We start from the raw sequence: 267,500 nt of genomic DNA, 5'->3' as shown, positions 1-267,500 counted from the left end.
CCAGTTTGCCACATCAAATGATGCCCGTTTGCCCCATCAAACGCCGCCAGTTTGCCCTATCAAACGCCGCCAGTTTGCCCTATCAAATGCAGCCAGTTTGCAAATTCCCCCGCCAGGCACATACCTTTTTCTGGTCAGCGCCGTCCTCCACGCTCCCTCTGAGCCCTCGATGTCTTCTCCCGTCCTCTTTATATCATCTCTGCTATGATTGGATGCCTGATAGGCGTCCAATCACAGCGCCTGTCGCTTCAGCCAATCAGGTGACCGGTAACCAGACACGGTGCACCTGATTGGCTGAGAGGCGGGTCTAATCAGGCACTTCCAAAACACCCCCACCATTGAAATTCAGATGCCCAGCGCCCGAAAAAGGGGCCGGACACCTGAATAGTGGGTGGCAGCGGCGACAATAGATAGATTCATGCAATGCAGGAATCTATCTATTGGAGACTGACGGGTGCAGGAGAGAGGGGGCGGCGTTCCTGCGCCCACTATGGACGCACCGCCACTGGTTGCCGGTATTGTGTGTGGTCTCTCTGCAGCTAATCTTTTCCCCATTACTGGCTTTCCATGACCTGTTCTGCACTCCGTCTCCATGTGGAGGTGGCCATCTTGGTAGAGGCAGGGCTTTGCTTCCTCATGTTAGAGCCACCAGCAAGGAGAACAGTGAGAAGCACAGTAGTGACGTCACCAAATCTCACAAGGCTACCAGTCAGAGACAGCAGAGCAGCTATGAGCAGTGCCGGGTCAAGATCATCTAGAGCCCGGGGGCAAACATGCCAAACTGCGCTCCACCCCCCCCCCCCCCCCTCCAAGATGTAAGATTTTGGAGAAAAATCCCCCCAACAAAACACTGAGCACTAATCTGCATGCTTAACCCCTAAGAATAAATCACCCCTCCTCCCAGTCCAAATCCGCCCCCCCCCCCAGCACAAATATTTGCCCAGCTCAAATAAATCCCCAAAACTCACCCCTTCTAATCCTCTACCTCTAAAATTTTAAACCCCCCTCCCAGCACACAAATTCCTCCCTTTCAGCAACCCCCCAGCTCAAATGCCCCCCCCCACCCAAAAAACACCCCACCTAATCTTCTACCTCAAAAAATGTACCCTCATAGTACACACCCACCCACCCCCACCTTCAAACTCCCCCTCCCAGCACAAATTCACCCCAAATCCTCCCTCCTAGCAAAAATATTCTTCCCCTCATCACACCCTCCCAGCTCAAATGCCCCCCCCCCCAAAAAAAATCACCCCTCCTAATCCTCTACCTCTAAAATTCCCCATCCTAGTACACAGAGAAATCCTCACTTCCTGTTCTTCTGTCTGTAACTCCACACAGTAATGCGAGGCTTTCTCCCTGGTGTGGAGTGTCGTGCTTGCCCCCTCCCATGGACTACAGGAGAGTCAGGACGCCCACTAACACACAGCTCCTTTATCTGCAACGTGGAGAGCGCTAAACAACGGCTGTGAATTCTGGGAGCGGTGATGTTACCCATATGCTTCCATTCCCTGGCTATTGCCGGCAGTCCCTCCTCTCCCCTGCAGCAGCAGCTCACTGTCACAGGGGAGCCAGAGCTGGAGGATCATGTGACTGGACTGGAGTTGATTAAAAATTGGTAAGTACGGTGGTGAGCTGTGGGATGGCTCCTGTGTCCTCCATGCTTTCCACCTCCTCTGTTCTTCCGTTCTGCTAGACATCCAATAGAGGCGCCTGTACCTTCAGCCAATCAGGTGACGGGTATTCGACCTGCGCTTCCTGATTGGCGGAGAGGCGGTTCAGTGTTAGAAAAGCAAATATTAATTTGCTTTTCTAACGCATCTGGGTGAACTCTGTCGCAATGCTCTGCGCTCCGAGTCCACCTTTTTTTAAGCCTATTGGAGCCTATGGCTCTAATCAGGGGCTTCAAAGAAACACCCCCGGCCCCGTCGCTGTAATTCAGGCACCCAGCGTACGAAAAGGGGCGCCTGAATAGGGGGTGGCAGCGGCCTCCATGGATAGATTCATGCATTGCATGAATCTATCCCTTAGTCATATAGGGGGGGGTGGCGTGACAGAGGGGGCGGGGCCCGTGCGCCCTTAACCACTTAAGAACGGCTTCACGGCGATATACGTCGGCAGAATGGCACAGCTGGGCACAATCACGTACCTGTACGTGACACGGTCCGAAGTTCCGTGACCGCGCCCGCGGGACCCGCGGACCATATCGCCACCGGGGTCCCGCGATCGGTCCCCGGAGCTGAAGAACGGGGAGAGGTGAGTGTAAACACACCTTCCCTGTTCTTCTCTGTGGCAGTGTCAGTGATCGTCTTTTCAGGCCCCATACACACGATAGGATTTATCCGCAGATACGGTTCAGCGGACCGTATCCGCGGATAAATCCTCTCTAAGATTTCAGAGGATTTCAATGCGATGGCGTGTACACACCATCGCATTGAAATCCGCGCTGAAATCCTCTGCCGATGACGTGTCGCGCCGTCGCCGCTATTATGACGCGGCGACGGGCGCGACACTGTCATATAAGGAATTCCACGCATGCGTCTATTCATTACGGCGCGTGCGGGGAATCCCTTTGGACGGATGGATCCGGTAAGTCTGTACAGACGAGCGGATCCATCCGTTGGAATGGATTCCAGCAGATAGATATTCTGTGCATGTCGACAAATATTTATCTGCTGGAAATCCATTCCAGGGGAGATTTATCTGCGGATAGATATCCGACGGAGTGTACACACCATAGGATCTATCCGCAGAAACCCATTTGATGGGATTTATCTGCGGATAGATTCTATGGTGTGTATGGGGCCTCACAGTAATCAGTGCATTTTTATAGCATTTTTTGCTGTGAAAATGACAGTGGTCCCAAAAATGTGTCAAAATTGTCCGAAGTGTCCGCTATAATGTCGCAGTCACGAAAAAAATCGCTGATCGCCGCCATTAGTAGTAAAAAAAAAATATTAATAAAAATGCCATAAAACTATCCCCTATTTTGTAAACGCTATAAATTTTGCGCAAACCTAATCGATAAACGCTTATGGCGATTTTTTTTACCAAGAATATGTGAAGAATACGTATCGGCCTAAACTGAGGAAAAACGTTTTTTTATATCTTTTTTGGGGGATATTTATTATAGCAAAAAATAAAAAATAGATTTTTTTTCAAAATTGTCACTCTATTTTTGTTTATAGCGCAAAAAATAAAAATCGCAGAGGTGATCAAATACCACCAAAAGAAAGCTCTATTTGTGGGGAAAAAAGGACGCCAATTTTGTTTGGGAGCCACGTCGCATGACCGCGCAACTGTCAGTTAAAACAACGCAGTGTTGAATCGCAAAAAGGGGCCAGGTCCTTAACCTGCATAATGGTCCGGGTCTTAAGTGGTTAATGGACGGGCCGCCCCCTGATGCAGATAGCAGAGGAATGAGAAGAGAAGGATTGAACATTAGGTGCTTTGGATTGAGGCAAAGTACACACTATAGAAGGAGATTCTTTGTTCATTCCTCATTTCAGAGGTTTACAACCACTTTAAGGTCTTGAGAATTCAAGTATTTTAATGTATTTTTGTTCTTTGAATTCAATGGTCTCAAAGGACTTTTTATTTATTTTTTCAACCTGACTATGCAATTCAAACATAAAATCCAAGGCTCTGAAAATGAGGAATAAGAGAAGTCGGCTCTTTCTGGAAGACTATGGGGAACGTCTCAGGGCCGCCATCAGGAATTATGGGGCCCCTTGCACAGCTTACACAAGGGCCCTCCTGGAGCAGAGAACCGGGGGGGGGGGGGGGGGTGCTGCCGCCAGAAATTGAGAAGCGGGGGGGGGCTGCTGCGAATAAAAATAAATAAAAACATTTTTTAAACGGGGTTGCCATCTGAGGGCCTGGGGACCTCTGGGCCCTTTGATAAAAAATAAAAAAAATATATAAAAATAAATAAACATTTATAAAAAAAAATATATATATATATATATATATATATATATATATATATATATATATATATATATAAAAAAGAAATAAAATATATATATATATATATATATACAGGGTTGCCATTTGGGGCCCTGGAGACCTCTGGGCCCTTTAATAAAAAAAAAGAAACCTCTGGGCCCTTTGATAAAAAATAAATTAAAAAAATATATAAAAATAAATAAATAAACATTTATAAAAATATATATATGTATAAAAATAGAAAATAAAACAAATAAAAAAAATATATAAAAAAAGATTTTTTTTTATAAAAAAAAAAGGGGAGTTGTCATCATCCAGGGCCCTTTAATAAAAATAAATAAAAAATATATATATATATTTTTTTTTAAAACAGGGTTGCCATCTGGGGCCCTGGGGACCTCTGGGCCCTTTAATAAAAAAAAAAAGAAACCTCTGGGCCCTTTGATAAAAAATAAAAATAAAAAAAAATATAAAAATAAATAAACATTTATAAAAATATATATATATATATATATAAATAAAAGAAATAAAAAAATATATAAAAAAAGATTTTTTTTTATAAAAAAAAAGGGGGGGGGGGTTGTCATCCGGGGCCCTGGGGATCTGCGGGCTCCTGAGACTTCCAGTCCATTTTTCTCTGTTTATATGTTTATTTTTTTCCTGAGGTTTTATAATGGATTGTGTGCGGTGAGGAATATTAAATGCGGTGCCAGTAATTTGTAAGAGGTCTGAAGGGAGCACAGATGTGGCTGCAATTGCAGTGACCTCTATCAGTCTATTGTAGCATATCTGCAGTCTCTGACATCTACCATAGCATATTTTCCAATGACTGGCCACTTCTGTGTCATGTGCTAAGTTTACAACCACTCAGGTAGTATGTCTGCATTCTCTGACCATCTCTTGTATTTTTTTTTTAGTCTCTGACCATCTCCTATAGTATGTCTGCAGTCTCTGACCATCTCCTATAGAATGCCTGCAGTCTCTGACCATCTACTGTAGTATGTCTGCAGTCTCTGACCATCTCCTGTAGTATGTCTGCAGTCTCTGACCATCTCCTGTAGTATGTCTGCAGTCTCTGACCATCTTCTGTAGTATGTTTACATTCTCTGATCGTCTTTTAGCATATCCACAATCTCTGACCATCTCCTGTACCATGTCTGCCGTCTCTGACCATTTCTTGTATCATGTCTGCAGTCTCTGACCATCTCCTGTAGTATGTCTGCAATCTCTGACCATCTCCTATAGTATTTCGACAGTCTCTGACCATCTACTGTACCGTGTCTGCAGTCTCTGACCATCTCCTGTAGTATGTCTGCAGTCTTTGACCATCTCCTGTAGTATATTTACATTCTCTGATCGTCTTTTAGCATATCCGCAATCTCTGACCATCTCCTTTACCGTGTCTGCAGTCTCTGACCATCTCCTTTAGTATGTTTGCAGTCTCTGACCATCTCTTGTATCATGTCTGTAGTCTCTGACCATCTCTTGTAGTATGTCTGCAGTCTCTGACCATCTCCTGTAGTATGTCTGCAGTCTCTGACCATCTTGTGTACTATGTTTGCAGTCTCTGACCATCTCTTGTAGTATGTTTGCAGTCTTTGACCATCTCCTTTATCATGTCTGCATTCTCTGACCATCTCCTGTATGATGTCTGCAGTCTCTGACCATCTCTTGTATCATGTCTGCAGTCTCTGACCATCTCTTGTATCATGTCTGCAGTCTCTGACCATCTCCTGTAGTATATTTACATTCTCTGACCATTTGGGTTATTTGTACTGTTCTGCCATTTTTGGGCCTCAAGAAATGAGATTGGTCGTCACTACATCAGGATTGATCAATTTTCAGACTTACAGTATCTCACAAAAGTAAGTACACCCCTCACATATTTGTAAATCTTTTCTTCTATCTTTTCATGTGACAACACTGAAGAAATGACACTTTGTATCTACAATGTTGTGTAGTGAGTGTACAGCTTGTATAACAGTGTACATTTGCCGTCCCCTCAAAATAACTCAACACACAGCCATTAATGTCTAAACCGCTGGCAAAAAAAAGTGAGTACACCCCTAAGTGAAAATGTCCAAATTGGGCCTAATTAGGCATTTTCCCTCCCCGGTGTCATGTGACTCGTTAGTGTTACAAGGTCTCAGGTGTGAATAGGGAGCAGGTGTGTTAAATTTGGTGTTATCGCTCTCTTGCGTGTAAAGTTGCGGCGGCGTAGCGTAAATCACCCGGTGTAAGCCCGCCTAATTCAAATTAGCCGGGTAGGGGGCGTGTAGCATTTAAATCAAGTGCGTCCCCGCGCCGAACGTACTGCGCATGCGCCGTCCGTAAAATATCCCAGGGTGCATTGCTCCAAATGACGTCGCAAGGACGTCATTGGTTTCGACGTGAACGTAAATGACGTCCAGCCCCATTCAGGGACGACTTACGCAAACGACGTAAATTTATGAAATTCGACGCGGGAACGACGGCCATACTTAACATTGATTGCACCTCATATAGCAGGGGCAACTTTACGCCGGGAAAAGCCTAACGTAAACGTCGTAACTTCACTGCGTCGACCACGCGTACGTTCGGGAATTCGCGTATCTAGCTAATTTGCATACTCGACGGGTAAAACAAAGGAGGCGCCACCTAGCAGGCTAAAAAAAAATTGCAGTTAAGATCCGACGGCGTAAGAGACTTACGCCTGTCGGATCTAATGGATATCTATGCGTAACTGATTCTAAGAATCAGTCGCATAGATACGACGGCCCAGATTAGGACTTACGACGGCGTACATGGCGTTGCGCCGTCGTAAGCCCTTTGAGAATCTGGGCCCATGTCTTTACATAAAGATGGCCTAGGCTATAAGAAGATTGCCAAGACCCTGAAACTGAGCTGCAGCACGGTGGCCAAGATTTTGCTTTCAGTGTAGCATGACCGTGCAATTGTCATTCAAAGTGTGACAGCGCTGAAAGCCGAAAATTGGCCTGGGCAGGAAGGGGGTAAAAGTGCCGGGTATTAAAGTGGTTAATTGGCCAGAATATGATACCGTAATATAATATATTATTAATAATATTATTAACCACTTCCGTACCGCAGGATGTCATATGACGTCTTGGACTTCAGTGGGGTGATATCTGGATGACGGGGGCAGCTACAGGCATCATTCAGATATCCTTTTTTTTAGGCGGCGATTCTAAACGATCGTTGTGGCGATTCCGCCGCCATCCAGTGCTTCTCCGGGCTCTCCCGTGCCATTGGGGGCCCGCCGGATGAAGAGCATAGAGATGGTCACCGATCATCTCTTTGACCGTCGGAGGCCCGGGCGCGATGTGATGACGTCACGCCCGGGTACCCGGAAGTAAACAAAGCCGCAATCGCGGCTGAAAGCATGAGATCGGTGAATTTTTTTCCCGGTCTCATGCTTTCCAGCCTGGAGGAGAGATGTGGAGGTCTTATTGACCATCTCTCCATGAAGAGGACCTGTCACACACTATTCCTATTACAAGGGATGTTTACATTCCTTGTAATAGGAATAAAAGTGATAAAAAAAAGTGTAAAATTAAAAAAAAATTTAAGTAAAATAAAAAAAAATCTTAAAAAAAAATGTAACACGCCCCTGTCCCCAGTAGCTCGCGCTCAGAAACGAACGCGCACGTAAGTCCCGCCCACAAATGTAAACGCCGTTCAAACCCCACATGTGAGGTATCGTCGCGTGCGTTAGAGCGAGACCAACAATTCTAGCACTAATGTAAAAAGCAGTGCAGCGCTGTTAATATTGATAGAATGCTTAAATACAATTAAGTAAAAACAGTGAAACAAAAAATGCTCTTTGAAAAGAGAAAGAGACCAAATAAATTAAATGAATAAGTGATAGAAAAAACAGCAAAGTCCGTTTAGAAACCCAAAAATAAAATAAAAAAAGTGTCTCAATCTGGTGTGAAAAAAATTCCTTAATTAGCAAGATGTGATGAGATCTTGATTGCTGTGAAAAGGTGTTCACCCATGCAATTCGTGAAGAGAGGATTAACCGCTTACCAGAGGTAAAGACTGTTTTCCACCAGTCTTATAGAGCCTATGGGAAGTCTGGTCTCCCAATACCTTTTCTGCAAAATTAAACCTCAGCATTCGATCCGGGTGTCATAAATTGGAATAAAAGAAACTTTTCATAGTGCATACCGTTTGAACCAAAGGTGAGATTTAATATAAGTAATGCACTTACAGTTATGTTGCCAAAAAACTGCATAAAAGTGGACAAGGGAAAGAGAGAGCGCTTCAGCTGTAGTGTTCCGATGCTCCTCGCTACTCAGTCTGCAACCACGGCCAGCGTTCAGGACGGACCGCAATGACGTCACGGCACCCAACAATTGTTTCGTCACGAAGGGACTTCTACGGGGGAATAGCCGGATATGTTTATTTATGTTTGTTAATTTGTTGTACACATTTTAGTGCTAGCTGCTACATATTTTCCTTTGTTTGTTCATAACATCACTCATCACTTTTTCATCACAAATTTTTTAGCGCAGCGCCAACCCTTGTTTTTTTTTTAATAATTCTAGCACTAGACCTCCTCTGTAGCTCTAAACTGGTAACCTGTAAAACAAAAAAAATTAAAGCGTCGCCTATGGAGATTTTTAAGTACGGAAGTTTGGCGCCAATTCTATGAGTGTGCGCAATTTTAAAGCGTGACATGTTAGGTATCTATTTACTCGGTGTAACATCATCTTTCACATTATACAAAAAAAATTGGGCTAACTTTACTGTTTTGTTATTTTTTTATTCATTAACCACTTAAGGACCGGACCAATATGCTGCCTAAAAACCCAAGGTGTTTTTACAGTTCGGGACTGCGTCGCTTTAACAGACAATTGCGCGGTCGTGCGACGTGGCTCCCAAACAAAATTGGCGTCCGTTTTCCCCCACAAATAGAGCTTTCTTTTGGTGGTATTTGATCACCTCTGCGTTTTTTAGTTTTTGCGCTATAAACAAAAATAGAGCGACAATTTTGAAAAAAATGCAATATTTTTTACTTTTTGCTATAATAAATATCCCCCAAAAACATATATATAAAAAAAATTTCCTCGGTTTAGGCCGATATGTATTCTTCTACCTATTTTTGGTAAAAAAAATCGCAATAAGCGTTTATCGGTTGGTTTGCGCAAAATTTATAGCGTTTACAAAATAGGGGATAGTTTTATTGCATTTTTTTTTTTTTTTTTTTTACTACTAATGGCGGCGATCAGCGATTTTTTTCGTGACTGCGACATTATGGCGGACACTTCGGACAATTTTGACACATTTTTGGGACCATTGTCATTTTCACAGCAAAAAATGCATTTAAATTGCATTGTTTATTGTGAAAATGACAGTTTGGGAGTTAACCACAGGGGGCGCTGTAGGAGTTAGGGTTCACTTAGTGTGTGTTTACAACTGTAGGGGGGTGTGGCTGTAGGAGTGACGTCATTGATCGAGTCTCCCTATAAAAGGGATCACTCGATCGATCCAGCCGCCACAGTGAAGCACGGGAAAGCCGTGTTTACATACGGCTCTCCCCGTTCTTCAGCTCCGGGGAGCGATCGCGACGGAGCGGCTATAAACGAATAGCCGCGCCGTCGTCCCGGATCGCTCCCCGCGGGAACCCGACCGCCGCATGTCGCGGGAGGGGGGTCCTGATCGGACCCCCCAACCCGCGGAAAGGCAGGGACGTACAGGTACGCCAATGTGCCTGTACGTGCCATTCTGCCGACGTATATGTACATGCGGCGGTCGGGAAGTGGTTAAACCGTTTTTGTTTTTTTCAAAAAAAGTCGTTTGAAAAATGATTGCGCAAATACCGTGTGAGATAAAAAGTTGCAATGACCGCCATTTTATTCCCTAGGGTGTTTGCTAAAAAAAAATATATATATACATAATGTTTGGGGGTTCTGAGTAATTTTCTAGCAAAAAAATTATGATTTTTACATGAAGGAGAGAAGTGCCAGAATAGGCGCGGTATAGAAGTGGTTAATAATATTATTAATTTGCACTCGGTTGCGCCTGTAGTCTAAAACAGAAAAGTATTTTTCATTCTTTCCTCAAAATGATAGAGATTACGTTAGATAAAAAGACGACGGGCCTATAGAGTACAATGCAGAAGAAGACACCGAGATGTTTCCATAGAAGCCTTTTGGAGATGGAAATCTTTTATCGATGTCGTTGCAAAGCCATTCTAAAGGAATAAATTGTTTTTTTTTAGGTTGCTTTACATCTACATCTTAAACAAAAATCTACAGATAGTACTAAAAATTCATGGCTGTACTGATTTTCAAAAAAAGAAATGACAAGCAGATTAATTGTCCAAACGGGGGGTCTCCGAACTTCCGAAACAAGGGCCAGCATACTGTCCTTCAGGGTTTAGGGGGGGGGCTGAGCTGTGGCCAGTAGGGTAGAAAATGTGCTGACATCAGTGAAAGTGGTCGTGTCCCGGAACATATTCTGTGCCCTCCTGATCCCAGTATTGTGCCCTCCTAACCCCCCCTGTACTGTGCCCTCCTGATCCCAGTATTGTGACCTCCTAACCCCCCCTGTACTGTGCCCTCCTGATCCCAGTATTGTGCCCTGCTAACCCCCCCTGTACTGTGCCCTCCTGATCCCAGTATTGTGCCCTCCTAACCCCCCTGTACTGTGCCCTCCTGATCCCAGTATTGTGCCCTCCTAACCCCCCCTGTACTGTGCCCTCCTGATCCCAGTATTGTGCCCTCCTACCCCCCCCCCTCTACTGTGCCCTCCTGATCCCAGTATTGTGCCCTCCTAACCCCCCCTGTACTGTGCCCTCCTGATCCCAGTATTGTGCCCTCCTAACCCCCCCTGTACTGTGCCCTCCTGATCCCAGTATTGTGCCCTGCTAACCCCCCCTGTACTGTGCCCTCCTGATCCCAGTATTGTGCCCTGCTAACCCCCCTGTACTGTGCCCTCCTGATCCCAGTATTGTGCCCTCCTAACCCCCCCTGTACTGTGCCCTCCTGATCCCAGTATTGTGCCCTGCTACCCCCCCCCCCTCTACTGTGCCCTCCTGATCCCAGTATTGTGCCCTCCTAACCCCCCCTGTACTGTGCCCTCCTGATCCCAGTATTGTGACCTCCTAACCCCCCCTGTACTGTGCCCTCCTGATCCCAGTATTGTGCCCTGCTAACCCCCCCTGTACTGTGCCCTCCTGATCCCAGTATTGTGCCCTGCTAACCCCCCTGTACTGTGCCCTCCTGATCCCAGTATTGTGCCCTCCTAACCCCCCCCTGTACTGTGCCCTCCTGATCCCAGTATTGTGCCCTGCTAACCCCCCCTGTACTGTGCCCTCCTGATCCCAGTATTGTGCCCTCCTAACCCCCCCTGTACTGTGCCCTCCTGATCCCAGTATTGTGCCCTCCTAACCCCCCCCCCTGTACTGTGCCCTCCTGATCTCAGTATTGTGCCCTCCTAACCCCCCCCCTGTACTGTGCCCTCCTGATCCCCGTATTGTGCCCTCCTAACCCCCCCCCTGTACTGTGCCCTCCTGGTCCCAGTATTGTGCCCTCCTAACCCCCCCTGTACTGTGCCCTCCTGATCCCAGTATTGTGCCCTCCTAACCCGCCCTGTACTGTGCCCTCCTGATCCCAGTATTGTGCCCTCCTAACCCCCCCTGTACTGTGCCCTCCTGATCCCAGTATTGTGCCCTGCTAACCCCCCCTGTACTGTGCCTTCCTGATCCAAGTATTGTGCCCTCCCCCCCCCCCCCTGTACTGTGCCCTTCTGATCCCAGTATTGCGCCCTCCTAACCCCCCCCCCTGTACTGTGCCCTCCTGATCCCAGTATTGTGCCCTCCTAACCCCCCCTGTACTGTGCCCTCCTGATCCCAGTATTGTGCCCTCCTAACCCCCCCCCCTGTACTGTGCCCTCCTAATCCCAGTATTGTGCCCTCCTAACCTCCCCTGTACTGTGCCCTCCTGATCTCAGTATTTTGCCCTCCTAACCCCCCTGTACTGTGCCCTCCTGATCCCAGTATTGTGCCCTCCTAACCCCCCCCCCCTGTAATGTGCCCTCCTGATCCCAGTTTTGTGCCCTCCTAACCTCCCCTGTACTGTGCCCTCCTGGTCTCAGTATTGTGCCCTCCTAACCCCCCCTGTACTGTGCCCTCCTGATCCCAGTATTGTGCCCTCCTAACCCCCCCTGTACTGTGCCCTCCTGATCCCAGTACTGTGCCCTCCTAACCCCCCTGTACTGTGCCCTCCTGATCTCAGTATTTTGCCCTCCTAACCCCCCCCTGTACTGTGCCCTCCTAACCCCCCTGTACTGTGCCCTCCTGATCCCAGTATTGTGCCCTCCTAACCCCCCCTGTACTGTGCCCTCCTGATCCCAGTATTATGCCCTCCTAACCCCCCCTGTACTGTGCCCTCCTGATCCCAGTATTGTGCCATCCTAACCCCCCCCCCCCTGTACTGTGCCCTCCTGATCCCAGTATTGTGCCCTCCTAACCCCCCCTGTACTGTGCTCTCCTGATCCCAGTATTGTGCCCTCCTAGCCTCCCCTGTACTGTGCCCTCCTGATCCCAGTACTGTGCCCTCCTAACCCCCCCTGTACTGTGCCCTCCTGATCTCAGTATTTTGCCCTCCTAACCCCCCCTGTACTGTGCCCTCCTAACCCCCCCTGTACTGTGCCCTCCTGATCCCAGTTTTGTGCCCTCCTAACCCCCCCTGTACTGTGCCCTCCTGATCCCAGTATTGTGCCCTCCTAGCCTCCCCTGTACTGTGCCCTCCTGATCCCAGTACTGTGCCCTCCTAACCCCCCTGTACTGTGCCCTCCTGATCTCAGTATTTTGCCCTCCTAACCCCCCCTGTACTGTGCCCTCCTAACCCCCCCTGTACTGTGCCCTCCTGATCCCAGTTTTGTGCCCTCCTAACCCCCCCTGTACTGTGCCCTCCTGATCCCAGTATTGTGCCCTCCTAACCCCCCCCTGTACTGTGCCCTCCTGATCCCAGTATTGTGCCATCCTAACCCCCCCCCCTGTACTGTGTCCTCCTGATCCCAGTATTGTGCCCTCCTAACCCCCCCTTTACTGTGCTCTCCTGATCCCAGTATTGTGCCCTCCTAACCCCCCCTGTACTGTGCCCTCCTAACCCCCCCTGTACTGTGCCCTCCTGATCCCAGTATTGTGCCATCATAACCCCCCCCCCTGTACTGTGCCCTCCTGATCCCAGTATTGTGCCCTCCTAACCCCCCCTGTACTGTGCTCTCCTGATCCCAGTATTGTGCCCTCCTCCCCCCCCCCCCCTTACTGTGCCCTCCTGATCCCAGTATTGTGCCCTCCTAGACACCACCCCCCCCCCTTACCATACCCTTTGTGTCTTTGATCTATGGAATGCTTTCCTTTTGTAAGATAGATTTTATTGAAAGTACTAATGAATATATATGCCTAATTCTATCAACTATTTATATTTTTTTTCTTAAAAGTAGATGTGTAAATTGGGACAAGCTGATAGGGGCCCCAATGCATTACTTTGCCCAGGAGTCCATGGTGCTATTAAGACGGCCCTGGTGCCAAATCTTTGGTGTCAATTGAAGGAACAGTGCCCCATTGTTGGTGGTATTAGGAGAAATAGTGTCCCATCCTTGGTGTCATCGGGAGGAATAGTGCCCCATCATTGGTGTCATCGGGAGGAATAGTGCCCCATCATTGGTGTCATCGGGAGGAATAGTGCCCCATCATTGGTGTCATCGGGAGGAATAGTGCCTCATCATTGGTGTCATCGGGAGGAATAGTGCCCCATCATTGGTGTCATCGGGAGGAACAGTGCCTCATCATTGGTGTCATCGGGAGGAATAGTGCCCCATCATTGGTGTCATCGGGAGGAATAGTGCCTCATCATTGGTGTCATCGGGAGGAATAGTGCCCCATCATTGGTGTCATCGGGAGGAATAGTGCCTCATCATTGGTGTCATCGGGAGGAATAGTGCCCCATTGTGACAGGAGTCACTTTGGGCGGGGGGGCTTGTGGAACCCAGGTTACCTTGGAGAGCACTGGAAGTTCCTTGTCCAGCACCCCCAGCCCCCTGCTATGTGTAAGTCACCCTATGTCTATTAGGGTCACAGGGTGACCGAGAACCCCAGTCTGACCTCAAGAATATATGAAGATAAAGTCCAATGTTCATCAGAGACTATTGCTAGATGGTTTGAGGTGGGGTGGGGGTTGCTCATAGGTTTGTGCAGCCTATTGCGTTAAGGTGTGCACCCCAAAGCTCATTCACATATGCCTGTGCACGTGTATACAGTATATACTGCCAGTGTCAGTAGAGCAGTGGACTTGTCAGTAGGGCAGAGTTTGGTGTCAGTAGTTTTTATTTTTACTATTTTATTTTTTATTATTTTCTACAATTACATTTTTTTTAATAATTTTTTACTATCTTTTATAGGGTTGAACGAACCCGAACTGTAAAGTTTTTTTTTTGTACCCGGACCCGAACCCGGACATTTTGCTGAAAGTTCGGGCTTGGGTCCGGTGTTTGGCAATGTAATGGTGCGGTGCAGGGCAGCCAATCACCATTTGTTTTACTTCTTTTACCTAGAAGCCATCACAGCCATGCCTACTATTGGCATGGCTGTGATTGGCCAGTGCAGCATGTGACCCAGCATGTGACCCAGCCTCTATATAAGCTAGAGGATAATAGCACAGCTCGTCACTCTGCTTTAGCTAGGGTAGGGAAAGGCTGCTGCTGATCTGAGGGAGAGATTTAGATAGGACCATCGGGCCTAATCCTCAAAAAAATGGCGCAACGTAACTTTTTCCATTTAAGTTACACCGCCGCAAAATCTCTAACTAAGTGCCCGATCCACAAAGCACTTACCTAGAAATTTTGAGCGGTGTAACTTAAATCGGGCCGGCGCAAGGCGTTCCTCTTCTCCAGGGGGCGATTACCATTTAAATGAGGCGCGCTCCCGCGCCGGCCGTACTGCGCATGCTCGTGACGTCATTTTCCCGACGTGCATAGCGCGAAATTACGTTACGTTGGGCTTTGTGGATTGCGACGGGACAATAAAGTTGCGTCGGGTAAAAAAAAGGATACGGCGCCAAAAAAAAAAATTCTAATTTAAAAAAAATCGCGTCGCGAGCAAGAAAGGTCTGTTTTTACAAGGTGTAAACAGTTTACACCTTGTAAAAGCAGCCCTAATTTTGCGTTTGCAAAATTAAACTTACGGAGAAAAAACGAAGCTGAAAAGCTTCGTGGATCTCCATAAGTCCTAATTTGCATACCCGAGGCGGCATTTCGACGCGAAATGCCCCCAGCGGCGGATGCGGTACTGCATCCTAAGATCCGGCAGTGTAAGTCCCTTACACATGCCGGATCTTCTCCCTAACTATGGAAAACTGATTCTGTGGATCAGTTCCATAGTTAGGACCAGGGATACGACGGCGTAACAGCAGTTACTCCGTCGTATCTCTTTTGAGGATTTGGCCCATCCTGCTTCAGAAATCTACACCAGCAACGTTTCTTTCTGTGAGATACTCTGCATTGGATAGTTTAGGGCAAGGTTCCTGCTTGTTCTTATAGGGAGAGAATTATATAGGAGTCAGTCCTGGTTCACAAATCAAATTGCAGCTGCACTGCATCTGTTCCTGTGAGATACTCTGCATATTGCAGCAGCACTGCATCTGTTCCTGTGAGATACTCTGCATATTGCAGCAGCACTGCATTTCTTTCTGTGAGAACTCTGCATTAGATAGTTTAGGGCAAGGTTCCTTCTTGTTCTTATAGGTAGATAATTATATTGCCATGCTCTTCCCAACATTTTGCTGCCATTTGCAGCCCTCTAGCCAACCCTAACCCCCTAACCCTAACCCCCCAACCCTAACCCTCAACCTCCTACTCCATATGGACCTCATCCTCCTAGGTCAAGATTATTTTTTTTATGTAATTTCAAGTTATTTCCCGATCCACATTTATTTGCAGAGTACTTGCCATGCTCTTACCGACATTTTGGCAGCCCTCTAGCCCATTGCATTAGTTTTTTAGAGACATTTTAGTAGTCAAAAGTCCGGGTCCCCATTGACTTCAATGGGGTTCGGGGTCAAGTTCGGGTCCCGAACCCGGACTTTTTTCTGAAGTTCGGCCGAACCCGAACATCCAGGTGTCCGCTCAACTCTAATCTTTTATAATTGTATTTTTTTAATACTTTAAAAAAAATATATATTAGGAGTCATTTTTATTTTTTTAATACTTTTTAATTTTATTTTTTTTAGGAGCCCCATTATGTCAGTAGGGCAGAGTTCGGTGTCACTGGGGCAGTGGACGGTGTCAGTAGTTTTTATTTTTACTATTTTATTTTATATTATTTTTTACAATGACATTTTTATTTATTTTTTACAATTTTTATTTTATTGTTTTATATATATATATATATATATATATATATATATATATATATATATATATATATAATTTCTCTATCTCTCACGTTTTGTGACTCTTAAACTCACTTGATGTTTATTTTGTTTAGAATAATGCACTTCCGTCCAGCAGGGGGCACACGCGTAGTGCCGGTGACTTAAGGTTCCCATAACGGGAAAGTTCCTTCAAGGACTGCGCAGGCGCAAACTTGCTGACGGAAATCTCCAAACCTCGCCTGGCATCCAGGCTCATTCTTTAACATCCCCGTGGATTGGAGGATGTTAAAAAAAGAGGCCGACTGGCCACTTTCCTCGAAATCCACGTCGCCGTGGATGCCGGCCGAGGTTCGGAGATTTTCGTCGGCAAGTTTGCTCCTGCGCAGTCCTTGAAGGAACTTTCCCGTTAGCCGGAACCATCTCGGCAGATCAGATTGCGCCTGCGCAGAAACTTTCACGACAGCCGGAACCTTATCGGCAGATCACTGGTGTGCCGCTACTGCAGTGATTTATTAATTTGACACATTTTACAATATCAGTGGAGACAGTACAGTTGCAACAGAATTTAATACAAGAGGTTTAGGAGGGTCCTCCTCATGAGAGATTGTAATCTAAAAAGGGAGGTGTGACAGACCCGAACAGGACAGGGGCTTTTGGAGGGGACTACATGGTAGCCTCGTGCCTACTGACTATGGGCCTGGCATTTGAGGAGGCTCTATTCTTGGGAGAGGTGTGCCTATATATATAAAATAAAAATTGTAAAAAATAAATAAGAATGTCATTGTAAAAAATAATATAAAATAAAATAGTAAAAATAAAAACTACTGACACCGTCTATATATTTTTTTTTACATTTAGGAGCCCCATTAGGGGGCTTTGGTGAAATATCACGTGTCTAAACAGGGGGAAACTGCAGCATACAAGGTGATTGTGCGCATGCCTATGGGGTTGCTATGTATTTTTTTAGGTGTAGTTGTATCCCATTGTTCTATTGTGTCTGTCTGCCTTGGGAGCAACCTATTAGGGGATGTATATTTCTATGTGGATTAACTGTGAGAGGGGAGGGGGGGGGAATTCCTCCAGCGGTTGGAATATCAAATATCAATATTCAGACTGGGAGGAAGCAGTATATGGAAGCACTCAAGCAGAGTGTGGAAAGCGATTCCGTTACACTCATCATTGGTGTCATTGGGAGGAATAGTACCAAATTTTTGGTGTCGCTTCCGCCCTGCTATGGTATGGAGACGGGTGGGGGCCATCTTGCCCTCACTTGTATCCATACCCAGCAGAAGACAGGACCCAATTGCCTCTCCCGCCACCGATAACGGTGATCTCGCGGCAGATCCGAAAGTGGTTACATTTAGGCAGGTAAGGAAGACGTTTGCCCGCCATTTACGTTATGACGTCAGTGCTGGGTTCTTAGTGAATGACTTTGGGAATAAACAGCCTTTAGTTGCGCAGAAAACAAAAGAAAAGTCGCTTTTCATAATTATCGCATTTTGCAATGGAAATTTTCTGTTCCACAAGTGATCTCGGAATGACAAGTAATTGTGGAGTGTAATTCTTCCAGACAAATGAGCTCTGCCGAAGCACAAATAACACGATGATTACTTAATTGTCCTTAAATCCCGTTAATGGCGTCTCACGGCCTGAATCTTCACAAACACGTTTATTAATAAGAGGAGCTTTGCAGGGAGTTTAATAAAAAAATTATTTTGTCGCAGGATAGAGGGGATCATGGTTAGGAAATTAAAGTTATAATGCAGTAGAGAGACTCGCTTATATTTTCTGCATTACATTTCACATAGGCAGCCGCGGGAATCTCTCCCTAAATCCTCCCCCGTCCTGCTGCAGGAAGTGCTGGACCCTACAAGTGTGGTGTGCGCCCCCTAGCAGCCACTCCGTCCCCCTTCAGACTGCACACGTGCACTATGGTTTCTCCTTCTCTATCCGTGACCGCTATTATATTACAGTACAATTCAAAGTTTTAACAAATTTTGACAAATTAGTTAATTCCGAAAATGTACGAATTTCCGAATTTTTCAATTTCAGAGTTTTTGGATTTTCGGATTTCTGAAATTTCAAAATTCCGAATTTTTCAATTTCAGAGTTTTTGGATTTTCGGATTTCCGAAATTTCGAATTTCCGAATTTTTCAGTTTCCGAATTTTTGGATTTTCGGACTTCCGAAATTTCGAATTTCCAAATTTTTCAATTTCCGAATTTTTGGATTTTCGGATTTCCGAAATTTTGAATTTCCGAATTTTTGGATTTTCGGACTTCCGAAATTTCGAATTTCAGAATTTTTCAATTTCAGAATTTTTGGATTTTCGGACTTCCGAAATTTCGAATTTCAGAATTTTGAAATTTCCGAATTTTTGGATTTTCGGATTTCCGAAATTTCGAATTTCCGAATATTTCAATTTCCGAATTTTTGGATTTTCGGATTTACGAAATTTTGAAATTTACAAATTTTTCTGTGTTTCTGAACAGCGCAGATGGGCTCTGGGTGTCACCGGTCATCCTTCCAATGTATTTAGTTGACCATCTTGTAAATGAATATACACGTATTGTGTTTTCCAGGACCCCCGTATATGCAGGTGACTATAGAAGATGTGCACGCCAACTGTGGGGGGACGGCACAGTTTGACGCAGTTATAGACGGGAGCCCCCCGCTTGCCGTTACCTGGTACAAGGTGAGTGCGAGGACACCCCACAGTCTCTGCAATGCCGGGATCCTCGTTGTCCCACTCCATACACACTGTCATTATTTATCTAAATGAAAATATTAATACATCAGAGGGGTCAGTATGAAGATCCTGTTTCAAGCATAGAGTATGTGTTGGTTACATGATAAAATTAGATATTGAGGAATGTAGAATTCAGCTTTGCTTGCATAGGAGAACAGCATACATGTGTGAGAACAGCATTACAGGAGAGAGTGTGAGAACAGCATTACGGGAGAGAGTGTGAGAACAGCATTACAGGAGAGAGTGTGAGAACAGCATTACAGGCGAGAGCGTGAGAACAGCATTACAGGAGATTATGTAAGAACAGCATTACAGGCGAGAGCGTGAGAACAGCATTACAGGAGATTGTGGGAGAACAGCATTACAGGAGAGAGTGTGAGAACAGCATTACAGGAGAGAGCGTGAGAACAGCATTACAGGAGATTGTGTGAGAACAGCATTACAGGAGAGAGTGTGAAAACAGCATTACAGGAGATTGTGTGAGAACAGCATTACAGGAAAGAGTGTGAGAACAGCTGAATGGCGGGGGGTGTGACCAGCGTCCGGAGGCTGTGACGTCAACGCGTTTCGCAACGGAGTCACGTAGCTTCGTCTGGACGTCCAGACGAAGCTACGTGACTCCGTTGCGAAACGCGTTGACGTCACAGCCTCCGGACGCTGGTCACACCCCCGCCATTCTGGAAACAGTTTTGAAACAGCATCGAATCATCGCTACTATCCATTGATTGACTCCAACACAGCGCGTATGTATTCACGCACGCTATTTCCGTCTACATCATTGGCACTGCGTGCCCGAGGATTAGAGGGTCGCTGCTGTTTTTCCCACACCAGGAGAACATCAGGTGGGTCTTACCCCAGATTCGTCACACCCGCTTTACATTGATACGGCTGTGATCTCAACTAAGGAGCTGGTAAGACCATCACCTGCAATTGTTTTGATGATTTGATGCCTATTCCTCTACTTGACTTTGTACCTTCAAATATGTGGAGAGGACATACTAATTAATCCAAGTCTATGGGAACTGTCTAGTTACAGCTATCCATGGCTGCGGCTGTCAGTGACACTAAATAGACCAATCAAACCATTATGTGTTGGATTTGACCATCCGTATTGACATTTCCACTTTGATTAACCCATGTCCACAGTCGTGTAATTTTTCAATTCTATCAGGGTTTATTCTACTGCCTGCCACAGGTATAAGGTTCAGTTAGAAGCTCAGAGCATAATTCACCCTATGGGGTGGGCTCTTTCATCTGATCTATCTGACCTTTAATACAACAGACATCCTGTTTCCCTGATTTTTTGTGCCACATCTTTTCCAGACCCCCCGCGGGGTCACCTCTGCTGTCTTGCTCCATAAATATTCATACCCCCCCCCAATTTTTTTTTTTTTAGGTTTATTATTCATATATTCGTTTTTTTTCGATTGGAGAACACAGCAGGGGTGATTTTCTGTGCGTCCGGACTGTTTGGGCCAGATTCACGTAGCTCAGCGGATCTATAGATCCGCTCGTTCTACGTGAATTAAGATCCGCTCCCGCAAGTTTAGGAGGCAAGTGGCTAATTCACAAACCACTTACCTCCAAACTTGCGACGGCGGATCCTAAATCCCCCAGCGGAATTCAAATTCCGCGGCTAGGGGAGTGTCATATTTAAATCAGGCGCGCTCCCGCGCCGATTTAAATACGCATGCGTCGTCCGGGGAATTTCCCGGCGTGCATTGCTCCCACTGACGTCAATAGGACGTCAGTGGTTTCGATGCGTACGCAAACTACGTAGTTCCGTATTCGAGAACGACTTACGGAAACTACGTAAAAAAATACAAATCGACGCGGGAACGACGGCCATACTTAACAATACTTACCCCTGCTTTTAGCATGGGTAAGTATACGACGGGTACCGCGCTACGGAAACGACGTAAGAACACAGCGTCGGGTCCGCGTACGTTCGTGAATTTCGCGTATCTCGCTGATTTACATATTATTCAGTGTAAATCAGCGGGAACGCCCCCGGCGCCATTTTTAATTCAAAAAAAAGATCCGACAGTGTAACACAGTGTGACACTGTCGGATCTCAGCCCTATCTATGCGTATCTGATTCTATGAATCAGGTGCATAGATAGGACTAGAAAAAATCCGAGATACGATGGTGTATCTGAGATACACCGTCGTATCTGCTTCGTGAATCTGGGCCTTTGTCTATACTTGTTTTATGTTTGTTATTGTCTTTCATGTTTATTGTTTACACAGCACACAGCAATCAAGCTGGTGCATGCTGCTCATCTAATTGGATCAATTGCCTGTTTAATTAGTTGCACTTGCACTTTTACTGCTTTTTTACCCACATCTTTGTAGCGACCTTTTCTAAATTAAAATATATTTTTTGTAAATTATTGTTTTTTGAGTTTAGCCTGCCATTACCTGTAGTAGCCTTCTTGCTCTTGGGCTTGGGCTCTTTTGGGCTGAATTCGGGCCTGAAATGGACCAAAAGACCCACAGGGCTCCTGCTCAAATCGCACCGGTGCCGCTGTGGAGATGTGTGAACCGGCTCCATAGAGAGCCGGTCACAATCTCCTGCTATGTGAATTGGATGGGGGGGGACCGCATCCAATTCACAATAGTGTGAACCCAGCCTAAAGGAAAATTCTCGCTTTGTGCCCTCTTCTTCTTCTTTTGGAACTTTTTTGGGGTGGGGGGCAAACAGGTACCTGATTTGGATAGGTACACACTCCAACTTTGGCTAAGCAATTCCTTCTGGGACTAAGCAACCTTCTGGTACACATCATAGGTCCCAAGAGGCAGCGGGACTATTCAAAAAGCTCAGCTCATGCAGGCACAGTGGGAAGCCAGCTGTAAAGCCACAAGGAGTCACAGCTGGCTTAGGCCCCATACACACGAGAGGATCGATCCGCTGAAATTGATCCGCGGATCGGTTTCAGCGGATAGATCCGCTGGTGTGTACGATCCAGCGGATATTTATCCGCGGATATATTTCAGGCCGACCGATTTCCAGTGGATAAAAATTTCTTAGCATGCTAAGAAATCTATCCGCTGGAATCGGCTCCAGCGGATCGATCCGGTGGTCTGTACAGACTCACCGGATCGATCCGTCCAAACCCATCCCTCGTGGATATCCTTATATGACAGCGTCGCGCACGTCGCCTCGTCATCATCGCGGCGACGGCGCGACACGTCACCGCGGACGGAATTCTGCGGGGATTTTGATCTCCTGGTTAGTACAACCAGGAGATCAAAATCCGCCAGAGGATTTATCCGCGGATACAGTCCGGAGGACCGTTTCCGCGGATAAATCCTCTTGTGTGTACCCGGCATTACAGAGCTATTTAACCGCTCAGACTGTTTTAATGGGAAAGCCATGGAAAAAAATTACCAGGGTTATGGCTGATAGCTTTTGTCATAATACCGGTAAACAACTTGCAAACTGCAACATATACTGTATATATTGCGGTCGGTAAGTGGATTTGCTTGCATATTCTGCGCAGAAAGTTTTTTTTATTTTTTTGCTCTTGCTGCTCTCTCCTGTAATTCTGTTCTCACACTCTCTCCTGTAATGCTGTTCTGAACCCCTCTCCTGTAATTCTGTTCTCACACTCTCTCCTGTAATTCTGTTCTCACACTCTCTCCTGTAATTCTGTTCTCACACTCTCTCCTGTAATGCTGTTCTCACGCTCTCTCCTGTAATGCTGTTCTCACACTCTCTCCTGTAATGCTGTTCTCACAAATCTCCTGTAATGCTTCCCACAGTTAACATACCAACATCAGGACCTGAAGACCTGTGAAGAACCACCAATGAAATAAAGAGTTTGAATTTATTTGGATTTTAGAAACTCTCCTCCATTCTGTGTATAAATAAGACTGGATGCCACAACAGTCTTTGTCTTCTCCTCCAGGATAACACGTTGCTGAAGGACAGCGATCGGATCCAGCTGGTGAGAGATGGCAGGAAGTGCTCCATGGTCATACGGAGCACAGAGCGTGGCGATGGCGGGGTGTACACCTGTGTGGCCAGGAACGGCGGGGGAGAGGTGTCTTGCAAGGCCGAGCTGGTTATGCAGGAAGGTAATTATTTCCTATAATCTATTGACAGCATCTGGCTACGCTACAGGGCAGGACTGTCCCTTCTGTTATTTGGTGAGCCCTGCCTCTATCTATGATATTCGCATTGGATTGCTTGTGTTAGGGTTATTCACATGTGAAGTTGGGGGGTTGCACTTTGGGCTGCACTTTTAAAACCATTCAGCCACTATCCCTAGGGTTGCCACCTCATCCCTTTAAAACCGAACACATATTAATTACACAGGTTCTGTGGCTGATTAAGGTGGTAATTAAATTCACTTAGTGCCTTATCTGCTTTAAATTAGCCCCAGAACCTGTGTAATTAATATGTGTTTGGTTTTAAAGGGATGAGGTGGAAACCCTAAATACCCCCTTTACTTGTACCAGGGGGTGTACACACGCCACAGCTGCAATGCTTTGCTTAGTGGCCACAGAAGGATGTTGCTTTTGGGGGATGTAGCGCCAGCCAAACACTACCCATTCAAGTGAACAGGGCCACTCTGCAAGCGCCTTGCAAACACGTGCAATGCACGAGGTTGCAGGGTGCTATTGTGGGCTTCGAGGGTTTAAAGCAGGCAGGGCCGCCATCAGGGGGGTACAGGCAGTACACCTGTAAGGGGCCCGGATGGCACCCCCCCCCCTTTTTTATTTTTTTTATACAAAAAAAAATATTTTTTATTAAAGGGCCAAATTTATTTATTTATTTATTTTTTTAGAGGTCCAGAGGTCCCCAGGGGCCCGGAGATCCCCAGGGCCCCGGATGACAATCCCCCATTTAGCCGGGTTTGGCGTCTGAAACATGGAAATCTCCAGCGTCTGAACAAATTGTTTTGCTTTCAAAGAAACGCTGTTAAAAGCATGGATGACTCTTCAGAGAGCATCGCACATGTGAACAAGTCTTTATTGTGACACTGTTATTGCTGTTGTGGTGATCAGGGACAATGTAACGTGTTTGGCTGTAATTGGAGACAATGTAACTGGTATGGTGGTGATCCGGGACAATGTAACTGGTGTGGTGGTGATCCGGGACAATGTAACTGGTATGGTGGTGATCCGGGACAATGTAACTGGTGTGGTGGTGATCCGGGACAATGTAACTGGTGTGGTGGTGATCCGGGACAATGTAACTGGTATGGTGGTGATCCGGGACAATGTAACTGGTGTGGTGGTGATCAGGGACAATGTAACTGGTGTGGTGGTGATCCGGGACAATGTAACTGGTATGGTGGTGATCCGGGACAATGTAACTGGTGTGGTGGTGATCAGGGACAATGTAACTGGTGTGGTGGTGATCCGGGACAATGTAACTTGTGTGGTGGTGATCAGGGACAATGTAACTGATGTGGTTGTGATCAGGGACAATGTAACTGGTGTGGTGGTGATCAGGGACAATGTAACTGGTGTGGTGGTGATCAGGGACAATGTAACTGGTGTATCCCTGATCATGTAGTTGGTGTGATGGTGATCAGGGACACTGTGAGTGCTGTGTTGGTGATCAGGGACAATGTAACTGGTGTGGCTGTAATTGGGGCAAATATGACTGGTCAGCGATACTGGGATGGTAGTGATTAAGGACAATATGACTGGTATGATTGTTTATAGCGCAAAAACTAAAAACCGTAGAGGTGATCAAATACCACCAAAAGAAAGCTCTGTTTGTGGGGAAAAAAAGGACGCCAATTTTGTTTGTCACACAACTGCGCAATTGTCAGTTAAAGTGTCGCAGTGCCGAATCGCAAAAAGTGGCCTGGTCTTTGACTAGCAATATGGTCTGGGGGTTAAGTGGTTACATTTTGTACCTGGGGGTGTTTAAAGTATGCCTGTAAAGTAGCGCATTTTTCCCGTGTTTAGAACTGTCCCTGTACAAAATGTCATTTCTGAAGGATAAAAAGTAATTTAAAGTGCGGCTATTCATAAATTGTCGGGTCCCGGCAATACAGATAAATGTAATTTTAAAAAAAATGACATGCCCCCCCCCCCCAGTCCATTACCAGGCCCTTTGGGTCTAGTATGAATAATAAGGGGAACATTGAACCAAAAAAAATAAAAAAATGTGTGGGGGTCCCCCCAAATTCCATTACCAGGCCCTTCAGATCTGGTATGGATATTAAGGTGAACCCTGCGCCAAATTAAAAACAAAATGGTGTAGGGGTCCCCCTCAAAATCCATACCAGAACCTTCAGGTCTGGCATGGATTTTAAGGGGAACCCCGCGCCACAATTAAAAATGGCGCAGGGTTCCCGAATTTGCCGCGAACACCCCAATTTGTTTGCTATTCAGCGAATGGACGTACAGCCAATGTTTGAGTCGAACTTATGTTCGCCCCGAACATAAAGCTCATCCCTATGGCAGAGCAATAGAAGGATGTGTGGGATTTGATAAGAATGATATCCAATAATCCCCCGATCCCGGGGTGGATGAGCTGTGCCGGGTTATCTATTGTGTGACGAGAGTTTTCTCATTTCCAGACGAGAAAGAAGAAGACACCAAGATCGTTCATAAGAGAAGGAAGCTCAAATCTTTCTTTGAGGTTAAAGAGGAGATTGGCAGGTAGGTGGAGAATTCACTCCCAGTCCCAGATCACTTTGTCTCTCTGTCTAGATATTGATTGGTTTCCTGTACTATAGATCAGCCTTTCTCAATCTCATACACGGAGGAACCCTTGAAATTACTTTTAATTGCTGGTAACTATTTTATCTACACCTCAGTGGGTCAGTGAGAAGAATGTCCCTTACATTGGTGATCAGTGGGAAGAATGTCCCTTACATTGGTGATCAGTGAGAAGAATGTTCCTTACATTGGTGATCAGTGGGAAGAATGTTCCTTACATTGGTGATCAGTGAGAAGAATGTTCCTTACATTGGTGATCAGTGGGAAGAATGTTCCTTACATTGGTGATCAGTGAGAAGAATGTTCCTTACATTGGTGATCAGTGAGAAGAATGTTCCTTACATTGGTGATCAGTGAGAAGAATGTCTCTTACATTGGTGATCAGTGAGAAGAATGTCCCTTACATTGGTGATCAGTGGGAAGAATGTTCCTTACATTGGTGATCAGTGAGAAGAATGTTCCTTACATTGGTGATCAGTGAGAAGAATGTTCCTTACATTGGTGATCAGTGAGAAGAATGTTCCTTACATTGGTGATCAGTGAGAAGAATGTCCCTTACATTGGTGATCAGTGGGAAGAATGTCCCTTACATTGGTGATCAGTGGGAAGAATGTCCCTTACATTGGTGATCAGTGGGAAGAATGTTCCTTACATTGGTGATCAGTGAGAAGAATGTTCCTTACATTGGTGATCAGAGGGAAGAATGCACCTTACATTGGTGATCAGTGAGAAGAATGTTCCTTACATTGGTGATCAGTGGGAAGAATGTTCCTTACATTGGTGATCAGTGAGAAGAATGTCCCTTACATTGGTGATCAGTGGGAAGAATGTTCCTTACATTGGTGATCAGTGGGAAGAATGTTCCTTACATTGATGATCAGTGGGAAGAATGTTCCTTACATTGGTGATCAGTGGGAAGAATGTTCCTTACATTGGTGATCAGTGGGAAGAATGTCCCTTACATTGGTGATCAGTGAGAAGAATGTCCCTTACATTGGTGATCAGTGAGAAGAATGTCCCTTACATTGGTGATCAGTGAGAAGAATAATGTCCCTTACATTGGTGATCAGTGAGAAGAAGAATGTTCCTTACATTGGTGATCAGTGAGAAGAATGTTCCTTACATTGGTGATCAGTGAGAAGAATGTTCCTTACATTGGTGATCAGTGGGAAGAATGTCCCTTACATTGGTGATCAGTGAGAAGAATGTCCCTTACATTGGTGATCAGTGGGAAGAATGTCCCTTACATTGGTGATCAGTGGGAAGAATGTCCCTTACATTGGTGATCAGTGGGAAGAATGTCCCTTACATTGGTGATCAGTGAGAAGAATGTTCCTTACATTGGTGATCAGAGGGAAGAATGCACCTTACATTGGTGATCAGTGAGAAGAATGTTCCTTACATTGGTGATCAGTGGGAAGAATGTTCCTTACATTGGTGATCAGTGAGAAGAATGTTCCTTACATTGGTGATCAGTGAGAAGAATAATGTCCCTTACATTGGTGATCAGTGAGAAGAAGAATGTCCCTTACATTGGTGATCAGTGAGAAGAATGTTCCTTACATTGGTGATCAGTGAGAAGAATGTTCCTTACATTGGTGATCAGTGGGAAGAATGTTCCTTACATTGGTGATCAGTGAGAAGAATGTTCCTTACATTGGTGATCAGTGAGAAGAATGTCCCTTACATTGGTGATCAGTGAGAAGAATGTCCCTTACATTGGTGATCAGTGGGAAGAATGTTCCTTACATTGGTGATCAGTGAGAAGAATGTTCCTTACATTGGTGATCAGTGAGAAGAATAATGTCCCTTACATTGGTGATCAGTGAGAAGAAGAATGTCCCTTACATTGGTGATCAGTGAGAAGAATGTTCCTTACATTGGTGATCAGTGAGAAGAATGTCCCTTACATTGGTGATCAGTGGGAAGAATGTCCCTTACATTGGTGATCAGTGAGAAGAATGCTCCTTACATTGGTGATCAGTGAGAAGAATATTCCTTACATTGGTGATCAGTGGGAAGAATGTTCCTTACATTGGTGATCAGTGGGAAGAATGTCCCTTACATTGGTGATCAGTGGGAAGAATGTTCCTTACATTGGTGATCAGTGAGAAGAATGTTCATTACATTGGTGATCAGTGGGAAGAATGTCCCTTACATTGGTGATCAGTGGGAAGAATGTTCATTACATTGGTGATCAGTGGGAAGAATGTCCCTTACATTGGTGATCAGTGGGAAGAATGTTCATTACATTGGTGATCAGTGGGAAGAATGTTCCTTACATTGGTGATCAGTGAGAAGAATGTTCATTACATTGGTGATCAGTGGGAAGAATGTCCCTTACATTGGTGATCAGTGGGAAGAATGTTCATTACATTGGTGATCAGTGGGAAGAATGTTCATTACATTGGTGATCAGTGGGAAGAATGTCCCTTACATTGGTGATCAGTGGGAAGAATGTTCATTACATTGGTGATCAGTGGGAAGAATGTTCCTTACATTGGTGATCAGTGGGAAGAATGTTCCTTACATTGGTGATCAGTGGGAAGAATGTCCCTTACATTGGTGATCAGTGAGAAGAATGTCCCTTACATTGGTGATCAGTGAGAAGAATGTCCCTTACATTGGTGATCAGTGAGAAGAATAATGTCCCTTACATTGGTGATCAGTGAGAAGAAGAATGTTCCTTACATTGGTGATCAGTGAGAAGAATGTTCCTTACATTGGTGATCAGTGAGAAGAATGTTCCTTACATTGGTGATCAGTGGGAAGAATGTCCCTTACATTGGTGATCAGTGAGAAGAATGTCCCTTACATTGGTGATCAGTGGGAAGAATGTCCCTTACATTGGTGATCAGTGGGAAGAATGTCCCTTACATTGGTGATCAGTGAGAAGAATGTTCCTTACATTGGTGATCAGAGGGAAGAATGCACCTTACATTGGTGATCAGTGAGAAGAATGTTCCTTACATTGGTGATCAGTGGGAAGAATGTTCCTTACATTGGTGATCAGTGAGAAGAATGTTCCTTACATTGGTGATCAGTGAGAAGAATAATGTCCCTTACATTGGTGATCAGTGAGAAGAAGAATGTCCCTTACATTGGTGATCAGTGAGAAGAATGTTCCTTACATTGGTGATCAGTGAGAAGAATGTTCCTTACATTGGTGATCAGTGGGAAGAATGTTCCTTACATTGGTGATCAGTGAGAAGAATGTTCCTTACATTGGTGATCAGTGAGAAGAATGTCCCTTACATTGGTGATCAGTGAGAAGAATGTCCCTTACATTGGTGATCAGTGGGAAGAATGTTCCTTACATTGGTGATCAGTGAGAAGAATGTTCCTTACATTGGTGATCAGTGAGAAGAATAATGTCCCTTACATTGGTGATCAGTGAGAAGAAGAATGTCCCTTACATTGGTGATCAGTGAGAAGAATGTTCCTTACATTGGTGATCAGTGAGAAGAATGTCCCTTACATTGGTGATCAGTGGGAAGAATGTCCCTTACATTGGTGATCAGTGGGAAGAATGTCCCTTACATTGGTGATCAGTGAGAAGAATGCTCCTTACATTGGTGATCAGTGAGAAGAATATTCCTTACATTGGTGATCAGTGGGAAGAATGTTCCTTACATTGGTGATCAGTGGGAAGAATGTCCCTTACATTGGTGATCAGTGGGAAGAATGTTCCTTACATTGGTGATCAGTGAGAAGAATGTTCATTACATTGGTGATCAGTGGGAAGAATGTCCCTTACATTGGTGATCAGTGGGAAGAATGTTCATTACATTGGTGATCAGTGGGAAGAATGTCCCTTACATTGGTGATCAGTGGGAAGAATGTTCATTACATTGGTGATCAGTGGGAAGAATGTTCCTTACATTGGTGATCAGTGAGAAGAATGTTCATTACATTGGTGATCAGTGGGAAGAATGTCCCTTACATTGGTGATCAGTGGGAAGAATGTTCATTACATTGGTGATCAGTGGGAAGAATGTTCATTACATTGGTGATCAGTGGGAAGAATGTCCCTTACATTGGTGATCAGTGGGAAGAATGTTCATTACATTGGTGATCAGTGGGAAGAATGTTCCTTACATTGGTGATCAGTGGGAAGAATGTTCCTTACATTGGTGATCAGTGGGAAGAACGTTCCCAGCACCAGACAGGTAATGAGTATTGCAGTTTGTAAGAAGCCATGTGGGGGAGGGGACACAGCAAACATGTGGAAGAAGGTTCTCTGGTCAGATGAGATCAAAATTTAACTTTTTGGCCTAAAAGCCAAACACTATGTTGGGGGAAAACTAACACTGCACATCACTCTAAACACACCATCCCCACTGTGAAATATGGTGGTGGCAGAATCATGTGGTGGGGATTTTTTTCTTCAGCAGGGACAGGGAAGCTGGTCAGAGTTGATGGGAAGATGGATGGAGCCAAATACAGGACAATCTTACAAAAAAAACTGTTAGAGTCGCCAAAAGACTTAAGACTGGGGGGAGGTTCACCTTCCAGCAGGACAACGACCCTAAACATACAGCCAGAGCTACACTGGAATGGTTTAGATCAAAGCATATTCATGTGTTAGAATGGCCCAGTCACAGTCCAGACCTAAATCACATTGAGAATCTGTGGCAAGACTTGAAAATTGCTGATCACAGACGCTCTCCATCCAATCTGACAGAGTTTGAGATATTTTACAAAGAAGAAGAATGGGCAGAAATGTCTCTCTCTAGATGTGCAAAGCTGGTAGAGACGTCCCCAAAAAGACTAAAAAGATAAAAAGGGGTGTAGGGTTGGGACTTTAAATGAGATGCGTTTTAAGCAGTATGCGATTTAAATATATATATATATATATATATATATATGGAATGTAAAAAATTATTTCCATAATAGCCAGGCTCAAAGTTGCCAACCAAAGAAGCACTAAACCAAATTAATCTGTCTAGCTGATGTAATTAAAAACAGAGGTTTAGTTGCATGTATTTGCAAATACCTGTGTAAGCTGCAGGCCAGCGACAAGGCACTCCGTGTACTGCAGGTCCTAACTATGAATTTAAAGTCTCCTAAAAAGGAGCACAGGTGTGCTAATCAATAGATAGGAGGCAGGTGATAACCTGGGCGCTCCATCGGACAATTGTTGTCGGATTTTCCGCGGACAAATGTTGGATAGAATTATACATGTGCACTGCCGAATTTTTTATTTTTTTTCGGTTAGATCATTTTTTTCTGCATTTTTCGTAAATTCGAAAATTCGTAAATTTAAAAATTTGGATATTCAGAAATTTGGAAAATTCAGAAATTTGAAGATTCGGAATTCGAAAATTCGGAATTCGGGAATTCTGAAATTTGGAAATTCTGAGAATTCGGAAATTCAAAAAATCAGAAATTCGAAAATTTGGAAATTCAAAAAATCTGAAATTCGAAAATACAATGTTCGTAATTTCACATTTTAAAATTTTGCAGTTTCAAAATCTCGAATTTTCGAAATTTCTAATTTTAACATTTTCTAATTTTTGAATTTCCGAAATTCTGAATTTCTGAATTTGCAAAATTCGGAAATTCGAAAATCCAATATTTGAAATTTCCAATTTTCGAATTTTAGATTTTCGAATTTTAGATTTTTGAATTTTAGATTTTTGAATTTTGCCATTTCGAAGTTTCCAATTTTCACATTTTCCAATTTTTTCGAAATTTCCAAAATTCCGAAATTCGGGAATTCGGAAATTCGAAAATCCAGAAATTGAAAAATTCGGAAATTTCGTAAATTAACTAATTTGCCAAAATTTGTTAAAAAAAATAATTCGGAACTAAACGAATTGCACATGTCTAGTTAGTATGATTAAAAAAAATTCCAGCAACAAATGTGTGTTTTCGGATTATCTGATCGTGTGTACACAAGTCCTTCAGACAAAACTCCAAAGTACAAACACGCATGTTTAGAAGCAATGCTCACCATAACACAACATTAGTAGAAGTTGCCCAAAGGGTGGCGCTAAAGAGCTGCAAAACCACATAGTTTTGTGTTTGTTGGCCGACAATTATTTGCTGTTTGTATGCAATACAAGTTCCTACGCTTTGTCCGCAGAAAATCCGATTGTGTGTACGAGGCTTAAGAGAAAACACAGTTTATGTTCTCGACTTTCTCTCTTTTCAGAGGGTCATTTGGCTTCGTGAAACGCGTTGTGCACAAAGGAAATGGCGCGACATGCGCCGCCAAATTCATTCCACTGAGAAGCAAGACTCGGCAGCAAGCGTACCGCGAGCGCGACATCTTGTCGGAAGTGTCCCATGAGCGAATCACTCTGCTCCTTGATGCCTTTGAAACCAAGAAGACGCTTATTCTTATTTTGGAAATGTATCCTTTTAACCACTTAAGACCCGGACCATTATGCAGGTTAAGGACCTTGCCCCTTTTTAGCGATTCGGCACTGCGTCGCTTTAACTGACATTTGCGCGGTCGTGCGACGTGGCTCCCAAACAAAATTGCCGTCCTTTTTTCCCCCACAAATAGAGCTTTCTTTTGGTGGTATTTGATCACCTCTGCGGTTTTTATTTTTTGCGCTAAAAACAAAAATAGAGCGACAATTTTGAAAAAAAAATCAATATTTTTTACTTTTTGCTATAATAAATATCCCCCAAAAAAGATATGAAAAAAAAAATTACCCTCAGTTTAGGCCGATACGTATTCTTCTACCTATTTTTGGTAAAAAAAATCGCAATAAGCGTTTAACGATTGGTTTGCGCAAAATTTATAGCGTTTACAAAATAGGGGATAGTTTTATGGCATTTTTATTAATCATTTTTTTTTTACTACTAATGGCGGCGATCAGCGATTTTTTTCGTGACTGCGACATTATGGCAGACACATCGGACAATTTTGACAATTTTGACACATTTTTGGGACCATTGTCATTTTCACAGCAAAAAGTGTTATAAAAATGCACCGATTACTGTGAAAAGGACAATTGCAGTTTAGGAGTTAATCACTAGGGGGCGCTGTAGGCGTTAAGTGTGACCTCATGTGTGTTTCTAACTGTAGGGGGGGCGGGGCTGGACTTGTGACGTCACTGATCGTGTTTCCCTATACGATCAGTGACATTGCCACAGTGAAGAACGGGGAAGCTGTGTTCACACTCACCTCTCCCCGTTCTTCAGCTCCTGTGACCGATCGCGGGACTCTGCCCGGGTGACGCCCACACCCCCCCCCCCCCTCCTCCTGTAGTCACAAAAAAAACGTGCCCTTTAAGAATTTTTATTTGGCTTAAAATGTCTTTTTTATTTTTTAACTGCAGTGATGGCGGCCGTCTATAGAGGGCGCTGCAGCGCCACCCCCTCTCGCAAATAACATACATTCATGCATTGTATTGCACAAATGTATGTTATTGTTTGTTGCCAGCTGCCGCTGGTCTATTCAGATAACCGGACCTTGGGCGCCGGTTACCTGAATAACGGCAGCTGGTTGGCTGAGCGGAAGTGCCTATCAGAGCCAGCTCCGAGTACAGCCCTAGTCTCCCGGAAGGTCTATCCTCGGAACGTAAGGGGGCTGCGTTCCTTGGATAAGACTGACGGCCGTTTCAGCCAATCAGGTACCGGATTCTGGTTATCAGGAACCTGAAATTAGTTGGTACTTTTTTGATTGTACCCCTACATTGTACTACAAGCCAAGTAGACCATGGAGATCCTGCGTGCCCGGGAATCCAAATCGTCTACATCATTGGTCTCCACACTTTCTGAAGTCTTTGAGGCTTTAGAGGGGCAAGACTGTGGCCAGTGGGATTAGAAAACGTTGTGGTGTTGGCGAGAGCAAATGGTCCCTCATCATTGGTTTTAGTGGAATAGTGCCCTATTGTTGGTATCAGTGTAAGGAATAGTGTCCCATTATTGGTGCCTGTTGGAGAAATAATGCCCCATCATTGTATCAGTGGGAGGAAAAGTGCCCCATCATTGGTGTCTGTGGGAGGAATAGTGCCCCAACATTGGTGTCAGTGGGAGGAATGGTGTCCCATCATTGGTGTCTGTGGGAGGAAATGGTGCCCCATCATTGGTGTAAGTGAGAGGAATGCTGCCCCATCATTAGTGTCAAAGGATGGCATGGTGCCCCAACCGTCGGATAAAGACAAGTAAAGGGCCACATCCAGGCCAATGGGCCTCCGTTTTGGAGACCACTGATCTAAATCAACATCAATACTTTAAGATTGTAATACTAGTGAGATAACCCTATGGGTCCAGCGCTGTTTTTCCACATTCCTCAACAGGGGCGTCGGGAGGGGGCGGCTAGCCGTGGCTGAAGACCCAAATGTGACCCCGTAAAGCCCAGAGTCTCATGGTGGCAGGACTGCATTATTAGCCCCGAGCCACCGAGCGAGTGGCAAGCGCCGGGATCGATTTGATCACGAGCGTCGCTGAATGTAGCCGAGTGTGGGCGAGTCCCATAGCAGGTCCCGCCTTCTGGAGCCTGCGCAACGCCTCTGATGGACGTCCCACTGGCCCAATGCCACGACCGCGGGATGTGTGACGTCCATCATAGGCGCTGCACTGGCTCCAGGAGGTGGGAATTACAATGCGGCCGCCGCGCCAGCGCCACATCCCTGCTCGGCGCTCGGGTGGGCCGCGGGCGGCTCTCCTCTCGACCTGGGCTCTCCTCAAGGCTCCTCGGCTGTCCTCCCCTCCCCTCCAGCCAGGCTCCTCGGCTCTCTGACGGAATGACTGCCTGCTGCTGTGACACCGCTGAGATAGGTCGGAACCGTCAGACAGTGTAATAATGTAAATGTCCGTGTATGTCAGGTAGGTTAGTGTAGGTAGGTCAGTGTATGTCAGGTAGGTCAGTGTATGTAGGTAACTACCATCAGTGCAGGTAGGTCAGTGTATGTAGGTCAGAGTATGTCAGGTAGGTCACATGCTAGCCAAAAAAAAAGCCTGCGTCACAGGCTCCTTTCCTCTTCCATTCTAAGCCCTGAGGTGGATTCAGGTACGAATTGCGCCCTCTTACGGAGGCGCAGCGTACCGTTTTAACGCTGCGCCTCCGTAAATTACGTGCGCTACGCTTCATTCATGAAGCAGTAGCTACGTAATTTGCGCGGGCGCTCCTTAAAAATGCCCGGCGTAAAGGCGCGTAATTTAAATGATCCCGTAGGGCGCGTGGATCATTTAAATTAGGTGCGTTCCCGCGCCGAACGTAGTGCGCATGCTCCGTCGGGAAACTTTCCCGACGTGCATTGCGGCAAATGACGTCGCAAGGACGTCATTTGCTTCAAGCGAACGTAAATGGCGTCCAGTGCCATTCACGATTCACTTACGCAAACGACGTAATTTTTAAACATCGCGACGCGGGAACGACGGGTATACTTAGCATTGGCTGCCCCTGCTAATAGCAAGAGCAGCCTTATGCAGAACCCAACGAACGTTAACGACGTAAACTGCGTACGTAGGGCGCGCGTACGGTTGTGAATCGGCGTTAGTATGCAATTTGCATACTCTACGCTGACCACTACGGGAACGCCACCTAGCGGCCAGCGTAAGAATGCAGCCTACGATGCAACGGCATAAGAGCCTTATGCCAGTCATATCTTAGGCTGCAGTCGGCGTATCGAGCTCTCTGAATCAGGAGCAGTTGATACGCCGGCGCAACTAAGCAATTGCGCTGCGTAACTATGGTTACGCAGACGCAATTGCTTTCTGGATCTACCCCCCTGTTTTTCAGTGAATTGCAGAGCTGTGTAAATCTCAGAACTGGATGGGCAAAAATACAAACCCTTTAGCAGGAAAAATAGCTTCTATATATATTTTATCTCTAAATTTAGCTGTACATTCAGCTTTCTGTTACAAAACGAGGCAGGGGTGAGTATATTAACATAACTGCCTAATTCATGAGCATGTATATGTGAAATAATACAAATATCATTTGGCAAGACTTTAATTTTCTTAATTAGACCAGATGCTGCGGGGAGGAACTTCTGGACCGACTCTTCCGGAAACACTCTATCACAGAAAAAGAGGTTAGTGGGTGTTTGTTTTTGTTTTTTTGGGGGTTTTTTGTTTCTAAAAACTAGAAACATGAAAGGACATTAGAACAATATAATATGTATAATAATATGATACTAATAATAATAATAATAATAATAATAATAATAAGAAGAAGAAGAAGAAGAAGAAGAAGAAGAAGAAGAAGAAGAAGAAGAATATATAGTATTAACAAAAAACAAAAAATGCAGCGCTGGAAAATAAAAATAAACAATAATGTCTATATGAAACACTTATATGTGTAAACGTATAAGTCCATAAATAGTGGAGAAAGTCTTGGGTTGAAGAATGTCGATCAGTGTGTAAAAAACACCGTGGACATATGTTTCAATTTCCTTAAAAAATGTATAATAATAAAAGTCCACCAAAATAAAAGTGAAAGTAAAGGTGAGATGATCAATCAATAACAGTGACACGACACCCACGGTGATCCAGAGTAAACTGAAATATAAGTGATAACGCCCGCCACCATTGGAGGCTTACCGGATGCGATGGACCCAAATGAGCTTATGCCCAAAGGATCGATAAAGCTTAAAATCGGTTGAATATGGAGATAAACCGAACCACACCAAAACGTTCAACCAGCGAACGACAATGAAGTTTTCACTTAATGGCAGGTAGACAGGGTAACTCCAGTGGGAAGATGGCTCATGGAAGTGGAAGAGCTTGCACAGAGTATGTGGAGGAAAATAAAAGGCACATAGCGTAACTCCGCAAAAAAAGGGAAGTTTAATACTGGTTAAAAACACTTACAGTTATGTAGGCATTAAAAGACATCAATGTAGGATAGTGCATGGCAGCAGTAGAGTCCCGACGCGTTTCGCTACAACTAGCATCGTCTGGGGTAAGACTCTACTGTTGCTACCATGCTTTAAATATAAAATATGACCTGTTTGGAAACACTCCCCTGGAGGATCGCCCAAGGAGAGTGCACTTCCGGGTCAACTTGGTGTCTCATACAATGCTGAGTATATAAGACTAATAATATGCAAAATCTATGAAGATATGGGTGTAAAAATAAATTGTGGCCAGTTAGATAATTAAAATCAACTAACCGGATATAATTACAATGTATGTTTGATGGCGCCTGGTGCACGAGTTGGATGGGAACTCGTACCTTGATCACGTGTGCATCTAAGGCTGGTAACCAGGACCAATGAAAAGGGTCCACGTCACTGCACGGCACCGCAGTATGGACAAACAACGAATGAACGTTGCCGTCGTCCCGGTCACATGACCGTATCTAGAGGGCGCATAAACAAATCGTCACACTGCGCGCCGTCGGTCACATGGATCCGACGTAACATCGTATAGTGACGGTCTTAGTGGGCGTTCTCACACTGCTTCACAATGTTAATGCGTGCGCGCGTGTATACGCACACACGCATTGCGTTCCAAAATGGATAAACGTGGAACGTTGCGCTCCACTGTGCGTTCCGGAGGGTCAAGAAATGACAAATAGCCTGGACGCCAGGAACATTAGATGTTTGTAATGAAACACCTGGAAAAAACAAGGAAGTGGATTCGAATATTGCCACAGCATATTAATAGTCTGTTTAAAATATTAAAAATATGTAAGATTGTGTCTGCTATATTATAACTATAGCGCCAGGAAAGGGACAACACGTCTTTGTAAAGAAATGTTACATATTGTCAAGTATCAATGTGCCTGTGTATTTCAACATTACGATTCCAAAAATTGGATAAAAACTAAAAATAGGAAATATATTTCTATCAATTAGTAATTACTAAAGAGGCTTTATATGTAAAAATTAGTGTGTAATATTGTGTCCAGAAAGTGACTCTACAATGGACGAACCCCCAAGACAGGTGGTACAATATAAATATAATACACTTCATTATATGTATTTACATAAGAGAGCAATATTAAAAAATGGTTAAAACATATATAAATGAAAGAAAAGAAATAGATCAAATTTTCACAGACCCATATATGGACCACAATTGAACCCAGGTGTATAAAAAACGCCACCAAATAGGTTCAATTTATGGAAAAATGGAGGATGATAGACTAGGACATCATAAAGATGTTAGGATTTGTTGATGAAAGAATTGATGTCCCACTCTACATTAAGGCCTGATGGTGTGTGAGTACCTAGCTCATAAATCCAGAATGTTTCGAGTTGGGACACCCCACGAGTTTTTGGACTACCTCTCCAAGGGGACACAAATTGGTCTATAATGAGAAATTGTGTGCCGGTGGGGTTCTGGGCATGATGTTTTTTATAATGCCTGGGTACAGTATGGTGAATGTCGCCAGCTAGAATAAGAGCTATATGTTCGGCGACTCTGACAGAGAATTTCCGAATGGTGCGACCAACGTATTGTTGGCCGCACGGGCAGGTAATAAGGTATACCACATACTTGGTTGAGCAAGTACAAAAATGTTTTATGGGGTAGACTTTCCCAGTTACTGTAGAACGAAATTCAAGGTTTTTAGTTCTGCTGGAGATGTTATATTTACATACTGTACACTTTTTACAGGGATGATAACCAACTAACTGAAAAAAGAAAGATGGACGTGTTGGAGGGTTAATGATATTCGGGGCTATCTTACTCTGAAGTGTTGGTGCACCCCTAAATATCACTTTGGCACGTTCGGGTAAAACCGTTGCTAGAACTCGGTCATTTCTCAATATGTTCCAATGCTTAGACACTATGGACTTGACCAGTTTATGTTGTTTAGAAAAAGATGTAAGCAAGGCCCATTTATAACTTTCATCTTGTTCCCTTTTGGGTTTGACTTCTAGAAGTGAGCTTCTATCAACTTCAAAAGAAGTTTTGAGAGCAAGTTCAATGTTGGCAGGGTCATATCCCTTATCAATGAACCTATGCTTGAGGATGTTGGCTTGCACAGAAAAGGTGTCCAAGTCTGTGCAATTCCGTCTCAACCTAAGAAACTGACTTCGAGGTATCGAGTTTAGCCATGACGGATGATGACAGCTGTCAATAGGGATAAAACTGTTCCGGTCAGTTTTTTTGAAAAATGTTTTGAATTGAAACCGGTTGTCCACAATGCTAATCTCCAAATCCAAAAATTGAATTGTATCTGAGCTAGCTGTATGGGTAAGAGATATCCCCCTGTCATTAGTGTTCAAATGGTTTATAAAGGTCTCGAGTGTTGCGAGACTGCCATCCCATAGGAGGAGGATGTCGTCTATGTACCTTGCCCAAAAGACCAATGAGGTGGTGTCATAGGCATAGACGACATCCTCCTCCCACTTTGCCATAAACAAGTTAGCGAGGCTTGGGGCGTACTTAGCCCCCATAGCGACACCTCTTTGCTGTAAATAAAATTGATCATTAAAACAAAAATAACTGTGTTTAGTAGCAAATTTTAACAATTCCATAATGTAGTCTGTCTGGAATGAAGCTAATGTCTGATCCTTCTTTAAATAATAGTGTACGGCTTCAAAACCTATATCATGTGGGATACAGGTATAAAGGGATGCTACATCGGCCGTCACCATGATAAAATTACCCTTTACCTCAACATTATCCAATTTGTTTATGGTTGCCCTCGTATCTCTAAGATAAGATGGAGTGCGTTGTACCAAAGGTTGTAGAAAATTGTCGATGTAGCGACCAATTCTAGAGGTTACTGAGTCGATCCCACTTAAAATGGGTCGACCAGGTGGGTGTACAGGGTCTTTGTGGACCTTTGGTAAATAATATATCGTCGGTATCCTAGGGACCGTGGGAACTAAATACTTCTTTTCTTTCAAATTTAAAATCTCTCTTTCAAAGCCACTATTGACTAGTATTTGTAGCTCTGTTTTGAACCTGGATGTGGGATTAGAAGGCAACTTAAGATAAGTATTAGGCTCATCAAGTAATCGAAGCATCTCAGTTTCATAGTCAGGTTTGTCAAGGATGACTATACCGCCTCCTTTGTCCGCTGGGCGGATAATGATGTCCTTATTCTGACACAAGGATTTCAAACCTTTGCTTGATACCGGATGATGAGAATTACGTCTATCAGGTATCTCTGCTAGATCTTTCAAAACAAGATCTCTAAAAATATTAACTGCAGCTGCAGCTGGAACAGATGGATTGAACAGTGAAGGGTTCCTAAGCCCTGAATGTACTGTTCCAGAGGTGGCTGCTCTAGGTTCATTTCTAATGGGATTAGTAATTAAGTACCGTTGTATATTAATCTTACGGATGTATTTTTGGACATCAATAAACGTTCCAAATTTGTCTAAACGTTTCGGAGGAGCAAACTTAAGGCCCTTATCCAAAACAGATAGTTCATCCTGTGTAAAAAATGTTTTACTCAAATTAAAAACCCCTTGTTTTTTAGTTCCCACGGTCCCTAGGATACCGACGATATATTATTTACCAAAGGTCCACAAAGACCCTGTACACCCACCTGGTCGACCCATTTTAAGTGGGATCGACTCAGTAACCTCTAGAATTGGTCGCTACATCGACAATTTTCTACAACCTTTGGTACAACGCACTCCATCTTATCTTAGAGATACGAGGGCAACCATAAACAAATTGGATAATGTTGAGGTAAAGGGTAATTTTATCATGGTGACGGCCGATGTAGCATCCCTTTATACCTGTATCCCACATGATATAGGTTTTGAAGCCGTACACTATTATTTAAAGAAGGATCAGACATTAGCTTCATTCCAGACAGACTACATTATGGAATTGTTAAAATTTGCTACTAAACACAGTTATTTTTGGTTTAATGATCAATTTTATTTACAGCAAAGAGGTGTCGCTATGGGGGCTAAGTACGCCCAAGCCTCGCTAACTTGTTTATAGCAAAGTGGGAGGAGGATGTCGTCTATGCCTATGACACCACCTCATTGGTCTTTTGGGCAAGGTACATAGACGACATCCTCCTCCTATGGGATGGCAGTCTCGCAACACTCGAGACCTTTATAAACCATTTGAACACTAATGACAGGGGGATATCTCTTACCCATACAGCTAGCTCAGATACAATTCAATTTTTGGATTTGGAGATTAGCATTGTGGACAACCGGTTTCAATTCAAAACATTTTTCAAAAAAACTGACCGGAACAGTTTTATCCCTATTGACAGCTGTCATCATCCGTCATGGCTAAACTCGATACCTCGAAGTCAGTTTCTTAGGTTGAGACGGAATTGCACAGACTTGGACACCTTTTCTGTGCAAGCCAACATCCTCAAGCATAGGTTCTTTGATAAGGGATATGACCCTGCCAACATTGAACTTGCTCTCAAAACTTCTTTTGAAGTTGATAGAAGCTCACTTCTAGAAGTCAAACCCAAAAGGGAACAAGATGAAAGTTATAAATGGGCCTTGCTTACATCTTTTTCTAAACAACATAAACTGGTCAAGTCCATAGTGTCTAAGCATTGGAACATATTGAGAAATGACCGAGTTCTAGCAACGGTTTTACCCGAACGTGCCAAAGTGATATTTAGGGGTGCACCAACACTTCAGAGTAAGATAGCCCCGAATATCATTAACCCTCCAACACGTCCATCTTTCTTTTTTCAGTTAGTTGGTTATCATCCCTGTAAAAAGTGTACAGTATGTAAATATAACATCTCCAGCAGAACTAAAAACCTTGAATTTCGTTCTACAGTAACTGGGAAAGTCTACCCCATAAAACATTTTTGTACTTGCTCAACCAAGTACGTGGTATACCTTATTACCTGCCCGTGCGGCCAACAATACGTTGGTCGCACCATTCGGAAATTCTCTGTCAGAGTCGCCGAACATATAGCTCTTATTCTAGCTGGCGACATTCACCATACTGTACCCAGGCATTATAAAAAACATCATGCCCAGAACCCCACCGGCACACAATTTCTCATTATAGACCAATTTGTGTCCCCTTGGAGAGGTAGTCCAAAAACTCGTGGGGTGTCCCAACTCGAAACATTCTGGATTTATGAGCTAGGTACTCACACACCATCAGGCCTTAATGTAGAGTGGGACATCAATTCTTTCATCAACAAATCCTAACATCTTTATGATGTCCTAGTCTATCATCCTCCATTTTTCCATAAATTGAACCTATTTGGTGGCGTTTTTTATACACCTGGGTTCAATTGTGGTCCATATATGGGTCTGTGAAAATTTGATCTATTTCTTTTCTTTCATTTATATATGTTTTAACCATTTTTTAATATTGCTCTCTTATGTAAATACATATAATGAAGTGTATTATATTTATATTGTACCACCTGTCTTGGGGGTTCGTCCATTGTAGAGTCACTTTCTGGACACAATATTACACACTAATTTTTACATATAAAGCCTCTTTAGTAATTACTAATTGATAGAAATATATTTCCTATTTTTAGTTTTTATCCAATTTTTGGAATCGTAATGTTGAAATACACAGGCACATTGATACTTGACAATATGTAACATTTCTTTACAAAGACGTGTTGTCCCTTTCCTGGCGCTATAGTTATAATATAGCAGACACAATCTTACATATTTTTAATATTTTAAACAGACTATTAATATGCTGTGGCAATATTCGAATCCACTTCCTTGTTTTTTCCAGGTGTTTCATTACAAACATCTAATGTTCCTGGCGTCCAGGCTATTTGTCATTTCTTGACCCTCCGGAACGCACAGTGGAGCGCAACGTTCCACGTTTATCCATTTTGGAACGCAATGCGTGTGTGCGTATACACGCGCGCACGCATTAACATTGTGAAGCAGTGTGAGAACGCCCACTAAGACCGTCACTATACGATGTTACGTCGGATCCATGTGACCGACGGCGCGCCGTGTGACGATTTGTTTATGCGCCCTCTAGATACGGTCATGTGACCGGGACGACGGCAACGTTCATTCGTTGTTTGTCCATACTGCGGTGCCGTGCAGTGACGTGGACCCTTTTCATTGGTCCTGGTTACCAGCCTTAGATGCACACGTGATCAAGGTACGAGTTCCCATCCAACTCGTGCACCAGGCGCCATCAAACATACATTGTAATTATATCAGGTTAGTTGATTTTAATTATCTAACTGGCCACAATTTATTTTTACACCCATATCTTCATAGATTTTGCATATTATTAGTCTTATATACTCAGCATTGTATGAGACACCAAGTTGACCCGGAAGTGCACTCTCGTTGGGCGATCCTCCAGGGGAGTGTTTCCAAACAGGTCATATTTTATATTTAAAGCATGGTAGCAACAGTAGAGTCTTACCCCAGACGATGCTAGTTGTAGCGAAACGCGTCGGGACTCTACTGCTGCCATGCACTATCCTACATTGATGTCTTTTAATGCCTACATAACTGTAAGTGTTTTTAACCAGTATTAAACTTCCCTTTTTTTGCGGAGTTACGCTATGTGCCTTTTATTTTCCTCCACATACTCTGTGCAAGCTCTTCCACTTCCATGAGCCATCTTCCCACTGGAGTTACCCTGTCTACCTGCCATTAAGTGAAAACTTCATTGTCGTTCGCTGGTTGAACGTTTTGGTGTGGTTCGGTTTATCTCCATATTCAACCGATTTTAAGCTTTATCGATCCTTTGGGCATAAGCTCATTTGGGTCCATCGCATCCGGTAAGCCTCCAATGGTGGCGGGCGTTATCACTTATATTTCAGTTTACTCTGGATCACCGTGGGTGTCGTGTCACTGTTATTGATTGATCATCTCACCTTTACTTTCACTTTTATTTTGGTGGACTTTTATTATTATACATTTTTTAAGGAAATTGAAACATATATCCACGGTGTTTTTTACACGCGGACCAGTTTCAGCGGACATGTTCGGTCGTGTGTACGGAGCCTTATTGTCCTCTCAGCTTCTCCTCTGGCTCTCCTCTCAGCTCCTCTTCTTTCCCTCTTTTCTTAGCTCCTCTTCTCAATCTCTTCTCTCGGCTCCTCTTCAGACTTTGACTCACAGCTCCTCTTATCGATTTCTCTTCTGGGCTCCTCTTCTGGCTCTCTCCTCCCAGCTCTTATTTTGTCTCTCTCCTTTCAGCTCCTCTTTTGTCTTGCTCCTCTTCTCGATCTCTCCTCTCGGCTCCTCTTCTGGCTCTCTCCTCTCGGCTCCTCTTCTGGCTCTCTCCTCTTCTGGCTCTCTCCTCTTGGCTCCTCTTCTGGCTCTCTCCTCTCAGCTCCTCTTCTGGCTCTCTCCTCTAGGCTCTTGTTTCAGGCTCTCTTCTCTAGGCTCTTCTTCTGGCCCTCTCCTCTTAGCTCTTTTGCTGGATCTCTCCTCTCAACTCTTCTACTGGCTCTCTTCTCTCTGCTCCACTTCTCAATCTCTCCTCTCGCTTCCACTTCTGGCTCTCTCCTCTCAGCTCCTCTTCTTGATCTCTCCTCTCAGCTCCCCTTCTGGCTCGTTCCTTTGGGCTCCTCTTCTGGCTCTCTCCTCTAGGCTCTTCTTCTGGCTCTCTACTCTCAGCTCCTCTTCTCGATCTCTCCTCTCAGCTCCTCTTCTGGCTCTCTCCTTTGGACTCCTCTTCTGGCTCTCTCCTCTAAGTTCCTCTTCTGGCTCTCTCCTCTAGGTTCCTCTTCTGGCTCTCTCCTCTAGGCTCCTCTTTTGGCTCTCTCCTCTAGGCTCCTCTTCTGGCTCTCTCCTCTAGGTTCCTCTTCTGGCTCTCTCCTCTAGGTTCCTCTTCTGGCTCTCTCCTCTCGGCTCTTCTTCTGGCTCTCTCCTCTAGGCTCTTCTTCTGGCTCTCTCCTCTATGCTCTTCTTCTGGCTCTCTCCTCTAGGCTCTTCTTCTGGCTCTCTACTCTCAGCTCCTCTTCTCGATCTCTCCTCTCAGCTCCTCTTCTGGCTCTCTCCTTTGGACTCCTCTTCTGGCTCTCTCCTCTAGGTTCCTCTTCTGGCTCTCTCCTCTAGGTTCCTCTTCTGGCTCTCTCCTCTCGGCTCCTCTTCTGGCTCTCTCCTCTCGATTCTTCTTCTGGCTCTCTCCTCTAGGCTCTTCTTCTGTCTCTCTCCTCTGGGCTCCTTTTCTGGCTCTCTCCTCTAGGCTCTTCTTCTGGCCCTCTCCTCTTATCTCTTCTGCTGGATCTCTCCTCTCAACTCTTCTTCTGGCTCTCTTCTCTCTGCTCCACTTCTGTCTCTCTCCTCTCGACCCCTCCTCTGGCTCCCTCCTCTCATTTCCTCTTCTGTATCTATCCTCTCAGCTCCTCTTTTGGCTCTCTTCTCTCAACTCCTCTTCTGGCTCTCAAAGCTCAGCTCCTCTTCTGGTTTTCTCTTTTGAGTTCCTCTTCTTGATATCTCCTCTCTTCCGGGTTCTCTCCCCTCAGCTCCTCTTCTGGCTCTCTTCTCTCATCTTCTCTACTGACTCTCTCCTCTCATCTTCTCTTCTGGCTCTCTCCTCTCATCTTCTCTTCTGGCTCTCTCCTCTCATCTTCTCTTCTGGCTCTCTCCTCTCATCTTCTCCTTTGGCTCTCTTCTCTCAGCTCCTCTTCTGTCTCTCTCATCTCAGCTCATCTCCTCTTCTGGCTCTCTCCTCTCGACCCCTCTACTGGCTCCCTCTTCTCATTTCCTCTTCTGGATCTCTCCTCTCAGCTCCTCTTCTGGCTCTCTCCTCTCATCTCCTCTTCTGGGTCTCTCCTCTCGACCTCTCTTCTGACTCCCTCCTCTCATTTCCTCTTCTGGATCTATCCTCTCAGCTCCTCTTCTGGCTCTCTTCTCTCAACTCCTCTTCTGGCTTTCACCGCTCAGCTACTCTTCTGGCTCTCTCTTTTGAGTTCCTCTTCTTGATCTCTCCTCTCATCCTCTCTTCTGGCTCTCTCCTCTCAGCTCCTCTTCTGGCTCTCTCATCTCATCTCCTCTTCTGACTTTCTCCTCTGAGTTCCTCTTCTTCATCTCTCCTCTCGTCTTGTCTTCTGGCTCTCTCTTCTCATCTTTTCTTCATGCTCTTCTTCTCCTCTTCATGACCTCGCCTCCAGTGTTGTAAGTAACGGCGTTAAAATAAACACCGTTACCTAACGATGCCCCTTTTGAGGGTAACGAGTAATCTACCAGATTACTCTTCCCCTCGCGGTAACGCTGTTCCCATTACTTGGGCGGCGTTACCGCAATTACACCTACCTGTGTGTCAGCCATCGGCCATCCATTATTTAAAAAGCGCGCCTCCTCCTCTGACTGTTCCGTGATAGGTGGAACACTAATTTTTCCAGTAGAGCCTCTGTTTAGTGTTCAGCCTATCACGGATGCCTTCTCATCCTTAGCCTCGGCCTCGGACGAGAGGACATCCGTGACAGGCGGAACACTGAACAGAGGCTCTGCTGGGAAAATTACTTTTCCGCCTATCACAGAACAGCCTGAGGAGGAGGCGCGGCTTTTGAATAATAGATGGCCACCGTCTGACATCTCAGCAAACAGGAGTAGATCGTCGAGGCATGTTACAGATGGCACAGTGAGGAATGTTACAGATGGCACAGTGAGGCATGTTAGAGAATATTTTAAAAAAAAGTCAGTTACTTTGCTGAGTAACTAATTACTTTTTCAATGTAGTAACTGAGTCACTATTGCAATTACTTTTTCAGAGAAGTAATTTGTAACTGTAACTTATTACTTTTTTAAAGTAAGATGAGCAACACTGCTCGCCTCTCATCTTCTCTTCTGCCTCTCTCTTCTCATCCCCTCTTCTTGATCTCTCATCTCATCTTCTCTTCTGCCTCTCTCTTCTCATCTCCTCTTCTTGATCTCTCCTCTCATCTTCTCTTCTGCCTCTCTCTTCTCATCCCCTCTTCTTGATCTCTCATCTCATCTTCTCTTCTGCCTCTCTCTTCTCATCCCCTCTTCTTGATCTCTCATCTCATCTTCTCTTCTGCCTCTCTCTTCTCTTCCCCTCTTCTTGATCTCTCCTCTCATCTTCTCTTCTGGCTCTTTCCTCAGTTCCTCCTTTGGCTCTTTCCTCTCAGCAACTCTTCTGGCTTTTTTCTCCCAGCACCTCTTCAGTTTTGGTCTTCTCAGCTTCTCTTTCCGTTTTCTCCTCTCAGCTCTGAGTAAAGAGTGTAATGTTCTTTATTCCTATGTGTGCAGGTGAAGCTGTATATCAGACAACTCCTCGAAGCTGTTGCTTATCTTCATGAAAAAAATATTCTTCATCTGGACATCAAGGTAAATCTACCACATTAATGTATCTGTTGTAAATTTCTCATTCTAGTTTCTTCACATTTAAAAATGACCCAGAAGGAGGAGTGGGTGTACAGCGAGTCTGACTAAGGCTGGGTTCACACTACGGTTTTCCCGTCCGTCAGCCGCATACGATTTCAGTATTGAAAACGTACGGGCCCGGACGGGAAAACGTATAGATAGAGAATGCATTGCAAATCGTATGCACTCGGATGCATCCGGGTGTGTACGATTTGCTGGCAAAACGTTTTTTAAACGTACCCAAAACCGTGTTCAACCACGGTTTTGCGGTCGTTTTTAAAACAGTATGGCAACCGCATACGTTTTCCTTTAACATTAATGTCAATGGAAAACGCACATGTGTGCGGTGCCATACGTTCCCGTCCGTTTCAGCCGCATACGTTTTTTCATATAAATCGTATGCGGCTGACGGACGGGAAAACCGTAGTGTGAACCCAGCCTAATGGAGATCAGACTGGGGTTCTCGGTCTCCCTGTGCCCCTAATAGACACAGGGTAACTTAAATATAGGAGGGGCCGGGGGCGCTGGACAAGGAGATTCCAGTGCTCTCCAAGGTAAGCTGGGTTCCACAAGCCCCCCGTCCAAAGTGACTCCTGTCACAGGCAGCCAATGATTCCATAACTGAAAATTAGTCACTTTACACAGTTGTAGAAAATGTACAATTCTGCTTTTTCCATAGTGATAGTGTTGAGTTAGTACCCAACTATTGTTTTTGGATGGGGTGTGGAATGGTCAGATGTTCAGTCAACTTTTGTTAATGGTGTTGGCACTTTTTATTTATTGTCCTGTCCTAATGGCAGGACAATAAATGGCATTGTCCTGTCCTAATGGCAGTAGCTGCTGCCACAACCGAGGTATCCATCTCTTCAGCCGGCGGTCCTGTAGACGATAATGGTGGTCTCTGCGTCAGATTCACCGCGAGATCACCGTTATCGGCGGCGGAAGAGGGGCCCCACGCCGCTCTCCCGCACCCTACACCGCTTACCGGAGCCGTCGGCAGCGGGGGAGGCGATCAGGTCCTTTCTCGCGCTGGGTATGGATACGAGTGAGGGCAAGATGGCCCCCATCCGTCTCCATTCCATAGCAGGGCGGAAGCGACGTCAAAACTATTTATTTTTGTCATTTTTTTCAAATGACAATTTTTTATTGCATTTTAGTGTAAATATGGAGATGTGACATCTTTTTGACCCCCAGATCTCATATTTAAGAGGACCTGTCATGCTTTTTTCGATTACATAGGATGTTTACATTCCTTGTAATAAGAATAAGGCTGCATTCACACCTGAGCGTAGGGCGTTCGGTCGTTTTTTCGGGCGTTTTTTTTCGCGCGTATTCATGCTTATTTGCGCGTTTGCATACAGCGTCGTGCAACGTTTTTGTACTTCGGCGTTTCTTATTTTAGCCAATAGGAAAAATTATCATCTTTTCATCACTTGTTGCTATGTTGGTAGATTTTTTTTAATCTTCTGCATGGGCGACAAGTTCTATTGATTAAAGCGACGAAACGCCCATAGCAAACGCCTGTTGTCGCGCGATACGCTCAATACGCGCGTTTCCCATTACTTTCTATGGGAAAAAAAAAACGCTCAAACGCCGCTGTCGCGCGCTTCGCGCGACAAAAAAAGGTCCGGGACTTGTTTGAGCTTCGTGCGACAGGCGTTTGGGCGTTCAGGCGTTCAGGTGTGAACAGTCACCATAGGGAATAATGTTAATTCTCCCCTCTGGCGTTTGTGAGCAGTGCGCTTCAGGCGTAAAAACGCCTAGGTGTGAATGGGGCCTAAAAGTGACCCAATTTTTATTTATTTTTTTTAAAACAGTGTAAAAATAAATAAAATCTAGTAAAATAAATAAGAATTTTTTTTTTTTTTTAATGCATACGTGAACAGCGCCCGCATATGAAAACGGTGTTCAAACCACACATGTGCGGTATCGCCGCGATCGTTAGAGCGAGAGCAATAATTCTAGCCCTAGACCTCCTCTGTAACTCAAAACATGCAACCTGTAGAATTTTTTAAACGTCGCTTATGGAGATTTTTAAGGGTAAAAGTTTGACGCCATTCCACGAGTGGGCGCAATTTTGAAGCGTGACATGTTGGGTATCAATGTACTCGGCGTAACATTATCTTTCACAATAAAAAAAATTGGGCTAACTTTACTGTTGTCTTATTTTTTAATTAAAAAAAGTGTTGTTTTTTTTCAATAAGAGTGCGCTTGAAGACCGCTGCGCAAATACGGTGTGACAGAAAGTATTGCAAAAACCGCCATTTTATTCTCTAGGTTTCAGAAAAAATATATAGGCCCGGATTCACAAAGCACTTACGCCGATGTATCTTGAGATACGCCGCGTAAGTGCAAATATGCGCCGTCGTATCTATGCGCCGGAATCTGAAACCAAGATACACCTGAAAATAGGCTTCATCCGACCGACGTAACTTTCCTACGCTGGCGTAGAGTCGGCGCATATTTACACCGAACGTATTTGGCGCACCCGTTGATTTTCTATTCACATATGCAAATGAGGGAGATACGCCGATTCACGAACGTACGTCCGTCTGACGCAGTGCGCGTAAAGTCCTACTTCCGGCGTAAAGTTATGCCCCATAAAGGAGGTGTAAGTCAGCAGCATCCATGCAAAGGGCTGCACCAGGGAACACAAGCCGACGTATTTTACGTAGGACGTGAATATGACTAGGCGTAGGTTACGTTCACGCCGTAGGCAGTGATCCGGCGTATCTTAGGGAGTAGTTCCGACGTGGTTCTGAGCATGCGCACTGGGTCGTTCATTATAAGTATCTGTCTGAGACTCGGCCCATCATTTGCATGGGGTCACGCCTCATTTGCATGGCTCACGCCCACTTCCATTTACGACGACTTACGCCTAAGAAACCCAAGCGCAGATTTGGCAGCACTGGCTTTGTGAATCCAGTGCTTGCCTCTCTGCGCTACGTGGGTGTAGCGTAAAAAGGAGATACGCTACGGCGGCATAAATATGCGCCGATGTATGTGAATCCGGGCCATACTGTTTGGTATTTTAAGTAATTTTCTAGCAAAAAAAAATGTTTTAACTTGTAAACCACCGAGTCTGAAAAACAGGCTCGATCCTTAAGTGGTTAACAATGAAGTTCGCCGATTAAAACTGTCTTTGCTCATATGAAGAAAAAAAACAAAACAGTGGGGTAGATTCAGGTAGGGGCGCGCAATGATACGGCAAAGCAGCGTATCGTCTTTACGCTACGCCGCCGTACATTACAGGAGCAAGCGCTGTATTCACGAAGCACTTGCTCCGTAAGTTGCGGCGGCGTAGCGTAAAAGGGGCCGGCGTAAGCGCGCGTAATTCAAATGATCCGGTAGGGGGCGTGGATCATTTAAATTAGGCGCGTTCCCGCGCCGAACGTACTGCGCATGTGCCGTCCCTAAAATTTCCCGACGTGCATTGCGGTAAATGACGTCGCAAGGACGTCATTGGTTTCGACGTGAAGGTAAATGGCGTCCAGCGCCATTCACGGACGACTTACGCAAACGACGTAAAATTTTCAAATCGCGACGCGGGAACGACGTCCATACTTAACATTGGCTGCGCCTCCTAATAGCAGGAGCAACGTTACGACGAAAACGACTTACGCAAACGACGTAAAAAAACTACCGCCGGGCGCACGTACGTTTGTGAATCGGCGTAAGTATGTAATTTGCATACTCTACGCTGACAACTACGGAAGCGCCACCTAGCGGCCAGCGTGAGAATGCACCCTAAGATACGACGACGTAAGAGACTTATGCCAGTCGTATCTTAGGCTAATGTCGGCGTATCTAGCTTTCTGAATACAGAAAGTAGATACGCCGACGCAGCTTTGGAATTACGCGGCGTATCTATGGATACGTCGGCGTAATTCTTTCCTGAATCTAGCCCAATTATTTTCTTCTAATGTGCTTCGTTAATCTGCTGCGTTCCCTTCTTCCAGCCTTCCAACATCCTGATGGTTCACACCGATAAGGAAGACATTAAACTCTGCGACTTCGGATTCTCCCAGAAGATAATCCAGTCCGAGTTCCAGTACAGCAAGTACGGCTCGCCTGAATTTGTCCCTCCAGAAATCGCCGCTCAGGCGCCTGTATCCAAGTCTTCCGATATCTGGTAAATATTATAACTGTGTGTATGGTCGACTTCAACTTTGCTAAAGCAGCTCTTTAACCACTTAAGGACCCATTCACGCCGATATTGGGTCGGCAGAATGGCACGGCTGGGCACACAGGCACGTACCTGTACGTGTCTCTTTAAGCCCAGCCGTGACCCGGACCGAAGCTCCGTGACCGCGCACGCGGGACGCGCGGACCCGATCGCCGCCGGTGTCCTGCGATCGGTCACCGGAGCTGAAGAACGGGGAGAGGTGTGTGTAAACAAACCTTCCCCGTTCTTCCTAGTGGCAGTGTCAGTGATCGTCTGTTCCCTGATATAAGGAAAGACGATCACTGATGTCACACGTCCCCCTGCAGTTAGAAACACATATGAGGTCACACTTAACCCTGTGAAAATGACAATGGTCCCAAAAATGTGTCAAAATTGTCCGAAGTGTCCGCCATAATGTCGCAGTCACGAAAAAATCGCTGATCGTCGCCATTAGTAGTAAAAAAAAAACTGATTAACCGGTTAACGCCCGCCGCATGTACATATACGTTCACAGAATGGCACGTACAGGCATATGGGCGTACATGTACGTCCCCGCCTTTCCGCGGGTCGGGGGTCCGATCGAAACCCCCCCCCGGTACATGCGGCGGTTGGTAACCCGCAGGTAGCGATCCGGGACGAGGGCACGGCTATTCGTTTCTAGCCGCCCTCTCGCGATCGCTCCCCAGAGCTGAAGAACGGGGAGAGCCGTATGTAAACACGGCTTCCCCGTTCTTCACTGTGGCGGCTGAATCGATCGAGTGATCCCTTTTATTAGGGAGACTCGATCGATGACGTCATTCCTACAGCCACACCCCCCTACAGTTGTAAACACACACTAGGTGAACCCTAACTCCTTCAGCGCCCCCTGTGGTTAACTCCCAAACTGCAACTGTCATTTTCACAATAAAGAATGCAATTTAAATGCATTTTTTGCTGTGAAAATTACAATGGTCCCAAAAATGTGTCAAAATTGTCCGAAGTGTTCGCCATAATGTCGCAGTCACGAAAAAAAAACGCTGATCGCCGCCATTAGTAGTAAAAAAATAAAAATAATAAAACTATGCCCTATTTTGTAAACGCAATAAATTTTGCGCAAACCAATCGATAAACGCTTATTGCGATATTTTTTTACCAAAAATAGGTAGAAGAATACGTAACGGCCTAAACTGAGGGAAAAACGTTTTTTATATCTTTTTTGGGGATATTTAAAAATATTGCATTTTTTTTAAAATTTACGCTCTATTTTTGTTTATAGCGCAAAAAATAAAAACCGCAGAGGTGATCAAATACCACCAAAAGAAATCTCTATTTGTGGGGAAAAAAAGGACACCAATTTTGTTTGGGAGCCACGTCGCACAACCGCGCAATTGTCTGTTAAAACGACGCAGTGCCGAATTGTAAAAACCCCTTGGGTCATGTAGCAGCATATTGGTCTGGTCCTTAAGTGGTTAAAGCGACGCAGTGCCGAATCGCAAAAAGGGGCAAGGTCCTTAACCTGCATAATGGTCCGGGTCTTAAGTGGTTAATACAATACTTGTTTTGTCGCATTTCATTGCTGCCAATCTCTTGCAGCCTCTTTTGCGACAACCTTTTGTGGGTTTGGGTATACCCTGTATTCAATGTTTTTTTTTTGCAAAACCATGGACCACTGATGGTCCACAAGAAAATGTTGGTGGTCCCCAGGAGTTCTGCTGAAAATCAAACCCCCCCCCCCCCAATGTTTCCAGTTTTGTTCTCAATACTGTCCTCTGTAGTGGGAGGCGCTGGGAGTAGTGCAGAGAGCAGGGGGTGATGATGGAGGGAACTTCCAATGGCAGCGCTGTGGAAATTCTGTGAATTCAAAAATTCAGAATTCGCAAATTTAAAAGTTCGGAAATCCGAATTCAGAATTTTAGAATTTTGAAATGATCGAATTTCCAAATCTTCAAATTCCTGATTTTCGATTTTCCGAATTTTCGAATGCCTGATTGGAAAAAAAAGAAAGAAAATCAGTAAAATTCGAAATAATAACTATTAACCACTTGCTTACTGGGCACATATTCCCCCTTCCTGACCAGAGGACTTTTTGCGATTCGGCACTGCGTCGCTTTAACTGACAATTGCGCGGTCGTGCGACGTGGCTCCCAAACAAAATTGACGTCCTTTTTTCTCCACAAATAGAGCTTTCTTTTGGTGGTATTTGATCACCTCTGCGGTTTTTATTTTTTGCGCTATAAACAAAACAAAATAGAGCGACAATTTTGAAAAAAAAAATATTTTTTACTTGTTGCTGTAATAAATAGCTCAATTTTTTTTTATTTGTTTTTTTTTCTCAGTCTAGGCCAATACGTATTCTACATTTTTGGTAAAAAAAAATTGAAAAAAAATCGCAATAAGCGACTGGTTTGCGCAAAAGTTATAGCGCCTACAAAATAAGGGACAGAATTATTATTTTTTTTTTATTTGTTTTTTACTAATAATGGCGGTGATCTGCGATTTTTATCGGTACTGCGACATTATGGCGGACACATCGGACACTTTTGACACATTTTTGGCACCATTCACATTTATACTGCGATCAGTGCTATAAATATGCACTAATTACTGTATAAATGTGACTGGCATTGAAGGGGTTAACACTAGGGGGTGAGGAAGGGGTTAAATGTGTACCCTGCATAGTGTTACTAACTGTGGGGGGAGGTGACCGATCTGTGTCCCTATGTACAAGAGACACAGATCGGTCTCCTCTCTCCCTGACAGGACATGGATTTGTGTGTTTACACACACAGATCCATGTCCTTCTCTCTGTAACCGCCGATCGCGGGAGCCTGGCGGAAATTGCGGCCGCCAGGCACACGCATCGGCATCCCAGTGATGCGGCGCGGGCGCCGCCGGCGTGCTCGCGCGCCCCCCAGTGGCCAGGAGGAGCGGAGGCCGTAAAAACACGGCGAGTTAGAGAATTAGAACCACCCCGCGGCTGTATAAAGTCGTACGGCCGTCGGGAAGTGGTTAATAACTATTAAATTATAGGTATCGGAATTTCCTTTTTAAATTTGACTGTTAGTGAATGTAACAAATACAAATTTATCCGAAATTATGAACTATCCAAAATAACGGATGCCACATCGAATCAAATAATAATAAATAATAATAGTAAAAAGTTCTTATTATTATCACTATTTATTATTATTAGATGGTTACGTTCCATTCGTTTAGATGCGGCATTCGTTTTTTCAGATAATTTGTAACTTTGGATAAATTTGTATTTGTTACGGCAAATTTGAAAGGAAATTCCAATACCTATAATTTAATAGTTAGTAATAGTTAAGTTATTATTAATTATTATTTCAGATTTTAGGGTTTTTCAAATTTTCATTTTTTCGAATATTCAGATTTTCTTTTTTATTTACAAATTTTACAAATTCGAATTTTCGAATTTCCACATTTTTTAAACTTCTAATTTCGTAACTTTCGAATTTTCGAAATGTAGAATTTCCGGATTCCCGAAATTTTGAATTTCCAGATTTAGGATTTCTGAATTTTCACATTTCCAGGATTCCGAATTTCCGAATTTTCTAATTTCTGAAATTTCGAAATTTCGATTTTTTTTTCTAATTTCCAAATTTCCGAAATTTCTAATTTCCTAACTACGAATTTTCGAAATTTAGAATTTCCGAATTCCCGAAATTTAGAATTTCCAGAATTTAGGATTTCAGAATTTTCAAATTTCCAGGATTCCGAATTTCCAAATTTTTAAATTTCTGAAATTCCGAATTACCGAAATCTTGATTTTTTTTCCCGAAAATTTTGAAATTCGGAAATTTTAAATTTCTGGAAATTTGGGAATTAACTAATTTGTCAAAATTCGTAAAAAAATTATTCGGAACTAATTTACGAAATTTAGAATTTCCGAAATGTAAAAATTTCCAAAATTTAGGATTTCTGAATTTTCACATTTACAGGATTCCAATTTTCCAAATCTTCAAATTTGTTTAGTTCCGAAATTTTAAATTTCCAAATTTCCAAATGCGGAAAATACGAAGTTAGGAATTTCGGAAATTTGGAAATTCAAAAATTAGAAAAAAAAATCGAAATTTCGGTAATTCGGAATTTAGATTTTTTTTTTCTAATTTTTGAATTTCCAAATTTCCGAAATTTGGAAATTCCTAACTTCGAATTTACCGAAATCTCGATTTTCTTTTCCCCCCCGAAAATTTGGAAATTCGGAAATTTAAAATGTCGGAACTAAACGAATTGCACGTGTCTAGAATGGTCTAGATTTTATGATGAAAACTCTGAACGCACCTGAAAACTAATAGCAATGTTTTTTCTTCTTGCTCCCCAGGCCTGTCGGAGTTATTAGCTACTTATGGTAAGTGTTCATGGTGATTCCATGTCAAGTGTGTAGACACATTCCGCCCTCAACACCGGGGACACATTCCGCCCTCAACACCGGGGACACATTCCGCCCTCAACACCGGGGTACACATTCCGCCCTCAACACCGGGGTACACATTCCGCCCTCAACACCGGGGGACACATTCCGCCCTCAACACTGGGGACACATTCCGCCCTCAACACCGGGGGACACATTCCGCCCTCAACACTGGGGACACATTCCTCCCTCAACACCGGGGACACATTCCGCCCTCAACACCGGGGACACATTCCGCCCTCAACACCGGGGACACATTCCGCCCTCAACACCGGGGACTCATTCCGCCCTCAACACCGGGGACACATTCCGCCCTCAACACTGGGGACACATTCCGCCCTCAACACCGGGGACACATTCCGCCCTCAACACCGGGGGACACATTCCGCCCTCAACACCGGGGACACATTCGGCCCTCAACACCGGGGACACATTGCGCCCTCAACACCGGGGGACACATTGCGCCCTCAACACCGGGGACACATTCCGCCCTCAACACCGGGGACACATTCCGCCCTCAACACCGGGGACACATTCCGCCGTCAACACCGGGGACACATTCCGCCCTCAACACCGGGGACACATTCCGCCCTCAACACCGGGGACACATTCCGCCCTCAACACCGGGGACACATTCCGCCCTCAACACCGGGGGACACATTCCGCCCTCAACACCGGGGACACATTCCGCCCTCAACACCGGGGGACACATTCCGCCCTCAACACCGGGGGACACATTCCGCCCTCAACACCGAGGACACATTCCGCCCTCAACACCGAGGACACATTCCGCCCTCAACACCGGGGACACATTCCGCCCTCAACACCGGGGACACATTCCGCCCTCAACACCGGGGACACATTCCGCCCTCAACACCGGGGACACATTCCGCCCTCAACACTGGGGACACATTCCGCCCTCAACACCGGGGACACATTCCGCCCTCAACACCGGGGGACACATTCCGCCCTCAACACCGGGGACACATTCGGCCCTCAACACCGGGGACACATTCCGCCGTCAACACCGGGGACACATTCCGCCGTCAACACCGGGGACACATTCCGCCCTCAACACCGGGGACACATTCCGCCCTCAACACCGGGGACACATTCCGCCCTCAACACCGGGGGACACATTCCGCCCTCAACACCGGGGACACATTCCGCCCTCAACACCGGGGACACATTCCGCCCTCAACACCGGGGGACACATTCCGCCCTCAACACCGGGGGACACATTCCGCCCTCAACACCGAGGACACATTCCGCCCTCAACACCGAGGACACATTCCGCCCTCAACACCGGGGACACATTCCGCCCTCAACACCGGGGACACATTCCGCCCTCAACACCGGGGACACATTCCGCCCTCAACACCGGGGACACATTCCGCCCTCAACACCGGGGACACATTCCGCCCTCAACACCGGGGACACATTCCGCCCTCAACACTGGGGACACATTCCGCCCTCAACACCGGGGACACATTCCGCCCTCAACACCGGGGGACACATTCCGCCCTCAACACCGGGGACACATTCCGCCCTCAACACCGGGGGACACATTCCGCCCTCAACACCGGGGACACATTCGGCCCTCAACACCGGGGACACATTCCGCCCTCAACACCGGGGACACATTCCGCCCTCAACACCAGGATTCTACAAATAACTTTGTGTATCGTCCGCAGTTTGGTTAGCGCTTCCCCATTCGCGGGTCAGAACGACAGAGAGACGCTGATGAACGTACAGCAAGGCAAAATTAGCTGGAGCTGCCCGGGCTTCACCCAGCTAAGTGCCAATGCCCAGGACTTCATGAGACTGGCCATCCAGATGTCTCCGGAGTAAGTGGGATGATGTCTTCTATGTGTCTTCTTCGGGTTGCTTTTTTAGGTTCTGAAGTGGTGAAGGGTCGGAAACCTCTTTCAGGGTTTACTTATTTTTTTCAAAGAATAGGTGCAGCTACTCCCCCCCCTTCTGAGTTACCCCTTGTCTCCACCCTACACCCCTACCCACCTCCAAGCTTGGTTCCACCCCCTGCCCACCTCCTAGTACTGCCACTTTAAGAGAATTCAAAACCAAGTGGTGCTAAGTAAATTGTATAGAATTTGTTAATAATAACAAGAAAAGCAGCCAGCAACAATACCCCCCCCCCCCCCCTAGGAACAATAGATCCCTGCCAGAAACAATAGCCCCCCCCCCCCAGCAACAATAGATCTTCCAACAACAATAAATCCCCCAGCAACAATTACCCCACGACCCAGCAACAATATCCCTTCCAGCAACAATAGATCCACCATCAACAATAGACCCCCCTACTGCAAAATACCCCTCCATCAACAGTAGAGCCCCCCAGCAACAATAGACCCCCACCAGCAACAATAAACCCTTCTGCAAAAAATACCACTCCAGCAACAATAGAACTTTCCAGCAACAATAGATCCCTGCCAACGACAATAGCCCCCCCCCCCAGCAACAATGAACCCTAGCAACATTAGATCACCCAGAAACCATATCCCCCACTCAGCACCAATTAATGCCCCAGTAACAGTAGCTCCCCCAGCAAAAATAGACCCCCTGCAGTAAAATACCCCTCCATCAACAGTAGAGACCCCAGCAACAATAGACCCCCACCAGCAACAATAACCACTTCTGCAAAAAATACCACTCCAGCAACAATAGAACTTTCCAGCAACAATAGATCCCTGCCAACAACAATAGCCCCCCCCCCCTCCCAGCAACAATAAACCCTAGCAACATTAGATCCCCCAGCAACCATATCCCCAACACAGCACCAATTAATACCCCAGTAACAAAAAAAGAAACCTCTGGGCCCTTTAATAAAATAAAAAAAATAATAAAAAAAAAAAAATATATATATATATATATATATATATATATATATATATATATATATATATATATATATATATATATATATAAAAAATAAACATTTATAAAAAAAAAGGGGGTTGCCATCCAGGGCCCTGGGGACCTCTGGGCCCTTTAATAAAAATAAAAAAATAAATATATATAAACAAAAATAAACATTTATAAAAAAATAATAAAAAAGGGGGTTTGCCACATGGGGCCCTGGGGACCTCTGATCCCTTTAATAAAAAAAAAAATATATATATATATATATATATATATATATATACAGGTGTTTTGCCTGTACCCCCCTGATGGCGGCCCTGTCTCAGTACCCGATGAATTCCCATGAATAACCTACATTTAGAATGGATTGTATTAGCAATGGTGAACTTTTCTTACATGGAACAGATCTGACCAAGAGTGAAAAGCCAGTCTGAGTTGACAGGCCCATGATGAATCCATTCAAACAGACCAGTACTCCTGGCAAACGCCAGAATTGGAAGTTTGCCAAATTTGGGAATATATCCTCATCATCCACATCGTTTGGTAGACATCACTATATGACAAGCTATATATATATATATTTCTGCCGCATGTGTATAAAATTCATGTGTTTATTTTCCTACAACAGTGCACGGCCGAGTGCTACACAGTGTCTCCAGCATAAGTGGTTTGTGGTACGTTGTTTTCCTTTATGGGGTTACTTACCTAATTGGCGTTGTCACAGTAGTAGAAAGCCTACTAATCCACTGAGATTTACATTTACATAGAGGTGCGATGAATACTTTTTCGGCAGTGCTTGGACCAGGTGTTAAGTGTTTGTCATTGTCCCAGGAACTCACAAGCTCCGTCTTTCATTGGTCTATGGCCATTAAATGTCTGTATGTAATTGTTCTGGATCCCTGGTCATCGATCTACGTCATTTGTTTCTGGATCTCCGAGTGCCAGTATGTCATTGGCTGTTAGAGAAATGAGAAGCTTATTTTATGACTATTTATGAATGCGTGCAAAAGATTGCTTAGAAGTACAGTGGAACCTCAGTTTAAGAGTAACTTGGTTTGAGAGCGTTTTGATTTGCGAGCAACTTTTTTTTTTTTTTATTCTGACTCGGTTTGCGAGTGTTGACTCACAAGACGAGCAGAATTCAAGCTAAATAGGCCTGCAGTACCTCATTTGGCCTGCGGTATGGGGGAGCAGAAGCCAAGCAGAGCTGAAAATTGGCCTGCAGTACCTCATTTGGCCTGAGGTACGGGGGAGCAGAAGCCAAGCAGAGCCGAAAATTGGCCTGAAGTACCTCATTTGGCCTGAGGTAGGGGGCGCAGGAGCCGAGAAAAGGCGAATATTACCCTGCAGTACCTCATTTGGCCTGAGGTACGGTGGGCACAGGAAACAAGCCGAAGTGTCCTCGGGCTTTTTCGGCCGTTTTCAGCGCTCTCTGGCACCCCCCGCCTCTGGCCGCATTCGGTATTGCATCCTCACAGAGATCTCAGAGGGAACGTGCGCGCCTGCAACAACCGCCTTTTTAAAGGGGACGTACAGGTACGCCCTTTTGCCTGCCCGTGCCATGCTACAGACGTATATCTGCATGCGTAATGAACATATAGGAATTCTGGGAATAATTAAGTTTGTCTGGTTGTAGGACAGGTGTTACATTGACGTAGATCTTAGCAACCAATCATATCTAGGAGTGATGGCTAAGATAAGGCTTGTGAGGGTATATAAATGCAAGTTTTACAATTGTTAGTCAGACAAGTCAGATAGGAGCTCATAAGGCTGAACTCTATGTATGCTGCCCTATTGCACGGGTCATAGAGGTCAGAACCAGGTCAGAACAAGTGGGCAATTATCTGTTCAGATAGGCGTCTATCAGGCTGACTGTTTGTCTGTGCAGCCCTATTGCACGGGTGGCAGGTGATCAGAACCAATAGGCAAATATCTGTCCTTTTGTTGTAACTTGTCTCCTCGTACAAGTCAATAATGGGGTAGATTCAGGTAGCTTTGCCCATTTCTTACGGAGGCGCAGCGCACCGTTTTGCCGCTGCGCCTCTGTAAATTTCCTGCGTTACACTTGACTCACGAAGCAGTAGCTCCGTAAATTGCGTGTGCGCTCCGGAAAACTGCCCGGCGTAGGGGCGCGTAATTTAAATGATCCCATAGGGGGCATGGATCATTTAAATTAGGCGCGTTCCCGCGCCGAGCGTAGTGCGCATGCTCCGTCGGGAAACTTTCCTGACGTGCATTGCGGTAAATGACGTCGCAAGGACGTCATTTGCTTTAAAGTGAACGTGAATGGCATCCAGCGCCATTCACAATTCACTTACGCAAACAACGTAATTTTTCAAAAACGCGACGTGGGAACGACGGGTATACGTAGCATTGGCTGCCCCTGCTAATAGCAGGGGCAGCCTTACGCAAAAACCGAAGTACGCAAACGACGTAAACTGCGTACGCAGGGCTCGCGTAGGGTTGTGAATCGGCGTTAGTATGCAATTTGCATACTATACGCTGACCACTACGGGAACGCCCCCTAGCGGCCATCGTAAGAATGCAGCCTACGATATGACTGGCATAAGAGCCTTATGCTAGTCATAACTTAGGCTGCAGTCGGCGTAACGAGGTTCCTGAATCACGAGCATTCGAAACGCCGGCGCAAGTAAGCAATTGCGCTGCGTAACTATGGTTACGCAGACGCAATTGCTACCTGAATCTACCCCAAAGAAAACTTCTCGACATGATCCAGAGTGTGGTCTCAGGTGAATTTCTCTCACATTGTCCCAGGACCCCCAAGCTCAATCTTTCATTGTTTTGTGACCCCCCCAATGTCAGTGTGTCATTGTTCTGCTACCATAAATGCCAATCTGTCAGTGTTCCCAGACCTAGTGTCAGTGTGTCATTGTTCTACCTTTATGTGTCAAAGTGTCCTCGTTCTTGGTCTTCAGGAGTCCACGTATCATTGTTTTGGGCTCCCAAGTATCTGTTTGTCTTCATTTCAGGAACCCCAAGCATGAGGGTTCCATTGTTCTGGGATCTGGAAGTTTAATTGTGGGAGTGTTTTTGGATCACCAATTATCTGTGTGTCAGTGTTCCATTGTTCTAGGGTCCAAGGTAGCTGATGGGTAGGTGTGATAGTGTTGGACTAATTGGAGTGAGGTGTTGGTATTGTTGGATATATCATAGAATTCAATGCTTCTTCCCAGGGGCTGATGTGCAGGGCAGGTGCCGTGTAGATGGACCTTGTTCTGGTCTCAGGCTGCTACCTCTTGGAGAATGTTTAGAAAATGGAAAAATTCTGGGATGGGTTTTGAGGAGCGCCCATTACAAAAGCTCATGACACAAATAGGTCAACTCAAAGGGCTAGATTCAGAAAGAATTTACGCCGGCGTATCTATTGATACGCAGCGTAAATTCAAATCTGCGCCGGCGTATATTCTTTCTGTATTCAGAAAGCAAGATACGCCAAAATTTTCCTAAGATCCGACTGGCGTAAGTCTCTTACGCCGTCGTATCTTAGTTGCATATTTACGCTGGCCGCTAGATGGCATTTCCGTCGATTTACGCAAGGAATATGCTAATTAGGTAGATACGCCGATTCACAAACGTACGTACGCCCGGCGCATTTTTTTACGTCGTTTACGTTAGGCTTTTTCCGGCGTAAGGTTACTCCTGCTATATGAGGCGTACGCAATGTTAAGTATGGATGTCGTTCCCACGTCGAATTTTGAAATTTTTACGTCGTTTGCGTAAGTCGTTCGCGAATAGGGCTTTGCGGAAATTACGTTCACGTCTAAAGCATTGACGATTTGCGGCGTAATTTCGAGCATGCGCACTGGGATTCTTTCACGAACGGCGCATGCGCCGTTCATTAGAGACGTCATTTACGTGGGATCATGTTTTCTTTACATAAAACACGCCCACTTCTTCTCAATTTGAATTTGGGGCGCTTAAGCCGGCAGATTTACGCTACGCCGCTACAACTTACGGAGCAAGAAAAGGGGAATGTAACATAACTCATTTTATAATTTTTATAAAAAAATATTATTAGTTATGTCACATTTCACTTTTCTGTACCCCAGCCTTGAAGAAGGGGGAGGCTTCATCTGATACCTTTTGTTCAACACTTTGATTTGACTGTTTTGTGTCATGAACTTCCATACTGTGCACTCCTTTATTACAAAAAGGTCAAATGAATGTTTCTTGATATCATATATAGCCAACACGTTTCGGGGGAAATGCCTTCCTCTTTCTCAAAACTAGGGTACAGAAAAGTGGCAAGTAACATAACTCATTTTATATATTTTTTTATTAATTATATCACATTTCGCTTTTCTGTACCCCAGCCTTGAAGAAAGGGGAGGCACCCCCCCCCCCGAAACCTGTTGGTATAATCTGATACCTTTGTTCAACACTTTGATTTGCCAACACGTTTCAGGGGAAATGCATCCCCCTTTCTCAAGACTAGGGTACAGAAAAGTGGCAAGTAACATAACTAATTTTATCTTTTTTTTTTTTTCATTAGTTATATCACATTTCGCTTTTCTGTACCCCAGCGTTGAAGAAAGGGGAGGCACCCCCCGAAACCTGTTGGTATAATCTGATACCTTTGTTCATTGTTTTGGGACTGGAAATGTCAGTGTGCCATTGTTCTACCTACCCAGTGTCGGGGTGCCTAGGGATTTCAAGGGATTCCAATGGCCAGTGTACAATGGGGCCACAGCTCTCTGTGTTTATAGTTATTAGTATCAAAGATAATAGATTCTAACCAATAGAAGCTTCAGAGATACTAATGATTCTTTCTTTCAGTTACTCTTCCATTCCATCCATATGCTAAAATTCATTAATGGGGTTAATTTAGGGCAAAATCTGGTGCAGCTGTGCATGGTAGCCAATCAGCTTCCAGTTTTTTGTTTTGTTTAGTTTTTTTTTGTCAAAGCTAGTGGACACTAATGAGGAGGCACTGGTGGACACTAATGATGAGGCACTGGTGGGCACTGATGAGACTGCACTGATAGGCATCACTGATAGGTGGTGCTGATTAGCACTGATAGGCGGCACTGAGGGGCATTGAGAGGGGCATTGATGGGCACTGATAGGTGGCACTGGTGGGTACTAATGATAAGGCACTGGTGGGCACTGATAAGACTGCACTAATAGGTGTCACTGATGGGCACCGATAGGTGGCACTGATTAGCACTGCTGAGCGGCACTGATGGGCACAGAGGCAGCACTGATAGGCATTGATGGGCACTGATGGGCACTAATAGGCTGCACTGATGGGGACTAATGAGGAGGCACTGGTGGGCACTAATGAGGAGGCACTGGTGGGCACTGATGAGACTGCACTGATAGGCATCACTGATAGGTGGTGCTGATTAGCACTGATAGGCGGCACTGAGGGGCACTGAGAGGGGCATTGATGGGCACTGATAGGTGGCACTGGTGGGTACTAATAAGGCACTGATAGGTGGCACTGATTAGCAGTGCTAGGCGGCACTGATGGGCACAGAGGCGGCACTGATCTGCACTGATGAGGCGGCACTGGTGGGCACTAATGAGGCGGCACTGGTGGGCACTAATGAGACTGCACTGATAGGCGGCACTGAGAGGGGCACTGATAAGGGCACTTATTGGCATTTATCCTCTGGACACTGGCATCTCAGAATGTGGCGTGGCGGACGCGGTCACGGGGGGGGGGGGGGGCTGTCATATGACGGCCTCACAGAACTAGCCGGCCATGCTGTAGCCATCATTCAGCTATAGCACAGTCGGAAAGTGGTTAATTGAACAAGCTGAAGTTAGAAGCCGATTGGCCGCCATGCACAGCTGCACCTGATTTTGCGTTCTCCAGTTTTAGTAAATCAACCCAAACGTGTTGAAACTGATGTTAGAAATGATAAAGTGATCAGAGGCTCTGACTTTATTCCAGGAGATTCCCAGTCTAGAGGACACACAGCCAGTCAGCTCCAAGAACCTCCGCTTCCTTGTCGCCCGCAGCCGGTGGCAGGTAAGAGATTTATCTCTATTACAAAGAACTGTCTTAGTAATCCGTCGTGGATGCGCCCTTTATAATATGTGGATTTGTACAATGAAATTTGACATCTAAAAAGATCAGCTAATAAATGTAAGCTTTAATATAAAAATAAAACATTTAAATTTAAATATATAAATATAAAAGAAAACAATATTTTTCTTGTTATTGATTATTTGTAAATATATATTCAGGTGCCCAACAAAAGTTGTATCAGATTATGGGCTCTGTTCACAAAAGTTGATAATTAGGATTCATATTGCTCACTAGATTTCTGGCAGGATCGAAAAATATATTTTTCTGCACTTGCAATGTTTTTTAAAGTGTTAAAAAAAAAAAAATTGGAGAGATGTGAATTTATTTCAGAGACTGAGGCCCAGATTCTCGTAGAATGGCGTAAAACTGGGCGGGCGTAACGTATCTGATTAACGTTACGCCGCCGCAAGTTTTACAGGCAGTGGGACAGATTCAGATAGGAGATACGACGGCGTATCTCCTGATACGCCGTCGTATCTCTAAGGCCGGCCGGTCGTATCTATGCGCCTGAGAATCAGTTACACATAGATATCCCTAAGATCCGACAGGTGTAACTGTGTTACACCGTCGGATCTTAGGCTGCAATTCCAGGCCGGCCCCTAGGTGGCGCTTCCGTATCTTTTACGCGTCGAATATGCAAATGAGGAGTTACGCAGATTCAGAAACGAACGACCGCCCGGCGCATTTTTTTTACTTCGTTTGCGTTCGGCTTTTTCCGGCGGAAAGTTACCCCTGCTATATGAGGAGTATGTGCGGCGTATCCTATGTTAAGTATGGCCGTCGTTCCGGCGCCGAGTTTTGAAATTTTTACGTCGTTTGCGTAAGTCGTTCGCGAATACGGCCAGACGTAATTTACGTTGACGTCGAAACCAATGACGTCCTTGCGACGTCATTTGGAGCAATGCACGCTGGGAAATTTTGCGGACTGCGCATGCGCAGTTCGTTCGGCGCGGGGACGCGCCTGATTTAAATATTACACGCCCCCTAGCCGCCGAATTAGATTTACGCTACGCCGCCGCAACTTTACAGGCAAGTGCTTTCTGAATAAATCAGATCTAAAGATCCGCTAACCTATCTGAATCTGGCCCAAGTGCTTTATTCTCAAAGAACTTGCCTGTAAAGTTGCGGCGGCGTAGCGTAAATCACCCGGCGCAAGCCCGCCTAATTCAAATTAGCCGGTTAGGGGGCGTGGAGCATTTAAATTAAGCGCGTTCCCGCGCCGAACGTACTGCGCATGCGCCGTCCGAAGAATATCCCAGGGTGCATTGCTTCAAATGACGTCGCAAGGACGTCATTGGTTTCGACGTGAACGTAAATGGCGTCCAGCCCCATTCACGAACGACTTACGCAAACGCCGTAAATGTAAAAATTTTGACGCGGGAACAACGGCCATACTCAACATTGGCTGCGCCTCATATACCCAGGGGCAACTTTACGCCAGGACAAGCCTAATGTAAACGTCGTAACTTCACTGCGTCGGCTGCGCGTACGTTCGGGAATTCGCGTATCTAGCTAATTTGCATACTCGACGGGGAAAACGACGGAGGCGACACCTAGCGGCCAAAAAAAATAATGCATTTAAGATCCGACGGCGTAAGAGACTTACGCCTGTCGGATCTAATGCTTATCTATGCGTAACTGATTCTAAGAATCAGTCGCATAGATACGATAGCCCAGATTAGAACTTACGACGGTGTACATGGCGTTGCGCCGTCGTAAGCCCTTTAAGAATCTGGGCCTGAATATGCCTTCTTTTTACTTTATTGTTTTGTCTAGACAAGTCAATTCTCAACAAGGAGTCCATGGAACCCTAGGGTCCCTCCAAAGGTTGTTAGGTGTTCCTTGAGCTGTGGGCGATCGACCTTCCATTTGATGATACATGCATAGTTCTGGGTCCAACGCCACTTGGTAAAGCCGGCAGCCTGACATCAATGGTCTTTTCAACTGCTTGAAAAGGGTGGCATTCTGGGTGATATTCTTCCCACTAACCACCAATTTAAGGGTGATTCTTCTCACTGTCCCCCAAGAATTTATTTAAGCAGGGGGTTCCCTGAGACCTGACGTTTATTTCAATGATTCCTCTAGGGCAGGGGTCTCCAAACTTTCTAAACAAGGGGCCACTTTACTGTTCTTCTGACTTTAGGGAGGCCGGAATGAGTCCATTGGAAGTAGAAAAGGTCCTGATGTCAGTGGGGAAAAAAACAATGCCCCATCTTTGGAATCTGTGGAAGGAATTGTGCCCCACCATTGGTGTCAGAGGGAGGAATTGTGCCCCGCCTACAGCATTGGTGTCAGTGGGAGGAATTGTGCCCCGCCTACAGCATTGGTGTCAGTGGGAGGAAGTGGGAGGAATTGTGCCCTATCATTGGTGTCAGTGGGAGGGATTGTGCCCCATTACAGGTGCCTTTGGGACCCATTGTTGGTGTCATATGGGGGAATTGTGTCCCATCATTGGAGTAATGGGGCCCCATTGTTGGTGTCATTTGGAGGAATCCAGTCCCATCATTGGTGCAATTGGGATGAATTGTGCCCCTTCATTGGTGTCAATGAGGCGAATTATGGCCCATTGTTGGTATCAGGGCCAGGGGTCAAGGGCCACAGATTGGAGACAACCGCTCTAGGGTAAAAAGAAAGGTTGAGAAATACACTTTAACCACTTAAGGGACCGCCTAAAGCTGATATATGTTGGCAGAATGGCACGGCTGGGCACAGGCACGTTCAGGTACGTCTCCTTTAAGAGCCCAGCTGTGGGTTACGCGCGTGCGTGCGCGCTCGTGACCCGGTCCGAGCCTCCGTGACCGCGGGACCCGTGGACCCGATCGCCGCCGGTGTCCCGCGATCAATCACAGGAGCTGAAAAACGGGGAGAGGTGAGTGTGAACACACCTTCCCCGTTCTTCTCTGTGGCAGTGTCACTGATCGTCTGTTCCCTGTTATAGGGAACGACAATCGGTGACGTCACCCGTCCAGCCACGCCCCCCTAGTGGTTAACCCCTTCACTGCCATTGTCATCTTCACAGTAATCAGTGCATTTTTATAGCACTTTTCACAGTAAACAATGCATTTTGATAGCACTTTTCGCTGTGAAAATGACAATGGTCCCAAAAATGTGTCAAAAGTGTCCGATGTGTCCGCCATAATGTCGCAGTCATGAAAAAAATCGCTGATCGCCGCCATTACTAGTAAAAAAAAAAAATATTACTAAAAATGCCATAAAACTATCCCCTATTTTGTAGACGCTATAAAATTTGGGCAAACCAATCGATAAACGCTTATTGCGATTTTTTTTTCACCAAAAATATGTAGAAGAATACGTATCGGCCTAAACTGAGGAAAACTATGTTTTTTTTATATATTTTTTGGGGGATATTTATTATAGCAAAACTTAAAAAATATTGCATTTTCTTCAAAATTGTCGCTCTATTTTTGTTTATAGCGCAACAAAAATAAAAACCGCAGAGGTAATCAAATACCACCAAAAGACAGCTCTATTTGTGGGGAAAAAAAAGACGCCAATTTTGTTTGGGAGCCACGTCGCACGACCGCGCAATTGTCAGTTAAAGCGACGCAGTGCCGAATCGCAGAAAGGGGCCAGGTCCTTAACCTGCATATTGGTCCGAGTCTTAAGTGGTTAAGTGACATATTTGTCAGATTGAAAGTCAAAAAGAGATCTGCTTAAAGAAATGTTCTAGAAAATATATTCTGTACACCAGCCTTTCTCAATATTTTTTACCCCAGAGGAACCCTTGAAATGATTTTCAGGTCTCAGGGAACCTCTGGTAAGATAAGTTTATCAGGAGTCATTGGGAATATGTCCTTTACATTGGTGGTGGTAAGTGGGAATAATGCCCCTCCATTTACAGAGGTGGCCAGAATAACTCCCTTGCAGTGGTCTCCAAACTGCGGCCCGAGGGCCGGATGCGGCCCTTTGCTTGCCTTTATCTGTCCCTTGGGGCACTATCCCTCCCACTGATACAAAACACTATTCTGCCATCTGACACCGACAATGGAGCACCATTTCTCCCACTGACACAACTAATAAAGCACTATTACTCCCTATGATACCAGCAATGGGGCACTATTCCTCCCCCTAATACTAGATGTTCACTACCAATGATGCCAGGAAACTTTCTACTCCCGCTGGTCAAAGTCCGGCCCTCCAAGAGTCTGAAGGACAATAAACAGGCCCTTTGTTTAGAATGTTTGGAGACCCCTGGCCTACAACAATGCAGGTACCATCAGATGAGGGGTCTGTTAGCCACAGGTCAAGGAACCCTTAGCCACCCTTGGAGGAACCCTATGGTTTCATGGAACACTGGTTGAAAGTAGCTGTGGTAGAATGTCAGCTTATATGAGTAGGACTCATTTTACTAAATAACTGGAAACACTCGCCTTATATGTATGTTATAATTTTATTACCTATATATTCCTCTTTTGCTATAATTATTCACTTTAAACAGTGCATTGAGATGATGGTTCTGTGTAAATTAAAGGGGTTGTAAAGGTTCAAATATTATTATTTTTTTTAAAACAAACCTGTCATACTTACCTCCACTGTGCAGTTCGTTTTGCACAGTGGCCTCAATCGTCCTCTTCTGGGGTCCCACGACGGCTCTCGCGGCTCCTCCCCGCAAGAGCTAACCCCCTCCGGGAATGTCTCTCCTGAGGGGGTTAGCTTGCGGGCGCACTCCCGTGCTATACAATCAGCATACATAGCCGCCAATTGTATGACTCGGCTCTGCCTACCGGCGGCCACGTCATTGGATTTGATTGACAGCAGCAGGAGCCAATGGCTGCGCTGCTATCGATCTAGCCACTGAAGAGCCAACAAGAGCTGGGGAAAGCAATGCGGGATCGCGCCCACAGAGATTCGGGGCTCAGGTAAGTAAAACGGGGGCTCAGGGGGGCCGGTGACTGTAAGGTGTTTTTTCACCTTAATGCATAAGATGCATTAAAGCGGGAGTTCACCCATTTATTAAAAATTTTTTGTTCTCCCCTTAGATTCCTGCTCGTTCGGTCTAGGGGAATCGGCTATTTGTATTAAAATATGAGCAGTACTTACCCGTTTTCGAGCTGCATCTTCTTCCGTCGCTTCCGGGTATGGGTCTTCGGGAGCGGGCGTTCCTTCTTGATTGACAGGCTTCCGAGCGGCTTCCGACGGTCGCATCCATCGCGTCACTCGTAGCCGAAAGAAGCCGAACGTCGGTGCGGCTCTATACTGCGCCTGCGCACCGACGTTCGGCTTCTTTCGGAAAATCGTGACGCGATGGATGCGACCGTCGGAAGCCTCTCGGAAGACTGTCAATCAAGAAGGAACGCCCATTCCCGCAGCCCATACCCGGAAGCGACGGAGAGGATGCATCTCGTAAACGGGTAAGTACTGCACATATTTTAAAACAAATAGCCGATTCCCCTAGAGAAAACGAGCATCCAGCTATGGGGAAAAAGTGCCCTCTAAGGGTGAACCCCCGCTTTAAGGTGAAAAAACACAAAGCTTTACAACCCCTTTAATTAATAATAATCAATGATTGTATATTTTATATGCATTAAGATTTGTGTTTGAATTAATTATCACTATTACTCTTGCCTTTGTTTTCAGCGCTCGCTGATGTGCTACAAATCCATCCTGGTGATGAGGTCGATTCCGGAGCTTCTGAATGGAAAGCAGGAGAGTACGTCATTGGGCGTGCCACGGCATTTAGTGGAATGCAGCAGTTCTTCTAGTAGTAGCGGTTCCTCTTCCGATAATGAGAGCGATGTCAGCCCTACCGCCAGGGACTGTAACCCTTCTCTGGAATTGCACTTGTCTATTTTCAAAATGTCTGAAAAAGACGGCCTTCAACAGCCATCCACCCCCAAACCTGAAATGGACAAAGACACCAAATGCATACCTCAAGAAGAAGAAAATATGGAGAGCAAAGATGTAACGGTTCATGACACCTCTCCGATGATTGGAACTAAAAGAGAGCATGATAAGGCTTCTGGGTTGAGCGAAAGCCAAGAAGATCTGAAAGATGATGAAAAAATGTTGGTTCATTCCGTAGAAACGTCACCAGGAGTTCTACCGTTGTACAGAGCTGCAACTATCGAAGTTGGCGGCCTAGCTTCCAAAAAAGCCAAAACCGGGTCTTTTATTAGAGGGACTTCGGCAGACAGCGCTTTACTGATTCCAAGAGGAGCCGAAAAACCATCATTAGTTTGTGTACCAAGGCAGAGTATCATAAATAGCACTTTTTACAACCAGGCTGGTGAAGGACATGGTACAGCTCCCAGAGATGCCACATCAAAGGATAAAGACTTCATCAAGCACAGGGAACGAGCACGTAGGAGTTTAATGAAAGCCGGTTACTCACAAAAAATTTTGAGTGGATTACGGGAGCCGTTGTTGGAGCAATTTGCAATGGAGCAGGGAATACTGTCTCAGGATTCCTCCCAGATGGACCAAATGGGCTCCCTGAAAAAATCAGCATCTTTTGACCTGGCAAAAGTATCGTTAAGGTCTTCCTTTAAAGTTTCCAGCAGAAGTCGTTCCCTGGATGACAACAGATCAAGACCCTTGAGTGTTTACAAAGGAACGGTTGTGGAAGAGAAAGATCACATTTCCACAAAAACGTCAAGAGATGCACTTAACAAATCGGATACCGCCATCACGAAACCGCATTCTGAAGAGTACTGGACTGCACCTCCGAAGGTAACTTCAACGCAGAGGCCTCTTTCAGCACCACCTTCCGATAGAGAAAATACCATTATCGCAGTGTTCCATCAACAACCTTTACAAGATAACGCTGAATGTAGAGCAAAGTCATCGTCTGCCGTGCTGGGAGGAGAAGAAAGTACAATAATCGCTTTTATTAAGCCAAAACAAATTACAGAGTCGGAATCGGTAGCAAAAACTTCCTCAGTGGTGATAAAAGATACAGATGTATGTCCAACACCTCAATCTCCAAGAAAAGCCTCTCAAGAAAAGGAGCAGCCTACAGATTTACAAACTGGAGTGAAGTTTACCGTCCACACAACCTCCCGGAGAAATGAATTCCTTGTCTCCGATGCTCCAGTAGAAAGGATACCTGATAGAGTTAATAAATTCTTCCCAAAAGACGAGGAGGGAGAAGAAGTGACTAAGATTTGTGAAGGACAAATCCAGCTTGTTCACTTTAGGGAAGACAATTCAAGACTAGCAGTGATACACCAAGGTGCTGGAGACATTTTATCCTTATCAAAGGACATCACAATCCAAGAAGTTGCAGAATGTCCCACAGTGATGATGCAACCAGAACCTGTGCTGGATTCAGTCTTTCCAGACAGAACTCCAACGGAATTAGTTATCCCAGACAGACCTGATCATGAACACAAATTAAAGCCATGCGTAGACCAAACGTTTGAGAGAGACGCCAATTTCTTTGTTTCTTTGGCTCAAACATTAGAAAGTGGAATAACTGTTCTGGGAGATAGCATGCAAATTCCCGGCAAAGACTTGCCGTTTTCGGCATATACCGACGATCAATGTGCCACTATAGATGAACTTGTTGGTGAGATGTCTTCTTTGTCCGAAGAGATGGAGGTGTTGGTCAACGAACAAAGGGAAACAAGCCAAGTAGACCCAACTTTTCCATCCTTAGTTGATCAAACCAAGGAACCACCAGAACTGCAAGATGTTGGAAATTTCAGGGGAGAGTTGCAAGCCATGGAAACAGAGCCCAGTCCTTTGGACGAACCTATAAAAGAACCACCAATTGTATCAATCTCACAGTGCAGCTATTATGAATCTCTATCTCAGGCTCGAGTGTCACCTGCACCCCTTGAACACTTTGAAGAGTTCACCGTAGAAAGTTGCAGTTCTAGCAAAACCTTTATTTCTCATTCTGATAGCTCCGGGACAGGGAGGAGGTCTGATAACTTCTCTGACTTGGAGGAAACTGGACGCCATTCAGAAGTATCGCTTGTGGAGATTGGAGGGATCCATCGTGATGCATCTTCAAATGATTCCAACAAAATGAAGCTGGTTCCATTTGATTTGGAATCTACTCATCTCAACGATTTTTATGATATTTTAACGTTTCAGCAACACTTTACCACTGAAAAAAATTCACAGCCCGCAAAAGACCTTAGCGAAGCGGCAATGGAAACCTCAGTGAAAGGAGCAGCAAAGGACACAAAGACTGCTATTCCCCTACAACCATTGCAGCCCTCTGATCCTGGCAAGACTGCACTGAAGGAGCGCAAATCCTCCAGGAAACGCATTAAACTCTTCCGACATAATGGAAAGTCGGAGACGAAATCCTCAGAGTCCAGTCTGAAACAGAAAGTCAAAGCTTCGGTTGCTAACATTTCGCGAATCATCAAAAAAAGGCAAGGGAATGGAAAAGATGGTGAGTTACATAAGTAGGCCGTCTATGAATTAAAGGGCTAGTGTGGGCAAGGGCTAGAGCAGGGGTGTCCAAACTTTTTTCAAAGAGGGCCAGATTTGATGAAGTGAACATGTGTGAGGGCCGACCATTTTTCCTGACACTCTTTGAACCTAATGCCGCGTACACACCATCACTTTATGTGATGAAAAAAAATGACGTTTTTAAAAACGTCACTTTAATTGACTGTGTGTGGGGGAAAACGTCGTTTTATGTCTTGTAAAAAACGACCAAAAAAAATTGAAGCATGCTTCAATTTTATGTGTCGTTTTTCAAAAGTGCACTTTTTACTTCACAGAAATTGACCGTGTGTAGCAAAAAACGTCGTTTTCTAAGACGTTTTTTCATCCACGCATGCCCAGAAGCTACTTATGAAGCAAGCTTCAATGGTAAAACGTGGTGGAACGTAACCTCACTTTGCAAGAACATTGTGAGAAAACGATGGTGTGTAGGCAACTTCGTCTTTGAAAATTTAAGTTTCAAAAACGTCATTTTTTACTTCACAGAAAGTGTCGTTTTTTTTTATCACATAAAGTGATGGTGTGTACGGGGCATTAGTGTGTTTGTCCAAGCACTAATACACGGCCCAACAAGAATTCTCTATAAAAGAACTGTGAACCAAAATAAGGGTCAGTGCCCATCAATATAGCCCAATCAGTGCCCATCTTCAGCCTCACCAGTGCCATGAATGCAGCCTCACCAGTGTCATCAGTGTAGCCTAATCGATGCCCATCTGCAGCCTCGAAGGGGACAGGGAGGCGGACGGGACGATAAGATTACATACAGGACTCCTGTTTACTCGTTGGCCTCTTTAATACAAAGTCCCGCCTCCTTTGATAGACAGAACAGTCGTCCAATGGCAGCCCAGGAGATGGGACTTCCTATTAGAGGCCGCAGAGTAAACCAGAGATTCTCCTGTATGTAATCTGCCAGCACTCATCCCATCCCCTCTCTGTATCCTCCGAGGCACCAATAAACACAGGTATATATCTTTTGTGGGGATTCGTTGAGGGCCACAGAAGATATATATATATATATCCAAATTACCGGTGGGGCCGCTTGAAACCGGAACGCGGGCTGCAATTGGCCGGACTTTGGACATGCCTGGGCTAGAGTCTCTGCAGGGTTATGTCAGATCAGGAAGTGATGGAAAATCTCTCCATTGGGGACACATAAAAAAAATATATGCAGCTTTTGTACAGTTAGGCCACTTTCACACGGGGCGGATCAGTAATGATCCGCCCCGTGAACCTCCGCTTGCTCAGCGGGGATCGCTCCGTTGATCCCCGCTGAGCTGGCGGATGACAGGGCAGTCCCCTCACACTGTGCAGGGACCGCTCTGTCTTTTCTCCGCTCTCCCCTATGGGGGGGATCGGATGAACAGGGACCGTCTGTCCGTGTTCACCCAATCCGATCCACCAGACAGATGAAAAAGTAGGTTTTTCCTCCGTCACACTTTGGCGGATCGGAACGGGTCAGATGTCATCGGGCATGTCACCGCTGACATCCGTGGCTCCATAGAGGATCACGGAGCTCCCGTTCAGGTCCGCCTAAAAAACTGGCAGGCGGACCTGAACGGGCCACCCGTGTGAAAGAGCCCTAAGGAAGAATTAGAACTTGTCACAATGTTTTTATTGCTGTCAATACTTATCCAGAAAAATAGAAGAATGATGGTGAAAAAAAGCCCAAGTGGTCTATTAAGTCTGCCCAGGTGGTTGTCCCAGGTACGTCCACACCCCATATTTCTTGTTCAGATGTCACAGAGACAGGATCAGGGGCTGACTGACGACCTTTGGCCCAGGGGGCAAGTACATCCCAGAGGCCCAAGGTGCAGCGACTCGGCCCCCCTCCCAATCTCCCTCTTCCCTGCCTCCTCCCAACTCCAATCCCAGGCTGAAGTTCCGCTCCAGGTGTTTTGCTCACCGGGCTCACTGGCCTGGCCTGGGGATGAGAGCCTCCAGTAGGGTATATATAACCGGCCTCTGCTCGGACACGGCATACACAATCCCTGCCGGGTGGGGGGGGTCGGATTCTCCTTCTAATCCCCTTGTGGAGGCTTCCATTTGTAGATGGACATTTTATGGTTACACAACCTATCACATTGCTACAATCTTTTTATATGGACTATAAACCGAAGGACTTATGAATAAATGGTTGTGGAACGAATCATCTGAGTTCCCATTATTTCTTATGGGGAAATTCGCTTTGATATACAAGTGCTTTGGATTACAAGCATGTTTCGGGAACAGTGGCGGCTGGTGCTCCAAATTTTTTTTGGGGGGGGGAACAAAAAAAAATAAAAAAATTGCAGCCTCACTGTGCCCATCAAATGAGGCCACTGTGCCATCAATTGTCACAACTGTGCCATGCCATCAAACGCAGCCACTGTGCCCCTCAATTGTCGCCACTGTGCCCATTGTTGCCACTGTGCATGTCACTGTGCCCTTTAATTGTTGCCACTGTGCCCATTGTCACCACTGTGCCCTTTGTCACCACTGTACCCATTGATGTCACTGTGCATGTCACTGTGCCCTTTAATTGATGCCACTGTGCCCTTTGTCGCCTCTGTGCCCACTGTCGACGCTGTGCCCTGTAAAATGCACTTACCTTTCTGCTTCCACGTCCCTCAATGTCTTCTCCCGCCCTCGATGACGCTTCAGCCAATCAGGTTACCGATAACCAGAATCGGTGAACCTGATTGGCTGAGACGGCCGTCAGTCTTATCCAAGGGACGCAGCCCCCGTACGTTCCGAGGATAAGACATCCGGGAGCCGAGGGCTGTACTCGGAAAGCCTATCAGAGGCGCTGGCTCTGATAGGCACTTCCGCACAGCCAACCAGCTGCCGTTATTCAGGTAGCCGACGCCCTATGTCCGGCCACCTGAATAGACCAGCGTCAGCTGGCAACAATAACATACATTCATGCAATGCATGAATGTATGTTATTTGCGAGAGACAGAGGGGGCGGTGCTGCAGAATGTGATTCTTAAAGTCTTAAAGGGCCCGTTTTTTTTTTCTCTTTTTTTTGGGCCGCCACTGTTCAGGAACGAATTATGCTCGCAATCCAAAGTTTTACTGTACTTACCTAAAGGTGCAAAACCGTCAGGCTTAGTTCATAACCGTCATGTTCAGAGCACTGATCTGCTGTATTAGCTGGCAGTCCATCTGATATAAGGTAGCACAGCATTGTATTATCAATTGAATGTGATTTCTGATTGACAATAACTGCTTTTAGCCACAGGCACATCTGAAGTCCATAAAGTCCCTGCACCTGAACAAGCCGCTACCATCGGAGTATCTGTGCCACCCAAGAAGAAAGGACTGTCCTCCTTCAGACTCCCCTCCCTTTCAGGAAAGGAGAAAGGTAATAATGGCGGTACTCCAAATGCTCTGTATAGGGTTACTATGGTGTATAAAAAATTCTAAACATTGGGGGCCGGATTCAGAAAGGAGATACGGTGGCATATCTCCAGATACGCCGACGTAATTTAAAATGTGCGCCATCGCATCTTTACGCCGATTCACAAAGCTAGATACTCCTGAAAACATGGCTTCAGCCGTCCGACGTAACTTGCCTACCCCGGCGTATCGTTGGCGCATAGTTACGCTGGACGCATTCGGCGTTCCCATAAAAAAATATGCAAATGAGTAAGATACGCCGATTCACGAACGTAGTTGCGCCCGGCGTATCAATATACGTCGTTTACGTAAGGCGTCTGACCGGCGTAAAGTTACCCCTGCTATATGTTAAGTATGGACGTCGGACGTTTTACGTCGTTTGCGTAAGTCGTCCGTGAATGGGGCTGGGCGTAGGTAACGTTCACGTCGACTAAGCATTGAGCGAGCGTAATTTACTTTGAAAATTCGACGTGATACTGAGCATGCGCCATTCGTTAAGCGCGTCATTTATGTGGGGTCACGAATCATTTACATACAACACGCCCCCTACCAGCCTAGCTTACGCCGGCCCATTTACACTACGCCACCGTAACTTAGAGCGCAAGTTCTTTCTGAATACGGGACCTGCCGCTCTAAGTTACGGCGGCGTAGTGTATCTGAGAAATACGCTGATTGGCTACACTGAGACCATACAGACCTGAAATATGTCAGAGTGATGAAGCCATGTACAGATAATTTTCCTGTTTATTATCATTTCTCTATCTTTGCAGCACCGGCTTTTGTGGAGGAACTGACAGACCAGACGGTGGTGGTGGGTCACTTGGTGACATTATCCTGTAGAACGGCGCAGTCGGTGACCAACGTAGAATGGTTTAAAGGTGAACTAAATTTCTAGTTTGGAAGCCATTCTGTCTGTGTGAAACAACAATAAAAAAAATCACCTTTCATTAAAACTTACAGCCAGAGGCGGCTCTCTAATTAGGCAAATTAGGCGGTCGCCTAAGGCCGCGCACCCACAGGGGCCTCGCGACCACCTAATTTGCCGAATTAAAAAGCTAGAGGTGGGTAGGAATAGCAACACCCGGGTGACTGGAGGACGGGGTGAGTATACAGGGCTTCGAATGGACTCCATTCATCTCCCCCTTGGGACAGGGACCCCCTTCATCTCCCATGAGGGGGGGGGGGCACTGAGAAAAAGTGTCCCGACACCAACACTGAAAACACGCTGACGCCAGTGCTGAGAAAGAGTGCACCGACACCAGCACTTTAAGGCTCTTAATATATGCAATTTATGCAGTTAATTTTTATGGCTTTAATTTTTTCCATTACGGGCGTGAGTGGGGGCCTCAAGTTACGCCTAAGGCCACACACAGCCTAGAGCCACCTCTGCTTAAAGCTGAGGTTTAGTCTGCTTATATTTTTTGCCTCCCGTGGTTCCTCCCTCCCCCCTCGAGATCCCGCCAGTAACAATACTTCCTGTTTGCTAAACCCCCAGCAGCCTTCCACATGTGCTCTAGACATGTGCAATTAGTAGTGTTGAGCAGAATACGCCATATTCGATTTCGCGATATATCTCGAATATATAGTCGAATATTCGAGATATATTCGCTAAATTCGAATATTCGTGATATTTTATCGAAATGAAATGATTGCGAATTTTCGCTATTGCGAATGCGAAAATAATTGCGAATTTTCGATAACTGCGGTAGGAGCACTCTGATTGGCTCAGAATATTCTTGATATTTTTTCGAAATTTCGCAAAATGCGAATGCGATATTTACTGCGCAATTTCGACAAATGCTGTAGGAGCACTCTGATTGGCTCAGAATATTCGTGATATTTTACAATAGAAAATAAAAAGTGTTTTGCATTGGTGGTGATTCTTTACTCTATCCATCTGTCACAGCCGTTTGTCAATCAAACACCTTGAAGATTGAACACGTTCATGCTGCATGCTTTGGACTTTTTTTCACTTCACATATCAAAGACATTTTTATGAAAGATTATTTTTCTATTATTGGGACTATATTTCTTTATATATTTGTTTCACTGTGTATTTCACAAGTTATTTGCGCTTGCTTATTTTATAATTTGCCCACATGTCTTGTCACTAGACATATTTTTTATTCTTGTAGAGCGACTCCATTTTCTGTCTTGTATTAATTTATGTTGTATAACATTTTTGAGTTGCTGCTGTATTCTCCCCTTTTTTAAGGTATGCGCAATTTTTTCCTTCTTACAAAAAAAAATAATATCAAACATACAAATATTAATAACAGAAACATACACAAAGCCCCCCCCCTTTTGCATCAGAGACAATCAGAGTTCTCCTACCACAGTTATCGAAAATTCGCAATCATTTTCGCATTCGCAATAGCGAAAATTCGCAATTTTTTTTTTTTTTAATTCGGCAACATAAAAGGATCACCTCAGCTTAGCTACTCGGCCCAGGGTCTCTAATCATACCAGCAATGCTTTTAGACGTCGATAGGATGTGATCTGTTTTAAAAATAAAATTGAAAAAATGCGAATATTCCGAATCGCGAATATTCACCGCGAAATTCGAAATATATCGCGAATACTCGAATATGCCATATTCGAGCCGAATATTCGCAATACGAATATTCGTGAGCAGCACTAGCAATTAGCTTTGTGCCGAATTAGTTTTTTTAATGAATTTTGAGAAATTTGTAAATATAAGAATAACGAAGACCTTTAATGAATATTCGTGAATTCGTAAATACGTAAATTTGGAAATTCGAAAATTTGGAAATACGGAAATTCGTAAAATTGAAAATTTGGAAATACGGAAATTCGTAAATACGGAAATAAGTAAATTTGGAAATACGTAGATTCGAAAATTCGTAAATACGGAAATTCGTAAATATGGAAATACATAAATACGGAAATAAGTAAATTCGAAAATTCGTAAATACGCAAATTTGAAAATGCGTAAATATGTAAATATGTCAATTCGAAAATACGTAAATTCGTAAATACGTAAATTTGAAAATTTGTAAATACGGAAATTCGAAAATTTTGAAAAACGGAAATTCGTAAATTTGAAAATACGGAAATTCGTAAATACGGAAATAAGTAAATTTGGAAATACGTAGATTCGAAAATTCGTAAATACGGAAATAAGTAAATTTGGAAATACGTAGATTCGAAAATTCGTAAATAAGGAAATAAGTAAATTTGGAAATACGTAGATTCGAAAATTCGTAAATACGGAAATTTGTAAATTTGGAAATACATAAATACGTAAATAAGTAAATTCGTAAATTCAAAAATGCGTAAATACGTAAATATGTAAATTCGAAAATTCATAAATACGTAAATATGTAAATTCGAAAATTTGTAAATATGTAAATTCTAACATTCATAAATATGTAAATTAGAAAATTCATAAATACGTAAATATGTAAATTAGAAAATTCATAAATACGTAAATATGTAAATTTGAAAATTCGTAAATACGTAAATATGTAAATTAGAAAATGCGTAAATATTTAAATTCTAAAATTCGTAAATATGTAAATTCAAAAATTTGTAAATACGTAAATATGTAAATTTGAAAATTTGTAAACTCGTAAATACGTAAATTAGAAAATATCGTAAATCTGAAAATAGGAACGAAAATTTAAAAGAACGAAAATCTAAAAATGTGAAGAATTTCTGGATTTTCAGATCCTCGGATTTTAGAATTTATGGCCCGGATTCTCGTAGAGCAGCGCTTAGTTATGCCGGTGTAGCGTATCAGATATACGCTACGCCGACGTATAGCAGAGTGGCGAGCACAGTATTCACAAAGCACTCGCTCCCAACGTTGCGCCGGCGTAACGTAAATTCCTCGGCGTAAGCCGGCCTAATTCAAAGTAGGTGGAAGGTGGGCGTAATCCATTGAGATGAAGCGTGACCCCATGCAAATGATGGGGCGAACGAACGGCGCATGTGCCGTCCCGTGGACGCATCCCAGTATGCATGCGTCAGAATCACGTCGGAAATACTCCATAAGATACGCCGAATCACTGCCTACGACGTGACGTAACCTACGCCCTGCCCTATTCACGTACTACTACGTAAACGACGACGGCTGTTCCCTGGTCCATACCTTAACATGACTTACCCCTGCTTTATGAGGCTTAACTTTACGCCGGACGTACGACTTTCGTAAACAGCGTATATTAATGCGCCGGGCGCAAGTACGTTCGTTAATCGGCGTATCTCACTCGTTTGCATATGGGAATCAAATTTCCCATATGCCTCCAGCGTAAATATGCGCCCAAGATACGCCGGCGTAGGCAAGTTACGTCGGTCGTAAGAAGCCTATTTTCAGGCATATCTAGTTCTATGGGCACAGCGCACTGATACGACGGCGCATCGTTACACTTACGCGGCGTATCTCGAGATACGTCGGCGTAAGTGCTACGTGAATCCGGGCCTATGAATTTTGGAATTTACAAATTTTTTAATTTACGAATTTCGATTATAACGAATGACATGCAATTGTCAGTTGAAGTAGCGCAGTGCCGTATCGCAAAAAATGGCCTGGTCAGTGAGGGGGATAAATCTTCTGGCGGTCAAGGGGTTAATCAGGCTTTATCTGTTGGGAGTCCAGGGAAGCAGGCGACGCGTTTCAATGTGTAGAGGTTCTCAAGGCTTGAGAAAGAGACCCTATACCTCGAAACACATTCCCTCCTGCATGGGATGAAGATTTTTTTTTTTTTCAATTTTACTGGGCAATGTGTTATTTAACCACTTAACGCCCGCCGCGCACCTATTTACGTCCACAGAATGGCACGTACAGGCAGATGGGCGTATATATACGTCCTTGCCTTCTAGCGGGTGGGGGTCCGATCGGGACCCCCCCCCGCTGCGTGCGGCGGTCGGGTTCCATCGGGGAGCGATCCGGGATGACGGCGCGGCTATTCGTTTATAGCCGCTCCATCGCGATCGCTCCCCGGAGCTGAAGAACGGGGAGAGCCGTATGTAAACACGGCTTCCCCGTGCTTCACTGTGGTGGCTGCATCGATCGAGTGATCCCTTTTATAGGGAGACTCGATCGATGACGTCAGACCTACAGCCACACCCCCCTACAGTTGTAAACACACACTAAGTGAACCCTAACTCCTTCAGCGCCCCCTGTGGTTAACTCCCAAACTGCAACTGTAATTTTCACAATAAACAATGCAATTTAAATGCATTTTTTGCTGTGAAAATGACAATGGTCCCAAAAATGTGTCAAAATTGTCCGATGTGTCCGCCATAATGTCGCAGTCACGAAAAAAATCGCTGATCGCCGCCAATAGTAGTAAAAAAATGTTTTTTTATAAAAATGCAATAAAACTATCCCCTATTTTGTAAACACTATAAATGTTGCGCAAACCAATCGATAAACACTTATTGCGATTTTTTTTACCAAAAATATGTAGAAGAATACGTATCGGCCTAAACTGAGGAAAAAAAACATTTTTATATATGTTTTTGGGGATATTTATTATAGCAAAAAGTAAAAAATATTGAATTTTTTTCAAAATTGTCGCTCTATTTTTGTTTATAGCGCAAAAAATAAAAACCGCAGAGGTGATCAAATACAACCAAAAGAAAAAAGGACGCCAATTTTGTTTGGGAGCCACGTCGCACGACTGTGCAATTGTCTGTTAAAGCGACGCAGTGCCGAATCGCAAAACCTGGCCTGGGCATTTAGCTGCCTAAAGGTCCGGGGCTTAAGTGGTTAATTGAATTGGAATTGTACTGTTTACATTTCTAGATTGGTAAAAAAAAGTCAATGTTTTACTGGTGTGGAACTACAGCTCCAATCCTCACCAGTGACTGTTCCCTCTCGTTCCAGATGGGGTCACCATTCAGAGTAATGAGCGAGTCCTCATCTCCTCCACCCTGAAGAACTATCATCTTCTCACCATCCTGGTGGTCAACTCCCAAGATTTTGGCATCTACGCTTGTGTGGCCACCAACCTTCTTGGCAGTGCCTCCACCTGCTGCATTTTAAAAAAAGCCGGTAAGTGATCGTTATAGTGGCGCTCCGGCAGTTGAAAAATGTATGAGTATAACATATATAGACAGGGCAAGGAACTCAATATATTTATGAATTAGAAACTCCTCTGCTTTCAGAAATCCCGTGCTGTCCCACCAGCCCTGATGTTGCTCAGGTGTACCGGGATGGAGCGCTCCTCGTATGGAAACCTGTGGAGTCCAACACCCCCGTCACCTACTTCCTCCAGTACAGAAAAGAGGGCGAGTTCTTCCTTCCCTCCTTCCTTCTCCATTTTCTTTTCTGTTCCTTCCCTTTCCAACAAAACTGTCTCCTGTGCCCTCTCCCCTTTCCTCTACCTTTCCTTTTTATTTCCATCTCTCCTTTCCTCTCCAATTTTCTCCGTTCTCTCTTTTCTTCTCCTCTCCCTCTTATGTAGTCTTTTCTTCTGTCTCCTCCTCATCTTTAACAACACATCTCTCTTTCTCTGCTCTCCTCCCCTTCAACTCACCCTCCCTCTCCTCTCCTCTCCCTCTCCTCCCTTTCCTCACCCCTCTTCTCCTCACCATAACCTGTCTCTCTTTTCCTTTCCTCTCTTCTACCTCTCCTCTTCACCCCCCCCCCATCTTTCTCCTCCTTCCCCTCTCCTCTTTCTTCTCATTATCCTGTCCCAAATAATTTTACTCTTATCTGTTTTCTCTTCTTCACTCATCTCTCCTCTCACCCCTCCTCTCACCCCTCCTCTGAACCCTCCCCTCACACCTCCCCTTCCTCTTCTCACCCCTCCTCTCCTTCTCACCCCTCCACTCCCTCCCCTCCCCTCTACCCTTCCTCTCCTCACCTCTCCTCGCCCCTCCTCTCCTTCTCACCTCTCCTCTCCCTCCCCTCACCTCTACCCTTCCACTCCTCACTTCTCCTTTCCCTCCTCACCCCTCTTCTTCCTCCCCTCACCCCTCTTCTTCCTCCCCTCACCCCTCCTCTCCTTCTCACCCCTCCTCTCCTCATCCCTCCCCTTTCTCTCCTCACCCCTCCCCTTTCTCTCCTCACCCCTCCCCTTCCTCTCCTCACCCCTCCTCTCCCTTTCCTCACCCCTCCCCTTCCTCCCCTCACCCCTCCCCTTCCTCTCCTCACCCCTCCTCTCCCTCTCCTCACCCCTCCTCTCCCTCTCCTCACCCCTCCCCTTCCTCTCCTTTACCCCTCCTCTTCCTCTCCTCACCCCTCCTCCTTCTCACCCCTCTTCTCCCTCTCCTCACCCCTCTTCTCCCTCCCCTCACCCCTCCCCTTCCTCTCCTCACCCCTCCTCCTTCTCACCCCTCTTCTCCCTCTCCTCACCCCTCTTCTCCCTCCCCTCACCCCTCCCCTTCCTCTCCTCACCCCTTATTCCTCTCCACGCCGCTCTTTCCTCTCCTCACTCCTCCTCTCCCTCTCCTCACCCATCCCTCCCCTTTACCCCTCCTCTTCTCACCCCTCCTCCTTCTTCTCACCCCTCTTCTCCCTCTCCTCACCCTACTCCTCCCTCTCCTCACATCCCCTCTTCCTCCCCCCACCCCTCTTCCCCCTCTCCTCACCCCTTCCCGCCTTCTTCTCCCCCCCACCCTCATTCTTCCTTTCCTTCTTCTCACCCCTCAGCTCCCTTTCCTCCCCCCTCCTATCCTGACCATTCTCTGTCTCTCACATCTCCTCCCCTCACTTCTCTCTCTCCTCTCCATCTCTTCTCCTCTCTCTTTTCTTTCCCTCTCTTTCTGCTCCTCTTTCCCTTCTCGCTTTCTCTTGTCCAACTTCTTTTACTCTTATCTCCTTTCTCTTCTTCTCTTTCTCCTCTTCTCTCACCCCACCGCTCCCTCTCCTCACCCCTCTGCTCCCTCTCCTCACCCCTCCACTCCCTCTCCTTCACTTCCTCTCCTCACCCCTCCGCTCCCTCTACTCACCCCTCCAATTCCTCTCCTCACCCCTCCTCTCCATCTCCTCGCCATTCTTTGTCTATCTCTTCTACTCTCCCTCTCTTCTGCACTGTTTTCTCCTCCTCACGCTAGGGTGACTCTCCTATTCTCTCCTCTCACTCTCTTGCCCAACTTATTTTACTCTTGTCTACCTTTTCCCTCCTTCTCTCCTCTTCTCTCACCTCCTTTGCCTCTTCTTTCCATTTTTGTTTGCTGATTTCCTATCCTTGTCCCTTTCACAGGTGAGGAATGGCGAGCCCTGACGCTGGACATTTCTGACTGCTGTTACTCCACACATAACCTGTCCGAGGGTCACCTGTACTCCTTCCGCATCGCGTGCATCAGTAAGGCCGGGATGGGTCCGTACAGCGACCCCTCCCCCAGTGTGAGGATCGGGCGCCCAAGTCCTGGTGAGTTCTATGAGTACCGAGCTCCTCTCCAAACATCATTTGTCAATGTTTCTTCTTTCCTCTCCTAATCTGTTCTTATTTTTGTTAGCCATATTTCACCTTCCTTCACATGTTCCCCTTCGTAAGATGAATGTCAAAGTCTATGTATGTCAGTGGATAATAACGGGAGGAATGGAGGTTCCTAAGTAGACTCCATGTAGACCACCCTGTAGACATGTGCAATTCATTTCGTTCCAAATTAGTTTTTTTAACAAATTTCGATAAATTCTAAAATTTGAAGATCCGGAAATCTGAAAATTTGGAAATATGAATGGAAATCTGAAAATCTGAAATAATAGCTAACTAATAATAACTTAACTATTACTAAACTATTATATTATAGTAGGGCTGGGGAAATTAAAGATGAATTCCTCGATTAATCTTTAATTTCAAAATTCTTGACGTCACCGGACAGCCTGGACAGTGAGACTTACCCTGCTGGATGCGAGCAAACTGCACCCATTGGATTGAGGTACCTTTTCATCTGTGGAGCAGGAGGATGCATCAGGTTCCATCAGGGGAAGGGGGCAAAAATAACCATCGTTTTCCTGTCCTAAGCAGTTTTGTGCAGACAATTCTTTGTGTATCGGCAATATCTGTTCCGTGCGAAAGACTGTTCAGTTCTTCAGGGTATATTGTCAATAAAATGCGATCATGTCTGCTTCCAGAAAATGTAAACACTCTGATATGTCTGTGTAACTGGCTAAAGTGATGCATACTTGCCTACTATAAAGTGACTGACAGTCAATATACTAGATAAGTTTTATAATTAACTGGTTGCCGACCAGCCGCCGCAGTTCTACGGCGGCAGGTCGGCTCTCCTGCGCGAGAGCCCGTAGCTCTACGTCGGCAGGGGAAGTGGCCACTAGGGGCCCCCGCTCGCTCCTGACTCCCGTGCCCGGCGGTCGCGATCACCGCAGGGCACTGGTGATCACTCGTTACAGAGCGGGGACCGGGAGCTGTGTGTGTAAACACACAGCTCCCGGGGCTGTCAGGGGAGAAATGCCTGACCGTCTGTTCATACAATGTATGAACAGCGATCAGTCATTTCCCCTAGTCAATCCACCCCCCCTACAGTTAGAACACACCCAGGGAACATACTTAACCCCTTCCCTGGTGTTAACCCCTTTCCTGCCAGTGGCATTTTTATAGTAATCAATGCATTTTTATAGCACTGATCGCTATAAAAATGCCAATGGTCCCAAAAATGTGTCAAAAGTGTCCGCCATAATGTCGCAGTACCGAAAAAAAATCGCTGATCGCCGCCATTACTAGTAAAAAAAATATATTAATAAAAATGCCATAAAAATACCCCCTATTTTGTAAACGCTATAACTTTTGCACAAACCATGTAGAAGAATACATATCGGACTAAACTGAGAAAAAAAAAAATTATATATTTTTGGGGATATTTATTATAGTAAAAAGTAAAAAATATTCATTTTTTTCAAAATTGTCGCAGAGGTGATCAAATACCACCAAAAGAAAGCTCTATTTGTGGGGGAAAAAAAGGACGCCAATTTTGTTTGGGAGCCACGTCGCACGACCGCGCAATTGTGAGTTAAAGCGACGCAGTGCCGAATCGCAAAAAGTGCTCTGGTCTTTGACCAGCAATATGGTCCGCGGGTTATGTGGTTAAAGTTAAACTAACTTTCTATGTTTTTCTAAAAGTTTAATAAGAAAAAATTGCTTGCGTCAGTTCTACAGTTTGAATTTAAAACGTATTTGTGTGAAGTTAAGTCATGGATTGTGGAAACTAACTGGTGTCGAGTGATTGTATAGAGTGTATACCACATTTACCACTGACTAATGCAGAGTTGCAATGCAAGGAGATCATCTAAAAGTAGTTGGATCTGTATGTGCGTTATAATTAATCGAAATTAGTCGATTAATCGATTAAAAAAAAAATGTATTAATCGAACACGAAAATTTTAATCAGTAACAGCCCTAAAATTATAGGTAATGGAATTTCCTTTTAAATTTGTCTGTTAGTGAACGTAGCGAATACGAATTTATCCGAAGTTACGAATTATCCTAAATAACGAATGCCGCATCTAAACGAATGGAATGGAACAAATTACTTATTAATTAGTTCCGTTTCATTTGTTTAAATGCGGCATTAGTTTTTTTTGTGGATAATTCATGACTTCCGATAATTTCGTATTCGTTACGTTTACTAACCGCCAAATTTTAAAGAAAATTCAAATACCTGTAATTTAATAGTTAGTTATTATTAGTTGGTTATTTAGAATTTTCGGATTTAAAAAATTTCGAATTTCCGGATTTTCCAAATACCGAATTTACAAATTTTTTGAATTTTTTTTAAATTTTCAAACTTTCGAATTTCAAAATTTCCGGAAATGTCGAATTCCCAAATTGCAAATTTTCGAATTTACGAAAAAAAAACAAAAAACAAATGAAACGTGCACATGTCTACACCCTGGGTAAAGCACACATGATGCTGAGCATAGGTGTGAGAAGCCTATTTATTTATTTACTTTTTTTTATTCTTTAAAAAAAATATATATATTTATTTTTACATTTTTTTTTTTTAAATCAGATAATTTTTTATTAAAAACAGACACAAAAAAACACAAAATGCGCTACAAAAAACAAAACAAACAAAGGCAGCATATCATTGAGGACACAGAAATATCCGTACAGCATAACCATACACTTCAGCATAGCATTTGTTCCAATTTGAACATTTAAAACAATTATTCAGTGGTACATGAAACCAGTCGTGTTCACAGGATCAGAGGGCCAAATCCTCAGCCAGCGGGCGTAACGTAATTTTTCCTATTTAAGTTACACCGCCGCAAAATTTCTACCTAAGTGCCCGATCCACAAAGCACTTACCTAGAAATTTTGAGCGGTGTAACTTAAATCCGGCCGGTGCAAGGCGTTCCTCTTCTCCAGGGGGCGATTCCCATTTAAATGAGGCGCGCTCCCGCGCCGGCCGTACTGCGCATGCTCGTGACGTCATTTTCCCGACGTGCATAGTGCGAAATTACGTTACGTCGGGCTTTGTGGATTGCGACGGGACAATAAAGTTGCGTCGGGGAAAAAAAAAAGATACGGCGCCAAAAAAAAAATTTAAAAAAAATCGCGTCGCTAGCAAGAAAGGTCTGTTTTTACAAGGTGTACTAACTTTACACCTTGTAAAAGCAGCCCTAATTTTGCGTTTGCAAACTAAAACTTACAGAGAAAAAACTAAGCTGAAAAGCTTTGTGGATCTCCGTAAGTGCTAATTTGCGTACCCGAGGCGGCATTTCGACACAAAATGCCCCCAGCGGCGGATGCGGTACTGCATCCTAAGATCCGGCAGTGTAAGTCCCTTACACATGTCGGATCTTCTGCCTATCTATGGAAAACTGATTCTGTGGATCAGTTCCATAGTTAGGAACAGGGATACGACGGAGTAACAGCAGTTACGCCGTCGTATCCCTTTTGAGGATCAGGCCCAGAGCTCCTATGTAGATTATGGCCCAGATTCTCGTAGATGGGCGTAAAACTGTGGCGGCGTAACGTATGTCATTTTCCTTACGCCGCCGCAAGTTTTACAGGCAAGTGCTTTATTCACAAAGAACTTGCCTGTAAAGTTGCGGCAGCGTAGCGTAAATCCCCCGGCGCAAGCCCGCCTAATTCAAATGAGCCGGGTAGGGGGCGTGGATCATTTAAATTAGGCGCGTTCCCGCGCCGAACGTACTGCGCATGCGCCGGCCGAAGAATATCCCAGGGTGCATTGCTCCAAATGACGTCGCAAGGACGTCATTGGTTTCGACGAGAACGTAAATGGCGTCCAGCCCTATTCACGGACGACTTACGCAAACGACGTAAATTTTCAAATTTCGACGCGGGAACGACGGCCACACTTAACATTGACTGCGCCTCATATACCCAGGGGCAACATTACGCGTTGAAAATCCATTGTAAACGTCGTAACTTCACTGCGTCGACCGCGCATATGTTCGGGAATTCGCGTATTTTGCTAATTTGCATACTCGACGGGGGAAAACGATGTCGGCGACACCTAGCGGCGAAAACAAAAATTGCATTTAAGATCCGACAGCGTAAGAGCCTTACGCCTGTCGGATCTAATGCTTATCTATGCGTAACTGATTCTAAGAATCTTTTAAGTGCCCTGTTGGGGGGGCTTTGGTGAAATATCAGACCCCTAACGTCTCACATTTAAGACTGAGCCTCAGCTGCACAGATGAATGAATAGGAAGCACTTACGGGCTTCCTATTTATTCACAAACTGAAGCATAGTAAACACGGTTTACTATACTTAAATGATGAACGGACACAGGAGCAATTGGTACCGATCGCTGTGTTCATTCAGAAATTGAAGGGACGAGTAAATTATATTTATCAGCCCCACCCCCCTGCAGTACAGCTGAAGGAGGGAGGAAGAGGAGGAGAAAAAAATCATCAGTGCTGCAGGTAGAGGAACGTGAGGATCAGTGTTTGTAATAAGGCAGTACAGCCAGTCCTCCTGCTCAGCAAGTGCCCAGGCCCCCCTTTTTGAACTGATAGGACCCAGGCCTGGTACAGGAGGGAACAGTCAAAATGGGAAAATCCGGCAACTCCATGTCCATATCCAAATGTAAACGTTTATTGGTATATGTAAAAAGATGCAAGGGCTGACGCGTTTCGGCACACCGCCTTGGGCACAGTAATGATGCTGTGACCAAAGTGTTGTGCCGAAACGCATCAGCCCTTGCATCTCTTTATATGTACCAATAAACGTTTACATTTGGATGTGGACAATGGAGTTGCCGGCTTTTCCTAATTTTGACTGTTACCTAAGTGTTGTCCAGAAGAGACAACAGCCTGAGCGCCCTATAGAGGACTGTACTTCTATACTCAGGAGACTCCCTTGGTGAGAGCGCTGCGCTCCTTTTCATTTATCTGGTACAGGAGGTAAGCTATTCATAAAAGTTTTATTTCCGGCACGTGCCAGAAATGTAACACTCCCATTGGTTGTGCTCTCAACCAAACTGTCAAACCATCCTATGGCTGGTGTCATAACTGATCACATGTGAAGCATCATGGCAGTAGATTAAACAGAGGCCAAGATGGCAGCTTCCTTGGCTGAAAAGGTTCAGGGGGGTTGCTTACACTTTAACTGCTTGCCGACCAGCCGCCGCAGTTCTACGGCGGCAGGTCGGCTCTGCTGGGAGAGAGCCCGTAGCTATACGTCACCTCGCCCAGCAGCCAATAGGGGTGCGATCGCCGCCGGGCACACGCGATCGCTCGTTACAGAGCGAGGACCGGGAGCTGTGTGTGTAAACTCACAGCTCCCGGTCCTGTCAGGGGGAGAAATGCTGATCTTCTGTTCATACAATGTATGAACAGCGATCAGTCATTTCCCCTAGTCAGTCCACCCCCCTACAGTTAGAACACACCCAGGGAGCATACTTAACCCTTTCCCCGCCCCCTAGTGTTAACCTCTTCCCTGCCAGTGGCATTTTTATAGTAATCCAATGCATTTTTATTGCACTGATCGCTATAAAAATGCCAATGGTCCCAAAAATGTGTCAAAAGTGTCCGAAGTGTCCGTCATAATGTCGCAGTACCGAAAAAAATCGCTGATCGCCGCCATTAGTAGTAAAAAAAAATATTAATAAAAATGCCATAAAACTATCCCCTATTTTGTAAACGCTATGAGCGGCGCAGCGTATCGTATTTCCGCTACGCCGCCGCAACTTACAGGAGCAAGTGCAGTATTCACAAAGCACTTGCTCCGTAAGTTGCGGCGGCGTAGCGTAAATGGGTCCGGCGTAAGCCCGCGTAATTCAAATGTGGAAGGGGGCGTGTTTTATGCTAATATGTGATGACCTGACGTGATTGACGTGTTTTACGAACGGCGCATGCGCCGTCCGTGTACATATCCCAGTGTGCATTGCTCCAAATGACGTCACAAGGACGTCATTGGTTTCGACGTGAACGTAAATTACGTCCAGCCCTATTCGCAAACGACTTACGCAAACGACGCAAAAAATTAAAATTTAGAAGCGGGAACGACGTCCATACTTAACATTGGCGGTGCCACCTAATAGCAGGAGCAACGTTACACCGAAAAAGCCTTACGCAAACGACATAAAAAACTATCGCCGGGCGCACGTACGTTCGTGAATCGGCGTAAATAGGTAATTTGCATACTCTACGCCGGAAAGGACGGAAGCGCCACTTAGCGGCCAGCGTGAGAATGCACCCTAAGATACGACGGCGTAAGAGACTTATGCCAGTCGTATCTTAGGCTAATTTCCGCGTATCTTGCTTTTTGAATACAGAAAGAAGATACGCCGGCGTAAATCGTTGCTGAATCTAGCCCTATAACTTTTGCGCAAACCAATCAATAAACGCTTATTGCGATTTTTTTTAACGAAAAATAGGTAGAAGAATACGTATCGGACTAAACTGAGGAAAAAAATAGTTTTTTTTATATATTTTTGTGGGATATTTATTATGGTAAAAAGTTAAAAATATTCATTTTTTTAAATTGTCGCTCTATTTTTGTTTATAGCGCAAAAAATTAAAACCGCAGAGGTGATCAAATACCACCAAAAGAAAGCTCTATTTGTGGGGAAAAAAGGACGCCAATTTTGTTTGGGAGCCACGTCGCACGACCGCGCAATTGTCTGTTAAAGCGACGCAGTGCCGAATCGTAAAAACTGGCCGGGTCCTTTAGCTGCCTAAAGGTCCGGGGCTTAAGTGGTTAAACAGAGGCCAAGATGGCAGCTTCCTTGGTTGAAAAGGTTCGGGGGGTTTACTTACACTTTAAGGTGTGCCCAGGCACACTCAGCACACCCGCGGCGCATGCCTATGATGCTGAGCCTCCAATGAATGAAAGGGGGCAAACCAGGGTTTGTCAGGCTGGGGAGAAAAAAGCACTAGATGATGCTGGACGTCCTCCAGCCAGGAAATGAATCGGACTCTATCTGACTTTCTACAGCTTCTAATGCACATGGTGAGAAGCTCACAGTGTGCAGAGAAATCAGAGGAAGCCATTTCAGTCCAGGAGAGGAGCCGCTACAACTGTGCAAGGCCTGAAGGGAAGGCCGCAGGTCAGATTTGGGAAATAATAATAATCATGTTTTTTTTCACTCTACATTCATTCCATTTGTCTTTCAGCAAATTTGTCAGGACTGAGGGAGGCAGGAGGACCACAAGGGACCCCAGACGGGGACCAGAGCAGCGATTTACAGAAGGGGGTGAAGAGGTGAGTGTCCCAGAATTACATTTGCCTACTGCTGGAACCTCGGTTTATGAGTAACGCAGTTAACGAGCGCTTTGACTCGGTTTTCGAGTGTCTCGCAAAACGAGCAGGATTCAAGCTAATGGGGTGTGCAGTACCGCATTTGGTCAGAGGTGCGGAGGGGCGCCGGTGACACTCGGAACGGTTCGGAGCCATTCGGAAAAATACTCGTCAATCCTGTCAAAAAAATATATCTTGACCCTGAGCTTAACCCAACCACTAACTCCTAGATCAAACCTTGATCTAGGTATTTTTTTTTTATTTTACTTTTTTTTATTTTTTTTTTTGTTTTGTTTTTTACACACACTTTTTTTTTCCCTCTGCAAGGAGAGAGAGAGATACAAAGTATCTCTCTTCTTTATTCACAGAGAGAGAAAACATGGGGGCAGGCTTCACAGAGAGTGATCACTGTGATGGCCAATCAGAGGCTATCACCGCGATCAGCTGACCCAAAATCAAAAGGGAGATATGCAGATATGCTGCCCCACAGAAAAAAAGCAAAGTATATTTTCATACAGTCAGCGTAAAGGGCAGTGACGGCTGGTGCACAATTTTTTTGTGGGGGGTGGCAAAGAAAAACCTTAACTATACGCCGGAAAAAGCCGAACAGAAACAGCGTAAAAAAATGCGACGGCCGGTCGTACGTTCGTGGATCGTCGGAAATAGCTAATTTGCATACTCGACGCGGATTATGACGGTAACGCCACCTAGCGGACGCCGAAAAATTGCATCTAAGATCCGACGGCGTACGAAGACGTACGCCTGTCGGATCTAGACCAGATGCCGTCGTATCTTGGTTTGAGGATTCAAAACAAAGATACGACGCGGGAATTTTGAAATTACGCCGGCGTATCAGTAGATACGCCGGCGTAATTTCTTTGTGGATCTACCCCATGGGATACAACATTTACATCTATCAGCTTTTTGTTATGATTGGGGTTCACTTTAAAAAGAAATCTGGATCTTCTTTGAATCTGAAATATCTTTTCCTTAGGGGGCGGTTCAGCGCGGTGAGGTTGTGCACGGAGAAGTCAACCGGACGGCTCCTCGCCGCGAAGATCATCCCGTACACCGAAGAGACGAAGGAGTCCACACTGCTGGAGTTCCACATCCTGAAGAAACTCCATCACACCAACGTGGTGCAGCTGCACGGGGCGTTTCTAAGTCCGCAGGACCTGGCGCTGATCCTGGAGCTCTGCGAGGGCCGCGAGCTGCTGCGCTGTCTGTCCGTGGGGTAGGGACTTTTTTTATCATTTTTGTAACCTGGGGGGGGGGGGGGGACATAGTTCTTGTTGTTTGGGTTCAAAGATCTGTTTTTGCGACATGAACTCTTTGCATCTGGAGGAAAAGAGATTTAACATCCACATACGGAAAGGCTTCTTCATAGTAAGAGCTGTGAACATGTGGAATAGACTAGACATGTGCAATTCGTTTCATTACGAATTCCTTTTTTTTTTTATGAATTTTTACAAATTAGTTCATTCCGAAATTTACGAATTTTTTAATTTTCGAATTTCTGAAATGTCAAATTTACGAATTTTCAGAAATGAGAAATTTTGGGAAATTAGAAATTTCGGAAAATTTGCATTTCGGAATATTTACATTTCGGAAATTCGAAATTTCGAAATTTCAAAATTGGGGATTAGAAAATCAGAAATTCAAAAATTCCAAATGCCATAATTTGAAAAATCCAAAAATCGGAATGTCGAAAATTCAGAATTCGAAAATCAAGTTATTCAGGTTCAGGTAGAATCGCGTAAATCCGCGGTGGCGTAACGTATCACATTTACGTTACACCTCCGCAAGTTTTACGGGCAAGTGCTTGATTCACAAAGCACTTGCCTGTAAACTTGTGGCGGCGTAACGTAAATCCGTCCGGCGCAAGCCCGCCTAATTCAAATGGGGCGTGTATCATTTAAATTAGGCGCGTTCCCGCGCCGAACGTACTGCGCATGCTCTGTTTTGAAATTTCCTGCCGTGCTTTGCGCGAAATGACGTCGCACCGACGTCATTTTTTTAATGGCGACGTGCGTTACGTCCTTTCCTATTCACGGACGACTTACGCAAAAAAAAAAATTTGAAATTCGAAGCGGGAACGACTGCCATACTTTAACATGGCTAGTCTAAATATAAGCCATTGAAATAGCATCCGTAACTTTACGCCGGGAAAAGCCGACTAGCGACGACGTAAGAGAATGCGACGACCGCGCGTACCTTCGTGGATCGCCGTAAACAGCTAATTAGAATACCCGACGCGGAAAACGACACGAACTCCACCCAGCGGGCGCCGAAGTATTGCATCCTAAGATCCGAAGGCGTACGAAGCCGTACGCCTGTCGGATCGAAGGCAGAAGCCGTCGTATCTTGGTTTGAGGATTCAAACTAAAGATACGACGCGGGAAATTTGAAAATACGCGTATTTCATCTGTGAATCTTGCCCTAAGATTTTTGAATTTCCGAATTTTTGGATTTTTGGATTTCTGAAATTCTGAAATCCAAATTTTTGACATTTCGAAAATTTCAAATTACCGAATTACGAATTTTTTTCGAATTTCCGAATTCTAAATTCCGAATTTTCGAATTTACGAATTACAAATTTTCAAATTTACGAATTTTCAAATTTACGAATTCACGAATAATGAATTTTTGAATTTACAAATGACGAATTTCCAAATTTTCTGCGGGAGCACTGTTGTTCTGGGAGGATGCCATATGATGCGCCTCATGCTCCGGTGAGATCTGTCAACCACCGTGTTCACTGGACAAGGCCAATGACAGACCGCGACCGGTACCATGCGATCGCTTTGACCAATCACAGCAGATCACATGACAGTTGTACACAATGAAAGGCTTTGTTACATGGCTTTCATTGTGTACTATTCTGATGAGCTCTGTGATTGGTCACAGTCATCACATGGTACAGACAGGGCCTATTGCAACTAATCACAATAGTAAACACTGAATGAGAAGTTTTTATTTAAGAAAAAAAATGTTGCAGTGGCGGCTGGTGCTCAAAATTTTTGGGGGGGCAAACGAAAAAAAAAACAAAAAAACAATTGCAGCCTCACTGTGCCCATCAAATTCAGCTACTGTGCCATCCATTGCCACCACTGTGCCATGCCATCAAACACAGCCACTGTGCCATGCCATCAAACACAGCCACTGTGCCATGCCATCAAACGCAGCCACTGTGCCATGCCATCAAACGCAGTCACTGTGCCATGCCATCAAACGCAGCCACTGTGCCATGCCATCAAACACAGCCACTGTGCCATCAATTGTCACCACTGTGCCATGCCATCAAACGCAGCCACTGTGCCATGCCATCAAACGCAACCACTGTGCCATGCCATCAAATGCAGTCACTGTGCCATGCCAGTCAATTTGAAAATTCTGAATTTGAAAAATCTGAATTCGAAAATCCGGAATTTGGAAATTCGGAAATTTGAAAATTCTAAAAGTTGGAATTCGAAATTTCGAACATTTGGAAATTCAAAATCAAAATTTTCCAATTTTCGAATTCCGAATTTTTGAATTTCGGAATTTCAAATTTTCGGATTTTGGAATTTTAGAATTTTGGAAGTTGGAATTTGGAATTTTCATATTTTTTGATTTTTTCCAATCTCTAATTTTCAAATTTTAAATATTCCGAAACTCCAATTTCCGAAATTTCGGAATTTACGAATTTCCAAAATTTCGGAATTTACGAATTTCCAAAATTTCGGAATTTACGAATTTCCAAAATTTCGGAATTTAGAAAATGTTGAATTTTCAAATTTTTGAAATTCCGAATTTCCGAAAATTCAAAAATTCGAGAATTCCGAAATTCGGAAAATTCGGAAATTTGAAATTTTGGAAATTCGAAATTTCAAAAATTTGGAAATATGAAATTTCGGAAATTCGAAATTTCAAAAATCCGGAAATTTGGAAATGGAAACATTTGGAAATTCTTAGATTTAAGAATTAACGAATTTGTCAAAATTTGTTAAAACTAATTGCACATTGTCTAGTCATTAGTGGAGGCATTGATTTGTAAAGGGACCTTTATTGGCAGTAACATTTCCCTAGTCTCTGACTGTTTCCTATGGCATACCCCAGTCTCCAACAACCACTTTGACAGAACAGTCTCTGACCACTGCAATAGAAGAGTCTCTGCCCATCCTACTAGTAGATTCTTAGTCTATGACAGTAGACTAAGAATTATATGTGGCCCTTGGGAGAAATCAGGGGCCACACATAAGACCCCCTTTTACCTTGTAAGTTGACAACCACTGATCTGTTCTATCCCGCAGGCAGTCATACTCGGAGCTGGAGGTCAGAGACTACCTGTGGCAGATCCTCAGTGCAGTGGAATTCCTCCACGCTAAGCAGATTCTTCACCTGGATCTGAGGTCAGAGAACACCATCGTCACCGAACACAAACTGCTGAAGATCCTGGACTTCGGCAATGCCCAGTTCTATTCCCCGGATAAAGTCATCAGCCCTCAGAGATACACAGATTACATGGAGACCATGGGTGAGTGGTTGGCCGAGTTTCCCGCTAGAGGTGAAACTACATACAGTGGGGTGCAGAGCAAAGTTACTACAAGAACCTCTGACCTTCCATAATGTTGTAAACTTGAGATTTTTATCAGATTCGTAGTTGCACAATCATGCTGCTAAAACACTAGTAGTTTCAATGGATGGCTGAGTTCTCCCTTACATCGGTGATCGGTAGAGAAGTGCCCTCTTACATTAGTGGCCAGTAAAGAAGTGCTCCCTTACATTGGTGGCCGGTGGAGAAGACCCCCCTTTTATATAGTTAATCAGTGACGAAGGGCCCCATTATATTGCTAGTCAGTGCAGTAAGGCCACCTTACATTAATGATCAGTAGAGAAGTGTCTCCTTAAATTGGTGGCCAATGGAGAAGTGGCCCTTTTTATTGGTGGCCAGTGGAGAAGGGCCCCCTTACATTGGTGGCCAATGGAGAAGGGCCCCCTTTCATTGGTGGTCAGTCGAGAAGGGTCCCCTTACATTGGTGGCCAATGGAGAAGTGGCCCCTTTTATTGGTGGCCCCTTTTATTGGTGGCCAATGGAGAAGTGGCCCCTTTTATTGGTGGCCAATGGAGAAGTGGCCCCTTTTATTGGTGGCCAATAGAGAAGGGCCCCCTTTCATTGGTGGTCAGTCGAGAAGGGCCCCCTCACATTGGTCTTGAGTGGAGAAGGGCCCCCTTACATTGGTGTTCAGTGGAGAAGGGCCCCCTTACAAAGGTAGTCGGAGAAGGGAACCAACATATTGGTAGTCAGTGGAGTTGGGCCCCGCTACATTAGTGACCTGTGGATAAGGACCTATTTATATTGGTGGTCGGTGGGAGAGGTGCCACCTTACAGTATATTGGTGGTCGTGGGAGAGGTGCCACCTTACAGTATATTGGTGGTCGTGGGAGAGGTGCCACCTTACAGTATATTGGTGGTCGTGGGAGAGGTGCCACCTTACAGTATATTGGTGGTCGGTGGGAGAGGTGCCACCTTACAGTATATTGGTGGGAGAGGTGCCACCTTACAGTATATTGGTGGTCGGTGGGAGAGGTGCCACCTTACAGTATATTGGTGGGAGAGGTGCCACCTTACAGTATATTGGTGGTCGGTGGGAGAGGTGCCACCTTACAGTATATTGGTGGGAGAGGTGCCACCTTACAGTATATTGGTGGTCGGTGGGAGAGGTGCCACCTTACTGTATATTGGTGGGAGAGGTGCCACCTTACAGTATATTGGTGGTCAGTGGGAAGATCTCCCCTCTTACAGACAGATAATAAAAATAAACTTCTCCTATGTGACTACCGGAACAAACCCCTTCAACCTGCTGTACAGAAACCTTTGTACAATGTTACACTGTATATCCCGTACAATGTTACACTGTATATCCTGTACAATGTTACACTGTATATCCCGTACAATGTTACACTGTATATCCTGTACAATGTTACACTGTATATCCTGTACAATGTTACACTGTATATCCTGTACAATGTTACACTGTATATCCTGTACAATGTTACACTGTATATCCTGTACAATGTTACACTGTATATCCCGTACAATGTTACACTGTATATCCCGTACAATGTTACACTGTATATCCCGTACAATGTTACACTGTATATCCTGTACAATGTTACACTGTATATCCTGTACAATGTTACACTGTATATCCTGTACAATGTTACACTGTATATCCCGTACAATGTTACACTGTATATCCCGTACAATGTTACACTGTATATCCCGTACAATGTTACACTGTATATCCTGTACAATGTTACACTGTATATCCTGTACAATGTTACACTGTATATCCCGTACAATGTTACAATTTATATCCTGTACAATGTTACACTGTATATCCCGTACAATGTTACAATGTATATCCCGTACAATGTTACAATGTATATCCCATACAATGTTACAATTTATATCCGTACAATGTTACACTGTATATCCCGTACAATGTTACAATGTATATCCTGTGTGTGTTGCTACTGCTTTTCAGTCTCTTACAATCAGGCCCGTCGCTACAAGGCAGGCAAACCAAGCAATTGCTTGGGGCCCCGAGCTAGCCTGGGGCCCCAAGCAGGGCCCTTGCCACGCTTCCTACAGCCGCCTGAGCCCTCTATACAGAGCCTGCAGCACTGCTGCCTCGAGTCGTCACTTCCCCTTCTCTGTGTAGCAGCTTCTCTTCCTTCCTCCTGTCAGTCCAGACTCTGGCCGCGCGGTACAGGAGATTCAGTTTCCTGTTCCCAGGCCGGACTGACAGGAAGTGCACACTGAATGCTCACTTCCTTTCAGTCCGGCTGGGAACAGGAAACTGAATCTCCTGCCTTGCGGTATGGACCCGATAGGGAGGGGGGGCCCGGGGGGAGTAAAAAGAACATAGGGAGGGGGGCCCAGGGGGAGTAAAAAGAACATAGGGAGGGAGGGGGTGCCCAGGGGGAGTAAGAAGAACACAGGGGGAGTAAAAAAAAATGGGGGGGGGAAAGAACATAGGGAGGGGGGGGGAGTAAGAAGGACACAGGGAGGGGGAGGGGGGAGTAAGAAGGACACAGGGAGGGGGGGAGTAAGAAGGACACTTTTATTTATATAAAGTGTGGGTGAACTTAAACTGTATAGCTATGCTGTGGTTCCTGTAGGCTTTGCGTGTATGCGGGGGGCTCCATGTTCATTTTGCTTGGGGCCCCCAAATTCCTTCAAACGCCTCTGCTTACAATGTATTTGACTTTTCCAGCTCCGGAGGTCCTGGAGGGGCAGGGAGCCATCCCCCCCACCGATATCTGGGCCGTCGGAATTACAGCGTTCATCATGTGAGTATTGTGTTACAATCTATAAAACTGCTTTTCATCTCATGATGTCACGATGATGTCATAGATGTTCTGTTCTACAGTCATGCATGGTATGTTACAGTAACAATGGGTGATCTATAGAATGCGCCCTAAAAAGTCGCCCACCGTTGCGCCTATGGAGGAGTGGATGATGCCTAGCTGCTGTTTAGAAGATAATAAGTGAACAAAAAGAATGTAAGATGATGAAACTCTCTAAGGAGTGTCAACAAATTAAAACAGCGCTATCAAATAACTGTGCATATTTGACTATATAAAATACATTACTACAACCCATATGTAATGATATACAGTGATAATAAACAAAATATATCCAGTTTAAGAAATAAACACTAAACTGTGACTGTAATAATAAACACCCGTGATTGACTTAAACGTGAAGTGAACGCACTGAAAGTGCAAGAGACAGTCTTTAAAAATAATTTAGAACGTGACCAAACAAAGCAAAGTTCATGTGTATAAGGATCCTGCGATCTTCAAATTTTTCCAAAAACTTCCACCACACCCGACAGTGCTCAGTGACTCCTCCCCCATCAAATGGACACTCACCGGATAGGTATGCCTCACACTCTCGTGTTTTGGCACAAAAAACCTTATCAGATGTAGTTGTTCCCGTCAGTATAGATGTAATCCAAATATGACATCCAATCAGTTCCACATATATGTCAGAGAGAGACAAATGAAGTGCAAATAGTGTGATACCATCAAAGGTTTAATAGCACACCAAAATAAAACTTCAAACAGTGCACTCACAAACAAAATCTTGTAAAACAGCAGAATATCACATCAAGAAACTCCTTCAAACGTCAAAATGGTGAGAAGCGGTCACGGCGGACCCCCGATCAGCGAGAAAAAGTGAAACCAATTCTCCTACTCACGGTGCCATGGACTTCTGTCAGATGCAGCTGCACATCCACTTAAATAAAAAACTTCAAACGCACTCTGCATCCAAAAACGCAGCACTCACTAGTAAAATTAGACTGTATGGCAATACCCCGACATGTTTCGTTATAAAAACTTATTCATGGGACTTATAAAAACTAAGTTTTTATAACGAAACATGTCGGGGTATTGCCATACAGTCTAATTTTACTAGTGAGTGCTGCGTTTTTGGATGCAGAGTGCGTTTGAAGTTTTTTATTTAAGTGGATGTGCAGCTGCATCTGACAGAAGTCCATGGCACCGTGAGTAGGAGAATTGGTTTCACTTTTTCTCGCTGATCGGGGGTCCGCCGTGACCGCTTCTCACCATTTTGACGTTTGAAGGAGTTTCTTGATGTGATATTCTGCTGTTTTACAAGATTTTGTTTGTGAGTGCACTGTTTGAAGCTTTATTTTGGTGTGCTATTAAACCTTTGATGGTATCACACTATTTGCACTTCTTTTGTCTCTCTCTGACATATATGTGGAACTGATTGGATGTCATATTTGGATTACATCTATACTGACGGGAACAACTACATCTGATAAGGTTTTTTGTGCCAAAACACGAGAGTGTGAGGCATACCTATCCGGTGAGTGTCCATTTGATGGGGGAGGAGTCACTGAGCACTGTCGGGTGTGGTGGAAGTTTTTGGAAAAATTTGAAGATCGCAGGATCCTTATACACATGAACTTTGCTTTGTTTGGTCACGTTCTAAATTATTTTTAAAGACTGTCTCTTGCACTTTCAGTGCGTTCACTTCACGTTTAAGTCAATCACGGGTGTTTATTATTACAGTCACAGTTTAGTGTTTATTTCTTAAACTGGATATATTTTGTTTATTATCACTGTATATCATTACATATGGGTTGTAGTAATGTATTTTATATAGTCAAATATGCACAGTTATTTGATAGCGCTGTTTTAATTTGTTGACACTCCTTAGAGAGTTTCATCATCTTACATTCTTTATGGTATGTTACAGGTACATGAACTTTGCAGGATGCGAAGTAAAGTATTTGGACTGCTTGATTTGTTATATTTTTATTTATTTTTTAATCCATGGGGGAATTAGTTAGGTGGGGGGTCTCTGGCTGTAGTTTAGACACTTTTCAGGTAACGTCTACATTACAACTATTATTTCATGTGTTTATGTATATATCTCTATATAGAAATATATATTGTATATCTATAGATATATAGATCTATATATCAACAATACAATGTATATTTTCTTAGAATTGTTTTGTTTCCTGTTTCTAAAGGTTTACTGCCACCTAGTGGACATATGTAGTACTTACACAGGTGTCATTTAGACCAGAGGTCTTCAGTCTAAGGGCCACATCATTTATTCTACAAATAAACAAAAAAAAAACTATTTTATAAATGAATGAATACAATTTGAATGAATGTTCATCACTCTCCAAGATTTAGGTTTATATCAGAGTCCCCCTTTCACATCAGAATTCCCCTCATCAGTGGCGGCTGGTGCTCAATTTTTCTTTTGGGGGGCGCCCGTGCCAACACCCCTCCCCCAGCCACATAACCCAACCAAACCCCCCCTCCTGGGGACTCTTGTTAACTTCATATGATTAGAAATGTTACTCAATAGCAAAATATATGTATCAAAAAAAATTGCTGTGTGCCGCTAAAGTCTTCGGGTTTGACTTGAAGAAAAGGTGGCAACCCTATCCCCACCCCCATCCCTCTGTCCCTGATTCCCCCCCCCCACCATCCCTCTGTTCCTGATCCTCCCCCCCACCATCCCTCTGTTCCTGATCCCCCCCCACCCCCATACCTCTGTCCCTGATTCCCCCCCTCACCATCCCTTTGTTCCTGATCCTCCCCCCCACCATCCCTCTGTTCCTGATTCCCCCCCCCCCCCCACTATCCATCTGTTCCTGATCCCCACCCTCATCCCTCTGTCCCTGATCCCTCCCACATCCCTCTGTTCCTGATCCCCCCCACCATCCCCCTGTTCCTGATCCTCCCCCCCCACCATCCCTCTGTTCCTGATGCCCTCCCACATCCCCCTGTTCCTGATCCCCCCACTATCCCCCTGTTCCTGATCCCCCCCCACATCCCTCTGTTCCTGATCCCCCCACCATCCCTCTGTTCCTGATGCCCACCCCCATCCCTCTGTTCCTGATCCCCCCCACTATCCCTCTGTTCCTGATCCTCCCCCCCACCATCCCTCTGTTCCTGATCCCCCCCCCACCATCCCTCTGTTCCTGATCCCCCCCCCCACCATCATCCCTCTGTTCCTGATCCCACCATCCCTCTGTTCCTAATCCCCCCACCATTCCTCTGTCCCTGACAGAGTGGGGGCACTCTGGAGGCATTAAGGGGGCACTCTAGAGGTACTGTTTTAGTGCCTCCAGAGTGCTCCCCTACATCCTCCAAAATCCCCCCTAGTAATAGTAAGGTCAGTGGCAGACTCACCAGCGTTTCGAAGGTCGCACTTGCGACTGGGCTCTGGCGTTCCACCACCATGCGGGGGCCTCAAGATGGTAGGAGGTGACCCCCTGCAGAACATGAGAAAGGTCCCTGGGATGGGGGTCAGGGGGGCCCTTCATGGTTTCTTGCACCGGGGCCCTGAGGGTTGAAGTTACGCCTCTGCTGTAGACAGATTCTCCCCCCTGAGCTGTGGATCTCTGCAGCTCCTCCAGAGTTACCATGGGCCTCTTGGCTGCTTCTCTGATGAATGCTCTCCTTGCCCGGCCCGGTCAGTTTAGGTGGACGGACATGTCTTGGTAGGTTTGCAGTTGTGCCATACTCTTTCCATTTTCGGATGATGGATTGAACAGAAGCTCCGTGAGATCTTCAAAGCTTGGGAGATTTTTTTTTATAACCTAACCCTGCTTTATACTTCTCCACAACTTCATCCCTGACCTGTCTGGTGTGTTCCTTGGCCTTCATGATGCTGTTTGTTCACTGAGGTTCTCTAACAAGCCTCTGAGGGCCTCACAGAACAGCTGTATTTATACTGAGATTAAATTACACACAAGTGGACTCCATTTACTAATCAGGTGACTTATGAAGGCAATTGGTTCCACCAGATTTTAGTTGGGCGTATCAGAGTAAAAGGGGGCTGAATACAAATGTACCCCCCCCCCCCCACACTTTTCACATATTTATTTGTAAAAATGAAAACCATTTATCATTTTCCTTCCACTTCACAATTATGTGACACTTTGTGTTGGTCTATCACATAAAATCCCAATAAAATACATTTACCTTTTTTTTTGGTTGTAACATGAGAAAATGTGGAAAGTTTCAAGGGGTATGAATACTTTTCAAGGCACTGTGGGCCAGATTCATGTACATTTGCGGCGGCCTAACGTATAGCATTTACGTTACACCGCCGCAAGTTTTACGGGCAAGTGCTTGATTTACAAAGCACTTGCCTGTAAAGTTGCGGAGGCGTAGCGTAAATCCCTCCGGCGCAAGCCCGCTTAATTCAAATGGGGCGTGGATCATTTAAATTAGACGCGTTCCCGCGCCGAACCGACTGCGCATGCTCCGTTTTGAAATTTCCCGCCGTGCTTTGCGCGAAATTACGTCGCACCGACGTGATTTTTTGAACGTCGACGTGAGCTACGTCCTTTCCTATTCACGGACGACTTACGCAAAAAAAGAAAAAAATTAAAATTCGACGCGGGAACGACGGCCATACTTTAACATGGCAAGTCTAAAGATAGGCCAAGAAATAGCAGGGCAGATTCACAGAAGAAATACGCCGGAGTATCTACTGATACTCCGGCGTATTTTCAAATTTGCCGCGTCGTATCTTTAGTTTGAATCCTCAAACCAAGATACGACGGCTTTTGGCATCGATCCGACAGGCGTACGGCTTCGTACGCCTTCGGATCGTAGGTGTAATACTTCGGCGCCCGCTGGGTGGATTTTGCGTCGTTTTCCGCGTCGGGTATGCTAATTAGCTGTTTACGGCGATCCACGAAGGTACGCGAGTTCGTCGCATTCTCTTACGTCGTCGCTAGTCGGCTTTTCCCGGCGTAAAGTTACAGCTGCTATTTGTTGGCCTATCTTTAGACGTCCCATGTTAAAGTATGGCCGTCGTTCCCGCGTCAAATTTTTTTTTTTTTTTTTTGCGTAAGTCGTCCGGGAATAGGAAAGGACGTAACGCACGTCGCCGTTCAAAAAATTACGTCGGTGCGACATCATTTCGCGCAAAGCACAGTGGGAAATTTCAAAATGGAGCATGCGCAGTACGTTCGGCGCGGGAACGCGCCTAATTTAAATGATACACGCCCCATTTGAATTAGGCGGGCTTGCGCCAGACGGATTTACGCTACGCCGCCGCAAGTTTACAGGCAAGTGCTTTGTGAATCAAGCACTTGCCCGTAAAACTTGCGGCGGTGTAACGTAAATGCATTACATTACGCCGCCGTAATTCTACATGAATCTGCCCCAGCAGCTTTAACTATACGCCGGGAAAAGCCGACTAGCGACGACGTAAGAGAATGCGACGAATGCGCGTACCTTCGTGGATCGCCGTAAACCTCTAATTAGCATACCCGACGTGGAAAACGCCGCAAACTCCACCCAGCGGACGCCAAAGTATTGCATCTGCGATCCGAAGGTGTACGAAGCCTGTCGGATCGAAGCCAAAAGCTGTCGTATCTTGGTTTGAGGATTCAAACTAAAGATACGACGCGGCAAATTTGAAAGTACGCCGGTGTATCAGTAGATACTCCGGCGTACTTCTGTGAATCTGGCCCTGTATATGTATATATATATATATATATATATATATATATATATATATATACCTGAACTATGATGGCGCCATTCTTCCAGAGAGAAAATCGGATGACGGATGGTGTGGTGGGGATCTCTGGAAGTGTTACAGCGACTCATTACTGAGCTGTGTAGATATCCTTTGAGCATTAGTAACCTATGAATTGTCAGCTCTTTGGTCTTCTATCCTCTCTCTCTCTCTTCCAGGTTAAGCGCTGACTATCCATTCAGTCCTGACTGCGGGGCGGAGCTGGAGAAGGATATCAAGAAAGGATTGATCAGATTCGGCCACTGCTACGCCGGTCTGTCCGGAGGGGCCGTCCGCTTCCTGCAGAGCGCGCTGTGGGCAAATCCTTGGTATGGGACTACTGCCCTCATCATTGTCTCATCGTGTACAGCTCCATGAAAGCTACCCCCTGCTCTCCCGATCAAAAGCTGGTTGCCTGGCTGTCATGCCGATCCTCCGCTTCAGTACCCTGGCTCACCGATGTGGAAGACGCGTGCAGACAGTAATTTGCATAGTTGTGTTCAGTCAGTGGCACTAATGGATATTAACCACTTCACTACCGGCCCATAGTCATTTGACGTCCACAGAGGGGACCTCCCATCCTGGGTGGACGTCATATGACGTCCTGGGCTTTGTGCGGTGATATCTGAATGATGGGTGCAGCTAAAGGCATCATTCAGATATCATTCTTTCCTGCCAGCGATTCTGTGCACGATAAGAACGATTTCGCCGCTTGATCGTTCTTATAGGCGGCGGGAGGGGACACCCCCCCCTCCCGCCGCCATCAGGTGCTTCTCCGGGCTCTCCCGTGCCATCGGGGGCCCGGAGAAAGAATCGTCCGGCGCAGGCTAGGAAGCATAGAGATGACTGGTGACCAGATGGTCACCAATCATCTCTATGACCGTCGGAGGCCCGGGCGCGATGTGATGACGTCACGCCCGGGTACCCGGAAGTAAACAAAGCCGCGATTGCGGCTACTAAGCATGAGATTGGTGAATTTTTTTTCACAATCTCATTCCTTCCAGCCTGGAGGAGAGATGTGGGGGTCTTATTGACCATCTCTACATAAAGAGGACCTGTCACACACATTTCCTATTACAAGGGATGTTTACATTCCTTGTAATAGGAATAAAAGTGAATATATTTTTATTTTTTTTAAAGTGTAAAAAAATAAATAAGTAAAATAAAAACTAAAGTAATAAAAAACAAATTAAAATGCCCCTATCCCCGGGAGCTCGCGCGCAGAAGCGAACGTACACGTAAGTCCCGCCCACATATGTAAACGCCGTTCAAATCACATATGTGAGGTATCGCTGCGTGCGTTAAGCCCTGTACACACGATCAGTCCATCCGATGAGAACGGACTGAAGGACCGTTTCATCGGTTCACCGATGAAGCTGACTGATGGTCTGATGTGCCTACACACCATAGGTTAAAGAAGCGTTCGGTTCAGAACGCGTTGACGTAAAACACAACGACATGTAAAAAAAAACGAAGTTCAATGCTTCCAAGCATGCGTCGACTCGACTCCGAGCACGCGTGGACCTTTAACCGATGCTTTTGCATACTAACCGATGGGGCCCACACACGATCGGTTTGGACCGATGAAAAGGTCCTTCAGTCCGTTTTCATCGGTTTTGACCGACCGTGTGTACGCGGCCTGAGAGTGCCAGCAACAATTCTCACACTAGACCTCCTCTGTAAATCTAAACTTGTAGGGGCAGATCCTCAAAGAAATTACGCGGCGTATCTCTTGATACGCCGCGTAATTTAAAATTTTGCGCGTCGTATCTTTGTTTTGGTATCCACAAAACAAGATACGACGGCATCTGTGTTAGATCCGACAGGCGTACGTCTTCGTACGCCGTCGGATCTTAGATGCAATTTTTCGGCGTCCGCTAGGCGGCGTTCACGTCGTAATCCGCGTCGAGTATGCAAATTAGCTATTTCCGTCAATCCACGAACGTACGGCCGGCTGTCGCATTTTTTTACGTCGTTTCCGTTTGGCTTTTTCCGGCGTATAGTTAAAGCTGCTATATGGTGGCGTACTCAATGTTAAGTATAATTTTGAAAATTTTACGTTGTTTGCGTAAGTCGTCCGTGAATGGGGCTGGACGCCATTTACGTTCACGTTGAAAACAATGACGTCCTTGCGACGTCATTTGGAGCAATGCACCCTGGGAGTTTTTACGTATTTAAATGAAACACGCCCCCTACCCGCCCAATTTGAATTCCGCGCCCTTAGGCCACGAGAGATACACTACGCCGCCATAACTTACGGCGCGAATTCGTTGCGGATTCAAACCAAAGCCAAGTAAGTTACAGCGGCGTAGCGTATCTTACATCTGCGCCGGGCGCAGTGTATGTATGTGGATCTGCCCCTGTAGCTTTAAGCAAGGTTTTTAGCAAACTTTAGCACGGCCTAAAGCATAATGAAATGATCCTGCAATAGGCAGAATTCTTTGCTGCTCTTGCATTTAGATACATTTTACGATTTCTTGGAATTTCATGTATCAATTTATTTGTGAATAATTTTTTTTATTTTTTATCTCAGGGGGCGTCCCTCTGCATCAGACTGCCTGAAAATGCCGTGGCTTCAGGAGGCCGGACTGGCCACGTTGCAGCAGCAGCCGCCGGTCTACTTCCCCAGCGCCAAACTGAGAAGCTTCCTCCACCGGAGAGCCGACAAGACAGCAGCAAGTCAGAGCGCGGGGTCATCGCGGTCCTGACAGAACCAACGCCACCCAACGGTCACTGTGTAGGCGATCAGCCATAGGAACCACACCTCTTCCTCCTCACCGGTTGTCTTGTTTGCCCCCCCCCTCCTCATAAAGTGTACCTGTCACTTTAGGAAAGTGATGGCGAACCTTGGCCCCCCCCCCCAGATGTTTTGGAACTACATTTCCCATGATGCTCAACTACACTGAAGAGTGCATGAGCATCATGGGAAATGTAGTTCCAAAACATCTAGGGGGGGCCAAGGTTCGCCATCACTGCTTTAGGCAATGAAGGAAGCCAATATATGAGATGGAGCCTTATCCAGCTTCTGGCAGTGATGTATATTCCACTCCATTGCTCCCTACCGGCCCAACCGACGGGCTGAATACCGGCTCGGTGCCCACAAGCGTCTCCTTCAGGCAGGTGACAGGTTCACTTTAACAGCCGTTCCCCTTGTCCCCGGGCGTTCTAGGCTTGCCACTCAGGTATTTTTAGTACAGGTTTTTGTGTGCGTCCAGCGTCGTCTTGTCGTGAGGCATTTTTCAACTGCTATCGTAGACGCAGGTCAGTTTCCCCCCGATTGACAGACTCATTATAGAAAACCGCGTCCGTGAATTTTTTTTTCATTAGGATCTCTGGTTAGGATTTTAATCTATAGAAAATTAACGCAAGCGCTGTGTGGCTTTTAATGTTTGAAGAGGAAGCAGTATGAATAATGGGCTTTGATAAAGGCTTAGAGGATGAGAGACAGAAAGGCTTTGAGGAATGGGGGTGGAGTCAGCTATGAGAGGAGGGGCGTTGAAGTTAATACAGGTATGGGGGGGGCTGTTCTCTGGAATAGCCGGGACTGGGGGCTAAGCAAAATACGATATTTTCTACATACAGGTATTTGTATTGCATACATACTATCCATTTACATTAGTTCCCACCTCCGAAGAGCTTACAGCCTACATCAGTCCCCGCCCCCAAGGAGCTTAAAATTTACATAAATTCTGTCCCCCCCGAGGAGCTTACAATCTACATCAGTCCCTGCCTCCAAAGAGCTTACAATTTACATCAGTCCCGGCCCCCGAGAAGCTTACAGTCTACATTAGTCCAGGTCCCCAAAAAGCTTACAGTCTACATCAGTCCATGTCCCAGAGGTACTTACAGTCTACATCAGTTCCTGCCTCCAAGGAGCCTACAATCTACATTAGTCCCTGTCCCCCCAAAGAGCTTACAATCTACATCATTCTCTTCCCCCAGGGAGCTTACATTCTACTTCAGTTCCTAGCCTCAAGGAGCTTACAATCGACATAATTTCCTGCCCCCAGGAAGCATACAATGTACAGAAGTCCCTGCCCCCAAGAAGCTTACAATCTAAATTAGTGTATGCTCTCCCAAAAACGTACAATCTACAGCAGTCCCTGCCCCCAAGGAGCTTACAGTCTAAATTAGTCCATGCCCCCAAGGAGCTTACAATCTACATCAGTCGCTACCCCCAAAAAACTCACAATCTACATTAGTCCATGCCTGAAGGGTTCTTACAAACTACATCAGTCCCTGCCCCTAAGAAGCTTACATTCTACATCCATCATTGCCCCCAAAAAGCTTACAATCTAAATGAGTGCATGCTCCCAAAAAGCTTACAATCTACATCAGTCCCTGCTTCCAAGGAGCTTACAATTGACAACATTCCCTGCCCCCAAGGAGCTTACAATCTAAATTAGTCCATTAATCTGCAGCTTCATGGGACAGTCCGAGGAGAATGAAAACTCCTCCTACAAGCTTTACCAGACACTAATAGAAATTACAAGACTGATATATACTGCTGATGAGAAAAGGCATTTCGCCGTTTTTATTTACTAAAATAATTGCATTGCCATGTTCTGTGTACTGTGGGAGACCAGATATACATTAGTGAATGCAGGCTCCTGGGGAGAGCAGATGTAGTGAATGCAGAGTCCTGGGGAGAGCAGATGTAGTGAATGCAGAGTCCTGGGGAGAGCAGATGTAGTGACTGTGACAAAAAATATATATGAGAGTGCACTACCACCTATTTATAAGAAATGAGTGACTAAATATATTAAGCAGCGCTTAAATGACTAAAACGTAACTAAAGTGTATAGCAAATGAATAAATATAAATATACTCTCATATATATTTTTTGTCACAATTTTTCTTTTAATAGTAGCAGCTAGTTTAGTTCATCTTTCTTTCCAGTTAAGCGCAGTGGTGGTAGTTATCTGACGGCCTTTTTAATTACCTACTTGTTTACAGATATAGATCCTGAGGAGACCAGATATAGTGAATGCAGGGTCCTGGGGAGACCAGATATAGTGAATGCAGGCTCCTGGGGAGACCAGATATAGTGATTGCAGGGTCCTGAGGAGACCAGATATAGTGAATGCAGGGTCCTGGGGAGACCAGATATAGTGAATGCAGGGTTCTGGGGAGACCAGATATAGTGAATGCAGGCTCCTGGGGAGACCAGATATAGTAAATGCATGGTCCTGGGGAGACCAGATACAGTGAATGCAGGGTCCTGGGGAGACCAGATATAGTGAATACAGAGTCCTGGGGAGACCAGATATAGTGAGTGCAGGCTCCTGGGAAACCAGATATAGTGAATTCAGGGTCCTGGGGAAACCAGATATAGTGAATGCAGACTCCTGGGGAGACCAGATATAGTGATTGCAGGGTCCTGGGGAGACCAGATGTAGTGAATGCAGAGTCCTGGGGAGACCAGATGTAGTGAATGCAGGGTCCTGGGGAGACCAGATATAGTGAGTGCAGGGTCCTGGGGAGAACAGATATAGTGAATGCAGAGTCCGGGGGGACCAGATATAGTGAATGCAGGGTCCTGGAGAGACCAGATATAGTGAATGCAGGCTCCTGGGGAGACCAGATATAGTGAATGCAGGGTCCTGGGGGGACCAGATATAGTGAATGCAGGGTCCTGGAGAGACCAGATATAGTGAATGCAGGCTCCTGGGGAGACCAGATATAGAGAATGCAGGCTCCTGGGGGAGACCAGATGTAGTGACTGCAGGGTCCTGGGGAGACCAGATATAGTGAATGCAGGCTCCTGGGGAGACCAGATATAGTGAATGCAGGGTCCCGGGGAGACCAGATATAGTGAATGCAGGGTCCTGGGGGAGACCAGATATAGTGAATGCAGGGTCCCGGGGAGACCAGATATAGTGAATGCAGGGTCCTGGGGAGACCAGATGTAGTGAATGCAGGGTCTTGGGGGGACCAGATATAGTGAATGCAGGCTCCTGGGTTTAGTAACACTTTAACTCTCCAATAAGACATGGCAGTTAAATCCAAGGGAGCTTTACTTCCTAAAATGCAGTATATGGGATTTTAAAGTATAAAAAGACAACAATAATCTTTTCAGCTTTCACCGGGGAAACATGAAGAAGAAAGGTGGGATCTATATACTAGCCCCAACATACAGGGAAGCTGGATTATACCATTAACAGACCTAGAAATAACAAGTTGCAGTTACAGCTAATTTCCACTAGATGTCAGCATTAAAGACATAAGAAAATCCAATGCAACAGTAATGGATAAATGGTTCCAGAACATAGGGGACTGATGGGATATGTCGTATACACAAGAAAGAGCCCCCACCCCCATACCTGTACTGACTTCAAGCTAAATCCTGTTTCCCGTGTGGAGTTATACTTATCCTAGAGGCAATATTTAACGATAAGATTTATAGAAACAAGTTTTTCTTCTTTCTTTTTTTTCTGAGTTTCTTTTTCTGGTGTTTTGATGTAGAACACTAACCTCAATGACCATATAATGTTTTACTGTGTGCAACGTAAGAAAAAAAGTCATCTGAGAATTTAGAAGTACAAAAGACACAACTCCATACTCTACGTGTTCCATCGAAATCGTTCACGTGTCGATCGCGGCCGGTGCCCGCCGTTCAGTGAGGCTCCTCGGCCGCCAGTGTTACATTGTCACCCTCAGTGTCACAACTCTTCGTGATGTGTCAGTCGTAACTCATTAAACACAGATGTGCCGTTCAATCTGTAGTCGCAGGGTAAATCACGCGCGCCGCACGCTCTTCATTATACTTAGTGTTAAGGGAACATATTTTTAATTCCAGTGAGATTGTATAATTTGCATGTTATTTATACTGACTTTTTTTGTTGTATGATTTTGTTTGATTTTGCAATAAAAAATAAAAAAAAACTTTGACGAATGATTATCCTTCGACCTTTGAATTTTGGGCGTGTGGGGTATCAGAATGCAAATCAGACATGTGCAATTCGTTTAGTTCCAAATTAGTTTTTTTTTTTTAAATGTTTATTTATACATAGCAAGAAACTGGTCCACATGAACCATAACATGAACATTACAATGATTGCACCGTCAAGAACATAAATACAGAGGAGGACAACATTTCGGGGACGTTATCTGTCACAAATAGAGAAGTAGGCATACCAGGGTGAATCCCTTCAACGCCTCACCTCCCCGTCCTCAGTAGCACGACTCTCGTACAACTCTTGTCGAGAGTCCAGAGCTGATGAGGTGCAATATGTCAATAAGGAGCAGTGGGCACAGTTCCCCCCATTTTCCTTTTTCTAAGTGCCAGCAAATAGAGAGAGAAGAAGAAAGTAGAGTGCAGGTGCCGCATAGAGAGCGGCTAGAGGAGGACAGAGTTGTATAGCGGAGAAGAGGTGAAAGAGGGGGGGGGGGAGTCACGAGTATGGAATTCACGAGCCCGGGCAACCGGGCATTGGTGGTCCAGTCCAGGAGGTCTCTCTGGTAGTCTGTCTCCCGGCCTAAGCGGTAACAGTTTCCGACCGTCACTGTCTAGGGGTTACCTCTGAGGGCCTGGCCCTCCGCCGAGTACGTAAAAAAGTTCCATAGCTTCCACGTCTGAGAGTACAGTTCGGTCCTGTCTTGTTTTGTCAGAATCAGGTCTTCCATTGCGTTAATGTCGTCCACCTTCTGTAGCCACATGGCAACCGTTGGTGGGTTTGGGGACCGCCAACAGAGCGGTATAAACACGCCTTTGCTGCGTCCAGTAGGAGGTGAACAACCGACTTCTTGTATATTCGCGCTGGGGTGTCGTTTGCATGTAGGAGAAAATACGCCGGGTTATTCGGGACTGTACGATCCGAGAACATTTGCGTTATGCGCCTGATTTCCCCTCAGTATGTCTGTAGGCGTGGGCAAGACCAGAATATATGGAGCATGGTGCCCCTGTCTGCCTGACACCTCTAACAGAGGTCCGACAGTGACGGGAACAGTCGGTGTAGTAGGTCCGGGGTCCTGTACCATCTCGTCAGTAACTTAAAGTTAGTCTCCTGTATTTTTGCACAGATCGACGACCTGTGTGTGAATCTGAGTATATGTCGTGTCTGAGCGGGCGTGAAGTGACATTCCAGATCCCTTTCCCATTTACCTAGGCTCAGAATCTGGTGATCAAAATTGTGTGCATCAGCGACAGGGCATGTGGCAACGGCTCCGACTCCATACACACCTCCTCCAAAGACGTAAGGGTACGTCCGGTTCCAGAGGGGGGTGCAAGTGTTCGCAGAAAATGGCTCAGCTGACTGGTTCTCATAAAATCTAGCCCATACTGGCCCGATGGGTCCATCAGCTCGGCCGCCGTTCTCCACCGCCCAGCGTCACCAAAATGTGAGGCCTGGAACAGACCCGAGTCCCGTAGTGCGCAGAATTTGGCATCCGTAAGGCCCGGCGCAAAAGACGGGTTGCCCATAATCGGGCGCAAGGGAGAGGCTGCCGTCGACAGGCGAAACCGCGAAAGCAGCCTTGTGCAAACCGCAATGGTGTTACTAATTAGGGGGTGATTATTCACGTCTTTTGGTCTCATGGTTTGGCACCAAGGGGCGGTCCGCAACAGTACGTCGGATTGCGCCTGCTCCATCTGTGGCCACAGTTTAGTCTGTCCATGGGGGCACCAGTCTACAAATCGATTCAACTGCGCCGCATAGTAGTACAACCTCACATTGGGTGCCGCGAGACCTCCGCAGTCAAATTAGTTAATTCCGAAATTTTCCAATTTCGAATTTTTGAAATTGAGATTTCGAATTTTTGAAATTGAGATTTCGAATTTCAGAAATTGTAATTTTCGAAAATTCGAATTTAAGAAATAAAAAATTTGGGAAATTCGGAAATTCAAACGTTTCGGAAAATCAAAATTTCGCAAAATTTCAGACATTCGAAAACTCGAAATTCCAAAATTTCGGGAAAACTGAATTTTCGGAAATTCTAAATTTTGGACATTCCAAATTTGGAAATTCGAAAATCCTAAAATAAGAATGAAAATCTGAAAATTCAAAAGAATGAAAAATTTCAAAAATCTGAAATAACTAATTAATGATAAATAACTAACTATTAAATTATAGGTATTGGAATTTTCTTTCAAATTTGGCTGTTAAGTGAACATAACGAATTTATCCGAAAGTTACGAATTATCCGAAATAACAAATGCCCCTTTTAAAAACAAATGGAACATAACTAATTAATAATAATAAATAACAATAATAATAATATTTTTTTTTTAATTATTTATTATAAATTTGTTCTGTTCCATTTGTTTATTGTCCATTGGTTATTTCGCATAAATCATAACTTTAGATAAATGTTGTATTTGTTACGTTCACTCACAGCCAAAGTTGAAAGGAAATTCCAATACCTCTAATTTTCATAGTTAGTTATTATTAATTTAATATTTTGCATTCTTCGGATTAATTTTTTTTTTTGAATATCACAAATTTTCTTTTGAATTTTCGAATTTCCGACTTTTCAGATTTTAGGATTTTCTCATTTTCGATTTCCAAAATTCGGAATTCGAAAAATCAGAAAAAAAAAGGAATTCGGAAATTGTAAAATTCGGACATTTTGAAAATGCAAAAATCCGTAAATGCAAAAATTCGAAAATTCCAAATTTTGAAAATCGGAAAATTCCAAATTCCGGATTTCCGAATTTTTTAATTTTCGAATTTCCAAAAAAAAAACAAAAAACAAATTAAACGAAAACGAACAAATTTTTTGGCAGTGCACAGATCGGGACATTAAATAACTTCTGTTGCACCTACAAAGACTCCTGGCTCAATCAGCCAGGACAAGTATAGCAGGAGGATAAGTTCTCGGAAAAATCTTTCCTAGGTGGCGCTAGAGAGGAGCCTCCTACTGGATGGAGAACTCGGCATCCCAGCTGGGAAAAGAGCAAAAAGTAAACCAGTTTCTCCCTCCAGTATATCCCTATGAAAGAACACACCGCCACTGACACGTTTCAGGGCCACTACCCTTTATCAAAGTCACTTTAATGAAGGGTGGCAGAGTTCACACCAATGCCAACATGTTTCAAGGTCAGACCCCCTTCATCAGATTAAGTCTAATGAAAGGGACATGTCAGTATCGCTGTGACCCATAACGCTTCATTAGAGGGACTCTGGTAATGGGTCGTGGCCTTGAAATGCGTCAGTGGCAGTGTGGACTCAGGGACCCAGATGGAAAGAGACTGATAAAGCATAGTGGTGTTGAAATGCATCAGTTACATGGAATTAGGGCTCTTACCCTTCATTAGACCGTATGTGATGGAAAGGCACTCTGATAAAGGGTAGTAGCCCCGAAACACATCAATCGTAGTGCGGAGTCCAGACTGCGATCCCCCTCATTAGAGTGACTCTGAAATATGTCAGTGGTACTGTGGGCTAAGGCAGTGTTTCTGAACAGGTCATGTTTTCAGGCTTTCCATTATTCTGCACAGGTGATTTGATCAGTTTCACTGCCTTAGTAATTGCCACAGTGGTTTCATCTGAGGGAAATCCTGAAAACATGACCTGTTGAGAAACACTGCCTTAGCCCTCAGTACCACTGACATATTTCAGAGTCACTCTGAAAAGTGTGGGGGGGGGGGCATTTGTATGGCGCCCCCCCGGAGTCAATACTTTTTAGAACCCCCTTTCTCTGCAATTACAGCTGCAAGTCTTTTTGGGGATGTCTCTACCAGCTTTGCACATCTAGAGAGGGACATTTCTGCCCATTCTTCTTCTTTGTAAAATATCTCAAGCTCTTTCAGATTGGATGGAGAGCGTCTGTGATCAGCAATTTACAAGTCTTGCCACAGATTCTCAATGTGATTTAGGTCTGGACTGTGACTGGGCCATTCTAACACATGAATATGCTTTGATCTAAATCATTCCATTGTAGCTCTGGCTGTACTTTAGGGTCGTTGTCCTGCTGGAAGGTGAACCTCCCCCCCCCCCAGTCTCAAGTCTTTTGCAGACTCTAACAGGTTTTCTTCTAAGATTGTCCTGTATTTGGCTCCATCCATCTTCCCAACAACTCTGACCAGCTTCCCTGTCCCTGCTGAAGAAAAGCATCCCCACCACATGATGCTGCCACCACCATGTTTCACAGTGGGGATGGTGTGTTCAGGGTGATGTGCTGTGTTAGTTTTCCGCCACACACAGCATTTTACTTTTACGCCAAAAAGTTTAATTTTGGTTTAATGTGACCAGAGCACCTTCTTCCACATGTTTGCTGTGTCCCCTCCCCCACACGGCTTCTCACAAACTGCAAACAGGACTTCTTATGTCTTATGTCTTTCTTTCACCAATGACTTTCTTCTTGTCACTCTTCCATAAAGGGCAGATTTGTGGAGAGACCACTAATAGTTGTCCTGTGGACAGATTCTTCCACCTGAGCTGTGGATCTCTGCAGCTCCTCCAGAGTTACCATGGGCCTCTTGGCTGCTTCTCTGATGAATGTTCTCCTTGCCCGGCCCGGTCATTTTAGGTGGACGGCCATGTCTTGGTAGGTTTGCAGTTGCGCCATACTCTTTCCATTTTCGGATGATAAATTGAACAGAAGCTCCGTGAGATGTTCAAAGCTTGGGATATTTTTTTATAACCTAACCCTGCTTTATACTTCTCCACAACTTTATCCCTGACCTGTATGGTGTGTTCCTTGGCCTTCATAATGCTGTTTGTTCACTAAGGTTCTCTAACAAACCTCTGAGGGCTTCACAGAACAGCTGTATTTATACTGAGATTAAAATACACACAGGTGGACTCTATTTACTAATTAGGTGACTTCTGAGGGCATTTGGTGCCACTAGATTTTAGTTAGGAGTATCAGAGTAAAGGGGGCTGAATATAAATGTACCCCCCACACTTTTCACATATTTATTTGTAAAAAAAAATGAAAACCATTTATCCTTCACTTCACAATTATGTGACAATTTGTGTTGGTCTATCACATAAAATCCCAATAAAATACATTTGTTTTTGGTTGCAAAATTTCAAGGGGTATGAAAACTTTTTCAAGGCACTGTATTATCATGATAGAAAGTGACTCTCATAAAAGGGTAGAAGCCCTGAAATGCATCGATGGCAGTGTGGACTTAGGACTGTGACCAGTGGCGGCCCGTCCATTAGGTGTGCATGGGCACCGCCCCCCCCCCCCCCCCATTATTGCATCTGGCCCCCTAATCTACATGTGAGGTGCCGGACGCATGGATTCCGATAGGGGGGCGTTTATTTTATTTTTTAAACACATGATTAGAGCCAATGGCTTCAAAAACGGGTGGGCTCGGGGCGCAGAGCATTGCACTCCGAGCCTACCTAGTGGTGTGACAATAGCTAGTGTATATTCTTTATTAAAAAAAAACAATAAAACCTTTGGCGGGTTCTTCATGATTTTAGAGTGAAGAGGACATGGAAACAATTTTTTTTTTATGTTTTTAGGCTATTTTCTCTCCAGGTTGAATATTCTTCATATAATGCACCAGATACCACATTATATCCACTAGATGGAGCCGACAAAAATAAATGTTTCTTATGATCATCGGCTCCATCTAGTGGTCATAAAAGTGACATTTTGCATATTTACTCTATTTTTATTAAATAAAAAACAAAATGGAAAAAAAAATGTTATTAGGATATTTTCTCGCCAGGTCGAATATTCTTCATAGAACGCCCTAAGCACACGATAAAAAAGGTATTCATATTATTCTTTATTAAAAGAAAAAAAAAGTTCTGCTGGGTTCAAGTGTAATGTTCATGATTTTAGAAAGAACAGGCCATGGAAACAAAAAAAAAAAATTTTTTTAGGCTATTTTCTCTGCAGGTCGAATATTCTTCATAGAATGTACCAGAAAAATACCACATTATATGGAGCCGACAAACATAATGTTTCTTATGATCACCGGCTCCATCTAGTGGTCATAAAGTGAAATTTTGCCGATTTACAATATTCTTACGAATTTAAAAACAAAAATTGAAATAAAAAAAAAATGAATGTTATTAGGATATTTTCTCTCCAGGTCGAATGTTCTTCATAGAACCCCTAAACACACGATAAAAGGTATTCATATCATTCTTTATTAAAAAAAAAAAAAGTTCTGCCGGGTTCAAGTGTAATCTTCATGATTTTAGAGTAAACAGGCCATGAAAACCAAAAAATAAAATGTTTTTTAGGCTATTTTCTCTCCAGGTTGAATATTCGTCATAGAATGCACCAGAAAAATACTGCATTATAGCCACTAGATGGAGCCGACAAACATATTAAATGTTTCTTATGATCATCGGCTCCATCTAGTGGTCATAAAGTGAAATGTTTCTGATTTACGCTATTCTTATAAATTATAAAAAAAAAAAACAATGTTATGAAGATATTTTCTCTCCAAGTCGAATGTTCTTCATAGAACCCCCTAATAAGCACACGATAAAAAGGTATTTATATTATTCTTTATTAAAAAAAAAAAAAGTTCTGCCGGGTTCAAGTGTAATCTTCACGATCTTAGAGTGAACAGGCCACGTTAACAAAGAAATAAAATGTTATATATTTTCTCTCCAGGTTGAATATTCTTCATAGAATGCACCAGAAAAATACAATTTTAGCCACTAGATAAAAAAAAAATATAAACGTTTCTTATGCTCATCGGCTCCATCTAGTGGTCGTAAAGTGACATTTTGCCGATTTATGCTATTCTTAGAAATGATAAAAAAAAAAATAATGTTATGAGGATATTTTCTCTCCAGGTTGAATATTCTTCATAGAACGCACCAGAAAAATACCACATTATAGCCACTTGATATGGGCAAAAAACATAATAAATATTTCCTACAATCATCAGCTCCATCTAGTGGTCGTAATGTTGTATTTTTCTGATTCATACTATTCTTTTGTAGGAAAAAAAAATAATGCTATTAGGCCATTTTATCTCAAAGGTCAAATGTTCTTCATAGAGTAAATTTAGGGGAAAAAAAATACTATGATATAGGGAGCTGACAAACAATAAATATTTTTTTATGAGCCTTAGTTCCCTCTAGTGGCCATAATGCAGTATTTTCCTGATTCATGCCATTCTTATGAATAAAATCCATTCGACCTGGAGAGAGGGGGGGGGGAGAAAACAGCATAATAATATTAGATTAGCACAGAACATATGTACATGCGGTGTCGCTGGTAATAAAGACAGATTTCACCCCGCTGAGCGCAAAAATAAAGGAATTCTTAAAAAAAAAAATGTCCAGCCGGGTGCGAGGAATTCTTCATGGGAGAGAGCGGGCTGCGGAAACACCTTCCATGTCTCCCATTTCCTTAGGAAATATTCTAGCTGCCACCGGAATCAGTGAGTGTCGGAAGACGGATAGTAACTGCATAAAACATACAGGAGGACAGAACGGAGCGTTGTACGGATTGCTGATGACACCTACAGGAAGGGAGAGGAATTGCACCCAATGGAGGAATGATGGTACAGGGATGGGGAGGGGGGGGGGGGAGGAATGATGGTACAGGGATGGGGAGGGGGGGGGAGGAATGATGGTACAGGGAGGGGGGGGGGGAATGATGGTACAGGGATGGGGAGGGGGGGGGAGGAATGATGGTACAGGGATGGGGAGGGGGGGGGGGGAATGATGGTACAGGGATGGGGAGGGGGGGGGGGGAGGAATGGCTGCGGAATGGGGAGGATGACGGCGAGGTGCGCAGGTCAGGATTTCTTCCCGCTCTGAGCTTTCTCAATTTCCTGCAAGAAAGCAACAATGTATTAACCACTTCACCTCCGGAAGATTTTACCCCCTTCATTATCAGGCCATTTATTTATTTATACTCAGGGCGACACTACTTTAACTAGTAATTGCGCCGTCATGCAACACTGTACCCAAACGTAATTTATATATTTTATTTTTCTTACATACTATTACCAGTGCAGTGTCACCATATAACTAGCGTGGTGGTGATCACAAATAGTAAAAAATGAAAAAAAAAAAAAAAAAAGAAAAGGGAAAAAAATTATTAGAGATAGAGATATATCTCTATCTATTTTAATATTAGCTAGATTATATACATACATATAAACACACACACATATATAAAAGGAGAAAAAAAAAATAGAGATATTTTATATATATATATATATATATATATATATATATATATATATATATATATATATATATATATATATATATATATATATATATATATATATATATATATATATATCTCTTTTTTGTTTACACACTGTGACCAGAGCAATACAGTGTTATCATAATAATACTGTACTACTCTGGGGAGGTGACCAGGATTTTTTTTTTTTTTTTAACACACTATGATCGCTTATAACTTTACTTTTTGCAAAGTAGAAAGTCTGAGGTATTCAGTAAGGCATGGCGAGTTCTTTGATTTGTTTGTTACATTTTATTTTATTTTTAATTAAGAAATTAAATTTAAAAAAAAATCCCCCCACTATTTTTTTTTTTTTTTTTACATACTGTCCCCGGCACAGTACAGCTTCATCATATGACTGATGTGGCGGTGGTCAGAAACCACTGACTGGTGAAAGTATGTTAAAAAAAAAATATGTAATATATATATATATATATATATATATATATATATATATATATATATATATATATATATATACACATACACATATATATATATATATATATATATATATATATATATATGTATGTGTATATATATATATATATTTTTTTTTTTTACTATTTCTGATCACCACCATGCCAGTTATATGATGACACTGTACTGCACTGGTGACCGTATGTTTAAAAAAAAATAGAGATATACATTATATTTTATATATATATATCTATCTTTATCTCTAAATAATTTTTTTTATTCTTTTTTTTTTTTTTTTTTAACATGCTGTCACCAGTCAGTATGTAAAAAAGAATATATATATATATATATATTTTATTTTTATGACGCTGTACTGTGTCAGGGGCAGTATGTAAAAAAAAAAGAAAAAAGTTACTACATTTCTTCATGAAAAAAAAAAAAGTGACAAAAAATTACTACTCCAAAAAATAAAAATAAAAAAAGTTATAAATCGATCATAGTGTGTAAAAAAGAAAAAAAAAATTAACCCTTGTAACACTGTATTGCTCTGGTGACAGTATGTAAAAAAAGGTCTGCTTTCATCAGGGCAGTTCAGTGTCGCCATAGTACTACTCTGGGGGCTGATCAGAGATTATTTTTTTTATTAATTAATTAATTTCATTTCTTTTTTACATTTTGTTTGTTGTTACAATGAAGATCATTGTAACAGCAACGTTTTCAACTGGGGTAACCATTCATGACAGTTGTGATCCCTAGTGATCTGTGATTGGCAACAGCTAATCACATGGTACAGGGTGCTGTGATTAACATGGGTGCCATGTAAAAGCTGAGGCCCAATCACAGCATAAAGCTGTTATGAATGAATTAATATTGCACGATGTGATAAGTGGACAATTTAGTGCAACGTCTTCTTTATGTAAAGCTGACCAAAAACTCTTATTTTTTTTTTTTTTTTAAGCTCTGCAAATTTATTTGATAAATACACCCCCTTAATATTTTGACTCAATTGTAAGATATTGATTTCCCCCCGCTGAGCACACAATAAAAATAATTCATAATATTCTTTTATTAAAAAAATAAATAAAAAAAATCATAAGTTTTGCTGGGTTCTTCATGATTTTAGAGAAAACAGGAAACATAAAAAAAAAATGTTTTTAGGGTATTTTCTCTCCAGGTTACATGTTCTTCATAGAATGCACCAGAAAAACCATAGTACTACTCTGTGGGCTGATTTTTTTTGTTTTTTAACATTTTGTTTGTTGTTCCAATGAAGATCATTGTAACAGCAAAGTTTTTAACTGGGTTAACCATTCATGACAGCGGTGTTCACTAGTGATTGGCAATAGCTAAATCACATGGTACAGGGTGCTATGATTAAACCAGATACCATGTGATAGCTGTGGGCCAATCACAACACAGCTGTTATGAATGAATTCATATAACATGATGTGACAAGTGGACAATTTAGTGCAACGTTGTCTTTATTTTTTTCAATCAAAGAGACTTACATCCAGGCAAATGACGAATCCCCCCACCTTGATGGGCAATGGTATCCCAAATACCCAAACAGCATCTCCCTCTGATTGGATGCAACCACCGTTCGGCCAGCTCCATTGATTTATTTTAGGTTGAAGGATGTCGGGTGGAAGAAGGCCGACGGGGGTCCCCCACTAAGCCAATTTTGTCTGGTTCCTGATTAATCAGCCAAAATTGGCTTTGTGAGTGGCCCTGTCAACCTCCACTCATCAGACATCCTTTGACTGAACAATCGACGGAGCTGGCCAATCAGATGGAGCGGTTGTCTGGGTATTCAGATAGTCAACGTGCAAAGCTGTTGGGGGGAAAGTTGCCCAGCAAGGCAGTTCGTAATTTGTTTGGATGGAGGATTCCTAGAGTTGAACAGCGTATGGCCAACTAGCAGAAAACAAGCCCAAGCCTACACCAAAAACCCAGCCGGCAACCTGATCCACCTGGGTCTTCTCCACACTAGTGGACACCCCATACATGGCAAGAATCTGGAAGCCAATGAAGCTCTACCAAATTGCACATTGATCATTGGTTTCCATCATGTATGGGAGTAGAATAAACGGAATTGCAAATTATTCTAGACAGGCCAACATTGGACACAAAGACGCTCCTTTATACCCGCACTGTGCCGTACACTCACCTCCGAGAGGGAATCTTTGAGTTGTCCATAAGCTTCTTCTAAATCATCGTTAAGGATGACGGCATCAAACAGACCGGGCTCTTTACCTGCAGACACAGACATTTCATAATGTATCAGATGGATTGTCCTACATGTGAGAGAAATTCACCCGAGACTACACTCTGGTGGTCTTTATTGACTCGTTCGAGGAGACAAGTTATAACAAAAAGGACAGATATTTGCCTATTGGTTCTGACCCCCTGCCACCCGTGCAATAGGGCTGCATAGACAAACAGTCAGCCTGATAGACTCCTATCTAAACAGAGAATTGCCCCCTGGTTCTGACCTCTATGACCCGTGCAATAGGGCAGCATACATAGAGTTCAGCCTTATGAGCTCCTATCTGACTTGTCTGTCTAATAATCGTAAAACTTGCATTTATATACCCTCACAAGCCTCATCTCAGCCATCTCTCCTAGATATGATTGGTTGCTAAGATCTACGTCAAATGTAACACATGTCCTACAACCAAACTTAATTATTCCCAGAATTCCTACATGTTCATTAACCACTTGCTTACTGGGCATTTAAACCCCCCTCCTGCCCAGACCAATTTTCAGCGCTCTCACTCTGTTGTATGACCGCGCAATTGTCATTCAAACAGTACCCAAATTACATTTTTATATTTTTTTCCCCACAAATAGAGCTTTCTTTTGGTGGTATTTGATCACCTCTACGGTATTTATTTTTTGTTAAAAAACAAATAAAAAGACAGAATTTAAAAATAAAAAATACAAAACAGTTTTATATTTTGTTATAACATTTTGCAAACGGGTAATTTTTCTCCTTCATTGGTGTACGTTGATGAGGCTGCACTGATGGGCAACAATGGGCTGCACTGATGGGCACCAATAAGGCGGCACAGGTGGGCATTGAAAGGTGACACGAGAGGTGGCGCCATTGGACCGGTGTTGTGTCCATCAGAGGAGCCGGGCCAAGGGGCGGGACTGCGAGACAAGCCAAGAGGAGCCGAATACACAGGACATCCGGCTGTGTATCTTGGCGGTGCTAAAATTTTGAAACTCATCATGCTGCAATTTTGGGCAAGGCTGCAGATGGACACTGGGCAAGGATGCATTGTAAGTTTTTGCTTTGTGTTCTGGTGCGCAGTCATGTTGGAACAGGAAGGGGCCGTCCCCCAAACTATTCCCACAAAGTTGGGAGCATGAAATTGTCCAAAATGTCTTGGTATGCTGACGCCTTAAGAGTTCCCTTCACTGGAACTAAGGGGCCAATCCAACCCCTGAAAAACAACCATAACCCCCCCCCCCCATCTACCTAACGATTTGGACCAGTGCACAAAGCAAGGTGCCATAAAGACATGGATGAGTGAGTTTGGGGTGGAGGAACTTGATTGGCCTGCACAGAGTCCTGACCTCAACCCGATAGAACACTTTTGGGAGGAATTAGAGCAGAGACTGTGAATACGTGTAACTGGAATCAATCCATGGATCATGATTGGAGAAGATTAGAACACCTTTGGGATGAATTAGAGCGGAGACTGCAAGCCAGGTCTTCCCGTCCAACATCAGTGCCTGACCTCACAAATGCTCTTCTTGGAAGAATAGTCAAACATTCCCATAGACACACTCCTAAACCTTGTGTACAGCCTTCCTAGAAGAGTTGAAGGTGTTATAGCTGGCCCCATTTACGCTACGCCGCCGTAAGTTAGGAGGCACGTGCTTTGTGAATACAGTACTTGCCTCTCTGACTTAAGGCGGCGTAGCGTAAATACGATACACTACGCCGCCTTAAAGATGCGGCGCCCTACCTGAATCTAGCTATTAGGCCGTAGGGTTCAATATTGAGTTGGCCCCGCCCTTTGCAGCTATAACAGCTTCACCTCTTCTGGGAAGGCCGTCCACAAGGTTTAGGAGGGTGTCTATGGGAATGTTTGACCATTCTTCCAGAAGAGCATTTGTGAGGTCAGGCACTGATGTTGGACGGGAAATCCTGTCTCGCAGTCTCTGCTCTAATTCATCCCAAAAGTGTTCTATCGGTTGAGGTCAGGACTCTGTGCAGGCCAGTCATGTTCCTCCACCCCAAACTCGCTTATCCATGTCTTTATGGACCTTGCTTTGTGCTCTGGTGCACAGTCATATTGGAACAGGAAGGGGCCGTCCCCAAACTGTTCCCACAAAGTTGGGAGCATGAAATTGTCCAAAATGTCTTGGTATGCTGACACCTTAAGAGTTCCCTTCACTGGAACTAAGGGGCTAATCCCAACCCCTGATAAACAACCCCCACAACATAATCCTCCCTCCACCAAATGATTTGGACCAGTGCACAAAGCAAGGTCCATAAAGACATGGATGAGAGAGTTTGGGGTGGAGGAACTTGACTGGCCTGCACAGAGTCCTGACCTCAACCTGACAGAGCACCTTTGGGATGAATTAGAGTGGAGAGTGCGAGCCAGGCCTTCTGCTCCAACATCAGTGCCTGACCTCTCAAATGCTCTTCTGGAAGAATGGCCAAACATTCCCATAGACACCCTCCTAAACCTTGTGGACGGCCTTCCCTGAAGAAGTGAAGCAGTTATAGCTGCAAAGGGCGGGGCCAACTCAATATTGAACCCTACGGACTAAGCCTGGGATGCCATTAACGTTCATGTGTGTGTAAAGGCAGGCGTCCCAATACATTTGGTAATATAGTGTATATCCACTGTGTGTGTGTATGTGTGTGTGATAGAGATAGATATATATATACATACACATATACACACACACACACATATCAATATATATATATATATTCCTGATCTTCCTGGGGGGAAAAAATTAAATGTAAGCCAAGCACCCCAAAGAAGAGATAAGAGATCTTCCTGTGTAGTAGTACATGGCCATGTGTAGAGAGAGAGAACTCACTGATCTCTATGTCTTCTCTGGCTGCCCGCAGCCTCTTCTGTAAACTCTCCTCGGACTCCGTCTTGCGGTCTCGCAGCCTCTTCTCCTGTAAGACAGATAACGGGAAGTCAGAGATAACGATAAAAAGGGGCACCACCTACAGGTCGGAGGTAATGACCCAGCAACCACCAGCTTTGACCCCCATATAACAAGCCCAACCCTGTAAGGCCAGGGGTCTCAAACTGGCGGCCCTACAGCTGTTGAGAAACTACAAGTTACAGAGCTGACAGTTACAGGCATGACTCCCACAGGCAGAGGCATGATGGGACTTGTAGTTCCACAACAGCTGGAGGGCCGCCAGTTTGAGACCCCCTGCTGTCAGGTTGGGGAAGAAAGGACTAGATCAGGGGTCTCCAAACATTCTAAACAAAGGGCCGGTTTATTGTCCTTCAGACTCTTGGAGGGCCGGACTTTGGCCAGCGGGAGTGAAAATTTTCCTGGCATCAGTGGGAGTAAACATCCGGTATTAGGGGGAGGAATAGTGCCCCATTAATGGTGCCAGTGGGAGAAATGGTGCTCCATTGTTGGTGTCAGATGGCAGAATAGTGTCTCGTATCATTGGGAGGGATAGTGCTGGATAAAGGCAAGCAAAGGGCCGCATCCGGCCCTCGGGCCGCAGTTTGGAGACCACTGGACTAGATGATACTGGACATCCACCCAGCCAGGAAATGAGGCGGGGCTCTCTCCGATTTGCTGCGGCTTCTAATGCACATGGTGGGAAGCTCACAGTGTGTGGTGAAATCAGAGGAGGTCATTTCAGTCTAGGATTGGAGACGGTAAAACTGTGAAGGACCTAAGGGAAGACTTGAATGTTACTTACCAAGATCTCCACAGAGGGGGGCTGAATGGAGATGTAGATGGGGTTCAGGTCGGTCTTCTTAATGCTCTTCACGCCCTGCATGTCGATGTCCAGTATACAGATCTGGTTCTTGGCCTGCACCGCCTGGACTGCTGCTTTGCTGGGGGGGGGGGGGGGGGGGGAGAAGGATGGCATGAGAAGAAGCTTTGTACACCCCTGGGGGCATCTCTTGGGTATAATATATTATATATATAAAAAAAAAATCTTAATTTTTGGTTTATAAACATATAAAACATGAGAACTTTCTTGGACATTGATGTCAATTGGAGAGAAACGTCTGACAGCGACTCACAAGGAAAAAACGGTGGCCTCTGAGAGAAACGCCATAAAAAGCTCAGAGACTTTAATCTGAACCGTTATAAATAGGACTCTAAGCTGCATCACAGACTCGAGATCTTATACATGACCCCGTGCCATAAGCTCACCACCATAATCCCATCAGAAGCACCAAAATTACCCAATTACAGGCTTGTTGAGACTTTTCTCTGCCGAAACTACATTGCATGCAATACAAAACGTATTACTTTGAAAAGTCTGTTTTGAACAGACATTTTGTTGGAAATTTTGTTTGGATATTTTAAGCGCCACTTTATATATATATATACATACACACATATACATACACACACACACACACACATATAATAATACACATAAGTAAAGCAAGTGAATAACTAATAATAATTTAAATAATATATATATTTTTTTTTTATTATTATTAGTGGTTATTTAGCTACTTTACTTATGTGCATTATTAGCATTGGTAATATTATTATATGTGTGTGTGTGTGTGTGTGTGTATATATATATATATATATATACACACACACACACACACACACACACACAAGTAAAGAAAGTGAATAACCATTAATAATAATTAAAAAAAGAAGAACAAGAATTTAAATATATATACTTTAAAAAAAAAAAAAAATAATGATTATTCACTTACTTTACTTTTGTGTATTATTATTGTTGTGTGTATATATATAATACAAATATAAATATATTATGGTTACTATTCTGGATTTATATAGTGCCAACAGTTTGCAGCGCTATACATATACACACACATACATAATAATACACATAAGTAAAGTAAGTAAATAACTAATAATATAATAATAATTAATACAATTTTTTATATATATATATATATATATATATATATATATATATATATATATATATATATATATATATATATATATATATATATATATATATATATATATATATATATATATATATATATATATATAATTTTTTAATTATTAGTGGTTATTCAGCTACTTTACTTATGCACTAATTACTATTATGTATATGTAGGTGTGTGCATATATATTGTTTTTCACTTACTTTACTTATGTGTATTATTAGCATTAGTATTATTATTAATATATATATACACACACACACACTAATAATGCTAATAATACAAATAAGTAAAGGAAGTGAATAACCATTAATAATTTAAAAAAAGAAAAATAATTTAAATATATACACACACACACACACACACATATATACTTGTTTTAATATTATTAATGATTATTCATTTACTTTACTTTTGTGTAATATATATATATATATATATAGTGTGTGTATATATATATATATATATATACACACATATACACATATACACACACACACACACACACACACACACTGCATTTATTTTGCCATCCCTGGTTCCTTCCTCCCTCCTTAACGCACCAATGTATTTATAAAACTTTTCCATTCTCATTACTTGCCTGGGTCTCACTGGCTCTCCCATAAATGAAAGGGGCGGGGCCAGGGACAGTCAGGCTGGGGAGGAAAGCACTAAATGATGCCGGACGTCCTCCAGCCAGGAAATTAAACGGGCTCCGTCTGACTTGCTGCAGCTTCTAATGCACATGGTGAGAAGCTCACAGTGTGCAGTGAAATCAGAGGAGGCGGTTCCAGTCCTGGGGAGGAGGGGTGAACACCTTGTATAAGACTGAAGAGGAGGCCGGAGGTCAGATATAAAGACATGACAGTTGCTGGGAGATTATGCGGGATTATCAGCCACCTTTATCCTCCCCGGGATCCTCGGTTATGTCAGATCCACACGCCGGGGATTACTTGGCGGTCACGGGTGTCTGGAGGGTTACACATGACCCGGCACGTCCATCTGCTGCAGAGGAGGATTCTGGGTAATGAACCATTTAAAAGCTGAGAATTAGAAGCTTAATGGCTCCGATCCCCAGAGAGCGGTAACTATAGAATCCTTCACATACAGACCTGTCCATACATGTCTGCCATATAATGAGCCCCTCTGTGCATTGAACGCGCAGGACGGCCAGCGCACAACTTATTCTGGATCCACATACCTGGTCCCATACATGTTCCCGGAGAAGACGGCGCTCTCTATGAACTCCTCCTTATCAATTCCCTTCTGCATCACCTCCCGGGAGACAAAGTGGTAATCTGTAGGAGAAATGGGGGGGGGATGGGTTGGTTACAGGGCCACACAGGACAAAAATATACAATTATTTACATTTTTTGCACACAACTATTACCGTATATACTCGAGTATAAGCCGACCCGAATATAAGCCGAGGTGCCTAATCTTACCACAAAAACATGTTGACTCGAGTATAAGCCTAGGGCAGTGATGGCGAACCTTGGCACCCCAGATGTTTTGGAACTACGTTTCCCATGATGCTCATGCACTCTTCAGAGTAGCTGAGCATCATGGGAAATGTAGTTCCAAAACATCTGGGGTGCCAAGGTTCGCCATCACTGGCCTAGGGTGTCCATCTGCATGCCTCACTGTGCCCATGTGCATGCCTCACTGTGTCCATGTGCATGCTTCACTGTGCCTCACTGTGTCCATGTGCATGCCTCACTGTGCCCATGTGCATGCCTCCCTGTGCCCATGTGCATGCCTCCCTGTGCCCATGTGCATGCCTCACTGTGTCCATGTGCATGCCTCACTGTGCCCATGTGCATGCCTCACTGTGCCCATGTGCATGCCTCACTGTGCCCATGTGCATGCCTCACTGTGCCCATGTCTCACTGTGTCCATGTGCATGCTTCACTGTTGTGCATGCCTCACTTTGCCTCACTGTGTCCATGTGCATGCCTCACTGTGCCCATGTGCATGCCTCATTGTGCCTCACTGTGTCCATGTGCATGCCTCACTGTGTCCCTGTGCATGCCTCACTGTGCCCCTGTGCATGCCTCACTGTGCCCCTGTGCATGCCTCACTGTGCCCCTGTGCATGCCTCACTGCCTAATTTTACCACAAAAACCTGGGAAAAAGTATTGACTCGAGTATAAGCCTAGGGTGTCCATGTGCATGCCTCACTGTGTCCATGTGCATGCCTCACTGTGTCCATACCTCACTGTGTCCATGCCTCACTGTGCCCATGTGCATGCCTCACTGTGCCCATGTGCATGTCTCACTGTGTCCATGCCTCACTGTATCCATCTGCATGCTTCACTGTGCCCCACTGTGTCCATGTGCATGCCTCACTGTGCCCATTACTAGACTGATGTTTAACATGGGAGTCTATGGAAGGGGTGCCCGGGTTTGAAAAATTGGTGTTCCCCGGCCGTAGGTCCCCCAGACAACAAGCTTTGCACACTTGTAGAGGAAGAGTGGGGCTACATGTGTGCCAAGTTTAGGACCTACGGCCGGGTCCCCAAAGTCCGGGAGATCAGGCGCAAAAAGGTGACTCGAGTATAAGCCGAGGAGGGCATTTTCAGCACAAAAAAATGTGCTGAAAAACTCGGCTTATACTCGAGTATATACGGTAATTGTTTTTTTTTTTCTTCTTTTTTTACCTCTCCGTCAATATTCACCAATTTTAGTTGTCAGCATCACAAGTCTTAACGTGTACTGTGTATATATATTTTTTATCATTATTAATAAAATTATATTATATATATATTTTATTATTATTAAGTGTATGTATGTGTGTGTATATATATATATATATATAGAAAAATAAATAAAAATTCATATACACACTAAGATATAAGTGGGATTACCTTTCCCATTAGTCTCCCCGGGTCTCGGATTCCTTGTTGTGTCTGAAATTAAGAAAATAAATAAATAATTTTTAAAAAAAAATAAAGAAATCTGAACGTGGGGGGGGGGGTGGACTCTGGATGGGGGGTGTACAAAGATGGCTCCCGTGTGTTCATCACACTGACAAGGGACGGGTGGCTGCGGGGAGCCGATGACTCACCAGATCAGGTGACAAGTACTTGTAAATGGACTTCTGAATATGTAGAGAGGCCTTAAAGTTGTTGTAAAACCTCAGTCATGAAATCTGAACAAAGCATAGCCCTCTATAGCAGTAATGGTGAACCTTTTGGAACTACGTTTCCCATGATGCTCATGCACTCTGCAGTGTAGTTGAGCTTCATGGGAAATGTAGTTCCAAAACATCTGGGGTGCCGAGGTTCACCATCACTGGTCTATAGTGTGTACTTGTCTCAGTCCAGAGCACTCAGTGTCATTTCTGTCTGCTGCCTCCTTCCTCTACCATCTGCAGGAGTCTCTTCTGACACCAAGCGCCAAAAAGGTGACAGGGAGCTACAGCACACAGCCTGTGATCGACAGTCTCAGCTCTGTTCCTGTCCTGCGAGCTGTGTGAAGGGAAGGGGTGTGTCCATTCCCCCTCCAATCAGCTCTCCTCACTGAGCTCTACAGAGTGTAACGTCCGCTCTCTGCCCCCCTGCTTTCTGACAAGCTTTATAAATGATGGACTTTAGATGGATGTAGAGAAGAGAAGACTGCAGATAAACAGGTACAACTTATGTAGGAGGATTTGTTTAACCACTTAAAGACCGGCTCACGCCGATATACGTCGGCAGAATGGCACGGCTGGGCAAAGTGATGTATATTTCCCGCCGTGCCCGCGGGACCCGCAGACTCGATGTCCGGCGGCGTCCCGCGATCGGGTCACAGAGCTGCAGAACGTGAAGAGGCAAGTGTAAACAAGGGGGTAGATTCAAGAAGCAATTGCGCCTGTGTAACCATAGGTTACACAGCGCAATTGCTTACTTGCCCCGGCGTAACGAGTGCTCCTGATTCAGGAACCTCGTTACGCCGACTGCAGCCTAAGATCTGCGCGGCATAAGGCTCTTATGCCCGCATATCTTAGGCTGCATTCTTGCGATGGCCGCTAGGTGGCGTTCCCGTTGTGCTCAGCGTATAGTATGCAAATTGCATACTAACACCGATTCACAACGTTGCGCAAGCCCTGCGTACGCAATTTACGTAGTTTCCGTACGGCGGTTTTCGTGCAAGGCTGCCCCTGCCATTAGCAGGGGCAGCCCATGTTACGTATACCCGCCGTTCCCGCGTCGCGAAATTAGAATTTTACGTAGTTTGCGCAGGTGAATCGTGAATGGCGCTGCACGCCATTCACGTTCACTTTGAAGCAAATGACGTCCTTGCGACATCATTTGCCGCAATGCACGTCGGGAAAGTTTCCCGCCGGAGCATGCGCTCTACGATCGGCGCGGGAACGCGCCTAATTTAAATGATTCCCGCCCCCTACGGGATCATTTAAATTGCGTGCTCTTGCGCCGGGCATTTTGCTTCTCCCCGTTCTGCCTAGTGACACTATGACTGATCGTCTGCTCCCTGTCATCTGGAGCAGCGATCAGCGACATGTCCCTCGTAGCCACGCCCCCTGTTAGAATCACTCCCTAGGACACACTTAACCCCTTTCCTGACAGTCACGTTTATACAGTAATCAGTGCATTTTTATAGCACTGATCGCTGTATAAATTACACTGGTCCCAAAATACCTTCCGGAGCTGAAATAGTTCATCGTAGAAACCACCCACATACGATGAAGCTCTAATTGGCAGAGCGAAACGCGTCGCCAGGATCACAATAGTATTGGTAAATACATCAGAAGAGCGATAATGAAGATTCGGGACTTACGGGAGACGGAGAAGCCGAAGACCCCATCAAAATCATTCAGCAGCCTCTTCAGCAGCGTGCTCTTCCCTGCCCCCGAGGGTCCGCTCAGCACCACTGGTCTGGGTCCAGCCATGACTGTGGAGACAAAACGCCATCATTCATACAAAATTCCGGGGACATCCCATCTACACACCACTGACCCAGGAAAACACATGCCCCCCCAATGAAGCCGGAGATAGGATCTATTTATTCATAAAATTGAAAGATAAATTCCAGATATGTTTACATCGATCCAACTTGAATCAATGCGACTCTGTATATACCACACCTGTGAGATCTGCTGGTCAACTTTCTTCATATAGGGGGCCCTCAAGTGCAGCCCTGGACGTCACCAAAGGGCCACACATAAAATTCTGAGAATATTCAGTGTCAGAGAATGCAGACATACAACAGGATATAGTCAAAGACTATGGGCATGACACAGGAGAGACTGCAGACATGATACAGAAGATGGTCAGAGACTGCAGACAGAATACAGGAGATGGTCAGAGACTGCAGACAAGATGCAATAAATGGTCAGAGAGACTGCAGACAAGATACAGGAGATGGTCAGAGACTGCAGACATGATAGAGGAGATGGTCAGAGACTGCAGACATGATAGAGGAGATGGTCAGAGACTGCAGACATGATAGAGGAGATGGTCAGAGACTGCAGACATGATAGAGGAGATGGTCAGAGACTGCAGACAAGATGCAAGAAATGGTCAGAGACTGCAAACATGATACAGGAGATGGTCAGAGACTGCAGACATGATAGAGGAGATGGTCAGAGACTGCAAACATGATAGAGGAGATGGTCAGAGACTGCAGACATAATACAGGAGATGATCAGAGACTGCAGACATGATACAGGAGATGATCAGAGACTGCAGACATGATACAGGAGATGGTCAGAGACTGCAGACATAATAGAGGAGATGGTCAGAGACTGCAGACATGATAGAGGAGATGGTCAGAGACTGCAGACATGATAGAGGAGATGGTCAGAGACTGCAGACATGATACAGGAGATGGTCAGAGACTGCAGACATGATACAGGAGATGGTCAGAGACTGCAGACAAGATACAGGAGATGGTCAGAGACTGCAGACATGATACAGGAGATGGTCAGAGACTGCAGACAGAATACAAGAGATGGTCAGAGACACCAGACAGGATACAAGAGATGGTCAGAGACACCAGACAGGATACAAGAGATGGTCAGAGATTACAGACAGGATACAAGAGATGGTCAGAGACTACAGACAGGATACAAGAGATGGTCAGAGACTACAGACATGATACAGGAGATGGTCAGAGACTGCAGACATGATACAGGAGATGGTCAGAGACTGCAGACAAGATACAGGAGATGGTCAGAGACTGCAGACAAGATACAGGAGATGGTCAGAGACTGCAGACATGATACAGGAGATGGTCAGAGACTGCAGACAGAATACAAGAGATGGTCAGAGACACCAGACAGGATACAAGAGATGGTCAGAGACACCAGACAGGATACAAGAGATGGTCAGAGATTACAGACAGGATACAAGAGATGGTCAGAGACTACAGACAGGATACAAGAGATGGTCAGAGACTACAGACAGGATACAGGAGATGGTCAGAGACTGCAGACAGGATACAGGAGATGGTCAGAGACTGCAGACAGGATACAAGAGACATTGCTGCTATAACAGGGCAATAAGGAAACACAGATTGGAGTCTGCAGGGGACCCCGAGGACTTTAGGAACTGAAATTCACTATACAGACACCCATACCTATGGAGATCTAGGGTTTACTCCATCCCTATTCCAGCCAAAATAGTATCAATTTATTTTAATGAATATTACAATGCAGACACGTGGCACTCTTGGCCACACATGACACAACCTAATGTCATTTTTGGTCCCTACTTTTCCAGCCAACAACCATCCATAGACATGTTAATGACCTGAGAAGCTTCAATGCTTGCCTACGTAGGTTTGGCCACACCAAATGGACCTTCACAGAGGACCATCCCCAAAAGTATCAATCTTTACAGTAAGAATTTGGTTTGGCCATAAAGAGGACAATCTTTCCGGAAGTCTATTTATCCAACGGACCAGTGATATCCAATCCACAGGCTCGTCAATCGCATCGGAAAGCACCGGCTCGCTTTCAGCTTTCTTCAACACTTTTGGTGAAGAAAATTTCTGCCAGAGAAAGTTCTTTGGTGTGAAGCTCGCTGTGAAGTGTGGTGTGCGCTCCATCATGTTTGAGGCTAGCTGAAGCATTGTTTGTAGCAACAAATAAAGGCCATTGTTCTTTGGGTCACATCACCCTTGGGGTGGAGTGCTGAGCGGCGATCTACACATGGCAGAGACAGACGGCGCCAAGGAACTTGTTTCATGAAACAAAGACCAAGAAGCACCCAGCTCTGAAGGCCGTACAATCTAATGTTACACCGGACACAAAATGGTCATAGGATGGAGGCTCAAAGGTGATGCACAACGCAATCAATTTTAATAGCCAAGAACACAATAAAAATATAAGACCAAGAGTTTGGGGACACCTGGAAACCACACCTATATGAACATCGTGGACATCCTATTTCAAGACCATGACCATTACTATGGAGTTGGTCCCCATTTATGGCTGCAATGAGCTCCACCCTTATGGGAAGGCTTTCCCAGAGACTTGAGGGTTTCTGTTGGAGTTTGGGCCCATTTTTGAGGTCAGGTATTGATGTTGGATAAGACCTGGCTCACAATTGGTGCCCCAACCTATCCCCAAGATGTTTAGTAGGGTTGAGGTCAGGTATCGATGATGAATGAAAAAACCTGGCTCACAATTGGTGACCCAACCCATCCCTAAAGTGTTCAGCAGTGTTGAGGTCGTTGGATAAGAAGACCTGGCTCACAATTGATGCCCCAACCCATTCCCAAGGTGATAAGTAGGGTTGAGGTCAGGTACTGATGTTGGAGGAGAAGACTTGTCTCATAATTGGTGCCCCAACCCATCCCCAAAGTGTTCAGTAGGGTTGAGGCCATGTACCGATGTTGGATAAGAAGACCTGGCTCACAATTGATGCCAAAACCCATCCCCAAGGTGATTAGTAGTGTTGAGGTCAGGTACCGATGTTGGAGGAAAAGACTTGTCTCATAATTGGTGCCCCAACCCATCCCCAAGGTGTTCAGTAGGGTTGAGGTCAGGTACCAATGATGGATGAGAAAACCTAGTTCACAATAGGTGCCCCAATCCATCCCTAAAGTGTTCAGTAGGGTTGAGGTCAGTTACCGATGTTGGATAAGACCTCACTCACAATAGGTGCCCCAATCCATCCCAAAGGTGTTCAGTAGGGTTGAGGTCAGTTACCGATGTTCGATAAGACCTCACTCACAATAGGTGCCCCAACCCATCCCAAAGGTGTTCAGTAGGGTTGAGGTCAGTTATCGATGCTAAATAAAGCTTCACTCAAAATAGGTGCCCCAACCCATCCCCAAGGTGTTCAGTAGGGTTGAGGTCAGGTACCGATGTTGGATAAGAAGACCTGGCTCACAATTGATGCCCCAACCCATCCCCAAGTTGATTAGTAGTGTTGAGGTCAGGTACTGATGTTGGAAGAGAAGACTTGTCTCCTAATTGGTGCCCCAACCCATCCCCCAAGGTGTTCAGTAGGGTTGAGGTCATGTTGCATAAGAAGACCTAGATCACAATTGGTGACCCAACCCATCCCTAAAGTGTTCAGCAGGGTTGAAGTCGTTGGATAAGAAGACCTGGCTCACAATTGATGCCCCAACCCATCCCCAAGGTGATAAGTAGGGTTGAGGTCAGGCACTGATGTTGGAGGAGAAGACTTGTCTCCTAATTGGTGCCCCAAACCATCCCCCAAGGTGTTCAGTAGGGTTGAGGTCATGTTGCATAAGAAGACCTAGATCACAATTGATGGCCCAACCCATCCCCAAGGTGATAAGTAGGGTTGAGGTCAGGCACTGATGTTGGAGGAGAAGACTTGTCTCATAATTGGTGCCACAACCCATCCCCAAGGTGTTCAGTAGGGTTGAGGTCAGGTACCAATGATGGGTGAGAAAACCTGGTTCACAATAGGTGCCCCAATCCATCCCTAAAGTGTTCAGTAGGGTTGAGGTCAGTTACCGATGTTGGATAAGACCTTACTCACAATAGGTGCCCCAACCCATCCCCAAGGTGTTCAGTAGGGTTGAGGTCAGTTATCGATGCTAAATAAAGCCTCGCTCACAATAGGTGCCCCAACCCATCCCAATACTTTTGTTAATAAAGTGTGTGTGTGTATATATATATATATATATATATATATATATATATATATATATACACATACACACACACACACACAAACACATACATACATACATACATACACACACACACACATATACACACTCAATTATAAGCAGAGTTTTTCAGCACATTTTTTTGTGCTGAAAATGCCCCCCTCGGCTTATACTCAAGACACCTTTTTTGCGGCTGATCTCCCGGATTTTAGGGACTTGGCACTCATGTAGCCCCCACTCTTCCTCTACAAGTGTGCAAAGTTTGTTGGCCGGGGAGCACCGATTTTTCAAAGCCGGGCACCCCATCCATAGACTCCCATGTTAAACAGTCATTTCTCTGTTGACTTTGGGGACTCGGTACGGACCGGTCGTAGGTCCCCGGGACCGGGAACTTGGCACACATGTAGCCCCATTTCTCCTCTATAAGTGTACGAAAGTTTGTTGTCTGCGGGACCTACGGCTGGGGAGCACCCATTTTTTAAATCCGGGCACCCCTTCCATAGACTCCCATGTTAAACGTCAGTCTAGTCATGGACACAGTGAGGCATGGACATGGGGGGCACAGTGAGACATGCAGATGGACACCCTAGGCTTATACTCGAGTCAATACGCTTTCCCAGTTTTTTGTGGTAAAATTAGGTGCCTCGGCTTATACTCGAGTATATACACACACACATATACATTATATATATTTATTTTTATTTTTTTCCCCCACACACATATGCATACACTGGGCTAGATTCATATAGATCAGCGGATCTTTAGATCCGCGTAATCTATCTGATTTAAGATCCGCCGCCGCAAGTTTTGCAGGCAAGTGGGTAATTCACAAAACACTTACCTCCAAACTTGCGGCGGCGGATCGTAAAACCCCCGGCGGAATTCAAATTCCGCGGCTATGGGGGGGGGGTGTACTATTTAAATCAGGCGCGTCCCCGCGCCGATTTAAATGAGAATGCGCAGTCCGTGAATTTTCCCGGCGTGCATTGCTCGCACTGATGTCGCTAGGACGTCAGTGGTTTCGACGCTTACGTAAACGACGTCCATCCGTATTTGAGAACGACTTACGCAAACAACGTAAAAAAAAAATCAAAATCGACGCGGGAACGACGGCTATGCTTAACATTGGCTGCGCCTCATAGAAGCAGGGGTAAGTATACGCCGGGAAAACCACTACGGAAACGTCGTAACAACACTACAGTACGTGAATTGGCGTATCTCGCTGATTTACATATTTCTCAGTGTAAATCAGCGGGAACGCCCCCCCCCGCGCCATTTTTCAATTGCTGATAAGATCCGACGGTGTAACACAGTTACACCTGTTGGATCTTAGGCATATCTATGCGTAACCTGATTCTATGAATCAGGCGCATAGATACGACCCGCCTAAGTCAGAGATACGACGGAGTATCTGGAGATACGACGGAGTATCTGGAGATACGACGGAGTATCTGGAGATACGACGGAGTATCTGGAGATACACCGTCGTAGCTCTCTGTGAATCTGGCCCACTATGTATATGTCTCTATATCATGGTTTAATATATAAATTTGACGTGGCTAAACCGATTAAATAAAAATAAGAAAATTGAAAAAAAATAAAAAACAGAGCCCTCCCATCCAGTGTATTTGGAGAACCCATGGATTGATTCTGACTATCAATGAGCATCTGTGGAAATGTCGGCAATCACATTTGATTACTCCGGCACATTTCTGTATGTACGGCAGAGATCATTTAATCAATAGGTCACATTCACACGGCGGCACAGTGGTTAGCACTTCTCCCTATGCCAGCTATATAAATGTGTAATAATAACAGTGTGTGACTGTGGTGGAACATTAGAGTGTAAGCTCCTCTGGTACAGAGACTGGCTCAGTGTTCTCTGTACAGCACTGCGGTATATGTCAGAGCTATATAAATGTATAATAATAATAGTAGATCAGTAAAGGCGGTCATTAGAGTGTAAGCTTCTCAGAGACCAATATGAATGGCTCAGTGTTCTCTGTACAGCACCAAAGTATATGTCAGAGCTTTATAAATGTATCATCATAATAGTGTGCGACTGATATGGGACATTAGAGTGTAAGCTCCTCTGGTTCAGAGACTGATGTGACTGGTTCAGTGTTCTTTGTACAGCACTGAGGTATATGTAAGAGTTATATAAATGTATAATAGTGTGTTAGTGCTAACCATTGAAAAATTGAATGGGAGGTTCCAAAAAAAAAAAAAATAATTAAAATAATTTGATCAAAATTTTACTGGCGTTTGTACGGCGTGAAAAGGGATGCGTAAATTGTCAGTGCTGCATAAATTCCGGTGGCAATGAGCAATAAATCAGATTAAATCTATAATCAATCGATCGTATTTCAATACACATTTATCTCAGTTATCTGACCACCAGTTGATTGGCTCTTCCTATGACACTATGGAGCCCCTCTACCCCCATCACCCTATGGAGCCCCTCTACCCCCATCACTCTATGGAGCCCCTCTACCCCCATCACCCTATGGAGCCCCTCTACCCCCATCACCCTATGGAGCCCCTCTACCCCCATCACCCTATGGAGCCCCTCTACCCCCATCACCCTATGGAGCCCCTCTACCCCCATCACCCTATGGAGCCCCTCTGCCCCTATCACCCTATGGAGCCCCTCTGCCCCCATCAGCCTATGGAGCCCCTCTGCCCCCATCAGCCTATGGAGCCCCTCTGCCCCCATTACCCTATGACACTATGGAGCCCCTCTGCCCCCATCACCCTATGGAGCCCCTCTACCCCCATCACCCTATGGAGCCCCTCTACCCCCATCACCCTATGGAGTCCCTCTACCCCCATCACCCTATGGAGCCCCTCTGCCCCCATCACCCTATGACACTATGGAGCCCCTCTGCCCCCATCACCCTATGACACTATGGAGCCCCTTTGCCCCCATCACCCTATGGAGCACCTCTGCCCCCATTACCCTATGGAGCCCCTCTGCCCCCATCACCCTATGGAGCCCCTCATCACCCTATGGAGCCCCTCTGCCCCCATCACCCTATGCCACTATGGAGCCCCTCTGCCCCCATCACCCTATGACACTATGGAGCACCTCTGTCCACATCACTCTATGACACTATAGAGCCCCTCTGTCCCCATCACCCTATGAAGCCCCTCTGCCCCCCATCACCCTATGGAGCCCCTCTGCCCCCATCACCCTATGGAGTCCCTCTGCCCCCATCACCCTATGGAGTCCCTCTGCCCCCATCACCCTATGACACTATGGAGCCCCTCTGCCCCCCATCACCCTATGACACTATGGAGCCCCTCTGCCCCCCATCACCCTATGACACTATGGAGCCCCTCTGCCCCCATCACCCTATGACACTATGGAGCTCCTCTGCCCCCATCACCCTATGACACTATGGAGCTCCTCTGCCCCCATCACCCTATGACACTATGGAGCCCCTCTGCCCCCATCACCCTATGACACTATGGAGAACCTCTGTCCCCATCACCCTATGACACTATGGAGCCCCTCTGCCCCCATCACCCTATGGAGCCCCTCTGCCCCCATCACCCTATGACACTATGGAGCTCCTCTGCCCCCATCACCCTATGACACTATGGAGCTCCTCTGCCCCCATCACCCTATGACACTATGGAGCCCCTCTGCCCCCATCACCCTATGACACTATGGAGCACCTCTGTCCCCATCACCCTATGGAGCCCCTCTGCCCCCATCACCCTATGGAGCCCCTCTGCCCCCATCACCCTATGGAGTCCCTCTGCCCCCATCACCCTATGGAGTCCCTCTGCCCCCATCACCCTATGACACTATGGAGCCCCTCTGCCCCCCATCACCCTATGACACTATGGAGCTCCTCTGCCCCCATCACCCTATGACACTATGGAGCCCCTCTGCCCCCATCACCCTATGACACTATGGAGCCCCTCTGCCCCCATCACCCTATGACACTATGGAGCACCTCTGTCCCCATCACCCTATGACACTATGGAGCCCCTCTGCCCCCATCACCCTATGGAGCCCCTCTGCCCCCATCACCCTATGGAGCCCCTCTGCCCCCATCACCCTATGGAGCCCCTCTGCCCCCATCACCCTATGGAGCCCTTCTGCCCCCATCACCCTATGACACTATGGAGCCCTTCTGCCCCCATCACCCTATGGAGCCCCTGTGCCCCCATCACCAACCTACCTATCTCCTGTGTCTCTTCTTGCCCTGGCAGTCCTCTTGCTTGTGATGATGTGGAGGAAGCAGTGAAGGATTTATCTCAGCCACAGTGACAGGAGGAGGAGGAGGAGAGAGGAGCCTGTAATCCGGCCTGCATTCCTCTGTATAGCCCCACACCCGGCACACCCAACACACACACACCGCAGGGTGACAGGAGGGGACAGCCAAGGGTTAACCATGGAGAATCACTATGTACACCTCACACCTCCGGAGTGTCGCCATGGGACGTTCCCCGTCCTGGATTTCCTCATCCAGGGGAAGCGATCAATACACCTCACTACGCTAAGACTCCGATCAAAGGAACTGACAATCAAAAAATGAAGACTAAATAGGCCAAAAAGAGACACAAGTGACTGTGGTTGGGGACATTAGAGTGTAAGCTCCTCTAGTACAGAGACTGATGTGATTGGCTCAGTGTTTTCTGTACAGCGCTGCGGTATATGTCAGAGCTATATAATGTATAATAGTGTGTGACATTAGAGTGCAAGCTCCTCTGGTGCCGCGGATAATACGAAACATTCAAAAGTTCTCTGTACAGCACCGCAGTATATGTCAGAGCTATACAAATGTATAATAATAATAGTGTGTGACTGTGGGGGGACATTAGAGTGTAAGCTCTTCTGGTACAGAGACTGATGTGACTGGCTCAGTGTTCTCTGTACAGCGCTGTGGTATATGTCAGAGCTATACAAATGTATAATAGTAATAATAGTGTGTGACTGTGGGGGGCATTAGAGTGTAAGCTCCTCTGGTACAGCGGCCAATAATATGAAACATTCAAAGTTCTCTGTACAGCACTGCGGTATATTTCAGAGCTTTATAAATGTATAATAATAATAGTAGATCACTAAAGGCGGCATTAGAGTGTAAGCTCTTCGGATGCAGAGACGTGACTGGCTCAGTGTTCTCTGTACAGCACTGTGGTATATGTCAGAGCTATACAAATGTGTAATAATAGTATGTGACTGTGGGGGGGGGGGGGGCATTAGAGTGTAAGCTCCTCTGGTACAGCGGCCAATAATATGAAACATTCAAAGTTCTCTGTACAGCACCGCGGTATATGTCAGAGCTTTATAAATGTATAATCATAATAGTGTGTGACTGCGATGGGACGTTAGAGTGTAAGCTCCTCTGTACAGAGACTGATGTGACTGTGGGGAGGAGGGGACATTAGAGTGTAAGCTCCTCTGTACAGAGACTGATGTGACTGTGGGGAGGGGGGGACATTAGAGTGTAAGCTCCTCTGTACAGAGACTGATGTGACTGTGGGGAGGGGGGGACATTAGAGTGTAAGCTTCTCTGTACAGAGACTGATGTGACTGTGGGGAGGGGGGGACATTAGAGTGTAAGCTCCTCTGTACAGAGACTGATGTGACTGTGGGGAGGGGGGGGGCATTAGAGTGTAAGCTCCTCTGTACAGAGACTGATGTGACTGTGGGGAGGGGGGACATTAGAGTGTAAGCTCCTCTGTACAGAGACTGATGTGACTGTGGGGAGGGGGGGACATTAGAGTGTAAGCTCCTCTGTACAGAGACTGATGTGACTGTGGGGAGGAGGGGACATTAGAGTGTAAGCTCCTCTGTACAGAGACTGATGTGACTGTGGGGAGGGGGGGGGGGGGGCGTTAGAGTGTAAGCTCCTCTGGTACAGAGACTATTGTGACTGTGGGGAGGGGGGACATTAGAGTGTAAGCTCCTCTGTACAGAGACTGATGTGACTGTGGGGAGGGGGGGGACATTAGAGTGTAAGCTCCTCTGTACAGAGACTGATGTGACTGTGGGGAGGGGGGGACATTAGAGTGTAAGCTCCTCTGTACAGAGACTGATGTGACTGTGGGGAGGGGGGGACATTAGAGTGTAAGCTCCTCTGTACAGAGACTGATGTGATGTGGGGGGGAGGGGACATTAGAGTGTAAGCTTCTCTGTACAGAGACTGATGTGACTGTGGGGAGGGGGGGACATTAGAGTGTAAGCTCCTCTGTACAGAGACTGATGTGACTGTGGGGAGGGGGGGACATTAGAGTGTAAGCTCCTCTGTACAGAGACTGATGTGACTGTGGGGAGGAGGGGACATTAGAGTGTAAGCTCCTCTGTACAGAGACTGATGTGACTGTGGGGAGGGGGGGGGGCGTTAGAGTGTAAGCTCCTCTGGTACAGAGACTATTGTGACTGTGGGGAGGGGGGACATTAGAGTGTAAGCTCCTCTGTACAGAGACTGATGTGACTGTGGGGAGGGGGGGACATTAGAGTGTAAGCTCCTCTGTACAGAGACTGATGTGACTGTGGGGAGGGGGGGACATTAGAGTGTAAGCTCCTCTGTACAGAGACTGATGTGAGGGGACATTAGAGTGTAAGCTCCTCTGTACAGAGACTGATGTGACTGTGGGGAGGGGGGGACATTAGAGTGTAAGCTCCTCTGTACAGAGACTGATGTGACTGTGGGGAGGGGGGACATTAGAGTGTAAGCTCCTCTGTACAGAGACTGATGTGACTGTGGGGAGGGGGGACATTAGAGTGTAAGCTCCTCTGTACAGAGACTGATGTGACTGTGGGGAGGGGGGGACATTAGAGTGTAAGCTCCTCTGTACAGGGACTGATGTGACTGTGGGGAGGGGGGGACATTAGAGTGTAAGCTCCTCTGTACAGAGACTGATGTGACTGTGGGGAGGGGGGGACATTAGAGTGTAAGCTCCTCTGTACAGAGACTGATGTGACTGTGGGGAGGGGGGGACAGAGTGTAAGCTCCTCTGGTACAGCGGACAATAATATGAAACATTCAAAGTTCTCTGTACAGCACCGCGGTATATGTCAGAGCTATATAAATGTATAATCATAATAGTGTGTGACTGCGATGGGACGTTAGAGTGTAAGCTCCTCTGGTTCAGAGACTGATGGAAATACAATGTAATGAAAGCAGCAATGAGAACATGTAAATATCAAGCCATAGAGGACAATGGAGATCCTTATCCTCTATGGCTGAACCTTTACACATGGGACAATGACACCGGAATGCTAATGTTGTATGACCCCGGGGGGGAGGCACTGAAAAGCCGGTTACTCTGCCTCTTCTTATGTAAATGTTCGTGTGAACGCCCAGAGCCGGGTTGGAGTGTGATATAGGATCTTGTACAAAAAAAAAAGAAACAAGCATACTTCCTCTGAACTCTATCCTGGCAATGAATATACTTTGTTCCCGAGCCTTTCCGAGTTCAGTCGAGGTGTCCTCGGGTCTTTTCCGAATGTCTCCGATGCTCTCCAGCCCCCCCCACCACCTCTGGCCACATGTGGTATTGCATGTCATTGAAGTCAATGTGGAACAAATTATTTTGGTTTCCATTCAATGGGGAAACTCGCTTTGATTTGCGAGTGCTTTGGATTACGAGCATTCTCCTGGAACGGGTTATACTCGTAATCCGAGGTTCCACTGTATAAGAAAAAAGTAAAGCCATTCTTTAGGGTGGCCACCTCTCACCTTGCAGGATGACGGCATCCAAAAAGGTAACAACAAGAATAAAGGACTACCCTCTAGTGAGAACTAAACATCTACTTATGGGAATCAGGACCCCCTTCCTCCTGCTGGTGATCCATCTAGTGATATAAAGATCTATATAGGGGAATCAGGACCTCCTTCCTCCTGCTGGTGATCCCTCTAGTGATATAAAGATCTATATAGAGGGATCAGGACCCCCTTCCTCCTGCTGGTGACCCCTCTAGTGATATAAAGATCTATATAGAGGAATCAGGACCACCTTCCTCCTGCTGGTGATCCCTCTAGTGATATAAAGATCTATATAAAAGGGATCAGGACCACCTTCCTCCTGCTGGTGATCCCTCTAGTGATATAAAGATCTATATAGAGGGATCAGGACCCCCTTCCTCCTGCTGGTGATCCATCTAGTGATATAAAGATCTATATAGAGGAATCAGAACCTCCTTCCTCCTGCTGGTGATCCATCTAGTGATATAAAGATCTATATAGAGGGATCAGGACCTTCTTCCTCCTGCTGGTGATCCCTCTAGTGATATAAAGATCTATATAGAGGAATCAGAACCTCCTTCCTCCTGCTGGTGATCCATCTAGTGATATAAAGATCTATATAGAGGGATCAGGACCACCTTCCTCCTGCTGGTGACCCCTCTAGTGATATAAAGATCTATATAAAAGGGATCAGGACCCCCTTCCTCCTGCTGGTGATCCCTCTAGTGATATAAAGATCTATATAGAGGGATCAGGACCTCCTTCCTCCTGCTGGTGACCCCTCTAGTGATATAAAGATCTATATAAAAGGGATCAGGACCCCCTTCCTCCTGCTGGTGATCCCTCTAGTGATATAAGGATCTATATAGAGGGATCTGGACCCCCTCCCTCCTGCTGGTGATATAAAGATCTATATAGAGGGATCAGGACCTCCTTCCTCCTGCTGGTGACCCCTCTAGTGATATAAAGATCTATATAGAGGGATCAGGACCTTCTTCCTCCTGCTGGTGACCCCTCTAGTGATATAAAGATCTATAGAGAGGGATCAGGACCCCCTTCCTCCTCATGGTGATCCCTCTAGTGATATAAAGATCTATATAGAGGGGTCATGCTGAGGTTAGTAGTTCTTTGGACTTAACCAAAAAAAGTTTTGGCGTCAGATATTTGTTAAAGCACGGATTGCGAATTGGGGCGTTCACTTCTAGACGCCACATGAAATGATTTCTGATCTGTGGCCAAGGAACAGCCCGAGGGTTGCCCGCCTCTAATCTGCGGCACCTAAATATAGAGCAAAGCCGATTAAAAGGCAGAAGATGAGGGAAGAGCCGGGAGGACGGCCACCGGCACGGCACAGCCAGATCACCGAGACTCCTCCCAGATGTCCGGCTGTCCTCTGCCGGGTACATAGGAGAAGCATTACAGGGGCACTCCGGGGACAACTCCACCGTAATCCACCGAACCGGGGTCAGCGACACCGGAATGTGATGGGTGCTTTGTGTGGATTACGTTCATCAAACCTCTGCTCATCCACTAGATCAGGGGTGTCACACTCAAAGTCATCGGGGGGCCGCATCAGCAGTTTGGTTGTATCTGCACTTCACCATAGTGTTCAGTCTGAGCAGTTTCCAATAAAGTTTTATTGTGCTGCATAGGGAGCGCAGGGTTCAGGAGCGAGCTGCCTAGGGAGCGCAGGGTTCAGGAGCGCGCTGCCTAGGGAGCGCAGGGTTCAGGAGCGCGCTGCCTAGGGAGCGCAGGGTTCAGGAGCGCGCTGCCTAGGGAGCGCAGGGTTCAGGAGCGCGCTGCCTAGGGAGCGCAGGGTTCAGGAGCGCAGGGTTCAGGAGCGCGCTGCATAGGGAGAGCAGGATTCAGGAGCGCGCTGCATAGGGAGAGCAGGATTCAGGAGCGCGCTGCATAGGGAGAGCAGGATTCAGGAGCGCGCTGCATAGGGAGAGCAGGATTCAGGAGCGCGCTGCATAGGGAGAGCAGGATTCAGGAGCGCGCTGCATAGGGAGAGCAGGATTCAGGAGCGCGCTGCATAGGGAGAGCAGGATTCAGGAGCGCGCTGCCTAGGCAGCGCAGGATTCAGGAGCGTGCTGCATAGGGAGAGCAGGATTCAGGAGCGCGCTGCATAGGGAGAGCAGGATTCAGGAGCGCGCTGCATAGGGAAAACAGGATTCAGGAGCGCACTTCATAGGGAAAACAGGATTCAGGAGCGCACTTCATAGGGAGAGCAGGATTCAGGAGCGCGCTGCCTAGGGAGCGCAGGGTTCGGGAGCGCAGGGTTCAGGAGCACGCTGCCTAGGGAGCGCAGCGTTCAGGAGCGCGCTGCCTAGGGAGCGCAGGGTTCAGGAGCGCGCTGCCTAGGGAGCGCAGGGTTCAGGAGCGCGCTGCATAGGGAGCGCAGGGTTCAGGAGCGCGCTGCATAGGGAGCGCAGGGTTCAGGAGCGCGCTGCCTAGGGAGCGCAGGGTTCAATAGCGCGCTGCCTAGGGAGCGCAGGGTTCAGGAGCGCGCTGCATAGGGAGCGCAGGATTCAGGAGCGCGCTGCATAGGGAGAGCAGGGTTCAGGAGCGCGCTGCATAGGGAGAGCAGGATTCAGGAGCGCGCTGCATAGGGAGAGCAGGATTCAGGAGCGAGCTGCATAGGGAGCGCAGGGTTCAGGAGCGAGCTGCATAGGGAGAGCAGGGTTCAGGAGCGAGCTGCATAGGGAGAGCAGGATTCAGGAGCGCGCTGCATAGGGAGAGCAGGGTTCAGGAGCGAGCTGCATAGGGAGCGCAGGGTTCAGGAGTGCGCTGCATAGGGAGAGCAGGATTCAGGAGCGAGCTGCATAGGGAGAGCAGGGTTCAGGAGCGAGCTGCATAGGGAGCGCAGGGTTCAGGAGCGTGCTGCATAGGGAGAGCAGGGTTAAGGAGCGAGCTGCATAGGGAGAGCAGGATTCAGGAGCGCGCTGCATAGGGAGAGCAGGGTTAAGGAGCGAGCTGCATAGGGAGCGCAGGGTTCAGGAGCGCGCTGCATAGGGAGAGCAGGGTTCAGGAGCGCGCTGCATAGGGAGAGCAGGATTCAGGAGCGCGCTGCATAGGGAGAGCAGGATTCAGGAGCGCGCTGCCTAGGCAGCGCAGGATTCAGGAGCGTGCTGCATAGGGAGAGCAGGATTCAGGAGCGCGCTGCATAGGGAGAGCAGGATTCAGGAGCGCGCTGCATAGGGAGAGCAGGATTCAGGAGCGCGCTGCATAGGGAAAACAGGATTCAGGAGCGCACTTCATAGGGAGAGCAGGATTCAGGAGCGCGCTGCCTAGGGAGCGCAGGGTTCGGGAGCGCAGGGTTCAGGAGCACGCTGCCTAGGGAGCGCAGCGTTCAGGAGCGCGCTGCCTAGGGAGCGCAGGGTTCAGGAGCGCGCTGCCTAGGGAGCGCAGGGTTCAGGAGCGCGCTGCCTAGGGAGCGCAGGGTTCAGGAGCGCGCTGCCTAGGGAGCGCAGGGTTCAATAGCGCGCTGCCTAGGGAGCGCAGGGTTTAGGAGCGCGCTGCATAGGGAGCGCAGGATTCAGGAGCGCGCTGCATAGGGAGAGCAGGATTCAGGAGCGAGCTGCATAGGGAGCGCAGGGTTCAGGAACCCCCAAACATTTATATATTAGCAGAGACCCTAGAGAATAAAATGGCAATAGCTGCAATATTTTATGTAACACTGTATTTGCCCAGCGGTCTTTCAAACGCAATTTTTGGGGAATAAAATACAAAAACACACAAAAAACTAAACAGTAAAGCAGGGCTTGACAAATTTGCTTGGAATCTAGGAGCCAGCTAAAAAAGTTAGGAGCCAGGAACGCGCCCCGTCCCGCCGAGCTAAAAGTTTGTCGCCATTCCATGAGCGGACACAATTTTGAAGCGTGACACGTTGGGTATCAATTTACTCGGCGTAACATTATCTTTCACAATATAAAAAAAAAATTGGGCTAACTTTACTGTTGTCTTATTATTTCATAAAAAAAATATATATTTTGTCCCCAAAAAAGTGCGCTTGTAAGACCGCTGCGCAAATACGGTGTGACAGAAAGTATTGCAACGACCGCCATTTTATTCTCTAGGGTGTTAGAATAAAATATATATATAATGTTTGGGGGTTCTAAGTAAAAGGAAGGAGGTGGGGGGGCAGTGAAAAACCAGGCAGGGGAAGCTCCATTAGCATTGCTGGTTGTCTTGTCATACCAACGGCCAACACAAGAGGGCGCCAGAGAAGCATAGGATTGCAGAGAGGGCCGCAAAGCCGAGGCCTCAATTACCGGCCGGCGCGGCCCAACGCGATCGCGCCGGCGGGGAGAGATGCGCACGGAGAGACAGGATACCCCAGCTGTGCGACCTGGCGCCCGGGTTTGTCGAACCCGGCAGTGAAGTCAGACCAATTTTTTTTTTTGTTTTAATGTGAAAGGTTGATGTTACGCCGCGAGAATCGTGATCTATCTTCTAAGCAAAAAAAAATTGTGATTCTCATTTTAGCCAGAACCGTGCAGCTCTAATGCATGGGCAGGCTAGGTGGGTTGTACACAAGTCGGTTGTGTACAACCAGCCTGTCGGGTTTTTGCCAATCAGTGTCACTGGCTGTAGCCGGCAACACTGATCACTGTATTCTGACGACGGGGAAGGCTTCCTGATGTCAGAATACAATGCCACAGTGGAAAGGATTCTCCTATACAAATCGAATGTGTAAATGGGGGAATAAGATCTTTTTTTTTCGAGGCCCGGAGAGCCTCGGAAATACTCGGGACAGCTCGGCTGAACTCAGAAACCAAGGTTTTTTCCAAATATTTTCCGAGCGGCTTCAGCGCCCCCCCCCCTCTGGCCAAATGCGGTACTACACACCTTGAATCCTGCTTGTTTTGCAAGACAACACTCGCAAACCGAGTCAGGATTTTAGAAAAAAAAGCTTGTATTGCAAAAATCGCTTGTTAACCGCGTTCCTCGCAACCCGAGGTTTCACCGTACAAGACAATTAAACTTCAGTTTCAAAATTAAAGTGGAAGTAAAAAAAAAAAAAAAAAAAAACAGTCCCGTGCTTTCTTCTTGGACTCATTTGCGGCACATGACAGGCTCTCTTGGTTATTAAGTTCAATTTTACGACAAAAACAGAACTGTTTCCGCATAATGGGAGGAAGGCGGCTCATGTGAGCGCCAGGAAGTCACATTAACGGCTTATTAGTAGCGACGTGCCGAGCAGAAATGTGACCATTTACAATGAAGTCTCTCATTTTACTCCTTTCAATCCCTACGACGGGATGAATAACCTTCGTCCCAACTGTTACAAATCACAACGAAGGTTCCAAAAAAAAGAAAAAAGCAGAAAGTTTTAAAATAGAAAAATTGCAACACAACCCACCGCTTTCCAGACATCCCTCAGACTGCGAATAGTACAACCCGTTCACAACGAAGATGTTACACAACTAGAGAGAGTTCAATGAAGGCCAAGCAAGTTCACAGGAGGCAACGAGGAATCATGGGAACTGAACCTGGGAAAAGACTTTGGACGATGAATGAAGGAGATCTATATAGAGGGATCAGGACCTCCTTCCTCCTGCTGGTGACCCCTCTAGTGATATAAAGATCTATATAGAGGAATCAGGACCTCCTTCCTCCTGCTGGTGACCCCTCTAGTGATATAAAGATCTATATAGAGGAATCAGGACCCCCTTCCTCCTGCTGGTGATCCCTCTAGTGATATAAAGATCTATATAGAGGGATCAGGACCTCCTTCCTCCTGCTGGTGATCCCTCTAGTAATATAAAGATCTATATCGAGGGATCAGGACTCCCTTCCTCCTGCTGGTGATCCCTCTAGTGATATAAAGATCTATATAGAGGAATCAGGACCTCCTTCCTCCTGCTGGTGACCCCTCTAGTGATATAAAGATCTATATAGAGGAATCAGGAACTCCTTCCTCCTGCTGGTGATCCCTCTAGTGATATAAAGATCTATATAGAGGGATCAGGACCTCCTTCCTCCTGCTGGTGATCCCTCTAGTAATATAAAGATCTATATCGAGGGATCAGGACTCCCTTCCTCCTGCTGGTGATCCCTCTAGTGATATAAAGATCTATATAGAGGAATCAGGACCTCCTTCCTCCTGCTGGTGATCCCTCTAGTGATATAAAGATCTATATAGAGGAATCAGGAACTCCTTCCTCCTGCTGGTGATCCCTCTAGTGATATAAAGATCTATATAGAGGGATCAGGACCTCCTTCCTCCTGCTGGTGACCCCTCTAGTAATATAAAGATCTATATCGAGGGATCAGGACCTCCTTCCTCCTGCTGGTGATCCCTCTAGTGATAACCCATTAGAGAAAACAAATACAGTGGAACCTTGGTTAACGAGCGTTTTGAAAGGCGAGCCAACTTTTTTTCTTAAATCCTGACTCAGTTTGCGAGTTTTGTCTCGCAACACGAGCAGGATTCAAGCCAATGGGGTGTGCAGTGCCGCATTTGGTTGGCCAGAGGTGCGGGGGCACTGGTGACACTTGGGATCCCCCAGAAATACTCAGTTCCCGAGTTCAGTCGATTTGTCCCCGAGTATTTCCGGGGCTCTCCGATGCCCCCCCCCCACCTCTGGCCACATGCGGTATTGCATGCAATAGAAGTCAATCCGGAACTAATTATCTTCGTTTCCATTGACCTCTATGGGGAAACTCGCTTTGATATGTGAGTGCTTTGGAATACAAGCATTCTCCTGGAACGGATTATGTTCATAATCCGAGGTTCCACTGTACAATGATAAAGAGTTATCAGCACATTGCATACACAAGATAGAGCCTGTGATGTGCATCTTTGTGATGAATAAATGGCTCTATATAGAGCATGTGATTGGCTGATGACACTTTACCATTGCAGAACCCATCTCACTTCTACTGGAAACCCATTCGGAAAGAACCGCACTTCCCCCTATTGCATTGCTATATACAGGGAGTGCAGAATTATTAGGCAAATGAGTATTTTGACCACATCATCCTCTTTATGCATGTTGTCTTACTCCAAGCTGTATAGGCTCGAAAGCCTACTACCAATTAAGCATATTAGGTGATGTACATCTCTGTAATGAGAAGGGGTGTGGTCTAATGACATCAACACCCTATATCAGGTGTGCATAATTATTAGGCAACTTCCTTTCCTTTGGCAAAATGGGTCAAAAGAAGGACTTGACAGGCTCAGAAAAGTCAAAAATAGTGAGATATCTTGCAGAGGGATGCAGCACTCTTAAAATTGAAAAGCTTCTGAAGCGTGATCATCGAACAATCAATCGTTTCATTCAAAATAGTCAACAGGGTCGCAAGAACCTTTTAGAAAAACCAAGGCGCAAAATAACTGCCCATGAACTGAGAAAAGTCAAGCGTGCAGCTGCCAAGATGCCACTTGCCACCAGTTTGGCCATATTTCAGAGCTGCAACATCACTGGAGTGCCCAAAAGCACAAGGTGTGCAATACTCAGAGACATGGCCAAGGTAAGAAAGGCTGAAAGACGACCACCACTGAACAAGACACACAAGCTGAAACGTCAAGACTGGGCCAAGAAATATCTCAAGACTGATTTTTCTAAGGTTTTATGGACTGCTGAAATGAGAGTGAGTCTTGATGGGCCAGATGGATGGGCCCGTGGCTGGATTGGTAAAGGGCAGAGAGCTCCAGTCCGACTCAGACGCCAGCAAGGTGGAGGTGGAGTACTGGTTTGGGCTGGTATCATCAAAGATGAGCTTGTGGGGCCTTTTCGGGTTGAGGATGGAGTCAAGCTCAACTCCCAGTCCTACTGCCAGTTTCTGGAAGACACCTTCTTCAAGCAGTGGTACAGGAAGAAGTCTGCATCCTTCAAGAAAAACATGATTTTCATGCAGGACAATGCTCCAGCACACGCGTCCAAGTACTCCACAGCGTGGCTGGCAAGAAAGGGTATAAAAGAAGAAAAACTAATGACATGGCCTCCTTGTTCACCTGATCTAAACCCCATTGAGAACCTGTGGTCCATCATCAAATGTGAGATTTACAAGGAGGGAAAACAGTACACCTCTCTGAACAGTGTCTGGGAGGCTGTGGTTGCTGCTGCACATTGCAATGTTGATGGTGAACAGATCAAAACACTGACAGAATCCATGGATGGCAGGCTTTTCAGTGTCCTTGCAAAGAAAGGTGGCTATATTGGTCACTGATTTGTTTTTGTTTTGTTTTTGAATGTCAGAAATGTATATTTGTGAATGTTGAGATGTTATATTGGTTTCACTGGTAAAAATAAATAATTGAAATGGGTATATATTTTTTTTTTGTTAAGTTGCCTAATAATTATGCACAGTAATAGTCACCTTCACACACAGATATCCCCCGAAAATAGCTAAAACTAAAAACAAACTAAAAACTACTTCCAAAAATATTCAGCTTTGATATTAATGAGTTTTTTGGGTTCATTGAGAACATGGTTGTTGTTCAATAATAAAATGAATCCTCAAAAATACAACTTGCCTAATAATTCTGCACTCCCTGTATATCAAGCATGTGATTGGCTGATGACACTTTACCATTGCAGAACCCATCTCACTTCTACTGGAAACCCATTCGGAAAGAACCGCACTTCCCCCCATTGCTATATAACTACAGTGCTGAGATATGGGGTTTGTCTTGGTCAAAATAAAAGTTTTCTTCGCTCTGGATACGGGAAGCGTGCGTCTATTTTTACCTCCATCAACAGACACTCCATCCGAAGTTTATATAAGAAATACGGCTTCCGGGAAAAAAACGTTACACCATACTGCAGCTGTGTACCCGTAACTCTATTCCCGTGTCTGGGCGATGACTGTAAACATATGGGAACGGCGCGTGCAACAATGGATGCCGCATTGTGCAACTGTGATAACAACAGGAGAACGCTAAAAATAAAAGGGCACCCATAAGGGTTCGTTCTCAACCAGGGTTCCTCCAGAGGTCTCTAGGGGTTCCTTTGACCTCCCACCTGTTGGTGACAGCACAGAGTCGGGGACAATGCCACCTGGCAGAGGTAGCTGTAGGGAACTGAGGATTATTTTAGCGGTTTGTACAAAGGGCAAGCTTTCCATTGGCCACTAATGACTTGGTTTCAGCTGGGGTTTCCTGAGAACTAAAAATTATCTCAAGGGTTCCTCTGGCCTGCAGGTGACCTCCTTCTGACCCCCCCCCACCCCACCTCTCCCTCCTTTCCCTTTGTTGCTTCCTTCTCTCCCCCCCCCCCTCTCCCCCCTTCCTTCTCTCTTCTTCTCTTTCTCCTCCTCTCCCGTCATTCTTCTAGCTTTTCCCTTCCTTCCTTCCTTTCTTTCTTTTCCCTCTCCCTTCCTTCTTTCCTTTCCCTTCCTTTCCTTCCCCTCTCCCTTCCTTTCCTTGCCCTCTCCCTTCCTTTCCCTCTCCCTTCCTTTCCCTCTCCTTTCCTTGCCCTCTCCTTTCCTTGCCCTCTCCCTTCCTTTCCTTGCCCTCTCCCTTCCTTTCCTTGCCCTCTCCCTTCCTTTCCTTGCCCTCTCCCTTCCTTTCCTTGCCCTCTCTCTTCCTTCTTTCCTTTCCCTCTCCCTTCCTTTCCCTCTCCCTTCCTTTCCCTCTCCCTTCCTTTTCCTTCCTTCCCCTCTCTTCCTTTCCCTCTCTCTTCCTTTCCCTCTCTCTTCCTTTCCCTCTCTCTTCCTTTCCCTCTCTCTTCCTTTCCCTCTCCCTTCCTTCCTTTCCTTTCCCTCTCCCTTCCTTCCTTTCCTTTCCCTCTCCCTTCCTTTCCTTTCCTTTCCCTCTCCCTTCCTTTTCCTTCCCCTCTCTCTTCCTTTCCCTCTCCCTTCCTTCCTTTCCTTTCCCTCTCCCTTCCTTTCCTTTCCCTCTCCCTTCCTTTCCTTTCCTTTCCCTCTACCTTCCTTTGCCTCTCCCTTCCTTCCTTTCCCTTCCCCTTCCTTTCCCTCTCCATTCCTTCATTTCCATTTCCTTTCCCTTCCTTTCCCTCCCTTTCCTTCCTTTCTTTTCCTTTCCTTTCCCTCTCCCTTCCTTTCCCTCTCCCTTCCTTGCCCTCTCCCTTCCTTTCCCTCTCCCTTCCTTTCCCTTCCTTCATTTCCATTTCCTGTCCCTTCCTTTCTTTTCCTTTCCCTCTCCCTTCCTTGCCATCTCCCTTCCTTTCCCTCTCCCTTCCTTTCCCTCTCCATTCCTTCATTTCCATTCCCTTCCCCTTCCTTTCCCTTCCTTCTCCCTTCCTTTCCCTCTCCCTTCCTTTCTTTTCCTTTCCTTTCCCTCTCCCTTCCTTTACTTTCCCTCTCCTTTCCCTTCCCCTCTTGCTTCTTTCCCTTCCCCTCTTGCTTCTTTCCCTTCCCCTCTCGCCTTTCCTTGTCCTCCCCCTTCCCTCCCTTCCTTTCCCTCTCCCTTCCTTTTCCTTTCCCTTCCTTTCCTTCCCCTCTCCCTTCCCCTTCCTTTTCCTTTCCTTGCCCTCTCCCTTCCTTTCCTTGCCCTCTCCCTTCCTTCTTTCCCTCTCCCTTCCTTTCCCTTCCCCTCTCCCTTCCTTTCCCTCTCCCTTCCTTTCCCTCTCCCTTCATTTTCCTCTCCCTTCATTTTCCTCTCCCTTCATTTTCCTCTCCCTTCATTTTCCTCTCCCTTCATTTCCCTCTCCCTTCCTTTCCCTCTCCCTTCCTTTCCCTCTCCCTTCCTTTCCTTTCCCTCTCCATTCCTTCCTTTCCCTTCCCCTTCCTTTCCTTTCCCTCCCTTTCCTTCTCCCTTCCTTTCCCTCTCCCTTCCTTTCTTTTCCTTTCCTTTCCCTTCCCTCTCCCTTCCTTTACTTTCCCTCTCCCTTCTTTTCCTTCCCCTCTCACTTCTTTCCTTTCCTTGTCCTCCCCCTTCCCTCCCTTCCCTTCCTTCCCCTCTCCCTTGCTTTCCTTCCCCTCTCGCTTCTTTTCCTTCCCTTCTTTCCTTTCCTTGTCCTCTCCTTTCCCTCCCTTCCTTCCTTTCCTTTCCCTTCCTTCCCCCTCCTCTCTTGTTGGACAGGCCAAGTGGCTGTAAAAATGCCTTTGTTAAGAAGGCAAAATAAGAAAAAGAGGCTTGTCTGGACCATAAAGAAGACTAAAAGAAGGTAAAAGTAAAAAACAAAAGTAAAAGCACGGCTCATTCACCTATTTTTACCACCCCCCAACAATAAGTGTAAACGACACCTTGAAGAGGAACTCCACTCCTCTGCCTTTAAACTTTTTTCTCCCCGCTCTTACCTTGTCTGCTGGGTTGTCCTAAACACCCCCCCCCCCCCAGCAGACCCAGCCTATAGTAATAATGAGCGCATTGTAGGCGTTGCGCAGGCAGTCTGGTTGCATCAAGCGACATTCCACAAACCTCCTATGAGATTTATTTTTGGTTACAACACTAAGATGGGGAACGAGCGCTTCTGGCGATTCGCAGCCGCGCTTTAAATGCGCTGTAAACGCTGCGGGGGCATTCACAGATCACTGGCGGCGCGTTTCAATAGAAGCGAACGGAGGAGGTTGCAAAGCATCCATGCCTGGAGAACTCCACCAGCGGCGATATTTACGACTCGCCACAATGCAAAGCGGACAATGCCGAGCGTACCCCTCCGACTTACCAATCGTGAGAGGTGTTCCCAGCCAATCAGAACGCAGTATAAAAGGTGACTGGACTTAAATCTATCATCTGTGTTAACAAAGCCTTATTGTTATCCAGAACAGAGAGACAAGTCTGAGGGTTCATTCACAACCGGTTCTTCCTGCTTCCTGGATCTGAGGTCATATAATGGGATGTGATGTCATATAATGGGATGTGATGTCATATAATGGGATGGGATGTCATATAATGGGATGGATGGGATGTCATATAATGGGATGGATGGGATGTCATATAATGGGATGTGATGTCATATAATGGGATGGATGGGATGTCATATAATGGGATGGATGTGATGTCATAATGGGATGGATGTGATGTCATAATGGGGTGTGATGTCATATAATGGGATGTGATGTCATATAATGGGATGGATGGGATGTCATAATGGGATGGATGGGATGTCATTGGATGGGATGTCATATAATGGGATGGATGTGATGTCATATAATGGGATGGATGGGATGTCATGGGATGTGATGTCATATAATGGGATGGATGTGATGTCATATAATGGGATGGGATGTCATATAATGGGATGGGATGTCATATAATGGGATGGATGGGATGTCATATAATGGGATGTGATGTGATATAATGGGATGTGATGTGATGTCATATAATGGGATGGGATGTCATATAATGGGATGGGATGTCATATAATGGGATGGGATGTCATATAATGGGATGTGATATAATGGGATGGATGTGATGTCATATAATGGGATGGATGTGATGTCATATAATGGGATGGATGTGATGTCATATAATATAATGGGATGGATGTGATGTCATGTGATGGGATGGATGTGATGCCATATAATGGGATGTGATGTCATATAATGGGATGTCATATAATATAATGGGATGTGATGCCATATAATGGGATGTGATGTCATATAATATAATAAGATGTCATATAATATAATGGGATGTAATGTGATGTCATATAATGGGATGTGATGTCATATAATGGGATGGATGGGATGTCATATAATGGGATGGATGTGATGTCATAATGGGATGGATGTCATATAATGGGATGTGATGTCATATAATGGGATGTGATGTCATATAATGGGATGGATGGGATGTCATAATGGGATGAATGGGATGTCATTGGATGGGATGTCATATAATGGGATGGATGTGATGTCATATAATGGGATGGATGGGATGTCATGGGATGTGATGTCATATAATGGGATGGATGGGATGTCATATAATGGGATGGGATGTCATATAATGGGATGGATGGGATGTCATATAATGGGATGTGATGTGATATAATGGGATGTGATGTGATGTCATATAATGGGATGTGATGTGATATAATGGGATGTGATGTGATGTCATATAATGGGATGGGATGTCATATAATGGGATGGGATGTCATATAATGGGATGTGATATAATGGGATGGATGTGATGTCATATAATGGGATGGATGTGATGTCATATAATGGGATGGATGTGATGTCATATAATATAATGGGATGGATGTGATGTCATGTGATGGGATGGATGTGATGCCATATAATGGGATGTGATGTCATATAATGGGATGTCATATAATATAATGGGATGTGATGCCATATAATGGGATGTGATGTCATATAATATAATAAGATGTCATATAATATAATGGGATGTAATGTGATGTCATATAATGGGATGTGATGTCATATAATGGGATGGATGTGATGTCGTATAATGGGATGTGATGTCATATAATGGGATGTCATATAATGGGATGTGATGTGATGTCATATAATGGGATGTGATGTCATATAATGGGATGTCATATAATGGGATGTGATGTGATGTCATATAATGGGATGTGATGTCATATAATATAATGGGATGTCATATAATATAATGGGATGTGATGTCATATAATGGGATGTGATGTCATATAATGGGATGTGATGTCATATAATGGGATGTGATGTCATATAATGGGATGTGATGTGATGTCATATAATGGGATGTGATGTCATATAATGGGATGTGATGTCATATAATGGGATGTGATGTCGTATAATGGGATGTGATGTCGTATAATGGGATGTGATGTCATATAATGGGATGTCATATAATGGGATGTGATGTGATGTCATATAATGGGATGTGATGTCATATAATATAATGGGATGTCATATAATATAATGGGATGTGATGTCATATAATGGGATGTGATGTCATATAATGGGATGTGATGTCATATAATGGGATGGATGTGATGTCGTATAATGGGATGTGATGTCATATAATGGGATGTGATGTCATATAATATAATGGGATGTCATATAATATAATGGGATGTGATGTCATATAATGGGATGTGATGTCATATAATGGGATGTGATGTCATATAATGGGATGTGATGTGATGTCATATAATGGGATGTGATGTCATATAATGGGATGTGATGTCATATAATGGGATGTCATATAATGGGATGTCATATAATGGGATGTGATGTCATATAATATAATGGGATGTGATGTCATATAATGGGATGTGATGTGATGTCATATAATATAATGGGATGTGATGTGATGATTGAGGAAGTGTCACACAGGGGGGGGGGGGGACACATCTCATCCAGCAGACATTATTATGTGACCTCCGAACCCCCCTCCTTTCTCTCTCTCATCACACAGCTGACTCCTGAGGCACTACAAGTCCCAGCATGCCCCGCCCATCTATAACACAGTGTATTCCCCCCCATACACAGGCAGAGCTGTGACGTCACGTGCCCCCTCCATATAACGAATCAATGTATTACCTGCAGCAGCAGCGGCAGAGAAGAGGCGGCTCACCGCTCTTCCGAAGATCATCAGTGCCTGGCAGTGCGGGGCGGGACCACGTGTACAGGGGTACTGCCGAGGGGGCGGGGACAAGGCCGCATCACTGTGGCTGGGGGCGGGACCAAGGTCCACACCTCCACAGCTCGGGGCGGGGCCATTTTTTTATGGGTTTTTTTGGGGATAGCTTTGCGGGGCGTGTTAAAAGCCGCGCGGCCGGGGCGGTACTTAAAGGAGGCGCGAACCTATTTAGTTGGAAGGAGGGGCCAAAGTGGTCGCCGCTACTAGAGCCAGACTCCACCTACCGAAGGAGGGCTTATCACCACGGCAACCCAAACGTCACTTTCCTGTCCCCGCTGTCGGAGCCATGCTTCCGGAGATTTCACCATGCGCTCTCCGCGCTGGGCGGCTTCAACAAAATGGCCGACTTGGTGGGATTCAGGATCCGGAAACGGGGACACAGTACCGTGGGGGCGCAGGTTGATGACGACATGTCGCTGTGGTGATGTCAGGGAGCTCTGGCAGAGCATTGTGACTTTGACAACGGCGAGTATCAGGAGGTGAGACTTTTATATGATGATTATTATCGTTATATATACATAATAATGAAGTTATAGTCTGGTTCTCTTTCTATAGAAGAACTGATAACCCCCAACCAACCTGTAATGACTCCATGTGGAGGACTACAAGTCCCAGCATCCCCTTTATGGAGGACTACAAGTCCCAACATCCCCTGTCACCCCCTTTATGGAGGACTACAAGTCCCATCATCCCCTGTCACCCCCTTTATGGAGGACTACAAGTCCCATCATCCCCTGTCACCCCCTTTATGGAGGACTACAAGTCCCATTATCCCCTGTCACCCCCTTTATGGAGGACTACAAGTCCCATCATCCCCTGTCACCCCCTTTATGGAGGACTACAAGTCCCATCATCCCCTGTCACCCCCTTTATGGAGGACTACAAGTCCCATCATCCCCTGTCACCCTCTTTATGGAGGACTACAAGTCCCAACATCCCCTGTCACCCCCTTAATGGAGGACTACAAGTCCCATCATCCCCTGTCACCCCCTTTATGGAGGACTACAAGTCCCATCATCCCCTGTCACCCCCTTTATGGAGGACTACAAGAACCAGCATCCCCTGTCACCCCCTTTATGGAGGACTACAAGTCCCAGCATCCCCTGTCACCCCCTTTATGGAGGACTACAAGTCCCAGCATCCCCTGTCACCCCCTTTATGGAGGACTACAAGTCCCAGCATCCCCTGTCACCCCCTTTATGGAGGACTACAAGTCCCATCATCCCCTGTCACCCCCTTTATGGAGGACTACAAGTCCCATCATCCCCTGTCACCCCCCTTTATGGAGGACTACAAGTCCCATCATCCCCTGTCACCCCCTTTATGGAGGACTACAAGTCCCATCATCCCCTGTCACCCCCTTTATGGAGGACTACAAGTCCCAGCATCCCCTGTCGCCCCTTTATGGAGGACTACAAGTCCCAGACTCCCCTGCCACCCCCCCCCCCGCTTTATAGTAGACTACAAGTCCCAGCATCCCCTGTCACCACCTTTATGGAGGACTACAAGTCCCATCATCCCCTTTATGGAGGACTACAAGTCCCAACATCCCCTGTCACCCCCTTTATGGAGGACTACAAGTCCCAGCATCCCCTGTCGCCCCTTTATGGAGGACTACAAGTCCCAGACTCCCCTGTCACCGCCCCCTGCTTTATAGTAGACTACAAGTCCCAGCATCCCCTGTCTCCCCCTTTATAGTAGACTACAAGTCCCAGCATCCCCTGTCACCACCTTTATGGAGGACTACAAGTCCCATCATCCCCTTTATGGAGGACTACAAGTCCCAACATCCCCTGTCACCCCCTTTATGGAGGACTACAAGTCCCAGCATCCCCTGTCACCCCCTTTATAGTAGACTACAAGTCCCAGCATCCCCTGTCACCCCCTTTATAGTAGACTACAAGTCCCAGCATCCCCTGTCACCCCCTTTATAGTAGACTACAAGTCCCAGCATCCCCTGTCACCCCCTTTATAGTAGACTACAAGTCCCAGCAGCCCCTGTCTCCCCCTTTATAGTAGACTACAAGTCCCAGCATCTCCTGTCACCCCACTTTATTGAATACTACAAGTCCCAGCATCCCCCTTTATGGAGGACTACAAGTCCCAGAACCCCCAAAGATGATTGGTTGGTTACTGCCCATCTCTCTTCTTTCTCAGGTGTCTCAGTGATGCGGAAGGTTCTCTTTGAGATCTGACCAATCAGCGTTGGGAATCGCCAGTCCCCGGGGTGCTATGGAGGCTCTCCGGAAGACCGGCACAGCGCTGAGCACCGTTCTCTGGTAAGTGGCGAGGAGAGATCCCGATACAGACACAATCACAGAGGGGGCTGTGGCTGACCTCTGCTTCTGAAAATGCTTTGTACCTGGCTGCCGCTGCCATGCTGACCATCTGGTTTAACATGAGCCTTTCCTGTTCTCAAGCAAAGGGTTGCACATGTTAGAAAGGGGAGCCCAGGAAACATGGCGGAGAAGTCACATGGGTGGGCGAGGGGGTGGGGTCTATGGAAGCGATCAGGCGGCTGTACAGCGTGTAAAATGCCACACTGATGGCAGTAAAAGGGTTAAAATGTCAGTAAACCCAAATAAAAGTTTCAGTTTTACTATAAAAGTTGTCAGTAAATTGTAAATCCCGCCAGTAGGTTGGACTTCCTCATTCCCGGTGACAACTCTTCGGAGGCGGAGCTTCCCCCTGCAGCGTTGCCACTGGCCTTCACATGGTCCAGTTTTGTCAACAAACCCCATAACTTCCTTAAAGAGGAACTGCCATCTGCTCACATCATTTTGTAATAAAAACATCTTTGCCAATCTGAAGCTTCCCTCCAACCACTTTGCATATTATTTTATATATACTGTGATTCTGTACTTTGCCAAAAAGGCTGCAGAAATCTCCCTCCACCGAGTCTGGCTGCAGCCATTTTTACTATGTGGGCAGCTGAAGCTACTTCCTGGATTTACACAGAGGCACGCTTCCAGCTCTGCAGATCTCATTGGCCTTTTTATGACTCCCCCCCCCCCTCCCTTCCTGGCAAACTCTCACGAGAGTGAGTGAGAGTGAGAGAGCTGTGCATGATGTCATAAGCCTGGGCTTTTTACCAGACAAGAAACAGGAAGTGGGCTGTAAAAGGAAACAGGAAGTGGGCTGTAAAAGGAAACAGGAAGTGGGCTGTAAAAGGAAACAGGAAGTGGGCTGTAAAAGGAAACAGGAAGTGGGCTGTAAAAGGAAACAGGAAGTGGGCTGTAAAAGGAAACAGGAAGTGGGCTGTAAAAGGAAACAGGAAGTGGGCTGTATAAAGGAAACAGGAAGTGGGCTGTATAAGGGAAACAGGAAGTGGGCTGTATAAGGAAACAGGAAGTGGGCTGTATAAGGAATTTACTGGCAGAATTTTTTTTTTTTTTTACTATCAAAAAGTTAAATTAAAACAACAACGAGGGCAGAAGATTTAACCACTTCCATACCGCGCCTATTCTGGCACTTCTCTCCTTCATGTAAAAATCTTATTTGTTTGCTAGAAAATTACTCAGAACCCCCAAACATTATATATGTTTTTTTTTTAGCAGACACCCTAGGGAATAAAATGGCGGTCGTTGCAACTTTTTATCTCGCACGGTATTTGTGCAATAATTTAAAAAACTGCTTTTTTTTTTTTTATTAAAAAAAATAACAAAACAGTAAAGTTAACCCAATTATTTTTATTTTTTTTTATAATTTTTTTGTATAATATGAAAGATGATGTTACGCCGAGTAAACAGATACCTAACATGTCACGCTTTAAAATTGCGCACACTCATAGAATGGCGGCAAACTTCCATACTTAAAAAATCTCCGTAGGCGATGCTTTAATTTTTTTTACAGTTACTAGTTTAGAGTTACAGAGGAGGACTAGTGCTAGAATTGTTGCTCTCGCTCTGACGCACGCGACGATTCCTCACATGTGTGGTTTGAACAGTGTTTATATATGTGGGCGGGACTTGCGTTTGCTTCTGCGTGCGAGCTACTGGGGACGGGGGCGTTTTAAAAAAAAATATATATTATATTTTATTTTACTTATTTTTTTTATTTTTTGCACTTTTTTTATTTTTTGCACTTCTCTTTTTTTTTTTTTTTTTTTTTTTTTTTATCACTTTTATTCCTATTACAAGGAATGTAAACATCCCTTGTAATAGGAATGTGTGCGACAGGTCCTCTTTATGGAGAGATGGTCAATAAGACCCCACATCTCTCCTGCAGGCTGGAAAGAATGAGATCTGGGAAAAAAAAATCACGATCTCATGCTTTCAGCCGCGTTTGTGGCTTTGTTTACTTCCGGGTACCTGGGCGTGACGTCATAACATCGCGCCCGGGCCTCCAACGGTCATAGAGATGACTGATGACCATCTGGTCACTGGAAATCTCTATGCTCTTCATTCGGCGGCGGCTGATTCGTTCTCCGGGCGCCCGATGGCACAGGAGAGCCCAGAGAAGCACCGGATGGCGGCGGGAGGCACTTTTACCTACCCCCTTTCTGCCCAGGACAACTTTCAGCGCTGTCGCACTTTAAATGACAATTGCGCGGTCATGCAACACTGTACCCATGTGACATTTTTATATCTTTTTTTTTATTTTTTTTTATTTCACACAATCGGAGCTTTCTTTTGGTGGTATTTAACCACTTCAATTCCGGGGGGCACTTGCGCACCTTCCCTCCCAGGCCAATTTTCAGCTTACAGCGCTGTCGCAATTTGAATGATAATTGCGCGGTCGTGCTACACTGTACCCAAAGTATTTTTTTTATCATTTTGTTCCCACAAATAGAGCTTTCTTTTGGTGGTATTTAACCACTTCAATACCGGGGGGCACTTACGCACCTTCCCTCCCAAGCCAATTTTCAGCTTTCAGCGCTGTCGCAATTTGAATGACAATTGCGCGGTCGTGCTACACTGTACCCAAACAATTATTTTTATCATTTTGTTCCCACAAATGGAGCTTTCTTTTGGTGGTATTTGATCACCTCTGCGATTTTTTTTTTTTTTTTTTTTTTTTACGCAACAAAATAAAAAAAGACCGAAAATTTTGAAAAAAATAACGCTTTTCTTTTTTTCTGTTAATTTTTTCTTTTTTGTAAATAAGTACGTTTTCTTCTTCAATTACGGGCACTGATATGGCTGCACTGATGGACACCGATGAGGTGGCACTGATAGGCGGCGCTGGTATGCGGCACCCATGGGTGGCACTGATGGGTACTTATGGGTGGCACTGATAGGTGGGCATGGATGGACACTGAGGGGTGGCACTGATGATACTGATGGTGGCATTGCTGGGCATCACTTGTTTTATATTTTTGACAGTCAGTGCCCATGTTGCCAGTCAGTGCCCATTTGTGGATACTGATTGGCATCTATTGTGAATATTTTTTAATATGTGGATGGCCATGGGGTACATACCTGGCCATCCACATGTTGCCCCCTTCCCTGGTGGTCCAGTGTGGGCATCCGCGGGGGGGGGGGGGGGGGGCTGCGCTGATAAACAATCGGCGTATACCCCCTCTGTCAGGAGAGTCGCCGATCGGCTCTCCTCTACTCGCGTCTGTCAGACGCGAGTGAGGAAGAGCCGATCAACGGCTTTTCCTGTTTACATCGTGATCAGCCGTGATTGGACACGGCTGATCACTTGGTAAAGAGGCTCATTAAAGAGATCGGAGATGCAGGGTGTCAAACTGACACCCTGCATCACCGATCGCAGCGCTGCGCGCCGACATGTTTTCCTGCTGTACGTCAATAGACGTCCAGTCAGGATAACAGAACCACGTCCCGGACGCCAATTTGCTATTGACCGGGTGGGAAGTGGTTAATCACCACTGGACTTTTTATTTTTTGCTCAATAAAAGGAAAACGAAAACAAAGTATTGCCAGCTCCATCTAGTGGCCGGAATGCGGTATATATTCTCATTGAAGGACTTCAGAAAATATCACATTTTGGCCACTAGGTGGAGCAGACGATTTAAAAATTTTTATCTATTAGTAAAATACGCGTTGTTTCGCTTGTACGAATGCTTCTGACATTCGTGCAACAAATGTTTTATAAATAATGGACCCCCCTTTAAGTGACCTTTTGACCCCCCTTTAATTTGTGGCAGATAAAAAGTACAGAAATGTATTCATGGAATGGAGCTGATTTACTACAATCCTTCTGTGTTCCCTTTCAGCTCTGTGCAGTACTCGCCTCTCAGGAGGTTCCTCCCCGCCTCGTGCCGCCTCCTCCACACCTCGTGTGATCTACACGGCGCCAACAAAGCCTGCATAGGCCGATCTGGGAGATCCGCTTACCTGAGGACCTACCCGGTGCTACTGGTCCAGCCTGATGGGTCCACCATCACCATCCACTACAAGGAGCCACGGAGACTGCTGACTGTAAGGAACATGTGACCAGTGTATCTTCTCTGTACAGCACTGCGGTATATGTCAGCGCTATATAAATGTGTAATAGTGATGGTGTCTGACTGGGGAAGGGGGGAACTCCTCATAATGGGCACAGCAGGTGTACAGACCCGGGAACTCAGCACAGGGATGGTGGGAACCCCTCTTTTTGGGTACAGCAGGTGTACAGACCCAGGAACTCAGCACAGGGATGGTGGGAACCCCTCATAATGGGCACAGCAGGTGTACAGACCCGGGAACTCAGCACAGGGATGGTGGGAACCCCTCATAATGGGCACAGCAGGTGTACAGACCCGGGAACTCAGCACAGGGATGATGGGAACTCCTCATAATGGGCACAGCAGGTGTACAGACCCGGGAACTCAGCACAGGGATGGTGTGGACCCCTCATAATGGGCACAGCGGGGGTACAGACCCGGGAACCCAGCACAGGGATGGTGGGAACCCCTCTTTTTGGGTACAGCAGGTGTACAGACCCGGGAACTCGGCACAGGGATGGTGGGAACCCCTCATAATGGGCACAGCAGGTGTACAGACCTGGGAAATCAGCACAGGGGTGGTGGGAACCCCTCATAATGGCCCCAGCAGGTGTACAGACCTGGGAACTCAGCACAGGGATGGTGGGAACCCCTCATAATGGGCACAGCAGGTGTACAGACCCGGGAACCCAGCACAGGGATGGTGGGAACCCCTCTTTTTGGGTACAGCAGGTGTACAGACCCGGGAACTCGGCACAGGGATGGTGGGAACCCCTCATAATGGGCACAGCAGGTGTACAGACCAGGGAACTTGGCACAGGGGTGGTGGGGACCCCTCATAATGGGCACAGCGGGTGTACAGACCTAGGAACTCAGCACATGGATGGTGGGAACCCCTCATAATGGCCCCAGCAGGTGTACAGACCCAGGAACCCAGCACAGGGATGGTGGGAACCCCTCTTTTTGGGTACAGCAGGTGTACAGACCCGGGAACCCAGCACAGGGATGGTGGGAACCCCTCTTTTTGGGTACAGCAGGTGTACAGACCCGGGAACTCGGCACAGGGATGGTGGGAACCCCTCATAATGGGCACAGCAGGTGTACAGACCAGGGAACTTGGCACAGGGGTGGTGGGGACCCCTCATAATGGGCACAGCAGGTGTACAGACCTATACAAATGGGTTGTGAGTCCATTATTGCACAGACCTTGCTCCATGATGTGATTGGTCACGTGTCCCTGTGTGCTTTCTCTCGCTCTCTCCACAGATGCCAATCGATGTTACCACCCTGTCTGAAGACGAGCGGAAGGCGCGGCAGCGTCTCAGGGACCAGTCCAAGAAGGTGAAGGCCAAGGAGGAGAAGGACATCTATGCTGACATCAGTCTAGACGAGTACAAGAAGTTCTGGAAGAAGAAATAAATCCCACTGAGAGCTGTGATTGTATATAGAATGTTCGGGTCACAAGCAGAACTAATAAAGATTTTTCTATTGAAAGCATTGATTTTTGTCCAAGGAGTCTACTTAATAATCTGGATTCACACCACATCCCCCCCATCTGGATTCACACCACATCCCCCCCATCTGGATTCACACCACATCCCCCCCCATCTGGATTCGCACCACATCCCCCCCCATCTGGATTCGCACCACATCCCCCCCATCTGGATTCACACCACATCCCCCCCCCATCTGGATTCACACCACATCCCCCCCCCCCATCTGGATTCACACCACATCCCCCCCCATCTGGATTCACACCACATCCCCCCCCATCTGGATTCACACCACATCCCCCCCATCTGGATTCACACCACATCCCCCCCATCTGGATTCACACCACATCCCCCCCATCTGGATTCACACCACATCCCCCCCATCTGGATTCACACCACATCCCCCCCATCTGGATTCACACCACATCCCCCCCCCATCTGGATTCACACCACATCCCCCCCCCATCTGGATTCACACCACATCCCCCCCCCATCTGGATTCACACCACACCCCCCCCCCATCTGGATTCACACCACATCCCCCCCCCATCTGGATTCACACCACATCCCCCCCCCCATCTGGATTCACACCACATCCCCCCCCCCATCTGGATTTACGCCACATCCCCCCATCTGGATTTGCGCCACATCCCCCCCCATCTGGATTTGCGCCACATCCCCCCCATCTGGATTCACAGCACATCCCCCCCATCTGGATTCACAGCACATCCCCCCCCATCTGGATTTACACCACATCCCCCCCCATCTGGATTTACACCACATCCCCTCCCATCTGGATTCGCACCACATCCCCCCCCCCCCATCTGGATTTACACCACATCCCCCATCTGGATTCACACCACATCCCATGCATTGGGGGGACCTATATTGTCATCTGTTCCTTCACAGCATTGCATTAATGAGGAAAAAAAAAACAAAAACCTTCACAACAGGAGCCAAAATACAGTCCTTTTTTTTTCAAAAGTAGCCCCAGCCTGACTAGTAAAGCCTGTTCCCTGCCAGAATGCTGTAGAAAATAACCTTGCTCTCTGTGTGGAAGCGGTAGTCTCTCTGCGGAGGTGCGATACGCCCCCTGCTACATCTCTGCTTTCATTAAAGCTCATGCCCCCTACTGATCGGAAGAGCTCTGCAGAGAGACTGCTGTTTCCACACAGTGAGCCCTTCTCTGCAACATCCTGACATGCTTGACTCTGGATCAGGGATCTTGAAACTACGGCCCTCCAGCTGTTGCGAAACTACAAGTCCCATGAGGCATTGTAAAACTCTGACATGACCAGACATGATGGGAATTGTAGTTCCTGAACAACTGGGGGGGGGCTGTAGTTTGGAGACCCCCGCTTTGGATTAAAATATACAATTCTATTTCCGTATGTATTCTTAAAGGGGTTGTGAAGGTACAATTTTTTTTCTCCTTCACTTACCTCATCATTTTGCTTTTAAATGTCCTTATTTCTTCTGAGAAATCCTCACTTCCTGTTCTTCTGTCTGTAACTCCACACAGTAATGCGAGGCTTTCTCCCTGGTGTGGAGTGTCGTGCTCGCCCCCTCCCTTGGAGTACAGGAGAGTCAGGACTCCCACTAACACACAGCTCCTTTCTCTATCTGCATCCTGACTCTCCTGTGTCCTGGGGATTCCTGTTTCTCCGTGCGCCCCGACCTCCCCCGAAACACGATCGTGTCAGGCCACACCGGCCGGTAATTGAGGCCTATGCTTCCTTCTGTGATCTGGCGCCATCTTGTGGTGGCCGTTGGTATGACAAGAAAACCAGCAATGCTAATAGAGCTTTCCCTGTCTGTTTTCATTGCCATCGCCTTCCCTCTAATTAGAACCCCCAAACATTATATATCTTTTTTTATTCTAACACCCCAGAGAATAAAATGGAGGTCGTTGCAATACTTTGTCACCGTATTTGCGCAGCTGTCTTACAAGCGCACTTTTTTGGACCAAAAAAACAGTAAAGTTAGCCCAATTTTTTTTATATTGTGAAAGATGATGTTACACCGAGTAAATTGATACCAAACATGTCACGCTTCAAAATTGCGTCCGCTCGTGGAACGGCGACAAACTTTTACCCTTAAAGGGGTTGTAAAGACAAAAATATTTTCCTCTTAAATTAAAGTCTGACAGTAGCTGATAAAGTAAAAAGTAATGTTTGATACCTGTTGAAATCGAGCCGTTTTATTCACCTCCGTCACTCCTGAATCATTATTCTCACTGACTTCCTGGTTTGCGGTGCGCATTCATTCTTGCTACATCACGGCTTAATGGGAACTACAGTTCATTAGGCTTAGCCTCCATGCCTGTGAGGGATAAGAGAGCATCTTCACGCAGGGCTGTAGTCATAGGGAGGGGGTGAGGGGCACATTCTGCTTTCCACCATGCAAAACGGCTCAGATGCTGGTGGAAAGCAAGAAGAGGAGAGACAGGAAATGGCATTTTCAAACCTGGATAACTGTATTTTGGAGGTCATGAGGTAAGTGATATTTAAATGCTCTAGCTTACAGCAATCAATTGATCTAATAAAAAACAAACCTTTAGTGTTCCTTTAAATCTCCATAGGCGACGTTTAACCACTTCCATACCGGGGGGCACTTACGCACCTTCCTGCCCAGGCCAATTTTCAGCTTTCAGCGCTGTCGCACTTTGAATGACAATTGCGCGGTCATGCTACACTGTACCCAAACAATTTTTTTATCATTTTTTTCCCACAAATAGAGCTTTCTTTTGGTGGTATTTGATCACCTCTGCGATTTTTTTTTTTTTTTTTTTATTGATTTTTTTTTGCGTAACAACTAAAAAAAGACAGAGAATTTTGAAAAAAATTAAGTTTTTATTTTTTTCTGTTAACTTACTTATTTACAAAAAAAAAATTCTACTTTAAATACGGGCACCGATGAGGCGGCACTGATGGGCACTCATGGGTGGCACTGATGGGTACTTATGGGTGGCACAGATGGGCAATGATAGGTGGGCAATGGGCACTGAGAGGTGGCACTGATGGACACTGAGGGGTGGCACTAATAGACACTGAGGGGTGGCACTGATGGCATTGCTGGGCATCACTTGTGCCCATGTTGCCAGTCAGTGCCCATTTGTGGGCACTGATTGGCATCTATTCTCTTTTTTTTTTTACTGCCTTTTTTTTTTTTTTACTGCCCTTCCCTGGTGGTCCAGTGTGGGCAAGAGTGAGGAAGAGCCATCAACAGCTCTTTCTGTTTACATCGTGATCAGCCGTGATTGGACACGGCTGATCACGTGGTAAAGAGCCTCCGCCGGAGGCTCTTTACCGAGATCGGAGATGCAGGGTGTCAGATTGACACCCCGCATCACCGATCGCCGCGCTGCGTGCCCCCATGAAATCCTGCAGGGCGTCAATAGACGTCCAGTCAGGATTTCACAACCACTTCCCGGAAGTCAATTGTCCATTGACCGGGCGGGAAGTGGTTAAAAAAATCTACAGGTTGCATGTTTTGAGTTACAGAGGAGTTCTAGGGCTAGAATTATTGCTCTCGCTCTACCAATCGCGGCGATACCTCACATGTGTGGTTTGAACACCGCTTTCATATGCGGGCGCTGCTCATGTATGAGTTCGCTTCTGCACGCCAGCTCGGCGGGACGGGGCGCGTTCCTAGCTCCTATCTTTTTAGCTGGATCCTAGATTCCAAGCAAATTTGTCAAGCCCTGATTTAGTCTGTCTGAAAATCTATCAATCCTGATGTGCTGACGGACGATCTCATTTCTTTGAGGCCTGAAAACACCAACACAGAACAAATACCCCCCAAATAAGCCCTGTTTGGAAAGTAGACAATCCAAGGTATTTAGTAGGAGGCATGGTGAGTATTTTTTACATACGGTCACCAGTGCAGTACAGTGTCATCATATGATGGCGATCAAGGACACTGACTGATGACAGTATGTAAAATAAAAAATATTTTTTATTACACACTTTCTTTTTATGTTTTGTTTTTTTTATTATTTAAACAAGTTGCAGTCTCAATGGTTTTTACCTTAATGCGTTCTACTCGTGAGCGAGCGCGCTGCCAGGGAATGCGGGTCTCCGTGGGGGTCACTCGATGAAGAGGGAGGAGCCAGGAGCGCCGACGGGACACCCCAGAAAGGGAAGTTCCAGGCTGCCCTGTGCAAAACCCTAGCACAGAGCAGGTAAGTATAACATGTTTATTTATTTTTTTTACACACTATGATTGCTTATATCAGTGAATTTCACTGGTATAAGCAACCATTTTTACTAAATGAAATTGATTCATTTAGTGTGTGTTATTGTGATTGGCTCTGCCTGTACCATGTGATCACTGTGACCAATCACAGCCAGCGATTCGATTCTACGCCATGAATTTCACAAATCAAAGGCATTCATTGATTTGCAATTGTCATGTGATCTGCTTTGATTGGTAACAGCGATCACATCGTATCCACAGCGGGCCGGTACGCTGATAAGTCATTGGCTTTGTCCCGGAATGACGAATGTCCTGCCCAGCCGTCATTTGACAATAGGCTGGGTGGGAAGGGGTTACATTTTTTTTTTTTTAAAACATGTTCTACTTACCTACCTGCTTTGTGTAGTGGTTTTGCACAGAGCAGTCCAGATCCTCCTCTTCTCGGGGTCTCCCCCACTGGCGCTCCTGGCTCCTCCTCCCTGCCATGTGTCCGCAGAGCAATCCGCTTGCTAGGGGAGCACTAATGCAGATTCGCTCCAATCACACACAGAGCGTGTCTCAGCCCCACCCCCCATGCTCTCTCCTTATTGGCTCACTGGCTGTGATTGATGCCCAATGGCTCTCGCTGCTGTATCTAAGCCAATATAAGGAGAGAGAGACCCGGGTGCACATCGCTGGATCAAAAACAGGTATTGGGGGGGGCCGGGGGAGAAAACTGGTTACAGAAGGTTTTTTACCATAAAGTAAGGTAGTAGATTTTTAAAATGAAATCCGGGGACATATTTTTTTACTAGTAATGGCAACAATCAGCGACTCTCTGCCTGTCTCCGCCGCCGCCCGGCTCACAGCCTGTCAAGTCTTACTCTCCGGGCCCCTGAGAGCTACTACTGGATGGGGAGTGGAGGAAGATCACTCCGCCAGGGAAGGCAAGGAGATAGGCAGGTGGCTGGCCAGGATTTGAGCCAAGGCAGAAGAACATGCGAGTGAAGCTGAATGGGCATGTAACCAAAACTGAATAAATATTCCATCCGCTCCGACCAGCACCTGATCATCAGAAAGGGGCACAGCAAATAGAAAAAAATACACCCCCTAAGCTAGTAGGAGCGGCGGAGAGGGGGGGTGTAATTCAAATGATTTTTTTTTTTAATTCTGCACTGACTGTCTTTAAAATTGCCCCAGCCCCTGTTCAAATCCAATCCGGGGACATAACCGGGGACAGACTTTGTCCTCAATCCGGGGACTGTCCCCGGAAACCGGGGATGTCTGGTCACCCTACCTTAAAGGGGTTGTAAAGCTTCGTGTTTTTTCACCCGCTGTCACGGGCCCCCAGCCCCCCCATTTTACTTACCTGAGCCCGTTCACCTGCTGTGCGCGTCCCCCGCCATCCTCTTCTGCACTGAGTCTTTACGTTGATTGGATAGATTGATAGCAGCGCAGCCATTGGCTCCCACTGCTGGCAAACAATTTCAATGATGTGGCCACTGGGGGGGCGGGGCTAAGTCATACACTCTGTGTCTATGGACGCAGAGTGTATGACACAGGAGCGAGCCTGCAAGGTAACCCCCTCGGGAGAGAGCTTCCCAGAGGGTGTTAAATATTTTGGGGAGGAGCCGAGACAGCCGCTGAGGGACCCCAGAAGAGGACAATTGGGGCCACTCTGTGCAAAACGAACAGACCGATTGCTGCCTTCTCACTGTATCCTTAGACCCCTTTCACACTGGGGTCGGTTTGCAGGCGCTGTTGCGCTAAAAATAGTGCCTGCAAACCGACTTGAAACAGTGGCTGCTGTTTCTCCAGTGTTAAAGCCCCGAGGTATTAACCTAAGGTGACCAGATTTTTTATATGAAATCCGGGGACATATTTTTTCTTTACTAGTAATGGCAACAATCAGCGACTCTCTGCCCGTCGCCGCCCGCCTCACAGCCTCTCAAGTCTTACTCTTCAGACCCCGGCTACTACTCGATGGGGAACGGAGGAAGATCACTCCGCCAGGGAAGGCAAGGAGATAGGCAGGTGGCTGGCCGGGATTTGAGCCAATGCAGAAGAACATGTGAGTGAAGCTGAATGGGCATGTGCCCGAAACTGAAGAAATATTCCCTCCGCTCCAACCAGCACATGATCATCAGAAAGGGGCACAGATAATGGGAAAAATACAACCTCCCTATGCTAGTAGGCACGGCGGAGCAGGGGGGGTGTAATTCTATTTTTTTATTTTAATTCTGCACTAACTGTCTTTGAAATTGCCCCTGCCTCCTATTAAATACAATCTGGGGACAAAACCAGGGACAGACTTGGTCCGGGGACAGTGTCCTCAATCAGGGGACTGTCCCCTGAAACTGGGGATGTCTGGTCACCCTATATTAACCCTTTTTCGGACACTAGCGGGGGGGGGGGTAAAACCGCACCGCTAGTGGCCGAATACCGCTGCAATTCCGATGGTAAAGCGTCGCTAAAAATAGCGTCGCTTTTCCGCCACCGCACCTCCAGCCCCAGTGTGAAAGGGGCCTTACTATGGACGAGTGCGGGAACGGAACGTCACTTCCGTTACAAAATCTGACGAGTCATCGATTTGATGAAACACTTGCACTATTTTTGTTGTTTGCATTTTCGGGTGTGACATCTGTGCAGGAAGCCGCACAGAAGTCAGTCAAGTCACCCTGACCTGCGGCTTTGAAATCGTGCAATTGCAAGTAAAGTCATGCAATTTCAAAACCTCATTCAGTGTGAACGGGGGCTAAGAAACTATTTTATAGAGATATTTTTATTTCTTTTTTGAGAATAAGGATATTGCTTAGTTTCACTTTAAAAACCTCCCTAGTCTGGTCTGCCAGAGAATGACTTGCTCTGGAACACACGCAGCCTCTGATTTGCCCACAACCAAGTTCTTTCTTCCGGTCAGTCGGACCTGTGCGCCTCCTCATTCTCCCCCCCCCCCCCCATACAAATGCTGGAAATTAAGTGTTTTGCTGTTTCTCATCCGACTCTGAGAAAAGTGAGCGATAGGTGTGGATATGTAGATGTGTGTGAACAGCCTGCTGTGAAAGCACACAATGCCTGGTTATTAGTCTGTGCCCACAACAAAGATGGCTGACGGGCTCCTTCTCGCGGTCATGTGACTGGTGCGCCGTCCTCATTCTTCCCCCATACAGATACCGGAAGTGAGTGTGTTTTCGTGGTTTCACTTCCGAAGCTGAGAAGTCTGAGCGGTAGGTGTGTGGATGTGTGTGATAGGGAGCCGGTATGTGGGCTTCTGACCTGATACTGGTCTTTATAGTGAGGTGTAGGAGCAAAGTATATATATAGTGTGTGCTTGTATATCCCCCACAGTGTGTGCGACATAGAGAGAAGTAGAGAGTCATAGACTGAGTGTCAGGAGGAGGGATGGGGGGGCTGAGTGACCTGCTGGGACTTGTAGTCACACAGAGTTTGCAGACCAGGTCCCCCACAGCTGTATTTATAATCTCTGAGGCTTGGCTTAGATCTGTGTGGCTGTATTCTGCATGTGGGGCAGCCAATTCATTTTAATGGGGTGCCCCACTCATGGGAAATGCGTACAACGAAGTCGCCGACCCCCCCCCTTTTTTATTTTTGTTTATGCCGGGGGGGGGGTGTCGTTAAATAATGGCACCCGGCACCCTGGCACCCTAGCGCGTTTCTGTGTGGGCGAGGAATGTGCACAGTGAAGGTACAGCACGTTCTCCAGCATACCAGCTAATATTGGTAGATGGGACAGAAAAAAAGGACATCGGGAGAAGGTTTGTAGAGTAGGGTGACCAGACATCCCCCAGTTTCAGGGGACAGTCCCCTGATTGAGGACACTGTCCCCGGACCAAGTCTGTCCCTGGTTTTGTCCCCAGATTGGATTTAATAGGGGGCAGGGGCAATTTCAAAGACAATCAGTGCAGAATTAAAAAAAAAAAATTTAATTGCACCCCCCGCTCCGCCGTGCCTACTAGCATAGGGGGGTGTATTTTTCCCATTATCTGTGCCCCTTTCTGATGATCATGTGCTGGTCGGAGCGGAGGGAATAATTCTTCAGCTCCGGGCACATGCCCATTCAGCTCCGCTGGCATGTTCTTCTGCCTTGGCTCAAATCCTGGCCAGCCACCTGCCTATCTCCTTGCCTTCCCTGGCGGAGTGATCTTCCTCCGCTCCCCACCCAGTAGTAGCCGGGGCCCGAAGAGTAATGCCGCGTACACACCATCACTTTATGTGATGAAAAAAAATGACGTTTTTAAAAACGTCACTTTAATTGACCGTGTGTGGGGGGAAAACGTTGTTTTATGTCTTGTAAAAAACGACCAAAAAAAATTGAAGCATGCTTCAATTTTATGTGTCGTTTTTCAAAAGTGCACTTTTTACTTCACAGAAATTGACCGTGTGTAGCAAAAAACGTCGTTTTCTAAGACGTTTTTTCATCCACGCATGCCCAGAAGCTACTTATGAAGCAAGCTTCAATGGTAAAACGTGGTGGAACGTAACCTCGCTTTGCAAGAACATTGTGAGAAAACGATGGTGTGTAGGCAACTTCGTCTTTGAAAATTGAAGTTTCAAAAACGTCATTTTTTACTTCACAGAAAGTGTCGTTTTTTTTCATCACATAAAGTGATGGTGTGTACGCGGCATAAGACTTGAGAGGCTGTGAGGCGGGCGGCGACGGGCAGAGAGCCGCTGATTGTTGCCATTACTAGTAAAGAAAAAATATGTCCCCGGATTTCATTTTAAAAACATGGTCACCTTTTGTAGAGGGACACATCTCAGTGACCCCAGACATTTTATAGAGACCCTGTCACAATGGGTTCACGTTAGACCAGTGGGGTCTCAAACTGGCGGCCCCTCCAGCTGTTGCGGAACTACAAGTCCCATTGTGCCTCTGCCTGTGGGAGTCATGCTTGTAACTGTCGGCCTTGCAATGCCTCATGGGACTTGTAGTTTTGCAACAGCTGGAGGGGCCGCCAGTTTGAGACCCCTGGAAGCAACCAAAAAGCAGGGACGAGGTTGCATTTTTAAGAAACACAACAGTCTAACGGTTAGACTGTCATGTCCTAAAAATGCGATCTCGTCGCTGCTTTTTGGTTGCTTCCAGGTGTGTAGAATAATGAATACAAACAAAATGTCTCAATCCAACCGTGGCATCAGACAATGTACCCCAAATAAGAGATAAACGCCAAAATAGTGTAAAACATTTTTCCACCAGGATTTAATGAAGGTGAGACTTACATGAGAAAAAGTAAAAAAACAGCATATGCTGGACATTGGCTTCCAATTGTAAAATCCTCTGATTGCGATGACAGGAAATAACGCCCTCGCCCGAACGGTTTCGTCACTACAAGGACTTCTTCCGGGAAGATGTCAGGAAATGACGCCTTCGCCCGACCGCTTTCGTCACTACAAGGACTTCTTCCTTGCCTGACCGGTTTCGTCAGTACAAGGACTTCTTCTGGAAGATGACATGAAATGGCACCCTCGCCCGATCGATTTCGTCACTACAAGGGCTACTTCCTTACCCGACCGGTTTTGTCACTACAAGGGCTTCTTCCTTACCCGACTGGTTTTGTCACTACAAGGACTTCTTCCTTACCCGACCGGTTTTGTCACTACAAGGACTTCTTCCTTACCCGACTGGGTTTTGTCACTACAAGGACTTCTTCCTTACCCGACTGGGTTTTGTCACTACAAGGACTTCTTCCTTACCCGACTGGGTTTTGTCACTACAAGGACTTCTTCCTTACCCGACTGGGTTTTGTCACTACAAGGACTTCTTCCTTACCCGACTGGGTTTTGTCACTACAAGGACTTCTTCCTTACCCGACTGGGTTTTGTCACTACAAGGACTTCTTCCTTACCCGACTGGGTTTCGTCACTACAGGGACTTCTTCCTTATCTGACCAGTTTCATCACTTTAAGGACATTTTTTCTGGAAGATGACAGAAAATGACACCCTCGCCCAATCGGTTTCATCACTACAAGGGCTTCTTCCTCGCCTAACTGGTATCATCACTACAAGGACTTCTCAGAAAATGACGCCCTCGCCCGACCGCTTTCGTCAGTACAAGGACCTCTTCCTCACCCGACCGCTTTCGTCAGTACAAGGACCTCTTCCTCACCCGACCGGTTTCCTCACTACAAGGGCTTCTTCCTCACCTGACTGGTTTCATCAATACAAGGACTTCTTCTGGAAGATGACAGGAAATGGCACCCGCTCCCGACTGCTTTCGTCACTACAAGGACCTCTTTCCAGACTAAGTCCTTGTAGTAACAAAACCGGTCAAGCGAGGACATCCTTTCCTGTCATCGCAATCAGAGGATTTACAATTGGAAGCCAACGTGTCCGGCATATGCTGTGTTTTTTTTTTTTTTACTTTTTCTCATGTAAGTGCAATACCTTCATTAAATCCTGTTGGAAAAGGGTTTTGCACTATTTTGGTGTTTTTCTTTTATTTGGGGTACATCGTCTGATGCCAAGGTTGGATTGAGAGGATTCGCCATTTCCCCCGCTGGCCATCTGGAGCTATATGTCTTATATACTTTTAGGTAGATTCAAGTAAGAGTTAGGCCGGCTTATCAGTAGATAAGCCGACCTAACTCAGAATCTACGCCGACTTATGTTGAAGCGTATGCTCAAACAGAGATACGCTTAAACATATCTAAAATACAACGGCTTGCGCCGTCCTATCTTAGATTGCAATATTTTGGATGGCCGCTAGGTGGCGCTTCCATTGCGGTCGGCGTAGAATATGTAAATGAGGAGATGCGCCGATTCACGAACGTACGCCCGGCCGACGCAGTACTTTAACGCCGTTTACGTAAGAGATGGGCCGCGTAAAGTTACAGCTAGGCACTAGTGGAATAGTAATGTCAAGTATGGCCGCTGTTCCCGCATCGAAATTCAAATTTTTTACGTCGTTTGCTTAAGTCGTCCGTGAATCGGGATTTACGTAGTTTACGTCCACGTCAAAATCAATAGGCCCGTGCAGCGTACTTAGCCGCAATGCACACTGGGAAATGTAGGCGCCCGGCGCATGTGCAGTAAAAAAAAAAAAACGTCAAAAACGTGAGGTCAAGCCTCATTACCATAAAACACGCCCCCCTCCAACACATTTGAATTAGGCGCCCTTACGCCCGCCCGATTTAGGCTACGCCGCCGTATATTAGCAGACAAGTATATTGAGAATCATTACTAGCCTAGCTAATTTACGGCGGCGTAGCCTAAACACGCTAAGCTACGCCGCCGTAACTTTATTCCAATGTACCTGAATCTACCTGGTGGTGGTTTCACAAGGTGAGTTTGTGTGTGTGTGTGTGTGTGTGTGTGTGTGTGTGTGTGTGTGTGTGTGTGTGTGTGTGTGTGTATTGTGGCAAAGTCGCTTGGGTTAGTAGAAATAGTGAAACATGCAGCGCAGCAAAGTCACCAAAATAGCAATAAATATGGCTTTATTGCATCAAAATAATAATACAAACAAAAAGGCCTACTCCAGCTTAGGAGGCTAACTAAACAGTAGTGTCCCTCACTACGGGTTACTGGAGCGGCTATTCCGGCCTCCAGTATAAACAAACAAAAATAATAGTTCAATATAAACAATAACTTCTGACAGACCTTGTTCCTCAGATACACAGACAGACTTCAGTCTGCCCATCCAGCACAGCCTGGATCTCCCACTGAGCTCTCCCTCTCTCAGACTCTATCAGGTGCAGGCTAATTAATAGGGAGAGAGAGGAGGTTTACCTGTTGGGCCAGGCTTAACCCTTTCTAAGACAGGGAAAGCTGACCTTTCCAATCTCACACTGACATACCTGGAATCATGTACTCTGTCACATATCCTCCCCCCCAGCTTAACACCTGTGTGGGAAGCGGCCACCTCTGCAAACCCATGTACTCGGGACAGAGCATCTGCGTTACTGTGGAGGAGACCTGCCCTGTGTCGTACCACAAAAGAAAAGGGCTGTAGGGACAAAAACCACCTCGTAACCCGAGCGTTCTTGTCCCTGTTGGTGTGCATCCATTTTAACGGAGCATGGTCTGTGACCAGGGTAAACCGTCTGCCCAACACGTAGTAGCGGAGTGTTTCTACTGCCCACTTAATCGCCAAACACTCTTTTTCGACTGTGGCGTAGCGCTGTTCTCGGGGTAACAACTTCCGACTCAAATATAGGACAGGGTGTTCCTCACCATCCACATATTGGGACAACACTGCACCCAAACCCACCTCTGAGGCATCAGTCTGGAGAAAGAACTCCTTCCCAAAGTCGGGAGCCACAAGCACGGGTTGGGCACAAAGCGCTGCCCGAAGACCAGCAAAGGCTTCCTCAGCCTTGCTGTTCCACTTTACCGTGTCTGAACTTCTGGCTTTAATAAGGTCAGTGAGCGGGGCAGCCCTTGTAGCAAAGTGAGGAATAAACCTCCGATAGTAGCCTACGATCCCCAAAAAGGCTCTGACTTGTTTTTTCCTCAACGGCCTGGGCCAGTTCTGTATAGCTCCTATCTTGTTCATTTGCGGTTTAACAAGTCCCCTGCCAACCAGGTAACCCAAGTATCTAGCCTCAGCTAGACCCAAGGCACATTTAGAGGGGTTAGCTGTCAACCCCGCTCTTCTAAGAGTGTCCAAGACTGCCTGCACTTTGTCAAGATGGCTTTCCCAGTCCGGGCTATGAATGATCACATCATCCAAGTATGCGGCTGCATATTCGGTATGGGGCCTGAGCAACTTATCCATTAGCCTTTGGAAAGTGGCTGGAGCTCCATGGAGGCCAAAAGGCATAATCCTATACTGGAACAGGCCATCAGGAGTGGCAAAGGCCGTCTTCTCTCGAGCATGCTTTGTCAACGGGATCTGCCAATAACCCTTTGTCAGGTCCAACGTGGTGAAGAACCTATCTTTGGCTAATCGCTCTACCAGTTCATCCACCCTAGGCATGGGGTAGGCGTCAAACTTAGACACCTCGTTTAACTTCCTGAAGTCATTACAGAACCTGATGGACCCATCAGGTTTAGGCACTAGAACAATGGGGCTGCACCACTGGCTGTGAGACTCCTCTATCACTCCAAGCTCAAGCATTTTCCTGACTTCAGCCCTTACAGCTTCCCTCTTGGACTCCGGAATGCGGTAAGATTTCACTCTTATGACAACCCCTGGTTCTGTAATAATATCATGGGTAATTTCTCGGGTTTGTCCAGGGTCAGGGGAGAAGACATCACTATTCCTCTCAACCAGGCCTCTAGCTTCCTCTACTTGCTCAGGTGTCAGCTCTGGAGAGATTGTCACTGAAGAACTAGGTGCCTGTGGAACAGGCGGGTTGTCACCCACTGTGGCCATACAGTCCTCTCTAGCCCTCCATGGCTTAAGGAGGTTTATGTGGAAGATGGCCTCCTTCTTCCGGCGTCCTGGCTGACTAATTTTATAATTTACTGGGCTCAGTTTTTCCAGGACCTCATAGGGTCCCTGCCACTGTGCTAGAAGTTTGCTTTCTGCGGTGGGTACTAGAACCATTACTCTGTCCCCCCTTTCAAACTGTCTCACTAGGGCCCTCTGGTCATAGTAGGACTTCTGCCTACTCTGCGCCTGCTCCATATGCTGGCGAACAAGAGGGGCAATCTGAGCCATACGCACCCGCATATCTTCAACATACTGGAGGACATTGGTCCCAGTTACCCCCTGTTCTTCCCAGGTTTCCTTTAGGATATCCAGTATACCCCGGGGATGCCTACCATATAAAAGCTCAAATGGGGAGAAGCCCGTAGAACTTTGGGGAATCTCTCGAACTGCAAATAACAGGTAAGGAAGTAACAAGTCCCAATCCTTCCCATCCCTGCTAACGACTTTTCTCAACATCCCCTTTAGGGTCCGGTTAAACCTTTCTACCAACCCATCGGTCTGGGGGTGATACACTGACGTTCTCAGAGTCTGTACATTAAATAGCTGACATAGCTCTTTCATAATACGGGAGACAAACGGTGTCCCCTGATCCGTGAGCAATGTCCTGGGTATCCCCACCCGTGTAAACATCTGAACCAGCTCTTTAGCAATACTTTTAGCATTAGCCTTGCGTAGTGGAATGGCTTCTGGGTATCTGGTGGCATAATCGAGGATGACAAGGATGTACTGGTGTCCTCTAGCTGTTTTCTCTAAGGGACCCACTAGGTCCATGCCAATCCTCTCAAACGGAACATCAACTATAGGGAGAGGTATGAGTGGGGCTCTCAACTTCGGTCTGGGAGATGCCAGCTGGCATTCCGGGCAAGAAGCACAATATCTTTTAACCCCCTCATATACCCCAGGCCAAAAGAACCTCCTGAGCACCCGTTCTTGGGTTTTCTCCACCCCTAAATGTCCCCCCAGAAGATGAGAGTGAGAGTAATCCAGGATTTTCCGGGTGTATGATGAAGGCACAACCAGTTGTTCAAGCTCTTGTCCCTCATCGGAGGTCACTCTGTAAAGGAGATCATTTTTAAGGACAAAATAGGGATAGGCCTTTCCCGTTACCCCTTCCACTGGTACCCCATTAACCTCCACAACATTACTCCTGGCTTCCTGCAACAGGGGATCATCTGCCTGATCCCGGCCAAAGCCACTACCCGAAATATCCAGGACATCTGTATCCCCCTCATCCCCTTCACTGGTAGCCTCTGGGGGGGGTTCCGGTTGACCAACCTTTGCCTCATCTTCTGTCTGTCGTGGGGCCCCGCCTCTTCTGGACTGCTCCGCACGCTGATTCAACAGGACTTCCTTGACAGCCCTATTAAATCTTAGCTTGCTCTCCCTGCGTTCCCGTCTCGTTTTACCTCTTTTTGGATTAGAGATATACAAGTCAGGATGAGCAGAGGGAAATACTTCATGGACCCCTGTATTTCTCTGCTCCACTTCAGGTTCCCCTTGTTCTCCCATCACAGGGGACTGTAACAGAGCATGGAAATTAGGGAAATTCCTTCCTATTATCAAAGGATATGGTAGACGAGGAACTACCACTGCTACGATCCTTACCAAACTGCCCTGTACTAACACTTCTATGTTGGCAGTAGGATATCGCACAGTACACCCATGAATACACAATACCCCCATGGTTCTATGCTTCTGTATCCAACAAGGTTTTACCAATTTACTGGCTACCAAAGTCAGGGCACTGCCAGAGTCCACCAGGGCCACGGTCTCTTGTTTGTCCAGCAGGACAGGTACTCGGAAGGTATGTCCCCCTTCTACCAGGCCTGCTAAACAACTGAGTCCACAAGAATCATAGGAATCTTCCCCTAGACCACACTGCATGGGCTCAGGAAGATTGGGGCATCTTGCCCTGACATGTCCTTTGGCGCCACACTCAAAACAAGTTATGGAGTTTCTCCTAGGGTGGTCCTCTTTCCCAGGGTTTTGACCTCTAAAGTCTGTTTTGGAAAAACGGGCTCCCGATCCGAAGTCTGCTTCCACTCCACTCCTCCGGTCTCCTGTTCTCTGCGTTTTCCCGGTCGTCCTAGAGAGAGATCGGTCCAAATTTTTGGTAGACAGGTACCGCTCCACTTGTGCGACCATACTATCACAGTCCAGGGGATTTCCCTGAGTGACCCACTCTCGGAGGCCACTTGGAAGCTCTCTCACGTACCGGTCCAGTACAAGCGCTTCTATAATCTGTGCAGGGGTTTGAGTCTCTGGTTTGAGCCACTTCCGAGCCAGATGAATTAGGTCAAACATCTGGGATCTTGGCGCTTTTCCTTCTTTGAACCTCCAGTTGTAGAAACGTTGGGCCCTCACTGTGGAAGTCACCCCTAAGCGAGCCAGGATCTCTCCTTTCAGTTTGGGATAGTCTGCAGCAGCCACCTCATCCAGATCAAAATAGGCTTTCTGTGCTTCTCCCAGGAGGAAGGGTGCAATGATTCCAGCCCACTGTCCTGGGGCCCAGCCTTCTCGGGTGGCGGTCCGTTCGAACGCCAGTAGATAAGTCTCCACATCATCATCCGGGGTCATTTTCTGCATACAGCTGCTTGCACGAATTTGGCTTACCCCCCCTGCTGGTGGGTTAGTAGACCCTTGGGTAGTCATCTGATCCAGGGTTGCTTTGAGAACAGCATGGTCTGACTGTTGTGCTTTAGTCAAAGCTTCAATCTGCAAAGTCAGGAGCCTGTTGGTCTCCTGCTGTACTGCAGCTGCTGCAGCTACCTGTCTATTAGTTTCTTGATGCATTGCAGCGGCCTGTCTATTAGTCTCTTGTTGTGCTGCAGCTAAGGCAGCGGCCTGTCTATTAGTCTCTTGTTGCGCTGCAGCTGAGGCAGCGGCCTGTCTATTAGTTTCTTGATGCACTGCAGCGGCCTGTCTATTAGTCTCTTGTTGCGCTGCAGCTAAGGCAGCGGCCTGTCTATTAGTCTCTTGCTGCACAGAGGTAGCTTGTAACAGGGCTTTTACAATATCTTCCATTTTCTGGGTCCTGTACCTTTAAGGCCACTGTAACTGTAAAGTAACCGGTACAACAGCGAACATCCCACTTCTGACACCACTTGTGGCAAAGTCGCTTGGGTTAGTAGAAATAGTGAAACATGCAGCGCAGCAAAGTCACCAAAATAGCAATAAATATGGCTTTATTGCATCAAAATAATAATACAAACAAAAAGGCCTACTCCAGCTTAGGAGGCTAACTAAACAGTAGTGTCCCTCACTACGGGTTACTGGAGCGGCTATTCCGGCCTCCAGTATAAACAAACAAAAATAATAGTTCAATATAAACAATAACTTCTGACAGACCTTGTTCCTCAGATACACAGACAGACTTCAGTCTGCCCATCCAGCACAGCCTGGATCTCCCACTGAGCTCTCCCTCTCTCAGACTCTATCAGGTGCAGGCTAATTAATAGGGAGAGAGAGGAGGTTTACCTGTTGGGCCAGGCTTAACCCTTTCCAAGACAGGGAAAGCTGACCTTTCCAATCTCACACTGACATACCTGGAATCATGTACTCTGTCACAGTATATATATATTCTCTATCTCTCACGTTTGTGAGTCTTAAACTCACTTGATGTTTATTTTGTTTAGAATAATGCAATTCTGCCAGCAGGGGGCACACGCGTAGTGCCGGTGTGCCGCTACTGCAGTGTTTTATTAATTTGACAAATTTTTTAGGTTTAGGAGGGTCCTCCTCATGAGAGATTGCAATCTATAAAGGGAGGTGTGACAGACCCGACCAGGACAGGGGCTTTTGGAGGGGACTACAGGGTAGCCTCGTACCTACTGACTATGGGCCCTGGCATTTGAGGAGGCTCTATTCTTGGGAGAGGTGTGCCTGGGGGACCTTTTTGGAGTGGTCTTGCTTTGGATTCGGGTCCATGTCTCCCTGAAAACTCTGGGAACCTAGGACCTGGATACGGATTTGGGGCCCCTGTGCCCAAACAGGTTGTTTGAAGCTGATTATAATCTTCTGCTTAGAGTCTGATAGCCTTATTCAGAAAGACTGGCTTAATTTTGAGCCGGCGTAGCGTATCGCATATACGCTACGCCGCCGTAAGTCAGAGGGGCAAGTGCTGTATTCACAAAGCACTTGCCTCCTAAGTTACGGCGGCGTAGCGTAAATGGGACGGCCTAAGCGCGCCTAATTCAAATGAGGAACAGGGGGGCGTGTTTTATGTTAATGACTCGTGACCCGACTCGATTGACGTTTTTAACGAACGGCGCATGCGCCGTCCGTGGACATATCCCAGTGTGCATTGCTCCAAAGTACGCCGCAAGGACGTATTGGTTTCCACGTCCAGCCCCATTCACGGACGACTTAAGCAAACGGCGTAAAATTTTCAAAATTCGGCGCGGGACCGACGTCCATACTTAACATTGGCTAGGCCAGCTTTTTGTTCGACTAACTTTACGCCGGAAAACGCCTTACGTAAACGGCGTATCTTTACTGCCACGGGCAAGCGTACGTTCGTGAATAGGCGTATCTCGCTGATTTACGCATTCTAGGCGTAAATCGGCGTTCAGGCCCCTAGCGGCCGGCGGAACTAGACAGCTAAGATACGATGGCGCAGGCTGTCGTATCTTAGCTACATTTAAGTGTATCTCAATTAGAGAATACACTTAAATGTACGACGGCGCAGATTCAGAGTTACGACGGCGTATCTACTGATTGAAGCAGTCATTTCTGGTTTGGGCACAGAGGTCCCAAATCGGAGTCCAGGTCATAGGTTCCCAGAGTTTTCGGGGAGACATGTACCTGACTCTGAAGCAAAACCACTCCAAAGGTCCCCCAGGCACAACCCTTACAATAAATGGAGCCCCCCTCGAATGCCATGGCCCATAGTCAGTAAGCACAAGGGCCACCCTGTAGTCCCCTCCAAAAGCCCCTGTCCTGGTTGGGTCTGTCACACCGCCCTTTTTACACACCCTCCCAATAAATAGTGCCCCCCTCAAATGCCCATAGTCAGTAGGCACGAGGCTGCTCTGAAGTCCCCTCCAAAAGCCTCAATCCCTGGTTGGGTCTGTCACAGGAGGGTCAGGTCGTATACATGGTAATAACTGTGGGAGGGATGAGGTGATGGAGAAAGTAAAAGTTCAGTTGTTAGGTGGAGGTGGAATTGGGGTTTTCATCGATCAGGAAAAAGTGGACAAAGTAGGAGAGGAGATGGCTATACAGATTGGGGTAGGGAGTTCCAGAGGAATGGAGAGGCTGGAGGCAAGCCTAGGAGGAAGTGATGAGGGACCAGCATCCAGTGGAATATTCTACTCTTATTATGGGGGTCACCTGGGGGTGCAGCTGTCACACATTGATGTCACTGACCTGATTCTTTACCCTTCTCCTCTTTTGCAGTCACAATGTTCGGTTCCTCCAGAGCGGGCGTTCGGGGCGGACAGGACCAGTTCAACTGGGAAGACGTCAAGATTGATAAACAGCGGGAAAACTACCTCGGTAATTAGGAGATTGTTGTGGCTGATTGCCACTTAAGGGGAACCTGTTGCTTTTTTTTCAAAATGCCAAATTCTATATTAACACCTTCTATCAATCTGTTATAGGCCGGGTAGGCCTTCTGAGTGGACGCCATATGACGGCCCCTCGGGAGGTGCGATCTGTCACCCGCTGTGTCCACCGGACAGGTGATGACTGATCACTATGCCAGCCCGTGTCATGTGATCACTGTGACTAATCGCAGCAGATCACATGGCAATTGTAAACAATGGATGGCTTCCTTTCATGCCAATCCATTGTATTCAGTTGTGTTGCTAGCTGTGATTGGTCACAGTGATCACATGATACAGACAAGGCCAATCTGTGCCATGTGAATAGCTTTGACCAATCACAGCTAATCGCAACAAAAGACACTGAACAAACTGTAAAATTGGTTGCTTATACCAATATAAATATAAGCAATCGTAATGTGTCTGTAAAAAAAAAATTCTTGATCACTTAAAGTAATACAGTGTTAATATGTGGGACACTATTCCTCCCACTGATACAAATGATGGGACACTATTCCTTCCACTGATACCAATGATGGGACACTATTCCTCCCACTGATACCAATGATGGGACACTATTCCTCCCACTGACACCAATGATGGGACACTATTCCTCCCACTGATACCAATGATTGATGGGACACTATTCCTCCCACTGATACCAATGATTGATGGGACACTATTCCTCCCACTGGTACCAATGATTGATGGGACACTATTCCTCCCACTGGTACCAATGATGGGACACTATTCCTCCCACTGGTACCAATGATTGATGGGGCACTATTCCTCCCATTGGTACCAATGATTGATGGGGCACTATTCCTCCCACTGGTACCAATGATTGATGGGGCACTATTCCTCCCACTGGTACCAATGATTGATGGGACACTATCCTCCCACTGATACCAATGATGGGACACTATCCCCCCCACTGATACCAATGATGGGACACTATCCCCCCCACTGATACCAATGATGGGACACTATCCCCCCCACTGATACCAATGATGGGACACTATTCCTCCCACTGATACCAATGATGGGACACTATTCCTCCCACTGATACCAATGATGGGACACTATTCCTCCCACTGATACCAATGATTGATGGGGCACTATTCCTCCCACTGATACCAATGATGGGACACTATTCCTCCCACTGATACCAATGATTGATGGGGCACTATTCCTCCCACTGATACCAATGATTGATGGGGCACTATTCCTCCCACTGATACCAATGATTGATGGGGCACTATTCCCCCCACTGATACCAATGATGGGACACTATTCCCCCCACTGATACCAATGATGGGACACTATTCCCCCCACTGATACCAATGATGGGACACTATTCCTCCCACTGGTACCAATGATGGGACACTATTCCTCCCACTGATACCAATGATGGGACACTATTCCTCCCACTGATACCAATGATTGATGGGACACTATTCCTCCCACTGATACCAATGATGGGACACTATTACTCCCACTGATACCAATGATTGATGGGACACTATTTCTCCCACTGGTACCAATGATGGGACACTATTCCCCCCCCTGATACCAATGATGGGACACTATTCCTCCCACTGACAGCAATGATGGGACACTATTCCTCCCACTGACAGCAATGATGGGACACTATTCCTCCCACTGACAGCAATGATGGGACACTATTCCTCCCACTGACACCAATGATTGATGGGACACTATTCCTCCCACTGATACCAATGATTGATGGGACACTATTCCTCCCACTGACACCAATGATTGATGGGACACTATTCCTCCCACTGATACCAATGATTGATGGGGCACTATTCCTCCCACTGACACCAATGATGGGACACTATTCCTCCCACTGACACCAATGATGGGACACTATTCCTCCCACTGACACCAATGATGGGACACTATTCCTCCCACTGACACCAATGATGGGACACTATTCCTCCCACTGACACCAATGATGGGACACTATTCCTCCCACTGACACCAATGATGGGACACTATTCCTCCCACTGACACCAATGATGGGACACTATTCCTCCCACTGACACCAATGATGGGACACTATTCCTCCCACTGACACCAATGATTGATGGGGCACTATTCCTCCCACTGATACCAATGATGGGACACTATTCCTCCCACTGACACCAATGATGGGACACTATTCCTCCCACTGACACCAATGATGGGACACTATTCCTCCCACTGACACCAATGATGGGACACTATTCCTCCCACTGACACCAATGATGGGACACTATTCCTCCCACTGACACCAATGATGGGACACTATTCCTCCCACTGACACCAATGATTGATGGGGCACTATTCCTCCCACTGATACCAATGATGGGACACTATTCCTCCCACTGACACCAATGATTGATGGGGCACTATTCCTCCCACTGACACCAATGATGGGACACTATTCCTCCCACTGACACCAATGATGGGACACTATTCCTCCCACTGACACCAATGATGGGACACTATTCCTCCCACTGATACCAATGCTGGTCCTTTATTTAAATACGTTTGGATACCCCTGTCCTACAGAATGAAGAGCGGAGATTTTACATTTCCAGACACCTACTCCAGGTGTGTGTCCACTGACAGCTCATTACCCCAGGGAGGTAGGTATACCCGGGGGGGGGGGGGTATACCTACCTAATTTTTTTTCTGAAAAGGTCAACTAACACTTTAAACTCCCTTCCTGGACTGCACAGTGAAAAGAGAAGCAGCACAATCTCCTTAGTTTGGTGCTTGGGATTCATTCCTGAGTGTGTCCTGGATACATTTTATGTTTCTGTTTTGCAGGGAACTCGGTAATGGCGCCGGTGGGAAGGTGGCAGAAGGGCAAAGACCTGACTTGGTACACCAAGCAGAAGAACCCGGGGGAGGCCGTCAGCAGAGAGCAGGAGCTGGCTGCCGTGAAACAAGCCGAAGAGGAAGCCATGATGGCCGCATTGTGAGTCCCCTAATAAAACAAAGGCTGTGCTACAAAACACATTGCATCCTCTTGTGTGGTTTATAGTTTTTAGGCCTCATGCACAGGGATGGTTTGGGGTCTAAAATCTGCTCTAGCGTAAAATCCCAGCGTTTTTCACCCACCTGGGGCGTGTACAGCCTGCCATAGAAGTGTATTGTGCTGTACTCTGGTATATGCCAAGGTACAGAAGCACTCCCGTGCTGAATGGGGCACATGTATTGACATACAGGTGTTTTCTGGGCCTAGGATCTTGTGATAACACCCCCCCAGGGTCTGCAGTCTCTGACCATCTCCTGTATCATGTCTGCAGTCACTGACCATCTCCTGTATCATGTCTGCAGTCACTGACTATCTCCTGTATCATGTCTGCAGTCTCTGACCATCTCCTGTATCATGTCTGCAGTCTCTGACCATCTCCTGTATCATGTCTGCAGTCTCTGACCATCTCCTGTATCATGTCTGCAGTCTCTGACCATCTCCTGTATCATGTCTGAAGTCTCTGACCATCTTCCGTGTCATGTCTGCAGTCTCTGACCATCTCCTGTAGTATGTCTGCAGCCTCTGACCATCTCCTGTAGTATGTCTGCAGCCTCTGACCATCTCCTGTATCATGTCTGCAGTTTCTGACCATCTCCTGTAACATGTCGGCAGTCTCTGACCATTTCTTGTATCATATATGCAGTCTCTGACCATCTCTTGTATCACGTCTGCAGTCTTTGACCATCTCCTGTATCATGTCTGCAGTCTTTGACCATCTCCTGTATCATGTCCTCCAGTCTCTGACCATCTCCTGTATCATGTCCTCCAGTCTCTGACCATCTCCTGTATCATGTCCTCCAGTCTCTGACCATCTCCTGTATCATGTCCTCCAGTCTCTGACCATCTCCTGTATCATGTCCTCCAGTCTCTGACCATCTCCTGTATCATGTCCTCCAGTCTCTGACCATCTCCTGTATCATGTCCTGCAGTCTGACCATCTCCTGTATCATGTCTGCAGTCTCTGACCACCTCCTGTATCATGTCTGCAGTCTCTGACCACCTCCTGTATCATGTCCTCCAGTCTCTGACCATCTCCTGTATCATGTCCTCCAGTCTCTGACCATCACTGTGATAACATTTTATACAAAAATGAAGTTCTTGGTTTTGTTGTGTCCATTGCTACTTGAATTTTGCACTTTTTTCCGCCTTCATTACACACCTTTGTATTGTATTACAGAGGTTACAAGACAGTAAAGCGTCAGCCCAAGGGTCTTAGTAAAGAGGTAAGTAACAGTTTAGAACAGGGGTGTCAAACTCGGGCGTTGAATAAGCAGAACGTTCACATTTGAGTGAAGGTCCGTGTAAATGGTGTATAGGGATTTTGAGGGGGGGGGGGGGGTTGGGTGGGGAGTTCTGCTTTAACCTTTTCCTACTTTACTCACCTTTTGGCTTTCCATAAACTTTTTGGATGTGTTATATACTTCATCAGTGATCGCTGACTCTACTCTATATACTCTACTCTTACCATCAGGAGTTTGCTGAAGCCTGCAAGCGGGAAGGCCCAGAGAGGGACGAGCGGAACGTGGACCGGGTCGGCGGCCTCGGGAGCGCCAGGTAATTCTTTTCACGCTGTGCAAGATTTTAAAGCCGAACTCCCAACTTTCTTTCCACTAGAACTGATTAGTCCCAACATAGATCTCATACCTCCTGTACCATGCTGCTCTGTTGTCTGCAGAGCCCCCTGATGTTCCGGGATTAGTTGTGGCTTTGTACCATGTGACACAGCATATCCTGCTGATAGAATCTGTCTAGAAGCTGTCCTTCCACAACCACTTCCTGCAGCAGCCACTGTGCCCATCACACGCAGCCACTGTGCCCATCACACGCAGCCACTGTGCCCATCACACGCAGCCACTGTGCCCATCACACGCAGCCACTGTGCCCATCAAACACAGTCACTCAGCTGTACCCATCAAACACAGCCACTCGGCTGTACCCATCAAACACAGCCACTCAGTGGCTGTGTTTCAGGGCACAGTGGCTGTGTTTCATGGCACAGTGGCTGTGTTTGATGGGCACAGTGGCTGTGTTTGATGGGCACAGTGGCTGTGTTTGATGGGCACAGTGGCTGTGTTTGATGGGCACAGTGGCTGTGTTTGATGGGCACAGTGGCTGTGTTTGATGGGCACAGTGGCTGTGTTTGATGGGCACAGTGGCTGTGTTTGATGGGCACAGTGGCTGCGTTTGATGGGCACAGTGGCTGCGTGTGATGGGCACAGTGGCTGCGTGTGATGGGCACAGTGGCTGCAATTGATGGGGCACACTGGCGGCAATTGATGGGGCACACTGGCGGCAATTGATGGGGCACACTGGCGGCAATTGATGGAGAAAACTGGCAACAATTGATGGTTACAGTGGTTGCGTTTGGGCACAGTCTGTAACCATCAATTGTTGCCAGTTTGCCCCGTCAATTGCCGCCAGTGTGCCCATCAATTGCCGCCAGTGTGCCCATCAATTGCCGCCAGTGTGCTTTGTTCTATTGCTTTAAGTATATTCTTGTTTTGAAACAACATTGATTCTTTCTTAAAAACAGGGGGGGGGGGGGGCGCAGTTTGCCATCTTCGCCCTGGGCACCAAATTTCCTTGTCCCGGCACTGGAAAACACCCAAAAAGTGTCGCTGCTGCGGTGTTTTTTTGGCAGTGCAGCCACACTGCCCATTCATTTCAATGGGCAGGAGCGGTATACACACTGCTCCTTCACCGCTCCAAAGATGCTGCTAGCAGGGCTTTTTTTTTTTTTTGCGTCCTGCCAGCGCTTCGCTCCAGTGGAGTGAAAGGAGCGACACTTTCAGGGTACTTTGCAGGTGCTATTTTTAGCGTTCTAGCGCCTGCAAAGTGCCTCAGTGTAAAGGGATCTAAAGCTTTGTTTAAAAAAAATAACAAACATGTCATACTTAACCTCCACTGTGCAGCTCGTTTTGCACAGAGTGTCCCTGATCCTCCTCTTCTGGGGGGTTCTCGCTGCTCCTCCCCGCATTAGATAACCCCCTAGGGCAGTGATGGGGAACCTTGTAGTTTTGGAACTACATTTCCCATGATGCTCTTGCACTCTGCAGTGTAGTTGGGCATCGTGGGAAATGTAGTTCCAAAACATCTGGGGTGCCAAGGTTCACCATCACTGTCCAGAGGGGGTCACCTTGCGGGCGCGCTCCTGAGTCATACACTCGGCGTCCATAGACGCCGAGTGTATGACTCAGCCCCGACCCCCGGCACCCGCATCATTGGATTTGATTGACAGCAGCGGGAGCCAATGGCTGCGCTGCTATCAATCTATCCAATCATCAAAGCCGGGACTCCATGGAGAGAAGGGCAGCGAGGAGATGAAGGGGCTCAGGTAAGTAAAACGATGGGGCCGGTGACTGCAAGGTGTTTTTTCACCCCAATGCATAAGATGCATTAGGGTGAAAAAACACAAAGGTTTACAACCCCTTTAAGGGCGCCCCCGCCCATCCATGCCAGAGGCTCTAATAGCCTTCAAAGTAGGGTGGGCTCGGGGGGCAGAGCAATTGCTCAGAGACCACCCAGGTGCGTGGATGCTGCTGAGTTACACCTCCTTTATGGGGCATAACTTCACGACGTATGACTTTACGCGCACTGCGTCGGGCGCACGTACGTTCATGAATCGCCGTTTCTCCCTCATTTGCATTTGAATAGAAAATCAATGGGAGCGCCAAATGCGTCCAGCGTAAATATGCGCCCACTCTACGCCGGCGTAGGCAAGTTACATCGGTGGGATGAAGCCTATTTTTAGGCGTATCTTAGTATGTGGGTCCGGCGCATAGATACGATGGCGCATATTTGCACTTACGCGGCGTATCTGGAGATACGTCGGCGTATGTGCTTTGTGAATCCGGGCGTGTGTGTGTGTGTGTGTGTGTGTGTGTGTGTGTGTGTATATATATGTATGTATGTATGTATGTACGACAACTATAAAAAAAAAATATATATATATATTTTTTTTTTATAGTTGTCGTTCATTTTTTATTTATATCACAAAAAACACACACACAGAGGTGATCAGATACCACCTAAAGAAAGTTCCATTTGTGGATAAAAAAGGACATCAATTTTATTTGGGTACTGAGTCACACGACTGCGCAATTGTCAGTTAATGTAACGCAGTGCCGTATCGCCAAAAAAAATGGCTTGATCATGGGGGGGGGTAAAACCTTCCGGGGCTGAAGTGGTTAATGATGTTTTCTTCACTTGCAATCTACCATTGAACCGGCTATCAAATATGACTACTTTAGTAAAGTCAATTCCCCGGGATGGCCCCTCCCCCTCATTGCATGTAGTAACTTTCCTCTCTTCTGGGAGCATCTAATTAGTGTCGGTGCTGGCCCAGCTACTCCGCCCCCTCCCTTCTCACATAACCTTTTATGTATCTGCCAGGGTAATAGAGATGGGGAATAGTGTAGAGCAGGGGGGTCTCAAACTGGCGACCCTCCAGCTGTTGAGTAACTACAAGTCCCATCGTGCCTCTGCCTGTGGGAGTCATGCTTGTAACTTTAATTTTGTGAAAATAGTGCAGCGCTGCGTATCTATACATTTTTATATCAACAAATAATGATACATTCAATAAAACAATTTATGAAAAAAAAAATATTTTTAGCATTTTTTTTTTTTTCATAAATTGTTTTATGGAATGTATAATTATTTGTTTATATAATATTTATAGATGCACAATTTTCACCAAATGAATATTGCAATAGGTGTGGTGTATCACTATAAGTGTTCAGCAGCTGTGTAGACACTCAGGGGCAGATCCACAAAGATCTGCCCCGGCGCACCGTATTTGAGATGCGCTACGCCGCCGTACCTTACTGCAGTTTGGTTCGAATCCATAAAGATTTCGCGCCGTAAGTTACGGCGGCGTAGTCTATCTCTCGCGGCGTAACGGCGCCTAATTCAAATCGGCGAGTAGGGGGGCGTGTTTCATTTAAATGAAGCGCGTCCCCGCGCCGAACGAACTGCGCATGCGCCGTCCCTAAATTTCCCGCTGCGCATTGCGCTAAATGACGTCGCAAGGACGTCATTGTTTTTTTACGCGGACGTGAATTACGTCCATCCCGATTCACGGACGACTTACGCAAACGAAAAAAAAAAATTCAAATTAAACGCCGGAACGACGGCCATACTTAACACAGCAGGTTTAACTATACGCAGGAAAAAGCCGACTAGAGACGACGTAAGAGAATGCGACGGCCGCTCGTACGTTTGTGGATCATCGGAAATAGCTAATTTGCATACTCGACGCGGATTACGACGGGAACGCCACCCAGCGGACGCCGAAGAATTGCATCTTAGATCCGAAGACGTACGCCTGTCGGATCTAACTCAGATGCCGTCGTATCTTGGTTTGAGGATTCAAAACAAAGATACGACGCGGGAAATTTGAAAGTACGCCGGCGTATCAGTAGATACGCCGGCGAACTCTCTCTGTGGATCTGCCCCACAGAGGGGTATATTTGATTTTTTTTTTTTTGTTCACGTCATCATAGGAGTGATTTATTAGTATTATGGCGCTGATTGTTTGTTTTTCTCACAACATGCTTGTAACTGTCAGCCTTTCAATGCCTCATGGGACTTGTAGTTTTGTAACAGCTGGAGCGCCACCAGTTTGAGACCCCCCTGGTGTAGAGTGTCACTTGAGTGACAGCTCTGAGTCTGCTGGGGTTTCTGACATCACATCCAAGATGGCCGCACCCAGGATCAGTCCCATTGGATGTTCACACAATGGGAGGATTTTTACAGGTAAATAACATCCATCAAATACATTAATTATGCAAATAATCTCATGGGGAAGATTGTTGTTGAAGTGAAAGGTGAGGGTCTCTTTTAATGACGGCAGTCTCTTTTTATATGTCTCTGCAGTGTTTCCTCCGCGAAGATGACGCTTTCCAAGGAGGACAAGGAGGCCAATAAAATGGGCTTCTCCATCTTCACCGTAAGTCTTCATACTTTATGGTGCCGGAATTGCCAAATTTTCCTGTGTTCATAAATCCTTTCACTGATTGTCACCACATTTGGAGAAAAAGGAATCGGCGAAAAAAAAAATGTGTGTGTGTGTGTATAATGTACGTACACACACTATATTATCAAAGGTATTGGGACGCCTACCTTTACACACACATGAGCTTTAACCACTTAAAGACCGCCTAACGCCGATATACGTCGGTAGAATGGCACGGCTGGGCACAATCACGTACCCGTACGTCCTCTTTAAGTGCCCAGTCGCGGGCGTGCCCGGTCTGAAGCTCCGCGGACCCGATCACCGCAGGAGTCCCGCGATCGGTCCCCGGAGCTGAAGAACGGGGAGAGGTGTGTGTAAACACAGCTTGCCCGTTCTTCACTGTGGCAGCGTCATCAATCGTGTGTTTCCTAATATAGGGAAACACGATCAATGATGTCGCACGTCCAGCCCCGCCTCCCTACAGTTAGAAACACATATGAGGTCACGCATAACCCCTTCAGCTCCCCCTTAGTGGTTAACTCCCAAACTGCAATTGTCATTTTCACAATAAACAATGCATTTTTATTGCATTTTTTGCTGTGAAAATGACAATGGTCTCAAAAATGTGTCAAAATGTGTCCACCATAATGTCGCAGTCACGAAAAAAATTGCTGATCGCCGCCATTAGTACCGGTAGTAAAAAAAAAAGAAAATTAATAAAAATGCAATAAAACTATCTCCTATTTTGTAAACTCTATACATTTTGCGCAAACCAATCGATAAACGCTTATTGCGATTTTTTTTTTACCAAAAATAGGTAGAAGAATACGTATCGGCCTAAACTGAGGAAAAAAGTGTTTTTTTTTTATATCTTTTTGGGGGTATTTATTATAGCAAAAAGTAAAAAATATTGCATTTTTTTCAAAATTGTCGCTCTATTTTTGTTTATAGCGCAAAAAATAAAAACCGCAGAGGTGATCAAATACCACCAAAAGAAAGCTCTATTTGTGGGGAAAAAAAGACGCCAATTTTGTTTGGGAGCCACGTCGCACGACCGCGCAATTGTCTGTTAAAGCGACGCAGTGCCGAATCGCAAAAACTGGCCGGGTCCTTTACCTGCATAAAGGTCCGGGTCTTAAGTGGTTAATGGCATCCCAGTCTTAAAGTGGTTGTAAAGGAAAAAAAATGTTTTCCCTAAATAGCTTCCTTTACCTTAGTGCAGTCCTCCTTCACTTACCTCATCCTTCCATTTTGCTTTTAAATCTCCTTATTTCTTCTGAGAAATCCTCACTTCCTGTTCTTCTGTCTGTAACTCCACACAGTAATGTGAGGCTTTCTCCCTGGTGTGGGGAAAGCCTCTTGAAGGGGGAGGGGGCAAGCAGGAGGGTCAGGACGCTCTCTACTTTGCAGATAGAGAAAGGAGCTGTGTGTTAGTGGGCGTCCTGACACTCCTGCTCGCCCCCTCATGAGGCTTTCTCCACACCAGGGAGAAAGCCTCGCATTACTGTGTGGAGTTACAGACAGAAGAACAGGAAGTGAGGATTTCTCAGAAGAAATAAGGACATTTAAAAGCAAAATGGAAGGATGAGGTAAGTGAAGGAGGACTGCACTAAGGGAAAGGAAGATATTTAGGAAAAACAATTGTACCTTTAAGCCTCGTACACACGCTCGGTTTGCTCGGCAGGAACCAGCAAGAAAACTGCTGGCAGAGCTTTCTTGCCGAGTAAACCGAGCGTGTGTACGAGGCATTCAGGTTTCTCGTCAAGAAAACTGCCCGGAATCTCGACGAGAAAAATAGAGAACCTGCTCTTTATGTTCCTCGTCGTGATTCTCGGCCTGTTTTCCTGCCGAGAAAAACCCGAGCGTCTGTATACTTACCTGTCGCCGTGGAAACCCGCGCATGCTCGAAATGACTTTGACGCATGCTCAGTAGCTTCCAAGGGCAGTGTAGGGTGCAGCAAGTTGGCGGCGACGGCATTGAATGTGACAAGCGCATGCTCGTCGTTCCGCGTTCTTTTGAATGGGGTGTCTGTACACTCAGGCGGCAAGAGATTCTTGCCAAGAATCTTGTCAGAAAAACTACGTTTTTTTCCTGATGAGATTCTGTCCTGTGTGTACGAGGCTTAAGTCCGTAGGGTTCAATATAGAGTTGGCCCCGCCCTTTGCAGCTATAACAGCTTCACCTCTTCTGGGAAGGCCGTCCACAAGGTTTAGGAGGGTGTCTATGGGAATGTTTCACCATTCTTCCAGAAGAGCATTTGTGAGGTCAGGGACTGATGTTGGATGAGAAGGCCTGGCTCACAGTCTCCACTGTAAATCATCGGGTTGAGGTCGGGATTCTGTGCAGGCCAGTCAAGTTCCTCCACCCCAAACTTGCTCATCCATGTCTTTATGGACCTTGCTTGGTGCACAGTCATGTTTGAACAGGAAGGGGCCGTCCCCCAAACTGTTCCCAAAAAGTTGGGACATGAAATTGTCCAAAATGTCTTGGTATGCTGACGCCTTAAGAGTTCCCTTCACTGGAACTAAGGGGCCAACCCAACCCCTGAAAACAACCCCCCACATCATAATCCCCCCTCCACCAAATGATTTGGACCAGTGCACAAGGCAAGGTCCATAAAGACATGGATGAGTGAGTTTGGGGTGGAGGAACTTGACTGGCCTGCACAGAGTCCTGACCTCAACCCAAGAGAACACCATTGGGATGAATTGGAGCGGAGACTCCCATCTCGTCCAACATCAGTGCCTGACTTCACAAATGCTCTTCTGGAAGAACGATCAAACATTCCCATAGACACCCTCCTAAACCTTGTGGACGGCCTTCCCAGAAGAGGTGAAGCTGTTATAGCTGCAAAGGGCGGGGCCAACTCAATATTGAACCCTACAGACTAAGACTGGGATGCCATTAAAGTTCATGTGCGTGTAAAAGCAGGCGTCCCAATACTTTTGGTAATACAGTTTGCGAGCATAATTCATTCCAGAAACATGCTTGTAATCCAAAGCACTTGTATATCAAAGCATTTTTTTTACAGAGTATAAAAGAGAAGAGAGGCGCCTCTAAGTGTAGCAATAAGTTGCTAAATGTTGTACCTTCATTAAATGTAACCATATTGCTACACTTAGAGGCTCCTCTCTTCTTTTATACTCGGTTATGACATGACTCTACTCTTATATCAAGACATCGCTTGTATATCAAGGCAAAATGTATTAAAACATTTTTGCTCGTCTTGCAAAACGCTCTCAAACCAAGTTACTCTCAAATCAAGGTTTTACTGTATAGTGTGTTTGTATCATGTGATCGTTATGACCAATCGCCAAGCAATCGCACGATAACAATGTAAACAAACTTTAATGAGTGGATTTCCATTAATGAACGGATTGCTTACAGTTCTGATTCGTGATTGGCCCAAAGCAATCACATGGTATCTAGCTACCTGTACCATGTGATTAGCTGCAGCCAAGGCAGGCGCTCTCACGACCCGGTCCAAAGCTCCGTGACCCGCGGACCCGATCGCCGCCGTGTCCCGCGCTCGGTCCCCGGAGCTGAAGAACGAGGAGAGCTGTGTATAAACGCAGCTTTCCCGTTCTTCACTGTGGCGCTGTCATTGATCGTGTGTTCCCTGATATAGGGAAACGCGATCAATGATGTCACACGTCCAGCCCCGCCCTACTACAGTTAGAAACACATATGAGGTCACACTTAACCCCTTCAGCGCCCCCTAGTGGGTTAACTCCTAAACTGCAATTGTCATTTTCACAGTAAACAATGTATTTTTATAGCACTTTTCGCTGTGAAAATGACGATGGTTCCAAAAATGTGTCAAAAGTGTCCGATGTGTCCGCCATAATGTCGCAGTCACGAAAAAAAACGCTGATCGCTGCCATTAGTAGTAAAAAAAATATATATTAAAAATGCAATAAAACTATCCCCTATTTTGTAAAGGCTATACATTTTACGCAAACCAATCGATAAATGCTTATCGCGATTATTTTTTTACCAAAAATAGGTAGAAGAATACGTATTGGTCTAAACTGAGGAATTTTTTTTTTTTTATATTTTTGAGGGATATTTATTATAGAAAAAAGTAAAAAAGATTGCATTTTTTTCAAAATTGACGCTCTATTTCTGTTTTGTAGCGCAAAAAATAAAAACTACAGAAGTGATCAAATACCACCAAAAGAAATCTCTATTTGTGGGAAAAAAAAGGACGTCAATTTTGTTTGGGAGCCACGTCGCACGACTGCGCAATTGTCAGTTAAAGCGACACAATGCCGAATCACAAAAAGGGGCAAGGTCTTTAACCTGCATATTGGTCCGGGTCTTAAGTGGTTAAATTCTTAATTTTCCCAAAAATTGTGACAAAAAATTACAATTTCAAAAAAACTTGCCATGCCTCCTACTAAATACCTTGGACTGTCCCCCCTTCCTTACACCTGTTAAAAAAAGATGTATATACATATACCTATTCTCAGCCCGCTCCAGTCATGTGATCCTGCAGGGGAGAGCGTCCAACAACTCCTGGTAATGCCCGGGAGCGGTGACATCACCCGTAGGCTCCCATGTCCCAGCCAATGTCAGCGCTCCCTCTTCTCCCCTGCAGCCACCACTGGCTGACACACGGGAGCCAGGTCACATGACCGGACCATAGTTGGCTGAAGTATCTTTCTTACCAGATTAGTCAGTGTGGGTGTTATTGGGGGAGGGGACATTTTTAAGACTAGTTAGGTTGAGGCTGGGATTCTTTAATATTTGCTGTAAAATAAAAACAGATTTGACTTTTGTACAATGAGAAATGTGATAGAAATCTGGTGCCAAATCTAAGAAAATCTCTATATTTATTTCTGGTTGAACCACACAGCACCAAAAAGGCGGAGAGCGTCAGGAAGCGCACAGTGATAAGAGGAAGGTGGAAGGAGGAGAGGAAGACAAAGCATCCAAGTGAGTGTACCACCCCGCCCCCTTCACTTAACCACCCCCCCTTCACTTACCATCCCCCCCCTTCACTTAACCACCCCCCCCCCCCATTTAACTACCTTCCCACCCCGGCCAATTCTGACATTTCTCTCCTACATTATATATAGAGTAGTACCTTGGATTATGAGCATAAGAAAGCCTGTAATCCAAGGCACTCTTATATCAAAGCTAGTTTTCCCATAGGAAATAATGGGGTAGATTCAAAGAGCAATTGCGCCTGCGTAACCATAGTTACGCAGCGCAATTGCTTGCTTGCCCCGGCGTATCGAATGCTCCTGATTCAGGAACCTCGATACGCCGACTGCAGCCTAAGATATGACTGGCATAAGGCTCCTTATGCCGTCGTATCGTAGGCTGCATTCTTACGATGGCCGCTAGGGTGCGTTCCCGTAGTGGTCAGCGTATAGTATGCAAATTGCATACGAACGCCGAATCACAACGTTACGCGAGCCCTGCGTACGCAGTTTACGTCCGTCGGGTTTCGCGTAAGGCTGCTCCTGCTAATAGCAGGGGCAGCCAATGCTACGTATACCAGTCGTTCCCGCGTCGCAAAGTTTAAATTTTACGTAGTTTGCGTAAGTGAATCGTGAATGGCGCTGGACGCCATTCACGTTCACTTTGAAGCAAATGACGTCCTTGCGACGTCATTTGCCCCAATGCACGTGGGGGAAGTTTCCCGACGGAGCATGCGCCCTACGCTCGGCGCGGGAACGCGCCTAATTTAAATGATTCCAGCCCCCTACGGGATCATTTAAATTGCGCGCGCTTACGCCAGGCATTTTGCCGGAGCGCCCACGCAATTTACGGAGCTACTGCTTCGTGAATCAAGGGTAGTGCAGATAATTTGCGGGAGCGCAGGGCAAAAACGGTGCCCTGCGCCTCTGTAAAAACTGCGCAAAGCTACCATGTAAACTCAGATAATTTGTTCTAGTGTATGCAGTACCTCATGTGGCCAGAGATTGGGGGGGGGCGCTGGAGACAGTTGGAGATGCTCGGACACATCTGGGGTCTATAAAGCCCCAGATCTCTCTTCTACCCTGGAAAACCTCAGTTCTCTGCTTTCCAGGGAAAAAAATGTCAGAGTTTACATCCGCCTTAACTGGAAGTGACGTCGCAACGTCGCTTCTGGCCTCCCAGGACCAGAGAGCTGACCGGGAACCCTCCGGTCCATGGCAGGCTCTATGGCAACCCGGCTCACAAGCGCAAATGGATTAGTCGGCTCCTAAGTACCGTATTTTTTGGCGTATAAGACGACCTTCTGCATCTAAAATCATGCCCCAAATGTCGGGTACCTGTGTGTCAGACGGCGGCCATCCATTATTCAAAAGCAGCCCCTCCTCCTCCTCAGACTGTTCCGTGATAGGCGGAACACTCATTTTCCCAGCAGAGCCTCTGTTCAGTGTTCCGCCTATCACAGATCCCTTCTCATCCTCGGCCTCGGACGAGAGGACATCCGTGATAGGCGGAACACTGAACAGAGGCTCTGCTGGGAAAATTGGTGTTCCGCCTATCACGGAACAGCCTGAGGAGGAGGTGCGGCTTTTGAATATTGGATGGCCGCCGTCTGACATACTCTGCAAACAGGAGAAGGTAGGGAGATCGTCGAGGCAGGGAATGGAATGGTACAGTGAGGTCGGCAATTGCACAGTGAGGCATGTAATAATGGCACAGTGAGGCATTAATGATGGCACAGTGAGGCATTAATGATGGCACAGTGAGGCATTAATGATGGCACAGTGAGGCGTGTAATGATGGCACAGTGAGGCGTGTAATGATGGCACAGTGAGGCGTGTAATGATGGCACAGTGAGGCGTGTAATGATGGCACAGTGAGGCGTGTAATGATGGCACAGTGAGGCGTGTAATGATGGCACAGTGAGGCGTGTAATGATGGCACAGTGAGGCGTGTAATGATGGCACAGTGAGGCGTGTAATGATGGCACAGTGAGGCGTGTAATGATGGCACAGTGAGGCGTGTAATGATGGCACAGTGAGGCGTGTAATGATGGCACAGTGAGGCGTGTAATGATGGCACAGTGGGGCGTGTAATGATGGCACAGTGGGGCGTGTAATGATGGCACAGTGAGGCGTGTAATGATGGCACAGTGAGGCGTGTAATGATGGCACAGTGAGGCGTGTAATGATGGCACAGTGAGGCGTGTAATGATGGCACAGTGAGGCGTGTAATGATGGCACAGTGAGGCATGTAATGATGGCACAGTGAGGCGTGTAATAATGGCACAGTGGGGCATGTAATGATGGCACAGTGAGGCATGTAATGATGGCACAGTGAGGCGTGTAATGATGGCACAGTGAGGCGTGTAATGATGGCACAGTGAGGCGTGTAATGATGGCACAGTGAGGCGTGTAATGATGGCACAGTGAGGCGTGTAATGATGGCACAGTGAGGCGTGTAATGATGGCACAGTGGGGCATGTAATGATGGCACAGTGAGGCATGTATAATGGCAGAGTGAGGGGTCGTCTTATATGGTGAGTATATCCCAAAACCAACATTTTACCTGTAAAATTAGGCGGTCGTCTTGTACGCCGGCAAATACGGTATGCAAAGGTCGGGCTTGATGACTAGAGAAAGGTGTGAGAAGTCTTGGAGTTTTCTTTAGAAGGCAGCCACAGCTTGAGTAGAAAATCCTGTCCCCTGCCAGCATGGTACAGAGAAGGATCCTTGCCCTCATAGTCTGACACCTGCAGAGATAGAACTCTCCAAAGATGAAAGCTCATGCTCCCTGGTGATTAGAGCGCTGTACCTGTGACTCGGCAGGGGGGGGGGGGGGTGTCAGACCTCTTCAGAGAGACCACTGCTTCTACACTGAGAGCAAGGGAGCATGCTGAGAGGGGATGATTGGTTTTTTACTCGGGCTGTGGCTGCTTTCTACAGACTGCATCTAGAATATATTAAGCTGATTTTCAGATGGGCTTTAATAGTCTTGTTTCATAATTGGGGGGGGGGGGGGGGGGGGGGGGGGGATTTGCCGAATTTCTTGGCCTTGCAGTCATGTTTGTGTCTGTCCGTGTTTTCAGGTCGGGAAGTAAGAAAAAGGCCAAGAAAGAGAAAAAGAAGAAGAAGAAAAAAGAGAAGAAGCACAAGAAGGAGAAACACCGAAGAACCGATTCTTCATCATCAGCGGATGAAGAGGACAGGTGAGGTCTTGGATCCCATATTAAACCTGGGCTTGCTGTGCACTCCCTGTGCTCACACCGTAGTCTGCTCTGCACTCACACCGTAGTCTGCTCTGCACTCCCTGCGCTCCCACCGTAGTCTGCTCTGCGCTCCCACCGTAGTCTGCTCTGCGCTCCCACCGTAGTCTGCTCTGCGCTCCCACCGTAGTCTGCTCTGCGCTCCCACCGTAGTCTGCTCTGCGCTCCCTGCGCTCGCACCCTAGTCTGCTCTGCACTCCCCTAATTACACCCTAGTCTGCTGCTGCTTGTAATGTGCTTTATATTCAAGGATAACAAAAAGCTGCATATTTCTGCTCTATTTTGGTGTTGTCCACTAGAGGGAGCTCTTGTACAGCCTGTAGATAAGAATCACTCTACACCTTGTCACTGCTTGCGGGCAAATAATTTCCATTAGGAAGAAGCTGTATGGGAAGGGTACATGGAGGTCCTGAAAATGCTAGTCGCCTGGCTGCCATCCTGATCCATTGGATCTTCCTTATCAGAAGTTTTGACTTTACCTCCCCCTCCTCCCTACCTTCCCCTCTCCTCCCTACCTTCCCCTCTCCTCCTCCTCCTCCTCCTCCTCCTCCTCCTCCTCCTCCTCCTCCTCCTCCTACCTTCCCCCTCTCCTCCCTCCTACCTACCTTCCTCCCTACCTTCCCCCTCTCCTCCCTACCTTCCCCCTCTCCTCCCTACCTCCCCCCCTCCTTCACCTACCTCCCCCCCTCCTTCACCTACCTTCCCCTCTCCTCCCTACGTTCCCCCCTCTCCTCCCTACCTTCCCCCTCTCCTCCCAACCTTCCCCCTCTCCTCCCAACCTTCCCCCTCTCCTCCCAACCTTCCCCCCTCTCCTCCCAACCTTCCCCCCTCTCCTCCCAACCTTCCCCCCTCTCCTCCCAACCTTCCCCCCTCTCCTCCCACCTCCCCACCTCCACCCTCTCCTTCACCTACCTTCCCCTCTCCTCCTCCTACCTTCCCCTCCCTACCTTCCCTCTCTCCTCCCTACCTCCTCCCCCCTCCTTCACCTACCTTCCCCCCCTCCCCTCCTTCACCTACCTTCCCCTCTCCTCCTACCTACCCTCCTCCTACCTTCCCCTTTCCTCCCTACGTTCCCCCCACTCCTCCACCTACCTCCCCCCCCCCTCCTCCACCTACCTTCCCCTCTCCTCCTACATTCCCCCCTTCCTCCACCTACCTCCCCCCCTCCTCCACCTACCACAGGGTCCCCATTACGGCCCCCCCTTACATAAGGGTCCCCATCACTGCCCTCCTACCCTGATGTTAGTGGGGCATTTAGAGTTCCCCACTTACATCAAGGTCCCCATTACTGCCCCCCTTACATCAGAGTACCCCACTAACATAAGAGCATGGGGGGCAGTGATGGGTACCCTGATGTAAGTGGGGAACTCAAATTGGCCAACTACTTACCCCTTACAGAGTTCTCCGCTGACATCAAGGTCCCCATTACTGCCCCCCCCTTACATCAGGGTCCCCATTACTGCCCCCCCCTTACATCAGGGTCCCCATCACTGCCCCCCTACCCTGATGTTAGTGGGGCAATTTGATGTGGAGTGCCCCACTAACATTAGGGCGGGGGGGCAGTGATGGGGAACCTGATGTAAGGGGGGCAGTAATGGGGACCTTGATGTAAGTGGGGCACTCTGATGTAAGGGGGGCAGTCATGGGGACCTTGATGTAAGTGGGGCACTCTGATGTAAGGGTAAGTAGTTGGCCAATCAGGGCTCCCCACTTAAATCAAGGTCCCCATTACTGCCCCCCCTTATATCCAAGTTTCCTGCCTACATCAGGGTAGGGAGGGCACTGATGGGGACCCTAATGTAAGGGGGACTCTGATGAGGATTTTTTTCAATGTGGCCCTTGTACTGAAGTGTTTGGAGAGCCTGGCTTCATTGTATAGGGCCCGCGCTGGCCGTCTCTTTATCACTGGTGAATATTTTAGTCCTCTCCTTCTGGCGCTCTGACAGGAGATGTAACAAGTGTGACTTTAGCATTGTAGGGCCCCTTAGTTTTGGTCACACCGGGACATCAGACCTCTATGGTCACTTTGGTGACTGCGGCCGCCCCGTACATCTCCTGCACTTTTCCCCTCTAGACCCCCCTCCCCCGGAGCCTTTGTGATTTTTGTTTGTTATTTTCTCGGCCGGCTGACAAAGGCCTTGTTGTTCGGCACTGACGGCGTTCCCTGTCCTCTTCTATTGTAAAAGGTGGAGAAAGGCGGGCAATTCATCATCCTCTCGTCACACTGGAGCCTGCGGGGCTGACAACCATTCATCGGAGGCCCGGGATTCGCCCAGGACCCGAAGCACACAACGCCACCACCACGACGCCCATTCTTCCAGCGACAGCTCCCCTCGCCGACCGTCCCGGCCCCCCGCCGGGCCCAGAAGCCACAGCCGCGACAGGGAACGCAAGAGGAGGAGGTCGAGGTCCCCGCGCGAGGCCAAGCGGCGGCATGACACAGACTCGGACGACTGATTGGGGCCGGAGCACAGCGGGGGGGGGGGGTAGAAGAATGCGCTGTGCGGTGGGCCCAGCCCGGCAGGGGGGGGGGGGGGACTCTAGAAGTTATAGCTCTGCGACTCTCAGGGACACTTCTATAGAATCGTCAAATTGACTTTGCCACAGATATTACCAAGCAATAAATTCTCGTCTTCCCACACCGCTCGGGGGGCGCCCCCACCCCCCCTCTCAGCGAGGGCGGAATCGCAGTTTAATGACTCGCTAACAACGCTGTGTGTGTTCTGATCAATAAAAAACAGAGACCTTCCCATCTACATGGACTGAAATCCACCGGACTGGGCTGCCCATGGTCGATATACACTACATTACCAAAAGTATTGGGACGCCTGCCTTTACACGCACATGGACGTTAATGGCAGGCGTCCCAATACTTTTGGCAATATATAGCCAGATTCATAGAGAGTTACGCCGGCATATCAGTAGATACGCCGTTGTAACTCTGAATCTACGCCGGTGTTAATTTAAGCGTATTCTGGAAACCAGATACGCTTAAATTAGGCTAAGATACGAGCGGCGTAAGTCTCCTACGCCGTCGTATCTTAAAGTGTAATTGTTAGGCTGGCCGCTAGGTGGCGCTTCCTTCGAGTTCGGCTGTAGAATATGTAAATGACTAGATACGCCGATTCACGAACGTACGTGCGCCCGTCGCAGTAAAGATACGCCGTTCCCGTAAGAGATGCGCCACGTAAAGATAAAGCTGCACCTTAGGAGGCGTAGTCAATGTTAAGTATGGCCGTCGTTCCCGCGTCGAAATTTGAAAATTTTACGTCGTTTGAGTAAGTCGTCCGTGAATGGGGCTGGACATAATTTACGTTCACGTTGAAACCAATACGTCCTTGCGGCGTACTTTGGAGCAATGCACACTGGGATATGTATACGGACGGCGAATGCGCCGTTCGCAAAAAACGTCAATCACGTCGGGTCACCCCCAATTAACATAAAACATTCCCCCTCATTTGAATTAGGCGCGCTTACGCCGGCCCCATTTATGCCACGCCGCCGTAAGTTAGGAGGCAAGTACTTTGTGAATACAGTACTTGCCTCTCTGACTTAAGGCGGCGTAGCGTAAATACGATACGCTGCGCCGCCTTAAAGATGCGCGCCCCTACCTGAATCCGGCTAAGAGTGTATTTCTACATTTTTTTTTTTTTTATCAGGTAATTGTTTTATAAAATATATTTTTTTTTTCTTGAAAATACATTACAAACTTTCTGCCTATTTTTATATGTTGTTTTATTTGCTGCATTTAACGCCTGATTAGCCTTCCTGATTTAAAAAAATAATAATTATTGGCTAAACGCATTCCAATTGCATCAAAGAAAGGTGTGCAAAGTCCTACAGTTCGTTTGCTGAAGCAGCCACAGCCTGAGTAGAAAAGTCTGTCCCCTGCCAACCCTTGTGGAAGCAGCGGTTTCTCTGCAAAGGTCCAACATGTCCCTGCTTAGGCTGAAACAGAGCTGTCCAATCAGGAAAGAGAATGATCTTTGCTAATTGCAGAGTTACAAAACTCACTCAGGTTGGGCAATGAACCTTCTTTTCTGCAAGATGGCAAGGGACGGGCAAGAAACCTTCTTTACTGCATGGTGGCAAGAGACGGGTAATGAACACCCTTTACTGCAAGCTGGCAAAGGATAGGGGCGAGGAAGCTTCTTGGCTGCAAGCTGGCAAGGAACCTTCTTTAATGCATGCTGGCAAGGGATGGGCAAGGAACTTTCTTAGCTGCAAGCTGGCAAGGGACGAGCAATGAACCCCCTTTACTGCATGCTGGCAAGGGACGGGCAAGGAACCTTCTTGGCTGCAAGCTGGCAAGGGATGGGCAAGGAACCTTCTTGGCTGCAAGCTTGCAAGGGACGGGCAAGGAACCTTCTTGGCTGCAAGCTGGCAAGGGATGGGCAATGAACCTTCTTTGCTGCATGCTGGCAAGGGATGGGCAAAGAACTTTCTTTGCAAGCTGGCAAGGGAGGGGCAATGAACCTTCTTTGCTGCTAGCTGGCAAGAGACGGGCAAGGAACCTGCTTTGCTGTGTGATGGCAAGGGACTGGGGCAATGAACCTTCTTTGCAAGCTGGCAAGAGATGGGCAAGGAACCTTCTTTGCTGCAAGGGACGGGCAAGAAACCTCTTTGCTGCATGCTGGCAAGGGACAGGCAATGAACCTTCTTTGCTGCAAGGGACGGGCAAGGAACCTTATTGGCTGCATGCTGTCAAGGGACGGCCTTTTCTACTCTGCAGCTGTGGCTGCTTTAGAGAGACACCAAACTGTAAAGCTGACTATAGATGGTTGTAAATGTTTTCAGGTTCAGCTGAATTTCGATGTGTGGGCCGCTCCTACCCAACAGAGGTCCAGGGGTCGATCTTACTGACTTGTTTGGAAAAAGTTCCTCAGCTGCTGTATTCTCACAGTGGGGGGGTTCTGCTGTCAGAACACAAAGGGGGTGGATTTACTAAAGGCAAACAGACTGAGCACTTTGCAAAGTGCAGCTCCTCCAGAGCTTAGCAAATGAGGTAAAGCTTTACAAAGCTTACCCAATCACGTGCAAGGAAAATACAAATAAAATGCATTTTTGCTTGCACACGATTGGATGATGGAAGTCAGCAGAGCTTCCCCCTCATTTACTAAGCTCTGGAGCAACTGCAAAGTGCTCAGTCTATTTGCCTCTAGTAAATCGACCCCAATGTGTCAGCTGGGAGGGGGAATCCTCTCTCCACCTCACTTGTGTACAGATGGAGGAATCCGTTTGTATCTTTGTATGCCCCCCCCCCCCCCCCCCCCCCCCAAAAAAAAAATTGTCCATCTATGACCAGTTTTTTTTTTTTTTTTAACAGTGTAAAGTTTTATTTTATTTTTTTTAATCTACGACCAATTTTAAAGTGATGAATATAGGAACGTTTTTTTATTTTTTTTAAACAACAAACGTCATACTTACCTGCTCTATGTAATGGTTTTGCACAGAGCATCCCCGATCCTCCTCTTCTTGGTTCCCCCCCTGGTACTCCCGGCTCCTCTCCCCTGCCAAGTGCCCCCAGACCAAACCGCTTGCTGTGGGGGCACCCAAGCAGGCTCGCTCACAGGCCGCTGCTCTCTGTGTCCATTCTGGTGAGATGGGGGGGTCCCCAAGGAATTCCCTTAATTTGTAGGGATTTACTTTCTCTTCCTGTCTGTCTATGGAACAGGAAGTCAAGGGAAATCTCCGCAAAGGGACACAGATGTCGGAAAAAAATAATCTGACAGGGGTTATAACCCTTCCTTACTCTATCCAAAATGAAAAAAAATATTTCTCTTTCGTTCATAGACGGACACAGCCTTCTTTGACATTTGGGTTATGCTTCTTCATCTCCTGGTAGGAAGAAGCATAACCCTAATGTCAAGGAAGGCTGTGTCCGTCTATGAACGCAGAGAAATGGATTTTACGGTGAGTACAAAAATCCTATTATTAACGCACCCCCAGACAGCTGTGATCAGTGGCCCCAAACACCCCTCTCCCCCAGCTGGAGACAGACAGTGGTGATCAGTGCCCCCCCCCCCACGGCGATCAGTGGGTAGGGGTAGGCAACCTCGGCCCTCCAGCTGTTTTGAAACTACAAGTCCCAGGAGACATTGCAAGACCCTAACACAGGCAGAGGCATGATGGGATTTGTAGTTTCACCACAGCTGGAGGCCCGATGTTGCCTACCACTGCCTTAGGAGGTCAATGCTGCTCCTCGCTCCAGCTTGCCGAGGGAAGAGCTGGGCCATTGCTTCTCCTCGTCTTAGGGCTCCCAGCCAATCGGGTCTCAGGACCTACTTCTTGTTCGGCCGGGAGTCCTAAGACTCCCTGGCCAATCGGGTCTCAGGACCCGTTTTCCGATTGGGCGGGAGGAGAAGCATGAAGACATTAGCGAATATTCATTTGCTAATGTCACACAACTGGGTGGGCTCAGGGCGCAGTGCTCTGCGCCCCGAGCCCACCCTTTTATGAAGCCAATTGGAGCCTCAGAATCTAATCATGTGCTTCAAGAAAAACCAAACAAAAAAACATTGAAATCCATGAGTCCTGCATGTAGATTAGGGGGGCGGCGCCCCCTATTGAGCGGCCTCCACTGCTTCTTGGTCTAGCAGGCTTTGCTGAGGGCTCCTGCTGCTGCCAGTCAAATCCTGTGACCAGGGGGCACGAGACCAAGCCACGCTACCCGTGTCTATTGATGCAGACAGTGCAGTTTGCTATGTGGATCCATCGAGAAGAGGAGGAGCCAAGAGTGCTGACGGGGGACGCGTGAAAAAGGAGGGTTAGGTTCTCTCTTTGCAGACAATTGTGACATGTTTATTATTTTATTTTATTTTTTGAATGACTTTTAGGCTTGCAGGAAAAAAGAACCATCTGAGGGCGGTAAAAATTGTATCAAATGCTGTGCCCCGCCCCCAAAAAATAAAACATAATGTCATTTCACCAGCAACAACAAAACTGTTACAGCTTCAGATTCATGTAAAGTGTAGAGTGTATCGGGTTTGTCTGTTCATAATAAATGATATTTTATATTTTATTTTGTGTTTTTCCTTTTCTTCAAGTATATAAAAAACCAAACCTCAATACCAGCCCTGTCCACCTGTCATAGACTTTGGCCGGCTGGAGGGGGAGGGGGGGACTGGATGCTGCACCTGCCCCTCCCCCGGGCACACTAAAACGCCAGGAGGGACGCACACTTACCTGCTTTGTTGTAGTGCTGAGTAACCACTTCAGTACCGGGAACTTTCACCCCCTTCCTGCCCAGGCCAATTTTCACACTTTGACAATTACTCCAGAGTCATGTGACTTTGTACCCAACTGACATTGTTATAATTTTTTTGAGACTAGAAAAAACAAAACAATTCTTTTGGTGGTATTTGATCACCACTGGGTTTTTTTTATGTTTTGCTAGACAAAAAAGACAGAAAATTTTGAAAAAAATATGTTTTTCTTTGTTTCTGTTATAAAATTTTGCAAATAAGTATTTCTTCTTCTTCATTGATGGTCACTGGTGAGGCTGCACTGATGGTCACAGGTTATGTGGCACTGATGGTCACAGGTTATGTAGCACTCATGAGGCTGCACCGATGGTCACTGGTGAGGCTGCACTGATGGTCACTGGTAAGGCTTGCACTGATGGTCACTGGTGAGGCTGCACTGATGTGCACTGGTGAGGCTGCACTGATGTGCACTGGTTATGTGGCACTGGTGAGGTTGCACTGATGGGCACTGGTGAGGCTGCACCGATGGGCACTGGTAAGGCTTGCACTGGTAAGGCTTGCACTGATGGTCACTGGTAAGGCTTGCACTGATGGTCACTGGTGAGGCTTGCACTGATGGTCACTGGTGAGGCTGCACTGATGGTCACTGGTGAGGCTGCACTGATGTGCACTGGTTATGTGGCACTGGTGAGGTTGCACCGATGGTCACTGGTAAGGCTTGCACTGGTAAGGCTGCACTGATGGGCACTGGTGAGGCTGCACCGATGGGCACTGGTAAGGCTTGCACTGGTAAGGCTGCACTGATGGTCACTGGTAAGGCTTGCACTGATGGTCACTGGTGAGGCTGCACTGATGGTCACTGGTGAGGCTGCACTGATGGTCACTGGTGAGGCTGCACTGGTTATGTGGCACTGGTGAGGTTGCACTGATGGGCACTGGTAAGGCTGCACCGATGGTCACTGGTAAGGCTTGCACTGGTAAGGCTGCACTGATGGTCACTGGTAAGGCTTGCACTGGTGAGGCTGCACTGATGGTCACTGGTGAGGCTGCACTGATGGTCACTGGTGAGGCTGCACTGATGGTCACTGGTGAGGCTGCACTGATGGTCACTGGTGAGGCTGCACTGGTTATGTGGCACTGGTGAGGTTGCACTGGTGAGGTTGCACTGGTGAGGCTGCACCGATGGGCACTGGTAAGGCTTGCACTGGTAAGGCTGCACTGATGGTCACTGGTAAGGCTTGCACTGGTAAGGCTGCACTGATGGTCACTGGTAAGGCTTGCACTGATAGGCACTGGTGAGGCTGCACTGATGGTCACAGGTTATGTGGCACTGGTAAGGCTTGCACCGATGAGCACTGGTGAGGCTTGCACCGATGGGCACTGGTGAGGCTGCACCGATGGTCACTGGTAAGGCTTGCACTGGTAAGGCTGCACTGATGGTCACTGGTAAGGCTGCACCGATGGTCACTGGTAAGGCTTGCACTGGTAAGGCTGCACTGATGGTCACTGGTAAGGCTTGCACTGATGGTCACTGGTGAGGCTGCACTGATGGTCACTGGTGAGGCTGCACTGATGGTCACTGGTGAGGCTGCACTGATGGTCACTGGTGAGGCTGCACTGATGGTCACTGGTGAGGCTGCACTGATGGTCACTGGTGAGGCTGCACTGATGGTCACTGAGGCTGCACTGATGGTCACTGGTGAGGCTGCACTGATGGTCACTGGTGAGGCTGCACTGATGGTCACTGGTGAGGCTGCACTGATGGTCACTGGTGAGGCTGCACTGATGTGCACTGGTTATGTGGCACTGGTGAGGTTGCACTGATGGGCACTGGTGAGGCTGCACCGATGGGCACTGGTAAGGCTGCACTGATGGTCACTGGTAAGGCTTGCACTGATAGGGCTGCACTGATGGTCACAGGTTATGTGGCACTGATGTGCACAGGTTATGTGGCACTGGTAAGGCTTGCACCGATGGGCACTGGTGAGGCTGCACCGATGGGCACAGGTGAGGCACACACCTCTCCCCGTTCTTCAGCTCCTGTGACCGATCGCGGGACACCGGCGGCAATCGGGTCCGCGGGCGCGGTCACGGATCTTCGGACCGGGTCTTAAAGGCAACGTACCTGTATGTGCTTGTGCCCAGCCGTGCCATTCTGCCAATGTATATCGTTACACCTGCCTAAAACTTTTGCACAGTACCGTATATTTTAATTGTAAAAAAATAAATAAAAAATGGAGAGATCTTAATTTTTCAAAGTCCTACAGAAATAATTATCGTTTTATAACGACAGCTCATGTTTCATCTGTCACATGCAGTACCCAACATGACCTACAGGAGGGGCAGCCTCACCGAACAGACAAAAAATCACCTCCAGGGTTGTTAGCATTTTGTTCTAATTGCCCTCATGGCCCCCCATGAAATGAGCAGCTCAGTGCTGAGGGGCGTCTTGCTGTCAGGTCTTCAGTTGTAGGCGGAGAGCCCCCCCCCCCCCGGGAGATGACTGAAGGGTGGGCGTAGTCGCCTGGGGGGGGTGCCTCGGGAGCGGGAGGGGCCCTTTAAATGGAAGGCATGTCAGAATGTTTACAGTGTAATTGCGGAGTGTGTTTTATAAGGACGCGCTGAATTTCAGAGGAGGCGCCCCCTGCGGAGGTCAGGATGTGACATTTTATGCCACTTAAAATGACAGAGAGGAGGAAAATAAAAAAGTTCAAATGATGCCGAATTATATTATTATTTATTACAGGTAATTATATGGCGCCATCAATTTACACAGCGCTTTACACATACACTGACCGGCCAATCAGGTACACCTGTTCTATTGCTTGGTAACTAAACATGTGCGCCGCCAAAAAACGTGTTCGTTTTCGGTTTTTTGGGTCATTCGTTACGTTCGAAATTCGTTATTTTGAATAAATTCAGAAATCCGTAAATAAGAAAGAAAATCCAGAAATTCGAAAGTAGGAACATTTTAAAATCTAAAAATGATAACTAATAATAACTATTACTAACTAAAATCAGAAATTCAAAAAAATCGAACATTCCAAGATTGGAAAATTGGGAAATCCGAAAATAAGAACGAAAATTAGAAAATACGAAATAATAACTAACTAATAATAATAACTATTACTAACGAAAATTAAAAATTCTGAAATTCAAAAAAAAAATCCAAGATTCCAAGATTCGGATATTTGAAAATCTAAAAACGTGAAAATAAGAACGAAAATTAGAAAATCTGAAATAACTAATTAATAATAATAACTATTACTAACTAAAACATTCCAAGATTGGAAAATTGGGAAAATAAGAACGCAAATTAAAAAGAACGAAAATTTAAAAATACAAAATAACTAACTAATAACTATTACTAACGAAAATTTAAAATTCTGAAATTCAAAAAAAATCGAAGATTCCAAGATTCGGATATTTGAAAATAAGAACGAAAATTCGAAAATCTGAAATAACTAATTAATAATAATAACTATTACTAACTAAAATCAGATATTCGAAAAATCAAACAAAAATAAGAACAAAAATTAAAAAGAAAGAAAATAATAATAACTATTACTAACGAAAATTAAAAATTCTGAAATTCAAAAAAAAATCGATTCCAAGATTCGGATATTTGAAAATTAAAAACGTGAAAATAAGAACGAAAATTAGAAAATCTGAAATAACTAATTAAAAATAACTATTACTAACTAAAACATTCCAAGATTGGAAAATTGGGAAAATAAGAACGCAAATTAAAAAGAACGAAAATTTGAAAATACAAAATAACTAACTAATAACTATTACTAACTAAAATTTTTAATTCTGAATTCCAAGATTCGGATATTTGAAAATAAGAACGAAAATTCGAAAATCTGAAATAACTAATTAATAATAATAACTATTACTAACTAAAATCAGATATTCGAAAAATCAAACAAAAATAAGAACAAAAATTAAAAAGAAAGAAAATAATAATAACTATTACTAACGAAAATTAAAAATTCTGAAATTCAAAAAAAAATCGATTCCAAGATTCGGATATTTGAAAATTAAAAACGTGAAAATAAGAACGAAAATTAGAAAATCTGAAATAACTAATTAAAAATAACTATTACTAACTAAAACATTCCAAGATTGGAAAATTGGGAAAATAAGAACGCAAATTAAAAAGAACGAAAATTTGAAAATACAAAATAACTAACTAATAACTATTACTAACTAAAATTTTTAATTCTGAATTCCAAGATTCGGATATTTGAAAATAAGAACGAAAATTCGAAAATCTGAAATAACTAATTAATAATAATAACTATTACTAACTAAAATCAGATATTCGAAAAATCAAACATTCCAAGATTGGAAAATTGGGAAAATAAGAACGAAAATTTGAAAATACGGAATAATAACTAATAATAATAACTATTAGTAACGAAAATAAAAAATTCTGAAATTCAAAAAAAATCGAAGATTCCAAGATTCGGATATTTGAAAATCTAAAAACGTGAAAATAAGAACGGAAATTCGAAAATCTGAAATAACTAATTAATAATAATAACTATTACTAACTAAAACATTCCAAGATTGGAAAATTGGGAAAATAAGAACGCAAATTAAAAAGTACGAAAATTTGAAAATACAAAATAACTAACTAATAACTATTACTAACTAAAATTTTTAATTCTGAATTCCAAGATTCAGATATTTGAAAATCTAAAAACGTAAAAAAAAAAAGAACGAAAATCTGAAATAACTAATTAATAATAATAACTATTACTAACAATTAAATGATAGGTTTTGTAATTTCCTTTCAAATTTAGCTGTTAGTGAACGTAATACAAATTTATCCAAAGTTACGAATTTTCCGAAATAACGAATGCCGCATTTTGACGAATGGAATGTAACAAATTAATAAAAGATAATATTAATTAAAATGATAATAAAATAAAAATATTACTAATTATTTATTATTATTATTAATTCCTTACATTCCATTTGTTTAGATGCGACATTCGTTAATTTGTTAAATTTGGCTGTTGGTGAACGTAACAAATACGAATTTATCCGAAGCTACGAATTATCCAAAATAACAAATGCTGCATCTAAACGAATGGAATATATTAATAATCTTAAATAATAAAAAAAAATACGTTTTTGTTATTAATTTGTTACGTTCCATTCCTTTTAGATGCGGCATTTGTTATTTTGGATAATTCGTAGCTTCGGATAAATTCGTATTTGTTACGTTCACCAACAGCCAAATTTAACAAATTAACGAATGTCGCATCTAAACAAATGGAACGTAACGAATTAATAATATTAAATAATAATGTTAATAAATTTTTTTTTTATCATTATTAATATTATTATTTATTTATAATTCGTTATGTTCCATTCATTTAGATGCGACATTTGTTATTTCGGATAATTCGTAGCTTTGGATAAATTCGTATTCGTTACGTTCACTAACAGCCAAATTTGAAAGGGAATTCCAATACCTATAATTTAATAGTTAGTAATTAACCACTTAAGCCCCGGACCAAAATGCTGCCTAAAGACCCAAGGGGTTTTTACAGTTCGGGACTGCGTCGCTTTAACAGACAATTGCGCGGTCGTGCGACGTGGCTCCCAAACAAAATTGGCGTCTTTTTTTCCCCACAAATAGAGCTTTCTTTTGGTGGTATTTGATCACCTCTGCGGTTTTTATTTTTTGCGCTATAAACAAAAATAGAGCGACAATTTTGAAAAAAATGCAATATTTTTTACTTTTTGCTATAATAAATATCCCCCAAAAACATATATACAATTTTTTTTTTCCTCAGTTTAGGCCGATACGTATTCTTCTACCTATTTTTGGTAAAAAAAATCGCAATAATCGTTTATCGGTTGGTTTGCGCAAAATTTAGAGTGTTTACAAAAAAGGGGATAGTTTTTTTGCATTTTTATTTATTTTAATTTTTTTTTAACAAATAATGGCGGCGATCAGCGATTTTTTTCGTGACTGCGACATTATGGCGGACACTTCGGACAATTTTGACACATTTTTGGGACAATTGTCATTTTCACAGCAAAAAATGCATTTAAATTGCATTCTTTATTGTGAAAATGACAGTTGCAGTTTGGGAGTTAACCACAGGGGGCGCTGTAGGAGTTAGGGTTCACCTAGTGTGTGTTTACAACTGTAGGGGGGTGTGGCTGTAGGAATGACGTCATCGATCGTGTCTTCCCTATAAAGGGAATGACGCGATCGATGCGCCGACACAGTGAAGCACGGGGAAGCCGTGTTTACATACGGCTCTCCCCGTTCTTCAGCTCCGGGGAGCGATCGCGACGGAGCGGCTATAAACAAATAGCCGCGCCGTCGTCCCGGATCGCTCCTGAAGCCACGGGGACCGCCGCATGTACCGGGGGGGGTCCCGATCGGACCCCCGACCCACGTCAAGCAGGGCACGTATATATACGTGGATGTGCCTGCCTGTGCCATTCTGCTGACGTATATGTACATGAGGCGGTCCTTAAGTGGTTAATTATTATAATTATTAGTTAGTTATTATTTTAGATTTTTCGCATTTTGGAGTTTTCAAATTTTTCATTCTTTTGAATTTGCGTTCTTATTTTAGAATTCCTGAATCTTCGATTTTTTTGATTTCCGGATTGTTAAATTTTTTAAATTTGTGTATTTCCGAATTTTCGTTAATTCGAATTTTTTTTTAAAAATTAACGAATTTGTTGAATTTCGTCGTAAAAAAAATTTCAGAAAGAAACAAACCACACCGATATCTATTGGTGACACAAATTGCTAATCGGCCAGTCACACGGCAGCAACTCAATGCATTTAGGCATCTAGACGTGGTGAAGACGACTTGCTGAAGTTCAAACCGAGCGTCAGAATGGGGGAAGGAAGTGGATTTAAAGTGGTTGTAAACCCTTGTTTTTTTTTTTGTATTAAAATAACAAACATGTCATGCTTACCTCCTCTTCTTCTGGGGTGCCCCCCCACGGAGAGCCGCTTTCCCTGGGGGGGGGGGCACTTGTGCTGGCCCACTGCTGTGTCCATTGACACAGACAGCAGGACGCCCCCCCCCCCCCCGACTCCCGTCTCACTGGATTTTCTTGGCACACTTTGGGCCCCTTAGTACCAATTGACCATCATTTATACACCACGGCCTTCCTGTATTGTTGATGACCATGTCCATTCTTTATGACCACAGTGTCCCCATCTTCTGATGGCTCCCAGTCCAGTGACCTCGTTGTCCAGTGGTGAGATGATTGGGGCTTTGTGACATGGTGCATTATCCTGCTGGAAGGAGCCATCAGAAGATGGGGACACTGTGGTGGAACAAAACAAATCTGCAGCAACTGTGTGATGTCATCAGGTCACGATGGAGCAAATTCTCTGAGGAACGTTTCCAACACCTCGTTGTTATCTATTCCACCAAGAATGAAGTCTAAAGGGGTCCAACCCGGGACTAGCAAGGAGGACCTAATAAAGGTGGCCGGTTAGTGTAGATATTATACAGTCACATCAGTCCCTGCCCCCAAGGAGCTTACAATCTAAAGCCCTGATCTCACACATACACATCCTAGGGCCGTATTAGGAGCCAAGTAACCTCCCAGCATGTCTTTGGAGTGTGGGAGGAGACCAGAGTCCCCAGAGGAAACCTACGCAGGCACAGGGAGAACATGTAAACCCCAGGCAGGTAGCACCGTGGTTGGGAGGTCTACAGACAATTCCTTGGACTTCATGGCTTGGTTTGTGCTCTGACATGCACTGATATCTGTGGGATCTTTAATAGACAGGTGTGTGCCTTTCCAAATCAGGTCCAGTCTACTGAATTTACCACAGGTGGACTCCAATCAAGTTGTAGAAATTTCTCAAGTATGATCAGTGGAGGCACCTGAGCTCAATTCTGAGTGTCATGGGAGGAGCCTGTGCTACTTATGTACATGGGAGGAGCCTGTGATTCTTATGTACATGGGAGGAGCCTGTGATATTTATGTACATGGGAGGAGCCTGTGATACTTATGTACATGGGAGGAGCTTGTGATACTTATGTACATGGGAGGAGCCTGTGATACTTATGTACATGGGAGGAACCTGTGATACTTATGTACATGGGAGGAGCCTGTGATACTTATGTACATGGGAGGAACCTGTGATACTTATGTACATGGGAGGAGCCTGTGATACTTATGTACATGGGAGGAGCTTGTGATACTTATGTACATGGGAGGAGCCCGTGATACTTATGTACATGGGAGGAGCCCGTGATACTTATGTACGTGGGAGGAGCCTGTGATACTTACGTACATGGAAGGAGCCTATGATATTTACATACATGGGAGCAGCCCGTGATACTTATGTACATGGGAGGAGCCCGTGATACTTATGTACATGGGAGGAGCCTGTGATACTTATGTACATGGGAGGAGCTTGTGATACTTATGTACATGGGAGGAGCCTGTGATTCTTATGTACGTAGGAGGAACCTGTGATTCTTATGTACGTGGGAGGAACCTGTGATACTTATGTACATGGGAGGAGCCTGTCATACTTATGTACATGGGAGGAGCCTGTCATACTTATGTACATGGGAGGAGCCTGTGATTCTTATGTACATGGGAGGAGCCTGTGATACTGATGTACATGGGAGGAGCCTGTAATACTTATGTACATGGGAGGAGCCTGTGATACTTGTGTACATGGGAGGAGCCTGTAATACTTATGTACATGGGAGGAGCCTGTGATACTTGTGTACATGGGAGGAGCCTGTGATACGTATGTACATGGGAGGAGCCTGTGATACTTGTGTACATGGGAGGAGCCTGTGATATTTACGTACATGGGAGGAGCCTGTGATACTTATGTACATGGGAGGAGCCTGTGATACTTATGTACATGGGAGGAGCCTGTGATACTTATGTACATGGGAGGAGCTTGTGATATTTATGTACATGGGAGGAGCCTGTGATACTTATGTACATGGGAGGAGCCTGTGATACTTATGTACATGGGAGGAGCCTGTGATACTTGTGTACATGGGAGGAGCCGTGATACTTATGTACATGGGAGGAGCCTGTGATTCTTATGTACATGGGAGGAGCCTGTGATTCTTATGTACATGGGAGGAGCCTGTGATACTTATGTACATGGGAGGAGCCTGTGATACTTATGTACATGGGATTATTTTTCATTTTTTATTTTTAATACATTTTCAAAATTTTCAAATAAGCGTCTTTCACGTTGCCATTATGGGGGATTGTTTGTAGAATTTTGAGGGAAATAATGAATTTAATCCATTTTGGAATAAGGCTGTAACATAACAAAATGTGGAAAAAGTGAAGTGCTGTGAATACTTTCCGGATGCGCTGTATAGAGTTTAGCCTGTATCTACTGTACAACACAGATCCAGGTCGTGGGTTTTGTAATCTCTAAAGGCCCATACACACGATCGGAATTTTTGACAACAATTGTCCGACAAATCGCTCTCCCAAGGGGGTTAGCCAAGTGTATCACTATTGGTTTGATTGACAGCAGCAGGAGCCAATGTCTGCGCTGCTAACAATCTCCAATGAAGAGCCACCTCAAGCCGGGAGAAAGCATCGCGGGATCGCGCCCACAGAGTTTCTGCGCTCAGGTAAGGTAAACGAGGGGGGCTGGGGGGCCCGAGGTGGCATAGGATGCATTAAGGTGAAAGAACACGAAGCTTTACAACCCCTTTAAGACTCACCAGGTCTCGTCCTGTGTGATAAAAAATGGTCAATTGATGGAATCCATTGTGTCTACCCAATTCATTGGCTGTGTTTAGTACCAACTTTATGGCTGTCCTTTGGGGAGGTCACCACTATTGTGACATTATGGAAGGTCAATTAAGAACCCCCCCATCCCTGGTAAGTGAGGCGTCCCCTTTCATGGCTGGGGAGCGGGAATGCCATTGAGCAGTGAAATGTTTTAGCAATTAATCCTTTTGTTAGGCTGGGAGAGAAATGAGCAACCTCACCCAGAGGACACAGCGAGGGGGGAAGGCCACCTCGGGATGAATAGACCCTTCAGCCCAGCATGGTGCGCTCCTCAACCAGCAACCAAATCAAGGTGGGAAGTCAACGCAAGCCAACACTAGGATCAGACATGGGGGCCCCCCCCCCCCGGGGAAAAGACTTTACATTAAAATATAACAAGCCTGAACTTCCCAATCAGAAGATTTCTTCTTCTGTTATTTTGGATCTTCTCATCACTTTCATCTCCCGGTGACAATGGTCCATCATGGCAAACATCAAAAGTCAGTCAATGTCATTTTCTATTTATCGAATGCGAGAGATATTTTAGATTTGCTGCCAATCAAACCGAATCCCATTGCTGACTTCTTAGATCTTCAATTTCAAAAAACAGGATTGAGATGCTGAACTTGGTCTCCATAACATACCAGTTAAGGTGGAAGTCCCAGTTAAGGTGGAAGTCCAGTCAACACCTAACTAAGCTTAACTGCTTGCCGACCACCTCCTGTACATTTACGTCGGCAGACAGGGCTGGACTGGGACAAACATTTGGCCCTGGACTTCATCCAGACTGGCCCACTTCAACAGGTCTCTCCTATGGCGTCCGGACAACCAAGCCCCCTCTCCCCCTTCACTAGCCATTCTACTTTATTAGAGTAGAATAGCTGGTACTGGTACTCTTATAGGCAGTACCAGTGGGGAAGCTAGACATTATTTCACCCGGGAGCAAAGAATCAGTTCGGTGCCCCCCCCATGGCACAAGATTAGGCAGACGTGAGAAACTCCCAGGCCATAGCTGTTAAGTCAGCTGTCTGTCCCCTCCCCCGTGCTCCTTCTGGTCCCCCCCCATGCTCCTCTGTCATCCCCCCTGCTTCTCTGTTCCCCCCCAGGTGAGCACTGCGGGGAGGGAGAGACAAAGGAGCGGCGGTCCGCTGTCACTGAAGTCGGCCCACCGGGAAACTCCCGGTAGTCCCAATGGCCAGTCCATCCCTGTCGGCAGAATGGCACGGCTACGCAAAGCAACGTACCTGTGCCTCGCTTTGAGTTTGCCGCCGTGCGCGCGCGCGCCCCTGCCGCGAGCTCCGTGACCGTGCCCACAGGACCCGCGGACTTGATGCCCGCCGGTGTCCTGCGATCATGTCAGGGAGTGGCAGAACGGGGAGATGCCTATGTAAACAAGGCATCTCCCTGTTCTGCCTAGTGACAGGACAGTGATCTACAGCTCCCTGTCACCGGGAGCAGTGATCACTGTCATGTCACTGGTAGCCCACTCCCCCCCCCACACAGTTAGAATCACTCCCTAGGAAACACTTAACCCCTTCCTCGCCTCCTAGTGGTTAACCCCTTTCCTGCCAGTGTCATTTACACAGTATTCAGTGCATTTTTATAGCACTGATCGCTGTATAAATGACAATGGTCCCAATATAGCGTCAAAAGTGTACGATGTGTTCGCCGCATGATAAAAATCGCAGATCGCCGCCATTACTAGTAAAATAATAAAAAAATTAAAATGCCATAAAGCTACCCCTTATTTTGTAGACGCTATAACTTTTGCACAAACCAATCAATATACACTTATTGCGATTTTTTTTTTACCAAAATATGTAGAAGAATGCGTATCGGCCTAAACTGGGGAAAAATTGGGGATATTTATTAGAGCAAAAAGTACAAAATATTGCTTTTTTTCAAAATTGTCACTCAATTTTTGTTTATAGCGCAAAAAATAAAAACCGCAGAGGTGATCAAATACCACCAAAAGAAAGCTCTATTTGTGGCAAAAAAAAGGACGTCAATTTTGTTTGGGAGCCACGTCGCACGAACGCGCAATTGTCAGTTAAAGCGACGCAGTGCCGAATCGCAAAAAGTGTCTCGTCATTTAGCAGCCAAATGGTCCGGGGCTGAAGTGGTTAAGACACACAACACAGAGCGCGGCTCAACAACCCCCCCCCCCCCCCCCCCCCGCTCTCTCGTCACTGGCTGTGATTGACAGCAGTAGGAACCAATGACTCCCACTGCTGTCTCTGAGCCAGTGAGAAAGCAAAGACCCAGGAAAGCAACTGCTTTCATGCACATCGCTGGATCGAGATCGGGCTCAGGTAAGTATAAGGATGGGCTGGTGGGAGCTGCACACACCTGCCCCCCCTCACTCACACTAACGCCATTCACCCCCCCCCCTAGAAATAGATGGCGGGGATCAGTGCCCCCCCTACACGAGAGACGGACAGAGGCGATCAATGGCCTTACCCTAGGAGGCCGATGCTGCTCCTCGCTCCAGCTTGCAGAGGGAAGAGCCGCGGCTGTTGCTTCTCCTCCCGGCCAAACAGAATGTGGGTCCTAAGACTCCCTGGCTAATCTGGTCTCAGGACCCGCTTCCTGATTGTCCGGGAGTAGAAGCAGGTAGACATTAGCAAATATTTATTTGCTAATGTCCCACAACTGGGTGCGCTCAGGGCGTAGTGCTCTGTGCCCTGAGCCCACCCTTATTTAAAGCCAATTAGAGCCTCAGGTTCTAATCATGTGCTTCAAAATAAATAAAAAAAATTGAAATCCATGCGTCCGGCGCCCTTCGTGTAGATTAGGGGCCAGCACATGGATTAGGGGGGCAATGCCTCTAATGGATTGGCTACCACTGAGTATAGAGCTCAGAATGGGGGGGGGGGGGTGAGAGCAGGTTTAAGCTTAGTTTGGTTTTGACCGGACTTCGATTTTAATGGAAGCTCTTATTAAAGCGGAGTTCCACCCAAAAATGGAACTTCCACTTTTTGGAATCCTCCTCCCCTCCGGTGTCACATTTGGCACCTTTCAGGGGGGAGCAGATACCTATGTAAAACAGGTATTTGCTCCCACTTCCGGGCATAGATCACCGCGGTGACCTACGCCACGTCCGGCGCCTACTCCCCCCCCCCCCGATGTCTTCTGGGAGACACACAGGTCCAGGGACCACTGGGATCGCGCATGCGCAGTAGGGAACCAGGAAGTGAAACTGCAAAGCTTCACTTTCAGATTCCCTTACCGAAGATGGCGGCGGCAGCACTCGAGAGCGGGAGAGATCGGCTTCGGGTGCTGACATCGCGGGCACCCTGGACAGGTAAATGTCCATATATTAAAAGTCAGCAACTGCAGTATTTGTAGCTGCTGGCTTTTAATATATATAATATATATTTTTTTTGGCGGGAATTCCACTTTACGTTGATTTCAGCTGCTCTAAAAAAAAAAAAACACAAGGGGCTTTGGGTCGGTGGTTGGGGGAGGGATCTGGTTAAGCGTGGAGGTTGGGAAGGGGGGTCTATTTTCCAAAAGGATGGGAGCCACCCAGCTTGAAAGACTTGGATGGAAAAAGACGGCGCGCCTTTTTCTTCTTATATATTTAAAAAAAAAAAAGACCAATAGGAGTCAACTATTCTCAACACTATCAAAAAAAAAGAAATGTTTTGAATTTGAGTTTATGTCTCCACCTCCATAATGAAGGAGGAAATCTCTTGTAGCTGAACTCTGGCGTATTGGTTGTGAACGTGACATGACGTCTTTGTCCTGCAGAGGGCAGTGTTACGCCTAATGCTGGAGTTACAGTTTTTCTCTATTGTTTTGGCTCATTTCTTGAAACAGAAATGACATTCTCATTCACACCTGAGCGTCGGTCGTTTTTTTGGGCGTTTTTTTCCGGCGTTTTGTCGCGCGTATTCATGCTTATTTGCGCGTTTGCATACAGCGTCATCCGACGTTTTTGTACTTCGACGTTTTTTATTTTAGCCAATAGGAAAAATTATCATCTTTTCATCACTTGTTGCTATGTTGGTAGATTTTTTTAATCTTCTGCATGGGCGACAAGTTCTATTGATTAAAGCGACAAAACGCCCGTAGAAAACGCCCGTTGTCGCGCAAGTCGCTTGAATCGAGCGTTTCCATTACTTTCTATGGGAAATGGAAACGCTCAAATACGCCCAAACCGCCCGATACGCGCGACAAAAAAGGGTCCGGGACTTGTTTGAGCTTCAGGCGATCGTCGTTTCGGCGTTGAGATGTGAACAGTCTCCATAGAGACTAATGTAATTTCGACCCTCCGGCGTATTGTAGCGTCGCGCTTCAGGCGTTAAAACGCCTAGGTGTGAATGGAGCCTAAGATCATTTGGCAAAACAGTCTTACAGTTCAGCACAACACTATAACTCACGTGCAAAAGCGCATATCTCTCCCAAAACTGTTCACTCATGCTTCAAAACCATATTCATTTCCCATATAAAGAGTCAGTGCCCCCAAAATGGCAAAGATTCTTCTCAATTGCTTTGGCACATTTCTTGATACAGACCGGACGTTCTCAGCTCTCTTGGTACTTTTGCCAAAATAACCTGGATGGTTCGGCACAACACCATGGTTCACCTTCAAAAGTTCATATCTTTCCCAAAACAGTTCACTCATGTGTCAAAACTAAATTTCTTTCTCATTCAAATAGTCAGTGCCCCCAAAATGCTTCATCCCTTTGGCATTGTGTAAGCACCTCAAGTCAAAATGTTTAGATGTTTTGTCTCTATGGCAGAGGACCATTGAAATATCCCTCATGTCCACCTTTCAGTCTTAGCCCAGTCCTTCATTGACAATGGTTACTGTACAGTTTTTGTCTAGCTAACTGAATACAATTGTGTATAAAACTGGAAAAAAAAAAAGATTTTAGGGTAAGAGTCGCCTCCAAGGTTTGACATCAAACATTGCACTCATACTGCCAAGGAAAAATTACTTTACAGTATTGTAACTAGGGTTGTCCCGATACCGATACCAGTATCGGTATCGGGACCGATACCGAGTATTTGCGGGAGTACTTGTACTCGCGCAAATACCCCCCCGATACCTAAATAGAATACTTTCCCCCCCCGCCGCTGCCGCCGCATCGAAAGCCGCCGCATGGGTTAAACGGCGTGCGGGAACATCACAGCTTTCATTTGAATAGCTGTAGTGTTCCCGCGCGTATAGACACTCCCCCTTGCTCGGGATTGGATGGGTGATCGTGATCTGTCCAATCCCGAGCAAGGGGGAGTGTCTATACGCGTGGGCAAAACAGCTATTCAAATGAATGCTGTGATTTTCCCCATGCGGCGGCGGCGGCTTTCGGCGGCAAAGGTATGGGGGAAATGGCTGGAGGGACATGGCTGCATATGTGAGGGACATGGCTAGAGGGACATGGCTGCATATGTGAGGGACATGGCTAGAGGGACATGGCTGCATATGTGAGGGACATGGCTAGAGGGACATGGCTGCATATGTGAGGGACATGGCTGGGGGGACATGGCTGCATATGTGGGGGACATGGCTGCATTTGGGGACACATTTACAGTTTTTCTCTATTGGTTTGGCTCATTTCTTGAAACAGAAATGACATTCTCAAAACTCTAAGATCATTTGGCAAAACAGTCTTACATTTCAGCACAACACTATAACTCAGGTGCAAAAGCTCATATCTCTCCCAAAACTGTTCACTCTTGCTTCAAAACCGTATTAATTTCCCATATAAAGAGTCAGTGCCCTCAAAATGGCAAATATTTTTCTCAATTGCTTTGGCTCATTTCTTGATACAGACCGGACGTTCTCAGCTCTCTTGGTACTTTTTCCAAAATAACCTGGATGGTTCGGCACAACACCATGGTTCACCTTCAAAAATTCATATCTTTTCCAAAACAGTTCACTCATGTGTCAAAACGAAATTTCTTTCTCATTCAAATAGTCAGTGCCCCCAAAATGCTTCATCCCTTTGGCATTGTGTAAGCACTGCAAGTCAAAATGTTTAGATGTTTTGTCTCTATGGCAGAGGACCATTGAAATATCTAACTGAATACAATTGTGTATAAAACTGAAAAAAAAAAAAAATTGGGGGAAGGGTCGCCTCCAAGGTTTGACATCACACATTGCACTCATACTGCCAAGGAAAAATTACTTTACAGTATTGTAACCATTATCATTCACACACAAAGTACCGTATTTATCGGCGTATACCGCGCACTATTTTGCCCTAAAAATCAGGGCAAAATCGTGGGTGCGCGGTATACGCCGATACCCGCTTTCCCGCCACGAGTTTGAATACTGCGCCGGCATATACTGAGTGTGTATCTTTGGGCAGTCTCGGCGCCTCTCGCGCTGACGTTCTGAGTGTACAGGACGTCAGCGCGAGAGTTGCCGAGCCTGCCCGACAATACACGAGTGTACTGCGCTCGGTATATGTCGGCGCAGTATTCAAACTCGGCGCGGGAAACGAGCGGGGAGGACGCGAGGACGCCGCAGAAGGACGCCGGACCCGACGAAGAGGACACCCGAAGCCGCAGAAGGACACCGGACCTGACGAAGAGGACACCCGAAGCCGCAGACGGACGCCGGACCCGAACGAGGCCGCCGATGGACGCCGCGCAAGACACCAAAACTGTAAGTAAAAAAAAGGATTTGGGGCAACTTTAGGGGTGCGCGTTATACGCGGGAGCGCGTTATACCGCGATAAATACGGTAACTTCCATACTTCAGAGTAAAAAGAAAATGTATACAGCATAATATATACGGAAATATAAATGCACAAACATGAAACAAGGAAAATTACATGTAGCCTACAATGCTGTAAATAAAGCTGGAGTTTTACAACTACTGTAACATCTCTTCACTGGTCGCTGTCCTCACCCTCCCTCTCCTGCCCACCGTCCTCACCCTCCTGCCCATCCACACGCTGCTGTCTGTCTGGCCACAGATTCTCGCCAACATCACAGCGTATATTCTCCCTTGCGATGCAACGAGGGAAGAAACGGCGTGCATGTTGCAACCATCCCCTACACTGATCTCCTGTAATATCCTCACAGGCAGCGTCCATTGTATGGAGCAGGGACCTCTGATCTTGAGCCCGATGCTCATACACTCTCCACCTCCAAGCGGAGAAAAACTCCTCAATAGTATTGAGGAAAGGAGAGTAAGGTGGTAGGAACACCATATCCATCCTTGGATGAGCAGTGAACCAGGCCCTGATAAGCGGGCCATGGTGAAAATTCACATTGCCCCATACAATTATATTTTGTGGTAGGTGAGGCCCTATGAGACCTCTCTCATTTTCAGGGATCAAATCCAAATGAAGGTGGTCCAAGAAGATGAGGAGCTTCTGTGTATTGTATGGGCCAAGACTGGGGATGTGAGTGGCCACACCATTCTCAGAAATGGCAGCACACATAGTTATATTGCCCCCTCGCTGTCCTGGGACATCCACCGTGGCCCGGTGGCCAATAAAATTACGGCCACATCTTTGGCCCTTGGCCAGGTTGAAGCCAGCCTCATCCACATACACGAGTATGTGAGAGGTCTCGTTTCCTTCCAGTGCCATTATTCTCTACAATAGAGTAAAAAAAGAAAACATCAAATCAGTCATACAGAAGAATCATACACTAGAGTTACAGACAGCTACATAGGAATGTTCTATGTTCCACAAGTTTAATATACTACTGGCCAGTAATCCAGTGGTTCCAGACCTGGGGTACATGTTCTTCTAAGAATTGGGGACCCAGTCGAATACTGGGGCCCCCGCCACAGCTTTAAATTTTCAGGGCCAACATGGTCCCGGAACCAGGAACACCGCGTGGCACGCGCACCCCTATCTGGTAGGCCATCTCGCCCGGGGGCCGTGATGTGTGGTCACCCTAAAGGTGGGTGCCACCTCAGGAAAAGAACCCCGCCTCAATGGCGTCTGCTCCAGAAGTATCCCCCAGCTTGCCCCGCAAGAGAAACTCCCTCCTGATTGGCTGCTGGCAAGAGGCACCCCAGCCTGGACTCCACTGTCGCCCCGGGGTGGTATGACACCCCAGCAACCACAGAATGGACCCGCAGCACAGCCCAGCTGAAACAGAGACCCTTTGTAAAATTGCAATCAGAATCAGAGTCAACTATACTCTGATTATCTCTTAACTTTTACAGTAATAGCACCGGTACTTGGAAGTACACAGGCGCTACATCTACAATATTTTTCTTGTCATTGTTAGTATCATACGCAACATCCCACTGAGGTAAGATACTGTTATACTGTAGGCCTATCACACACACTAAATGAATATGCAAATGAATAAACATATTTGTTGCTCTATGCACAGTGTCCTGTCCTATACATTATATAATTCCATCATTGATTGTGAGGCCATGGCTAATGACATGGTCTATAATTGTGGCCCGAATTTCATCAGGGACAGCATGGTGTCTTCGTGCTCCTCGGCCTCTTCCCCCTATTCCACCACCACGCACCCTTACTCCTCCTCCTCTTCTTCTTCCTCGAGCAGACAGTTGCCATTGTTCATTTACTTGGCCAGGTGACTCCATGTTCAGAAAGTGTACTGGTCCTGCATGGTCAAGCTCTATATATACATGTTTGGCAGCATTTACAGTTATGGACAGCACCTGTCAGGTACAGTAACTAAACATACTGTTTGATTGGTCATCTGAGACCAACTCCAACTCCTCCTTCGTTAGTCAAGTTCTAGTTGCACCTGACTGTCAATTGCTGTAATCATTTTATCAAATGTTCCAAGAGATTCATATATGGTATTCATGGTATTATGTTCCTGAATAATTTTGACAATTGAACAGACTATTGTGCATGTGATGACTTAAACAATGAAATGACGCTGACACGTTTTGGAGAGAACGACCATAAGACTGAAGAAATGACAATCAGTTTAGATCAACAAGATCTATTCAATTGGAAATTGTGCTAAATGTAGGCTACTTGTACTAAATCATTTGAAAAATGTACTGAGACATGGAGACATGTACTGAGACATTTGCAATTTGATGAAATGAATGAGAAATGCCATTCAGTTGTGAACAATTGCGAAGTGGTTTGGAGATTTGTCCATGTTGTTTTGAGAATGTCATTTCTGTTTCAAGAAATGAGCCAAAACAATGGAGAAAAACTGTAAAAAAGTATCGGTATTTGGTATCGGCGACTACTTGAAAAAAAGTATCGGTACTTGTACTCGGTCCTAAAAAAGTGGTATCAGGACAACCCTAATTGTAACCATTATCATTCACACACAAAGTAACTTCCATAAATCAGAGTAAAAAGAAAATGTATACAGCATAATATATACGGAAATATAAACAAACAAAAAACAAGAAAAATTACATTTAGCCTACAATGCTGTAAATAAAGCTGGAGTTTCACAACTACTGTAACATCTCTTCACTAGTTGCTGTCCTCACCCTCCCTCTCCTGGCCACCGTCCTCACCCTCCTGCCCACCGTCCTCACCCTCCCTCTCCTGCCCACCGTCCTCACCCTCCTGCCCATCCACATGCTGCTGTCTGTCTGGCCACAGATTCTCATCAACATCGCAGCGTATATCCTCCCTTTCGATGCAACGAGGGAAGAAACGGCGTGCATGTCCCAACCATCCCCTACACTGATCTCCTGTAATATCCTCACAGGCAGCGTCCATTGTATGGATCAAGGACCTCTGATCTTGAGCCCGATGCTCATACACTCTCCACCTCCAAGTGGAGAAAAATCCTCAATAGGATTGAGGAAAGGTGAGTAAGGTGGTAGGAACACCATATCCATCCTTGGATGAGCAGTGAACCAGGCCCTGATAAGCGGGCCACGGTTGAAATTCACATTGTCCCATACAATTATATATTGTGGTAGGTGAGGCCCTATGAGACCTCTCTCATTTTCAGGGATCAAATCCAAATGAAGGCGGTCCAAGAAGATGAGGAGCTTCTGTGTATTGTATGGGCCAAGACTGGGGATGTGAGCAGTGTTGCCAACCTACCAGATTGAAATTTACTGGCACGACACCCGAAATTTACTGGCGCAGCCACGTTTTTACTGGCATTTCACAAAAGTTACTAAATTACATTTTTCGATGCAAATTTCAGTATTTAGGCTACAAACAAGTGCGCTAGACAAATAGCAATGTGATTTACTGTAAGGTAGATATTACTGTAAGGTAAAAAAAACATATTTTTGTTATTTTCGATATAATAAGGGCAAATTATTTAGTCACATCATCCCCTGCCTCCATCCCCCTCTGCCACCAACACCCCCTGCCTTCACCCCCCTCTGCGGTGCCACAATCTCCCCCTGCCTCCAATCTCCCCCTGCCTCCAAGTACCCCCTGCCTCCATTGTCCCCTGCCTCCATCCCCCTCAGCGGTGCCACTAAAAACCCCTTACCCCATCCCCCACAGTCTGCAGTGCAACCATCCCCCTCTGCGGTGCCACTAACACCCCCTGCCTCCAATCTCCCCCTGCCTCCATTGCCCCCTGCCTCCATCCCCCTCTGCGGTGCCACCGCAACCACGATCACCCCCTGCTTCCAATCACCCCCTGCCTCCAATCTCCATGCGCAGTTCCAAGCCGAACCGATCTCGGCTATTTTTACTGGCACATTCCCGCAACTACGGACATTTACGAACGGAGGAAAAAAGTGCCCGTTTTTACGAACTGTCCGTAAAAATACGGACGGTTGGCCACACCATTCTCAGAAATAGCAGCACACATAGTTATATTGCCCCCTCGCTGGCCTGGGATATCCACCGTGGCCCGGTGGCCAATAAAATTATGGCCACGTCTTCGGCCCTTGGCCAGGTTGAAGCCAGCCTAATCCACATACACGAGTATGTGAGAGGTCTCGTTTCCTTCCAATGCCATTATTCTCTACAATAGAGTGAAAAAATAAATCAGTCATACAGAAGAGTCATACACTACAGTTTCAGACAGTTACATAGGAATGTTCTATGTTCTACACAAGTTCAATATACTACTGGCCAGTATTCCAGTGGTTCCAAACCTGGAGTACATGTACCCTATGCAGAGGTACTACAGGGGGTATTTGACAGAAAGGGGAGGGTAAAAATTATCAACAACTAGACTTACCGAAATGTTACAGTAACATTATTAGATAGATTTACATGGGAGGCACTACTGTAATTGCAGCTCTTTGACCCTTTTTCTTACTGTATTGTATGTTATATTCTTCAAAATAAGGATTATAATGATAATTGCATCATACAGTAAGCTGCAGTTTCTAATACTGGAATACTACTGTAAACTGTATCATCAATATTGTAGAAAATAAACTATTCCATACTATTCCATAGTTTATTTTCTACAATATTTTTCTTGTCATTGTTAGTATCATACGTAACATCCCACTGAGGTAAGATACTGTTATACTGTAGGCCTATCACACACACTAAATGAATATGTAAATTAATAAACATATTTGTTGCTCTATGCACAGTGTCCTGTCCTATACATTATATAATTCCATCATTGATTGTGAGGCCATGGCTAATGACATGGTCTATAATTGTGGCCCGAATTTCATCAGGGACAGCATGGTGTCTTCGTGCTCCTCGGCCTCTTCCCCCTATTCCACCACCACGCACCCTTACTCCTCCTCCTCTTCTTCTTCCTCGAGCAGACAGTTGCCATTGTTCATTTACTTGGCCAGGTGACTCCATGTTCAGAAATTGTACTGTTCCTGCATGGTCAAGCTCTATATATACATGTTTGGCAGCATTCACAGTTATGGACAGCACCTGTCAGGTACAGTAACTAAACATACTGTTTGATTGGTCATCTGAGACCAACTCCAACTCCTCCTTCGTTAGTCAAGTTCTAGTTGCACCCGACTGTCAATTGCTGTAATCATTTTATCAAATGTTCCAAGAGATTCATATATGGTATTCATGGTATTATGTTCCTGAATAATTTTGACAATTGAACAGACTATTGTGCATGTGATGACTTAAACAATGAAATGACGCTGACAGGTTTTGGAGAGAACGACCATAAGACTGAAGAAATGACAATCAGTTCAGATCAACAAGATCTATTCAATTGGAAATTGTGCAAAATGTAGGCTACTTGTACTAAATCATTTGAGAAATGTACTGAGACATTGAGACATGTACTGAGACATTTACAATTTGATGAAATGAATGAGAAATGCAATTCAGTTGTGAACAATTGCGAAGTGGTTTGGAGATTTGTCCATGTTGTTTTGAGAATGTCATTTCTGTTTCAAGAAATGAGCCAAAACAATAGAGAAAAACTGTAAAAGAAAAGTAAAAACTTGCGTCATGCGTTGCGCTGCATTTGACAAAATAAAAGAAAAAGGGTCAGGTATGATTTGCAGGCTTTTTTTTTTTTTTTGCGCATGAACTGGGAACAATAGGGAACAATGCTTTCAGCCATGTCTATGCATTGGGATTGCATTGGGCAAGGCTGGTGTGAGCCCTTCGGGTTAGGGACCCCACTTGTCAGAGGCGCTTTGATACAACAGTGCTCCTTCCACATGTGTCTGAAAACGCATGCAACTAAAAGCTCTGTTTTTAATATGAGCGCCGTATATACTCGAGTATACGTTTTTCAGCAGATTTTTTTGTGCTAAAAAAGCCCCCCTCAGCTTATACTCGAGTCTCCCGCTGTGTTAACTGTAGCCGGCGGCTGTTGTCAGGTGAACTGCGCATGCGCAAGCACGTCCATGAGAACGTCTTTCTTGGTGTGTGATGAGGGATTATCGTGCATTAAACGAAGGACGCACTCGCTCATGCGCAGTACGCCCGGCAACGGCCGCCGACTACAGTTAACACAGCGGGAGAAGTTAGAACTTTTGACAGAACACCTGCAACAAGGTACATGACTACAGCGTGCAACAAGGTACTCGAGACTGCAGATGGGGCGCTGATGAGACAGGTGGTCACAGTAAGGCTGCAAATGGGCACATTGAGACTACAAATGGGCACAGTGAGGCTGCAAATGGGCACAGTGAGGCTGCAGAAGGGCACAGTGATGCTGCAGATGGGCACAGTGAGGCTACAGATGGGCACAGTGATGCTGCAAATGGGCACAGTGATGCTGCAAATGGGCACAGGGAGGCTGCAAATGGGCACAGTGAGGCTGCAAATGGGCACAGCGAGGCTGAAAATGGGCACAGTGAGGCTGCAGATGAGCACAGTGAGGCTGCAGATGAGCACAGTGAGGCTGCAGATGGGCACAATGAGGCTGCAGATGGGCACAGTGAGGCTGCAAATGGGCACAGTGAGGCTGCAAATGGGCACAGTGAGGCTGCAGATAGGCATTGTTGACCCTCTTTTCCACTTACAGTAGCTGCTGCATTTCTCACCCTAGGCTTGGACTCGAGTCAATAAGCTTTCCCAGTTTTTTGTGGTAAAATTATTCGCCTCGGCTCATATTCGGGTCGGCTTATACTCAAGTATATACGGTAGTTAAAGCTGAACGGCAGGATTTTTCCATCTATCCATGCATTGGGGCAGTAGCGGCTGGTGCTTCAGCCGGGGGGGGGGGGGGGGGTTCAGCAAAAAAAACGACCCCCTACTCCCTGTGGGTACTCACGCAGTCAGGCTTAGGAAGATGGCCATCTCCCCCATCTCCCCGTACATCATACAGTGGCTCACTATGGGGGCACCCAAGTAGGCTCGCTTCCGAGTCCCGAGCCATGCTCCATAGCACAGTAGCTGCGTTTAATGGGCACAGTAGCTGCGTTTTATGGGCACAGTAGCTGCATTTTATGGGCACAGTAGCTGCGTTTTATGGGCACAGTAGCTGTGTTTGATGGCACAGTAGCTGCGTTTTATGGGCACAGTGGCTGCATTTCATGGGCACAGTAGCTGCGTTTGATGGCACAGTAGCTGTGTTTGATGGCACAGTAGCTGCGTTTTATGGGCACAGTAGCTGCGTTTGATGGCACAGTAGCTGTGTTTGATGGCACGGTAGCTGCGTTTTATGGGCACAGTAGCTGCGTTTGATGGCACAGTAGCTGCGTTTGATGGCACAGTAGCTGCGTTTTATGGGCACAGTAGCTGCGTTTTATGGGCACAGTGGCTGCGTTTGATGGCACAGTAGCTGCGTTTGATGGCACAGTAGCTGCGTTTTATGGGCACAGTAGCTGCGTTTTATGGGCACAGTAGCTGCGTTTGATGGGCACAGTAGCTGCGTTTGATGGGCACAGTGGCTGCGTTTGATGGCACAGTAGCTGCATTTTATGGGCACAGTAGCTGCATTTTATGGGCACAGTAGCTGCGTTTTATGGGCACAGTAGCTGCGTTTGATGGCACAGTAGCTGCAGTTTATGGGCACAGTGGCTGCAATTGATGGTTTTTTTTTTCAGTTTGTTTGCGCCCCCCCAAAAAAAATTTGGGCACCAGCCGTTACTCCTTTAGAATCAATTACATTTTGAGATTTGGGTAACGGTCATGTCATTATGGGCTCAGCCATCAAAGAATCTGTTTGACAGGTACACTTTATGGATCCAGGCACTAATCCATCGAGTAGACGGCCACCCATCGAGAAGAGGCCATGAGTGGTCTAAAATTCCCCGTGGTCAAGTGACATTTTTTTTTCTTCTTCTTCTCCTCCTCCACGTCGTAACAATCAAATCCTGACACTAAGTCTTGTGAATGTTCACATTTAGCCCCCAAATAAGCCTCTGACAGGCGAATGCTGGGAGGTCTCCAACCAAAATAAAGTATTACGGCGCATAACGCAGCCCCGTCTATCACTGGAGGGCTGTGTCAACGCATTTTTGAATGAATGAATGAATGAAAAACTTATAAAGCGCGGCGCATGCGAACTGAATCGCTTCTGGGCGCTAGTTGTTCGTGTCTCATGTCATCAAAAGAGCAGAGTTTTGATTCGTCTTCTGAAAGTCAGGTGGTTTTCCTCCAACCGAATGCTGGTTGGTAAAGCGTTCCATAGTCTAGGACCCTGAAAAGCAAACCTTCTTTCTCCTTTGGACTTGTATTTGGTTTTTGGTACCCTGACCAGATTTTGGTCGGTGGATCGCAGAACGCGATTCGAATTGTGAGGTTCTATCTTGTCGCAAAGATATTGCGGAGCCTTCCCATGGATGCACTTATGTGTCAGGCAGAGTGCTTTAAATGCAATTCTGTCTTTTACTGGCAGCCAGTGAAGGGTTCTCAACGAAGGTGAGATTGATTCCCATTTTTTTTTCCCAGTCACAAGTCTGGCGGCCGTATTCTGTACGACTTGCAGACGAGAGATTTGGTACTTTGGGAGTCCGAGGTAAAGGGCATTTGCATAGTCCAGTCTGGAATTCACGATTGTTCCCACCACGACTGCTACGTCTTCTTTGGGGATAAATGGAATAAGTCTGCGTAGTAGGCGCAACAGATGGTGCGCTCCGCTGACTACTGACCCTATTTGTGCGTCCATTGTCATAAAGGTGTCGAAGATGACCCCGAGACTTTTGACTTTGGAGCTAGGGGTGATGATTTGGCCCAGAATGGGCGGGGGTGTCCAGGTTGTTGCCAGTTGACTCTTTCGGCTGGCGTGAAACATAAGGAGTTCTGTTTTTGAACTGTTGAGTTTAAGATAACTCTTAGTCATCCAGTTTTCTATCAAAGAGAGACATTTCTCTAAACTGAGATGATGATCCTTTTTGTTGCAGATGCGAAAATACAGTTGCGTATCGTCTGCATAAGAGTGATAGAGTAGTTCTTGGCTACTGATAATATCAAAGAGAGGGCGAAGATAGATGTTGAAAAGCACCGGTGACAGGGGGGATCCTTGGGGGACTCCACATGACACCGTGCGCTTTTCCGACGTGAAACAACCCAATTTAACTGTTTGTGATCGGTTTTCAAGAAAGGAAGAAAACCATGGTAAATCACCTTCTGCGACTGTGGCTACCTCAGCCAGTCGCATCAGTAACAGTTTGTGGTCTACCGTGTCAAAGGCTGCGCTTAGGTCCAGCAGAACCAGGAGACAAGATTCTCCTTCGTCTGCGGCCTCGAGGGCATCGTCCCATATTTTGAGTAAGGCCGTTTCTGTCCCGTGTCCGGGACGGAAGCCTGATTGTAATGGATCCAGTAGATTGTGGGTATCTAGATGCTGTTGCAGCTGTTGTACCACTACTTTCTCCATTATCTTGGAGAGAACATTAAGGCCTGTTATGGGACGGCGGTGAGTTGGGTCCTTGGGATCCAGGTTAGGTTTTTTCAAGATGGGCTGGATTGTGCCCTCTTTCAACAGGGATGGCACTGTGCCTTCCTTAAATGACTGGTTTATAAGCTGTGTGATGGGTGGTGCCAGGATGTCGAAGTGTTTGAAGTGTTTGTCAGCCAACGGTTGGACGGGGGCCCTCGGGAGATGAGTCACCCGGTGTCAGAGATTCGTCTGAAGCTCGTCTCCTGTTACCATAGACTGAGGCTCCTCCACGTAGAACAGGCAAAGGGGGCGAGGAACCCAAAAATTGCTTCTGCTCGAAGAAAAGCCGCCAGGTGCACCTCTAAAAAAAACGCCATCTAGGGTGACCACATTTCCAAACTGCCATTCAGGGACACCCCCCCCCCCTTCCTAAAAAAATATAATTTTTTATACCTTTTTTTGTGACCCCATAGATTTCACTGGTTCACCCTGGGACCTGTAGTTCTTCACTGGTTGGGGGGGGGGGGGGCGGTCGCATCTTCAGCTCTGAGGGGTTAATGGTGGGACCTGTAGTCCTTCACTTTTGTGGTCACATAATATCTAAAGATGTGACCCCCCCCAAATTTGAAGGACTACAACACCCAGCATGAACCCCTTGAGATCTAAGGGTGTGATCCCAAAGATTTCACAGGTTTATGCTAAGACCTGTAGTTCTTCACTATTTGGGGGGGGGGGCGGTCTCACATCGGTCCTTACCTTTGGGGAGGACACCCCCCCCCCCCAAAGTAAAGGACTACCTGTCCCAGCATGAACCCCTGAGATCTAAGAGTGAGACCCCCCCCCCCCTCCTAAATTTGAAACTTCCAGCATGAACCTGTGAGATCTAGAGTGTGATCCTATAGATTTCACAGATCTATGCTGGGACCTGTAGTTCTTCACTATTTGGGGGGGTCACATCTTCAGCTCTGAGGGGTTCATGCCGGGACCTGTAGTTTGTCACTAGTTGGGGGGGGGCGTCACATCTTCAGCTCTGAGGGGTTCATGCTGGGACCTGTAGTTCGTCACTAGTTGGGGCTGTCATCTTCAGCTCTGAGGGGTTCATGCCGGGACCTGTAGTTTCAGTAGTTGGGGGGTCACATCTTCAGCTCTGAGGGGTTCACGCTGGGACCTGTAGTTCGTCACTAGTTGGGGGGGGGGGGTGTCACAGCTTAAGCTCTGGGGGGTTCATGCTGGGACCTGTAGTTCGTCACTAGTTGGGGGGGTCACATCTTCAGCTCTGAGGGGTTCATGCCGGGACCTGTAGTTTCAGTAGTTGGGGGGGTCACATCTTCAGCTCTGAGGGGTTCACGCTGGGACCTATAGTTCGTCACTAGTTGGGGGGGGGTGTCACAGCTTAAGCTCTGGGGGGTTCATGCTGGGACCTGTAGTTCGTCACTAGTTGGGGGGGTCACATCTTCAGCTCTGAGGGGTTCATGCTGGGACCTGTAGTTCGTCAGTAGTTGGGGGGGTCACATCTTCAGCTCTGAGGGGTTCACGCTGGGACCTGTAGTTTGTCACTAGTTGGGGGGGGGTCACATCTTCAGCTCTGAGGGGTTCATGCTGGGACCTGTAGTTCGTCACTAGTTGGGGGGGGGGGGGGTCACATCTTCAGCTCTGAGGGGTTCATGCTGGGACCTGTGTCGGTTTCTTTCCGGGACACTGTATTGTCCCAGAGTGAAGATGCCCGGGACAGACCTGCAGAACGCGGGAATGTCCCGGGCAATCCGTGACACGTGGTCACCCTAGCGCCATCCTATGCCCTGGAGGACATTTCAGGGAACATGGCGGACTCCGATCCAGACAGTTGGTATTGAGGAGACGAGCTTTGGCGCGGTATACGCCTCGGCCTGCTGCGTGGATGTGCTGTCATTTGATAAATGAGATTAGAAGCGTTTGATCTGTCTATGACCTGTTTAGGAAAATATGTTTGGTTTTTCATTTGTTTCGAGGTGTCAAGACTTCCTTCATGTTGTGCGGAGAATTATCAGCTTAGCGGTGATGTGGGGGATCGGAGCGAAGGGCCGGGATCCGTGTAAAGTGAGACGCTAACGCCTCCGGTAGCGGAAGACGGGATCTCCCTGGAGGGAAGACTTATCCTGTCAATACAAAAAAAAATATATCACTTTGATAATTTTTCCTTTTTCTAATTTCAATTGACATGAAGAAATTTCACCGTGGAAGCAGCATAAAAAAATAAATAAAATTAAAATACAACCCTAAACTAAAGTCAGGTGATGGAAAAAATAATAACATGGCCTGCAGCACTACGATACATCCATTATGTGGAAGGGCATGCAAGCAGACGTTTTCCAACCTAGGATAGATATCTTCTCATGGCATTTGGTTTATTGGGTCTCTTGGGGGGCCCCAAGCGGAGAGATGTCCTCAGGGCCGGTGCTACCACTAGGCAAACTAGGCAGCCGCCAAGGGGCGCCCGGCTGCCTAGGGGCTCCCGGCCACTGGTGTTTCTACTCTCTTCTCTCTGCAGCAAGCAACTAAGGCCCAGATTCACGTAGGAGAGCGCATCTTTGTGCGGGCGTAACGTATCCTATTTACGTTACGCCTCCGCAACTTTCACAGGCAAGTGCAGTATTCACAAACCAAAGTTGCGGCGGCGTAGCGTAAATAGGCCGGCGTAAGCCCGCCTGATTCAAATGTGGTCGTGTGTTATGTAAATTTAATGTGACCCCACGTAAATGACGCTTTTTACGAATGGCGCATGCGCCGTGCGTGAAAGTATCCCAGTGCGCATGCTCCAAATTAACCCGCAAGAAGCCAATGCTTTCGACGTGAACGTAAATGACGCCCAGCCCTATTCGCGAACGACTTACGCAAACGACGTAAAACGTGAAAAATTCTACGCTGTTCCGACGTCCACACCTAACATTGGTATGCCTCATCTACGCCTCATAGAGCAGGGGTAACTTTACGCCGGAAAAAGCCTTACGTAAACGGCGTATCTGTACTGCGACGGCCGGGGGCGTACGTTCGTAAATTTGCTGATTTACATATTTCTAGGCGTAAATCAGTGTACACGCGGCCAGCGTAAATATGCAGTTAAGGTACGACGGCGTAGGAGACTTACTCTGGTCGTATCTTATACAAATTCTGGCGTATCTGATTCTTTGAATCAGGCGCCAAGATACGACGCCTCAGACTCAGAGATACGATGGCGTATCTAGAGATACGACGGCGTATCTAGAGATACGCCGTCGTATCTCCTACGTGAATCTGGGCCTAAGTCTCAACATCAGCAGGCAGCCGCCGCTCCGTTCGTGCATAGTGTCAGAGGCGCACCGGTGGTGGAGGACGGTGTCTGTGTCCCGACTCCCAAATGAATGGAAGCAAGCAAACATTCATTGATGGGCCCTGGTGGGGCTGCATTGATTAATGCTTGTGAGGCTGCATTTGATGGGTGCTTGTGAGGCTGTATTGATGGGTGCTGGTGAGGCTGCATTGATGGGTGCTGGTGAGGCTGCATTGATGGGTGCTGGTGAGGCTGCATTTGATGGGTGCTTTTAAAGGCTGCATTGATGGGCGCTGGTGAGGCTGCATTTGATGGGCGTTTCATTAAAAAGGTAGGGTATACATGGGCAGGGCAAAGAGGGTGGAGTCGGGGGTGGAGCCGGGGGGTGCAGCTAAAATTAGGTATCGCCTAGGGTGTCAAAAATCTTTACACCAGCCCTGGATGTCCTCCACTTAAATTAGCTGATATTATAGAGCCAATAACAATGCTTAGTAACTCCCACTCAGGCTAACAAGGTCCGATGAATTAGGTGTCGCTGACTAGGGAGGGTGTAGGCTGGGGAGAGGTTCATCCAGACCCAAAGCATGCTGTAGAAATAGGAAAAGAAGCCGCCGCACACCTCACCTGGCCCGAGTGGTTAAAAGCAGCCTCAGCTCGATTCCTCCAAGCCATGCCCCCAACATGTTTCGTCAGTGACTAAGAAGGCATTGAAGGTGGAGAGTCAGTTTTATCTGTTGTAGTTAAGCAGCACAGGTCTTGCCCCTCCAAAGCTTGTGATTGGACAGTGTAAGGAGAAGCAGCAGACCAATGAGCTCATCTCTCTCCTGGAATCATCCTTTTATCTGACAAATCACCTGTAATTCTGTTAAGCCACTTTTGGAAGTGTATGGGGATGCATAGACCTCTTGCTAGACAGCACAGCCAGGAGGCTACCACAGCTTTCTGCTGTAGCTACGGTATATATATATATATATATATATATATATATATATATATATATATATATATATATATATATATAGTGGTGTCACCGCATTTCCCGCAGCCTACTGCTGTCCTCACTCTAAATGCTGCTGTGCACAAAGACAGCTCCATAAAGACATGGTTTGACCAGTTTGATGTGGAGGAACTCAAGTTTCCTGCACAGGGCCCTGACCTCAACCCTTCTGAACACCTTTGGGCTGAATTGGAATGCCAATTGGAAGCCAGGTCTTCTCATCAAACATCATTAACTGACCTCAACCCTACTGACCACAATGTGGACCAGCATCAGCATCTGACGTCAACCCTACCATCTTCTCATCCAACATCATTCCCCCGACCTCAATCCTACTGTCCATCTTCTTATCCAACATCAGTACCTGACCTCAACCCTACTGATTGCACTTTCATCCAACATCATTTCCTTACCTCAACCCTACTGACTGCTTTCTTATCCAACATCAGTACCTGACCTCAACCCTACTGAACACATTTTGGACCAGCATCAGCATCTGTGGTGAATCCTATCATCTTCTCATCCAACATCATTTCCTGACCTCAACCCCACTGACCGTCTTCTTAGCCAACATCAGTACCTGACCTCAACCCTACTGACCATCTTCTTATCCAACATCCGCATCTGACGTCAACCCTACTGCCAATCTTCTCATCCAACATCATTACCTGACCTCAACCCCACTGACCATCTTCTCATCCAACATCATTACCTGACCTCAACCCCACTGACCATCTTCTCATCCAACATCAGTACCTGACCTCAACCCTACTGAACACATTTTGGACCAGCATCAGCATCTGTGGTGAATCCTACCATCTTCTCATCCAACATAATTTCCTGACCTCAACCCCACTGACCGTCTTCTTAGCCAACATCAGTACCTGACCCCAATCCCACTTAACATCTTATCCAACATCATTTCCTTACCTTAACCCTACTGACCGCTTTCTTATCCAACATCAGTACCTGACCTCAACCCTGCTGACCACATTTTGGACCGGCATCAGCATCTGTGGTGAATCCTACCATCTTCTCATCCAACATCATTTCCTGACCTCAACCCTACTGACCATCTTCTTATCCAACATCAGTACCTGACCTCAACCCTACTGCCCATCTTCTTATCCAACATCAGTACCTGACCTCAACCCTACTGACCATCTTCTTATCCAACATCCGCATCTGATGTCAACCCTACTGGCCATCTTCTTATCCAACATCCGCATCTGACGTCAACCCTACCATCTTCTCATCCAACATCATTACCTGACCTTAACCCTACTGACCATCTTCTTATCCAACATCAGTACCTGACCTCAACCCTACTGCCCATCTTCTTATCCAACATCAGTACCTGACCTCAACCCTACTGACCATCTTCTTATCCAACATCCGCATCTGACGTCAACCCTACTGGCCATCTTCTTATCCAACATCCGCATCTGACGTCAACCCTACCATCTTCTCATCCAACATCATTACCTGACCTTAACCCTACTGACCATCTTCTCATCCAACATCAGTACCTGACCTCAACCCTATTGACCATCTTCTCATCCAACATCAGTACCTGACCTCAACCCTACTGACCATCTTCTCATCCAACATCAGTACTAGACCTCAACCCTACTGACCATCTTCTCATCTAACATCAGTACCTGACCTCAACCCTACTGACCATCTTCTCATCTAACATCAGTACCTGACCTCAACCCTATTGACCATCTTCTCATCCAACATCAGTACTAGACCTCAACCCTACTGACCATCTTCTCATCTAACATCAGTACCTGACCTCAATCCCACTTAAAGCGGAGGTTCGCCCTAAATATTAAATACAGCTTATCTAGACAAGCTCATTATGTACATGAACATTTGGCTCTTCATTTTTTTTTTATAGTGCATTCAAATACCGTGAATCTGTCTTCAGAAGACACTTCCTGGTCTCCTCTCTTCCCCAGCGCCCCAGTGTGTGCTGGGAGTTGATCGCAATTTCTCCTGAACGACGAAATCTCGCGGGATTTCACTCGTCACTTGATGCAAGAAGCAGGTTATGTGACGAGGGAGGATCTAATTCCGCCATTTTAATTATTGGTAAATCCATCAACACTGCTCATGCGCGGGAAAGAGCGGTGAATGCTGGGATATCAGCATTCACCGGCTTCCCGGAAGTATTTGCTTGTGGGCTTCACAATGCCCACAAGCAAGATGGAACATTCCAGGAGGAATTTTTATAAAGTATCATCTACGGCCGATTGACAGTGGGGGGGAATAGAAACAGAAGACAAGTGAGTACAAGCTTGACAAATCGAAATCCCATAGATGCACAGCAAAAAAAAACAAAAAACGATGTCCCGCAGAACCCCCGCTTTAACATCTTATCCAACATCATTACCTGGCCTCACAAATGGGGACAAATTCCCACAGACACCCTCCAAAATCCTGTGGAAAGCCTTCCAAGAAGACTTGTTTGTAACTGCAAAGGGGAAGGCAACTCTTATATTAATGGCCATGGTTTTGGAATGGGAGACCCAATTAGCTATTATAGGTGTGATGGTCAGGTGTCCACAAACGTTTGGCTATTTTCTTCATCCAACCATCCTCCATTCATGGAGTGCTTTTCACTGTCGGAACCAATAGTACAGCGTCTATTAACGAAGCACAGGGGCGGAAAAGGAGGGCATAGCCAGCACTTGAAGAGTGCCTGTGATGGGTGGAGATGCTCATATTAAAGGACCGAAAGATCACAGCTGCAGGGGTATCCAGTGGCCCAGAGGGCTTCAGATTTCAACACAGTAGCCACCAGCATATGGGTGACTCTTCATTCATGGTAAGAACCAGACGTGGTGTGTGTGTGTTTTTTTTTCCACTTTACCTTTAACCACTTCAATACCAGGCACTTACTCCCCCTTCCTGCCCAGGCCAATTTTCAGCGCTGTCACTGTTTAAATTACAATTGTGCAGTCATGCTACACTGCACCCAAATAGAATTTTTATAATTTTGTTCCCACTAATAGAGCTTTCTTTTGGTGGTATTTGATCATCTCTGCGGTTTTTATTTTTTGCTAAAAAAAAACTGAAAAATTTGAAAAAAAAAAAAAAAAAAGGTTTTCCTTTTGTTTCAGATGGTTACTTATGAGTGGCACTGATAGGCAGCACTTCTGGGCACTGATATGCAGCACAGATAGGCATCACTGATGGCACTGGCAGGCATTGGGGATGGACACTGGCAGCTGCCTGGGCACTGATTGGAATTTCCCTGGTGGTCTAGGGTGATGACCATCCCTGATGGTCCTGGGCGGGCATCCGAGGGGGGGGGGGGCTGCGCTGATAAACAATCAGCACAGACCCCCCCCGTCAGAAACGCAGCCAATCAGTTCTCCTCTACTCGTGTCTGTCAGACGTGAGTGAGGAAAGGCCGATCAACGGCTCTTCCTGTTTACATCGTGATCAGCCGTGATTGGACACGGCTGATCACGTGGTAAAGAGCCTACGTCGGAGGCTCCTTAACGAGATCGGTGTAGCGGTGTGTGAGACTGACACACCGCACCCCCGATGCATGCCCCCCCCACCCCACGGGCATGCACCGGCTGTTATCCTGCTGGACGTCATATGAAGTCAAGTCAGGATAACTGAACCACCGCCCGGCCGTCATTCTGTTATAGTCCGGGCGGGAAGTGACGCCCATCGGTACCATGGGATTGGCTGCGGCCAGACACGGCCCATCGGTACCATGCGATTGGCTGTGGCCAGACACGGCCCATCGGTACCATGCGATTGGCTGTGGCCAGACGCGGCCCATCGGTACCATGGGATCGGCTGCGGCCAGTCGCGGCCCATCGGTACCATGGGATTGGCTGCAGCCAGTCGCGGCCCATCGGTACCATGGGATTGGCTGCGGCCAGTCGCGGCCCATCGGAAGTGGTTAAACATTTTCTTACAACTGCTGGAATCTAGATTGTAGTGACTGGGTTTAGATTAACTTGTCTACAGCAGCCAGGACTGACTGTGCAAATATCGTCATATAAATAACGGCGCGGTGTCTGAGTTTATCATCAAACATTCAGAATGAAACTTTCATGGGGGGGACTTTCCAGGACAGAGAGGCTGCAGATTCTGAGTAGTAATATTTGAGATAAAGAAAAAAAAAAAAAAATACCCTGCATTATTATCGAAATAACACAGCAAAAAAAACAAACCAGTTTGCTACAGAAAAGCTACCAAAAGAAGTGCGATCATCACACTCATAAATGTCAAATACCATAAAAAAGTGAAGCTCTATAATATTTAAGAAAATAAATCTATCCTCTCATCACACAATATGAAAAAAAAATATATATATTTATACGTATAGCACAAAAAAAGATTTGCAATAAATATCACCTCCAAATAAAACAATATTTGTTACACCGATTTGGCGCAACACGTCAGCAGGAAGTGACGTTATCACGCAGGGCAGAGCCAGGACGCCATCTTTCCGAGTTTTTTTTTTTCTCTTTACAAGGACATTGTATATTGCCAACATGTGACGTACACTAGATTACCAAAAGTATTGGGACGCCTGCCTTTACACGCACATGAACTTTAATGGCTTCCCAGTCTTAGTCCGTAGGGTTCAATATTGAGTTGGCCCCGCCCCTTTGCAGCTTCACCTCTTCTGGGAAGGCCGTCCACAAGGTTTAGGAGTGTGTCTATGGGAATGTTTGACCGTTCTTCCAGAAGAGCAATTGTGAGGTCAGGCACTGATGTTGGACGAGAAGACCTGGTTCACAGTCTCCACTCTAATTCATCCCAAAGGTGTTCTATCTGGTGGAGGTCAGGACTCTGTGCAGGATAGTCAAGTTCCTCCACCTCAAACTCCCTCATCCATGTCTTTATGGACCTTGCTTTGTGCACTAGTGCGCAGTCATGTTGGAACAGGAAGGGGCCGTCCCCCAAACTGTTCCCACAAAGTTGGGAGCATGAAATTGTCCAAAATGTCTTGGTATGCTGACGTGTTAAGAGTTCCCTTCACTGGAACTAAGGGGCCAACCCAACCCCTGAAAAACAACCCCACACCATAATCCCCCCTCCCCCCACACCATAATCCCCCCTCCACCAAATGATTTGTTCCAGTGCACAAAGCAAGGTCCATAAAGACATGGATGAGGTCAGGACAGTAAAGTTCCTCCATCCCAAACTTGGTCATTCATGTCTTTATTAGACATATACAGTATCTCACAAAAGTAAGTACACCCTCACATTTTTGTAACTATTTTATTATTTTTCATGTGACAACACTGAAGAAATGACACTTTGCTACAATGTAAAGTGTAAATGGAGGTCACCAGAGCTTCAGACAGGTGGCCACTGGAGTCCTCTTCCCCTCCTCCATGACGACATCACGGCGCTGGTGGATGTTGGAGACCTTGCGCTCCTCCACCTTCCATTTGAGGATGTCCCACAGATGATCAATAGGGTTTAGGTCTGGAGACATGCTTGGCCAGTCCATCACCTTTACCCTCAGCTTCTTTAGCAAGGCAGTGGTGGTCTTGGATGTGTGTTTGGGGTCGTTATGTTGGAATTGGGCCCAATTTGGACATTTTCACTTAGGGTGTGGCGGCAACCAGGTGAGGACAAAAGACAAGTGCGTCTTGTCTTCAGTCAGGCATGGTGGTGGGAGTGTCATGGTCTGCGACTGCATGAGTGCTGCCGGCACTGGGGAGCTACAGATCATTGAGGGAACCATGAATGCCAACATGTACTGTGACATACTGAAGCAGAGCATGATCCCCTCCCTTCAGAGACTGGGCCGCAGGGAAGTATTCCAACATGATAACGACCCCAAACACACCTCCAAGACGACCACTACCTTGCTAAAGAAGCTGAGAGTAAAGGTGATGGACTGGACAAGCATGTGGGTGGGAGTAGGCTTAGAGTAAGGCAGGCCATACAGGGTTAGAATCTTGGCCGGTTGAGTAGGAACCAGCCAAGATTCTAACCATGTATGGGCAGGCCTACCAAGTTGATCGATTACAACCAGCCTGCTGGATTCTCTTGCAATTATCGCTAGCACCTTCTATAGCCGCTAGTGATTATCGCCGTCTTCACCCAGCAGGGATAGCTTCCCCCACTGGGAGAAAACAATGGCCCGGCAGGCCATCAACAGTCTTCGGACACAGCTAATCACAGAAGAGGATAAAGGGCTCATCACAGCAGCCCTTTACCTTGTGATCAGCTGTGTCCAATCACAGCGTAAACAGGATTTGCTGGTTGTTGGCAGTACTTTTTGCATGCTGACACCACATGGGGGGGGACAACAACCGGTTAGCGTATGTATATATATATATATATATATATATATATATATATATATATATATATATATATATATATATATATATATATATATATATATACATACACATATACACACACATACACACACACACACACACACACACATATATACATATACACACACACACACTGAATTGAGTGTATAGCATAGAGATGTAGTTGAGGCCGGAACCGATCGGTGAAAAGCTGATCTTGTTTGGTATAAATTGCTCTTTCAGAGTAAATTGTTAAATTAGGAGAGTGAAAATAATGAACATCAGGAAATATCACAACATGTTTAAATAATTACAAAAATTATTCTTTATTACCAATCCCATGGTACCGGCGGGCCACAGCCAATCCCATGGTACCGGCGGGCCACAGCCAATCCCATGGTACCGGCGGGCCACAGCCAATCCCATGGTAACCACGGGCCGCAACTGGCCTTGTCTGTACCATGTGATCACTGTGACCAATCACAGAGCTCATCACAATAGTACACAATTAATGGCATGCAACAAAGCCATTCATCGTGTACAATTGTCTTGTGACCTGCTGCGATTGGCCACAGTGCTCGCATACCAGCAGTGATCCTCCCAGGATAATGGTGCACCCACCCAGCCGTTATAATACATTACAATAGGCCAGTCTGGAAAGGGGTCATTTATCAAGCTGTGTCCCTCAGTAGACAAAATAGAAAACCCGCATCCCCTTTCCAGAACTGCAGAGAAAAATACATCTTTATTTTAGGCCGTCAGCAACACACAAAAGGCAGGAGACGGGATGTGAAATAGATGGAATTTTATTCTAATAGCTTTAATTACAGTGCTTGTTTGTCCAAATGAAAACAAGTTTACAAAACAGTTTTGATTACGATTTTGTTTACTGAAAACAATAAAGATTCCACATCACTAAATGAACCGGCTCGCACAGGTCCTTAACGTTCCACCGAGTTCCAGCGTTTCAGTGTTGATCAGAAGTAAGAGGAATAATAATAAAAAAAAAAAAATATATATATAGTTATTAAATGGCAAATCTGAGCCTTGCAGCAAGAGGCGTGCCGCCGGGAATGATTCCAGACAGGAGAGATGTCTGCGTTCTTGTATGGAATGACTGCAACAGGAGGGGGGGGGGGGGGGGGGGGTTCTAGGCAATCAGTTACTCAAAGTTGTAGAAAGGATTGGGATCAGGGCCGAGTTGTGTGGCCCCGAGACATTCACACTCTGGGGACACAAAGGATTCTGAGGTCACTGCCATCCCGGTAAAGCTTTAAGCCGCCATCAAGGGCACCCAGACGATGCAAGAAGCTGTGGCTTGGGATTTTCACCGACAGATATGAAGGGGCGGCCGGCAGTCACGTGGGCACCAAAGCCTGTGGTTGACCGCCTTGTCCAGGCGGCCATAAAAATTCAACCAAAAAAAAAGGTTTAAAGCCCGACTCCAGGAAAGTTTTCCTATGCAGAGGGGGACTGTCTAGGGTAGAGGAGAAAGAAGATTCACTTACCTGATCCCTCCTTGTACAAGAATCGGTCCAACCCCCCCCCCCCTCTAGTGATGGACCGTTCCTGAGAGCAAGACGCTCTATAGACCAGGAACAGTTCACTGCTGGAATAGGGGGGGCGCCATTTTCAGGAAGAATGAAAGAGCGGGCGAGTATAAACTTTTTCCTCACCCCTAGACAAAACGCGTTGAACCGTCCAACTGCATGGGAAACGTTTTTTTTTTTTACCCAGAGATGGGCTTTAAATCTGTACAAGAAGCCTTTCCGCTTTGAATGGTTAACGTGCACGTCCAGCCGAAACTTTATTTTTTTGTCCCAGTAACGCGCAAGACTCCAGAGTCGTGCAACTTTGGATGGGTGCGACTTGGATGTGACCGCGTGGTTTCTAACAGCAGCCCCGGGGGCTGGCGGAATGGGGGTAAAACAAGGGAAAGTTCAAATGCCCCCCTAGTCTCCATACCAGTATGATTCGCACAGCTAGACCTGCAAGTGTCCCGCCTATGCTTTGTATAAATCGGTTCCGAAAAAAAACAAAAAAAAAAAAAACAATGATCTGATGTTCTTTCGCAATTTGTGTAACTGAATTTCCAGTGCAATTTTAAAAGAAAGGAGTATTTCTCACTTCCCGTATACTTTCGTGGCTGGTTGCTTAGCATTGTACAATTTTTAAATCTACAAAAAAAAAAAAAAGTCGTCGTCACTCGAGCACAAACAGAAGCACAGAAGCTGCAAAAATGCAGACAGATCCGGCGGCGCGGCGATAAAAAGCAGACCTGTTCATCATGCAAAGGAATTCATAGCATTACGTTTAACCCCTAAAATATGAATATTCTCCAGCTCCCAATTTATTTTTATTTTAAATCGGTTTCTAAAGCAGTCTCCAAAAAGTTGACCAGTAACAAAAAAAAAAAAAGTAACACATTGTCACCTTTTTTTTGTTAGAAAGGGACTGACGCACGCACCTGTCAGCATGTGAGGTAAACTGGCAAAACGTTTTAATTTTCTGAAAAAAAAAGAAAAGAAAAGGGGGGGGGCGATGATAAATTTAGCAGCCTCGATCACACACACTTGTGATTTGTTCTGCCTTCCAGTACTAGACGGTGATCTGATACGTTAAAAGAAAAAAAGAAAAGAAAAAAAGAAAAGAAAAAAATTGTAATATTGCATAGGAGTACCAGAAACTGCCTCATTGAAAAAAAAAAGAAAAACCCCAAAAACAAAAACTATTTACATTAAATAAAGACACCTAACTGTGTTCAGGCTCTTCATTGCCACATGTACAGCATGGTGGGATACACACTGTAGGGGGGAGGGGGGAGGGAAGTACTGGTTGCAGCACTCAAGACCGCAAAGTTGACCAGTTGGCCACATTAAAGAGAAGCAAATAGGAGGGAGTAGGAAGGCATGAAGAGGAGATGGGGGACAAAAAGAACAAAAAAAAAAAAGAAAAAAACTTAAACCCGAGAAAAAAAATATATATAATGATTGGTGGTTTTTATTTCTGGTTCCGGAGCTGATTGGACAGCCAATCCAGTCCTTCGTAGAGACCGTCTCCGCTAGTTGCACAGGTTGCCTGGATGTACCAGTTTCTATGACGGAGGGAGTGCAATCCCAGCTTGTCTGTTATTTCCGCGGCGTTCATGGCGTTCGGCAGATCCTGAAAAAGGGAACAAGAAATAAGGGTGGAGGGGGAAGAGAAAAAAAAAAAAGTGAGATTCTGGGGACTTTGTAGAGAAAGCTTGCCTAGAGAGACAATAAATATAAGAAGGACCTGCCGTCTTTGGATCAGAGCCCATCGGGATAACCATCTAATGTGGTTGGATCTATATGCTGTTACCTTACAGCAGTAAGGTAAGGGGACATCCTTATTCATCTCAAAAAGGATCACTGGATACCCATCCCCCTTCCACTTCATATTGCGGACCCACACTAGCACTTTTTCCTACTCTTTGGACTTTTGAAATATTATTTATATATTCTTTGCTGATATTGTTTAAGCCCTGTTTATGGACTGTTTATCACCAGTCTATTACTGTTACCCATCACAGTTACTTGGACGTTGTATTACACATAATTTTTTGCACCATCCATCACTTTATTCATAGTATATTTCATCACATCAAGAGGAACTTGTGGAGTTATATGATTTACACCAGTATTGTTATTTGTTCACTGATCATTTTTATGCTTATGCCATTTTGGCTATACCGCTCCTAATCACAGTTATACCAATTTTCATTTGCTTCCCTCACCTGTCCATTCATTACTTATTAGCACAGCACTACCTTCCCCATTATCAAATATATATATATATATATATATATATATATATATATATATATATATATATATATATATATATATTTGTTTTAATTAAATGCCAGCAACTACAACTACTGCAGCTGCTGACCTTTAATAAATGGACACTTACCTGTCCAGGGCGCCCGCGATGTCGGCAGCCAAAGCCAATCAGTCGCCCGGCTCCCCCCCGCCACCATCCTCGGTGAGGAAATCAGGAAGTGAAGCCTTGCTGCTTTACTTCCCGATTCCCTACTGCACATGCACGAGTCGCGATGCGCCTCCTCACTGGTCCCTGCTGTCTTCTGGGACCTGTGTGTTTCTCAGAAGACAGTGGAGGCGCCGGACGTGGCGTAGGTCACCTCGATCATAGAGGTGATCTATGCCAGGAAGGGGGAGCAAAATGCCTGTATTACACAGGTATCTGCTCCCCCCCCCCCCTGAAAAGATGCCAAATGTGACACCAGAGAGATCCAAAAAAGTGGAAGTTCCATTTTTGAGTGGAACTCCACTTTAAGAAAAAGTAAACCCACCACATGGGTGGGTGGAGATCCATTCAAGTGTTTTTTTCACTACACACACTTGCCTTCTATACCTGAAAACTCATCTCTTCAGAGAAGCCTGTCTGCCCCCCCACCCAACAACTGTACATTTATTTTTCTTTATTAGCCCATCCCCCACAGTTATTACCTCTTGACCTGCTCTCTTACATTGTAAGCTATAAGGCCCCTTTCACACTGAGGCACCTAAATACAGCCTGAAAAACTCCTGCCCTGCAGTCTCAGTGTGAAAGCCCAGAGGCAGTGCACTAGCAGGACCGCTCCAAAAGTCCTGCTAACCGCATCTTTTGGAGCGGTGTGTTTACCACTCTTTCCCATTGAAAACAATGGAACACCGCCGTAATACCGCCGGCAATGCGCCTCTGCAGAGGCGCATTGCCGGCGGTATTACGGCGGTGTCCCATTGTTTTTAATGGTAAAGAGCGGTAAACAAACCGCTCCAAAAGATGCGGTTAGCGGGACTTGTGGAGCAGTCCTGCTAGTGCACCGGTATTAACCCTTTTCGGCCGCTAGCGGGGGTTAAAACCGCACAGCTAGGGGCCGAATACCGTCACCATTCCAGACAGTATAGCGGTGCTATAACGTCAGGCCTCTTTCACACTGTGGCGGGAGGTGCGCTAAGGAGCAGGGTCCTCTGATTCCTCCTGTATTAAAGTGTTTTGTATTGTCTACCCTCAAGTTGTAAAGCGCTGTGTAAACTGTTGGCGCTATACAAATCCTGAATAATATTATTATTGCTTTGTGCAATGGAATTTCAGAGAAGCCCCAACCCCTTATGTCCCCCACTGGCGCTCCCGCCTGCTCCCCTCCAGTAAGTGTTCCATTGCTGGGGTCGGAGGAGAAGGAACAAAGTCTTCATTCAAAGCAACGGAATATACCAGTGGGGTGGTACCAAAAACAAAACAAAAGCCAAATCCAGCCATGATCTACCCCTCACATGGCCGCAGTTGGAAGGTAGGTTGTTATCTGTTGCTGGCCCTGGCTCTAATACAACATTATCCTCTAGCCAGTAGTGTGTTGTGTTGACTTCACTTTCTGTCCAACTGTTAGAATGTAAGGTGAAGAGAAATCTATAGGAGGGACAGACTGCATGGACAGACACCGGACTTCCCTTGCAGCGCCCCCTGGAGGTGCTCATTTACCTGTTTGTTGGCGAACGTCAACAATACTGCGTCTCGGAGTTCGTCTTCCGCCAACATCCTCATCAACTCTTCCCGTGCTTCGTTCACTCGCTCCCGATCGTTGCTGTCCACCACGAAGATTAAACCTGCATATGGAGAGAGAGGCCATCACACACTGACCCACCAATAGGAGGGAAACCCCAAATATTCACAATACAGACCATTCATCACACCCACAGTTCCGTTATACTACTAGCGATGCCTGGAGGTTTATTATCTCCCCAAAAATCCACACAGAAAAAAAAAGGGGTTGCCTCTGTTAAAAGTGATATGCCTGTGTCTCCGTTCTGCTGTTACAACGGGTGCGGTTCTCAAAATTCTATACCCCGTGCCTCCGTTTTTGCCCGGCATAGATACTTTCACCGCAAATCTTCTGCCTCTTCTCTATTCTCGAGAGCCGGAGCATACCGTGCAGAATGGTGGAGGGAGGACGACGAGTTTAGACAGGGGGTCGGCAAGGCCGGGACCCAACGGCGATCAACGGGTTGCCGACCTCCGATCTAAAAAGGAACAGGTGGTACCAGCCAAATCCCCCCCATAGTTCCCTGTACTAGCCGTCTATTGTTTCTAATCACACGACCGCGTCATTCATTTACACAGCTGTGTGTTACAATCCCAGATATCCTTTACGACTTGTAGTTTTCAATGATCTGCCACACTAGCTGTCATATGGAGGAGGTGCGGGGGTTGGGGCGTCCATAACATGTTACACCCTGAATATGGGTGTGACTTGTTACGAAAGGTGAACTTCTCCTTTAACCACTTGAGAACCAGGCGTTTTTTCTGACACTTGTTCACAAGTTTTAATCTGTATTTTCTGATAGAAAATTACTAATAATTTTTATTGAAATAAACAGTAACGTTAAACCCCCCCCCCAATAAGTTGAAAAACGTTACGCTGAGTCACAACATATTGCGCTTCAAAATTGCGGGGACAGATACTTGTCAAATCCAGGTATCTGCTCCCACTTCTGGGCATAGATCACTGCACTTTGTGTAATGTCCGGCCCCTCCTCCTCCCGGGGACACGGGTCCCAGAAGACAGCAGTGACCATTCAGATTGCGCAGCGTGACTCGCGCATGCGCAGTAGGAAGCAGGCTGTGAAGTCGTAAGGCCTCACTTCCCCATTTCCCTTAGTAAAGGATGTCGGCCAGAGCTGAGGGACGGGTCGGCTTCAGGCGAGGATATTGTAGGCTCCCTGGACAGGTAAGTGTCCCAATATTAAAAAGTCAGCAGCTACACTATTTGTAACTGCAGTCTTAAAGAGGAAGTAAACCCTCTAAAGCAGTGGTTCTCAACCTGGGGGTCGAATTAGAATTTGCCAGGGGTCACTAAACCCCCGGGCTGTTCCTGAATCGCACACCACTCTCCCAGCCTTTTCATGGCCACCCACTCAGCCTAGTCGCAGCTGCCCAGTTCAAGGCATGGGTGGGGGGCAGAGACTAGGGGTCAGCTGACTGGTGAGGAATGTCAAGTGGGAGGGGCTGGAGAAGACCCCATTTCCTGATTTCAGCATAGGGGTCACTGCTGTGAGACACTACGAAGCCAGAGACACAGTGAGTAACATTGCCTGTGATTATATTTGCCATTAAAAGTCCTCAGATCAGCAGATTTAATCAAGAGCACCTAAATGGGATGATCAGAACTCCCCCAGCACTGCTACTCTTCCCATTCCCCCCCACCCCCCCAACAAGGAGTAAGAGAAGGGGGGCAGGAAACAGGTCCCAGAAGACAGCAGGGACCAGTGAGGATGCGCAGCGCGACTCGCGCAGTAGGGAACCGGGAAGTGAATCCGCAAGGCTTCACTTCCCGATTCCCTCACCGAGGATGGCGGCGGGGGCAGCCAAGAGATTGATCGGCTTCGGCTGCCGAAATTGCGGGCACCCTGGACAGGTAAGTGTCCATTTATTATAAGTCAGCAGCTGCAGTATTTGTAGCTATTGGCGTTTAATATTTTATTTTTAGGCGGAACTCCGCTTTTATGCATTAGGAAAAAAAAAAAATCCTTTAGAACCAGTTTAGCTCCATCTCCCCCAATGGACACTCACCCCAAGACCAGATTGCATACGGATGCTGTGCTGAACTTGGCCTATGCACCGAGACTTCAATGACAACTGCTCACTTCCAGGTCCGATCCAAAAAAACAAATGGATGGGAACCGTTTCCCCTCCGCCTGGCCAATGGACAGGCGGCCCATTTACACCCAACTGCCCATACAGCAGAGTGAGCTGCGTTTGTGTGGGCTCTGGCCTGTGTGAAAGGGGCCTGAAAGGCACTTGATAAAAAGGAGCCTGTACTTAGTGAAATGGGGGCCATGCTGCTGTAGAACAACTCACCCTTATAAGAACAGATTAACCACTTAGCGACCACCCTATAGTAGTTTTACTGCTACAGGGCGGAGAAGCTGCGTGTGCCGCATCACGTATATACACACGGAATTCCGCCTGCAGGGGTCACTTCTGCAGTGAAGCAGAAACTAAGCTGCGGGTCCAGGGGACTCTGTCCTCTAGCGCCTGTCGATACCATTTCTGACAAGAGGAGGCGTTACGGATCTCATGTCAGGGACTAGAATCGATGTCTTCCCCTAGAAAAAGCACCTCCGAACACAAACACTGGCTACGTGTCTTCCAGCCGTCTGATTGGCCTCGCCGCGATGACATCACTCCCACACGTGCGCACAGAGGAGTCACAGACCGTGGCATGGAGCTCGGCGCATGCAAACCTCCCCCCCTCAAGACATGAAGCAGAATACAGATTGGCCTAAAATTTGTGAAGCAATTTGATTTTAAAATGGCTTATTGGATGTTTTATAGCAGAAAGAAAGAGCGAGAGGGGGGAATGGGGAGAGGAGAGGGATCTCTCCAAAATGGTCAGACTTCTTTATAGTGCAAAAAATAAAACATGCAGATGTGATCAAATATCACCAAAAGGGAGCTCCATTTGTTGGGATAGAGTGTATATTATATATACACACACACACACACACACACACACACACACTAATATATATATATATATATATAATTATAATGTGTGTGTGTGTGTATATATATATATATATATACACACACACACACACATACACACACACTTTGTATACAGTGTTGCACAACTCAGTTGAAATGACTATATTGCAAAAAAAGGCATGGTCAGGAGGGGGGTAAATATTCCAGAGGGCAAGTGGTGAAAACATCACTAGACCGCTGGATTTTTAAACAAACCCAGAGAACTGTAAGCTAAAATGCTGCACCGTCTCTGGTTATTTAGCTGCATAAGCACAAAGACGTTCATCAATATGACATGACTAAGTCACGTGTCTAGTGACGCAACGCGTGGGGGAGGAGTTACGAATGGGAATGACAGACTACACGTCTGAATGAGGAGAACATCCATCCTGAGTGGCTTGTTGTTGCCTAGTTTTGTCCAGGGATTCGTGAGTGTGCCCACATTAGAACCTTGTGTTATATCCGCTAATGGTGGTTATTGTATTGCGCAATCAGGTTCTCTCTCATGAGCTGTGTCAGCGGGGAAGATCTTGTTACCTGCCAGTGAAAAACTACTGGGAATCAGGGAGGCGCATCCCACACAAGTCTCTGTTTGCAATTTCCTACACAGGGAGTGTATAGGTCTCTGCACCTACTGAGTCACAAATTGGGACTATTTAAAGCGGTGGTTCCCCTAAAAATAAACTTTTGACATTGCATTTGCTACATTAATTACAATTAGAATCAGCTGGTTTTATTGAAAAAATACCTCCGTACGTAGCATTTGCTATATTCGTTCCCACCGCCACTTCCGGGTACGATGCTGGCGGTGGGCGTTCCTAATTGATGGACAGGCATCCGACCGACGCATCCATCGCGTCACGAGATGCCGAACGTCGGTGCGCATGCGCCGTATTTAGCCGCACCGACGTTCGGCATCTCGTGACGCGATGGATGCGTCGGTCGGATGCCTGTCCATCAATTAGGAACGCCCACCGCCAGCATCGTACCCGGAAGTGGCGGTGGGAACGAATATAGCAAATGCTACGTACGGAGGTATTTTTTCAATAAAACCAGCCGATTCTAATTGTATATGTAGCAAATGCAATGTCAAAAGTTTATTTTTAGGGGAACCACCGCTTTAAGCATTACACTGTTATATTGCACTATTGTTGCACTGTTGCAAAGGTTTTCACGCCATTAGAGTTAATTTTCTGCACATTATTATTTATATCATCAATATGTAGAATCATCATCGTCCATACGGAGGAGGAGGAGGAGGAGGACGAGGCGTCTCCAGCACCACCATAAACAATGTACCTCTCCACACATTAGATGTGAACTCCTGGGCTTTGTCTTACCTTGTGTGTTCTGGAAGTAATGACGCCACAGAGGCCGGATCTTGTCTTGACCGCCCACATCCCACACCGTAAAACTGATGTTCTTATATTCTACTGTCTCTACGTTAAAACCTGGAAAGGAAAGCAAAGGCATTCAGAGTCATTACATCTGTATAAATGCCACACATTACAGTAATTGGGGGGGGGGGTCAGTCCTCACACTCACCTATTGTAGGGATGGTGGTGACGATTTCTCCTAGCTTCAGCTTGTATAGAATAGTGGTTTTACCTGCCGCATCCAACCCCACCATCAGAATACGCATCTCTTTCTTGCCGAAAAGGCCTTTGAACAGGTTTGCAAACATATTCCCCATGTTGGAAATGTGATAGTGTCAGGAATGGAAAAAAAAAAAAAAAAAAAAAAAAAATAATATAACCCTAAAAAACGAAACAAAAAAAGGTCAAGGTTAGGATAACAAACACACACACACGATCTGGCTGTTCTGGGGGGGGGGGTACGTGTGCGCCAGCCGCCTTGGCTGTGCTGCCATTCGCTCCACCACTTACTGATCAGCAGGTCCCGGCTAATGATTTATGGCCAGGAAGTGCTGATCGGATGATAGGACTGCAGTGTCCTTCCTTTTAAATCCAGCACATTGCTTAAAAGCAGAACGGATCTCCTACCTGCAGGAGCTCACAGATGCTGTCTCCATTCTCCACATGTCTGCAGTGAGCGCGCTGTGCAGGGAGGCGTGTCACGCTATGCATTGAGCTCTGATAAGCACACGGGGGTGGAGCAAGATGGTCGCCGCTCCGGAGCTAGGCCGAAGCCGGGGACTTTCCTACGGCCGAGGCTCCGGGGATCGCGTGGTGTTCGGATCGGTGACGATCCGTTGCACCCCTGCGTGCAACTCCCCCCCCCCTCCATCGATCACCCCTCACTGTTTCCGTAAACCTCCTCCAGGCTGCTCTGGGCGCCCCCCCCCCCCCCTTAATCTGTCAGGATGAAGCAGAGGAAGGAGTGGGTAAATCCATCATTTACCAGCTCCTTCCTTTTCTGAATGCACAGAGTCAGGTGATCTCTGCCTCTGTCCATTCATAACGGAGCATTGTAAACTGTTTATGGTGCTTCAGTTTATGAATGTGAGGAGCCTCTTTCTCCTGTCTATTCATTTTCAGAAAGAGACTGGGGAATCTCTGTCCTCATTCCTTAACCCCGTCTCAAAAAGGGAGAGGCCAGGGTCTGTTAAGACCCCCGGTATCTCACCAACCCCCCCCCCCCCCCCCCCCAACCGGGCCGATTTAAAAAATATAAAATAAAAAATAGTAATATTTAAAAGGTTAAATTGTTAAAATAAAAAATAAAAAAAAACACACACCAACACCGAACACTCCCCTCGCACTCCAAAAAACAGAAACCTACTGACAGTCCACACGTCATCAGTGCTGCATATTCGTCCCACTGTCACATGACAATCAGTAATGGTGAGTACTTGGATTTTTTTTATTATAAAAGTATCGGTACAGCGGAACCTCGGATTACGAGGATAATCCGTTCCAGGAGAATGCTCGTAATCCAAAGCACTCGCATATCAAATCGAGTTCCCCCATAGAAGTCAATGGAAACTAAAAGGATTTGTTCCACCATGACGTCCATTGTATGCAGTACCGCATGTGGCCAAAGGTGGGTGGCGGGTCACCGGAGAGACTAGGAAATATTCTGAAACGTTTAGATGCACTCGGAAACACTCAGGAACGGAGTGCATCCGAGCAGCTTCGAGCGTCACCGGTGCCCCTGCACCGGTGGCCAAATGCAGTACTGCACACCGCAAAGGCTTAAAGTTTTTTGGAATCCTCCTCGCCTCCGGTGTCACATTTGGCAGTCGGAGGGAGCAGATACCTGTAATACAGGTATTTGCTTCCACTTCCTGGAATACATCACTACGGTGATCGCGATTAGGGATGAGCTCTGGCGTGTCCATACACTCTGTGTGCAGAGCCCGCCAGGAAGTCGGCACTGCGCTAATCATAGGCAGGGAGACATTGTCCGATGCTCGGCTGCAGAGATCAGGAAAGGTCTCCCCGCCTGTGATTAGCACAGCGCCGTCCCGACTTCCTGGTGGGCTCTGCACATGGAACCAATTGCGATGACCTATGCCATGTCCGGTGCCTACTCTGTTCTCCGGTAGACACACAGGTCCCAGAAGACATGTGTAATACAGGTATTTACTCCCACTTCCAGGCATAGGTCGCCTCGGCGATCGAGGTGACCTACGCCACTTCCGCCGCCTATTCTGTCCTACCCCACTGTCTTCTGGGAGACGCAGAAGACAGCAGGGACCAGTGAGGACCTGCAGCACGACTCACACGTGTGCGGTAGGAAACCAGGAAGTGAAGCCACAAGTCTTCACTTCCCCATTCCCTTACTGAGGATGGCGGTCACCCGACATCGCGGTCACCCTGGAAAGGTAAGTGTCCATTTATTAAAAAAAAGTCAGCAGCTGCAGGATTTGTAACTGCTGGCTTTAATTTTTTTTTTTAATACACAGTACAGACCAAAAGTTTGGACGCACCTTCTCATTTAAAGAGTTTTCTTTATTGTCATGACTATGAAAATTGTAGATTCACACTGAAGACATCAGAACTATGAAGTAACACATGTGGAATTCTACATAACAAAAAAGTGTGAAAGAACTGAAAATATATTTCATATTCTAGGTTCTTCCACCTTTTGCAGCAGACACAATGATGTGTGAACAGTCCACACAGAACTGAACGGCAAGGGGGCGGGGCCTGATCCAACAAGTGAATCCTCTGAAGGAGCACATTGAAAAGGGGATTTGGGGACAGTGATGCAAATTTAATATAAATGGAGGTAAGATGCGTGCCTAACAGACTGCTGAAAATAGATGTCACCTAAAGTGGGGCTTTGTGATGCACATCATAAATCTAGCCTGGCAACCTAATCAGGTATAAATCCACACTGATCCCCCCCCCCCCCCCGCCAATTGCATTAACCCCCCCTCCCACCTGGTGCCCAGTGCTGCATCCACTGATTGCAATACCATCCCCCCCAAAGCCCAATGCCACCACCACTCCACCCCTAACTACCCCCCCCCCAGCCAGATGCTCAGTGCCACCCCAATGATGGCACCCCTCCGCAGCCTGAGGCCCAGTGCCACCTCACTGATCACAGATGGAAGGTGTATTATAAGTTCAGCTGAGTGACAGACGATCTACAGTAGGAAATAAGTGGAAGATACACACCCAAAGAAATAAAATAACACAAACCCGTCAAACAGGTCACAGCCAAAGCTTCCCCTCCCAGCACCGGGAGCCTCCACTGACTACACTTGTGATCACTTGTTACATGAATGACTTGTGGAAATGCTGGATTAAGATAGTGGGGAGATTGAATCGCGATCAAGATTTTTTTTTTGTTACGATTAAAAGTGAGCAGCTCTACTAAGAGTACTTTTACACTGGGGCGATGTCGGTGTCCTGTCACATTCCGCTCCCCATCACAGATTGCTCCGGAAGTGGCATTCCCTTGCCATTGTAACGATAGAGAAGGGGGCAAGCGGACATCTTGTTACACCCACCGGAGTTTTAGATTTCACACTTATTTTCAACACAAAACAGAGCTTATGTGCTTAAATACAGTTAGGTAGATTCAGAAAGAGTTAGGCCGGCTTATCAGTAGATAAGCCGACCTAACTCAGAATCTACGCCGACCTATGTTTAAGTGTATTCTCAATCAGAGATACACTTAAACATATCTAAGATATGCGCCGTCCTATCTTAGATTGCAATATTTCGGATGGCCGCTAGGTGGCGCTTCCATTGCGGTCGGCGTAGAATATGTAAATTAGTAGATACGCCGATTCACAAACGTACGCCCGGCCGACGCAGTACTTTTACGCCGTTTACGTTAGAGATAGGCCGCCTAAAGTTAGAGCTAGGCCCTAGTTGGAATAGTAATGTTAAGTATTGCCGCCGTTCCCGCGTCAAAATTTTTACATCGTTTGCGCAAGTCGTCTGTGAATCGGGAATGACGTCGTTTACGTCCACGTCAAAATCAATAGGCCCGTGCGGCGTACTTAGCCGCAATGCACACTGGGAAATGTAGGCGCCCGGCGCATGCGCAGTTAAGTTAAAAAAAAAAAAAAAAGTCAAAAACGTAAGGTCAAGCCCCATTAACATAAAACACGCCCCCTTACACACATTTGAATTAGGCGCCCTTACGCCGCCGTAACTTTGCAGGCAAGTACATTGTGAATCATGTACTTGCCTCGCTAACTTATGGCGGCGTAGCTTAAATGCCTTAAGCTACGCCGCCACAAAGTTGCGGCAATGTATGTGAATCTAGGCAAGTGTTTGGAAATCCGACGGACTGTTTACATGTTACATTTTTAAAGCAGCAAACCTGCTGACCCCTTACATGGTTGCTAATGTGACAGAACACCTCTGATTATCACATGTAAACAGTCCGTCTGATTTACAAACACTGTATTTAAAACATATATAGCCAGATTCAGTAAGACCTGCCTAACGTTAGGCAGGCGTAGCGTATCTCATATACGCTACGCCGCCGTAAGTTAGAGAGGCAAGTGCTGTATTCACAAAGCACTTGCGTCCTAAGTTACGGCGGTGTAGCGTAAATGGGCTGGCGTAAGCGCGCCTAATTTAAATTGTGTTGAGGTGGGCGTGTTTTATGTAAATAAACCATGACCCTGCGTAAATGACGTTTTGAATGAACGGTGCATGCGCCGTCCGTGGACGTAGCACAGTGCGCATGCGTCGGATAGAATTCCCAAGATACGTCAAAAGCTGCCTCCTACGTGAACGTAACTTACGCACAGCCCTATTCGCGTACGACTTGCGCAAACGACGTAAAAAGATACGCTTGTTCCGACGTCCATACCTTGCATGGGCTGCGCCACCTAGAGACCAGCTTTATCTTTACGCCGGCGTATCTCTTCCATAAACGGCGTAACTAATTGCGACGGGCGTACGTACGTTCGTGAATCGGCGTATCTTGCTCATTTGCATATGGGTCCCCTGTTGAATAATGCCCGGGCTGGACTGCGCATGTGCAAACGGAGCCGGCAAAAATCTGAGGATGACCAGCTGTAGTTCAGGTGTAGACGGCGCATGCACAAGCAACACGCCGCTCGCTCTCGATGTTAGGGGTGTAGAAAAAACAAAAATATCCCCCCAATGGTGGGACTTTAGACTTCCAAAGTCCCACCCTTAGACCGCATTCACATCTAGGCGGTTTTACGCCTGTAGCGCTACGCCGCTGCCGCCAGAGGGCTGGAAATACATGTCCCTCTATGGAGATGGTTCACATGTCCACGCCGAACGCCTATCGCCTGAAAAAAGGTCCCGGACCTTTTTTTCAGGCGTCTTTCGGCTAGGAGATGGGAAGCATCTCCATAGAGGGGGTCATTCTGAGGCACATCTGGGCGGACAATACCGGCGTTTTGTCGCCGCAAATCGCGGTACAAAACGCCGCTATTTGTGGCGACAAAACGCCGCGATTTCGTCCGCCTAGATGTGAATGGAGGGAATATTTTAGTTTTTTCTACATGTAACAGGGATGTGGTGACTTACAAACACTCATACTATGTGGGTTCCTTTTTCCCGATGTTAGGGGTGGGTAATACATTCAATTACAACAAGGGACGGATGTATTCTTGAGCAATGCTCTTATGGGGGGGGGGGGGGATGGTTTTCTCAATGAAGTACAAGTCTTTGCGGGACGTGTTTACACAACTGAAGGGCGCCCCTTCGAGAAAAGCATACGCCCCTTGTAAAGACGTGTAGTTTATTAAAGCGAGGGTTCACCCAAAACATTTTTTTAACATTACATTCAGCAGAGTTGTTAGAATGACATTAGGCTGTTTTTTTTTTATTTACTTGCCGTACACACACACACACACACACACACACACACACACACACACATATATATAATAATTAATATATATTCACCGCGGCTTCCGGGTATGGAATCTGCGGGACTGGGCGTTCCTGATTGATTCACAGGCTTCCGACTGGCGCATACAGCGCGTCACGAGTTGCCGAAAGTCGGTGCGCAGGCGCCGTATAGAGACGACTCGCAGTCCGGCTTGTTTCGGCAACTCGTGACGCGCTGTATGCGCCGGAAGCCTGTCAATTAGGAACGCCCAGTGCCGCAGATTACCGGAAGCCGCGGTGAACACACACACACACACACATATATATATTACACACACACACACACACACACACACACACACACACACACACATAGGGTTTGACAAATTTGCTTGGAATCTAGGAGCCAGCTAAAAAAAGTTAGGAGCCTGAAAACGCGCCCCGTCCCGACGAGCTCGCGCGCAGAAGCGAACGCATACGTGAGCAGCGCCCGCATATGTAAACGGTGTTCAAACCACACATGTGAGGTATCGCCGCGATTGGTAGAGCGAGAGCGATTATTCTAGCACTAGACCTCCTCTGTAACTCAAAACATGCAACCTGTAGATTTTTTTTAAACGTCGCCTATGGAGATTTTAAAGGGTAAATGTTTGTCGGCATTCCACGAGCGGACGCAATTTTGAAGCGTGACATGTTGGGTATCAATTTACTCTGCGTAACATTATCTTTCATAATATTAAAAAAAAAAAAAAAAAAAAAAAAAAAAAGGGGATAACTTTACTGTTTATTTTTTTATTAAAAAAATAAGACAAGTGTATTTTTTTCCCAAAAAGGAGTGCGCAAATACGGCGTGACAGAAAGTATTGCAATGATAGCCATTTTCTTCTCTAGGGTGTTAGGATAAAAAATATATATAATGTTTGGGGAGTCTAATTAGAGGGAAGAAGACGGCAGTGAAAATAGTGAAAAATTACATTAGAATTGCTGTTTAACTTGTAATGCTTAACTTGTAATACCAACGGCTCACCACCAGATGGCGCCAGCTCACAAAAAAAGTTTTTTTTTTTGCCCCCCCCTTCCAAGCCAAGTCGCCAGGACCCTATTTCTAGTCGCCATGGCGACCGGGATTTGTCGAACCCTGTTCTAACAACTCGGCTGAATGTAATGTTAAAAACATTTTTTTGGGGTGAACCCCCGCTTTAAGAAAAAAAGCACTGTTCAATATATCTGCCCCTCAGAGAAAAGCATCCGCCCCTTGACGTAATTGAATGTATAAGCCGCCCCGAGCATTGGTAGCGAGCGGCGTGTTGCTTGTGCATGCGCCGTGTACACCTAAAGAACAGCTGATCAGCCTCAGATTTCCGTCTGCTCCGTTTGCCCATGCGCTGCGCAGAGAAGGCCGGGCATTATCGGAGGGGGGGGACTCATACCGACAGGACACCGGCACCCCCCCCCCAAAAAATAAAAAAAATCTTCTGTTGTCTATATACACTTTTCTGACACTGCCGCCTATCCATAGTCCATACCACCACTTTCTACAATTCACACAAGTGTCAATGCAACCTGAATGGAAAAATACGAGTACCAACTCTAAAAGTGAAAAACCTTTGCGCTACCAAATAAACCAAATACTAGAAGAGCTGCAAAACCTATTAGTGTTCACAATACACAAATAAAAAACGATTGATCTCACACATTAATTATCAAACAATATAAAATGTGCAAAACCGGTGTACTAAATCAAATCCAAAAACTTCAACTACACATAGTTGGTTCCAAATAGTTCTCCACGCCAGTAGCATCTCTAATACAGGGCTCGACAAAATCCGGGCGCCCGGTCGCAAATGAGACAAGAAATTGTGACCTGGTGCCTGGGGAAGCTTAGGCCTGCGCAAAGCTGCGGCCTAAATTACCGGCTTTGCGGCCTCCTGCAGGCCTAAGCTTCCTTCTGTGATCTGGCGCCATCTTGTGGTGGCCGTTGGCATTACAAGTAGTTACATTACAAGCAGCAGTTCCAATGAGTTCTTCACTGCCATCACCTTCCCTCCAATTAGAACCCCCAAACATTATATATATTTTTTATTCTAGCACCCTTGAGAATAAAATGGTGATCGTTGCAATACTTTTGGTCACACCGTATTTGCGCAGCGGTCTTACAAGCGCACTTTTCTGGGAAAAAAAAAAGACATTTTTTTTAATTGAAAAATAAGACATCAGTAAAGTTATCCCAATTTTTTTTATATTGTGAAAGATAATGTTACGCGGAGTAAATTGATACCCAACATGTCACACTTCAAAGTTGCGTCCGCTCGTGGAATGCCGACAAACTTTTACCCTTTAAAAACTCCATAGGCCACTTTAAAATTCTACAGGTTGCATGTTTTGAGTTACAGAGGAGGTCTAGGGCTAGAATTATTGCTCTCGCTCCAACGATTGCGGCGATACCTCACATGTGTGGTTTGAATACCGTTTTCATATGCGGGCACTACTCACATATGTGTTCGCTTCTGCGCGCAAGCTCGTCGGGTGCGGTTTTTTGGCTCCTAACTTTTTTAGCTGGCTCCCCCCATCCATCATTGAGAGCCCCCCCACCCATCATTGAGAGCCCCCCCACCCATCATTGAGAGCCCCCCCACAACCATCTCTGACCCCCCCCCCCCAATCACCAGGGGGATCTGCCCAGAGTGTGAGACTACCAATCCATCATCACTGATATCTTCCTAAAGAGGACCTGTCTAAACACATTGTACCCGGACACTGGAGGAATTCATGAGTCCGGACCCCAGGGAACTGGACATCACTGGGAGACTGAGGAAATGCTTTCTCCTGCCTGCAGCAGACTGATGACATCCCAGCCAAGGAAAGGTCTTTGATAATGATAAAGGTGGAGGAGATCTTCTGATGACGTCCTCTGTATATAGTGAGAGGTGAGGAGAACATCATGGACACTTCCTGAGAGGAATTCACTATGAACCCCACATGTCCCACACTGACACCCAACCATTGAAGGGGGGGGGGGAGTGAATGAGGAGGGAGGGAGAGAGAGAGAGAGAGAGAGAGAGAGAGAGAGAGAGAGAGAGAGAGAGAGGATAGTGAATGAGGAAGAAGAGAGAGAGGGGGATAGTGAATGAGGAAGAAGAGAGAGAGGGGGGGATAGTGAATGAGGAAGAAGAGAGAGAGGGGGGGATAGTGAATGAGGAAGAAGAGAGAGAGGGGGGGATAGTGAATGAGGAAGAAGAGAGAGGGGGGATAGTGAATGAGGAAGAAGAGAGAGGGGGGGGATAGTGAATGAGGAAGAAGAGAGAGGGGGGATAGTGAATGAGGAAGAAGAGAGAGGGGGGATAGTGAATGAGGAAGAAGAGAGAGGGGGGATAGTGAATGAGGAAGAAGAGAGAGGGGGGATAGTGAATGAGGAAGAAGAGAGAGGGGGGATAGTGAATGAGGAAGAAGAGAGAGGGGGGATAGTGAATGAGGAAGAAGAGAGAGGGGGGATAGTGAATGAGAAGAAGAGAGAGGGGGGATAGTGAATGAGGAAGAAGAGAGAGGGGGGATAGTGAATGAGGAAGAAGAGAGAGGGGGGATAGTGAATGAGGAAGAAGAGAGAGGGGGGATAGTGAATGAGGAAGAAGAGAGAGGGGGGATAGTGAATGAGGAAGAAGAGAGAGGGGGGATAGTGAATGAGGAAGAAGAGAGAGGGGGGATAGTGAATGAGGAAGAAGAGAGAGGGGGGATAGTGAATGAGGAAGAAGAGAGAGGGGGGGATAGTGAATGAGGAAGAAGAGAGAGGGGGGATAGTGAATGAGGAAGAAGAGAGAGGGGGGATAGTGAATGAGGAAGAAGAGAGAGGGGGGATAGTGAATGAGGAAGAAGAGAGAGAGGGGGATAGTGAATGAAGAAGAAGAGAGAGGGGGATAGTGAATGAGAAGAAGAGAGAGGGGGGGATAGTGAATGAGAAGAAGAGAGAGGGGGGGATAGTGAATGAGGAAGAAGAGAGAGGGGGGATAGTGAATGAGGAAGAAGAGAGAGGGGGGATAGTGAATGAGGAAGAAGAGAGAGGGGGGATAGTGAATGAGGAAGAAGAGAGAGGGGGGATAGTGAATGAGGAAGAAGAGAGAGGGGGGATAGTGAATGAAGAAGAAGAGAGAGGGGGGATAGTGAATGAGGAAGAAGAGAGAGAGGGGGGATAGTGAATGAGAAGAAGAGAGAGGGGGGATAGTGAATGAGGAAGAAGAGAGAGGGGGGGATAGTGAATGAGAAGAAGAGAGAGGGGGGATAGTGAATGAGAAGAAGAGAGAGGGGGGGATAGTGAATGAAGAAGAAGAGAGAGGGGGGATAGTGAATGAGAAGAAGAGAGAGGGGGGGATAGTGAATGAGGAAGAAGAGAGAGAGGGGGGATAGTGAATGAGGAAGAAGAGAGAGGGGGGATAGTGAATGAGGAAGAAGAGAGAGGGGGGATAGTGAATGAGGAAGAAGAGAGAGGGGGGATAGTGAATGAGGAAGAAGAGAGAGGGGGGATAGTGAATGAGGAAGAAGAGAGAGGGGGGGATAGTGAATGAGGAAGAAGAGAGAGGGGGGATAGTGAATGAGGAAGAAGAGAGAGGGGGGGATAGTGAATGAGGAAGAAGAGAGAGGGGGGATAGTGAATGAGGAAGAAGAGAGAGGGGGGATAGTGAATGAGAAGAAGAGAGAGGGGGGATAGTGAATGAGGAAGAAGAGAGAGGGGGGATAGTGAATGAGGAAGAAGAGAGAGAGGGGGGATAGTGAATGAGGAAGAAGAGAGAGGGGGGATAGTGAATGAGGAAGAAGAGAGAGGGGGGATAGTGAATGAGAAGAAGAGAGAGGGGGGATAGTGAATGAAGAAGAAGAGAGAGGGGGGA

The 267,500-nt window shown here is 46.0% G+C and overlaps 5 protein-coding genes across 9 annotated transcripts in view; 3 read left to right on the top strand and 2 right to left on the bottom strand.

The window, feature by feature from the left end:
- Positions 1-107,799, top strand: part of OBSCN (obscurin, cytoskeletal calmodulin and titin-interacting RhoGEF) — a 640,872-nt gene extending 533,073 nt beyond the window's left edge. The window contains exons 104-126 of the mRNA XM_040354276.1: positions 18,908-19,020; positions 22,986-23,154; positions 25,620-25,701; positions 31,919-32,119; positions 35,699-35,759; positions 46,791-46,868; positions 50,864-51,036; positions 55,394-55,420; positions 57,178-57,330; positions 58,992-59,037; positions 64,284-64,361; positions 70,020-72,789; positions 76,060-76,188; positions 76,994-77,101; positions 82,078-82,245; positions 82,359-82,481; positions 84,401-84,568; positions 91,748-91,835; positions 92,866-93,105; positions 96,164-96,387; positions 99,134-99,209; positions 105,135-105,284; positions 107,489-107,799. Coding sequence (XP_040210210.1) covers positions 18,908-19,020; positions 22,986-23,154; positions 25,620-25,701; positions 31,919-32,119; positions 35,699-35,759; positions 46,791-46,868; positions 50,864-51,036; positions 55,394-55,420; positions 57,178-57,330; positions 58,992-59,037; positions 64,284-64,361; positions 70,020-72,789; positions 76,060-76,188; positions 76,994-77,101; positions 82,078-82,245; positions 82,359-82,481; positions 84,401-84,568; positions 91,748-91,835; positions 92,866-93,105; positions 96,164-96,387; positions 99,134-99,209; positions 105,135-105,284; positions 107,489-107,663 — 5,600 coding nt within the window. The 3' untranslated portion in view covers positions 107,664-107,799. The remainder of the gene's footprint in view (positions 1-18,907; positions 19,021-22,985; positions 23,155-25,619; positions 25,702-31,918; positions 32,120-35,698; positions 35,760-46,790; positions 46,869-50,863; positions 51,037-55,393; positions 55,421-57,177; positions 57,331-58,991; positions 59,038-64,283; positions 64,362-70,019; positions 72,790-76,059; positions 76,189-76,993; positions 77,102-82,077; positions 82,246-82,358; positions 82,482-84,400; positions 84,569-91,747; positions 91,836-92,865; positions 93,106-96,163; positions 96,388-99,133; positions 99,210-105,134; positions 105,285-107,488) is intronic.
- An 11,781-nt stretch (positions 107,800-119,580) lies between these two features.
- Positions 119,581-158,934, bottom strand: GUK1 (guanylate kinase 1). Of its 4 annotated transcripts, none has more exons than XM_040352189.1 (8): positions 158,834-158,934; positions 132,405-132,518; positions 130,493-130,534; positions 128,827-128,923; positions 126,431-126,569; positions 125,572-125,656; positions 122,669-122,754; positions 119,581-119,659 (listed from the first exon to the last, which is right to left on the bottom strand). In XM_040352189.1, exons 1-8 carry the CDS (start codon positions 158,883-158,885, stop codon positions 119,624-119,626), a joined length of 651 nt encoding a protein of 216 aa, XP_040208123.1. In that variant the 5' UTR covers positions 158,886-158,934; the 3' UTR covers positions 119,581-119,623. The 4 variants fall into 4 exon arrangements, with proteins under 4 accessions (XP_040208123.1, XP_040208124.1, XP_040208125.1 ...); XM_040352190.1 differs by lacking the exon at positions 158,834-158,934 and adding an exon at positions 140,912-141,020; XM_040352191.1 differs by lacking the exon at positions 158,834-158,934 and adding an exon at positions 140,924-141,020 and having other exon boundaries at positions 132,405-132,523.
- A 374-nt stretch (positions 158,935-159,308) lies between these two features.
- On the top strand, positions 159,309-166,821 carry MRPL55 (mitochondrial ribosomal protein L55). Its single transcript, XM_040351972.1, has 4 exons — positions 159,309-159,412; positions 161,091-161,212; positions 165,115-165,319; positions 166,591-166,821. Exons 2-4 carry the CDS (start codon positions 161,166-161,168, stop codon positions 166,741-166,743), a joined length of 405 nt encoding a protein of 134 aa, XP_040207906.1. The 5' UTR covers positions 159,309-159,412; positions 161,091-161,165; the 3' UTR covers positions 166,744-166,821.
- A 7,337-nt stretch (positions 166,822-174,158) lies between these two features.
- C5H1orf35 (chromosome 5 C1orf35 homolog) lies at positions 174,159-238,356 on the top strand. 2 transcript variants are annotated; one of them, XM_040352187.1, is made up of 9 exons: positions 174,159-174,220; positions 185,786-185,884; positions 188,770-188,920; positions 190,158-190,203; positions 190,452-190,534; positions 194,855-194,927; positions 199,793-199,872; positions 202,949-203,068; positions 205,312-205,893. In XM_040352187.1, exons 2-9 carry the CDS (start codon positions 185,791-185,793, stop codon positions 205,580-205,582), a joined length of 918 nt encoding a protein of 305 aa, XP_040208121.1. In that variant the 5' UTR covers positions 174,159-174,220; positions 185,786-185,790; the 3' UTR covers positions 205,583-205,893. The 2 variants fall into 2 exon arrangements, with proteins under 2 accessions (XP_040208121.1, XP_040208122.1); XM_040352188.1 differs by lacking the exons at positions 174,159-174,220; positions 205,312-205,893 and adding an exon at positions 238,221-238,356 and having other exon boundaries at positions 185,791-185,884.
- A 9,266-nt stretch (positions 238,357-247,622) lies between these two features.
- Positions 247,623-257,139, bottom strand: ARF1 (ADP ribosylation factor 1). Its single transcript, XM_040352186.1, has 4 exons — positions 256,928-257,139; positions 256,723-256,833; positions 252,338-252,462; positions 247,623-249,994 (listed from the first exon to the last, which is right to left on the bottom strand). The coding sequence occupies exons 1-4, from the start codon at positions 257,073-257,075 to the stop codon at positions 249,833-249,835; spliced, it is 546 nt and encodes a 181-aa protein (XP_040208120.1). The 5' UTR covers positions 257,076-257,139; the 3' UTR covers positions 247,623-249,832.
- Positions 257,140-267,500: the final 10,361 nt, after the last annotated feature.

The sequence above is a fragment of the Rana temporaria genome, chromosome 5 (assembly GCF_905171775.1).
Source record: "Rana temporaria chromosome 5, aRanTem1.1, whole genome shotgun sequence".
Lineage (NCBI taxonomy): Eukaryota > Metazoa > Chordata > Amphibia > Anura > Ranidae > Rana > Rana temporaria.
This window is presented reverse-complemented; position numbering and strand designations above follow the sequence as displayed.

Bases quoted from the DNA above. Each gene is read 5' to 3' on its own strand.
- GUK1 (XM_040352189.1), bottom strand. From the start codon at position 158,885: ATGATCTTCGGAAGAGCGGTGAGCCGCCTCTTCTCTGCCGCTGCTGCT. The intron at 132,519-158,833 runs GTAATACATTGA...TTGTCTCCACAG, and splicing joins CTCTGCCGCTGCTGCTGCAG to TCATGGCTGGACCCAGACCA. The intron at 119,660-122,668 runs GTGAGTGTACGG...GCTTTCTTGCAG, and splicing joins TCAAAGATTCCCTCTCGGAG to GAAATTGAGAAAGCTCAGAG.
- MRPL55 (XM_040351972.1), top strand. From the start codon at position 161,166: ATGGAGGCTCTCCGGAAGACCGGCACAGCGCTGAGCACCGTTCTCTG. The intron at 161,213-165,114 runs GTAAGTGGCGAG...GTTCCCTTTCAG, and splicing joins GCGCTGAGCACCGTTCTCTG to CTCTGTGCAGTACTCGCCTC. The intron at 165,320-166,590 runs GTAAGGAACATG...CTCTCTCCACAG, and splicing joins AGCCACGGAGACTGCTGACT to ATGCCAATCGATGTTACCAC.
- C5H1orf35 (XM_040352187.1), top strand. From the start codon at position 185,791: ATGTTCGGTTCCTCCAGAGCGGGCGTTCGGGGCGGACAGGACCAGTTC. The intron at 185,885-188,769 runs GTAATTAGGAGA...TCTGTTTTGCAG, and splicing joins ACAGCGGGAAAACTACCTCG to GGAACTCGGTAATGGCGCCG. The intron at 188,921-190,157 runs GTGAGTCCCCTA...ATTGTATTACAG, and splicing joins GAAGCCATGATGGCCGCATT to AGGTTACAAGACAGTAAAGC.
- ARF1 (XM_040352186.1), bottom strand. From the start codon at position 257,075: ATGGGGAATATGTTTGCAAACCTGTTCAAAGGCCTTTTCGGCAAGAAA. The intron at 252,463-256,722 runs GTAAGACAAAGC...CTCCATATGCAG, and splicing joins TTACTTCCAGAACACACAAG to GTTTAATCTTCGTGGTGGAC. The intron at 249,995-252,337 runs GTAAATGAGCAC...TCCCTTTTTCAG, and splicing joins TGACGTTCGCCAACAAACAG to GATCTGCCGAACGCCATGAA.